The 288,358-nt window shown below is 32.2% G+C and overlaps 9 protein-coding genes and 1 long non-coding RNA gene across 14 annotated transcripts; 7 read left to right on the plus strand and 3 right to left on the minus strand.

Annotated features, from left to right (window-relative positions):
- Positions 1 to 3,640: 3,640 nt before the first annotated feature.
- LOC143068463 (cullin-4A-like) lies at positions 3,641 to 27,572 on the minus strand. The gene is made up of 21 exons (XM_076242555.1): positions 27,162 to 27,572; positions 25,103 to 25,323; positions 20,115 to 20,183; positions 19,677 to 19,750; positions 17,696 to 17,858; positions 16,775 to 16,864; positions 15,789 to 15,871; positions 14,827 to 14,894; positions 14,324 to 14,442; positions 13,443 to 13,518; positions 12,761 to 12,889; positions 12,038 to 12,075; positions 11,425 to 11,491; positions 10,708 to 10,818; positions 10,022 to 10,215; positions 8,318 to 8,428; positions 7,732 to 7,840; positions 6,448 to 6,521; positions 5,909 to 6,007; positions 4,740 to 4,892; positions 3,641 to 4,038 (listed from the first exon to the last, which is right to left on the minus strand). Exons 1-21 carry the CDS (start codon positions 27,439 to 27,441, stop codon positions 3,943 to 3,945), a joined length of 2,424 nt encoding a protein of 807 aa, XP_076098670.1. The 5' UTR covers positions 27,442 to 27,572; the 3' UTR covers positions 3,641 to 3,942.
- A 2,638-nt stretch (positions 27,573 to 30,210) lies between these two features.
- On the plus strand, positions 30,211 to 37,464 carry LOC143066493 (uncharacterized). 3 transcript variants are annotated; one of them, XM_076239403.1, is made up of 7 exons: positions 30,211 to 30,322; positions 31,408 to 31,488; positions 31,832 to 32,288; positions 32,591 to 32,783; positions 33,397 to 33,479; positions 34,040 to 34,133; positions 37,133 to 37,464. In XM_076239403.1, exons 2-7 carry the CDS (start codon positions 31,415 to 31,417, stop codon positions 37,405 to 37,407), a joined length of 1,176 nt encoding a protein of 391 aa, XP_076095518.1. In that variant the 5' UTR covers positions 30,211 to 30,322; positions 31,408 to 31,414; the 3' UTR covers positions 37,408 to 37,464. The 3 variants fall into 3 exon arrangements, with proteins under 3 accessions (XP_076095518.1, XP_076095520.1, XP_076095519.1); XM_076239405.1 differs by having other exon boundaries at positions 33,400 to 33,479; XM_076239404.1 differs by having other exon boundaries at positions 30,222 to 30,322; positions 31,413 to 31,488.
- A 3,811-nt stretch (positions 37,465 to 41,275) lies between these two features.
- On the plus strand, positions 41,276 to 43,590 carry LOC143068465 (uncharacterized). Its single transcript, XM_076242558.1, has 3 exons — positions 41,276 to 41,680; positions 42,332 to 42,563; positions 43,087 to 43,590. Exons 1-3 carry the CDS (start codon positions 41,332 to 41,334, stop codon positions 43,577 to 43,579), a joined length of 1,074 nt encoding a protein of 357 aa, XP_076098673.1. The 5' UTR covers positions 41,276 to 41,331; the 3' UTR covers positions 43,580 to 43,590.
- LOC143068464 (proton myo-inositol cotransporter-like) lies at positions 43,587 to 51,435 on the minus strand. The gene is made up of 9 exons (XM_076242556.1): positions 50,993 to 51,435; positions 50,240 to 50,396; positions 49,829 to 50,040; positions 49,480 to 49,591; positions 48,928 to 49,091; positions 45,635 to 45,743; positions 45,124 to 45,359; positions 44,373 to 44,525; positions 43,587 to 43,846 (listed from the first exon to the last, which is right to left on the minus strand). The coding sequence occupies exons 1-9, from the start codon at positions 51,405 to 51,407 to the stop codon at positions 43,668 to 43,670; spliced, it is 1,737 nt and encodes a 578-aa protein (XP_076098671.1). The 5' UTR covers positions 51,408 to 51,435; the 3' UTR covers positions 43,587 to 43,667.
- Positions 51,436 to 54,503: 3,068 nt separating this feature from the next.
- Positions 54,504 to 63,098, plus strand: LOC143068466 (thymidylate kinase-like). Its single transcript, XM_076242559.1, has 5 exons — positions 54,504 to 54,853; positions 57,014 to 57,122; positions 57,978 to 58,068; positions 58,683 to 58,871; positions 62,432 to 63,098. The coding sequence occupies exons 1-5, from the start codon at positions 54,625 to 54,627 to the stop codon at positions 62,546 to 62,548; spliced, it is 735 nt and encodes a 244-aa protein (XP_076098674.1). The 5' UTR covers positions 54,504 to 54,624; the 3' UTR covers positions 62,549 to 63,098.
- Positions 63,099 to 78,474: 15,376 nt separating this feature from the next.
- Positions 78,475 to 89,497, minus strand: LOC143068468 (uncharacterized). The gene is made up of 5 exons (XM_076242561.1): positions 89,322 to 89,497; positions 80,567 to 80,734; positions 79,869 to 79,980; positions 79,285 to 79,345; positions 78,475 to 78,559 (listed from the first exon to the last, which is right to left on the minus strand). Exons 1-5 carry the CDS (start codon positions 89,445 to 89,447, stop codon positions 78,475 to 78,477), a joined length of 552 nt encoding a protein of 183 aa, XP_076098676.1. The 5' UTR covers positions 89,448 to 89,497.
- A 67-nt stretch (positions 89,498 to 89,564) lies between these two features.
- On the plus strand, positions 89,565 to 101,435 carry LOC143068467 (putative serine protease F56F10.1). Its single transcript, XM_076242560.1, has 10 exons — positions 89,565 to 89,823; positions 94,375 to 94,556; positions 95,607 to 95,743; positions 96,453 to 96,548; positions 97,137 to 97,272; positions 97,814 to 97,928; positions 98,572 to 98,773; positions 99,424 to 99,514; positions 100,042 to 100,253; positions 101,034 to 101,435. The coding sequence occupies exons 1-10, from the start codon at positions 89,602 to 89,604 to the stop codon at positions 101,141 to 101,143; spliced, it is 1,503 nt and encodes a 500-aa protein (XP_076098675.1). The 5' UTR covers positions 89,565 to 89,601; the 3' UTR covers positions 101,144 to 101,435.
- A 34,282-nt stretch (positions 101,436 to 135,717) lies between these two features.
- On the plus strand, positions 135,718 to 154,088 carry LOC143068469 (stimulator of interferon genes protein-like). 2 transcript variants are annotated; one of them, XM_076242562.1, is made up of 12 exons: positions 135,718 to 135,903; positions 140,950 to 141,274; positions 141,937 to 142,030; positions 143,259 to 143,354; positions 143,741 to 143,979; positions 146,948 to 147,134; positions 147,795 to 147,874; positions 148,318 to 148,774; positions 149,748 to 149,852; positions 150,247 to 150,467; positions 151,941 to 152,130; positions 152,819 to 154,088. In XM_076242562.1, exons 2-12 carry the CDS (start codon positions 140,957 to 140,959, stop codon positions 152,863 to 152,865), a joined length of 2,034 nt encoding a protein of 677 aa, XP_076098677.1. In that variant the 5' UTR covers positions 135,718 to 135,903; positions 140,950 to 140,956; the 3' UTR covers positions 152,866 to 154,088. The 2 variants fall into 2 exon arrangements, with proteins under 2 accessions (XP_076098677.1, XP_076098678.1); XM_076242563.1 differs by lacking the exon at positions 141,937 to 142,030.
- Positions 154,089 to 159,848: 5,760 nt separating this feature from the next.
- LOC143068471 (uncharacterized) lies at positions 159,849 to 219,728 on the plus strand. Its single transcript, XM_076242564.1, has 12 exons — positions 159,849 to 160,087; positions 163,900 to 164,229; positions 165,340 to 165,433; positions 166,040 to 166,135; positions 166,938 to 167,209; positions 172,882 to 173,119; positions 180,638 to 180,723; positions 185,800 to 186,256; positions 191,415 to 191,519; positions 198,986 to 199,230; positions 215,356 to 215,545; positions 217,364 to 219,728. The coding sequence occupies exons 2-12, from the start codon at positions 163,906 to 163,908 to the stop codon at positions 217,435 to 217,437; spliced, it is 2,181 nt and encodes a 726-aa protein (XP_076098679.1). The 5' UTR covers positions 159,849 to 160,087; positions 163,900 to 163,905; the 3' UTR covers positions 217,438 to 219,728.
- Positions 219,729 to 264,591: 44,863 nt separating this feature from the next.
- Positions 264,592 to 271,165, plus strand: LOC143068474 (uncharacterized). 2 transcript variants are annotated; one of them, XR_012976180.1, is made up of 3 exons: positions 264,592 to 265,726; positions 266,067 to 266,329; positions 269,301 to 271,165. It is a non-coding gene; the product is annotated as an uncharacterized LOC143068474 (long non-coding RNA). The 2 variants fall into 2 exon arrangements; XR_012976181.1 differs by having other exon boundaries at positions 264,592 to 265,552.
- Positions 271,166 to 288,358: the final 17,193 nt, after the last annotated feature.

The raw sequence follows: 288,358 nt of genomic DNA on the forward strand, positions 1-288,358 counted from the left end.
GGACCTTAATGTAGACTAATTTGAAAACAGGACCAAAAATTAAGAATCTGAATACACAGTTAGATTTGGCATATCAAAGAACCCCATTAATTCATTTTTTGATGAAATCAAACAAAGTTTAATTTTGGACCCTTTTGGCCCCTAATTCGTTGGGACCAAAACTCCCAAAATCAATCCAAACCTTCCTTTTGTGGTCATAAACCTTGTGTTAAAATTTCATAGATTTCTATAAACTTATACTAATGTTATTGTGCAAAAACCAAGAAAAATGCTTATTTGGGCCCTGTTTTTTGCCCCTTATTCCTAAACTGTTGGGACTAAAACTCCCAAAATCAATCCCAACCTTCCTTTTGTGGTCATAGACCTTATGTTAAAATTTCATAGATTTCTGTTTACTTATACTAAAGTTATTGTGCAAAAAACCAAAAAAAATGCTTATTTGGGCCCTTTTTGGCCCCTAATTCCTAAATTGTTGGGACCAAAACACCCAAAATCAATCCAAACCTTCCTTTTATGGTCATAAACCTTGTGTTTCATAGATTTCTATTAACTTTTAACAAATGTCTTCGGACGACAACGACAACGACGCTAACGTGATACAAATATACGACTAAAAAATTTTCAATTTTTGCGGTCATATAAAAAAATTGTTGTCCATAAATAGAAATTTCTCAAGATGACCTCTATACACAAAATTATTTCAATCAGGATAACATTTTCTATTGTTAATCGCCCTTCCCTTTGTGAAACATACACATCACATTTGGTTTATATGCAAGTGTTTTCAGTTACTAATCTCATCAAAATTATCGTTTATATTTTCTTTATGACAGCTAGGAATGAAGATTTCATAGACTGGTCAAAATGTTTACCTGATAATGAAACATGAATACAGATATTCGATCAGTGTAGGGTTCTGCTTGAAGATAAAATTTGTATTTTGCATCCGTTTTTATGAACAAATTATTTTTAATTATTAAACTTGTATATATAATAATTGTCCTTTGGTGTTTTTTTATTCATTTGTTTTACTGGTGATTATTATACATGCCAGTATCAAATTTACTTTGCGGTGATAATTAACAGAACTATAAAAGTTAATTTAAGAAGGGTAACTTTTAAGATCATGCTGATTATGAACTACAACCTGTGAGAAGTCTTAGATACAGCGTTTAGCTAGATTTGTTTTACTTGCACATGATTTTGTCTTCTGTAATACTACTCATTAACAAGAATATGTCCATAATACATTGATGCCCCATTAACACTATCATTTTCTAAGTTCAGTAGTACCTAAAATTTGGGTCAAAACTCTAATTTGGCATTAAATTAGAAAGATCATATCATAGGGAACATGTGTACTGAGTTTCAAGTTGATTGGACTTAAACTTCATCAACTACCTTGACCAAAGATTTTAACATGAAGTGGGACAAATGAACAGACAACGAACAGACTGACAGACGAACAGATGGACAAATGCACACACAGCCCAAAAAATAATGCCTGATGGTGGGGCATAAAAAAATGTTTTTACCTGTAAAAGACACGAAATGATGGCAAAAGGTCACAATAGTTAACTTAACTAAAATAACTTCTCATATTACAAATTGTCAATTTTAAACTATTGATTCTGCAAAATAACAAATCAATAGAAAAACCTATTGCAGTTAAATGTGCAGAAATCTTTTCAAACAGATGGGACAATACCCCTAATGCGCCTTCAAATGAGGAACACAAAAGTCACGTGTAAACAAAAAATCTCTGTGTAGTGATATTTGACACATTTCTATGATAAACAAATGACTGAGCTGAACCATTAGTGTTAATTTAGAAAGTAAGAGAACACAGAATAAATGTGTAAAAACCATGGAGCTATTAAATGTGTTCAAAGTATTAAAATTTCAAAGAACTTATTGTGTTAAAAATGGGATTTTTTACCATGAGGAGCCACATCGCAAAAGGATACTCGGGGTTTGCTAAATTACGGAAAAATGAATCACACTTCGTACCCCGAAAATTTAACCACATATGTAAAAATGTCTCAGCTTCGAAACAAGCCATCATACATACACAAGTTTACGATATGGGCTGAGCAACAGAAGAAAACGTTACCATTACGGCCTATGGAGAAACAATTGCGCATATTGCCCCAGATAAATGGAGTTTAAATTTTTAATAACCTTAGGCTTTGACAGAAGGGGCCCAAGTGAAAACCCTTAGGACATTAATCACAGTATAATCCTTTTTTATTTGTAGGTACCAAATGTCATTGATTGAAAAAAAAAAAAGTTCAAAGGTGTTTGATTTGTCATGAATTTGTCACAGTCTGCATAGACAAATATGTACATTGTTGAACTTTAAATTTTAAAAATTGTTTTTATTGTATAAATAAGGTTTTTATTGTGTTTATTTTTCAACCTCATTTTGTCATCCTTATTCATACATGTGTTTGTCTTTGTGTAACACTGCATCTAGGCCACCAAGAATACCAAGATTTAATTTGTTTGTTCAGTTGCTTGATTTTTAAAACGAAAATTTCAAAAAGGAATTTGACCATAATTGTATTTTCAAAAATAGATAAAAACCCTAAGCATGGTTTCTTTTCTGTTGGTTTTTAATCATTTTCATTTTGCTTGTCATCTTTTAACATTTTACACAATGACATCAATAAAAACAAGAAGCTGTCACAACGACAGCAAACCGGATTTATTAACATTTATTTGTGTCCTGGCAATATCACAAGAACCATTACTGATGAATGGTGAAGTGAAAATCATCAATATCAAATTTGACCTCCATTTTGTCATCAGTATCAACATATTAAAATTTGAAAAGCTTAGATTGAATGGTTCATGAGTAAATGCAACAACGTGAATGGAAACGCCATTTTACAAATTTCAAGAACCATAACTCCTGAACCGTAAAAGTCAAAATCGTCATTATTGAACTTGACCTCTATTTTGTCATCAGTAACAACATATAAAAATTTCAAAAGCTTTGGTTGAATGGTTCATGAGAAAATGCACGGACACGACTGGAAACACCATTTTTCAATCTTTCAAGAACCATAACTCCTGAACGGTAAAAGTCAAAATCGTCATTATTGAACTTGACCTCCATTTTGTCATCAGTAACAACATATTAAAATTTGGGAAGCTTTGGTAGAACAGTTCATGCGTAAATGCATGGACACGACTGGAAACTCCATTTTTCAATCTTTCAAGAACCATAACTCCTGAACGGTAAAAGTCAAAATCGCCATTATTGAACTTGACCTTCATTTAGTTGTCAGTAACAACATATTAAAATTTTAAAAGCTTTGGTTGAACGGTTCATGAGTTAATGCACAGACAACATTTGATTGCCGACCGCCCGCCCGCCGTACATCCCCAAATCAATAACCGACATTTTTGTCACAAAAATCCGGTTAAAAAGCACAATTAATACTAACATTTGTTATTTTTTAGCATTTATTTATCAAAATGTTAAAAAATCTCTCATTTAGAGTATCTGTCAAACAAAGTTGTTATTCTGGTAAAATTTGTATGTTATCAATGGTATATATCTCTATTCTACCATTTGGCAGTGGGAAGGTGAAGGTGAAGGTTAAAGGTGATAAAAATAACAACTAAGACATAATGAAAATTATCACATATTTTACATCATCATACATAGTTAATTTAAACATGAAAATTGGTGTACAAATAGAGTGAAAATATCCAGGAATCTAAAGTCAACTCAAGCATACTAATCCTCTTCAAATTCCTGCATTAAAAATATTCAAGCACTGATGTAAATATAAGAATTCAACACAAATCTGTGCTGAAACATACAAATATAAAGTCTTTATGACACAGTCAGATGATAGCGCTGATCTGACTCTATCATCAAATAATCACAACTATATGAGAGTTTTCTTCTCTTCCTATTTTTACAATAAATCAAGCAACATAGTGATATTGATTAGCATCTTCTTTGTCTCTTTCCATATAGTCTCTATCTATTAAACTTTCTATTCTTTTCTTCAGATCTGTAGGCTGTAACAAAGAATAATATTGTTGTCAAGATTGAATGGACATTTTGTAAACTACAAACATAATGAGAATGATAAATCAGAATATGGTTATAAAATAAGTACATGTACCTGTTGGTGACCCTCTGCTGTTGTTTTTTATTTGGTCGGGTTGTTGTCTCTTTGACACATTCCCCATTTCCATTCTCAATTTTATATTTTACATGTATAAAGATAACAAATAAAGAATGATAACTGTGTCGTCTAAAAATTAAATCAATATCTCAAAAGAAGATTAAAGCAAAACAAGAAGGATTTCAGAGCGACAGCAAACCAAAATTTTAATATTTGTGTCTTTGCATTTTTCAATATCACAAGGACCATAATCCCTGAACGGTAAAAGTGAAAATAGTCAATATAGAACTTCACCCCCATTTTGTCATCAGTAACAACATATTAAAATCTGAAAAGCTTTGGTTGACCTGTTCATGAGTAAAAGCAGGAACAAGACTGGAAAGATTATTTTTCAACTTTGAAGAACCATTACTCCTGAACGGAGTATTAATGCACAGACATTGTTTGGCAGTGGCACACAAGCCATATATCCTAAATCAAAATCTGTTTTTTTTTTCTTCAGAAATTTGGTTGTATAACCTGCCATAAAGTGGCATTTTTATGTTTTTCCACCACTTTGACTAAATATGAAGTTGTAATAATTAGAAATACCTTGACTGGGAATTTGAGTTGTTTGTAAAGTTCTGAGATAAGTAAATTATGACTAAGTGCTTTGCGTGTTTTCATGATACGGACAATAGCTGCGTCAACTTGATACTGTCTGTCCTGGAATACACGTTCTGTGGTACTGGTGTTTTCTTCCGGCTGTAAAATATTATAAGAACAAATAAAAATTTTGTACTTTAAAAGTTACAAATCACTTCCCCTTATATGATGGAAAGTAAAAATTCATTCATATTTATATATTTATGCACAAAGTATATAGGCAACAAAAGTATTTAAGATACAAAATATGGTATTAAAGTTTTAAAAAAATCACAGTATATATCAATTCAAAGCATTACAAAACCTTTTATCCCTGAAACAATTGATTCAATTAGTCATAATTAATATATGTATGCTGATGGGAACTAAACTAACCTGATCTTATCAAAGAATTGTTTCTTTACTAAAATAGATATTGGTTAAACTTCATAAGGACCAATCAAAACACCAATAACAAATATTTCAACAATACCTGACAATATCAAGATGAAATATATGTATTCTCTCTACATAATACAAATTTTTCTAATTATTGATATAAAATTTACCAACATGAACTAATATTAAAAGTGACATTTGCTCCTTTTGGATTTTAGAATTTGAATTCTTAATTGGTCCAGTCACAAGTACTAGAGAATTAAGCATACACCTTTAATACCATTCTTTATGTACCTATAAAAAGTCAGGAGCCTGATGTTCAGTGGTTGTTGTTGGTTCATGTCAGTCATAATAGCTTTCATAAATGGTTTCGTTATATAAATAAGGCTGTTGGGTTTCTCTCAAATTGAAATGTTGGGGCTTTTCTAGCTGAGTATACTGTATCAGTTTTTCTCATAGTTGAAATTTCTGTAGTTGCCTATAATTGCTGACATCCATTTCATATGGACTTTGCTGTGCTGAATAGTTGTCTCATTGGCAATCATACCACATCTCCTTATTAGAGCCACTGTTTAACCCCTAAACTTTCAAAAATAGTAAAATTGTCTATCTATTCAAAGTTATGTTTAGTATTAAATATTACATTTCTTCTGACTTGGGAAAACATTTTAATGACTGACAAGAGGAATGATTAAGAATTGTATAGAAAGACCAATCATTCTACTACATATACTTACTGTTTCTTTCATTTGAATCTGATTAATTTTGATTCTACATAATTTGTGCTTAAATCCATCATTGAATATGAACTTGTCATCATCTTCCACATCTTTACTCTAGAAAAAAATAATAACAAAATCCTTAACTGTAGATTTCACAAAATATATTATATACTATTCCAATGAGTAAACTGAAAATCAAGATTTTATAAGATATCCATTGTTACATTAATTCAATGCACTTACTCGATAATCAAATAAACGTCTTTTTTTGTTTGATTTTAAAGCAAGCATGTCACCTCCATGACCTCAAGGAACACTAAGCAAATCTTTATAAAAAGCTTTTATACAATTTTTCTTTTGACTAACTTTAAGAAAATGGTTTAGTGTTAGTTTTGAATTCTACTAAAGTAAGATACTATGCACTGTAAAAGTATAAATAAGTCAAAACAGCGTTTTGTACAAACTCTTTAAGAAGTTGACAATTGTACACTTCAAACATGTTCAAGTTTTCATACATAGGTAATATGTTTACATCAATTTATCACATTTCCTACCTTAGGTTCTTTTGAGATAACTCTGGCTTTACCACATGCTAAAGACTGTAGAGTCCGTCTCAATTCACCATCCTCTGTAGAAAAAATAAAAAAAGTTGTATCAGATATACATTTGTATGTATCAAATAAGTAAGTGTTTTTGATGGAAAAGCATTACTTGACAAGTTTTCCCAATATATAACAGTTTACACTCGTATGTGTTTTAATTGTTCTAAAGAAAAATGAAATGAAAGTGCTAGTGACACTGAGAGGTAAAGACTGCTTAAACGCTGCAATTTGAACAAAAAATCATTTATTATTTTTATAAATCAAAGAAATATATTTAGCAACAACAACTGAAATGATTTCCCTTTGTTTAAAAGTCTCAAGATTTTAACTTCAGTGCATTATGTTGTGTAAACACAGAAAACACAGGTAGAAAAGAGGTTAAAATTACACTGCCCCAAGAGAGAACATATCTACATTACTTTAATCCAATTACATGTATATTTTTTTTTCATTTCTGAAAAAAAAAACAAGATCATTAAAAAATCTTAACAAAGGTAATGTTTTGGGCGTATTAATTTGCTTAATTTTAAAAAAAAATTTTTTAATTCTCAAAAGAGAATTTACTTTTGCCTTCATACAACTGCACATGATTAAGACATTTTCGTATGATTCTCTTTGATAAAGTAATCAATATTTATCTCATTATGAATAAAAAGAAATCAGATATTTTACCATGGGAGATAACTTGGCCACAAATGAATTAAATTCAAGGGGAGATAATTCACTTGGACATGACTGAACATCAACCAATTTAGTATAGTTTTAGTTATGTTTCCCAAAGAATGGATTCTCATATATAATATAAAATATGTAGCATTTAAATTTATAACTATGTCATTAAATAAGAACAGCAACCTTTATTTCTTCAAATAATTTTAAACATATTTTCAATTAATTCTTCCTTCCAAGAAAGTTTTAGACAACCTATTGTTCATTAATTTAAGCATCTATCTATCTTAACTCGTTTTAACCAGAATAACTGTCCATCAAACACTGTAATACAAGGCTCTTTATGTTAACCCTAGAAAAGGTACTTGAACTAAACTAAAATTTTAGATAATTTCCAATGTGTTTGATCTTTTTTCGTAGTTATTCTTCTTAATCATTAATCATGGCCTCCTCTGAAATGACTGAATTTCTTAAAAGGGAGGAAAATCTTTTTATCTTCAATATGAAACCATTCAAGAATCAATTTCACTTTAACATTTACGATGGCTATGTTCTCCCAAGACTTACCTATTGCTGTAGCCAGTTTTATTTCTTTGAATGTGAAAACATCACCCTCATTAAATAAAAGAAGACATAAGGTTTGGAATAGGGACACTTGTAGTTCCTTCTTTCCTCCCTGAAAACAATTATTAACTTGTGGTTAACTAATCATTTACACAACAATATTTTATGATATTGGCTTCCAATATACTATTATAATTGATATATTTTTGCATTTTATTATCGAGTAGAAACAAAACAATTGTAAATCAGTGTAAGGATTAACCATGCACAGTTTTTGTTTTTGTAATTTTTCTTAAAATTTGATTAAAAGATTTACTTATAAATACATTGTAATACCTGAGGTTTGTGTGCACATAAAAACTCATTCAAACCTAACACATTTTGTTCCTGTACCAAATCAGGCTATCCTGACCATGAGTTAGTTGTGTCTTTTATTATGTTATTTTCTGTGTTTTTTCTGTTTTTATCAGAGTCGAGTGTTCATGATTGATATGGTATGTTAGGCTATCAAGAACTTTTGGTGATGCTGGTCATCTTGTTGTTATTTTTCTTGTTTAAACCTTTTTTTCTTCTTAAAAAAATCACTTACTGGGAAGCATGCTTTGAGAACACAATGTCCCAGAGTTGACTGCCACTGAAGTTTCTTCCCACTGTGTTTACCCAAGTAAAACTTTTTGAAAATTTCTTGGTATTTAACCATCTGTAAAAAAAATTTACAATAAATAATTCAATTTACAAATTTCTGTCAATAGTTTACTATCTATCATTGTGAGCTGTATAGTTTTCATTGTTTAAATAAAGAGGAGCAGACTTTAAGATATATTTTTGGTTATAAATATAAGTAGATGCATTACCAATGAGACATCTCTCCAACAGAGACCATGTCACTGTAAGGCTCTCAACAATGAGAAAATTCCAGTCCGCTAAATATGTTGAGAGAATGACATGGCCTTGGTTTACTAATAGTCCAGGGGTTTATCTGGGTATTTTGGGAAAAAGGACCCTGGCCAGTTTTAGGAATTTTTTAGCGCAGTTTTCAATGAAATTGGGAAAAACAACCAATATACCAGATGTTAGTTTTAGTGTGTTTAGTTCATTAAATTTGTTTTTAAATATAACAACATGGCATTAAAGTTTATTTGAGTATCAAAATAATGAGTTCTAACTTTTTAAAGGATTGTTATTTTTTTTTATTTTGACATGAAAATTTGTGAACTAAAATATTTTGAGTTCTGTATAAAATATATCCTGTTTCTATTTTCTTTTATATATATCTTTTACTTTTCAATTTTAGTGTTGCTATGATAGCTGTCACATGTTTGGTTCTTTTCATTTTTTATTAACTGTATTTGATTGACAAACCCCGGAATTATATACTTGTTCGTTTCCGGATTTGATCTGGTTTTAATATTTTCCCACACTTCCTGTTTATTTATGGCAGCCATTGTTTGTCAAATGTTGTTTGTCATTCAGTATGTTTCAACTTGGATTTACACATTACTTGTTGACGATTTTTGACATAAAGCTAGCTGTTGAATAAAATAAACATCTCTGTCATGAATAATAAAAGATGAAAATAAATTTTGTGATCATTTGGGAATTTTACTCCCAAAATTGGGAAAAATGTAGGGTTTTTGCCGTTGGGAATGGGTCCGAAAACCGGACCCTGTGGAATGCTAGAAAAATCCATGAATTCAGCAGGAAGGTATACTTCCATTGGCATATATGTAGGCCAATAGCCCATAGTTAATATATTGACAGTTAAATCTATCATTGTCTATTCTGATACTTACTTCAGCGGGAAGATGTACTTCCATTGGCATATATGTGGGCCAATAGCCCATAGTTAATATATTGACAGTTAAATCTATCATTGTCTATTCTGATACTTAGTTCAGCGGGAAGATGTACTTCCATTGGCATATATGTGGGCCAATAGCCTATAGTTAATATATTGACAGTTAAATCTATCATTGTCTATTCTGATACTTACTTCAGCGGGAAGATGTACTTCCATTGGCATATATGTGGGCCAATAGCCCATAGTTAATATATTGACAGTTAAATCTATCATTGTCTATTCTGATACTTACTTAAGCGGGAAGATGTACTTCCATTGGCATATATGTGGGCCAATAGCCCATAGTTAATATATTGACAGTTAAATCTATCATTGTCTATTCTGATACTTAGTTCAGCGGGAAGATGTACTTCCATTGGCATATATGTGGGCCAATAGCCTATAGTTAATATATTGACAGTTAAATCTATCATTGTCTATTCTGATACTTACTTCAGCGGGAAGATGTACTTCCATTGGCATATATGTGGGCCAATAGCCCATAGTTAATATATTGACAGTTAAATCTATCCCACCAGGGGTGTCAATATGCTGCATTTGTTGTTTAAATGTCAACATAAAGTCTTTAGACAGTTCCATGTCTTTAAACATTCCTTCTAATTTACTAGTAAATGCTGCTCCACATTCTGAAAGACAATGACAATAATTGATATCAATATGGACTACCTAACTACTGTATTTTTTTCAAAAACTTATAGGAATGATAACCTAGGCCAGGTTAATAATTATTCTATCTAATGGTGCTCTATCTAGTCTAGGTACACTGCAACTGAATTATTTCTATTTAGATTTATCTATTATAGTATTATGAAAATATTTTATAAAAGAGGAAAATAAAATCATAAATATGTTCATTAAATCTGGATCTAGATAGATGGAGACTTAATATGTAAAGGTTTTTATTAAAGTAATACTATGCAATATTATGTGTTGTTTGCATTTTTAAGTAATACTAGTATTGATTCTTTTTCTACAATAAACTGGTGAAGATATTTCATCATTGAAAGTAAGTTTACAGATAACATGGTAAAAATTTGTATCTGCATTATAAGGTTTTAATAAGAATAATCGAACAACAACTATGTAAAATGCATGCTGAAAATTATTTAATGTTTTACCTTGTTTGAGCTTAGATAACATTGATTTCTCTGCATCTACAGAAGCACTTTTACCAACCAATAACCTCTTGGCTAAATCTTTTTTGTAGAATGCCTCAAATACATCTTTACCTGTAAATTTAAAAATAATGGTCAAAAACATTATTCAATCATTATTTAAGGTGAAATAGTTAAATAAGAATTCACTTTTAGAGCCAGTTCGGTTCCATTTTGTCAAAATTAAGCTAAAAACATTGCTTTGGAACTTTTCACTTGCACAAAGACTGATTTTTAAACAGATAAAAACAATGATTAACTTATGTTTTTAACCAATAGTATAACAAACAGACTAAGAAAAATCCACTTGCATGAGTTTTCTATCTATATTTATGTTGATATAGGGTTATATTACCATTGGCAGTGTTCAGACGTCACCTCAATGGTTAATTAGATGGCATTTAGACTGAAATACACACGAATTGCTGATACATATAATCAAGCCCATGCATTGTAAATTGTTCATTTTAGACTTTTTATAATTTGAATATACGTTTTATTATGTTATATTTGAGTCAAATTGGTAACATAAATTTGACAGCTAATGAATGCCCCTCTAATCTACCTATCAAATAATAACCTACAATGTTTATCTCAACTAGAATAATTAATCAAATGATCAGACCATAAACCTGCTAGAATTTTTTTCTCTCACAAAACATGTACAAAATGTTCACTTACCATGAATAAACCTGAAAAGAACCATTATTTTGTCTAACAGTCTTTCTAGTTCTTCTTCTGTTGCTTCCTAAAGACAAATAATTATATATTAAATTCTTAGAATGATTCATATAGTGTTCCCCTTTCAATAGATGAAATTATTTTTTTATAGAAACATACTCTGGTTAATTTTAAACACATAAAACTATTTTTCTCTAAAAATACACAGAAATACCATTGAAAGGCAGGTTGGCACCTATTCAAAATAATGTAACTTTAAGAGAAGCATAATTTTGCTTCAGATTGTAACAATGAAGAGCCAGCAATACTTAAAATCAAGTTCAATAGAGGTGCAGTACAAATATAATTCCAGTTTCAATATATGTATTAATTTATGATTCACATTTTTTCATGTACATTGTATTAGCCTTTAATAGCCAACTATACAGCATGAGTTTTTTTCATTGTTGAATACCGTGTGTTGGCCAATAGTTGCTTATATCAACTTCATTTGAACAAAGTTGTCTAATTGGCAATCATACCACATCTCCTTTTTAATTCAAAATGAATTCTACAAAACACCTAAATGGACTAATTCTACAAATACCTAAATAAATTTAAACTAAATCTTTACCTTGTTTCCAGAACGTAACTTGGAATCAACATATTTTGCTGAAATAAGTAAAAAATAAGTTTCATGAATAGCTTAAAAACATAACAGCAACATGCATAATTATACAATCTTCACAAAAATAGAAAGAAATGTGTTCAATTCTTTTTATTAGCCTCCCATGATTGATTTTTGATATGCAAAACAGACTAAAAGATCAAGATCATATATTGCTTTTGATAAATCTCCAGATAAGTGGACCTTAATGATTTGGTGTGAAGACTTTTTTAACTGGTAAACATAATTTGAAAACTAGATGTCTTCTTTTTTGGTTGCTGTTTTTTTTACTTATCTAACTGGAGATCAGAAGTTTAGATAACTATGTCTTTTTTACATTTGATTGTGTTGTTGTGTTGCTGTTTCATTAATATACCCTACATCTCCTTTGATCTTTGTATAAGAAGTATGTTTATGAAAAGTGTTATGCTTGATGAATTAAAATTTAAATCGTGATCTACTGTTGGATGTTCAGTATATTGTCATGAACTTTTTATTTGGAGAAATACTTATATTTCCATTTTTAACAAATTATCTTTACTATGATGTATATAATAATATTATCAATTCATACATTTTAGCTAATTTGATTTGTTCAGTGATAGTCGCATATTAAACTATATTTTCGAAGGTAGATAGAAAACGGTGGATAGCAAATGGGATATTTCAGTCATTTCATAATATAAATACCTATAAGTTCTGCAGGTTTGTTCTGTCGCTGGTTAATAAAATGTTCAAAGCTTTCCTTTAAACCATTGATAAATTTTTCATTTTTGGCAAAGCAAATGTCTATTACATTATCTAATTTTTCTTTAAAATCTGAAACAAACGTTTTGTTATTAATAACACTAATCAATATAAAAAACAAGATGTGGTATTATTGCGAATGAGACAACTATACAAAAGAGACACTGCTTTTATTAGTTTTAACATGTTTAATAAGACAAGTACAAAGTTCTGAACATATTAGTCTATATGACTGATTGTACGAACTATAAGACTGATTTTGCTGTTTAAATTTTTGGAGTACTGACAAAACATAAAGATATATAAATCCTGCTATAAATGTTCTTTAGTTAAATTTGACATTTAATGAAATGACACAATAAACAAAAATTTCTAAATTCTATAAATGAAATAAAATAAGAAATGTCTTAAAAATTTCTAAATTCTATAAATGATATAAAATAAGAAATGTCTTCTGAGACAAATACATTACAGAATAATTGATTAGTTAGTGTTCAATCAACATTTAGTGGTAATAATCTGTAAGATTATAAATGAAACAATGTAAAAAAATATCACACTGCAAAATCACTTATATTTCAAAGAATCAGTGATTGAATTGCTGTTCTTCATCTAAATACCATACCTAATAATTTCTGTACCATATCTCTGTCCTTTTCTAGATCATTGTCAGTATTTACTACAATAAGACGACCTGTAGTCTGAAAAAAAGTAAAAGGAATGATTTTCCTGCATATAAAAAATTATAACAAATCTTTCGACAAAAACTTTTTATCTGTTATTACCTTATAACAAAATACAATCAAGTAATCTTAGTGTGTCTGTAAATAAAGATTTTCTCACTGTATCACAAAATTCTATTTCTAAAACCTGCCTGTTGCCATATCATAACTTTACATTTACCAATCAGATCAATAAAACAGACAGTCATGAATAAATTTTGTAAGGGTTCCGTGGAACATAGTGTCTCACCTACTTTTGCTGTTGTTCGTGGTGAAAAAATTATTCAAAATTTTATTCTAGATACTATCTTTTGATTGTAAGAAGCTTCTGTCCCAGTTTGGTAAAAATCCAGGATGGTTTATGAATCTAATAAATGATTTAAAAACTTTGACTGCAGACTATGTAATGTTAACTGGCAGAACGTCCATTTATAAGTTATATACAGATAAATAGGAAATAAATGTTCACAAAATTTACATCTAGATACTAGCTTTTGATCATAAACCAGCTTCTGTCCAAGTTTGGTACAAATCCAGAATAGATTAAGAAAGTAATTAAATTTTCAAAACTTTTAACCACAGAGTGAATATTTGTGGACAATGACGACGACTGAATGTAGGATGGTTATGTCTCAGTTTTGCGACAAAAGTCACAGGCTCAACAAAAGGGAGAAATTGAGAGCATTTGTCAACAAAACATCATCCCCAGGACACACACAAAACTTAGATTAAGTTGGTGTCCAAGCAAACATATTATGACACTATATAATGATTTGGTACATACTTTGATATATGCAGCAAATGCTATGGAAAGTTCCTTTAACCCATCCTTTACTCTAGAAAACAGCTGATACATTAATGTGAGATCCTGTATTCTGTTTTCTGATAACAACTGATTCAGACCTATAAGCAACAATATAAACCATCTGAAAACATGTATTATCTGTAATTGTAACTGTCAGCTATTTACAGTACAGTAACATGTACATAATTCAAAATTAAATTCTTATCATGTAAGATTAAATGTTAAAACTATATAACTAATATAATTCAATTTCAATTATATTTTACTTTCTGTCCATATAAAATCTTCAATTACACTTTGTTGAGTTTAAAACCACCTTACTAGTTTTGACTCTGTCAGCTTCTACCATATAAAAAACTGACGAAAAATGATAGTTAATTTTTCAAAATAATATGGGTTTGAGGAAACTTTTTCTTTTAACTTCCCCTTCTATGAATAATCTTTGACTAATAAACATTTAATATTTTCAAATCTTAATTTACCTTTTTGTAAAATTGTATTTAAGTGTTGATCCAGTAACTGTTTTTCAACACAGCAAACCAAATTCTTCCTGAAATAGAAAAATAATCATTTAATAACTGTTTACAGCATAAATGATGGTAAAATCACTACAAAACTTTTAATAAGTTTTACACTACCATATGAGAAAAATGGCAACAAAATAAACATCTCTAAAACCAACAAATGTTACTTTGTTATGAAAATTAGAGATATGATAATTGTGCACATATTCCAGTCACATTCTTATTTTCTCTATGATTTAATGAACTTATAACTTAAAACTTAACCAGAATTAACAATAATAATAAATATTTAAAATAAAAAAATATTTTGTAGGTCTTTTCTATAAGAACTATATCTGCTAAATAAGCTTTAACATTACCCTATGTTAAACAAAACTTAACCCAGACAAACAATTTTTAAAACATGTATGTAGAGAACATGCTATAGTTATCTCCAAAAGCTTGTACAAAAGATTAAATGCTCCACAATGAATGACTGATTTAATAAAAGTGCTTGTAGGCACAGACGGGTAAAGATTGTGTTAATTTATCAGTAAGAAGTAAAATTAAATATTGCATAGCATTGGTTGTAGTTGATTCAATTACAGTTCTGGACAATGGGAGATAACTTAAATTTTAACGATGACTTTAACAATGACATCTTTCATATTTTTAGAACAGATATTAGATTCCTGCACCTTGCAAAAGTTTTTTAATTTTCCTGACCAGGGTTACATCATTTTGTGACTTGAATATCTGTGCATATATTACATTGATAAATTTCTGGTAATTTTCATGGATAGAATGTATAAAATGTTATGATCAATGCACTATATTAAAAAGATAGTGATAAGTTTATCAAGTCAGTAACATAGGGTTTTCATTGCATGTCATGCAATCTTTACCAAAAAACAATATAGTTTACGAGAATTGAAACTTACTTTGTGGATGGATCAAGATAATGCAGGAGTCTCTCATTCTCTTCTCCAAGTCTTTTGTCAACATAAGCTAGGTATTCTGGCACCTGTAAACGAAGTAGTTATAACATTATATAAGACTGCATCACCACAAAATCAAAGAAATTTCTATTTTTCATCTATGAAGACTTTCATTACTTCTGTTAGGTCTTTTTATGCAATGAAACTACAAAACATGCAAAGTGCTTATTCAAACCTTTTGTACATGTATGGTCTCTGTTCTTAGCTAAGACTTAAATTATTATGATTTAATGGTCAGAGTGTATCATAGAGGCATTTTGGGTTGTTGTTGAAAATTAACTGATCAGCTTTTATTTCATGACTTTAAATAAACATGAATATCAAGTATGAACCGAATTCAATGAAAACAGACCAAATTTCAACTGGTTTAAGGAAATTTTTTAACATAACCACTTGTAATAGTACATAACCTATTTGACCAGAATATTAAGTTTGTCAAACCCTCCACTCTTTATTTCCTAGGTCACTAGACAACTTTTTACTAGAAAAATACAACAAATTAGTTCTATTTTACTTTCTAAAATGTTGTGCATGAAACTTGAAACACTTGGTTTAACACTGAAATAAGGGGGGTAAAAAAAACCTTTACCAAATCTGCTTCTTATGAGAAATCAGCAGCCATCGTCTATATTATAATTGAAATCTTACTTAATGAAATCACTTGAAATTATACAGAAGACTACAACTGTCCCTGGTAAATCTAATTTTAGCCACTGTATATTATTTGAATCTGATGGATAGAAATATTGCCCTTTTTTAAAATATAAAACTTAAATTTCTGTGTCAATTGGTCTCTAGTGAACAGCAATCAAACCACATCTTTTTTTTTTTATAGCTCTTATATTTCACTCATTGTCCGTTACAAACCACTAATATAAAAGTGTACATATTTTTCCTTTAATACAGTCCCTTTTAAGTCTCATACTTACATCCCTTTCTTGCATTAACCTTTGACCCTCAGCTGCATACAATCGATCTGTTGCTTCTAAGAATTTCTTTTCAAATGAGTCATGATATATCTGCAAAAAATCAATTTCTTTTATGTAAAACAATGTATGATTATCATAAAGATGACAAAGTTGTACCATTGATTTGATTTCAAACCCTTCACATCTTCATAAACACTCAGGACAAGTAATCAGGTGATTTGATGAAAATCAGATAGTTGAATCGTTTATATGAGCCAAATGAAATTTTCAATACATTTTAGTCAGTTTGTTTTATATAATACTGGCTTCCATATTTGCTTGATATTTGTTTGAAAGCCTAGATAATCTCAAACAATATGAAAGTCAATCATCATAGGACAGCATAATTGCCATATAGTCTTTATATTTTTAGCTGAAAAAAGGGAATGTTATGACATATTTTCACTTTTGCATCACCCACAATCCAATATTCTTTCTTCAATAAATTCTCAAACAAAACTTTTAAAATGACCTTTATTGATATTTACAAACAATTTATGCTTAAATAAAGTGGCTTTCCAAAGAGAAAAGTTCATACACCAAACACAAAACAGATGCAAAGTAAAGGCAATAGCATACAAAGTCCATTTTGGTCAGTTGAGCTGAACAATAAATAGGAGAAAAGCAAGCCTAACTAAACTGTGAGGAATATAGATGAGACATATACAAAGACCTGAACCCTGAAAAGACATTACTTCAAACTAAATCTATTTCTTCTATAATCTGCAAGAGAATGTTCAATTGTAAAAGGAAGTTTTTTTTTACTGCAATGTTCCAAAACACAAAAAATCAAAATCAAATCAGTTTGGGAATACTATGTATTATATAACAACACAAAAACAGAGGTCAATTAATTTTTGCATCTTTTAATAGAATAATTACCTGTAAATCTGACAACATCCTGAGTAAAGACTTCATTAACTGTCGATCCACAGCCTCTCCACTTCTCTCCCTTGATATTAATTGTAACAATCCTTCTACTGTTCTGTTCTGAACAATGTGATGCCCAACAATATTTGATCTGAATAAATCTAGTCCCATATCCCTAAAAATTTTAATATGTTTTTTCTGGTATTAAATTTTTTAAAAAGAGTTGCAAAAATTATAGAAAATCAACAAAAGGTAAAAATGTTCATTACAGTCTTATGTTATCAATAAATAATCAATTCATGAGCAGATTGCTCGGAGGGATATGATTGCCATTGTTTTCATTGATACATGTATTAGTATTATTTTCAAAAATAATTCAACTGCACGTGTAAAATACTCGAAAAATGTAGTTTACGTAATCTGAATTGATATTCAAGTTCAACTTAAAAAATAGCCAATCCTCGATACAAGTGTATGAACAATGTACTTATTGTGTTTTATTTTTGTACTATCAACAGTTTTATTTTTGTACTATCAATTCAAAGTTGACTTTCCACCGCAGTCACTGAAAGTAAGAGAAGGTATTTCACTTCGTACCTTATCACCTATTTTCCTATGTGAATTCTAGGTGGAACCCTATTCCTAACTCTTTAAATATTTAATTTCCTTTTGGGTCAGTGGGCATGACTCCTTTCCGTACACATTCCTCTGTTTAAATTGCAATCGGTTTTAATATAATACGACGTCTATAGACAGAACGAGTTAATTTTTCTTGATGTATCGTCGTTTGACGGAAGTTACTTACGGAAGGGAGACAACTCGAAGCGATAATATGGAAGACTCCATTTCGGCTGAAGGGGTGTTCTAGTTACACCTTTACATTGTGGACTACATTTATTTTAATTTAAATGATGCATGATTTAAAATTATACAACAACAATAACCATCAATAGCAGACAGACATAGAAAGGATCTCGTGAGTTTCAAATTAATCAATGGAGTGGGGAATCCAGAGCAACCATTCAATCTGATACCTCTTCAAGTCAAGAAAACTATACGCATGCGCATAATTACCTAAACAAACCCTAGACTTGTATTTGTAGCAAGGACGTATATTAAATGTTAATTAATCGACCTCCGTTTCTTTGTAGAAGTACAATATCAAATATCAGTTTCATAACGGTGACATATATGAAAACTCCACTTCAGTTCTTGGAATTCAGAGAACTCTCGCATGTTATCAAAACTTGGGAATTCCCTCTGACGTGTTTCTAAATTTATAAAAACACTAAATATAAAATACTGCTTAATTCTGATTTTCCGTGTTGTTAAAAACACGCATACAAGTCAAGGGAAATATCGAAACATGAAGATTATGAGAAGAACATTATAGGACAGTTGTTTAAATTCAATCCTTTTGTTTTTTATACCATTTAAAGCAAGACAATCTCAAGAATCTAAGATGTTCCTTGATGTTTAGAATAAAACGATTGACGTGAGGGCATGGCTCTGAATCAATGATATAAGTCTACAGATTGCTTAAAAGCAATCGAATCCCAAAAATAAAATGTCCCTCTTGCACTATCTCTGACATTGTCATGTTTTACTGAACAGGGAAATCTGGGACAAAACTCATACATGTATGATATTTTTGTATACATGTATATCAAGCTATATGGAACATTCATATCATAATGAATATATGAAATAAATTTCAAGTTAATGTGATAATTACTTCATCGTAAACCAATTTAAATCACACTTTAATTTATCTTAAAACCCAAAACCTTAAATTTATATGGCATGAACTTATACATGTAGAAGCGGACCTGGCAGGAAACAAACTGGATTTGTTCTGGCAATAATGGAATAGTTTTCATTAAAAAGTTTGAAATCAATGATGCAAGAAAACTGTCTCATTAGCTGTATTTATTTCCTTCACAGGCAGTATACATGTATATCATATGTATCTGAAAATTTAACTAATACCCACCATATAGACATCACTGATGAGGTCTGTAAAACATAGGTTCTGTCTAAAAACAGGAAAATACTTCTGATCATTATCTGAAACAAAAATAAGTTGGTCAAACAATATAAGTTATGAAGTCTTATCCAATTAAATGTTGACCAACTAAACAATCAAATACCTTAAATATAAATTAAAATTTAAAATTTGTATCTTTCATGATATACAATATTTTTCTGAAATTCTTATTGTTCTAAATTATTGTCAGAGGTATTCAACTTCAAAGTTGGAATTAAAAGGGTTGTGCAACACTACCTATATAGTACACACAGACCCTCTGAAAGGATTATTTATTGAGTATAGTTTTTTTCAACGTGTCAATCTAAGTAGATTTGTTCACAATGCAGAGGCTAATATAAACATTTAACAAAATTCCAGATAAAAGTAAAATAAATGATTTACCATTTGTCTACAGTGAGATTGCCAAATGTTATCCATCTTCTTTAGAAACTGTTCATATCCAATGTTATCTGTATCAAGTGTTAAGGAACATACATATTTAGGTTTTCATGTTATAGTAAAAAACCAGGTGCTCCGCAGGGCGCAGCTTTATACGACCGCAGAGGTCGAACCCTGAACAGTTGGGGCAAGTATGGACAAAACATTCAAGCGTGATACAGCTCTGAATTTGGATTGTGATCAAATTTTTGACATTACATGGGTTTTTTTTACACAAAACAAATGTCAAGATTTTACAAATCAATTAAAGATTTCTTCTTCAAACTTATTTAAATCTAAAATTAAATAGTTGACACAGCATAGGTTTCTGACACAGAATGAATGTGGTCTAATGAACTTAAAAGTTTTTTTTTGCCTTTGAGCAATTCACTATGCTGTTGAATATTAATCCTCTCAAAAAAATGTTTGAAGAAATTTTCTTTTTATTTATGAAATCTGAAATGAGAAAAATTTAAACCCCCCCCCCCTTTTTTCACATCCCCGTTTCCCTTTTTCCAAAACTGATATCAATTCAAATTTCTAATGGAGTTTGCAACAATAACTACTCTTTTAAATACATCATAAAATATTAAAATGTAAAATAAAGTGCTTGTTATCACTGAATGGTAAAGATTGGTTGGTAGTAAAAGTGAATATACATTGTTTATTGTATAAAACAATAAAAAAAACTTCATCAGCAACATTTTATATTGGCAAATTTCCAATGAAGTTATTTACATAAAGTTATTGGCAAATAAAAATAGAAAATGACATCATAGTCATGTCTGGCAAATTTCCAACATACATTATCTAAAAACATTTTAGATAAGATAAGGAAAAAAAGCTTCATCAGCAACATTTTATATTGGCAAATTTCCAATGAAGTTATTTACATAAAGTTATTGGCAAATAAAAATAGAAAATGACATCATAGTCATGTCTGGCAAATTTCCAACATATATTATCAACTACTATTCTATACAAAGAAAGATAACTCCAATTGAAAATTAATTGCTATTGCACAATATTGTGCAATTAGATATTTCTTGCTATTGTGCAATACTGTGCAATTGAAAATTTCTTGCTATTGCACAATACTTGATATGGAATCCTGATTTGGACCAACTTGAAAACTGGGCCCATATTCAAAAATCAAAGTACATATTTAGATAAAGCATATCAAATAAGCCCAAGAATTTAATTTTTGTTAAAATCAAACTTAGTTTAATTTTGGACCCTTTGGACCTTAATGTAGACCAATTTGAAAACTGGACCAAAAATTAAGAATCTACATACACAGTTAGATTTGGCATATCAAAGAACCCATTTATTCAATTTTTGATGAAATCAAACAATGTTTAATTTTGGACCCCCATTTGGACCAACTTGAAAACTAGGCCAATAATTAAAAATCTAAGTACATTTTTAAATTCAGCATATCAAAGAACCCCAAGGATTCAATTTTTGTTAAAATCAAACTAAGTTTAATTTTGGACCCTTTGGACCTTAATGTAGACCAATTTGAAAACGGGACCAAAAATTAAGAATCTACATACATAGTTAGATTCGGCATATCAAAGAACACCAATTATTCAATTTTTGATGAAATCACACAAAGTTCAATTTTGGACCCTTTGGGCCCCTTATTCCTAAACTGTTAGGACCAAAACTCCCAAAATCAAACCCAACCTTCCTTTTATGGTCATAAACCTTGTGTTTAAATTTCATAGATTTCTATTTACTTATACTAAAGTTATGGTGCAAAAACAATGCTTATTTGGGCCCCTTTTTGGCCCCTAATTCATAAACTGTTGTGACCTCAACTCCAACCAGATGCTCCACAGGGCGCAGCTTTATACGACCGCAGAGGTTGAACCCTGAACGGTTGGGGCAAGTATGGACACAACATTCAAGCTGGATTCAGCTCTAAATTTGGATTGTGATTAAATAGTTGACACAGCATAGGTTTCTGACACAGAATGAATGTGGTCTAATGAACTTAAAAAAAAAATGTTTGCCTTTGAGCAATTCACTATGCTGTTGAATATTAATCCTCTCAAAAAAATGTTTGAAGAAATTTTCTTTTTATTTATGAAATCTGAAATGAAAAAAATTGACCCTCCAATTTTTTTTCACATCCCCCTTTCCCTTATTTCAAAACTGATCTCAATTCAAATTTCTAATGAAGTTTGCAACAATAACTACTCATTTAAATACATCATAAAATATTAAAATGTAAAAAAAGTGCTTGTTATCACTGAATGGTAAAGATTGTTTTAATCTATCAGTTGGTAGTAAAAGTGAATATACATTGTATATTGTATAAAACAATGATTTAAGTTGATTCAACTACTATTCTGGACAAAGAAAGATAACTCCAATTGAAATCCAATTGGAATTTCTTGCTATTGCACAATATTGTGCAATTAGATATTTCTTGCTATTGTGGAATACTGTGCAATTGAAAATATTTGCTATTGCACAATACTGTGCAATTGAAGATTTCTTGCTATTGCACAATACTGTGCAATTGAAGATTTCTTGCTATTGCTGAATACTGTGCAATTGAAAATTTCTTGCTATTGCACAATACTTAATATAATAATTTTGGATCCTGATTTGGACCAACTTGAAAACTGGGCCCATAATCAAAAATCTAAGTACATGTTTAGATTCAGCATATCACAGAGGCCCAATAATTCAATTTTTGTTAAAATCAAACTTAGTTTAATTTTGGACCCTTTGGACGTTAATGTAAACCAATTTTAAAACGGGACCAAAAATTAAGAATCTACATACACATTTAGATTTGGCATATCAAAGAACCCCAATTATTCAATTTTTGATGAAATCAAACAAAGTTTAATTTTGGACCCCGATTTGGACCAATTTGAAAACTGGGCCAATAATAAAAAATCTAAGTACATTTTTAGATTCAGCATATCAAAGAACCCCAAGAATTCAATTTTTGTTAAAATCAAACTAAGTTTAATTTTGGACCCTTTGGACCTTAATGTAGACCAATTTGAAAACGGGACCAAAAATTAAGAATCTACATACACAGTTAGATTCGGCATATCAAAGAACCCCAATTATTCAATTTTTGATAAAATCAAACAAAGTTTAAATCTGGACCCTTTGGGCCCTTTATTCCTAAACAGTTGGGACCAAAACTCCCAAAATCAATACCAACCTTCCTTTTATGGTCATAAACCTTGTGTTTAAATTTCATAGATTTCTATTTACTTATACTAAAGTTATGGTGCGAAAACCAAAAAAAATGCTTATTTGGGTCCCTTTTTGGCCCCTAATTCCTAAACTGTTGGGACCTAAACTCCCAAAATCAATACCAACCTTCCTTTTGTGGTCATAAACATTGTGTTTAAATTTCATTGATTTCTATTTACTTAAACTAAAGTTATTGTGCGAAAACCAAGAATAATGCTTATTTGGGCCCTTTTTTGGCCCCTCATTCCTAAACTGTTGGAACCAAAACTCCCAAAATCAATCCCAACCTTTCTTTTGTGGTCATAAACCTTATGTCAAAATTTCATAGATTTCTATTTACTTAAACTAAAGTTATAGTGCGAAAACCAAGAAAATGCTTATTTGGGCCCTTTTTGGCCCCTAATTCCTAAAATGTTGGGACTAAAACTCCCAAAATCAATCCCAACCTTCCTTTTGTGGTCATAAACCTTGTGTTAAAATTTCATAGATTTCTATTCACTTTTACTAAAGTTAGAGTGCGAAAACTAAAAGTATTCGGACGCCGACGCCGACGACGCAGACGACGACGCCAACGTGATAGCAATATACGACGAAAAATTTTTCAAATTTTGCGGTCGTATAAAAATCAATCCCAACCTTCCTTTTGTGGTCATAAACCTTGTGCTAAAATTTCATTGATTTCTATTTACTTATTCTAAAGTTATTGTGCGAAAACCAAGAATAATGCTTATTTGGGCCCTTTTTTGGCCCTTAATTCCTAAACTGTTGGAACCAAAACCCCCAAAATCATTCCCAACCTTCCTTTTGTGGTCATTAACCTTGTGTCAAAATTTCATAGATTTCTATTCACTTAAACTAAAGTTATAGTGCGAAAACCAAGAAAATGCTTATTTGGGCCCTTTTTGGCCCCTAATTCCTAAAATGTTGGGACCAAAACTCCCAAAATCAATCCCAACCTTCCTTTTGTGGTCATAAACCTTGTGTTAAAATTTCATTGATTTCTATTCACTTTTACTAAAGTTAGAGTGCGAAAACTAAAAGTATTCGGACGACGACGACGACGCCAACGTGATAGCAATATACGACCAAAAAATTAAAATTTTTGCGGTCGTATAAAAAAGGAACCTTAACTTTTGATTGCTTGGGATTTTTAACAAACAAATTCAGTGTTGTTAACTAAAAATTGATTAAGGAGTACAATCATGAATATGTTTTGCAAACACCAAGGTTACACTAACTGTTATACTTTTTTTGTACATTGTACTCTCTGCATTTATTTTGACTGAGACCAGTTCAATAGACATGATGTCATAAATGGTAAGGGTCCAAACCAGAACTTTGTTTTAAATTTTAAAACCTTTATAACATTACATAGGAGTCTGCTTTACACAATTGGTATGGATTTCAAACTTTTCATTTAATTTTTTTGCACTTTTTCCATTCTTTTATGGCTTGCCTTAATACACACACAGATTTAAAGTAGTTCAAACAAGAAAACTTCTACTAAGGTAAAACTGAATAAGCCAAATGGATTTACATTTAAACATTAGCCATTTGTACATCTGTTACACACCATCTGCAATTATAATTATAAGCTTTGCAATGCTCAATGACTGACTGAAGGACTACTACATATTGATAACATTCTGAAAGCATTATTGAAATATACATACATTTTTGTACTTGTCCTGTACAAATTGGGCTATAGTTTTGATAAAAGGATATTCCAAGAACTGAGTAATATTTGATTTTACATGGTTTTCACATATCTGTTTCAGCTGATCATACAAAGCTGCAGACATCTTGTGAGAACACATGTTCTCTACTGCCTGATAAAGCTCTTCTAAACTGGAATTTATAGAACGGCTTGTGTGGATGGCCTGCACTGATTCTGCCAATTTGTCCCATGTTAAAGCTTGGAAGTTATCTGGAAGTCTTGGCTTTTCTAGAGTAAAAAATTTCATATAATTTAAATATAATTGTACTTACAATCCTTATAATTTATAGGTAATCTAGTATGTTAAAATGTACATGGAAATAAACAAAAGACAATACAGCTGATAACAATAAACTGTTGACACAGTGATGTTTTTCCTTTTATGCAATTTTGAGAGTATTGTCCTCTGACAATGACTCTGAATTCGAAATGTATATGTGATTAAAATGTAAAATTTAGCTTAAATAATCATGTTGCGGGCATTACCAATTTCTAGAAGTATTGTACAGCCTGTGAGTGTAACCTACAAGTTTTATAATTAGTCAACCCTGAAAACAAGTACAGTGGAGTCCCCGGTGTCCGTGCGGCCCTTGTTATCGCGCATTAGCTGATTTCGTCATATCAACACAGTAACATATACAAAATCGTTCTTGTTATTGTTTTATCCTTCCGAAGGGATAAAAAAGAATAAAATTGATAAGTTCAAGAATTAATTAATAATTGAAATCCTGTGATTTACCATATTTGGCCAATTTCCATTAAAAAAGTTACATCATCAGATAAATTTAGTTTTATTTACGTCACATTAATATTAGATTGAAATAATTTTTGCTCTGCATCCTTGGAAGTATGTTTGGTACAAACTGAGCTATATTTCGTAATATAAAATCTTTCCTTTATTCCAAATAAGCTATTTTTGGAAGGCATGCGCGAAATCACCGGACATTGGAGGAACTCTCAGAACAGGGGCTTCCCTAATTTTGGACACACATTACACAAAATCCAGAGGATGAAACCATACAAACAGAAGATTTTATGATATAAGTATATTATGAATGTGTTCACACAAAATTATCCAATTATTGGTTTTATCAGTTGAATGAAGTGAAGTCATAAGTCTTAGGTGTGCGGATACACCGGACTGCACCGTATTAACATAGTTTAATATTTAACTAATTGTCCCTAAGAACAGTGCATAGCAGTGAGAATCTTAACTTCTTTATATCTCAAAAAGGCAGAGGTCACTTCATCATGCACAACATAACCATAATACACCTTATCGCTATGTGTCCGCCATTACTGGATAACACACAGGTTCACCGTAAAATTTTGACATCATAAAACAAAATATCTGACGCCACAATGGAAAAGTGATTGTTGTATGCGTCAAAAGTTCAAGTGGCCGGGTGAGCCGGGATTAGCGATAAGGTGTATTACAGTAATATTCCTATAAGAATTTTATTTCAATAACTGTCATGACTGTTAAGAATGGTAACCCACTTTTGAATACATAATACACATTCATGAAGATTGTCCTGTCATGTTGACTGCTAGCAAGCCAAACCAGTAAACAAAACAAATGTCGAGAAGTACCTTATACTTACAGCAGAGTGAATTTGATCACCATCATGCAAATTTGATACTTAGGCAGCAACCATTTGATTTTCTGGGGGGGGCTATGGTTTTTTTTTCTGTACAAACTTTTTTTTTCGCCTGCGGCGAAAAACAATCTATTTTTTTCGCGACAAGTCGAAAACAATTTTTTTCTTTCAATTTTAGCATTACATATAGTGGCAGCTGAGGGTGAAACAAACAATTTTTTTTTCTCAGAATCAAAAACAAATTATTTTTTTCTCCAAAAACTGGAAACAAACTTTTTTTTCCAAAAAAAACCATAGCCCCCCCCCAGAAAATCAAATGGTTGCTGCCTTAAAAACAATCAGATTTGTAATTTTTAGACATTAGTTGTACTTTTCAAAATAATGAAGTGTATGCATCGATGTTAGTTCTTAAGTTCCAGAGAGTAAATGCTTTGGATTCTGAACTTATTTTACATAATTAAGTACCTTTGAAATTTTTTATTATCAGTTTCTTTGTGGATCCAGGTTTACTATTGGCAAGAGGGGATGCATGCCTATTTATTCCGTTTGAGGGATTAGTTAACGCTGAAAAGTTTGCACGTTTCTGAGAATCTGTCATTGGGGATATCTCAGAATTCTCCCTAAATCGTTTATTGTTTTGACTTGAACAGTTATCACTCAGTCGCCTTTTCTTCGAACTTGTCAGATCGTTTTCTTGGCTCTGCTGTTCAGGCAGATTGCGTTGGTTGGCATTTGAGAGTGGCATACACCTCTCTTTAGGCCTTAAGTGGCCTAAGGAGCCAGAACTGTTAAATTAAAGTGTGTATTTACACTTTTTCACAAGGCTGTCTGCCTTTCTTTGTCAAAATGGCGTAAATCTCGTGTGTTGTCTCGTGACAAGGGAGATAATCCATTTGTTTACTGATGTACTTTTACGAAAGAATCACTTTGGACCTAAATAAATAATAATGAAAAAACAAAAAACAAAATTACATAAAAGAAAAATACGAAATTATTATGCCGATGAGAATAATACGAATAAATAGAAAATTATACCTTTTAAAGAAAGAAAACTATATAAGATATCTTATATCTACGATGTCTAGTTATCTTATAAACTTTATTAGATATCTCCTATGATATATAAGATATCTCCTTTAATATATAAGATATTTTATATGATATATAAGATATCTCTTTAAAATATAAGATATCTTGATATCTTATATAATTTCTTTTTTATAAGATATCTTATAAATATATTTTATCTCCTATAGTTTATAAGATATATCCTATAGTTTATAAGGTATCTTATATACTTAATAAGATATCTCCTAAAGTTTATAAGATATCTTATAAACATATTTTATATAAGATATCTTATACTTTTATTATAAGATATCTTATATAGTTTATATGTTATCTTATATAGTTTATAAGATATATCATATAGTATCTCGAGTATAGTATAAAAGATATCTTATATAGAAAAAATATATGAGATATCTTATTAACTTATTAACTATTTAAGATATCTCATAAACTATATAAGATATCTCATAAACTATATGAGATTTCTTATAAATTATATAAGATATCTTATAAAGTTTATGAGATATCTTGAAGTAAGAATAAATTGAAAAACGGCTAGCCGTATGCTAAGAATATTTGGCGTACCTTATGTGCATTTCGACTGACAGTTATACAACCGAATATATTTGTAGTACACTGTGTATTTTGGCCTGAAATAGCGTCTAAGATGAAGAACCAGTTATACCAGGATTTGCTATTAATACTACTAGATGACTATTCCTTTAATGTTGTATTGTAAACGCTATGAACAATTGAAAATAACACTATTCAATGACATCCTAGACGACTACAACATATATTTAAATAAGCTACCAGTGAACATCAGACCAAAACTTTTATTTTCTATTACAGCAAGTTTGTTTCTAACTTTATCTTGAACTGTTTCTACAATCAGAGAATCTTTGACCAACTTATTAAACGTGCCTTACCATATTTTCGTCTAAATTTGAATTATTTTTTCAATAATGAAAATCATATCATGAGGGTACATCGTAGATCTATTTAGCTGACTGAAAATCACTAGTATATTTGAATATAATTCTTTGTTACAATTCAGGTTGCACTTTGATATTAAAATTTCTAATTTATATTATTACATTTCAAATGTTGTTACTACAATCCCGACACCTTTTTCATGAATGTTTCCTACCGTATTAGACTTACTACTGGGTTTGAACTTACATGAATAACACGACGGGTGTCGCATGTAGAGAAGGATTTGCATACCCTCCATGATCACCTGAGATGACCTCCAGTTTTTGGTGGGATTCTTGTTGTTCAGTCTTTGATTTCTATGTTGTGTTTGTTTACAATAGTTTGTCTTTTGGGTTTTTATCTTTATGTCATGGCGTTGTCAGTTTATTTTCGACTTATGCGTTTGAATGTCCCTTTCGTATCTTTAGTCTCTGTTTAACTGTCTCGTGGTCTATGTCACATACAACGTCGTGGGCAGCAGGTTTCATCTTATTTATATTCTGGTATTCCAAAAATGGTTGAATAATGCAAAAGTGATTGCACAATACAAATTGCTTCTAAAGCCTTTCATCTGCAAAATGTTTTTTTACTACAGTTAAACTGCAGAACCGACAGTAGGCTTTCAACGATAAGCGAAACCCATATTGTGTAGTTAGCTATAAAAGACACCAGCATGGCAAACCAAGAAAAAATTCGAAAGAGAAAACCAACGGCCTGATTTGAAAGAAAAAAAAAACCAAATACTATGCAACGACTACTTATTAGTCAGAAGCTAATATATTGAAACAGCTGACACAGAATGTGGTTGGGCTATTAAATCTAAATTGCTTAAAAGGAAAAGAAGAAAACCAACTATAAAAATCAGTTGGAAAATGGTCGATTCACCAGAACGCCACTAAGCTCACAAAAAACCTTACAAAACGGGGACAAAAACCAACATTAAGTCAAGGTACCTAAGAGTAATCACTGTCACTGCATGCTAGTTCAAAGGCTAATTCCAACTAATAAACTAACCAGGTTTCCCCAGACTGTCAAAATAGTTACGAATCAAACTGTACTAAGGAGTTTGTCAAAACATTTATTCATACATTTCATTACCGTTATGTCTTTAAAACAACGAGTGTTCTCTGTATCATTTGTGTGTTGAGTTCCTGCTTATGCAGACAATTATCTTCAAAGCCTTGAGCTATTGCTAATACCGTAAATACAAGAAAGCATTCTCCCTATAATTTCCAAATTCTGAAAAATTACTACTGACCGGATTCAACTAAATATGAGAAAATTAAATTTTGCGAGAAATACTTCTTACTTCATTTATGTTCCATTGGCAAAGCAAATACTGCTTTTCGGCAATATGCACCAAGACTCTCATGAGTTGAATTGACTGAAGGCAATACAGCACCAATCAGTTAACGCAAACGTTCCCACATGATATCTAACGTCGAAACGTCATAAACCTCTCTGGCAACCTTGTATCAGATCAGAACGTTGCTATCTATCTGCCTGCCGCTTTTATACGCCTGAATATCTGTAATTGACTTTTGAAAGTTTGGTGAAGATTGTAGGAATCTCATTGTCAGGTAAGACGATTTCTTTTTGTCTTAAGCGTCATTTTCCGCAGTAAGTCCAAAGGAAAATTAGCGAACATTATTGGTTTATTTGATTACCTGTAAACTATTAATCAAGTTTCTTGTTTCTCAAACCTCAATTTTACACAACTTTGCAATTTGGAACTGATTTTTTTTCTGACGCAAGTGGAATCTATATATCATTTCGGTCTTCCAAGTTAACAGTCAGGCTACAAAGTTAGAATAATTCAAGTATTGCCATATTGGTTGTTTGACTGAGAACCATTTAGTATAAAATAATCCTGTGAAAAAAGTCTCTTGTTTTCAAGTAAAGAAAAGTAGCAATTCCAACACTGCCTACGGTATTATCTATTTATTCATTTATTTATGCTTGGTTATTGTTTATTTTTTTGCTGGAATATTGAACAATGATCAATACATGTAAAATTATGTACAATTGCAATATAAAATAATTATAAAGGTACTTGAAGACAGTCTGTTTATCTAACAGTAGTATGCATATAATTCAAATGTAATATTTAAGTTAAAAGTAGCACAGGTAGTACCAGCTGAACATTTTAAAAAATTGTACGGCCGTAGGCGCTTTTCTAGATTTACCTTCCCCAGTAACGCTCAAATGTGTTATCGATGTAAAACACGTAGACTGGTTGGAGGCACCACAAATAAATGCTGTAGAAAGTTAGAACCCTTGAAAACTGCTGTTTGAATAATAATGATATTTCTTTGGCAACGTCGCCACTTTGTTAACTGTCCTGTAACAGTGTACACGCTTTTTACGATTTCAAACTAAATTAACCATTTGTCCGAGATTTTGCAATCGAGACTAACTAGGTAAGTTTATATTTATACACATTAAAACCCCAAAGATATTGCATGGACGAGCAATAGGTTGAATGGACCAAACAATAAGTTGTTTGATCAGATAAAAAAAAAAAACATACGTGAGAGAGAGAAAGAGAGACAGAGAGATCAAATCAAAACAAATTACACATGATATTAAAAAAAAAAAAAAAAAAAAAAAAACACCGGAAAAACAGCAAATTTTACTGTAACATTTCTCTTTGGTTTTTTATTAGAATAGAAATGGAGACCGATAATAGTAGTCTTGAATGGAATACCCGTAGTTTAATAGTGTCGTTATTTCAAGTTGCTTTCAGGTATGTACTGCCTTAAATTGCCGTCCGATATATGTTCACACTAATTTTATTTTTGACAAAGGTTATTATTCTAGAATGAAAGAAGTATTAAGTAATGGCTATACTAAAATCTAAGTTTTTAACACTACAGAAATGTATATTACTTCAATCAATAAAGAATATTGGACATCCATATTTTCTCATTTTGAAAAAAAAGAATGACATGTAGTGTGTCTCGCAGTCTGTATGCTCTCTTTCAGACTGTCCTCTTAATAATTTACTATTCATGTATTTCATTGAATGGGGTATAATTTTCTTTGACAGCGTTGCATCAATTCTGAATACTCCTTGGTTTCATTTTCAGCGAAATAGAAGCTAACACTATGTCTGGTGCACAAATAGTTAATGGTATCGCGACTGAAATTCCATTAAATAACAGAAAAGAAGAAATAACAGACAGCGACGAATGCGCTGCTTTTTACAAATCCGTCAGAGATGCTGAATACAATAGACTTGTTGACGCATATGCCAGAGAAAAGATGATCCAAGAAGAAAAGGAGAGCAATATGATAACAAGAGAACAAGAAAAGATAATTTCAACCAAAGAAATGACAGACGACGATGAATGCGCTGCTTTTTACAAATCCGTCAGAGATGCTGAATACAATAAACTTCTTGAAGCATATGCCAGAGAAAATATTATCCAAGAAGAAAGAGAGAGAAATATGATAACAAGAGAACAAGAAAAGATAAAGAAACAATTTGAAGAATTCTGGAAACCAGCCACTGACATTGATTCACTACGGCATGTTTTTCAGGAGGTATTAACACATATAATTTTGAAATCTACATGTATGTTCCCTTCACTTGATTGTCTGAGTATTGGGTTCTATGGAACGTAGCATTTTAACTCTCTAAGTACAGCAGTGTATATTTTTGTGTACAAAACTATGGTATCAGTGCAATTACACTTTCGTAGAAGCAACCCTCCAATCAATCAGTAGCTCATAAAGTTTTCTATCTTTTTAATGAAAATTTGAAAATGACCTGTTTCAATATTGTGTGCGTAGATAGCAAAAGTTTAATATCGTAATTTTCATGTCTTATATTTTTTTTTTGACAGACAAGAGTCAATAAAGAGAAGTCTGGGACTTCACAACAAGAACTATATCTTAAAGAGGAACACGTAGAGAAAAGACAACAAGGACCCTTCCTTTCACCGGTGAAAGAAGAAAGAATAAACTCATTTGTGAGAGAACAGCATAACAATTATCAAAGCTTCCAAATGACAGACACGTGGAATGTACCTATCAACAGTAAGCACATATAGAAATTAACTCATAGTACGAAAATGTGGGATTTAGAAAAAGGTCGAGTAACACAAATAAACAAATTTCGTGTCCGAAAGGAAAAGAAACCAAAACTAACAAATCAAATATAGTAATTATTTTATATGAAAACACAAAATAAAAGATTTTTTTTTTTATATTACACTTTTATCGTTGTTTAAAAAAAACTTTCATTATACCTTCTTTCATACATTCTGATGTAAAATTACTAAGTTCCAAAGTCTGAAAACATGGCAAAAATCCTCAAAGAACTTCACCGATAGCAATAGCAGGTGCGCAATTTCAAAATCTTCCTGTGTAGTTTTAGGAATTTGGGTTAAAAACTATTGATTACTCAATACATGTACACTCTTTTATAAATCTTGCTGAACACTGAAAAATCAAACATGTATGTAATACACAAGTCGAAGAGCTGGAGAAACCAAAAAGGACATACAGTTTAGTACATGTCAAACGAAAATAACTGTAATAATGAGTTTGTCGTTAGAAGACACATTCAAGCTTATTGTTTGTGTTTCAACAGTGTGTGTATTCAATTTTCAAGTTTATAATTGAGGTTAATTTGTGCTTTGCTTTTCAGAAGAACTGGACGGATCTGAAATACGTGAAACTGTTCCAAATAAGAGGGGATATCTCCAACGGATAGCCAATAAAGTATTCAAGGTAAATAATATTGATATTTTTATTAAAACAAAAATAAGTCAAAGATAAAATGACATTTTTCAATTGATTCGCAGGTACTGATGTAACGCTGTCTATTTTTATGCCCCACCTACGATAGTAGAGGGGCATTATGTTTTCTGGTCTGTGCGTCCGTTCGTTCGTTCGTCCGTTCGTTCGTTCGTCCGTCTGTCCCGCTTCAGGTTAAAGTTTTTGGTCGAGGTAGTTTTTGATGAAGTTGAAGTCCAATCGACTTCAAACTTGGTACACATGTTCCCTATGATATGATCTTAATTTCTAATTTTAATACCAAATTAGAGCTTTTACCCCAATTTCACGGTCCACTGAACATAGAAAATGATAGTGCGAGTGGGGCATTCGTGTACTGAGGACACATTCTTGTTATAAGTCATATTTTTAAAGGAAAACGTCAAAATAAATGAACGCACATGTTTTCCCTGTTGAACCAATGGGGTTGTCTTTCAAAATAGAAAGTCCCCATTTGTATATCATGACTGACATAATAAAGGATGTAATAACACTTAGTTCACTCTATTTTTCAGAGAAACAAGTCTTCAACAAAAGGTAACCAGCTTGTTTTAAAGGAAGAACTAAAGTTAGATTTGTCGACATTGAATGACGAAATAGAAGATCAAGGTAATTTATATCATATCCCCCTTTTCTATCTGACGTAATTTTCATTTTATAACCTTGATGGCTTAAAATTCGGTTTATTTTACAAATGTTGGATATCAACACTATAATTGTCATTTTTTTTTACGTAAAACTTAAAAAAATTATCACTGAAATTTTAATCACAATTGACAACATATTTGTTGAATTTGGAGGTAGACTTTTTCAACAAATTGTCGACATTCCTATGGGAACGAACTGTGCGCCTCTCCTTGCCGACCTCTTCTTATTTCATATGAATCGGAGTTCCTTCAGACACTTGTCAAAAACAAAAAGATCAAAGAAGCCAGGTTATTTAATTTCACTTTCAGATATATTGATGATGTTCTTTCCATTAACAATCCAAACTTTTCTGATTGGGTTCCATTAATATACCCACCAGAACTAGAAATTAAAGAGACAACAAACACGGCTTCCTCCGCCTCATTTTTAGACTTATACCTCGAATTTGACATACACAGTCATCTCAGTACCAGAATCTATGACAAACGAGACGATTTTAATTTTGAAATTATCAATTTCCCCCACCTTAGTAGTAATATACCAACTTCACCTGCATATGGAATATACATTTCCCAACTTATTCGGTATTCAAGAGCTCAAGCAGCTCCTATTCAGACTTTGTAAAACGTCACCAGTGTCTGAGCAGAAAGTTGATGAACCAGGGGTATGTCAAAGAACGTCTCGTCCTTTTTCTTAAAGAGTTCATCGGAAGGTACCAAGAACTTGTTGATAAATATTCCGTATCAACTTCACAAATAATACTAGATGGTCTTGAAGTATAGATTTTGCGTACTGACGTTGGTTATCATCTTAATCACGTGTTATAGTATTCTTTTATTTGTCTTTATTAATATTACTTTTACTGTTAAGTCAGTTTTTTGAGATATTCATTTGACGTGACTCTGTGCTTATGTAAAACATCATACTTTGAACGACAAAATTATTTCATTTATTAATATTACTTTTACTTATGCAGTCGGAAACCAGGTTGAAATAGAACAAAAGAATCGAAGCTCTTTGTTAGAGAAGGCGATAAATGCTTACTGTAATGTTTACTATAGTGACAAAAATTCTAAAAGTTAATAGAAATAAACAAAATTACAATTTTCTTCTCAATTACGAAGTGTTTTATTTTAAAAACACCATTTGCATAAGTTTTCAATTTATTTATTACGTAGTTAAGCAGAACAATTAGATATCAAGTCGACGACATGGGTATCTTTCAAGTTGGATGTAGAAAATGCTTAACCTCCGATTTTAAATTTTTTTTTTACCACGGACGGAGAACATATCAATCTATTAGTTCAGTAATTTTCGTGTCTGCACTTCCATTATGTGACTCAAGAAAAAATTCCAAAAAATGGGTAACAATTGTATCGAAAAGAGAAAATCTAGTGCACCTTTTTATGTTAGGGCGTGTTTGAGTTGAATATTTTGTCTTGATATCGTACAAAGCAAGAATATTTCATACATCGTCTCGCTTCAGATTCTATTATTTTTATATTCCAAAGCTACAGGTTGACTTTATAACTTAAAAAAATCACAGTACTAAGATAAAATATATGGGTCAAGTGAAATACCTATCTAATGAATCACAAAAACAGAGTAGGTGTGTTCGACTAGCTATTTTTTTACTGAAAGTACTTAACGACAGTCTTTCAAGTTGGATGATGAAAATGCATATCTTCGAAAAATTATAATATTTTGTGTGTGAAAACTAGGGTTTATAGTCTTCAACCACTAAAAAAATCTAGTCTGCCCTTCCACGAAATATTTATTTAGAATTTTTTTAAATGTTTATGAATTTTCGAAAATTCCACCTGACAACCGATCAGACAATAGTTTTAAGTGGAATCAGTGCAGACAAGATCATAAACTGATGCTCATTAGCTAGTTGATACATTTGTCTTTTAAAATACAACTGACATATAAGGATCGTAATAGTGCAATGTGGATAAATTTATCGGTTTCCGAGAGCAAAATTGGCAGCGCGTCATCCCTACAATGGCTTCCATTTCTACGATTGTGAAAATGAACTGGCGTAATGGGGAGATAATTTTGACGAAGTAGAATCCTGACTGTATGGATCTTGTCATACTTTGAATGACAAAACTATTTTATTCATTAATACTACTTTTTCTGTTATGTCTGCTTTTCATGATATACATTTGACGTGACTCTGTACTTATGTATCCCGTCATACTTTGAACCACAGAATTATTTTATTTATTATTATTACTTTTACTGTTAAGTCTGTTTTTTGTTATATCTACTTTACGTGACTCTGCATTTATGTATGCCGTCATACTTTGAACGACAAAATTATTTTATGTCTATCTGTGCGGATTTCAAACGCGCAATTTTACACCAGTACTGAAAACCTTCCATCCTTTACGGGTAGACTTTACATAGATAAATAAAATCGTATAAGATAAGCAAAATAAGGATGTTAAAGATGTATGCCTTTTTGTGCTTCTTCGTTACATTTTTGTTTTTATAGTGATTAAGATGATAACACAATGTTGACTGCTGTACCCCTTTTTTTGACATTTTTACTCTATAAGTATGTTTGTTTTGTTCACGCATCGTTGACAATGTAATGGAATTTGATGCGACTGACATACAAGTGAAAGGTTTAGCTAGCTATAAAACCAGGTTCAATCCACCATTTTCTACATTAGAAAATGCCTGTACCAAGTCAGGAATATGACAGTTGTTATCCATTCGTTTGATGTGTTTAGACTTTTGATTTTGCCTTTTGTTTTTTGATTTTCCTTTTTGAATTTTCCTCGGAGTTCTGTATGTTTGTGTTTTTACTTTTTATGTACTCAACCTATAACACCCAGAGTAGTTTTTCTATGATTGATAATGATATTGTAATTTAAAAGGCGAGAATTATAACAAAAACAATATTCTGACTTTTACTGCTCTCATGTTAATAAAGTTCCATTTTCTTATAGATATACCAGACACATCAAGGACGTCAGACAGTGAATGGTTCAGTATTAGTTTAAGTGATACAGAAGAAACCCCAAGACCACATTTAAAGCCATTCTTTTCACCACTAGAGGAAGAAATGCATGGTTCAACGATTACTAGTAAAACAAAAGAATCTGCAATAGAGATACAAGTTGATTTTCAATCAAAACCTAGCAATGGATTCACGAGCTTTCGACAGTGGTTCTGTCAACTATTTTGTTGTCATAGCAAACCAGATGAAGATATTGACAATTGAATATATTTATTTTCGTTGTTTTTTTATTTATTCAATAAAACTTTTATTTTTGTTTAATTTTATATTTAATTCAAGTATTTTAAATTTGAACATCATAATGACATTGATGATGTAGAAGAAAGTACATTAAATCTATGTTCTATATATGTGTCAACAACAATGATTACTAGTATATAATTTTTTACCGAAGACCAGCATTTATTACTGGCGTTCAAGTCTCATATATACTTTCACAAAGGAAAAAAAATCATAAACCGCCTATAACACGGCCACCCCTTTCAACCGAATGACAAAATTGGGTCACTTACTACCAGCACCCTTTCTGTTATAATACTCCTCATTTTAGCAGGCATATTTGCAGCATTGTTAAAGTAATGTTTGATGCTATTATAAACAAAAATGCTACTTTAAAAGAGAGACGAGGGTTACAAAAATGATATGAAATGACAGAAAGCGAAGAATGGTCTAAAACAAACAACAGTATACACAGCACAAAATTAAAAGCAAACTTAAAATGAGCATCATGAACCACAGCAAAAAAAAAAAAAAAAAAAAAAACCGGGAAAAGAGTATATTAAGTATTTCTACCGAAAAGAAAGAGAAAATATCTGAATAAGGGAACTATACAGGAACTGTACTGCCATATGGTTGCAATGATAACATCTAAAGAATAGGAAGTTTGTTAAGTCCAGCTTGCAGTAATGTAAATGTTCCAGTGTAGCCATGGACAACAACATTACCCCCGACCCAATATAAAACGAGTGTTCCAAAGGCTGTATCGCCTTCTTGGAGCGTTGATTACATTATCATGCATCTTCAACATCAGGTATGTTTTGATTACATTATAACTATTTGTTGATTTTTAAAAATGTTTGAATGACTAGTAATAGTTTCTATGGTGTACCATTTGCACGGGTGTCATTCGGTTTATCGAGAGAAATGATCGTGAAAGAATGGCGATCAAGTATTGCAATTGGATCGTGAATTCAATCTTATCGAGAAGACATATGCAAGGTCAATAACTAATATAATTTAATTAATAGCACCGACAAATAATTAATTTACAACAAAATAAAACTGTCAATATGGTTCAACATTATGATCATTATATGAGAAAATCCAGGTTTAAGAGTACATCGTTTTTACAAAATTATAAAAGGCAGATTGCTCCTCGACATTACAATGACATCAAAAATGTAAACAAACATGATTTTTTTCCATCATTGGAATAACTAAACTGCTTTCTTCCAAAAAAGGTCATGTCATTTGATTGAATAAAATGGTTCTGAAAGATATTTTTGTGTAAGGATTATCAGAAACTCGGTAAAAACAAATATTTGCACAAAATTGATATTTCGGATCGTGAAAGATCGTGTACTCCCTTTTGAAGATCGTGAAAGGGATCGTGAAAGATCTGTTGCTACATGTATGAAGACGTTCAAATTATTCTTCAATTTATATATGATAGTTTATATTTGTTATTGGTATAGAAAAAAAAACTAGATTTGCATGACTAACACGGGTTTCTTTTGTTGATAACAATATATATTTGCCTGAGTCTATGGTGCAATAAAGTATTCAGATTGATAAACAAATATTGTACATACGATGCATGCAAATCTTTTAGCATTTATTCTATGAAAATAAAATATAATGTAGATACGTAGTTTTTTTTTGGGCAAAAGGGATGCAGACGCAAAAGAAACATTGACAAGTGTTATGTGCAGTTCACGCATGCCTGCAGTGGCAGCATCCATTTCTTTTAACGGCAAGAAATTAAAATGCACCAAATGCAAAGCTCTGGTTTTAAACACATGTAAAGCATTTTAAGGGTGTTTAATAATCCTAGCTGTTACTTATTATTTAAAATATAAGGCCAACCTTTAAAATATGTTTGTTTGCAGTTTTCCGACTGTACCAACAGAATGAATGGTCGTAAGAGGGATATTATATTTTATCAGCCAAAATAAAGTTTAAACAAGCAATTACACAAACCTCACCCGATATGAATTTTATTGAGCAAAGTGGGTAAAAATTGGGGGGGCGGGCAATTTGGCACACACATTCTTTTAAAAACATTTCATAGATTTCACTATGAAAAAGAATAATTAAGTTACATTTAATATAAGAAATTTTTTTTCCTACCCCGGCAGTGAGATTTGAACACACTCAATCTTGCCACCTTGTGATAGCTCAGCGTACCCCTGCGCAACTGGCATTGTCAAGAATTTATTGAAATTTAAGTACTTAAGTCTACTTCTACTGAAGAAATTTAAAAAAAATAATAATATAAAGATCCTCACCCAGTTTGTTTTCTACTACATGTTCCTTTATTCAAACAAAAGTGTTTTCAACTATCATACCTCAACACTTACGAAACCATGTTTTGTTACATCTATTTCAACTTTGCAAAAAAAAAATCAGAATATTTTAGTGGTTTTTGTCTCTTTTCCCATAATATCTTTAAGAAATGACTTTGGATTTTTAGCGCATTTCAAGTTTGTTATTGCGCTGTTACACTAAAAATTACATTTTCAACTAGTGTACAAGTTAGAACTATTAGTTTAATATTATTCTTCATAAACTCACTGCATAGTTATTGAAAAAAGTCATAAATCCTCTTAAAAGAGCAGTTTTCTTTGCACTTCTTTTTGAGATTATTCCTCAAAATTCGAAGTAAAAAAAATGTTTTTTACAGAAAAAATACACATCAAGGGGCGACTTGACTATGAACTAATAATGATAGAAGTTTGATGCCCATTAAATCACATTACTGGTTATCTGAGGATTAATTTGAGCCCTTAACCACACCTGTACGTCAGCAAATGGCGATGGAACAAGTCTAAATGCCCCAAAACATAATATTCTCGCTAAGAAAAAAAAAAACATTTAAAAAAAACTTGTAAACACTGTCATTAGCCAATTTCTGCATGAAGCGCTATGATTCCCGGAGCTGGCAAAACAGCACCAAGGAGGCAATTTTACCAGAGCCTGCAAAATAGCCACTACCTTTTATTTTTATAAGGAATACACATAACAATACAAACACAAGCTAGCAGTAGCATTTTTACGGAATATCATCGGAATATTATATTATCTACATCTCGTCATATCGAGGAGCATTTAGTACAGTGATTTTGTCATAGTTTGGTTAAGTTAAGTTACTTCCTTGAACGATTGCCTTAGTGTCTTCAAACAAGCAAATAAAATGTTAGAATCTATATAGTAATGCAAACTATCTACATTTGTAATGTAGTTTTCAAGAAATTAACGCACAAACTATCGAAATTGCTATGGTTTGGCCATGTTAAGCGATTGACATGGTTCGGTTAAGTGTCTAGAAATTTGTCATGGTTTTTATCAAGTCTTTTTTGGTTAAGATCCAAAATAATATATATGCGTTTCAGCTCAATATTGATAGTTTGTTTGAAAACGCTTGTAATTAAACAAAGTTACACAATTTACCAACTGACTTAGAAGCAAAATAAATGTGTCATGATTTGTATTGTCCTCTATCAATTTATATAGATCAAGATGTGGTATGAGTGCCAACGATACAACTCTCCATCCAAGTCACAATTTGTCAAAGTAAATCATTATAGGTCAAAGTACGGTCTTCAACACGGAGCCTTAGAAGTAGGCTTACACCTTACAGCAAGCTATAAAGAGCCCCTAAATTACGTGTATACTGCTCATTTCTTACCATATATGTATTTTGAAATAGACATAAATCAGGAAAGGAAAGGATTCCTCCTTTAATAATTTCTAGGAATTCAGTATTTTATCAGTTAATTATCATTCACAACATATCGGCTCTCTCATTCATTATGACGTTAAGCATCGGACGCAATCACGTGATATCAACAGCTCTATATGTAAACTTGCCTAACGACGTTCTAAAAGAGTACAGTAATCGAGTCAACAATGCCGACTTCTAGTCAAACAATGATTGTTATGAAGGACCAGGGAGAAGATCCAAGAATTCCAAGGCGACAGTTTCCTTCTGTTTCTGCCTTTCCATCGATGGACAGCAGTCAGAACGATATTCCAGATACTACTAGGCGAAACACATCATCTTTGAGTACTGACAACTCATCTGGATTTCCGGAGGTTGCTGATGCAAATGGATTCAGAGGAAAGATGTATTTTGATAGGAAGACGCAAAGCCTACGTTGGAAAATCCCAAACATGAATTCTAATCAGCTTGCCAGAAATAAACTATCACCTACGGAAACTAAACAGCATGCTGCAATCAAAATTGAAACAAACGAAGGTATATATACTAGTAGATAAAATTAACACAAGTTGATTACCAAACACTAAAGCGCAGCAAACAAATCAAATTAAGACTTTTCTCAGGATCAAAATTCAAGACCCTTGTAGTAATATTGTCCCCCGGGCCCATTTTTCTGTATTTACTGGACAAACAGTGAAATATCTTTACTCTTTACGTACCAAGAAGCTTTCCATAGAAAGCAATTTCATCTTAATCAATTTCTAAAATTTCAACTTTATCAAAAAAAAATTTGGACTGTACATAGCGATTTTTTCCAAAACACTGAATAGTAATTCTGAAAGACATAAACCTTGATTTTGATCGCTGATTAGCGCACCATGCCAAATTCCCAGTAGATATAATAATCATTTCAGTCTTACAGGGAACATTACAGGGGTTAACAACGACGTTTTTTTTCATGTAACATATGTATATTTGTAATGGCACATTTTTGACACAATTGCCGTAGAGTTCTAGTGAAATCGATGATTTTTCCTCGTCTTTTTAGGCATAAATTAATATTTAGTAGATAGATAAACTTCAAACAACAAACAAGATCTACTCAGATGAGATTGCAAAGAAAAGTGTCGAACGAAAGTCGATTTGAATTGTTATGTCCCCATTCAAGATGTTCTTTTTATATTCCAGAAAACCAGATGCGCCTAGAAAATCTTGGTTTCAGAAGACGCCGCGGTATCAACGGCAACCGAGTCGGAACTGTTAGCACGAGATCAATCTCTTCAACCCTACCTAAAGACGCAAAATACATGCCAGCACCACCGGGAATAAAACCAAGTCCTATTCTTCCTGCTATCAATCTACCTGTAAATAATTTCAGCTCTGGTGATAGCTTAAGTTGCAGTACTAACAAAAGCATTAGGTAATTATATATATATATATATATATAATAAAATGCCTAAATCCAAATGGTGCAAAGCACGTCGAGTTAAACAAATAACATTCTAACTTGATGATAGAATTTCAATCTTAATCAAATATATACTTCTGATTTCGCACCTCATAAGAACTATACGAGCACGTGAGTAAATATGGATGATAATTTTAAATCAGATTGATAGAACTTTACGCTATGTTATCGATACTTATTGTTTATCTCACAATTCTATTAAAATGTTTACAAAATTATTATCTTCTCTCACGGTAAAGAAAATATATCACTTGATGAAGCCAGCAGGTATATGCTGTAGCAATCCTTCGGCGGATATCTGACAGATGAATTTTTGCCAGAATTCGTATTTTTTTTAAAGAGTTATTCATTTGGCGGATCCTAGTCGTAAAAAAACTTTAATTTTATGAGGAGATCTATTGCATATTAAAATGTTAAACAGTTTCTAGTTATTTTTACTTACAAGTTGATTAATATAGGCTTGAATTCTTTTCAGTATACGAGACAAACCAAAATCCTTGTTGGATGAACTAAAAGAATGCATATCTTACGATAGTAGAGTGTTCCCCTCAATGGAGATGAGGAAATGTTTACCACCAAAGTCTCCAAATAGTGTCGTTTTCACTCTGAGAAACAATGAAGAATATACGTACAACGAAATTTTAGATTTGATAAAACAGGAAACCGGTTTGAAGGCCGTATCCCTTCAGTATGACCCAGTGAATGTCCGAACTGGAAATTCTAAGGTTCCAAGTAGGTGGATTGCTGAATTCGGTTTCCAAGATGATGTTAGGCCTATGTTACAGAACGGACTTCAGATCAATGGTGAGAAGGTTGTTGTCAGATTGCTTGACAATGTTCATAAAATGGAATTTGAAGCCTATAAGCAAAAAATGGAAGAAGAAAGAAAAAGAAATGAGAGAGAAGCAAATACGTGTGTCAAAAGAAAATCTAGAAGAAACAAAAAGAAAATCAATAATAAATTGTAAATTATACTTTTTACTGCAAATAAATTTATTTTGAAAAAAGAATGGTTTTATTTGTCAAAACTTTTAATGAAAACTCTATTTTTTTGTTTCAAACTGGTTTGTTCGTTGTTTTGTTTATTTCTAAAGATCCAGATTTCCCATAGCTACACCAAGGCGTTTCAAATAAAGATTCAACGTCCTCCAATTTTTTATCTTTCGTTTCTGGTAACGTGAAGAAAAGAAAGATGAATCCTAACACCACAACAGCAGCAAATAACCAATAAGTTCCTGGAAAGACATAAAAAAAAACAAAAAAACAATTAGGCTACATGAGAGTTTATTTACAGTTGATTGTATAGCGTGTGACAGTACAGGTAATATCATTGGTTACTAGCTTGCTTGCTAGCTGAACCGTGAAGTCATTATTAGGTAAGGTATACTACCCTCCTTTCGAAGTAGTCTAGTCCTACAGACAGGTAGATTGGTTATCTGTCGGACTAGTCTATTTTTTTTGTGTCCAATGGTTTTACATTAGCCATTTTGGGGACCTTTATTGCTAGCTGTTTGGCGTGAGCCAAGGCTCTGTGTTGAAGACCGTACTTTGACCTATAATGGTTAACTTTTACAAAGACTTATAGAGTTGTCTCATTGGCACTCATATCACATGTTCTTATATCTATTAAAGATTAATTGTTATATCTATTGAAGATTAATTTATACGGTTTATTAGTCGGGTAAGACCATTAGCTAACAAAATTGAAACACAACATAATGGTATTATCATTGACGAACAAAACAAAAATTATAGACTTACCATAAGCTCCAACACTATCCGTCAGAGTCAAGAACGACAATGAAATGACCAATGAAAATAACCAATTTGCTGATGATGCAATCGCCATACAAGTACTCCTGGCCCACAAAGGATATATCTCTGAGTTAATTGTCATCGGTAAAGGACCAATGCCTGAAATATGTGGGGTACACGTCAAGAAAAGAAAAGAAGCACAACGACACGAATAACCTGAAGGAAGACAACCAAATATCATGTTTGCTTAAAAACCAATTTGAACAGTATTTGATGATTGTGAAAATCTTAATATTGTTAGATATATATATTCATTTATTTTCGTGGGTACCATTTTTCGTGGATTGAGGAAAATTTACATGTTCGCCGATATTAAATTTCGTGGGTTTCCCGAAGTATGCATACAAGCCTATGTAAAATTTGGTATTCGTTGAACATTTAGTTTCGATGTTCACCTGTTCCCACAAAATCCAGGAAAATTGGTATCCAACGAATAATAATGAATTCACAGTATGTCATTTCATAATTTGGAGAACTGAAGGTGACTGCTTTGTATGCTTTCTACAGTTATTTTTGTTTTTTTGTTTGTTTTCCACATAATTTATTTTATGCCAGACTCGAAAATGAGTGAATGTATTTTTTTTGGCAACCAATATCCTTATATCGAATTGTAAAAATTGATTTGGTTGCCACATTAATAACATCCTTATTGGTAATAAAGTCAAAGTTTGAGACAATTAGTATGAAGAAAACAAACCTGGAGAAAACGTTATAAGATATAACGATAGTCCTAATAAGCACATCCAAAAATATTGAGAAGGACACGATGTTGCTCCCCAGATTAAGCCATTTGATAACTCCGTAGAGTTACATCTACCATACTTAGCTGTCATAGTATCTAACTTGTGTGCACATGAACCATTAATGGCAGAATAACCGTCTTCTATATAACAAAATCCACAATTTTGTTCTTTGATACACGTCGCACAAGAACTGCAAAGACAACAATTCAACTTAGAAAATGTCTTTAAATATTTCAATAATTTATACACAGCAATTTGATAGGTCTGATAAAATTGAAAAACTTGGCTATATTAAATCAATATTGCATATTCTGTAAGTGCCTTTCCAAAGCAAGAAGCCAGCTAAGATCAGCTAACAGTGGTAGTTGTTTGTTGCTTTATAGTTGTTTGTTGCTTTATGTCGTATTTGTAAACTCAACTAAATATAATACACATTCGTTTAAGAATAATTACAACATGTTTTACCTGTAAGATGAGCAGGTATTGTTAACGTCCTCACTATAAGTAACTTCTGGTGAGTTAATTTCAGACAACTGGAAGGCCACAGCTAAAACAATCAAACTTAAAAGAACACCTGAAGAAAGAAAAAAGAATAAGGCCAAATAATAGTACTTAAGACAAGTTGTTATGTTTTGTCATTCCAGCAATGAATGTCGCGACGTGAAACACAGGTTCCTCAAAGATGACATAGAGCTTATTTTTATTTCTTCAAACGTTGGTTTGCTGGATACTCTTCAACATACTTGATCCGCACCTGCTAACACCGCAATCCACCGGTAGTATAAATGACAATGAGGCATTAATCTAATAAAGACTAAACGGCAATGAAACGAACAACTATATGATACGTACGGCTTTAAGGAATTAGCCTGCCCAATACTGCAAAGTGATTTATAAGAAGATCCGGTCTACGGAATAGCTTAACTATCCAACAGAAACTTACAAAGGCATTGACCTAATTCAGTGGTCGTCCCTTTTTTAAAGTATCAGATGACCCAGGATTGCGTTAATATTTTGTTTTTACATAACTATAAAAACGAAGATGCGGTATGATTGCCAATAAGACAAATCTCCACAAGAGACCAACTGACACAGAAATTGACAACTATAGGTCACCGTATGGCCTTCAACAATAAGAAAATTCCATACCGCATAGTCAGCTATAAAAGACCCCGAAATGACAAATGTAAAACAATTCAAACGAGAAAACTAACAGTCTAATTCATTTACAAAAAATGAACGAAAAACAAATATGTACTACATCAACAAACGTCAACAACTGAATTACAGGCTCCTAACATAGGACAGGCACATGCATACAGAATGTGGCGGGGTTAAACATGTTAACGGGACCCCCCTTCTAACCTTGGACAGAGGCGTAACAGTACGACATAAGAACGAACTATAACCAGATGCTCCGCAGGGCGCAGCTTTATACGACCGCAGAGGTTGAACCCTGAACGGTTGGGGCAAGTATGGACACAACATTCAAGCTGGATTCAGCTCTAAATTTGGATTGTGATTAAATAGTTGACACAGCATAGGTTTCGGACACAGAATGAATGTGGTCTATTGAACTTATAAATTTATTTTTTTTGCCTTTGAACAATTCACTATGCTGTTGAATATTAATCCTCTCAAAAAAATGTTTGAAGAAATTTTCTTTTCATTTATGAAATCTAAAATGAGAAAAATTTACCCCCCCCCCCCCAATTTTTTTCACATCCCCCTTTCCCTTTTTCCAAAACTGATCTCAATTAAAATTTCTAATGGAGTTTGCAACAATAACTACTCATTTAAATACATCATAAAATATTAAAATGTAACAAAAGGTGCTTGTTATCACTGAATGTGGTAAAGATTGTTTTAATTTATCAGTTGGTAGTAAAAGTGAATATACATTGTATATTGTATGAAACAATGATTTAAGTTGATTCAACTACTATTCTGGATAAAGAAAGATAACTCCAATCAATTGAAAATTTCTTGCTATTGCACAACATTGTGCAATTAGATATTTCTTGTTATTGTGCAATACTGTGCAATTGAAAATATTTGCTATTGCACAATACTGTGCAATTGAAGATTTCTTGCTATTGCGCAATACTGTGCAATTGAAAATTTCTTGCTATTGCACAATACTGTGCAATTGAAGATTTCTTGCTATTGCTGAATACTGTGCAATTGAAAATTTCTTGCTATTGCACAATACTTAATATAATAATTTTGGATCCTGATTTGAACCAACTTGAAAACTGGGCCCATAATCAAAAATCTAAGTACATGTTTAGATTCAGCATATAAAAAAAGCCCAAGAATTCAATTTTTGTTAAAATCAAACTTACTTTAATTTTGGACCCTTTGGACTTTAATGTAGACCAATTTGAAAACGGGACCAAAAATTAAGAATCTACATACACAGTTAGATTTGGCATATCAAAGAACCCCAATTATTCAATTTTTGATGAAATCAAACAAAGTTTAATTTTGGACCCCGATTTGGACCAACTTGAAAACTGGGCCAATAATAAAAAATCTAAGTACATTTTTAGATTCAGCATATCAAAGAACCCCAAGGATTCAATTTTTATTAAAATCAAACTAAGTTTAATTTTGGACCCTTATGACCTTAATGTAGACCAATTTGAAAACGGGACCAAAAATTAATAATCTAAATACACAGTTAGATTCGGCATATCAAAGAACCCCAATTATTCAATTTTTGATGAAATCAAACAAAGTTCAATTTTGGACCCTTTGGGCCCCTTATTCCTAAACTGTTGGGACTAAAACTCCCAAAATCAATCCCAACCTTTGTGTTTAAATTTCATAGATTTCTATTTACTTATACTAAAGTTATGGTGTGAAAACCAAGAAAAATGCTTATTTTGGCCCCTTTTTGGCCCCTAATTCCTAAACTGTTGGGACCTCATCTCCCAAAATCAATCCCAACCTTCCTTTTGTGGTCATAAACCTTGTGTTTAAATTTCATTGATTTCTATTTACTTTTACTAAAGTTATTGTGCGAAAACCAAGAATAATGCTTATTTGGGCCCTTTTTTGGCCCCTAATTCCTAAACTGTTGGAACCAAAACTCCCAAAATCAATCCCAACCTTCCCTTTGTGGTCATAAACCTTGTGTCAAAATTTCATAGATTTATATTTACTTAAATTAAAGTTATAGTGCGAAAACCAAGAAAATGCTTATTTGGGCCCTTTTTGGCCCCTAATTCCTTAAATGTTGGGACCAAAACTCCCAAAATCAATCCCAACCTTCCTTTTGTGGTCATAAACCTTGTGTAAATTTCATTGATTTCTATTCACTTTTACTAAAGTTAGAGTGCGAAAACTAAAAGTATTCGGACAACGACGACGACGACGACGACGACGACGACGCAGACGACGGACGACGCCAACGTGATACCAATATACGACTAAAAAAATTTTAATTTTTGCGGTCGTATAAAAATCAGTTGAAAAAGGCTTAACCCATCAGATAAATAGAAATACATCTAACAAAAAACAGAGTAGACGTGGCCGGGTACTTGTATATTCCAACAACAAAAAGACACTAAGTACAGATCTGAGGGTACTCGCAGTTACTGACAGGTAGTCCAAAGCCACTAACAAGTCAACTATTTAAAAAGTCATGTATCTCTATACAAATGCACCAGAATAATACTTGACTCATTTTACCGATAACAACTCCCCGACATTGTGACCTCTAAAATCAGCATTTTAACACTAACAGATTGTACCTGCAAGGCTGCTTAAAATGAGTTTCCGTCTGCCCACTTTTTCCACAAGATAAATGCCTGACAATGTAAATATACAGCTCACGCCTGCAGTGACAGCTGTCAGCCATATTGCCATTATTTCATCTCTCACACCTGACATTTGGATTATAGTACCACTATAGTACCTGTAGAAAGACCCAAACAATTTTGAATTACAAGATTGTTTATTGAAAAGAGTGTTCTTGGTCAGCTCGCAGTGTCGAACGGTATTTCTTCTAGCAGGCACACACCGCATTTTTTTTTTACATAACAAATGGTTGAACAAAGTTGATTCAATCTAAACTTCCAACTTGGAAATAACGATTAAATGATCAGTGTGCTTCCCTTGCAGTTGTAAGTTCAAACTTGTATTGGTCTTAATCAAAGAAATAATGGTGAAGTCTTAAAAGGGTAAATGAAAATGTTACATTAACTGAATGTTCTCGTATATCTTAAATTAAGAATGAACTAAACCGTCTATTCTAGATACCCACAAGTTGTAAATACAATAAAAATTGTAATGTACGTACTTACATAACTGTATTGATGCCACTAAGTTGTTGAATTAAAGATGTAGAAACTCCAACTATAAGTGCTCTGCGGACTGATGGTGTGAGCATGATCTTCTTCAATGTCCATTCATTTCCTTACAAAATAACCTTTCTTTATAATTTTACATAGTATCACCTAATTGACAAAGCTTAAACCAGTATCACTTAACAAGTACAAAATTCGTCTTTAATTTATTTAAAATATTTGATTATTTTTTTACTCTTCTCGTCTCTTTCTGTTTTTAAAAGACATTTTAGTTAACTTCAGAGTTTTCACTAATTAAACGAAAGACACTTAAGATTTGTTTATGTTATAAAAAATTAGAAATAACCTTGAAGTTCTTTGAGTTTTATCTCTTGCTGACATATTTCTTTAATTTGTTTTATGTCGTCCGAAACATCAGATCTTCCTCGAATCCTCTGTAGAATGTGTGTCGCCATGTCTTCCTTGCCATTCCGCACTAAATAACGAGGTGTCTCGGGCAGGAATAAGAATCCTATGAATTGTACTAATGATGGCACACCAGTTAGGCCTAGCATGTACCTAAAATACACAAAGACTACATGTTTGGAAAAGCATCATTATTTGCATTGCAATTCTCTTTTTATCAAAGATTCTGAAAAATGAATGAATTTCTATAAGATCTTTAAAAAAATATTTTTTGTAAAAAGATCTTTTATAGTTTCGATAAATAATAGTGAATTGTAAACAAATATAATAAATTTAAGTGAGTTCATTTTACCTCCATCCAGTCTTATCATAACTAAACGCGCCATCTACAATGCTGGCTACTGTCCTTCCTATCGCCATCATACCAGTACACAGTGTAACTAATGGTCCCCTGTACTTTACTGGTGAACATTCAGCAATATAAACTGGTGATATCATTAGTATTACTCCTATTAATCATAAAAAAACATGTTACAATTGTCATTCATATTCATGCTTACTGATAGTCAAGTGGTGTTTTCGTTCGCAACTTGATTCGTTTAATCCGTTCGTCTGTTCGTTATTTGTAACCACAACTCCTTTTAAACAAGAGAATGACTAGCAACAAAGCTTTCGCATATTCTTTATTATAGCTTCCCATTTAAGCTTTTGATCGTTTGTGGTCCTCTATAAATCGAATAAGATCTTTGCGAGATCTACTAACCTAATATGGAATATACACGGTCTCCACACGGTTGCTTTTAACCAATCATATTCCTATAAATGTATAGGAGGTAAGATAAACATCATATACGTTCTGATCTATGATTTCGAGTAAAACTTTATTTATATATATGTAGCATATTGAATTTACTCTTGGAATGTTAGTTGTAAACACAGTCATGTATATTGCTAAGTCGCACTGAAACTTAGAATCAATACCAATTGTTGACAGTTTGAACGATAAAAATAACTCGCAAATGATAGTCATGCCAAATAACATATCAAATAGAAGTTGAACTCCGATAGGATTAGTGACGAACAAACCACCTTCAAGCAGACTCACCAATTCCAATGCCTAGTAAACCACGTCCAAGAAGTAACATCCAGTAAGTCTTAGAAACTCCATTGAGTATTGTAGAAACTGTAAAAACAAAACTACCGATCAACATGGAAGGTCTTCTTCCAATTTTATCGCCAAGGTAGCCAGACATGAATGCTGTTATCATGGCAGTTGCTATAGTAACACTTACAAGTACTTCCTGGTCAAACGAATCTAATTCGAATTCTGTCCGTATAAAGAGTAATGCTCCTGAAACAACCCCAGTATCATATCCAAACGAAAAACCACCGAGTGCTCCAAATACTGCTACAAAACATAAATAACATGTGAATTTAGAACTAGTATTCTTAGAGTCATATACGGTTTTACCACTATTGTTTGTAATTTTGTTACTGGAGATAGTTGAAACTTTCTCCATTTTTGATATTGAACTATGTTAAATCTATGTTTTCATGATATAGATAACTGGTTCAGCTTATCTTTCTAGATCTTCTAAGTCAGTTCATATTTCATTATCGGAAGACTAAATACATGTATGTAAAGAGTTACACGAATAAATTAATAGATCTATAGTTATTGATAATGACCCTAGACAACCTATTGTATTATATAATTTATATCACCTAAAAGAAAAATAGTAATGAACAAATAAGGAAGAATGACTACTCGGCTGTTTCAACAGAGTAAACACCGGTCTTCCAGAAATACTTTTTTGCTACATTTTTCCCCATTAAAATCACAATACTGTTTTATTGCGTATGGATATCATTGTTCGACCATCCGTCAACATATTGAAATATCAGTGAAGCATAATGCTCACACAAATATCTTTTTTCAGGATATATACAATCCGATTTATTTGATTAAATTGTGTCATAGGAGCATAATATACAAATAAAGGAATTCCTTATTTTTGGGTTGTAAAAAGGTCGTTGTATGCTTTAGATATATCAATGATTAAGTGCTTCTAATAGTACTTTCTATTCTGTGTATAACAGTTTTGACCTTTCGACTATCTACACTACACTTTCACGTTATCTTATCAGACAGAAACCTTTTGTATTTAATAAAACGAGCCTTCGGAAAACCTGAATGTAAATCTATCGGCTGCAATTCAGCCTTAAAGTTACATGTGGAGCAGGATATGCTTACCCTTCCGGAGCACCAGGTAAAGGTAACATTCAGTTTTGTTGGGTACTTGTTGCTCTGTCTTTAGTTTTCTATGTAGTATTTTGTTCTTTTCATTCTCTAGTTGTCTTGGGAGGTATTAGTGGTAGAAGACATCCCTTTCCACTCAAGTTTTCTAAATTTGTGGTTGCCCCGGGTCCCACTGTCCCTGATATGTAGTATTTCGCTGGATCAATGTCAATCAACTGGTGTTGGGTCTCGTAACACAGCACTAGGCTCTGTTTCCATCGTCTGTGTTGCAGTGATTCCCATTGAAGTTGGCTCAGTAGTTAAGTAACACATCAAGGAGAGTTGTCCTTGAAACAAAGCGAGCTGCTCGTCTTTCTACCTGCTCTATGTCGCGTATGGTGGTAATTTGATGAGAATCTCATACTGGGGAATATAAAAAAAACGAAGATTTGGTATGATTGCCAATGAGACAACTCTCCACAAGAGACCAAAATAACACAGAAATTAACAACTATAGGTCACCGTACAGCCTGCAACAATGAGCAAAGCCCATACCGTATATTCAGCTATAAAAGGCCCCGAAATGAAAATGTAAAACAATTCAAACGAGAAAACTAACGGTCTTATTTAAAAGCATATTCCAGAGTCGTTCTTACTAGCGTTGAGTATGCTGTGGCTTTTGTTGCTGGAGTACACCTACCAAGATTTCTCCGTTAAAAGCGAAGTGTCTATGAGGCTTTCCCTATTGATATGGTTTGTCCAGATGAGGTCTTTGTTGATAGTGAGCCTAAGGTATTCCCCACTGTCTACTGTCTCTAATGTGTGTCCATTGCGTGTGTAGGACGTCTGATGTTGCTGACGTCGTCCTGAGACACGGATGACTGTACACATATTTTTCGGGTTGAAACACTTATATGAGAGTAAAAAGGAAGCTAGGGTTAACAAAAAAAATATCTTAAGAGTTGTTTTTTTTAAATATTTTTGCTGTTGTTGTTACCGTTTTTTATACGACTGCATTTTTTTTAGTTCGTATAATGCTATGGTGTCGTCGTCGTCGTCTGTGTCGTCGTTAGGAGACACATTTGTCAGTTTGCTGGACAATAACTTTAGTTTAGTTGAATGGCTATCTATGAAATTTTTTAAGAAGGTTCAATACCACAAAAGGAAGGCTGGGATTGATTTTTGGGATGATGGTCCCAACCGTTAAGGATTTACTTAGGGGCCCAAAACAAGCATTTTTCTAGTTTCAGGATATCAACTTGTGTTAAAGTATTTCAATTGCTCTAAAATTGTACCACAAGTAGAAAGTTTAGATTCATTTTGGGGGTTACGATGCCAACAGTTTAGGAATTAATGGCCAAAAAGGAACTAAAAACAAGCGAGCTAGATTCCATACTACAAGGGAAAGACGGATATCGAGTTACTGCTACGTAACAAGGGGTATGCAAACATGACATTGGGGCCATTTAGGGGTAAAATTTTAAAAATTTCAAATTTTTGAAAAGTTTCAAGAAGAAATCTTCAATTGCACAATATTGCGCTTCAGATTTGAAAGATCTTTGACCATGTTTATGTTGTGTCCGAAACCTATATTATATAAAAAATTTGATCACAATACAAATTCAGTTACGGTATCAAACTTGAATATTGTGTCCAATTTTGCCCCAACTGTTCAGGGTTCGACCTTTGCTGTCGTATCAGGCTGTGCTCAATCAAAGCATTTTATTTCAGGTTTTATTGATGTTTAAACAGTTTTTACTTTATTAATTCTTCATAACTTGGCAAAAAAACTCTCTAATTTCTGTTGATGTTCTGGAAATCACGACAACAGTAAATAAGAAACTAAATACCATGGAGTATAATATATCCAACTCTTAACCTGCCAGAATGGTCGGATTTTTTTTTTTAAGGAAATAAAATGCTGAACTATTTTAAAGAAATATTTAAAATATGAAATTTGAATATACATAAAGCCTTAATTACATTAAAAATATATTATTAATTGTCAAAACAATTAACAATTGTTTGTGCTTTTTATATGTTGATTTTACAGCTGGTCCTAACCATCGAAGATCAACGAAGCTAGTGTACATAAAACCTGACCATTTTTAAGATGGAAAATAGATCGGATACTTCATACTCATATATCACTTGTTTTTTTTCTTCCAATATTTAGCCTTCGATATTTTTTTTATATCCAATAACACTTTAAAATTTACAAATAATATGTATTCTTTTAAACGTATAATTTTAATGTAAAGGTAAATTTTCGAAATTATGCGATATTTGTGGCACATTTACGGGTCTGTAGTGATGGAAATAGCGTCTCCATTAAAAAATCCGAATAGATGATCAACCAAAACGATTTTTTTTTAACTTCTGTTATTTACAATTTTGGAACCATTCAAACGAGATAAATTAAAAATTATAATTCATATAGTAGAAAGTGTTGTAAAAGAAAGATTTTAGTGTGAAACGTTTGTTATAAATGTTTCAATATGAGACTAGCTGCTTTGCTTGTTCAGTCTATGGTAAAAGTTAGAAGTGTTCCGATAAATTTGGCGCAAAATTTAAAAAGAACATTGATGATGCCGTCGACAGCTGAAGTTAGAGGAGCTCTTATTGTATTTGAAGGATGTGATCATAGTGGCAAAACAACTCAATGTAAAAAACTTGTTGCAGCTTTGAATGAAAAGGGAATTAAAACGGAAGCTATGCGTTTTCCAGGTAGTTTGAGGCGAACATCAGTTTGCCGCTTTATTTTAAATTTTTTGATTATGTGATTACTTGCACACCCCTATGAGCAAATTTTTGATGAGGGTCCTCAAAATTTGACATAAAGTTTGATCTTGTACTGCTTACATAGTTCTGCCTAATGTCCTGACCAATATAAAACTATTTTTTTTCTCACATTAATTGACACTGATAGTTATTAAATAGTCATTCTGTATTCTGATAGGCCTTCAACAATGGGCAAAACCAATACTGCACAGTGAGCTATGCACCTTATCACTATTTGGAAATAAGTCCAAGTTGACCTGAGAATTATCTGCCCACTTGAACTATCATACTAAGGCGGATCCAGGGGGGCCCGGGCCCCCCCTTTTGTAGGAAAAATTTGGTTGATTATATAGGGAATCATTGAAGCATGACTGTAGCGGCCCACCCCTTAGGTCAGTTAGCGGGCCCCCCTTAGGAAAAGTTCTGGATCCGCCACTGACTATTGATGTCATACAAGTCTTTCCATTGTGGCGTCATGCAGGTATTTTGTATTATGACGCCAAAATTTTATGGGAACCTTTGTTATGTCCAGGAATGGCGAACAAATAGCAATAAGGTGTATACTAAAAGGCCTGGAAATAACAAATTGGAAACAGTTCAAAGGAAGAATCTAACGGCCAATTTTATGTACAAAAGTTAAACTAAGAATATTAATCAGTACACATCCAGCATGCATCCAATGGATTTAGAGTAAAGATGTGATTAACATTTAATAAGTAAAAACATCAACTCTCTGCAATGCCAAAATATAGGTATCAACAGATTGTTGGACATAAAATGATCATATATATGTGTATAACCATGATAACAATTATATTTAGGTAGGTTTTCATTTAATGATACATTTGTACATTGTACATGTAACATGTATACAAAATAACCATGGTAATAATACCAATATTTATACTGTCATAAAAAAAATGTTGAATTGACCACTTTTAAGAATATCTAAAAAAAAAAAAAATCATTGATATTGATACTGATTTATATCTAAATTTAGGAGCTCGGTAAACAACATTGCCATACCAATTTTGATTGATGATCTCCTGTTTGTAATCAGTTTTCTACTGAGAGTGAGATGCAATCAAACTTCCAAACCAAATCTTTTTATCAAGAATTTAGTGAAGGATTTGAGAACTGTAAATTCAGAAATTATTGCAATGTTTTTATTATTGCAAAAAATGTGACAGGTTATCATCATGATCATCGCTATAATTAAAACTCGCATTTTGAATTTTTTTATACGAATCAAACAGGATTTTTCTGAATATCGCAAGAAAAAATTAGATCCACATTTTAGTCTAAAATGACAAAATCACTATAATGAATACATGCAATAATTTCTGAATTTACAGTAATTTATTTGTGTAAAAGTCCTTAACTTAATAATTTTCTAGTACAACATAGATTCTAACATGACGTCCTTCAAATGCTATGAGTACACACCCGTGGTAAAATATGAATATATTGCCAGGGCTGTTCCGATCGTACTCCCACGTCATATGCTTTTTCATGAATGAGGTGCCAGATGTCATAGAACGATGACCTAAGAATATCAGCATTTTACAGGAAAATACACCGAAAATCATCACAACAAGGAAACATAAACAAACGATTGCTAAAATGTGGTATAAATGTGATATACATGTAAGCCTCTTTTTTTTTTATACATATAAGACAAATAGTAAATTATCATTTTATTTCCTCCAAAAACTATCTAAATACGTTATGGTAAATAGTTTAAGCATGTCACTAATTCAGTTTGCTCCATCCTTTTACTCCTATTTGATAGTGCATTTATTTATGGTAACGGCAAATATTTGCCGCCACCTAGAGTGCTTCGATCCAAAATAATTGCTGTATTTGTCCTATTAGAATCGAAATAATTGATATCCAAGATGTTACTGCAGTATAGAAAATCTCATATGTAACAAATTGTGATAGAAACACTAAGATGGTTCCATGGTGGTAAGAGAAGATACATTGTATATCTATATGTACAAATATTTAATATGTGACACTTTAATAAACTATTTTACTTACTAACAGGCTACTGTAACTATAAAATTTCAGCTTGATGAAATGTTTGAATTGTTTTCTTTGTAGACAGAACAACAACAATTGGTAAAATGATTGATGGTTACCTTAGTAACAAATGTGAAATAGAAGACCATTCAGTTCATCTTCTATTTTCAGCCAACAGATGGGAAATGGTGTAAGTTTGACATTTGCATGTTACATTTTTTTCAATTTTAATATAGGTTTGCTAATTACAAAGGTTAAGTAAAAACTTTATATACATGTACAGAATAGAATAGAAAAATGTTTTATTGCTTATCACAGCACCCAAAGCTAAGCTGAATAATTACATTAAATTTATTTACAATGATTACATTACAATGATTGTTTTAAACAAATGCCGATGAAAAAAAACCATTAGGAAAACAGTACATATACATTTTTTTTGTAAATCCCCCCAAAAATCTATTAAGACCAGCAATATGAAGCAGCTGGTAAAGTAGCAATAAAAAATGTATGCTTCTTATTAGAAATAAATGAAATATATACATTCATTAAATGTTGCATTATACATGTCCTGCTCCAATCAGCTCCATAGCATCCAACATGTACAAATGTACATACATACATGTACATTGTTGTATGTACTTTTGACCAACAGCGTTTTATGATAAATAATGTGTGAATGTAAACAAGTTCATGAGGTTGGTATATAATCATCCATTTGAGCACATGGAAAGTTAAGGTGGTCAGACCCATAGGTTCATGTTCTTTGAAATATTTTAGGATTAGCCATACACTACAGTGCCAACATGTACATGTATCAGCTTGTTACATTTAACCCTTTTAAGACCATATATTTTGTGAATGTTTAGATACCTTTTGTGTCTGAATTAAAAAAAATAATTAAACCTTGTTTTATTTTCAAACAGAAATTGCATGTCAGAGAAAATTGACATTGTATCTCTTACTACGGTAGATATTATTAAACATCCCTGAATATAGGTCAAAGCTACAATTTGTTGAATCTATTAGTTCACTTGTATTTCAGGCCTAAAATGAAATCCATGTTAGAAGCCGGGACTACATTGATAGTGGACAGATATGCTTTTTCTGGTGTGGCATTTACAGCAGCTAAAGAGGTACTGTTACCTTGTAATGTAAATTTAATTTAAACATGCTCTATTTTGATTATCTCAAAATTTGTTATATAGACACATACATGAGCATGTAGATAGATATAAGGTGTGGTATGAATAGAATAGAATATTTTTATTCACTGGCCCCAGGAGGGCATATATAGCATACAAACAATATTATTATAAATAATAACATCTGCAATACATTTGTACATAGGCAATAGATATATACATGTATGTAACATGTGTAATAAAAAAAAAATATATACTACAGGAAATACACTCGACAAAATAATAGCAATATATTATAATTTAATTAACATTGATATGAGTGCCAATGAGACAACTCTCCATCCAAGTCACAATTGGTAAAAAGTAAACTATTATTATAGGTCAAAGTACAGCCTTCAACATATTCCTCATGTCATTAATGCTTTTGATGAAAGTTTCCACTTAAATATTGTTAATTTGTTTTCTTTAAAGTATAAAAAATAAGTTTTGTGATTCTGAATAAATAAAAATCTACAGTTTCAAAATGTTTTATGTGTAAACATTTTATAATATTTCAGAGACATTTTATATGACGTTTGTTAAATAAAATATGTTATTTATAATAGGGGTTTGATATGAATTGGTGTAAACAGCCAGATGTTGGTTTACCAAAACCAGACAGAGTTATCTACCTTACATTAAGTACAGAAGAGGCAGCAGCTAGAGGAACTTTTGGAAAAGAGAGATATGAACAAACAGAATTTCAACAAAAAGTCTCAACAAATTTTGAAAAGTTGAAAGATCCAACATGGCAGGTAATGTATTTTCATGTGCTGGTAACCATGGTAACCAGCTATTAAAAGTTTTGATTCCAGATTTTTCTCCATTTATAAAATACCAATGCTACTGACAGAGAACATAAGCAGTGACATTTTTAATAAGTAATAGAATTTCAGTTAATAGACTTGCATCAGGATCATACTGTTATATTATTTATACATATACATACAGTGATCGGGAAGGACGTGCGCCCTGTGCCTATAGCGCATATTGACAAGAAATGGCACATACAGTGACAAATGTAAGCGCCCACGTGGCGCACGATATTTTTCACTTCGTTTTGAAATGTTTAGATATCGTCAAATGAATTTCCGATCGTGTTCCGTGCCGCCATGAGTGTGTACACAACTGTGTTATGTTCCTCCAATAATAGGAGCACCTATATATTTTTGGGATGTCTCGGGTGTTTCCCTATCATAATAGAAACATGCGATTTAAGGTCTCGGTGTTTTTTTATTGTAATAATAGAACCTTGCGGTCTAACTGATAACCCGAAAAACGTAATTAACCATCATTCATGATACATTTATTTATAAACAACTTTAAATTTGTGAAATTTGGCTAGTACAGACAAGATTTAACTCTAATAATAATCTCATTTAGTTTAGCTTGCTATTATTTCGATTGAAGAACCCCAAGATTTTTTAGGAATATAGTTTTTGTCTCCATAAAAGACGCCTAACTGTCCTTGTCAATTTTTGGTCTTTGGCTTGTTTTCACATTTTGTAAACATGACTTCAGCGATTTGTTGTTATGTTCTATGAATTAATGGTACTCTATACTGTTATTCTTGTCACCGTGATGAAGTTATAATAATACAAGAAGTACAGAGGAAATGCCTGAAATGTCCTCTGATATGGAACGTCTAGAATAAGTATGGTATCGACGAAGACCCAAATTTAACGTACAAAAAAACAAAACATGAACATGAACAAGGCAACAGTACCAGTTTAAACATTGTAAATAAAGGTTGACTTAAATATTGTTGGGGTTGGAAGAAGTTGTTGTATATTCATTGAAATTGAAATTATAAAATCACAGGAACAATATCCATGATTTTATTTAAAATCATAAAGGTAAGTTTCAACACCTCTTTGCCAAAATATACTGATAATTTTTTTTTATAGAAGTCAATTAAAATGGCCCACTCATTTGACAACATGGCCCATTATTTTTTAAAATGGCCCATTGAATTTATTTTTGAGGGGCCCTGGGCCCATAGTGAAAAAAACCTTCCAGATCACTGACATAAAATGTCATGACAGTGATCTCAACTCTGAAGATCAGCTACACACAAACTTGAATTTAATTCATCTCTAAAGGGACAAATTTTGGATCTTTTTTTTTGATGGCCCCACCACTAAGTGGTCGGGGACATATAGTTTTACCCTTGTCAAAAATTCCGAAATTCCGTCATTCCGCAACAAACCATTATACAGAGTTTTTTCAAAACCGCTTCATATATTGGGCTGATCTATGGAATGTAAGTTCTTCATGATGAGTTACAGATCAAGTTTAAGTTTTGTTCTGCTCCGCTAATTTTTGCCAAAATTACGGGCTTTGGACTTTGATAAATTGTTTAAAATCACAGTTATATGGACTTTTTTCTAAAGGCTTTCAGATATTGGGATGATTTTTGGCATGTGCGTTAACCAATCAAGTTTTAAGTTTTGTTCTGCTAGGCTAATTTTTGCCAAAATTACATGCTTTGGACTTTGATAAATTGTTGAAAATCACAGTTATATGGACTTTTTTTCTAAACGCTTTCAGATATTGGGATGATTTTTGGCATGTGAGTTAACCAATCAAGTTTAAGTTTTGTTCTGCTAGGCTAATTTTTGCCGAAATTACGTGCTTTGGACTTTGATTTATTGTTGAAAATCACAGTTATACAGACTTTTTTCTTTCGACTCCAGATTTTGAGCTGATTTTTTTTTATGTGATACTACCATCATGTTTGTGTCCACATGTGTTATTGAAATTGCACATTTTTCAACTTTGGAGACGGGGCCATTCGTGTCCCTTTGACACATTTAGTTTTTACATCTTTTGACAAGCACATATCTACCAATCAAAGAGAAAGGTGCTAACTGCTCCTAAATATGAAAGTTTCTGACACTGACATGCGCGTAGCTACGTTTACGTCAAAACGCCCGGTCGTACACTTGAATTTTGAAAATAAAACAAATAATCGACATAGAATAAGAAAAACTGGTCAAAAGCACATCATCCTTGTGCTTCTTTTTTCAATGGATTGTAATTTTGAATAAAAAGGGACTAAATTTACTCAAATAGATCATTTAATATATTTGTTCGAATCTTGTAAAAGTCTGAATCTACTATGAATTCTACGTACTTTTCTTATATTTAAAGCAATTCACTATCTGCTCAGATTCGATATGCTGTTTGTATTTTTGTCGAGCCTGTGATTTATGTCCTAAAAGCGAGACAAAGCGGCGTCAATATTTAGGTTCCGAATGTGGATAAAGTCTTTTGAATGACTCTCCGTGAAATTCTACGAAAGTTGGACAGAAACTGTTTATGATCAAAAGAGTATTCAGAGCAATATAATAATGCAATTATATCTTTAATTTTCCCGCATTTTAAGGACAAAACGTATTTCTTTCTGCAATTAATAAGTGGTCGCAGTTTGGGCTTACATTTTATTATTTCTCAATTACATTAACTACTTGTCGAACATTTATCGAATTTTATGAAAATGCTGAAGAAGCTTTTTCAATGACTAATGTCTAAAGCTAAAATTTTGAAAGCATTTGTTTTCGTTCATTTTTCTGTTCTTTTCTGATAGACAGATAGCCGGGCTCTTCTTTACGCAATTAATTGTTTTACATGCTCAATTTATAAACCTTCATAGATTGTTGTGAAATATTCCAGATCAAGAAAAAAATATCAAAAGAAAATTTTAGATGACCATTAGGCTAGCTTCCAGTTTAACACGATGAATAAGTTAACATATGTATTACACAATTTAACCAAAACAAACCAACCATTTAGATTCAAAAGTATGTTGCTATCAATGATTTTTTACTGACAGAAATCATTACGGTATCTCATTCTCGATAGCTTTCGGGGGCTTCGTCCCTTTCGAACACACTTCCAGCAGATGATTTAACATTGAGCAGTTGGCACCCCTCATATCCCTCGCCAAGGTTCGGGCGTACACGTAAAAATGACCCAGCTACGCCACTGACTGAATTGGTGTAACCTTTGCTCATCAAGAAAGCATTTAAATGAGACAGGTCTTTTACACACATAGTTTTGAATGCAGTTAAGAGTTTTGAATACTCCTGATTTCAATCTGCTGCAGGCATGTGAATTATGAACTATGCGTGTGTGTATATTTAAAAATACAAATTAAATTAAGAATTATACTAAGTGTGCATCTGCCTTTGGTTGTTTATGAACAACACATATTAATGAAACCATTGATTACATATAAAGAAAATAAGAAAATATGTATTAACAAAAATACTGAAATCCAAGGTAAATTAAAAGTTTATATTATATATTGTAGGAAGTTGAAGCTGACAAGTCTATAGAAGACCTACACAGAGAAATTCTAGTGATTACCCAAAACATTATTGAAGAATCTGGTCATAAACCTTTACAACAATTATGGTCAGATGAATAGGGTTCAGGTTGCTAAAATATAAAATAAATTTTAAAGAGGGGGTGAAAAGTTTTTGAGGGGATTTGGGATAAAGGGGGTAAAAAAAAAAGCGCAAATAAAACTGGGTCATGATGCATGTGCAGTATCAGCATATGCAATGATTCTGCACAGAATTTTTTTACATGCCCTATTTGAGGAGCTCAATTATTAGGTATATTGGCCTATCAAAGTCGGATAATTTGTGCATATTTTCCAGGTTATGAAGGGTATCCACATTATGTACGGTAATCAAGTCCTGCAGTTTACCATTAAGGGCTTTTAATTTCTACAATGTTTGTATAAATATTATAACTATGCCCCTCACAGTGTGTACATATTTTGATGTTTTTTGCAAATTAGAAATATCTAAGTGTTGCATGACTTATTTATGTAATTTATATATAAATATTCTAAGCATTCAATTTATTATAATCATACATTATTAAGTCTTGATAGGATGTGTTTTCTGTGATATTATGTAAGTTATTATGTTGATTACATCATTATACTTTGGAATAAATATTTTGTAGAATTGCATTTGTTAACTATACTTAGTGAAGGTTCAGGTATTAATATACTGTAAACCAACTTATTTTCACGACTTTCGCGAGAAGAAAAATAACGCAAATATAAATCGTCGCGAACTAGGATCTTGTCGTATTCAATACGGAAAGAAAATTAAATAATCGCGAAATTAAATAGCCACGAAGTGGTCTAGAAAGGATAAATTATAATTGGAAAAATAAGTTGGTTTACAGTAGTTGGATACTGTAATTTAATTTACATGAAATTGTCTCACAGAAATCTTTTTGTCGATCGATCCTGCCACTTGTTGCAGGAAGCTCAACATAGGGATAGTGATCGGGCAGCTTTAGCTAACCTCTTAGAAGGCAGAAGACCTGAATGATTTATACTTTGGATATAGATGCCTTATGTTACAAAGTTTCTGTCTATATAATCACCTGTCCATTGTTGATGGTTCAGTGACTACTTGAAAAAAGAAGTTCAGATTTTTTACTCGACCATGACCTCATTTCAAGGATCAGTAAACAAGGTTCAGTTTTGGTGGGCAAGTCCATATCTCAGATATTATAAGCAATAGGTCTAGTATATTTGGTGTATGAACAAATTTGTTAGCTGTATATATGTCCAGCTGGCAGGTGTCATATGACTGTGACCTCATTTTCATGGTTCTGTGGTCAAAATTTTTGAGTGTTGGTATTTTTTTTCTAATACTATATGCAATAGGTCAACTATATTTGGTGTATGGAAATATTTAATGATGCATGTCAGTCTTGTCGGTTTTATTTGACCTTGACCCCATATTTATCGGTCTATTGCTCAGTGTTAAGTTATTGTGTTTGGTCTTTTTTCATACTATTTGTTGTATGGGAGGATTGTGAGATGTATGTCTGTCAGGCAGGTATCATATGACCTTGACCTCATTTTGGTGGTTCATTTGTCAAGGTTAAGTTTGTTTCTTAGATACTATAAGCAATAGGTCAACCATATTTAACGCAGATTCAATCTGATTGATTGTAAGTTGTACACGTCTGCCTGGCATGGTCCATCTGACCTTGACCTCATTGTCATGGTTCATTGGTCAATGTTTAGTTTTGGTTAAGTCTGTTTCTTGGAAACTATAAGCAATAGATCAACTATATTTAGTTTATTGTCGAGCCTGCAACTTTTGTTGCAGAAAGCTCGACATAGGGATAGTGATCCGGCGGCGGCGACGGCGTTAGCTCACTTCTTAAAAGCTTTATATTTTAAAAGGTGGAAGACCTGGATGCTTCATACTTTGTATATAGATGCTTCATGTTACGAAGTTTCCGTCAGTCACATTTCCAATGTCCTTGACCTCATTTTCATGGTTCAGTGACCACTTGAAAAAAAAGTTCAAATTTTTTGTAATGTTGAATTCTCTCTTATTATAAGTAATAGGATAACTATATTTGATATGTGCGTACCTTGCAAGGTCATCGTGTCTGTCAGACAGTTTTCACTTGACCTCGACCTCATTTCATGGATCAGTGAACAAGGTTAAGTTTTGGTGGTCAAGTCCATATCTCAGATACTATAAGCAATAGGGCTAGTATATTCGGTGTATGGAAGGACTGTAAGGTGTACATGTCCAACTGGCAGGTGTCATCTGACCTTGACCTCATTTTCATGGTTCAGTGGTCTTTGTTTAGTTATCTTGGTTAATGTTAAGTTTATGTGACAGTTGTAATAAAGCTTAGCTTTATATTTAGGACTATCAACATAATATCAATGATTAGTATAGAAGGCGAGACATTTCAGCGTGTGCACTCTTGTATAATTATTGAATAATTGTATGGTGTACATGAATTTCTCGTTTGGGTTATCTAACCTTGACCTTATTTTCTTGGATTATGTTTAATTTATGTGCTAGTTGTAGTAAAGCATTATATTCAGGAATATCCGCATAATATCAATGGTTAGTAAAGAAGACAAGAAAATTCAGCGTTTGCACACTTGTTTTCATTTTCAGACTTTAGCCTTGGGACTGCAACATATAGCTATTTTGTCAGGTTTATAACTACCATGTGAAGTTAAGTGTGTTATCTCACCATTTACTCAGTGTATTTCCTCCAATTTTAAAAATCATTTTGATTATTTAATGATTTATCTGAAAGCTAACCAACTCCCATCAAATTAAAAAACACATAATTTTTCTTTAATTATATCAGTTAAGAGATTACCCTCTAGATTTTTCTCTTCAGGGAGTATTCACCCTAGTATTTTATAAGATAACTGTTTAGAACACCCAGAACATGAGATTGATAAAGCTGATAGGTTTGTATAGAACATAGAAAATAAATGGGGAATGTGTTCTCCCACTTTGCATATCATTTAAAGTTATAAAGGGGCATAACTGTAGAACGGTAAAAAGGGACGCTACCCAAATTTGTACTTGATCCGAGTTTTGTGTAATAAGTATTATGTACAAGTTTCATAACATTTGGTTAGAAAACAGACTTTACAACCAATAACTCTGGAATGGTTTAAATGACACCCTTAATGTTCAAGCTTGATCTGTATATTGCGGTAATAAGCATTGGGTATAAGTTTCATAATTTTTAGTCAAGGCATGCTAAAGTTAGAGAATAAGGGAAATTTTTCCTTTGAAAAGAGGCTCTAGAACTGTTAAATTAATGCCACCAAAATTCAAACTGGATCTGTGTTTTGTGGTTATAAGCATTGTGTGATGTAAGTTTCAATACATTTAGTTGAGGCAATTTCCATTTTAAAAGGGACATAACACTAGAATGGTAAAAGTGGCCCCACCAAGATTCAATCTTGATCAGTTTTTTGTGGTAACAAGCACTGTGTATAGGTTTCATATCATTTGGTTGAGGCAAACTAAATTTAGAGAAAGCGAAAACGCATGTTCTGCAATTTTTCTATTTGAAAAGGGGCACAACTCTAGAACTGTTCAAGTGCCGCCACCAAAATTCTAACTTGATCTGTGTTTTGGGGTTATAAGCATTGTGCAATAAAGATTCATAACATTTGGTTGAGGCAAACTAATGTTAGAGAACTTAAACCAACTGTGGGACATACAGACAAGGGTAAAACTTAATGGCCCTCCGTGAGTGTTTAAATGAGAAAGCAATACAATGTCTATGGTGAAATTTGTCTGAAGGATCGAGATAAAAGACCATACATCTGACTTTCCCATTTTACCAGTTCCAAGTCAGATTTGTTGTATGCTGGAGGATTTAGAGCTTAAAATATTGAAAAAGCACCTGTTTATTGTTGGTATACCTCTAGATGTACTTTGATAGTATTTGTCCCTATATCTTATTATACATACCTATAGAATCATTTTCATAATAGTGTGGAAAACCACAATACTTGTGTAGGCAAAAATACTTAATCATTTGCCTTTAACTTGTTTGTCATCGGCTATTGATAACAGCTATTTTTCGCTCACTCATTCTGTCAGAGGCCTTCCAATGGAATAAAAGAATAAAGTACATGCAGGTGCAAGAAAAGAAAGTTTAAGTATTCATCATTTAAATCATCACACAAGGTTTAGTCCTCCGCTAGTTATTGGTGTTATTCCATTTATGGGTTTAGAACCTTTTGCGACCCCAAAGTTAAAATTCGATAACACGTACATTATGACAAGTGGGCGTTACAGAAGAACGTTCAATTAATCTGACCCAGTCAAATAATTACCTGAGCATGCAAAGAAATGGTTTAGTCCACACTTATATGAAAATGATCCTATATTATATAATAGATGCTTAGGCCTTTATCTAAGAATTAGTATATCTGGAATAAACTTTATTAATAAAATATAACATTTATCAATATAAAACATCTTATGAAAATAATGAACTATGGGAAAAATGAAATGTGGAAACATGAAACTAATAACATTTCCTTAAAACTTGTCAAATAAAACTATTAAACAGTAAACATGTAATGATGACTTTATAATGCTGCCTTACCAATTCTGCTGCATATAATGATAAAATACGAAACAGTTGTAAATTCTGAACCATGTTTGATTAATTGAGCTATGACCAAAATCTTATTTTAATGCATCTTCTAAAAATTAAACTAAAAAATGTATCAATAGTATAAATTGTGTTGATGAATGTACAAAAATACACTAAAAATATACTAAATACCATTTTCGTCTTTAAAAAATATATAGAATTAACTTTTGCAATATCATATTTCACAATACAAATATTTCATTTAATAATGTTTTTTTGTCAAAGTCATAAAAATTTGAAATATGGTTATAAACACAAAAATACAGTTTTAATGTAGAGCAGTTTTAAAAATAATCCATTTCAGCTCAAATAATTGTAAAGATCCAAAAAGTATACTAAAAATTTAACAAAGGGCCTTGACCTTGGATGACAACAGTAACATGGATTCAGGGAAGCAGATAAATTGTGAGTCATCCAAAGAGTAAATATTTCTATTTTTATAATGCAATATGATGTTTTCTAATAATAGGGTATCAAGTTACCCTTTCATGCCGTTTGACTGTACACGTCAATTACATATAGCACCAAGACATATACAAACATATATACTAGAACAATTATTCATCAACTTCTTTAAACTATATAAAAAATATTCTTGCAAATTAATTTAAATATACCAAAGCAATCTATATACACATTATTACTGCAACTGCAATTATGTATTTACTAAAAAGGAATCAAGCGTCTAAAGCATTCAGAATTTCTATCTCATTAACCTTTGCAAAGAAAAATCAGATTCCAATACCATTAGGCTGCTTCAATTTCATTGACCATTTCTGTCTGGTCTGATTTACATTCCATAGACTCCTCTGTAACTTTATTTTCTGATTCATCCTTCTTATGAAGCTCTGTAGAATCATTTGTTTCAATAGTCCTCCACAGTATTTCTGTTTTGTTTGTGTCTTCATTCTCTCCATCTTCCATTTTAACATCAAGTACCTTTTCATTAGATTCTGTTTCCATTAATTCAACTTTTTCCTTCAATTCATTATTTCCTTTCATTGTAGTTTTCTTCTTTGGTTCATCTTTTAAATTTTGTTTAGCATCATCCACATCCACACTTGAACCAGTTGCATTTTGATCACATTTTCCATTTGTATCTTTATCAGTTGATTTCAGCTCATTCAAATCTCCTGATATATTTTCAGCCTCTTCATTTTTTTCAGGGGCGTCTTGTCTTTCGCTCTTTATCTTTTTCTGAATTTCATCTTTTCCATCTTGTGTTGTAATTTCATCACTCTATGAAGAAGATTGTGAACTACTGATCTGACTAGCGGTTTCATCAGAATCAAAACCAGAGTCGCTCTTTATTTCCTCTGTTAAACTTTGTCCATCACCCTGCAACAATAGAAGTTACAATAGAATGCTATTAAAATTATATTTGGTGGGGAACTATCCGCTATTGATTTCTTTTTATTTTTGTAAGTTTTAAGCTGACATGTATGTGTTTTCAATCCTTATATTTAAAAATTTAACACATACAGATTTCTTTCTTTCTTATGATAATATTCAGCTCTGTGACAAACTTATGGTCTTTATTAATTTCTTACATATTCCTTTATTTGAGATAAAAATAAGAAGATGTGGTATGATGGCCAATTAAAACTCTCCACCAGAGGCCAAATGACATAGATTTTAGCAAACTATATGTCACCGTTAGGCCTTAAAGAACGAACATTTGACAGTGAGTACGATTTTGAACACTATATATAGGTTTACAAAGTAAAATGAGCATAAATATTTCTACATTCATAGTTTTTTTCACCTCAAAAGTCCATGGTGGTGGTGGTTGATCGGTGCATCTTCTTAAAGCAAATTTCCACACCAAAAACCCAGACTGACCAGTTGTTGACCAATATTTCTCTACAGTGTATAAACCTAAAAAATAAATAATGTACAAATATTTTTATGTATATCTATATATTCAGTTTAGGTTAAAACAAAATTTAAGTGTTTCATTCTTTCAACATAACAAAGAAATGAATATTTCAACTTTGTCATCATGTAGCTGTAAACAATACATTCTCTGGCCTTTGTTAGTCTTGTATGATTTTAATTTTAGTTAATTTATGTTTTTGAAGTTTAGTATGACGTCCATTATCACTGAACTAGTACACATTTTTGTTTAGGGGCCAGCTAAAGTACACATCTCGGTGTGTGATTTTCTCGCCATTGGTGGCCTTGGGCTGTTTTCTCTTTAAAACATTCCCCAATTCCATTCTCAGTTATATATGCAGGAAGGTATACAAAATATATATACAGTTTGTTTCTAGGTCACCATGGAGCTATAATAAGCACTTTTAAATAAACAGCTGCGCCATGAGCGCATGATACGCCCGACGTCTTGTGTGGAAGTTTTATGCAATAATCATAAATAGTTTCTGAGGAAGTTTTAAGCAATAACCATTTATTGTTTTTGAGACACGGCGGGTCATGTGAAACACCCCCCCACCCTGTTTTTTTTTTTACAAATATCACTAAAATAAAATTTTGAATCAAACCAAAAAGTATACATATCTTTAAATTAGTATAACAAAGAAGTGTGTACAGTTTCAAGCAATAATCATAAATTGTTTTTGAGATACGGCGCGACATGTAAAAAAAAACCTCCCCTTTTTTACAAAATACTCAATAACTCAAAAATAAAATTTTGAGTCATCACCAAAAAGTATACAGATCTTTACATTAATATAACAAAGAAGTGTGTAAAGTTTTAAGCAATAATCATAAATCGTTTTAGAGATACGGCATGACATGTAAAAAATCCCTCCCCCTTTTTTACAAAATACTCAATAACTCAAAAATGAAATTTTGAATCATCACCAAAAAGTATACAGATCTTTAGATTAATATAACAAAGAAGTGTGTAAAGTTTGAAGCAATAATCATAAATCGTTTTTGAGATACAGCGCGACATGTAAAAAAACCCTCCCCCTTTTTTACAAAATACTCAAAAACTCAAAAATGAAATTTTGAATCATCACCAAAAAGTATACAGATATTAAGATTAATATAACTAAGAAGTGTGTAAAGTTTTAAGCAATAATCAAGAAATGTTTTTGAGATACGGTGCGACATGTGAAAAAAAACACCCCCCTGTTTTAGTTACAAAGTGCCGTAACTCAAAAAGTTTAAATCTTATTTTCACCAAAAAGTATACAGATCATTTGACCATCATAAGAAACAACTATATTAAGTTTCATGAAATTTGGATAAGTCGTTCTCAAGTTACGGTGCGACATGTTTACGCCGGACGGACGGACAGACGGACTGACGGACAGACACCGGACATTTGTATACCATAATACGTCCCGTCAAAATTTTGACGGGCGTATAAAAACAAACCATCATATATCTGTATCCATCCTCTGGAGCAAATTGACTGAACTGCTGTAGTTTATATCCCCTAATCACTCTGACTGGGTTTCCAGTTTCAACGTTACGACTCAATGCAAGATTCCCACGGGTCAGTGTCTGATCTTTAGACTGTGGTGCTGTTCTCAAGTTCTATAGAAATGTAAAATTTGTAATTACTGATGTTTCTTTCTTTCAACATAACAATGAAATGAATATTTCAACTTTGTCATCATGTAGCTGTAACCAATACATGTTATATATGAGTACCTTTGGTTAGTTAGCTGTCCCTTTCAATGAGATGCACACTGTTTTTAGAAGTGAACTGAAGTGTTTGTGCTTATTTTCAATAGTATCAGTACACTTAAGGGCATACAATACAGTTACAGGGGAGGTAATGACGTTGCTAACGTAAAATGTTATTTTTGCCATGTCAAACTGTGACATCTCGGGGGAAAAATGCATTTTTTGACTGATTTTTATCATTCAAACTGATTTAATTTGAAAACGAGTGCATGGACCCCTATTTTTTAAAACGACGTTTTGTTTCATTTTGCAGGGAGATTATGTGGACCAAATTTTATAAAACTGTAAATAGTGCAATTTTTTAAATTTTGGTAAATATACAGCAAAAAATGACGTTTTTTTTTCTCAATTCATGACCATTTGATAAATATGAGTTATTTCTGAATAAAAAATGCATAAATTTTTAGGATACTTATAAAATACAGAAATTACAAAGTATTTAATAAAAAACAATTTGCGTTTTTTTTTTATAACAAAAAAGTTATGTATTTCTTTCGAAAGGAAAAATATGGCCACATATCCAAATTTTGAGCAAATATACAAAATTTCGACCTCATTTAACTCAAAAAGTAGCAAATGAAGGTATATATTTTATTACATATTTGATTTAATTAGGCCAAAAATAGCCTATATGGAAATTTTCATCAAACTGTAAATACAGGATCCAACTGTATCATATGCCCTTAATTACTCTGACTTACAGGATCCAAACTGTATCGTATGCCCTTAATTACTCTGACTTGACTATCTGTTTTTTTCCATTGCCCAATTCTCTTTCCCTTTGCCCAATCAGATTGTAAAATTACCAAAACAATTGGGACCTTTATACCAGTCTGTATAAGTGTTGATATATAGATGATCACTCATGCATTTTTAGAGTCTACCTTGATGCTGTGTCATAACTTCACCTATCCAAATGTTGTTGTTGTAGTTTTACTGAGACAGTTGTTTTCAAAACCTATTCAACACACTGTTTAGAAAAATTTCCTGGTAAAATTAGTATGTATGACTGAAGCTAGAGTATGGCCATGAGATGTAAATTTATGCAATACCAAATATATTTCTTGTTTTTACTGAAAGTATTTCCCAATATGTTTTAAAGAATCCTAATACAAGTGGTTATATAATTTTCCAACAAATCATGTACACTACTCTGAGTTGTAAATCAACATTTTATTGTAGTTTCATATTTTAAGTAGAGAAGACAGAGATTTTTTTTTCTTTCCAGCAGAATATTTAATTGTATACCATACATTGCACTGCATATTTGTTTGTTTAATGTTTTCATAGCCAACCAGGTGCTCCGCAGGGCGCAGCTTTATACGACCGCAGAGGTCGAACCCTGAACAGTTGGGGCAAGTATGGACAAAACATTCAAGCGTGATACAGCTCTGAATTTGGATTGTGATCAAATTTTTGACATTAAATGGTTTTTTTTTTACACAAAACAAATGTCAAGATTTTACAAATCAATTAAAGATTTCTTCTTCAAACTTTTGAAATCTAAAATTAAATAGTTGACACAGCATAGGTTTCTGACACAGAATGAATGTGGTCTAATGAACTTAAAAGTTTTTTTTTGCCTTTGAGCAATTCACTATGCTGTTGAATATTAATCCTCTCAAAAAAATGTTTGAAGAAATTTTCTTTTTATTTATGAAATCTGAAATGAGAAAAATTTAAACCCCCCCCCTTTTTTTTTCACATCCCCGTTTCCCTTTTTCCAAAACTGATATCAATTCAAATTTCTAATGGAGTTTGAAACAATAACTACTCTTTTAAATACATCATAAAATATTAAAATGTAAAATAAAGTGCTTGTTATCACTGAATGGTAAAGATTGGTTGGTAGTAAAAGTGAATATACATTGTTTATTGTATAAAACAATAAAAAAAACTTCATCAGCAACATTTTATATTGGCAAATTTCCAATGAAGTTATTTACATAAAGTTATTGGCAAATAAAAATAGAAAATGACATCATAGTCATGTCTGGCAAATGTCCAACATACATTATCTAAAAACATTTTAGATAAGATAAGGAAACAAGAGGCTCTCAAGAGCCTGAATCGCTCACCTGAATTTTTTTGGTTTAATCTCTCATCAATGATTATTTTGGCTTTTCAATTTATTTAAATGTTCTTGAAATCGTCCTATTCTCTTCAAAAGCCAAAAAAAAATCAATTTTTCCTATGTTCTATTTTAGCCATAGGAGCTATGTTTCTTGACATACAAGGAAATGAAATATAAAATTTATACTAGATACTCTGAAACTCTGAAACTCATTTAGCCTAAGTTTGGCTGAAATTGATACAGCAGTTTCAAAGGAGAAGATTTTTTAAAGTAAGTCAACATGATGAACAAATTGTGAAAAAAGTTTTTAAAGGGCAATAACTCCTTAAGAGGTCAATTGACAATTTTGGTCAAATTGACTTATTTGTAGATCTTACTTTGCTGATCATTTTTGCTGTTTACAGTTTATCTTTATCTATAATAATATTCAAGATAATGACCAAAAACTGCAAAATTTCCTTAAAATTACCAATTAAGTGGCAGCAACCCAACAATGGTTTGTTTGATTCATCTGAAAATTTCAGGGCTGATAGATCTTGACCTAATGAACATTTTTACCCCATGTCAGATTTGCTCTAAATGCTTTCGTTTTTGAGATATAAGCCAAAAACTGCATTTGACCCCTATGTTCTATTTTAAGTAACGGTGGCCATGTTTTTTGACGGATCAAAAATCTAAGGACACACTTTGTGCAGGATAATCTAAAGAACAATCATGCTAAGTTTCATCCAAATCCATTCAGTAGTTTCAGAGGAGAAGATTTTTTAAAGTTAGCAAATATGATGAACAAATTGTGAAAAATTGCCATTAAAGGACAATAACCCCTTAAGGGGTCAATTGACAATTTTGGTCATATTAACTTATTTGTAGATCTTACTTTGCTGATCATTTTTGCTGTTTACAGTTTATCTTTATCTATAATAATATTCAAGATAATGACCAAAAACTGCAAAATTTCCTTAAAATTACCAATTAAGTGGCAGCAACCCAACAATGGTTTGTTTGATTCATCTGAAAATTTCAGGGCTGATAGATCTTGACCTAATGAACATTTTTACCCCATGTCAGATTTGCTCTAAATGCTTTCGTTTTCGAGATATAAGCCAAAAACTGCATTTGACCCCTATGTTCTATTTTAGGTAACGGCGGCCATGTTTTTTGACGGATCAAAAATCGAAGCGCACACTTTGTGCAGGATACTCTAAGGAACAATCATGCTAAGTTTCATTCAAATCCATTCAGTAGTTTCAGAGGAGAAGATGTTTGAAAAATTGTTAACGACGACAGACGACGACGACGACGACGACGGACGCCAAGTGATAAGAAAAGCTCACATGGCCTTTTAGGCCAGGTGAGCTAAAAAAGCTTCATCAGCAACATTTTATATTGGCAAATTTCCAATGAAGTTATTTACATAAAGTTATTGGCAAATAAAAATAGAAAATGACATCATAGTCATGTCTGGCAAATTTCCAACATATATCATCAACTACTATTCTATACAAAGAAAGAAAACTCCAATTGAAAATTTCTTGCTATTGCACAATATTGTGCAATTAGATATTTCTTGCTATTGTGCAATACTGTGCAATTGAAAATTTCTTGCTATTGCACAATACTTGATATGGAATCCTGATTTGGACCAACTTGAAAACTGGGCCCATAATCAAAAATCAAAGTACATATTTAGATAAAGCATATCAAATAAGCCCAAGAATTTAATTTTTGTTAAAATCAAACTTAGTTTAATTTTGGACCCTTTGGACCTTAATGTAGACCAATTTGAAAACTGGACCAAAAATTAAGAATCTACATACACAGTTAGATTTGGCATATCAAAGAACCCATTTATTCAATTTTTGATGAAATCAAACAAAGTTTAATTTTGGACCCCCATTTGGACCAACTTGAAAACTAGGCCAATAATTAAAAATCTAAGTACATTTTTAAATTCAGCATATCAAAGAACCCCAAGGATTCAATTTTTGTTAAAATCAAACTAAGTTTAATTTTGGACCCTTTGGACCTTAATGTAGACCAATTTGAAAACGGGACCAAAAATTAAGAATCTACATACATAGTTAGATTCGGCATATCAAAGAACCCCAATTATTCAATTTTTGATGAAATCACACAAAGTTCAATTTTGGACCCTTTGGGCCCCTTATTCCTAAACTGTTAGGACCAAAACTCCCAAAATCAAACCCAACCTTCCTTTTATGGTCATAAACCTTGTGTTTAAATTTCATAGATTTCTATTTACTTATACTAAAGTTATGGTGCAAAAACCAAAAATAATGCTTATTTGGGCCCCTTTTTGGCCCCTAATTCATAAACTGTTAGGAGTAAAACTCCCAAAATCAAACCTAACCTTCCTTTTATGGTCATAAACCTTGTGTTTAAATTTCATAGATTTCTATTTACTTATACTAAAGTTATGGTGCAAAAACCAAAAATAATGCTTATTTGGGCCCTTTTTTGGCCCTTAATTCCTAAACTGTTGGAACCAAAACTCCCAAAATCAATCCCAACCTTCCTTTTGTGGTCATAAACCTTGTGTCAAAATTTCATAGATTTCTATTCACTTAAACTAAAGTTATAGTGCGAAAACCAAGAAAATGCTTATTTGGGCCCTTTTTGGCCCCTAATTCCTAAAATGTTGGGACCAAAACTCCCAAAATCAATCCCAACCTTCCTTTGGTGGTCATAAACCTTGTGTTAAAATTTCATGATTTCTATTCACTTTTACTAAAGTTAGAATGCGAAAACTAAAAGTATTTGGACGACGACGACGACGCAGACGACATAGCAATATACGACCAAAAAATTAAAATTTTTGCGGTCGTATAAAAACTGAATGCTTTAATTTTTTTTTATACTTTTCATCTTTTACGACTTTTTTCAATGGGAGATAACTCAAAAACTTTTTATGTAGAAATAAAAGTATTCCATAAACCAGTATACATGTTTTATACATATCTGAACAAAAGTGTGCAATCACTCATTTAGACTTTTGTTCAAAATAACAGTTATGAATGAAACCATTTTTTTCTTTAAGTTGTGTATTACATTATAAATATTTTATTTTTCTTAATTGAACAGGCACTTGTCTCTGAGAATTACTATACATGTATTATTAACAGGGTTTATGTATACTAGGTAAGGAATAATTGTGTGTATACATTTTTTCCAATTGTCCAATATTTTTATGTATATTTAGATCAATAAATATGATAAAGAAAAAAAAAAGACTTTTTAACCATAATTCTACTCCTATCTGAATGAATCTGATATCTATTTATTTTAAGGAAGCACTTGTTTTAATTTATACTTATTAATATTTGGCAACTATAGTTACAGTGAAAGTGGGTAAAAACTTAAAATTAAGGGGAATTAATTCAAATACTGTAAGGGTGTTCAGATTTGTATGAAATTTTTGCATTTTCAACCTTAAGATATTGGAACAATGGCAAAAAATGATAAATTAAGTTTTCAGGAGTAGTTGCTCAAAAAAAAGGTTCACATAATTTTCTCAAATTAAAAAAGACTTCAAAGATAGAACTTGTTGAGCTGGGCTGGCCATTAATACCCTTCAATTTCTTTTATCTAACTGCTTTGGATGTTTTAATTTACAATGTGCAGGATGATGGACTAACAAACAAGCAGACACTACCCTGACACTTAATAGTAGGAGTATGACTTTCAAAAGACCTCAGTATTCTAAGTAGGGAGAGTTAAAGACCGTATTTTACCTTTGGTTTGTTTGCTGTCCCTTTCAAATCTCTGCCTCCTGCAAAATAAAATTACTAATTTTATAACTCTTTTAAAAATGCCATTATGGTCAATATTACTAGATAACTACCAAAATTTCTTCCAAGAAGCATTTTACGAATATTGCATTGTTGACCTGCAGAGGTCTTCTCTGTTTTTATGTTGTTGTTGTGTTGCTGTCTAACTGACCTATACCTTTTATCAATATGAATTTAATCAATTACTGATTTCTAATTAGTTTATAGCATTCTGCATGGTGTCTGTACCTAGACACTGAAGAAACAGTCTTGTCCATTATTTCAATTAAACCGTATTTTTCCCATTTTATCCGAAAAAATGTGCCTTCACAGGGGTGTTGTGAGCACTTGTCCCTGGGCAAGTAAAACTGTAAATTTTACTTGTCCGGAAAAAAAGTTACTTGCCCTGATGGTCCCAATAAATATTGTAGTATTTTATTGTTAGCTAATATATGATTCTTAGCACTGTTTTGCATCCCAAACAAATCAGTGAAATCAATTGGTTTATATGTGTAAAAATTTAGGAATGTTGGAAATGGGTTTATAACATCAATGGGACAGAAACTCAAAAGCAAACCAACTAAATGAAATGACATGTAAAGGACAAGTTTGCAGCATTGTTTTTTAATAAAAATTGTAGCCAGTAGGTACACTGCGTATACTTAATTTAGAGGACAGTGAGTGAAGAAATGGAAACTAAATAATAGATTAACTAGTTATTTCTATCAACTGACACACTTGGTTTTTTGTTGATAGTTGAACACTTATATTTACCACTTAGACAACACATAAGGTTGCCTTTGATCTATAATTAAGATAAAAACAACAAGAATGTGTCCTCAGTACACGAATGCCCCACTCGCACTATCATTTTCTATGTTCAGTGGACCGTGAAATTGGGGTAAAATCTCTAATTTGGCATTAAAATTAGAAAGATCATATCATAGGGAACATGTGTACCAAGTTTGAAGTCGATTGGACTTCAACTTCATCAAAAACTACCTCGACCAAAAACTTTAACCTGAAGCGGGACAGACGGACGAACGGACGAACGAACGGACGGACGGACGCACAGACCAGAAAACATAATGCCCCTCTACTATCGTAGGTGGGGCATAAAAATTATTATCTGAATTTCTTTCCAAGGGGTATCCTGATATCCACAATGTCTGATATTCTCGCTTCCATATTTTTTTTTATATACACCTTGACCATCTCTGTTTGCGTTTCATGCTTTCGACTTGACTCATCATTCTTTTTGTCTTGCTTGCCCGATGTTTTATTAAGTATTCATCAATCTGAATCTCATTCAAAATCTTAAGAAATGACACTTCCGGTGAATAGTGGATAAAACATAATCGACGATCCCGGGTCAATGGACAAAGCCAATGCAATATTACGCGACTCGGGTTTGCATACCTATTTTTACTCATTTTGGCAATCGATCTATTTCCGGAGTTATGTAATATTTATTGACATGAACATTGATGTTTTTACTTAAATATATGTTTTTACTCGCTGATTATTGGTTTCTTTTACATAAATTAAACCTCTTTAAACATTTTGAAATTAATCCTATATTTTTGTTGAATTTGAACTTTGTCTTGTATATTATTTTACTTGTCCACGGGCAACCAAGACAAAAATAATTACTTGTCCGGGTGTTAAAATGTACGAGTCGGGCGAGTCGGGCATAGCATTTCCACACCACTGCTTCAAAATAGCTTAGAAACCTTTTTTGTAAGTGGGTTCAAATTGAGGGCATAAAAGTAAATCCATTTAAAATTTGACAAGGGAAAAAGTGAATAATCTTTATTATTCCTTTAATTTTAGTTAATCAACATTAGCCACCTAGTCAATATTGTCTTCATATACACCAGAGAGAGCAATAGAAAATGATCCATCTTGTCCAGCATGGATTCCTGCTACTGTAGGCCTACAAATCACAAAATATTATCTTCAGTTAATTATCAGGAGGAATAACAAGTATGGCGCTACCAAAACTTACAAAACCTTCTACACCATTTGGTCTCTGGTGGAGAGTTGTTTCATTGGTGACCCTACCACATCTTCTTATTTTCATACAACAAACTAAGCATTCTGATATCATTGTGTGCCTTACCTGTTCTGCATTTAATTAGAATTCAAGATTGGAATTGATAATTCTTAACAAAATCATTTTATTTCATAATATTCTCTTTGAAATTGGGGGTTGATGGACTCCATAAAGATTTATTAATATTTAAGCCAAAATTAGAATAAACAGGTTTGCTTGCCATAGCCTGACTGACCTGATTTCAGATGATTTGGAAATTTCTTTAATTTCCATTCACCTAAATCTTAGTTTCAATGTGATTGGAACAAATGGAAATAAATTCACCATTCTAAAAGGATTTCTATAATATTCTGACTGTCTGGATGATAAATGATGGAAGTTAGTATGGTGATACAGGTATCATACAAGTAAACCAAACACATATTAAGTTAGGAACCATATTTTGTTTGAAAATCAAGCAATAATTTGAGCATCAAAATCTCAGTGTGGTCCTTGTATTGGATTTTGTAAGGAGTTTGACTTTTCTACTTCTAACATTCTAATGAAAAAACATAAAATTTTCAAATGATTTTTTGCTTTAGCATTATTAATGAGAACATCCAAACCTGTGTATGCCATCACGACAGCATTCCATTCTTGTGGCCCATACTGTTCCTACTTCCACACCTAAAATGCAAAGAAAACAACATGGTAATTCAAATTTGTAAATGATAAAATATACCGTCTGAACAAAAACAATGGCCACTTGTCCAAATAAGAGAAATTATGTTTTCAATTATCATTGTATTATGAGTGTACTTTTTGCTATGTGTTACCATACTTATCAATTAACCACTTCTATGACTATTACAGTATAGAAACATGACCTCCAGTTGACTTATAAATGTCTTCTGTTTTTGCATAGTTTGTTATCTGTCTCTAGACTTTCATTTAGGATAATTTCTCTTGTGTAGTTAATACATGAATAAGATTTCGGCAAAATAATCCCAAAAAACATTGAAGGAAGAGAGAACATTTACACTGTATTACAAAACCAGATGATGCCACAAATTAAGATGCTTTGACTTTTTTAACTTTAGTTGCAGATTAAAAACTGACAGAAATGTTACAATAATTAGACTAACAAAGGAACAAGAAAAACAGGTATGCCTCCTCCTAAGAAATTTGGATAAACTGTATAACATATTACCTGGAACTGCTCCGTAAAAATTTGGTCTATTTGGTGCAACTTTGGCCGGAGCATCATTCTCTTCAATCCATTGGTCAACTTCTTCCTTTAATTCTGTTTCTGTTGGCACTTCCTTTTAAAATATAAATAATCTTGTCAGTTTGTAAATTCAAACTTTTTATATGCATCTCAATATTATATTTTTATACTTATAAAACTAACAAAAGTTATAATTTTTATTTAAAATAGATACTAGATTCGTGCACCAAGCACAGTTTATGCAAATTTTGTTAGTTAGCTATAACCATCACTCAATATATATATCATTTATAATTTTTTTTATGTTCATCTATTGGATATTTCCAAGGTTGTGCTCGAATCCACTTTGCTTTTTATTTTTTCTAATAAGAAGTGATTAAAAAATTGATAACTATAAAGCCAGTCCCTTTAGGACTTTGATTGTTTAAGGCAATGTTTACCCCAAAACATACCATCTGTTACTAAAATCTCACACTGATTTATTTTTAATTGATCTCTTAGTCAACCAATATATATCACAATATGGCTTTAAAACAAATAAAATAGTTCAACCATGTATAAATTAAACAACAAAAGAAAGAGTTATAATTGCACAATATTAAGTCCTTAAAAATGCATGGCTATCATTCCAATTAGATATCAGAATTGCTTTTGTGGAAATTTCCAACATATATATGTACCTTTCCCTTAACACGAGCTGAATGTCTCCGACTTCCCCTCAAAGATCCAGAATTTTCTGGGTCTAATTCAACATGCTTCTTTGCTGGTCGACTAGAAGTGCTGTCTTCTGCTTTTCTCTTGTTACCACGAATACCCTTCTTGAAGCTGACTTTCGGTAAGGATTTGTACTGAAATTGAAAATCATCTAGATCAAGTTTATTTACTTTAACTGGAAAATACAACTCTTTTAGTACAATATGACATAAATTTCTGACCCTCTCACTGTAAAGAAGTATCCAAGTAGGTCAATGTTGTTTTCCCAGAATTAAATAAAATTTAAATTGCATGATCTATCTTTTTTCATACTTTGTTATTAAATCTCAGTGAATGTTGGTTTGTCCACAATAAAATTTCCCTTCTTGAATTATTTATGAGATCTTATAATAAATACACATTGCTGAAACTGCTTTTTATCAAAATTAGCTAAACTGGTAGCATGTCTGCAGCAGTTATTGTTAAAGTGGTAACCAGGCCAATACTTCTTCCATCAAAATAGATAGTTATGCTATTTTTACAATGTTTTCAGGGATTTATGGTTAAATATGGCTAGTTAAAACATATTTTAATGGTTTGTGGTTCATTAGTGTTTCTCGTTTTTTTTATGTAGATAAGACCGTTAGCTTTCCTGTTTGAATGATTTTAAACTAGTCATTTATTTTGGCCCTTTTAAGCTTACTGTTCAGTGTGAGCCAATGCTTTGTGTTGAAGACCGTACTTTGACCTGTAATAGTTAACTTTCACAAATTGTGACTTTGATGGAGAGTTGTCTCATTGGTACTCATATCACATCATATTGTCTCATTTTAACAATAGAGAAAAATTATCAAGGCAAGTATAAATTATTCTAGATGGTGTAAAAAAACAAAAAAAAAACGCAATTCATGGCTCTATGTATCCTTAAACAATGTTTAATGACTAAATATGAAAAGTTTACAAGAAAAATATAATAAAAACCTCAACAAATCAAGTGTGTAGCCCTAAAACATATAAAAACAAGAATGTGTCCAAAGTACACAGATGCCCCACTCGCACTATCCTTTTCCATGTTCCATGGACCGTGAAATTGGGTAATAATCTAATTTGGTATTAAAATTAGAAAGATTATACTATGGGGAACATATGTACTAAGTTTCAAGTTGATTGGACTTCAATTTTATCAAAAACTCCCTTGACCAAAAACTTTAACCTGAAACTCCCACTTTCATTTTCTATGTTTAGTGGACCGTGAAATTGGGGTCAAAAGTCTAATTTGGCTTCAAAATTAAAAAGATTATATCATAAGCAACAATTAAGTTTACGAAGTTTGAAGTTGATTGGACTTCAGCTTCACCAAAAACTACCTTGACCAAAAACTTTAACCTGAAACTCCCACTTTCATTTTCTATGTTCAGTGGACCGTGAAATTGGGGTCAAAAGTCTAATTTGGCTTTAAAATTAGAAAGATCATATCATAAGCAACAAGTCTACTAAGTTTCAAGTTGATTGGACTTCAGCTTCATCAAAAACTACCTTGACCAAAAACTTTAACCTGAACGGACGGACGCACAGACGAACGGAGCCACAGACCAGAAAACATAATGCCCCTCTACTATCGTAGGTGGGGCATAAAAATATAAATTATAAATATGGACCATAATTTGCTATTGGGCTCCGTTTCCTATAACTATAGAAAAGTGATAAAATGTGAATTACTGTAAGAAAAGTTGTAACTACATCTAAAGATGCCATTATTTTTATCAACATACAAGTGTATGCTACTCTTCCCTAGAAAAAAAATTGAAATATGGGCAGGAATTCGCTAGTGAAATTTTAGGGTCAATAGTGTTTATCCAATTAAAAAATAAAGAAATCATGCAAATATGGAGAATAAACATTGTTTAAATATCAAAGTGGGTTAGTCTTTAATGCCAAATGCAAAAAAAATGGATCCAATTAAAAAAATCAACAAAAAATCAGCACTTGTTATGTGCTGGTAGTTGAAAACTGTAGACAAAAAGTGTGACATTTCTGCAGTGGCAAAACCCCTAGTCATATTTAGAATATGCCTGAAGAATTGTTCTACTATCATAGTTGAAAATCAACTGCAAAATGATCTGTCTATCATTTAGAAACCCCATTTTGTACAGAATCCGATTATTGCTGCAAATAAAATACGTTTGAAAATGGACAAGTGCATGTAACTTTTCCCGTCAACAAATGTTACATGCACCTTTTCATTAGCTGATTAGCTTTGGAAACAAGTTATTGGTCCAGCATGGCAAATTTTGAAAGGTGTCAACAATGGGTACAATTTGGATTTCATGATTTTTATCAATCAACTGAAGTTTGAAAAATATAGAAGGTAAGAAAATTTATTTCATTTTCGTGTCAATACTGCCCAATAATACTCATCTTTTTATAACAGTTGTATACTTTTTATAGTAAGCATTACCATAATTATTTTTTTCACATTTCAACCCACTGACAATTACATTAAAATGTGGCTTTGTCATCTTTCACACTAGGCATCTACCAGTGATCAAGCAGATGATAAGAGAGTGGGACCAGGTTAATTTGACCTCACAAGGAAGTGTTACATGCACTTTCTGTGTAAATTAGGTTCTTTGATAATGATGTGTGACTTGCTTTGCAATTTTGTCAAAAAATATAAGTTTATCTTGTATTTAAACAGGTTTGACCCTTACGATATTCATTTTATTGCTGGAGAGATTTCTGTACATAACATTGACACGAAAATATTTACCAAGGAAAGGTGTCTATGATACATGCAAAAGCTTTTTTTTGTACGGTTTGCCTTATCAATTTTTTACATGGAATACCACAGATTAATTGCCAATTTGATTAACTAGTACTTGTATTCATTCTCAGCATTATAAAGATAACTGGCCACTTAATTTCAAAACATAAAATGTAACATTGACACCAGAATAAAAACAATATTACTTTATTACACTTAAAGCATAATTGGCCAGTGCATAATATTAAATCAAATGTAGATTTATGCTGAATTCTTAACAGAGAAGTTGTTGATCTTTCTTGATTTCTAGACTTTACAATATTTACTTGTAATTCTTATCGTTTAAAGGCATGTAACATTGACACATCTTCTGCGTCCAGGTTACATGCTACAACCTAATAAATGTGCATACAATTATTCAATCAATAAAATCTTGTTGAAATTTAAATTTGCTTTATTAAAATGATACATGTATTAAAGAAATAAATGAGTTTTAATTATTTGTGTTTATTTTTTTCCTGATTGACTAGCAATTTTTCCTCATCATTTGTTGGTGTTCCTGTCAATGTTACATACATAACCCAGAATTATAATGTTTTAAAAGCATTGATTTCCAAACCTCTGTTATGAGCTTTAAAATGAGTTTATCTGAGTTTATAAATGACTAACATCTGAAATATTGTCATCACACAATTTCTTTGATGCTCCTATGATAACTTCATGAGTAACATGGACTACGATTTTTGTATCAGGTCTTTTTTGTGTTACATGAGAAGATTTTACTGTGTTGAAATCAACAGTTAATCTAATTTTTAATATTCAAAGTTATTATTATGATACCTATTTTAAAAAATAATGTATAAAGTAAACCCAAATTAAACTTTTTTTTCATTAAGAAATTGTGTATGTAACATTGCCAGAGTCTATTATTTAGACTTTTACATGTTCAGGCCAGTGTTACATGCATAAACAAAACTTACTGCCATATGGAGTTATTATCTTATTTTTATTTTACAAAATTAAAGCGTTTTCATGTTTTCCTGTTTAATTTGTCTTTTAACACTAGTTAGTAACATTGACAACAATATTTTGTGTCAAGATTTTTTTATGTTACATGCAAAGGTATTACTTCCTTAAAGTCAGACATTTATATAACATTTTATAATCTAAATGATTAATTAGATATTACTGGGCAGCAATTATATTATTTCTCCAAAGTTGACTATTAAGCACACCACTTTCATCTTCTGGTCTTCATGTATGTAACATTGACATACAACCTTTTACTTTTCAGTCAATGTTACACGCATGAACAGAACTGATAACATTTACTTACTCCTTTGCTCTATAAAGAGATTATTGATAATTTAACTTGTTTTACCACCATCAAACTTCATTTTTATTTCTAAATATAGATATTCCTTTTAGAAGTGTATTTTCTTCATTGACAACAAAATTGGTGTCGGTCTTGAAAATTTACATGCAATTTTTAATAAAAAAAAGCAATATAAACCTAAGAAAGAAAAAGATGATCAGCAATAAATGTGATGAAGAAAACTCTCAGGAAGATGCTGCAAAAAGATACTGTCCCTGTCAACCAGTCAGATGGTGATGTCCCTGGCAGCCAGACAGATGGTGATGTCCCTGTCAGCCTGGAAGATGGTGATGTACATATCAGTCAATCAGTTAGTTGGTGATGTTCCTGTCAGTCAGTCAGTCTGTGATGTTCTTGTAAGCCAGTCAGAGGGTAATGTCCCTGTCAGCCAACAGATGGTGATGTCCTAGTCAGCCTGGCAGATGGTGATGTTCATATTAGTCTGTCATTTGGTGATGTTCCTGTCAGTCAGTCATATGGTGATGTTCCTGTCAGCCGGTCAGATGGTGATGTCCCTGTCAGCCAGTCAGATGGTGATGTCCCTGTCAGCCAGTCAGATGGTGATATCCCTTTCAGCCTGTCAAATGGTGATAACCCTATCAGCCTGGCAGATTATTATGTCTGTGTTGGCCAGTCTGATAAGGTCCCTATTAGTGAGTCAGGTGTTGACGGTCCTTTCAGTCAGTCAGATAGTAGTTATGTGTCAGAAAACCAGATGATGGTGACTGTGTATGCAGACATACTAGTGATCTCCAATTTGACCATTCTACAGCAGTGTAGAAGATATTTATTTTAAAATCTTGTTTATTTATCCCTTTTCATTCACCAGTCAACACATGTATCATGTGTATTTACTGATGCTCATTATAGAAATCATGAGGAATTCAATTTGTAACATTTTTTTTTTAATTGTTATGCCAATAATTGACATTCCAGAATATCTTTTGCATTATAAGAGGTTCAGGCTCCTTCTGATTTCAAAATAATAATAATAAACTCATCATGGATACCAGAATTGAAATTTTGAAGGCCAGAAACGCTTTTCGTTTACAATAGACTATTCAGTGACGCTAATGAAACAAAAAAGTAAAAGAAGGCCAAATAAAGTTGAAAACAGGACTATGGTCTAATGGGTGTTGGTTTTCTCTTCTGAATTGTTTTACACTGGTCATTATGAGGCCCTTTAAATTGTGGCTTTCTGTAGTTTAGGTAACAAGTTTTCAAGATGAAATGGCATTGAAAAATCGAAACAAGATATTTGAGAGTTTCTATATTATTGTAAATTTTATAATCTATGCATGGATTTTGGTTCTGATTGAGGGTAGATTAATTGTTGTTTTGTTTTTTTTTCCTTTTTTCAGATAGATAGTTGAAGATGTTGGAGACAGAAAACAAGAAACAAGAAACTTGTTTTGAATGTTTGAAATAAAATTTATTGTTTAAACCTTAAAATGTTATCATAAATGTAAGATTAACCAGCAGAAATAAAACGAGATATAGGGTAATATGTCTATCAGACAACAACCTCAAAGATGAAACCCAAATTGTTCTTTATAGAAGTTATGTAAACGATTGAAAATAAGATTCTCAATAAATGCAGCTGTATCAACCTCTCGTAGATTTGTCCATGTTTTGTCTTGGTTTTTCATACTATTAGTTTTAAGTGTAAATAACTGTGTCACATGAATGAGGGATACATGTAATCATTTTGTACCCTTACTTTGTCAGTATTAGTTATTGAGTGAGAAACTTCGTGGATGCTGATGGTTGTGTGGTTGTCTTCTTATCAATCTCATCCCTGTGCATAAAAAAAACGGGTTGCTTACTTACTGATATAAAAATGTTTCATGTTGTGGAAATTTTGGATGACTCCTTCATCAATTGATCTATCTTTGGTCTTAATTTTATTTTTCTGGTTATTTTGACATTTGAATATCTTTTAATTTAGCCTTCCATAGTGTACCACCATGAACAAGCATAACTACTGGTATAGTTAAAAAATATGTCTGCTGTCTGAAATTTAGGTGAATGGTTTTGGTATTAACCACTATTTAAATAATATCATATATGAGAAATTTTGCAGTATAATTGTATAATTTACATTCAGATGGTTGTTTGGAGGCTTTTTATATCTTTTAAGGTCAATTCTGGCATGGTTCATTATTCATATTTTTTGTGTCCACGTTACATGCAACATTTAAGTCACTATTTTATGACAGAAATGAGATAATTGCAAAAATATTAATACAATTTTTTAATGTGAGGGTAACACAATGAAAAAGAGCCTTTACATGTTCAGAAAGAAAATGATTCTTACTGTATTTATCTCTTAAACATTGCATGTAACATTGACAGAAAAGTAGAGGAAACTTGTTTTCACAAAATTTCTGAAAGAAATGAAAATATACATTTTAGATTTTTGATGATAGACAATGTTTTGTGATCAATATATATGATATTGAATGTTGAATAAGTTAAGGAATCATTAATCTCAATTTGGAAAAAGTGTCCATGTTACATGCTCCAAATTCATTATTTGCTTTGGTTCCAAACTGACGCAAGTTTAAAAATGTTTTTTTTGGTGACAAATAGAAGGACACCATTTGTAGCAATAATTTGTAAAAAATTTAGAAGCTTATAATGATTTTTATTTTTTTCTTACAATGTCACAATAAAGTAGCATTAGCGAATTCCTGCCCATATACGAATTTCAAAGATTCTACAACCGTATTTTTGTGTCGTTTCTCGCGTTACTTTTTGCTTCCGACATTCCGAAGAGCATAACGCTGACTGATTTATAGATAATCGTCACCGGCAAATTCGTAACTTTTGCTTTCAAATAACAAAGAACATCGACCAATAAGAATGGTGAGAAGAAAATGCCGAGAACTATAAGTATTTATGTAGCAGATGTAAGAACAGTGGCGTGACTTTTGTGTCCGATTTCGTAACACAAATTTTAGATGATGTAATCTGCTTTGTTGTAATAGAATTTTTAAAAACAATATGCAAATATGAACTCTCGCGAGATATTCAAACAGGTAAATCAGAGATGATTTACATTCTTGTTTTGATCTTCGTAATAATTAAGTAAGAAAATGATGTTATCGTTATGCGTTACATTTCACACGAAACAGAAGTCCAGTTATTTATTAAAATTGTTTTTGTCCTTAAGTTCTAATCATTTCCGGTCATACGTGAAACATGTGACTAACATGTGATAACGCCATTACGGCCGGATGTACGAAATACTAGGTCTAAACATTGTTTTTGTTTCCAACGGGATGTTAGCAAACATAATCTGTAGACTTGTTTCGTCTTGTTTAAAATAGGAAAATACAATTGTCAAAGAGATTGCGCCGGTGGTCTGTTATTTTTCCTATGTGCATAATGTTACATACGATCCTGTGTGAAAATAAATGCCCAATGACTTGACAAAATCGATTTCATATTTGACAGACGTTAGAACACACTTCGTTTCCCGATAATGACGTGAAGAGTCCTTGGAAAAATCAATCGAAATTACGTCTCTTATCATTGCACCAATGCTCGTTGGATTGATTTAACTTCAGCAGTAAATATTACTGGATATTTTAGGTGAATAAATATAATTTAATAAAAAATACATGTTAATATACCGTTACACTTGGAATGTACAAAGTTGGCATCTTTGTCACAGTTTTTAATTAATATTTTTTATTCATGTTCTGCAAACACTTATCAGAAAAGCAATAAACTTGTCAAAGGAGAAGTAAACTTTTACCATGCATGACTTGAAAGGAAGTACTTTATTGATTTCAGCCCACTAAAGTAGGTTAAAATGTGGAAACCATGTAGATGGTGTACAGGTCACAAGTATCACATTGTGCCTATTTTAAAGATTTTAATTCCAAGTTTTTTTCTTTACTGGATTTAAAGAATGTTACATTGCCAATGATTTGGAATAAATTGTATATAACTGGAATATCAAAACCAAATATAAATACATGTTTTTGGCTTAAACATCAAGATACAACGATTATGGTATCCTGTATCGATGAAGAAAATATGGAAAATTCTGAATAAATTGTACTAATTGTTTTCAAAACAAGCACATATTTAGGAGTTTTATAATACTGTTACATTTAAGATGGATTTTAAGAAAAAGTATACTGTTCAGATTATTTTAAGCAGATTTTGCAATAAAATAAAACTAAAAAAATGCTTTCGGTTTCTAATGGTTTCCTGTCAGGTTTCAAAAAAAATTTAATATAACATTGAAAATAGATTTTAAATATTAACATGAAGCAAGTAACACTAGTAATGGTGTTTATTTATGCCTTTTGAATTATATTGTGCAAAATAAAGAAAATAAAGATTGGTTTCCTTTTTGGTTTCATGTCACGTAAACGGTGAATCAAAATGTATTAATTTTTTCTCGAAAAACTCAATTGTTCCATTCATACTATTCTAACACCAACACAACCCACAAAATAAAAGTTAAAATTTTAGAACTTATAAAAAAGGATACAAAAAGAAACCAAAGGCCGAATACCAAATTATGGTCCATATATATAGTAATTTCATGGTCACTATGTCAGGCTAATATTAAGAAAATAATTACTGGATTGATTAATCCAATCTCAGCCAAAATTCTTCTGTTGTCTTCTAGATTCTTCAATCGGACTTGTTCATATTCGTTTGCAGGCATTGTCAACCTCCAATATTCTATCCTGATATTGATAATCATCTCAGTTTGTGTTTACATTTACAGAATACCATGTGTTATTTTCCCGCCGTTCATCACATGACTTACTGTTCTCTTGTTGCAGGCTCGAATCGTACGATAAACCTAGAGAACTGATCATATGTTTGAGGTCACAAGCATCACATGACCCTTCAAAATGGTAGATGTTCCAAAAGTTTTACCGGTTACTTTATTTCTTGCATTTGTGCTTTCTTTAAGTGTAAATGCAGGTATTCCTAAACTTCTTCGAGGGCGACCAAAAGGTGGTATGCTTGGAGTACCAAAATGGAATGGAAAGAAAGAAGAATTGCCTCCTGACATGTGGCTGAAACAAAAATTGGACCATTTTAATAATGCTGATACATCATACTGGGAACAAGTTTGTACCATTGAATATTTTAACTTATTTTATTTTTACCTTCTTGTCTAAATTGTGTTTAATTACTGTGGTAACCTGATATATATATTATTTTTATTACCTTTCAAGAAGTACCAATTTAAAATTTTCATAAGTTCAGTAGTAATCAACCTGTTAGTTTTAGTTTAAACATATTTATTTATAGTGGATTTGGAAACAAATTTTTGCAACTTATATTAATCCCTTTCCACTTTGCGGGTGTGAGTGCTGCCTTGTAGCGGCATTAGCCTGCTCTTTTTCGAAATCTACAATCAACCTGTATCATGTGTATAGGGGTCTCATTGGGGAGGAGAGTGTGGGTAGTTTGATCTCGGATCCCGCTTATTGTTTAGTGAGAACCCTATATCCCGCTACTCTTTGCCATAATAGCGCATGTTATTACACATGTCCCACCAGACTTCGTTTCTGTTTTCAGGCTAAATTATTCAACTTTTATGGGTCGAGCTTTAAACAAATCAGCCAATCATGCGTCACGCTTAGACCTCAATGCATACATTTTTACATGTGAACCTCCCGACGGGAGTACAATAATCCCTTTTCAGGGGTCTCCTCCTGTCCTCCTGTTTAGGAGAAAAAACTCCCGTGTATGAAATATTTCATGAATGGAAATTTTCAGCCTCCATATTTGATAAATTCTTACTACCGTACGGGTGTAATTCACACCTGTGTTAAATTTTACCTGTAAGTCAAAGAAGATGTATAGTTATATGGCTTCACTTGACAGCTTGGGTGTCAAACATACTGGTAATCAACGATGTTTACCTCTGGCTGGTGTCTTCCTCGAATGCCAACATTTTCATCTTAACTATTCCTCGAATGCCAACAAAAATATTTGAATAGATGTTTATATAATAACAATAGGTGTTTTTATAAGTATTTAACTGTTAAAAATAATTGATGAACTTTATAGAAATGCAACATTTTATCACTTTCTCATAAGGAAAAATAGTAGATTTTAGGGGTAAAATTATTATGAATTTTAAAGAAATAAAGAAAATTAAAACTTTTTATTACTTTTTATCAAAAAAATATGTTTGGAATGAATATATTAATAACATAAGAAATATTAAAAAAATTAATGAAATTTTAGTTTAAGGTGGTACCTACAATGACCTAACACTTTCACTAAAATTAATTTGGCTCGTTTAATTTTGATGAAATTTTGACAAAGTATTTACTTTGACCCTTGACCCTTTAACGAAATTATGAAAATTATAAAAATTTTGAACCAACCGTTTTGTCAGAAAAATGATACTGGTTATATAGCATGTATAGCAGTTTGACAAACACCAATTTTGATCTTTGAGAAGCTTATTATTCCCTGTACAACACAACGTAATTAAAACGTTTGGCTGATTTGACAGAGTTATCTCCCTGTAGTGTTAGGTACCACCTTAATCAGTTAATACATGTACAATTATTTCAAACAAAATAAAGAATATACGAAATTTGTTTAGTTCCATATCAATTTAAATATTTTATTAGTTAATATAAAGTATATGAAGATTTCAGTTGTACATTTAATTAAATTAAAAAAAAAATTAATTAAGTTAATTTGATAACTTCTAAGCTGGAAACTCAACAAAAGTTTCAAGAAAATTCATGAAATATGGTAACAAGAATTCAGATGAGTTGCGAACATGACAAACAACTAAACAATGTTATTTTACGAGTCACTTACAATAAAAAAAAAGAAGGTGTAATTGTATATTAAACAAAAAAAAAAATATCCTGAACAAACTGAAATAAACAAAATAGTAATCTAACACGAGATACAAAGTTTCAAGAAATTTAATCAGTAATATGGTAGGATATTACAGCACACACAACTATAGAAATATTGAAAAAAATCTTCAGAGCCCATAGAGTCTATTGTAGAATTTGTGCAAACTGGAATTCCTGTCCTGACAATATGCACATATTGACTTTGTGATGCAACACTTTTAAAAGTTTCATTTTTTAAAAGAGAATCCATGTTTGTTCAAGCAGGAGCAGCAACATATGATTTTCAACAAATTAACAAACATGAACTAGATTTAGCTACCTGTTTAATTAGTATGATTGTTTTGATAAGCATGCACTTTTGTTGTGATAACTACTTGCACGTATTCCTTGAACGCCAACATAATTTTACAGGTAAATTGTCGGTAGATCAAAAGATGTTGGCATTCAAGGAATCTCTGGCTTACTGTCGTTGTGTAATAAAAACTTTGTGTTTTGGAAATAATCAGCTGATAATTGAAATACATTTTTGTGACTTCCCTTTGAATTATCCTGTTTTAAGTTATTTTGCTTTATTTTAAAAATGTAAATTGTAAAAAGACTATAAATGAATAATATTTTAATCAAATAATCATAAAAGGATGGTAATTAAATGAATTTAAATGTTTTGGGACAATAAAAAAATATAAATTTATAAATTATTTATAGGTTAGACAATACTTGGTCATGTTTTATGAAGATTTAAGCCCAAGGCGAGGGCTTAAATCTTCATAAAACATGACCAAGTATTGTCTGACCAATTTAGAACTTATTCACACTTTCGAGTGACCTTACAAAATTATCCTTTCGCATTGTAATTTTCAAACCTGAATAAGAGTTCACTTTTTATAATGAACTAAATGTAAAACACAGGTAATCATTATTTCAATGGATGGAATGAAAAAGCTTGGACATAGTTTGTGAGGACCGTATGGATAAATTGTTTTTCTTCTGCTTAAGGTAAAATTTAATACTTATATATCTTGAGATTTTTTTTATTTTAAAAAGCAACACAATGTTATATAAATCCCCTTTTTGAAATTTGACTTTTTTTTTTTTTACATATAAAACTCACTGTATAAATATTTAAATTCAAACCATTCAACATTAAATGCTTACTTTTTATTGATAAATTTACATGTATTTGTGTTTCTCCAAAAAAAAATTTTGTTTTATATATCAGCAGACTGGCATTGTTTTCTTGAAAGAACAAAACTCCTTCAAATGTCAGGTATCATGGGTATACACATTAAATAAGTATTATTTTACCTTCATCCTTAACCAAATTGTTTTTGTTTATTCTATATATGTGTACCGTTAGAAAATGCATGAAAATTTGCAAAATTCAAAATGTTTTGTTTTAATCTTTGATCCTCATCTTTAATCAGTAGGCTCTTTTTCCATGGGAAATGCCTCAGGGGATTGTACACTTCGTTAGTGCAGTTATTAAGAGTTCACTTTTATAATTAACTGACAATGAAAAGTCATTTATTTATAGCATTTCATAGTGCATGGAAAACCATGTACTATGAAAATTAGAGGGGAAAAAACTGCCTTTTCATTGGACGAGAAGGGGTGAGTACGTTCTAATTAAATCCCTCAGGACTGCTGCCATTGTATGTAGAAAAAAAGAAGACCGAATAAAAATCCTAGTGAGTTTAGTTCCTATGAAAACCTTGGGATCGAGAACTGTTTATGTCAGTATTTAAGATTTTATTGATTAAGCAAAAGATAGCAAAACATTTTACACTGTGTGAGTCTTTAAGTTTTTTTTAGAAATATGACTTTCATAATGCTTAAAAACAATGCAGTACTATTGTTAGTGTTTGTTATTTTTCTAATTAATTTATCATGTTGCAAGTATACATGTATACTAAGCATATTTCTTTCTTATTTGTCTATACGGTTACCAATGATAAGGAGATGGAGATAATACAAATCTATACAGATAAGATAAATAAATATGATGATTCATTTGCAAGCAGTGAACAATCAATTATCAAAAACAAAACAAAACAAGAAACAGATTATTCTTAATATTTTATTTTTATTCAAATAGAAAGGCAATAAGGGTACTACGTATAAACATATTACAATTTGATGGAAATTGAAGAAAAAACACAATTTCTACATCATACGGTTACATTTACGACAAAATTTAAGTTGATAAAAAACCTCCTGATCTGAGTCCTAATCTCCTGACCAAAATTTCCAAATCTCCTGGTCTGAGTTTCACAGTCCATCACATGTATGCCAATGAAACCCACTGTATATGGCTGAATGCATTCTGATCAGAATTTTAGAAAGCAATTGATTTGGTGTACACTCTGAAATATATCTTTTAAACTGTTAAATTTTTTAGCTATAGTTAACGATTATTGTTTAACTGTATGATATTACAACGCTTATAATTATGAACTTCAAGTCTGACTCTGATGTTATGGAAACCAAAATGAAATCTGTAATGTTGAAAAGTTCACTTCCTGCACTAAATTAAATACAACATGTACAATAGTAAAAAATGTCCATAAATGAAAGGGTTGTAAAATTTAAACGGTAAACTTTAATCTGCATTATTAATATTATATGATATATTAATATATAATAAAAAGAAATACTATTTTATTCAAACCATTGTTTGTATTTAACATCCATTTTGTTTTCAGAACTTTTCTCTCTCGAGCGCTCCTTTTACTCTTACTTTTTCTTTATCATGCTTATGCTAATTTCTAATATTCATGATATTTACAGAGATATTTTGTAAATGATACCTTTTACAAAGATGGTGGTCCAATTTTTATTATGATTGGAGGTGAGGGTACAGCAAGTCCTGTCTGGATGGTGGAAGGGATGTGGATAGAATATGCTAAAACTTATAATGCAATGTGTTTCCAGTTAGAGCACAGATATTATGGTAAAAGTCATCCTACTGAGTAAGTTCCTCATATAATTGTGAGTTTTTGATGAGCCTGTGATTTTTGTTGTAGAAAGCTCAACATAGGGATAGCATACAGCGATAGAGGCTTTAGCTTACTTCTTAAAAGCTTTATATTTAAGAAGGTGGAAGACCTGGCTGCTTCATACTTTGTATATCGATGCCTCATGTTACCAAGTTTCCGTCTGTCACATGTCCATTGTCATTGACTTAATTTTCATGGTTCAGTGACCAGTACTTGAAAAATAGTAAAGATTTTTTGTAATGTTAATTTCTCTCTATGAGTCAGAGTAATAGGATAACTATATTTAGTATGTGTGTACCTTGCAAGTTCCTCATGTCTGTCAGACAGTTTTCACTTGACCTCAACCTCATTTCATGTTCAGTGATCAAGGTTAAGTTTTGGTGGTCAAGTCTATATCTCAGATTCTATCAGCAATAGGTCTAGTATATTTGTTGTATGTAAGTACTGTAAGATGTACATGTCCAACTGGAAGTTGTCATCTGACCTTGACCTCATTTTCATGATTAGGCAGTTTTAATTAAGTTTTTGTGTTTTTGTCTGTTTTTCTTATACTGCAATACATGTAATAGGTCTACTATATTTTTTATATATTATGATTTTCAGATGTACATGTCTAACTGGTAGCTGTCATCTGACCTTGACCTCATTTTCATGGTTCAGTGGTCAGAGTTAAGATTTTGAGTTTTTTGTTTTTTTCTAATACATATAATTTTTGCAATAGGTCAACTATATTTGGTATATATGGAAATATTGTATGATGTACATGTCAGTCTCACAGGTTTTGTCTGACCTTGACCTCATTTTCAAGGTTCATTGCTGAGTGTTAAGTGAACTGTTTGTTTATTTTTCTATTATTGGTAACTTTAATTAAAACATTATTCATAGTAATAGGATTAGATAGAACAATAAAATAGATTATTTTGAATATTAAGTTTTATTTAAAAATCATTGAAGTGGTTTTCTACATTCATTTTTTGAATGATAAATATCAAATGATTAATAAACAGTAGTGTATTATTTCAGAGATACAAGTGTAGAGAACCTGCATTACCTCAGCAGTGAACAGGCCTTAGCAGATTTAGCCTTTTTTATAAGATATGCCAGAGATAAATATCAACTGTATCATAACAAGCTTATTACATTTGGTGGATCTTATCCAGGTTAAGTCTTCAGATTATGTATTATTTTGTTCTGCAATTCTTAGGACATCCTATACTGGTAACATAATAACATGATAGTGTATATAAAATGTTGTAGAATTTTGTAAAATATAACACAGGAAAAACTTTTTTGTTGTTGTTATTTTGAAAAAATTGTAATGAATAGGTATCACAAAAACTAACAAGTTGTATTAGTACAATTCTGAATATGCAATCACTACACAAACAAACATGAGAATAAACAAAAGGAAAGTTAGGCCTACAACATAAATTTTCAGTGAAATACAGAAACGATACATACTTTAGACAACCATAGGTTCCATCACAAAACTTGTTGAGATAACTTATAAGAAATTACAATTTGTTCTTTTAATTTTTTACTAATTCTGTATTAATGGTTGTATAGATAATGAACAAACAAAAAAAAAACACAAAAAAAACTGGTAAAATTTTTCAAGATTTTTAACTGGATGCATAATGAGAGTAAGAATAAGAATAAGAATATTTATTATTCCAATCAAGGGCCCTTGATGGGCAGCATAACATGTACAAATAAAACTATACATCATGATTTGTAACAGAAAACCATTTTTATATGTGAGCTGGCAATGAATAGTTTTCCCCATTGAAATGATACTATCCAGTGCAGTGAAAGTGAAAACAAATAAAGAATGTATTGTGATCATAGATTGATATTTGTATATTTCAGGTTCCCTGTCTGCCTGGTTTAGAGTAAAATATCCACATTTAGTCAATGGTGCAGTTGCAACTAGTGCTCCAATAAATGCTGTTCTAAATTTTGTTGGTAAGAAAATAGCTTTACTTTCATATGAAGTGGATTTATAAATAAGATTGATTTTTTTAAGGAAAGAAATCAAATAAATTTTTATACTACAAAAATTAAAGTCTAGTCTACTACATGGTCTATTTTATATGTAAAATCATTGCCATTCTCATCTGTAATTTAGGTCCAAAATGCAATCTGAGCAAACTTAATAAATTATCTTGTAATACAGAAATGTTTATTTAATATGAGATATTGCCTTATAATTTTTTTTTCTTTCTGGTCTTTGTACAATAGAATAAAACCATCATAATAAGATTATGGAAATGAAAATATTAACTAGATATGATGAAACATATTAAATTGCAATTTAAAAGAAATTGTTATGAGAATTATCAGAATCACTTTTTACAGAAAAATTGATATCTTTCTAAAGAACTACGGTTAAATTATGCAGCTATATGCAATAATGGTAAATCTAGATTTTCCCCAACCACCATACCTTAATGAAAGACTTAAAAAATGTTAAAATATATACAAAACCATTCCAATCTATGTACCAGTGATTTCAATCAATTGATTTATGTAATTTGGCTTGTGTTTTTGCAGAATATTTAGATGTAGTATCTAAAGCCTTAGAAACAACTGGTCCAATGTGTAATAAGATGGTTCAAACAGCACACATGACAGTTGGCAAGATGCTTCAGACAGACTCAGGAAGAAAGCAACTGAAAAAACTGTTCAAGTTTGTATTTCATTTTATGTCATTGTGTCAATGTTTTGCTGATGCAGCCAAAGTATTTAAATTTTGTTAATCTTACCTGACATAAAAAAATAAGTGTGAGCAGTTGTGTTAGCAATAGTCAGCCATTTTTATTGATTTTTTCATACTTTAAAAAAATAATCTCCTTTGAAATGCCTTGAGATGATTGCAAGGCTTGAAAAGGGTAATGTAGCTAAGAACCTTCATTAAGGAATTCATTGCCAAATGCTGTTCTAGATTCTGATTGAACATACTTTTGAACAAACCAACTGTCAGATCTTTTCTGGATATACAGCTATAGGACTATAATATGTCCTTTTATATTGACAGCATTACAGTAGTCCATAATGAAAAAAATCACATTTCTTTATTCATTTTTAGCCAAATTTGGCCAGAATTTTTTTCAATTTTATCTCGCATTATTTTGGTTAGATAAAATATATCATTTACTTTCTTTACACCTGTGCAACTCCACATGTTTCTTTTATTCTCTGTTTTTTAGAAGAAGTTTGATATTTTGTAGGTTGTGTGATGATATTGATATTGCTAACACCAAGGATGTAGCTAACTTTTACTCTAATTTGGCTGGTAACTTTGAAGGTGTTGTACAGTACAATAAAGATAACAGGGCTTTTGAGGTTTGTTTCACTTCCTAAAAATTAAAATAATAATTTATTTACCATTATATTTTTCTTTTAATTACCATGCAGTGTTTATGGAAATAGAGGTAATAGCAAAAAAATAATAACTTTAGTAAGGCATCTTTTTTATAATTTTATGCAAAACAGGATGCTTTTTTTCTTATCTAAAAAAAGGGTGTATATACCCCTCAACATTAAAAAAATTATATAGCAATATGGGATAACATTGTTCTAAAGCATCTTGATACTGTCCTAATCTTGTGTTTACTCTGTCATTTTCAAAAATATAATCCATATATATATATATATATTGATTTGCACATTATAGCTTGTTAAATTTACCTCTATGTCGGGTAACATTTTTAAAGATTTAGATTTTTTTTCTTTCTGAAAACAGAATTCCAAACTTAATCAATTTCAAGTTGATAGGTGCTGTCACTAATCAATTGATATGGCCATTGTACCTGTAAATTCAGAAAAGAACACTCAAATGTCACTTTTTTTTTTCTCTTCAAACTTGAAATTATTCTGTGCAGCTTTTAAAAGGATATAGTTTTTATATCCACATGTCATGTATAAGAAATAGCAATAAACACATTGGATATTGTTTGTAATGTTAAAGATATTACTCTGTTTACAGGGTGCAGTTGGGACCAATATAACTGTTGATACATTGTGTAACATAATGGAAGATGTTGGCCGTGGTGATCCTATTAATAGATATGCAGCTGTTAACACTTTGATGTTGACTACATATTCAGAAAAATGTATGGATTTTTCTTACAAAAATATGATAGATGATCTTACCAAAACTGACTGGAACAGTAGTGCTGCGGAAGGCGGTAAGAAACACATATGTGTATAACTTTTCCTATTTAAAATTATAATTTTTTTTATACTGATTTTTTTGCTCATCTTTTACATTTTAATTTACCAATAGTAAGGTCATATAAGTTTGCCATTGCCATATTTGGCATAAGTTTTTTTTTCCAGTCACATCCTCTTGTTCTCTGAAAGCCCTGCCTTTAACCTACTTTAAGAAATGTCTATTTGATGTATTATCCTTTTATCAACCAGTATGGCAATTGAATTTTGGGGTATATGAGGGAAAAAAGGATTCTGATCCAAAAATTTTAGAATGCAATTTGATGTTTTATCAACCCCTGAAACGCTCCTGTTGAGGACAAGTTTTCTGGTGAGAAAATATACAGTTACAATTTTTTTTTTTAGATTTTACAAATTTTTTATTTGAAATTACTTTAACAAATGACTTCAAACTAGTTTTAAAATAAATATTTGGCATGTTGTATAATGAGTATGAAAATGAAATAAAATAGCCTTTCATTTATTTTGGCTGCAATTAATATTGTAAACATGGTAAAGACAATATGTGCTAACTGTGTTTAACGTTGAGGATTGGAAATTTGTGAATGTCATAACTGCCTGCCCTACAATATTTTATTTATTTATTCTCACTTTTGCCTCTTTTCAGGACGTCAGTGGATGTACCAGACATGTACAGAGTTTGGATTTTATCAGACTTCAGATTTGAAAGATCAACCATTTACCGGTTTTCCTTTGAAGTAAGGCACTTTCATAGATGTTAGAAGTTGTGTTAGTAGTGCCAATGTGACAACCTTCCGTTAAAGTCACAATTTGTAAAAGTAAACCATTATATTCATATCCAGTTTATACAATTAGATAAGAAATAAATGTTTTAATGTGTTAGAATTTTTTTTTTTACAAAGTTAGATTTTAATATAAAAAAGAAGATGTGGTATGATTGCCAATGAGACAACTCTCCACAAGAGACTAAAATAACACAGATATTAACAACTATAAGTCACTGTACGGCCTTCAAAAATGAGCAAAGCCCATACCTCATGGTCAGCTATAAAAGACCCTGAAATAACAATGTAAAACAATTCAAACAAGAAAACTAATGGCCTTATTTAAATTATGGAACTACTCTTAAAATGGAATCAAGGGAATACCTTTTATCAGTGACACATTTAGCCTAAAATGAACCCAATGTTTCATATTTTGATTTGTCGAAAGCATATGGACTTGGTTAAAGCAGCAACAAAATATTTTTGATTTATACTTTCAGTTTCTCTATACAGCAATGTATTGATATATTTGGAGCCAAATTTAATGCTGATTTAATACAGAAAGGAATCAACAGGACAAACACTAATTATGGAGCATATGCCATGAAGCCTACAAACATTGTCTTCCCTAATGGTTCTATAGATCCATGGCATGCTCTTAGTTTTACTACAACCAGTGCAGATCAAAACTTCACTACTATTTATATTGACGGTAAGTTATTTCTTGCCTACATTTCTTATAAGGAATCTAACATTTCTTGGAAAGAATCAAAAGCCATGGTGTATCTATCTACTCAGAACTTGCTAGTTTTACAATTGAAAAAAAATATAAATTAAGAGTTTGATATTCAGTAAATGTATTTGAAATTCCATCTACATGTAACATGAATATTTGCTGTTGTGGTGAAGTCTTTTCCATAGAATACCTGAAAAATAACTGAAAATGAATGCATTAAAAGAAATCATAGGCTTTTTAAAGCATCTACAAAAACTGATGATCTTTTTATATAGCCTTTTTGAGTCATGTTCAGCAATTATATCTAACAATATCATCTCTGACTGGCTGTCACACCCTTCAATCATTTTATATATCTTGGCATTACCAAGACAAAATGATTTTAAGTAGAACTCAGACTTAAATAACATAACAAATTACAAATAAACCAAAAGCATCATTACCATTCATCAAATAGAATGTAAAGACCAACAGTATGAAAATTAAAAGGGTTCACTTGACAGGTTATATTCTCAGAAACTATTGATAGAAGGTCAATATGTTTTTAAAGTATTCCTTTTTTTTTTTTTTTTAAAGTTTCATCTAACATGGATGTCATTTTTATGAGTATTGTTTATGTTAAGTTTTGTGATGACTGTATTATTAAAGACCTTGATACCAAACACTTTCAACATAAACTTTACACATTTGACCTATAAACCTGAGAAAAAAATGTTTTATATTGTTCTCTATACATGATCATTTTATATTATATAGGTACGGCCCACTGTGCTAACATGTATCCATCTACCCCAGCTGATCCACCACAACTAACTGAGTCAAGAAAAACAATAAATACCCTGATTGGTCAATGGCTAACCACATGACAACTCAGTGGGAACAATGCATCTCATTTGATACACATGGTTTAACAATATATATAGCAGATGAATTTGAGAAATGAATGCAGTTCTCAGCTAGGATCACAGTCAAGAGATGATATTAATGAAAAGAGAACAGTGATTATGTATAAGATTTTGAATAGTATACATTATATGCATTTTGATAAATCTTGCCAATTTTTATTTCTACCTGAAATGTTTATTTTTACATTATAATTATTATATTTATATAATTCTCAATTGTTTTGTTAATTAAAATGTTTTTATGTAAGCTTAACATTACTTATTGTTTTTTGCAAGCCATAACTTTTTACTATACTGTGTTTGGTCTGACATTGACAAAATGGACATGGTAAAGATGTAGGTGAGGCAACGATGTCATGATGGATTTGATTGATTGCTGATTGCATTACATCCAGTGGCAAATATTGCATGCATGTTCAGGATAAAAACAAATTAACAAAAAGTGCAATCATTAGGTCCTGTGATAGCGAACGTCCAAGAAGAAGTTGGAGGAATAAGGACTGCCACTGGAAAATCAGGGGGTCTTGAATAGCGACTGAAATTTTGCCTTGCAACAGGTTACCTACAGACCCCTAATAGAGTTGTTGCAAGGAAAATGTGCAGAGAGTGTGGCACTCTCTCTACACAAGTATTAGATTTAACATCTCTATTCTAACCAAAAGTGGCTTCATATGTATACATCATGTAAAATCAACGCCTTACTATGGGAAGAGTTTTACTGCTTTATATATATGGCCCACCTGAAGTTGTAGCCTAGTAGTCAGCACTTTGACAAAAGAAATTTTTGTCAAACGTGGAAGAAACTGGAAAGTTTTTGCATCAATGTATACTGGATAATAACATCTGCCGATATTAAGAGAACTAAGATGCTTTAAATATTTATATCCGTCTCCAAATATAATGTGTGTGGCGGATTGTATAGGAACGTCTAATTCCAATTTCTCCAATGTCTTCAAGTCTGACATTGTTTTATCCGAGATCACTTTTGTCCGTTTACTTTTAGTTGTACTTTTAATGCAAAGATGTTTTAGAGAGATTAACGGGATAAAAGCACCTTTTCACTAAGGCAAATTGACACACATGGAAAATTAACAATTGCAGTTACCCTCATTGTCCTTTGTTGGTTAAGGGACCTGTAAAATATAAAACTTTTTCTATGTTTATTTAAACACAAATGCAACAATACAAGAAAACAACTTATATTTTCCATATTCGCAATAATAATCGAAAAGAGACTAGTTTTTGTATTGTATTATGATATAAAAAATGAAAATCGAAACATTTGAATTTTTCGTTTTCTCTATTTAAAACAAAAAATAAAAACAAAAAACGAATGGACGAAGAAAACAGTAATCTATTAAAAATAGCCGTTGCAATCTCAATTTTATAAAGCATCTGTTACTTTATTCATTTATTATAATTGTAATTAAGAAAAGGTTAACTTACTTTTCATGTACTGAAGATTTAGATTGTTTGAAGGGCGTTTTCGAAACTGAAAATTATATACTAGTAATCAAGTCAGTCTGGCGGTACTTCCTGTTTCTACGTCATATTTATTCATCACAAAGAGGAAATTAATGAGCTTAATTTGTTTAAGAAAAAACAATATTGACAGACACATATCCTGTCTGTTTATCATTTGATAGTTTTGTTCAAATGTTGAAATTGAATTCGTAACTATTTAACATATAAATATGAAAACTTTCAAAGTCAATAAATTATAACGAAGGATGCATGGCAACATATCTTCTTTCCTTTAGATACATAAAACCATAAAAAAAGATTGTGGATTACTTTCTGGTTCATGCCTGTGTGAGGTCTTACGTGCTCGTACAATATTCATTTTGATTAAGAATATTACTGAAAGCAATGCGTTTAACAGTGAGTTCAATAAAAAGCGAAATCACTAAAATACTGTACCCTGCGGAAATTCAAAACAGAAAGTCCCTAATCAAATGGCAAAATCAAAAACTCAAACACATCAGACGAATGCATAACAACTGACATATTTCTGACTTGGTATATGCAGTTTCTTATGTAGAAAATAGTGGATTAACTTTGGTTGTATAGCTAGTTAAACCTCTCACTTGTATGCCAGTCACATGAAATTCCATTATATTGTAACGATGTGTGAACAAAACGACACTCATAATAGGTAAACATTTCAATAAAGGGATATAACAGTCAACATTGTGTTATAATCTTAATAAATATGAAAACAAACAAATATGTAACAAAGAAAAACAAAAGGGCGTATAGACAAAGCATATAAGCAGAAATGAAATGTTATAACATTGTGTCGATTTATTTCAAGTAAAAATAGTCTTGTAAAAACTAAAATGTAAGAATTCAAATTTGAAATACCCTTATATAAGCGTCTGGCGTACTAAATTATAATCCTGGTACCTTTGATAACTATAAGCATTTCATTGCCTCATTTATAATCATCAAATGTGAAGTCATTTTTTTGTCATTTTTTACAATTTCTAATATGACGTCACTTGGCGTTGAGGTTTAAACTTATTCGGATGTGTTGCATTTGGTCGGGTTATGTAATGTATTTCGGTTGTTTCCTATAATTAGTTAATACTTCAGGTTTATCATGTACATCTTTTGTATAGTCATTTTATAAAATTTACTGTTTGCAAAAGTATAAATTATTCTAAATAATAGGGATGTTCTGGTACCTAAAAGAAAACCCTGGACGTTTTTGGCACAACTTTTTTTAACTTTTGGTCCTCGATGCTGTTCAACTTTGTACTTGTTTCGGCTTTCAAACTTTTGTATAAGGGCGTCACTAGTAAGTCTTGTGTGGACAAAATGCACTTCTGGCGTATTAAAATTTTAAAACTTGTTGCCTTTTGTAAGCTATTATTCGTGTGTTTTTTTGTCAATTATGTTCTCCTATTTATTTATATTGTAGTCCTGTAATGTTATGTTGTCATTTTAATGTTATATTTCACATGACCATAAAAGAGGGAGGTTTGGCATGCCACAAAACCAGGTTCAACCCACCATTTTTTCCTTTAAAAATGTCCTGTACCAAGTCAGGAATGTGGCAATTGTTATATTATAGTTCGTTTCTGTGCGTGTTACATTTTAACGTTGTGTTTCCGTTGTGTCGTTTGTTTTCTCTTTTTTTTTTTAGTGTGAATTCACATTACTATAAGACGTGTCACGGTACTTACCTTTCCCAAATTCATGTATTTGGTTTTGATGTTATATTTGTTATTCTCATAGGATTCTGTCTAATGCTTAGTCCTTTTCTGTGTGTGTGTGTGTGTGTTAAATTTTAATGTTGTGTCGTTGTTCTCCTCTTATATTTAATGCGTTTCCCTCAGTTGTAGTTTGTTACCCCGATTTTGTTTTTTGTCCATGGATTTATGAGTTTTGAACAGCGGTATACTACTGTTGCCTTTATTTATACGCAATAACGGGATGTCCAACATGTCATTCCGCTAACAGCAGATCAGAATGTGTGTCTATATATCGTATGTTTCCTCAGAATGTAAAATATTGTTTTTGTATTCTAATAATAAAGATAAATGAAAATGTCTATGAAATTCGTAGGTTTGCATATAGCCGTTTAATGTATGAATATTTTGAATTTCTAGGTTTCTATGTTAATATGTGCTCCACATTAAAAGCTATTCTGAATTATAAACTAGTACGAGAATCTCCAAATAAGGAATGCCGTGTTTTCAAACATGCATTTTTAATGTTCGAGACTGTCACGGAAAAAAGGCACACTATTTTTCAAATTCAGGATATGTTTTTTATGTGCAAGATTTCTGAGAAACTGTATGTATGCACTTGTCGTATGGTTCCACTTATGGTCCATGATGATGATAATTTCTTAGTTGATTAGTTAAGAACTAACCCACTATCATTAGTGAAAGTCTCTTAAGTGTTCGAAATCTTAGAAGGCACTAAGTGTATGTTAGTCTTATAGTCCTAATCGATGACAACTTCGTTTGATGCATTGGTGAGCTTACTATACTTTTGTTGTGTGATTTCAGTTCTTTCTTTGAAAACTTTTTCTTCCTTGAATTTCAATGTCTTGACGAAGTTATATGAAAGAAAATCTTATCAGAATAAAAAAACAGCATATACTTATATAAACAGTCCTTTTCCGTCTGCGTTATGAAGTTACAACTGTTTCATTTTGTTTATAAATCTAAGACACTCTATAATCCAACTTTTATGTTCTAACGCAATAATGTTTGTGCCCTGAAACAAAAGTCTTAAGATCTTCACTGGTCATAATATTTAGCTTATAAGATAAATATCAAAAAGTATTGAGTAAAGGTAACAGAGGTATACTGCTGATCAACAGTCATTAATCGAATAAGAGAAAAATACTCCGGGTGGCAAATGAAAACCGAGGGAAAAACGTAAAACATAAGAGGAAAACAACGGGACAACAGAAAATTTAACTGCAACAAAACATACGACAACTTACAGAGACACGGACTATTTGATTACAAATGCCATATTCCTGACTTGGTACAGGACATTTAAAGAAATACACTACGGGACATGCATAACGTACAAACAAAAGCAAGAAAAATCAGCACAGAAAAATGCACAGATAAATCATATAATTGTACATTACAACATGTAAACTGCAGAAGAAAAAGAACATATTCTATTAAGAGCATCTGATACAGTTACAGGTGAAGTAATGACGCTGCTAACGTAAATTGTTATTTTCGCGACGTCAAACTGACTTATTGGGAAAAGATGCAGTTTTCGACTGGTTTTTATCATTCAAACTAATTTTACTTAAACACGAGTTCATGAACCCCTTTTTTTAAAATGACATTTAGTTTGATTACGTATGAAGATTATGTGTATCAATTTTCATGGAAAAATCAAATGGAGCTTTTTTTTTTAAATTTGATAAATATACTGTAAAAATGACGTTTTTTTCTACAATCATGAACATTTGATAAATATGAGTTACTTTTAAAGAACATTTATATAAAACAGAAATTACAAATAACTTTACAAAAACAGATTGTGTTTGTCTTTTAAAACAAAAAAGTTACGTATTTCTATCAATAGGAAAAATACGTCCACAAATCCGAATTTGGTTGAAATGTCTGAAATGTCAACCTCAATTTACTCAAAAAGTAGCACATGATGGTATAGTTTTATTACATATTTGATTTCATCAGGTGAAAAATAGCCTTTATGCCAATTTTCATCAAAATTTCATTATGGAATAAAAACTGTATCGTATGCCCTTAACGACAGCACAAGACACCTTAAACTGCTGTTCACACAAATGGATAAACGCCACATTAAATCAAATATATAGACAACCTATTGCTTAATGACAATCAGGATAAAATACATTTCAAAATTCTATTTTTTCAAAAATAACTATTTAATCGTGCCCATTGTTGTGACATTATTTCCTGTCACTTATTTATCTACTTATGCTTCGGAAAGAGATTTACAATAGACAATAGACAATAAAAAATAAACAATATCACACACGCAATTATAACAATTAATAAAGTCCAAAATAAATAAAGGATATAGATATCAGAAGATGTGGTATGAGTGCCAATGAGACATCAAAGTCACAATTTTTAAAAGAAAAATCATTATAGGTCAAGTACAGTCTACAACACGGAGCATTGGCCCACACAGAACAGCAAGATTTAAAGGGCCACAAAAAATACTAGTGTAAACCATTCAAACGGGAAAAAACGGTCTAATCTATATATAAAACGAGAAACGAGAAACACTTATGAACCACATTCACAAACGACAACTACTGAACAGTTTCCTGAGTAAGGATATCACATTAGACTAGCAATTTGGTGTCATCATTTGATTTTACTGCATTTTATATAATTGATATTTTTATAATATATGATGTAAAGAAGCTGTAAAATTTCGATTTCTATGTATCAACATTCATTTAGTGGTAGAAATAACCGAACTGCTGTATAACTAGCCTATCAACAGCGACGTTGTGAGTTCGAATCCTGCACGTGATAAGTAGGTTCAACTCAAATTTTATTTGAATATGATTGTCAATTTTTCTACCGAAGGATAGTGAGCCGATCACTCCGGCTATAATGAGATGATGTATCATCTCCTATTAGATAACTTAGAATCAAAATTGAAATGAGTTAGATGTAAGCAATAATAGTCAACCATACGACCTTTAATAAGTATATAAACGTATACTGTACAGTCGGCAGACATTAGAAAACTAACAGCTTAATCGATAAATTTTACGACCGCCATCACCATTTTGTTGATCGTTATGGAATATTCCTTTCACAGATGATAGTGGATATATCTTTTTATGTCGTTACCAACCCCTTATACCGAATGTGACCCACCGATTTAGATTTATTACCAGGTTTTTACTAAAATGAATAACATGACGGCCCACAGGTTGAGCAGGAACTGATTACCCTTTCGGAGTAACTTAGATCACCAACAGTTTTTGGTGTTGTTCTGTTGGCTAAGTCTTTAGTTTTCTATATTCTGTTACTATCGGTATTGTTTGCCTGTTTGTCTTTTGCTTTTTAAACCATGACGTTAGCAGTTAACTTTTTGATTTTGAATGTCCTTTTGATATCTTTCGTTTCTCTTTTATAACAAAATAATTTACGAAAAACAAATATGACAGACACGAACCAACAACAATTACAGAAGCACATGCTCATGGCTTGGGACAGACACATACATTATCCGTCAGATCACCAGTGATGGTGATATAATGCTGAAAACACATTCTGTAAATATAATTCGTCAGTTTAATATAAGCCTAACAATGTTAGATATGTAAATTGCGGAAGTAATTTTTTTGTTCTTTCCTGGCCGTCATCACTGGTGACCCGATGGATAAAATCCGTCGTAGAGTTGTCACTGGTTTTGACGTTCGTATAGTATAATTATTTCTGTGAGATAGAAAGGTTACGATAGTTTTATTTTATTTATTATACAAAACAATGAAAATACAGTTAATAATTTTAAAGACAAGACAAGAATACACACGAATACAGCCATGTTTAGCTGGGAAAATCAAAAACACCGTAGCAACCACCAATGATCATAAATCACCTGCAAAGAAAGCATTGGTAACTATGTCAATAATAATGGATGTCAAACATGTCAAAGGAAAATACAAAAATCATAAATTTTACCAAACGATTGAAATACTGACATTGAAACACACAAATCTACACCTCGGATACTTTATAGACATTAAATTTAAATGCATATTTATAATTGATCATACTTTAATACTTCCTCCATCATCATGATATTGTGATTTAAAAAGAACCTTGCAGTACTCCATCTTACTTTGTGTTTGCATATTAGTCAATCTTCCCTTTACAGTTTATTTTACACAAATTTGTAAAACGAATAGTTCTTTTCACATAACTGTATAACTGACACGACATATAGTGTATTGTTATTATTTTTTTGCTTGATTTTTAAAGATATATTGAGTTTTTGGTTTTCTAATGACAAATAGAAAGAGCGAATAGAACACACTGACATATGAAGGAAAAAATACATGTAGTTTGATTCTAAAGGGTAGTCTTAAAGGGAAGTGAACAATTGATATGTTTACTTATTGAATCAGTATTGGTCTTTTTTCTTATTTTCTTATTCACACTGCTGATTTAATTGTTAGTTTAAACTGCTGATCAGTTTTGTCATTTTTTTCAAATACAGCTGATGTTTAATGTCGTTGCTTTAACACGTTTAAGATGACATGATCTTTATACTTATTTTGAAACACATGTACAATGTTGCAACAGTATTAGTTTATTATGTGCTTTTAAAGTTAATTGGAATCTTCTATACCCCGTGTCAACCAGTTCAGTTGACCATACTTGCTTTGAAATTACATAATTTTAAAATTCAATTATTGCACGTATAAGTTTTATTCATAACGTTTTTCAAAGGTGTTTTATTTTCTCAAATATTATTTTGTTCACATCTCAGCAAAGCATTAGATCAATTCAATGGTGCTCGCTTCTAGTACGGAAGCGAGTGCGGAATGTTATGGGTTTGATAACCCGACGGGGTTATTTCCTCACATTGATGTAAATACATAATGAAAATGAATATAAAAAAAACCTGAAGAGAACGATTTCAGTATTGCAACAAATGTCATGAATGAATAGCTTCTTTTATTTTTTCCCAGAACACAATATTTCCTTCTTCGTCATTAGGATATTCAATGTAAGACTGTTTCTCTATAAGTTCGAGCATCATAAGTGGCATTTCTTTTGGTTGAATTTGCTCTAGAAATACTAGGAAAATGATATTTCTTCCATCTCGAGAATAAATGTTTTCCATTCGGGCCATATTAAATTCAAACATACAGTAGTAAGACTCAAAAAACTTTCTCGTTATTATGCAAACCGTCTTTCTGCTTTCATGAATGGCGTTTGTAATATTGACTGTTATCTCTTGGCCTGGTATGAAGTCTCTTTGGTGCACGCATAATTTAGCATTCCCTTCAGTTTCTAAGTTTGCAATGCAATCTTTTAATACAAATGCTCTATCATCATCACAGTACGAGATAAAAGCATCGTAAGTGTATTCACCGTCGTCTGTGGAAGCCTTGTAACTATAGTGTTTACTTTTTGCAAGATAAAACATGTATCGAAGTTTCCATCTGTATTTATACAATAAAGCCAAAAGAAGAATTGTTAAGATAACAACCAACCCTACAGACAAAGCAATTATTAAGTACGTATATGTACTGCATTTCTTCTGTAGTTGCTGTATTATTGGATCTATTGGATTGAAACTTACAACGGTCCCATCTTCTAAATTACACTTTTCGTTAAGCAACAAATCAACTTTCGTTTTTGAAATCCACTTTAAAAATGGCAGTGTGTTACAGGTACATTGCAGTGCATTATTTTGTAAATTAAGTGTAAAGAAAGTACTTTTAGACAGACCATCGAACATTGCCATAGCTTTCGCGTCTAATGTCGTGAAATTGTTTCTTGATAGATCTAAATAATGAAGATTAATCAATCGAGAAACATCAAATGTAATCTTTTGCAACTTATTATGACTAAGATTAATATATCTTAATTTTGGTTGGCTCTTAAATAATATGAATGTAAGCATTTCAATACTATTCGCTGATAAATCTATGTACTCAAGACTGCTAGATTCTTTCGACATTTTATAACTGTGAGTACTTAGAAATTCTCCTAGATAATTATTTTGTAGACTGAGATTTCGAATATTAGCCAAATCTAACGCAAACTTTTCGAGTTTATTGCTGGAAAGATTCAGCGATTGTAAACTTGAAGGAGGAGGATCGAGTTTAGATACGGGAAAACTTTCTCCAAGTTTGTTTTCAGTCATCAGCAGGTATTTTAAAGACGAGTTCTGTAAATTTCTGCTTATCGGATTCCATGGATAGTAGCGGTCTTCAAAACCCTCTGCAAAAGTGTTTTGAAATGACAATGTTTCGACTGGAGTCAGCTTCAACTCATTTGTAAAGTTATTAAGATATGGTAGTAGCGTGTCAACCAAGCGATGAACGTAAAATTCTCTGATGTTTTTTAAACTTTGGTGTCCACCAGGTGTGATATGAATCTTACACTTTTCGTCAAATGAAATACGTGTTAAAAGTGGCATATACTCGAAAATTTGTGCATTGATAAGTAAATCATTACATGTGCCTACATTTAGAGAACTAAGATGAATTAAATATTTATATCCTTCACCAAATATATCACGTTTTTGATATATTGCAGGAACATCTATTTCCAATTTCTCCAGTGACTTCAAATGTGATATCGTTTTATCTGAGAAAATAAAACTAACAGCTGCCATGAAAATTTTACTTTTAATGCAAAGACGTCGAAGGGATACCAATGGGATGAAACTTTCGTTTGGAAATTTTGTATAGTCTAAAGGATTGTAATTCAAGTTTAACTCCTTCAGTTTTCCTAATCCATCAAAAGAATGTACTTTTATACCTTTGATATGGTTGTATGATAAATCCAGGATTGACAGATTCGACAAAGACTGAAATACATTATCGCTTATTACGCGTAAACGGTTATTTTGCAGGTTTAAAATGAAAGTATTAGGTGGAAATTTTGGAATTTTCGACATTTTACCGTTTGCACAATCCACATGTAATTTTTCTGTTCCTACTTCATTATAACAGCGGCAATTTGTATTGAATGTACACACATATGAGAAGTTAACAGCGGAATCCGTCTTGACACATAGTACATCCGATACAAGTAACAAATTAACAATTGCAATTATCCTCATTGTCCTTTGTGTTTACTAAGTAACCTGTGAAATATAAAATTCTTGATATATAGTTATCAAAGGTACCAGGATTATAATTTTGTAACAATTCTTTCTGAAATTTAAATAGGGGATACAGTGTTTTCCCCTTAGTCTAAACAAACAGACCGAAATATGTCTTCGGCTTAACCCTTACTCTGCCACGCCAATTCCATACTTTGCCAAGACAAATGTTTGGTATTCAAAAACAACTGTACCTCTTATGACGTCCACAATGAGAGAGCTTCACGAAGAGGGACACAGCTGGAGGTATACATGCATGTACCGTGCGAACAACAACTATCTTGGTTTTTTTAGCGTCTTGATCCGAAGTTCATCAGAAAAATTCGGGTTCTATGTATTTGAGGGGTTCCGTAGTAATTTTAAGCGATGCATTTTTTTCTTCAAATTTAACCTAATAAAAAAAATCAGTTAAACCTGAATATTGAAAATCAAATATTTAGGCCTTTTTTTAATATCAAGTTTGTGTTATTGAAATACAAATTATTTTAAAATTTACATACCAAATTTCATTTACATGTATATACTGAACAGTTGTAGAAGCTGATTTTGAACATGCATGCGATATCTATCATAAAAACATTTTTTTTATAAATTTATTGGGGATTTCGGAAATGACACGAACAGATTTTGTAGTGTGACTTTCAGTGTGCGAATACTGTCAGATCTACACTGTGTCTTTTGTGTTTTTAGTTGATTGTTAATTGTTTTCGTTTCAATATCACGAGTGATTAGAGACCCAGATTTATAAACGTTTTTCCAAACTTGTTTCCGAAATCCATATATAAATTTCAATTTAAATTGTAATACTGCATTGTTATAATTTTCAATAATAAATATTTTTTATAATTTGTGTGCCGGTTCACCACTGTCCTATGTGGGGGAGGGGGGAGTGCAACCACAAACGTCATGTCTATTCTATGTGTGTCTGTCACAATTCAAGAGCCTGTAATTGATTAATTGCAAGGCGTTTGTTGCTGTTTATGATATATGTTTTTGTTTATTTTTTTAAAAATAAATCAGGCCGCAAGATTTCTCGCTTGAATTGTTTGCATTTGTCATTTAAGGGCATTTAGAACGAAATTCAAAACAGTGTGGCTGTGGCCATTGATTGACACATTCAACTCATCCATTGACTGGAACAATTTAGGTGAACGTTTGTATGTAACGACCACTGCTCACTATGTACTTTTTAAAGACACTTAAACTATGGGGTCACCAAAGGTTCTCAACACTTTAATAAAGTAATTCGAAAAATTAATCAGAAATAACACGATGTTTTGATTTATATCAATTATATAAATCAAAACATAAAGGTTATTCCTGATTAATTTTTTGAATTATTTTATAATTAAAGGCGTTACGAAACCTTTGGTGACCCCACAGTTTAAATGTCTATCGTAGGTACGTCGTGAACAGTGGTCGTTATAGACAAACGTTCTCGTAAATTGTCCCAGTCAATGAATGAATTTAATGTGTCAATCAATGGCCACGGCCACACTGTTTTGAATTTCATTCTATATCTTGCTATTCTGTATGGGTTCTGCTCATTGTCGAATGCCATACGGTGATACAATTTTAATGGACTATCAGTCCGAATAATTAGTACTTTCATACGTAGAAAACCTTATTATTTCGATGTAAAATGCATATTTTTCGCATATTTTAAGTGCACATTTCTGACCTAGTATGTCTTTATTGATGTACTTGTCTTTGTAAACATTAAGTTTACATAGTTGACATTATAAAAACATTGTTATTTTATTTTCAAAATGTACCAAACAAATTATATGACGTCATCAAAAAGAGTGTTATTCGTGACGTTTATGTGTAAGACGTTGAAAGGAAGTTGCTTACAGGTACTTGAATACCCTTTGCCACAGTTGTACAGTAACGGTTATAGTTTTTAAGTTGGGATTTTTGAAATCTCGAGGTTTCGAATTTAAATAAATTAAGTCCCAACATCCCGAAATGCGAAAAAAAGAATTTCCGGATCCCGAAAGGGTCAATCCCGAAATCCCCAGCTTAAAAACACCCAATCCCCGGAGTCCCGATAAAGGTAGCAATACACAGTTAGGAAAAAAACTAAATATTGACACTCATAATTTTTAAACACCCCTCCTGTCTTACAAATAAGGCTTAATATGTGTGTTATGCATGTATATATCTATAGAGAAAGAATCTTCCTTAGATTTGATTTCTAATGGTCATAATGGTGAAATATATCCCCTTTTGGGTGTAACCATGGCAACAATCTGCATTTCTTTGATATAAAATATAGCAAAAAAGGGGAGGGGACATGTCACAAAAGTTAAGTCCCCAAAATTTGGTCCAAAGGAAAATTGCAATCAATTACAGTGATACTTTTCCTGAAACCATAGGTTTATATCTATCAAATGGTCCAAAAAAAAATCATATGCATTTCTGTTCGTTTTTCCATAAAATTGAATTGAAAAGATCGAGCGCAAAATCTTTGTTGATAAACACTACAATAATTGATGGACCTATGGGCGGTACGGATAGGGAAATACGGACTGTCAAACAGATTTATAAATGGCCTACAAAACATGCTAAAAACAATCTAAATGTTCATATAAACTCACTAAGAAGGCTATATTATTCATCAATTATCTAAAAATCAATTTTATTGTACAAAAACTTTCATATTTAAAAAATTCACAGGGGCCATAATGCGAAACTAAACTTCTAACTGTGTAGTGCTACCAAAGGTCATATCCCCCCTCTTTTAAAAACAAAATGATATAAAAAAGAGGGGAACAATGTGGTATGATTGCCAATGCGACAACTTTCACAAGAGACCAAATGACACAAAAATTAACAACTATACCGGTAATCGTAATCTAAAATTTAATCAGCCACCTTTAAAGGGACAATAGCTACCAGATATATAAAAAATCTTAAGTTCGATTTTTTTCTGTTCAATCACTAATGAAAGTGAAATAATGAAATAACAATTCGCTTTTTGCAGCCAAAAAGGTTCAATTTTGTCAAATTACGCTAAGAACATACATTGATAATTAGTTATTCACTTGCAAGTGAATGAGTCGACCTCTTTAAATCCGTATTCATGTGAACTTCAATTTAACCCCTAACTAGACATTGACAACGCATGTATTGTACGTGTACTGGTTATTTAAAGAAGAAAAAAAATGCGTACAACGAAAGTGAAACTACGGTAAATAATTTGATTACTAATTCGATGCACATAAAATCATTCTTATACGGTTAAAAACAATGAGAAACAGCTATTCTTAATCTATAAAATAAAATCAAACAGACCTATAAAAATCCAATGCACGTGTTGGTTTAATCTATTCATATCTTTATTTATGTTTTCATCGCTTATATGGTCATCTCAGGTCAAATCGATAGTTAAATAGATGGCGTCTAAAATACACACGAAACGAATCTATATATTATCTACCCCATGCTCTGTAAACTGTTTAGACTCTTGATAGTTTGGATAAATGTTTTACATTGTTATAAATCAAATATGAGAATTTGAGTCAAATCGGTGACCATGAATTTGACAGCTAGTGCCCCTTTAATACGATACAGTTTTGATCCCGTATTTACATTTTGAGAAAAATTTCCATATAGACTATTTTTTACCTGATTAAATCAAATATTTAATAAAAAAAATGTACCTTTATGTGCTACTTTTTGAGTAAAATGAGGTCGACATCTTGTATATTTGCTCAAAATCCGGATTTTTGGCCGTATTTTCCCTTTCGAAAGTTTTGTTTTAAAAGATAAACACAAATTGTTTTTTGTTAAATAATTTTTAATCTCTATATTTTTTAAGTGTCCTAAATATTTATACATTTTTAATTCAGAAATATCTCATATTTATCAAATGTTCATGTATGTAGAAAAAACATCGTTTTTTCCTGTATATTAATCAAATTTACAAAATTGCACTATTCACGTTTTCATGAAATATGGCACACATAATCCTCTCGAATAATCAAACCAATTGGCATTTTAAAACAGAGGGGTCAATGAACTCGTTTTCAAGTTAAATAAGTTCGAATGATAAAAATCAGTCGAAAACGGAATCTTTTCTCAATCAGTCATAGTCTGACGTCGCGAAAATAACAATTTACTATAGCAACGTCATTACCTCCCCTGTAACTGTATCGTATGCCCTTAACATTATCAAAACAAAAACATGACTTACTATATTATTTAATTATGATGATGCAGGTGAAAAAATGTCCAGCTGTTACATGTATGTTAAATATTTTTAAATCTTTGGATAAATTGTTTTAATGAGATTTTTCAAACAGCTTAGAAAGCAACATAAGAACACAACATACATGAAGTAAACTCATAGTGATTTTTACCTTGAAGAGAAGAAAGTTGTATGTATATTTACATACATTACAATTATATTAGCATTTTTTTTTACATTTATCCACTTTCGAATGTGAACAATAACTGAGGAATACTTACTTATGACTTGCTGGTTGTAATAACCTGAATATGAATAGAACTATATCTACCTGAAAGAACAGAAAGTTGAAACAAGGATGTTTTTTTTTAATTGAATTTTAATTAATCTTCTTTCACTTCCTGTACCTACCTAATGACCAAAAATAACACAAAAGAATTTTATTTTTAAATGTGTTTGAAGAATAATGTAAAATATATAGGACACAAATGTGTTGTTTCATACTTTACCATGTTTTTGATCATGACAGTTGTTGTTAGATAACTTTCACGAACTCCGAGGAAAAAGTTTATACACCTGAAAGGCAGTAGTCAACAGCTGTTCAAAAGTTATAAATCAATTATGAGAAAACAAATCAGGGTTGAAACCTAAAACCGAGGTAAACGCATAGACTATAAGAGAAAAACATCAGAACACTGAACTGAAAAAAAAACACAACAATTATTTGAAACATACTATTTGTGAATATAGCTGCCATATTTCTACCTTCGTACAGGAAGATTGTGGTTAAACCTGTTTTTATTGCAAGCCCACCCTCAATTTGTCCAGCTCCTAATTTTCCTGTGTCTTCCGTAAAGAAAGTGTAGATTAATAAAACCAACGATATTAAAGAAACTTCCAAATGAATAAAAACATAACAATATGATATATACAATCCCTGACGATGTCTGATAATCAACTGAACTGACACTATATTGGGTAACCTTATTTCATTAAAATTTAAACCTCTATTCTTCAATGTTTCTATCTTAGAACAAACAAAGGATCTTCTTACCCTGCCGGAGTACTTGCGATCACCCCAAGTGTTTGGTTGGGTTCGTGTTGCTTAGTCTTTAGTTTTCTATGTTGCGTCTTCTGTACTATTATTTGTCTTTTTATTTTAGCAATGGCGTTGTCAGTTTATTTTCTATCTATGAGTTTGACTCTCACTCTGGTATTTTTCGTCCCTTTTTTTCTCTTACATAAAAACGGAAAAATAAAATCAGTATAGGTAAAACAGTTGAGTGATAAAAATAAAATAGATATAAAAACATCAGTAAAATCAGAATAAAAAGTCAATGACGTGCTAGAGAAAATCACACTCACTGAAAATAAACTAAAGGTACTTTATTTAACAGGATAACACTTTACTCATGCCAAGTATTTTTTTATTTGAAACAAAGATAAATTCTGCACAAAGTGCAAATTTAACAAAGACTAATAGGGGAACATCAATAGTGGTAGTACACCTTATAAGTGATAAAAGTATTTCGGACAGCATTTAAAAGTTCCATGTATCAATATTACGGACATGCCATTGCAAAGGCATTCAAGATTGATGCGTGTAGAAAAATAAGTATACCTTGCTCGCAAACATTTGCACTGACCTTTCGATATGTATGGCCAGTATTTACTCACCTATGTTAAACTGTAAATACAATTATGAGCAAGTATAAAATCGGCGAAAATGAAAGAATGATATATAAAAAAATCGAAAGGAGCAGTTAAATTCAAATGTCGTTTTTGTTCAATTTAATCAAATCAAAAATGAATTTCAAAAGAATAAAAAGAAAAATATTTCAAAGTCAATGAATTCTAGTTCTGAAATGTACCATCAAACTACAAGTGTATACCACATATAATGAATTATGATAAAAGATTCCGCTTAAACTACTTTCACTTGTAAACTTTTCAGAGGTTTCAAAATCACTGAACCACAACTAAAAGAGGGTTTGGGTTATAATCCCCTTAGAGATTGGATGAAAACAAATAATCTACCTGAACATGAGATGTCCTTATGCTTAATCGAATACATACCAAATATTAATGTACCATCATTGATTCATCTGAAACTGACATAATCATAAACTTTAACAAGCAACTTTGCAAAACTTTAAAGTCCATAAACAGCGACGTAGTGGGATTGAACCAAATAACCTTCATGGCCTGTACCAAGTCAAGGAAATGACCATTGTTATATTATAGTTCGTTTCTGTGTGTGTTATATGTTAATGGTGTTTTTCTGTTGTGTCGTAGTTCTCTTATATTTGATGCGTTTCCCTCAGTTTTAGTTTGTACCTCAGATTTGTTTTTTCTTTATCGATTTATGAATATCAAACAGCGGTATACTACTGTTGCCTTTATAAGGCTCTATTGTTTCTTATTCTTATATGATTTTTTTCTGGTCGGTCAAGACAATAATCAATACTTCAATATTTTTTATGTGTAAGCCTAGAATTTTTTTTATATTAAGAAAAGGTTGACGATGTTTGGAACTCGCAGCGATAAATAACAAGAATAACAAATGGCACCTACAGGTCAATATACATTCTTCAATAACTTATAGGCGTCTGTACAATGATGCATCTATTGTTGATGAAACGCTTGTTTGGCGATCAATGATACGCCTGGTATTTTGATGAGTTTAATTCCAACCACTACGTCGATGTAACTGCTGGTGGAGGTTCACTACCCGTGTATATCACAAGCCCACCTTTGTATTCTATACCAGGAATATATTTCCATAGCTGTATTTGACAAAAAAAACTTTGATCTATTGGATCCTTAATTCTCTCATTTGGCCTTTTTTACTTAAGTGATTCGAGTGTCACTGATATGTATTTTGTATACGAAATGCGCGTCTAGCGTACACAATTATAAGCATGGTATATTTGATGAGTTTGATTAGACTCTTAATTGGCTAGAGTCAAAATAAGGTGTAACTTATTTTTTAACAGGCACTTCTGTCAACTTAAGCTAAGATATGACGTATGACAACCATAAATGATGTTATTTTTTGTTTAAGACATAAGAACAAGCTCTTCTTCTTTTAGCTCTATTTTTTAAAATCTGGATTAATAAGTAATCATTCAAATGTAAAAATAAACATATGATAAAATCCGTAATGAAAAGGTATTAACTTTTTAATAATGGCAACACTATATACCCTTCATCAGGCAGGCAGAAGAACAAGTGACACGATTTTGCTTAAACTTCAATCCTTTGTTTTACCCTTTTCCTTTTCACTCTTAGGTAACATAGAAAAAGGCAAATAAAAATATATAATAAATTTTATTTTACAAAAAATGGACCTGAGCCTTTTATAACAGCAAAACTATGTAACAAAAAATATGACCATATCATCTAAAAGATTGTTCACATCAACTGACAACTAGCTCAAAGTTTACTTTAACCCGATGATATTAAATAGCGTCCTCCTACACTTTAATATCAGAGGTTACACTTAGATGGAAATATAGCTCTGAATATTGCACTTCTGTTAAATCATACAATGAATACGAAGTTTTGTTAGCGATTATATCTTGGAATGGAAAATTCTCACATTTGAATATCTTAAAGTTGTAAGTTATAAATAAATGCTGTACTAAAAACCCGCCCCCCCCCTCTTTATTGTGTTGAGTTTTTTCTGAGAATTCGATAACAACAATTCCAAATGTATTTATATTGATAAAACTCCAAAGGCATTGCTCTATGATATGACACACGGATTTCATCGGTAGGTAAAACAATATTCTATGAATAGTAAGCATCTTCTCAAGTGGTGTGTCTTGTGAAACAACTATTTTTACAAAGTGCAACCTCAAAGGAACGTAAAATTACACCAGACATCCATAGATAATTTTGTTCTCGCCATTAAAATAAGCATTGTCACAATATTTGATATTTAATCCTCCTAAGGTTGTAAGAGCACTAATTAAAAGACAAGAATCATATGCGGTTGAACGTTCACTGGATGCAGATAACAATATTGTGCAATATCGGAAACACATGCATTTTATGAACATTGAGGTGATCAGTAGCGGCTTTCAGGAATCGTATCTGTGTTAATTCTTACATATAAATGCACAGTATAATCGATATTTAAACAAAACATCAAACTTATACACGTTGATAGGGAACGGTCTGAACTTGCTATGAAATATTAACTTTTGCTGTGTATTGAAGGTTTAACTGTGCTTTGCGATATTAGAATAGCAAATGTATTGAACAGAATTAAGATTAAATGACGCTTGTGATAACATGACTCTTTTATCTGACCTTAGGTTCAAAGTTAGGAATTTAGTCATAAATCCTTGTTTCGGTTTCCTGTAAAATTTATTTTGGACCAATGTTCTTGGTTACCTGGACATACTCTATCTGAATGATCATGTATTTGTGGGTTTTGAGAACAAATACTTGCCTGACTTTCTACATTATTTTTTATAGCTAAAAAAAATACAGGCATGCGTTTTTATTAGACGTTTTATGTCTTGTTATAAGTGTTCGATCGCCCATAACAAATTTCAAATCGGACATAAATTGTCGACTTAGTAATCATCAGTATTATTGAATTCTCCAATAAAGATTTAAGGGACGGACTTTTATCTAATCTAACGTGTCTAGCTGGTGACATATCTAGAGCATTATGTCAAATTTCAATATAGTTCGTTTTGTACAAGATATTATGCTATCTACCAAAACTCTATACGTATAAATTTAACCATTGCATTGTTTTACAATTAAGCAATACCTTCCATTTCAAATCCACGATTTCCCTCATCAAACAGGTAAACTTGTTAGAGTGTATACTTGTAAGTTTTGTGCGAAATAGGTTATATTCGGGAATAAAGAAGTTCGGACAATAACCAGATTCAACCCAATCAAACAGCCTTCCTAGACACATATCAAAACATTCAAGAAGGCACTCTGGACGCCAAGTATCCGAATCTGTTTCCTCTGACAAGCAGAATATTAACATCTTCATGACATACGATGATACAATATCTTCATCGGGGAATCGTTGTTCTATGTATTCTTTGAGTATTATCTTAAGTAGGATATAACATTGTTTTTGACAGTCACTAAGAGATTCTGTTAGTAACTTTTCCATGGCCCCATAACCGAGTCTAAACTCAACCTCTGTAAATTCATCAGAGGAAATTTTTGAAGGCAAACTTATTACATGACAACCTTGTTCTAACGCTTTCTCTAAAGTGCTTTGTGAAGGCCATGTTTTTCGTGTTCGTTTTGCCCATTTTAGTAACACTGGAGGTAATGTGTTACATTTGAAAGCGTCCACGATATCAACATCAAATATCCAAAAATATGTCTGTTTGAATGCTGGTCCATGTGGTATCCAGTGTGGAAGGAATTGATTAATAAAGGGGAAAGAAGTTAAACCACTCTTAGCCCTCTGTTCATTTATATTTCGACAAGACAAACATTTGTATCCTTTGATATCTACAAGATTCCATTCAGCATCTGTAACTTGTTTAGTCAGTCCATTTATCCTTACATAAGGAAAAGAAGTTGAAACTGACGGCACAAATTTTCTCGTGAAAGCATCTTTTTGATAGGCTCGCAGCCAACAGCATCCCGCTGGTATATCATTATCCCCTGTAAAAATAACTAATTCCATAGTACATGAACTGTTCATTGTCATTTCAGGGCTAGAATTAACAGACATGTTATCCAATATTATATCAACATCTGATGTGGACATAGAAAGGCTATCAGCATAGCTGCCAGTCACTCTTCCCCAGGGTCCACACAGTCGTTCATATATCCCATGGTAAATGTCAATCAGTTTCAATTTTAAAGGTGGTGTTGCTATTATCTTTGCAATAAACTCGCTAACCTTTATTGAAATGATTGCTTCTTGTTCTTTCGTCTTCACATACTTGTCCTTTGTAACAGAGCTTTCTTTCGATAACAGAGAGCCCATTCTAGAACTGTAAATAAATCAAAAATATGTATGTGTATGTTGGTGCTAGTATTTAGTTCAGCTATTATTTCGAGCACGTAAAAGAAGAAATATGTCCCTTTAGATTGTGTCAAAACATTTCAAGATTACTTTTTCAAGTATCATTCGAAAATTTTACGAATGTGGTTTCAGTCAGAAAGGAAATATTGATATATAAAAACATTTTCCTCCTCTTAATCTTTCGACTTTAACGTTCAGGAAGAAACTAGCTTCTAAAAAACGAATGATGCCATTTCCGTCAGCACAAAACATATCACCAGGAAACAGTAAAATAACAAAAAATATCAAACGAATTCAATAAATTTCAGAAAAAATTCAAATTGGAAAAAATCTTATCAAATGGCAAAATCAAAAGCTTACACACATCAAACAAATAAGTAAATGTTACCTCATGCATCCATGTGACCATATTCCAACGGGTTAGTTTCTATCTTAGTGTTATTATATTGGCAAAATTTTATGAATTGGAAAACTCCGAACATTATTTTGTATAAATATATGCCAATTCCGAAGCACTGACTGCTGAAAGGGTGGCACCATGTGGACCTTAAAGATTACCCTTGTCTTTTTTATATCAAACAATCCATATCATCACCATGAAAATTAACCAATATGCCGAATACAATCTGTTGTAAAATTTCATTTCAGAGCCCCCGACTCCCCCTTGGTTCTATCTAGAATATTTATTTTCTGTGGGTGATGATAAAATTGATTTTATTTGTTTTAACTGGACATTTAACTAAGTAATAAATTCTTGTTCATACCGAAGCACTAACTTCTGTGAAGGGTATGGTATGATTAAAGAATGTAAGAAATCTCTCTTCATTTTGAATTTAGATAATCCATATTATCACCGAAAATGAACAAATATGATTTATATCATCGGTTCTACGTAAGTTTGTGTTTTCTTTAGATACTACATGTTGCACAATTTATCACTCACCGCCTTTTCCTGTTTGACAATGTGTTATCAATTTTTCAACAATGAGAAGATTTTCATTGCCTACTCGATAACTGTTATTTTTCTGTACCGGATCAGACAGGATAAAAGATCATTCAGCCATCATATTCAAGCTAGTCACTAAAAATGGATGTCGATTTTAGATATGTTGGCATAAAGTTAATTTGGTATTATTAACAAAACTAAAAATCAATTGACAATGTTCCACTTTTATTTCACCTCCCAGCGTAAGCTATTGCATTCATTTTGGTGTCGTCTTCGTTATCTTAAAAAATAAATTCTCAGCTTAAACGAGTCAGGTAGTCAATACAGGACAAAAACTCGTGCTAGGAATCAATATATTACAATTTCGGTTTCCTCGATTTATTTGTTGATTTTCATTGGTTGATAATTTCTTGAACAGTTTCAATCAACCATATTTTCAATCTTTTTCAGATCTGTAGTAGATAGAAAATGTTTTGAAATACCAATTCAGCAAAACATATTTATTTTTAACATCTATTTCTATATTTCGTGCACAACATGTTTCTTACCAAGAGTTCGAGAAATAATTTATAACCTTAAAACAACAGACTTCGACGCCATATCGTATTTTGACGGGAATTTTTCATGTTTATTAATGATATATTGGCCGACAATTGTCAACAGTATGAAAACACTGCTGATGGTTTATATATTAAATAAAATTTTCTGAGGTTGAAGACTTAAAATCATAGATGCCATACAGATAGAACGAAGTTTTTGAAGTTATCAATTTTTAAGATCCACTTTATTAGAAATAAATCGTTTGCCCCATATCACCAACTTTTCGTAAAACACTTCAAAAAGTCATTAGCAAAATTTAAGCAGATTCTAGATATTTTTCTTACTATTTGAGACCCAAATAATTCCAATGCAAAAAGGTAAACGTCCAGTCAGCCTTTTCCAGATAATTTTTTAGAATCAATATCTCAAATAGGAGTTCCTTAACCTATGAATATTTTTGGATAATTTTGTTCCTTAACTAATGCTCTTCTGACTTCAAATTTTTAAATTTTGATTTTTTTAAATTTCACCTTTTGACCTACATCATTAAGTCAAGCAAACTTCGACAATTAGTCACCTTCGGTGCTGTCATACAGAAAATAAATGTGCATAAGATTGTGGCTGCGACAATTAAACACTTGTGTCAGTTTATTTTCAATCTATGAGTTTGAATGTCCCTCTGGTATCTTTCTCCCCTCTTTTAAGTCTGCCTCATATCTTGACTTACATTTAGAAATTAACAATGAGGGTCTTTCCGGAGTCACCTGACATCACCTCCGTTTTTTTGGTGGGGTTCGTGTTGCAAAGTCTTTAATTTTCTATGTGTGTCTTGTGTAATATTATTTGTCTGTTTGTCTTTTTATTTTTTAGCCATGGCGTTGTCAGTTTATTTTCAATCTATGAGTTTGGCTGTCCCCCTTGTATCTTTCGAGATCCAGTATAAAAAAAATGATTTTTCAAATGCGTGTTTTAGATTTTACCATGCTGAATATTCCAGATCATAACTTTCCAATTATAAACATTAATTTGTACATAGCAAATTTCAAGTATTATAATTCAGTGCATTTATTTGCATAACAACATAAATGTTGCCCAGTATGAATGCCGAATTGTTCATTCCTCATAACCACTTGTTTTGTTTAGACATACAAATTAATGTAGGCGGGGTAAATCATACCATATTTAGTCTGTTCTTCGAGGTTTTGTCGAGGTACATTTTTTTAGTACAGAAATAGTACCTATGCAAAAGTAGCTGTGTATTAGGTCAGCTGTCGAGTGTTAAATACGGATACTACTGCAATAACCCATATGTTAATTATAGATGATTCGCCACATCCGTTCTATTGAAGTAAAACACATAAGGTCAATAACTGTATTATAGGACACAATTATTATTTAAATGTCCCGTCTACAGTAAAAATTGCAGGGACTCTATGTTTTTTCGGTCTGTTGATCCATATGTCAGTCATCATCTGTTAGTCCATTCGTCCCGTATCACATTAAAGCTTTGGTTTAAGATACGTTTGCGTCACATCAGTACATTGTAGAATACATTATAAGATTAATTAAAGTGTTAAAAACCAGCTAAGCTCTTACTTGTATGACCGTCGCATAAAATTCCATTTATTGATAACAATGTGTGAAGAATACAAACAGATATAATAGGTTAACATGTCAAAAATAGGGGTACAAGATTCAACACTAGCCTTCAAATTATTGGTGTTAGCAGAACTTCATCGTTCACAGATAGTCCAAGCGGGGCATGGTGTCATATGAACACATATTATTGAAACATGCATCTATCTTTTTTTTGTATATGAAGTCTCTGTTTTATGCTTTATATCCAACTGCAAAATCGCATCGTTTGTATACGAAGAGTTAAAGGGTAATGTTAAACCAGTAAATTACTTCCTGTTTTACGTTATTTTGTTTTTGTTCTGTTTTTTTTTTTTAGATTTGGGTGTCGCTGGTGAGTTTTATATATACGAAAAGAGCTTCTTGCGTGAATCAAAACTATATCAAGTAATATTTCAGATCTTCATAATTTAGATTTTGGAAATGTTTCTCAATTATTGGCATTATTGTCTTCCAACTTTTTTATATTTTTTTTTACTTTAATCTTTAAATAAAACTAAATGTCTGAGATCTATAAAAAGTGGATGACTGGTAATTTGGTGTGTGAATCTGTAATGCAATTAGTTATCAAAGGTAACAGGCTTTGAATTTGATAAGCCGTACGCACGTTTCGTCTACATAAACTTATCAGTGACGCTCAGATCAAAATAGTTAAAAAGTCAAACAAGTTATTGCAGACCCATTGAAATCTTCTTTAAATTATCTTAAAAACAACCAATCAGTAATTTATTGGTTCGCATATACTGATACACCCTTTTTAGTTTGCCTGTATATTCCACTAAGAGTATCTTGTTACATTTTTTTGGTAAAAGTAATGAAATTTGGGTGAAAAGTCTTTATTGAGATATCGAGATATGTTCACTTATAGTTCTACATGTGACATCGTAATACATTCCCTTCAAAATAAACTGCTTATTTTGAACTTCGTACGGCTATAATCTTAAAAAGTAATGTGATATCATATTAAGATACCTATTTAAAGAAATTATGTTTTTATTCGCCAAGTTTAGCCCAAAATAAATTATCAAGTCAATAAATAAAGGCAACAGTAGTATACCGCTGTTCGAAATTCATAAATCGATAGAGAAAAAACAAATCCGAGTTACAAATTAAAACTGAGGGAAACGCATCACATATGAGAGAACTACGACACAACAGAAACACATTTAAATGTAACACACACAGAAACGAACTATAATATAACAAGGGCCATTTCCCTGACTTGGTACAGGGCATTTTAAGAAAAAAATGGTGGATTCAACCTGGTTTTGTGGCATGCCAAACCTCCCGCTTTAATGGCAATGTTAATTATAACATTAAAATGACAACATCACATGACAGGAATACAATACAAATAAATGGGTGAAAATATAGGACAGAGAAACAAACGACTAACAGCCAATAACAATTAAACTCAACACATGTATACTATAGGAATGAGCTCTCCTTGTGAGTAGCCTATTCGTAAATGAGCTCTCCTTGTGAGTAGCACACTTTGATACTTTATTCATTCTCAATCATCAGAACCATTTCATATCAAAATATTCATTTAAATGTTCTTCTACATTTAATATATAATCTCAGAAAAATATATCACACACATTTCACCAATACACAGTCCGTATTGGAACGCCATCCAACAAAAATCAAAATCTACGATAATCTACAAAACACAATAAATACATCATTTTACAAATAATCATGTCAGATCATTAAATTAGGTAACTAAAATCTAGCAAATGGGTGGTTTGCGTTGAGTAGATGTATAACAAAAGAAACGTATGCTACTCGGAAAGACAAAACATCGAATAACTTGTTATCAACAGATCTGTTATTTATAACATGTATAATAATAATCTGCACGAGAATCACGACCCTACCCTCATGTATATGGGTAGGATACCTGCATGGCTACATACAAAACCATGTATACAGCTATGTACCATCAACACGTGTTGAACATAAACAAACACAGACATGTGATTCCGGTACTATTAATAAATACATGTCAGTTGACATCTATTTGATGAAGGGACAATACATAGTTTTTCTTTATCATGTTTATCTTCAATTGTAACCTCGTGTTTTTCTTGTATTTAATAATGAATACTAACAAAATTTGTAATCGAAAATAGAGTGTGATGCATAGCTGCACCTTATGAGATTGATATAAACTCAGAATAATAGTATCATGTTGTAACCTATTTAAGAATAGGTTAAGAATAGATGAAGGGTTTTTGGTTGCTCTGTTTTAGGTTTTCTATGTAGTGGATTGTGCACTGGATTTGTCTTTTATCGTATTTCAATTTTTCTTTTTGCCAAAGCTTTTCCATTTTTCCTCGACTTTTTCAAAAGCTTTTCATTCTATGAACATGTATCGTATAGTACTAATTTATAAGCCTAGCATTTTTGATGATCATTTGTATTCCGGTGACAAATTTACCTTGTCTATCAGTCAACATGGTCAAACAAAGGGCAGATCAACTAGCACTTTGTATAATGCAGGGTGTTAAAACATTTAGTGCATGTTAAGATATGACAATTTTGTTTCCATTTGCATTTTCTTCAATAAACTCATCATAGATACCATGATTAAATTTTATATTTACACCAGACCTGCGTTTCGTTTAAAGACTCATCGGTGACGCTCGAATAAAAAAATGTTAAAAAGGTCAAATAAATTACGAAGTTGAAGAGCATTGAGGACCAAACATTCCTAAACGTTTTGCCAAATACAGCTTAGGATTTCAAAAATTCAAACTTTTGTTAATTTGTAATTATGAAATATCAATAATAACTCATTTCAACACAGAAGTGCCGACTACTGGGCTGGTGATACCAAATGACATAGAATGTCGAACTAGTAATTTAATTTTGTCATGTAATAAAGTACAAATAAAACATGAACTTTTCCTCTAATAGTTCTGAATAATTATATAAAGATCTCATGTTGCAAACAGTTAAAAAGTCATAATCTCCTGGAAATATCAGTTGTAATTTATTCGTTTTCCTTATATAAATAGTACATGATATTTATAAAAGATTAATTCTACACAAGCAAACATACTTTATGTTTTACCGAAAAGTTTCGTTTTTCGCTTTGATAGTACATTAAGTCATGTTATTTCTTAATGCTTCGTTCTATATAATAGTAATGTGTCGAACTTTATTTCATCTCTACATACACATCTGCTATTTGAGCAAATGAGGATCCGTTTGTTTGAGTTTTTGATTTTGCCATTCGATAACTGACTTTCCGATTTGAATTTCCTTGGAGTTCGGTATTTTTGTTATCTTGCTTTTTTAGTACACACTTATTAAAGGAATATGTTGACTGCATTAACTCTTATATTGTAGGCAAAGGTAATATCTTCGGTTAGCTCGCTTGCTAGCTGAACCGTGAAGTCATTATTACGTTAGGTAAACTACCCTCCTTTAAGAGTAGACTAATCCGACAGATAACCAATATATATATGTCTTTAGGACTAGGCTACTTCCAGAGAATGAAAGTATACCTTACTTAAAATTGACTTCACGGTTCAGTTAGCAAGCAAGATATCTAAAGATATTACCTTTGGCTACACAGTCAATGCAATCGGCGGTAAATATGACTACCTTATTCATATTTAGCTAAATCAATAGACTTCGAAGATCGTGTATACATATGAATAAAGGATGAGATCAATATAATTGTGGGTATACACCAAAGAGACCACAATCTACTGAACCATTGTACTAATGCATCTTTTGGTCCCAGGTCAGGACATTCAGAACTAAAAAACCAATGTTAACGAAAAAGGTGTCCTATAAATATGTACATTGATCCATGTTTGATAAAGTAACTTTTTCAGAAAAATAAAAAAGTCAGGAAATTGCTAACTATTCAAAATATTATAAGTGTATATATAAACTCCTCATATATATCAAGTGATAAATTTTTGGTTCCCAATGCCCTTCAACTTCGTCCGTCATTTTGTCTTAAAGCACATTGTGCGTATGAAGTTGTACATCCTATCATATTTCCAATTAGATTTTGTAGTCTTTGACTCTGAAAACGGATATTTTATGCATCTTTGCAAACCTTATAAATAATTCCATTTAGTATAAATTGAAGAGCCCACCAAAGATTGTTCAAAATAGTTAATATCAAGCAGCATTGGTTTTTAAAATATAACTAAGGAGCCTCGGTGACCAGTCGTCTAAGTAGTTACTACTGAAATCACTAACCAGTCAACACTAAGGTTGTGAGTTCGAACCCCGCTTGTGCAGCCAATCTTGATTGTATAGAATTGTCAGTTTCCTATCAAAGTTCAGTTGTTTTCTCCGGTCACTCCAGCTATCTCCACCTATAAGTTTTGGCTGTACAGTATAGTATAGGCGAGTACACATTTCACAAAATATGTAAATCTTAAAGATTTGAATGAATAAATAAAAAGAAGGACATTAGAAGTTTGTTTATTTTTCATTTAAGAAAAAAGAAAAAGATAATCATAATAATTTAAAGATCTGAGTATTAATATAGCAACCCTCACATTATTTTATGTCTCCGTGTATTCACTCCTACATATGTTAATAAAGTCATACTTATATAACCTATATAAAAAGGAAATTTCCAGTCTTATTCTATTCATTATGATTTCTGTAAAATCCTTTTTATTCTTTCAATATCTTCAGGTCATTATATATAGTATAGAAATGCACAAGGATTAAAGGAAAGTAACTATATTTAATTTATGTTACTTAATTCGAGGCCACCGCGGGTTAATTTAGGACACATTATTGACATAAAAAACCTATATGTTGTGTACATTAACTTAAAGGATATTTTAATACAGTTTAATGTCACTCTACAAGAAATAATGATCAAAATATTTTGTTGTCATGATGACTAGTGAGCCTTTGCATTAAACGAAAAACGCGTCTCGCGAACAAATTATCCTTAAAAATTTTATTTTTACACATATACTAGCTTCTGAAACACCACTTGATGAAACAACTATAAAGTTCTTTAATGGTTTTATAAATTTTCTCATGAACATATCACGTTTTTCGGTTTGTAATTCAAAAGCTAGGGGACTTAAACGACAGTCAGATTGAATTGAAACTTAATTTTAATCCTGTATATGATAAAAGGTAACCTGAATTTGTTATTTTCAAAAACAAACCCTTTTTTGTCTCTCAGTTATTGAACGATAACCATAAGTTTCGAGGCAGTGTTCTTGGATCATTAACTTCAAGAATATTTTTTTTCATTGAATTGGTGAAAGTAAGCTCCCTTTCTATTTTAAAATTGTCTGATACAAAAGTGCATACCAGAGTTACATTGGTGTTTTGTAGTCATATTCGAGGCAGTTTTTTTCACATCGTTTTCTTACGCTAAATGATATACTTAAATGCAAGGTTTAGGGCAATTTTATGGATTTTCATTTTATACTTCATTATTCCATCTCATTCTTTAATAATTTTAATATGCATAAGATTGACGTATCGTACGCTTCTGGTGTGGATATTCATTTGAAATTGCTGGTTAAGCTTGTATTTCTCTTATTACTCTGATTCCATGTGTATGCCTTCGTCGGTAGAAGTTTAATGGTTATGCCATTTTCATCTAGAGTCAACTGTTGTTTTTCTTTATATCGAAATTGTCATGAGGTCAAAGTAATCCTGCTTAGTCTTCTGTGTTGTAGTTTTGTTGTTATTGTGGGTTTTTGTATGCGTATATATATATATATTTTTTTCATATGAATTACTACTATTGTATTGCAATCTAACTGTTTTGAAATGTCTGTGGCATTCCATAGGCCCCCTAATGCAGTCGAAAATTACTGACCACTCAGTTTAATTTAGCTATTTCATCAAGCATCCGAACTATTTCGTTTTCCGTAAAGGTAATGTATGGTGTTTTTTTTTTAATGTATAATATTTTCCTGCACCGTTTCGTTTTCTGCATAGGTATATTAACTGCAAGGTATACTTGTATATACTATTCATATTTTCCGATGATAAGGAATAGCCGCGATGAACGTGACGTTTTTGACAGCATGTCTTTGATAAACAATACAAATATATACCACAAGAATGTTCATTATTATATTAATTTCGATATTCATTGAAATATTTGATGTAAAACTAAAACTTAAACATATAGTAGCACAAATACTGTCGATTCAGATCTGCAAACAGATTGCTGCTGGCCGAGGTTTGTTTGTTAAATCCTTCAGTGTCCGTTTTCACATATATTCAATAGAAGAAAAATATTAAAAGGTTATACATTATTATTTTACATATTTAAGATAACTTGTTTTCATTTTTGGAAGAATTTTTTTTCTTTTTCTTTTATCATTTATATCATAACAAAGACTTGAACTCAATGTATGAAAGGTAAAATAACAAGAAAATCAAAAAGAAAGTCCCTTGTCAAATAACCGATAGATATTTTTAGATACTTAACCGATAGATTTGGATTGATATTTGCAAGTTATCACAGTCCGTGATCTTGACGAACCTGTAAAACAGTTTTATATGTGATCCTGCAACGGACACCAATTGATTGTTTTATCAGTTTATATAGCCAACGACACCAAATGATCAATTTTTGGTTTACATACACCGATTCACCATTTCGAGGTTCACACTCTCCGTACAGTGAACCTGTGAGTTTTTCGCGATTTGGTATTGGGATAGCTAGGATTCTGTTCATTTATTAGTAAATGGAGTCTGACATATTCTCCTACAAACGACTTCTTATTTGCAATGTTATATGGCTATATCTTCAGAAAGGTTTTTATCATAGCTACAGAACACATTTGAGTTAAGGTTCATGTGGACCATTTGTCTAAAATGGCCTGATATTTAACATCAAAATATAGTCTAAGTACAGACAAACCTGTGCATCTGAAAAAGATTTAAGGCATAGCATGCCCTACACGATAAATAAATTCTAAATATGTTTTATCTTTAAGAAAAAATAAAAACTGAAATGGGTTTTTGAGGTACACTTTTTTCATTCCTCTAGAAGGTGCAAAATAAACTATGTTGGGAAAGAGGTTAGAGAACTTCCCCACAGGTAATAATTAGAATGAGCTGAATTAATTGACATGTAAAATAGATGGACAATCGATACCTGCCAATAATTGGTGATTTAAACTGTGTACATGGGTGGACCATATATAGTGAAACTTGACTGTTTGTCAATTTTATCATTTTCTGCACGGACGAAAAAAGGTGTACTGCAAAATTCAGTTTTTTTAATTTTCTAAATCAATGTATTTGAATTTTACTGATCTAGAGCATACTTTTCCAGATGCACAGGTTTATCTGTACTTTCAGTAAATTTTGAGGTGAAAACACGGCCATTTTAGCCAAAAGGGTCCACATGAACCTTAACTATAAAGCTACTTAGATACTTATTACTAGACAGAAAGTTGATATTCAAACAAAAAGCTTTTAATTGGTTGCGAAAATTTCGAGGTACCGGTATATTTTCTAAAAATCTTTGTTTATTATTCTTGTGCAATTTCCCTCTGATTTGAAAAAAAAAAGATGGAGAAACGACGTTGGTTCATCTACAACGTACGTTGCACAACAGCAACACGAATTCGAGTGTTTTTTGTGATTTTTCTGATTAAATCTATATATTAATGAAAATATCTTTTGAATATTACATTTCTCTCCAGTTTGAACCAAAGGAAAAACAGACAAGAGGTTCGATAAAAAAAATATTGGTAAACTGTCGTAAATTCTTATTGTTTTATCAAGAAACTGCATTGGATAATTCTAAGGCAAACAGCAATTTTTGATAGAAATATAGGAACGTTCTAACTTTTAAATTAAATATAGTGTTATCACTATCATTTTCACTTGACGTGGCTCGGTACTTATATATCCTGTCAATGTGTTTGTATTATCTTTTATTTCAAGTTTTGGCAACCTTACTGGACATTGGAAATTACTGGGTTTGCTTTCAGAATAAAATGAAGTGATATTTCCGTGTTGGATAATAGGTGATATCTCAAATAGTAAAAAAAAGAGTAATATATATAGTTTTATGAAAGTATTACAGTAGTAACATATAATAATAATTTTGCTGGATGCTTCGTATGTGTGACTTTTTGTGTTTCTTTGGTTCATATGACGTGACTCTGTACTTTTGAAGATCCCGCAATTATGTTATTGTTCTATTATATGTCATAATGTTATTGTTCTATTATAAATTTGAAAATACTTTGAACGACAAAATTGTTTTACTCGCGTAGTGTTATTAAACACACGTGGATTATCAAAAATTATAAAGAACGTCTGGTTAATCTTAAATCTTGGTCTGTTTCTAAAATTAGTTCCTACATAACTTTTGATTTTTAAACCCTGTATACCACCAGTCCCCATGTGAAATTATTTTTTTTAAATACTTTGAACGACAAAAATATTTTATATTTATTCCTTTGTGACGTTTATATTTTCTGACGCCATACACGCGAAACAATGAATGTGGTTTATAAATTTGATAGAAACTTTACGTGCTTTTTTGTTAAATATTTGTTTGTTTTGAGATTGTGACACATTGATGACTGCTATATCCATATTTTGACTAGTTAACCGAATGTGTCTGTTTTCTTCACACATCGTTGTAAATATAATTGAAGTTGATGCAGCTGTCATACAAGTTAGAGGTTTTGCTCTATAAAACCAGGTTCAATCCACGATTTCTATATTTGAAAATGCCTGTACCAAGTCAGGAATCTGGCAGTTTTTGTCCAGTCCTTTGATGTGTTTAATCATTTGATTTTGCTATTTGATTAGGGACTTTCCGTTTTGAATTTTCCCCGGAGTTCAGTATTTTTGTGATTTTTTAGAATATTAGAAGACTTTTAAGCAAATTACTAATATTGAATATTGTCAGGGATATGTTCTTTTGTGGATGAATGAACAGAAAGTGATCAAATACAATCATTCCTTAAATTGTATTCGTTCCTATAATTCACTGAATTTGAAATATTTCAGTCAGTTTGCATTGTCATTGTCCAGTGGAAATTTTCATGTCCTTGCGCAGTTAACAAACAGACTAATATATATATATATAGATTTGTGTATAGTTAAAAAAAGATAATGATATTAATTTTTCATCGTGTGTACACATTAAATTGACGTGTTGTGGAATACGATCTGACCTTTTACTAAAGATATCATACATACATGTATAATAAGTTTTGGCAACCTTACTGGACATTGGAAATTACTGGGTTTGCTTTCAAATTAAAATGAAGTGATATTTCCGTTTTGGATAATAGGTGATATCTCAAATAGTTAAAAAAAAGAGTAATATATATAGTTTTATGAAAGTATTACAGTAGTAACATATAATCACTATTTTAACCTCTTTTAAAAATAGTAAAATAGATCCTACTTTGTAAAGGATCACTCTGATTCGAACAAAAAATTCTCTGAAACTGATATTATCAAGATGCTTGATTTCTTGATTGACAACATATTTGTTACGTTCGGAGGACGTGTTTTTCAACAGACTGTCGGCATTCCAATGGGAACAAACTGTGCCCCTCTACTTGCCGACTTGTTTCTTTATTATTATGAGGCTGACTTCATGCAGGAACTTCTTAGGAAGAAAGATAAGAAGTTAGCACTATCCTTTAATTCTACTTTTCGCTATATAGATGATGTTCTTTCCCTAAATAATTCAAAATTTGGTGACTATGTGGAACGCATCTATCCAATCGAGCTAGAGATAAAGGATACTACAGATACAGTTAAGTCGGCCTCATATCTTGAATTACATCGAGAAATTGACTATGAGGGTCGGTTGAAAACAAAACTTTACGACAAAAGAGATGATTTCAGCTTTCCAATTGTGAACTTTCCATTTCTAAGTAGCAACATTCCAGCAGCACCTGAATACGGGGTATATATCTCCCAATTGATACGATATTCCCGTGCTTGCATTTACTATCATGATTTTCTTGATAGAGGGTTGCTGCTCACAAGGAAGCTATTAAACCAAGAGTTCCAAATGGTGAAGTTGAAATCATCCCTTCGTAAATTTTACGGACGCCATCACGAGTTGGTTGACCGTTATGGAATAACCGTATCACAAATGATATCGGATATGTTCCTTACGTCGTAACTACAATCCCCTTCCCTTTCCTGAAAGTGACCTACCGAATTAGACTATTTACCGGATTTTTTATCACATAAGCAACACGACGGGTGCCGCATGTGGAGCAGGATCTGCTTACCCTTCCGGAGCACCTGAGACCACCCCTAGTTTTTTGGTGGGGTTCGTGTTGTTTATTCTTTAGTTTTCTATGTTGTGTCGTGTGTGCTGTTGTTTGTCTTTTTCATTTTTAGCCATGGCGTTGTCAGTTTGTTTTAGATTTATGAGTTTGACTGTCCCTTTGGTATCTTTCGTCCCTCTTTTTTAACAAATTATGTGAAAGTAGCATTCATAGCGTTTAGGGGCCAGCTGAAGGACGCCTCCGGGTGCGGGAATTTCTCGCTACATTGAAGACCTGTTGGTGACCCTCTGCTGTTGTTTTTTATTTGGGCGGGTTGTTGTCTCTTTGACACATTCCCCATTTCCATTCTCAATTTTATTCATAGTAGGTATTTTTAATCAACAGCTCAGGGGAAGTTACTTATAACGATATCTCATAGTATTATGATAAATTTCAATTTTGAGTATTATAACCAAAATATTGGTTATTGAAAAAGATTGTTTTGATGTTTGACATGTTTTAAAAACGGAAGAAGGACATACAGGTTTATGTTCTGTGTATCGTTTATCAAGATAACATCTGAACTAGGTCTATACAACACGGGGGTTTACCGATAAGATACAAGAAATATATAAAGATATAAACTGAGTGGTGTTCTTAATCATCTTATACATGATTACTTTGTACTCCTATCCTGTTGCATTGAAAGAATGTTGTAACATATCGGAAACTTTCCAAATAGGATATCATAACTTTGTCGTGCATAACAAGTGTGTATGAAGCCAAACTGAAGGCAGTTGTTTAAACAAAATTGAGAATAAGGTATGTTTAATTGTTCTGTTCCTATAAAAAAAGGACTGATATCAATTATTAAACACAAGCACATCCTCCCATAATTCCCCATAAAAAATGGAACTCCAAGTGAGACGATGTCGTAGATAATAATTATTTGTATGTCCCGCGGAGAAAATGACGTCTACTTTTATTCTGTCCATCAGTCCCAGATAAGCGCGTGATGTGCACATTTAAATCACGTGGATCAGATCTAAAACTTTTATATTTTCATAGGATGTATATCAGTACATGTACTTCATGTAAGGATATGCATTATATCAGAATTTGTTATTTCTTTAAAGATTCAATAAAAGACGGGATGTCGAACTAGAATTTTACCTGCGTTTAGTTAAGAAGTATAAAACAAACAAGATTTTTCTTTTTGTCGTTCTGACATATTTAATGACCTCATGTTGAAAAAGATCAAGAAGACATAACCGATTTAAAATTCAAGTGTCTTTCTTCCGTGTTAATATTTCATTTTCCTCATAAGAAAAGTGTAATATCTACATAGATTTATCCTATACAAACAATAATATCATATATTTCTATACGTTTCGTTTTCCGCATTGAAAATGCAACTTGAACCTGTACTTCAAGTCACATAATTTATATGCATTTGGGCTATAATATTTGGTGAGACAACTATCCACTATATATCGTCCAAATAACATAGTTGTAGGCAACATTAAAACATGCTAAACGATTCAAACGCCACAGAACCGACGGTCTGATTTCCGAACAAAAAAAGAACACTAAACAAATATAACAGACACGAACCATCAAACCCACTGAATTACAGGCACCTTAATTGGGACAGGCACATATTTTAAAAGTGTTTCGTTGTTTAAAATTTTCGTGAGCGCACACTAGCTAGACCTATCAGATTTGCATGGTGTGACTGGAAGCTAGTACAAAATCTACAACAACTGATAAATAAATCATGATTAAATTATCAATCAGTCCACTGTTCAAAACACACTATTGACTACTTGATAGTAATGCAAATGTTAGAAGTGTTATATATGTGTTACAATTATCATTTTTAAAAAATCTTTTGATTTAATGAGGGTGTACAACACTGGTATAAGTTACAGTTTCTTATTTATGATTTAATTAAGGATTGAACACGGAGCCCATGCAGAGCCCTTGTTATCACCAAATACATATACCATATATAGACTTGAATGTTGTTGTTTGTGAACCTGAACAGCACTTAAACTCGTTATCCATCATTTCCACATAAAGATCAACAGTAATTACTAAGATAACACTGCCACAGCTGTTGCAGGAACTTTTTTGACCGTCTTTCTAATACAAAAACAGCAACAATCTCTTATTATTTTTTAAATTTGAAGGACTATTGCAGAAACGATTAAGCTATTTACTGACCCATTACTGGTCCAAAAGTGTTCTCAATCTTATATATCATAATTATGACTTTTGACTTTGACATAACAATCTGTTGCGATGTTAAATCGGAGTCTTAAGGGGTCATTTCGCTTCTATGAAAATTTGTTTTATTATACATATATATATATATAACTCCATTTGTATTTTCAGTTTGAAAGGTTGTGAGTTCTAACCCCGAACGGTGGCACTCATTGTATGTCAGTTTTCTCGTTTGAATTGTTTTACATTGTCTTATCGGGGCCTGTTATAGCTGTCTATGCGGTATAGGCTTTGCTTATTGTGGAAGGCCGTGCGGTTACATATAGTTGTTAATGTCTGTGTCAGTTTGGTCTCTTGTGGACAGTTGTCTCATTGGCAATCATACCACATCTTCTTTTTTATATATAGTGCAGAAAGTGGCTTTAAACACCAACCAATATCTTTTTTTAAATACTAGCAACTAGCATACATTTTCTTATTCATTCATTTTGGAACTTTTCTTAGCCTAGTATGCTCATCAGATATATTTAGACATGCAATTTCAAATGTATTATTTTTCACAGTTTGTAAAACAACTATTGAAGTAGCTTTTTTGAATGAAAAGATCCATACTCATAACCTTTTTTTTATTCCATAGCATGCCGAAGAAAACAAACCTTCCAGATGTATTGTTTCATCGAAGTTGTTTGAATTTTAACCGAAAATATAAAACAGTACTTCAGATTAACTTAGTTTTGTTTTGTTTGTCTAAAGTTTTTGGCAACTATACATGTGCAATTTTTTGGAAATCGAAAATCCATGATAGCCTGTTTTTCCGGATCATTTCGGGAGTTAAGTACTAGTATAGGTCATATTATGTGAACATTATAATAAACGTAAACCACCGTTGAAGGAATATAATTGTATGGTTATACTATCGGTGAGTTAAAACAAAAATAATAAAAAAAAACTATCAATATACCAAATTGTTTGTCTCAACCTATAATATAATTAATTTTAACCGGCAGATATCGATAAAACTGTATAAGACTGTTTCTCATGTCTATGTAAATGCTCATATTTCAAATATCAGAAGGAGATTATGAATAGCTGAAACCAAGGATTTGTATAGAAATATACAAATGACCACGAATCCTTACTAGATCCCAGTCTAAAATTATGTTGAAATAATAGCTGCCGCACTGTTCCACAGAAAACAATCAATACGTCAAAACAGGGACCGAAGTTCATAAACTACAGAAACTTGGAAATCAATCCGTTCGGTCGACTTCGATTTTATAAACTCGGGTTGCTGGTATAAGTAGAATTGTAATCGAACGAATCTGAAAAAAACCCAATTAAACCTTTTGGCTCTAGTCGAGCACTACCTTTCTCGTGGACAGGTTTAGTCGAATAGAGTAAAATAACAAGATGGAAGAACAAGTAAAGTAAGTCATGAGAAACTGAAAAAATGTCTCAAAATTAAAGCTACTTAACTGCTTCCTCGACTGGGTAACAAATGGCGACAACTTGAAGACAGAATGAAAATGTTTTATCGATTTGGTACGTTTACATAAAGCAGTGGCTATTTTTCCTGCACCAGTAAACTAACTAGAAAATATGCCTTAATAATTTTTCCGGCTCTGACTAAATAACTCGTGTTTTTAAACCTGTCAAAATAGAATATTTTTGTAGCAATAATGGCCATATTGCTTGTGCCGGCTTTATCGTGGATTTTTCTCTCATAATTTTGAATAGAATGGTACTTGTATTTTATATTTGAAATATATCATTAAAAGTAATGAATCTAAAAATATTGAATCTGGATTAGTTATTTTAATTTGTAGAGGGAATTTAAAAATTAAAAATTCCAGCGCCGCCAAAATGAAATACCTCAGATAATACGTTTTTTTGCCAGTTCTGATTAAAATCCGGCAAAAAGACTTATTTCGTTGCAATGTCCATTAGCGATCATTCGCCGGCTCGGGCCAATATCGTGCATTTGTTATTTTGCCGCATACCATTTGTAAAGTTATAGGTAATTTTCAAGTAATATTTACTTTTTAAAAGTACGAAAAAGTACATTATCAACATAAAGAAAAACCTTATAAAGGAATTACTCGACTTGTAAGTGAATATTATATTTAATTTTTAACTGTCTAGTGCCTTTTCATCGTTATGTAAAAAAGTTTCACCAGTAACCAAAATCAAAGTTGACCGCGGTGTTAAAACAAAGTACTTCGGGAAAGTCCAGAAAGCTGTCAGCATCTTACAACTGGTGTCCTGTTGAAATTGCATTTCGAAAGTAACCAGACCTTACTGTCACTTTCTCGCTGTATAATCTGTGTGGCAGATTGCAACTTTGTCTTGGGAGAAATCCAATTAGCGAAACCTTACCAACAAAGGCAAAATCATTATGATGATAATCGAAAGTCACGTCTATACCATTGCAATTGATGACATGACTACAACTGATACCTTTTAAGTTTATAATAGATCAATGACAATGATACAAGCACAAGAATAGCAAAATGATATTAAGATATTGCACTGTCTGTATTGGTGAGTTGGATGCTCATTTCCCAACTCCTGCTTTTTGTATTCCCCTCCCCCTTTTTTAACTTTGTTTTTTTCAGATCCTCAAAGCGAGTCATCCTTCTAAATCAGTAAATGAAAGATTATTCAGATAAGTGACCATTTCAGAACCAGCATTTCAACTTTTCAAGTTATAAATTTAAGAAACAATCCTTACTGGTACATTGTTTTAAATTAAGAAATAATTGATGCAAGCTATACTTTAATGTAGTAATAACTAGACATTATATTCGGAATTATTTTTGCCCAAGCAAAAGTGAGGGCTAAAATAACACGAATATAATGCCTATCCATGTTAAAACTACTATAAAGTGTAGCTTGCATCAATTATTTCGATTCTGAATAGGACAATTAAGGTAATGTCTATGTCCAATAAGTATAAGAATATTAAGTGCATGATAATTTGATAAAATTATTATTCTGAAGAAGTCAATATACGCGTGTACAAACAAATTTTATTGGATTTAGAGCATGGGTTTTGTTCACAAAGCGAAAGAAGCATATCATATTAGAATTTAATATAATATATGAAATGACAGATGCAAAATAGGGTGGGCAACAATAGATATTGGAAGATATGGTATGACTGCCAATGAGACAACTCTCCATCCAAATAGCAATTTATAGAAGTAAACCATTATAGGTCAATGTTTGGCCTTCAACAAACATGTTTAGTGATATATTAATATCCATGTATTACATTTGTAATTTGTAATTTATCCTTTTTAAAATTGAAACATCAAATGTTTGTGTGACTTCTACAAATAAGCTGTCCTGTATAGTATACATGTATAGTGAATATAATCTTTTTTTTATACAACACAGTTTGCTGAGGTGGATTTAGGGGGTACAGTGTGCTCCTCCACTTATAGAGCTTCATTTACGGTATCAAGACTTTTTACTGGTTGTTCTTCAAATACTCAAAATTTATCTAGGTTTAGGACTGGGGACCCACTTTTTTCAAAATCAAGGATCAAAATCTTTTCATAACTGTGCCAAGAAGGTTTGATGAAATGCCCCCAACACCACAAAAGATAGTTATTAATGCACTTTTAAAATTTGTTTCAGGAAAAGAATGACCACCATAAAAGTATTCCTTTCTCACAGTAATGAACTTGATGATCAACAACTGGTATTTGATGAAATCCTTCCAAAATTGGAAGTGTTTGAAGACTTAAACATCCTTACTCAGGATGAATTAAAACCAGGACAAATATTTCTGTCTAGTTTAACAGAATTGGTAGATAAAGTTGATAAGACACTACTATTCATCACTAAGAATGCTATGCAAAGTAGCTGGTGCAATCTAGAATTACTAATAGGTCTAGAGAGATCCCAAAGGAAACAGCAGCTTTCAGTTGTTCTTTTACTACATGATATAGAAGAGAAAGATGTATGTATAATCATTTTTTTGTTTTTTTTGTTTTAACACTTAATTCAACGCTTCATTTATTCAGAAGGAATAAAAAAAACTGTTACTCATATTACACAAGTCTGGTACAGACATATTCTTTGTAATATTATATTAATATATATCAATATTTCAATGTCAATATTTTAACATTTTTAAAAAAAGGTAACAATATTTGTCAGTCTGAATAATCTTAAACTAATAAGACCATGGATTTTTCATAGATGAATTATTAAGATTTGATCTGAAACATGGTCATTTATGAAGATTAATTTGGACAAATGCAATATATTTTTTATCAAAGATGAGACGATTAAGATCATGGTGGTAGGCGTCATACCCATCGACACAAATATCTTTATTTTAATTCTGAACTCGCCATGTATGCACTTACACCAAAATGCATGAATTTGCTTAACAGCTAGGAAAGCATCACCAATTTCAAAGTCTTTGACCTAGCTAGAACTTGACCATATGAAATCACTCACTAGCTGCACTTGAGCTAGCACATTACCACAAAACTAACTTTGGTCAGATTGTTGTCTCTTTGACACATTCTGTATTTCCATTCTTAATTTTTATTATTCTGTATTTTGGTCATTATATAAGTTTCATAGTTTAGATTTATTAAATTTTTGTAATAGATTCCACAAATTGCAGTAATACAAGAAGCTAGAAAAATTGTGTTTATGAAAGAAAATGATTCTTGGGTTACAGAGACCATTGTAAGGTTAAGAGGTATGTTGAAATAGGTAATAAAGAACCACTAAAGACATCAGCTAATACATTTACTAACAGATGTAGACAGTTTTAGAATTAAAATATCCAAATAAACAACACCATGACCTTACCCCAGACTGTTTGGTTGACACAATATCCCTCATCTTCTTTTATCATAGATGTATGTCATACAAATTAAAAGGCACAATATCCCAAGGGAACATTCAAAGCTTGTTTGTCAAAGAGACAATGAATATGTTATGACAAAAAACAAAAGACAATGAATAGACAAACAAGTTCAGAAAACATTACCCACAAAGTTACATTCAAAGCTGGATCCATTTCTGTCTTTAACCCATAATTTAAATACTACTTTATCTTTTATGAACATTTAATCTAATCATTATAATGTATCTTTTAAACAGTGGGTAATTTGGTTTGAAGAAAACTGCCTCATGTCTGAAATTATGTTAAACTAAGAGTATAAAAACATGCATTTTTAATAGTGTTGTCAAAGGTTAAGCGGTTAACCGTCGGAAGGTCCGAATACTGAATTCCAAAAATGCTAACCGGTTAAATGAGCTACCATTTGATTTTTACGGGGGGGGGAGGGGGGGGGGGGTTGGCTAGGATGACAAATTTTGTCCTGCCTTTTTTTTAGCTGTAATCTCTGTCCTGCCTTTTATTTTCACTCTAATCGGTCCTGCCTTTGTTTTTAGTTTATTCTGACTTTTTTTAAACTAAATTGTCGTCCTGACTTTTTTTTTGCAAGTGTCACATCCTGCCTTTTGTTTTACTCAAAACTCCTGTCTGCTAAAACAGTATGTCAATGAAAAGAGGGACAACATATGTACCACTAGCTTAGACTATAGTAGAGTGGTTTAGGTAGTTCATCTGCAATGACAACTAGGGCTGTCAATTCTGAGGCAAGGTGCATTTGACTCTTAATTGACTAGGATTGCTATTTTCCTGTCAAAAGTCAATGGGTACTCCAACTTCCATTACCAATGAAAAGTAGTCGATTGAGTATAAAGTGTCTTGAGCTTTTTAGCTTAGATATACAATAAAAAAAGAGTACTAATACTGTGTGTCCTTTATACTTCAAGATATTTTTAAATGAGAAGTAAAGATTAAGCTAGTACTTATTGATACTACTTTGTTGTAAGTATTGTAAACTGTTACAATTTTAGAACACACTGCAATTAATAAATAAGTGTATAAAAAATTGTTTGATTTCCTATTTCAGAAAAAGAGACTATAAAACAATTGATGCCTGCAGGAAATGTAGCTCATGGTCTGGTATGGTCACATTATGCAGGGTTACTTCAATACATCCTACCAGGTATACCTTTTATTTTAAATGAATTGTTTTAGATATAAGAAGATGTGCCATGAGACAACTCTCTAACCAAGTCATAATTTGTAATTTAAGAAAAAACATTATAGGTCAAAGATGTGTGTTTTTATTGAAGATGTTTGAGCCTACAAGTGTATCTAAGTATTCCCCACTCTTTAGACTGTCAGGTGGAAGGAAGAAAACAACACATAAAAAGTCATTAGCAAAAAAAAGTTCAACTTAGTCATAATCAATGCTTGTGCATATTAACAAAAAATGTTTAGCATTACAACCTATTGCTGTTTTGTTTGAATTTCTGCCTTCTATTCTTTAATAATCTATTTAGAATTTAATTTTACCTTCTATGCCATTTGGTTTATTTTTTTTTACAGATTTAGAAAATAATTTGAAGGAATCTGAATGGTATAAAAATCAATTACCCCCCCTTCAGAACCATGTGTCAACAAAGTTTTATGAAATGGTACCAACATCATGTACTTGCCATTTTGATCTGTCGAAAATAGATGAAAATATCAAACTGGTCACAGTTTTGGAACTTTCCAATACAATTAGAGGGGGAAACGTTAGAAAACTTGCAGTCCAAGTTTACAGTGTTACTAATGGTGACCAGGTGAATAACTATGAATGGTATCTTTATTGAGGAGCTATGATTATCTAATTTTTTCTACAATCTTATCTCTTTCATAATTAATAAAAATTTGAGCTCCTGTCCAAGCTGGTAAAACTTCTCAATAGGGTTCATGTTTGTATGTTTATCAAAACCTTTTTAAAGGTCATTACTTACAGTAAATGGACTATGTCACAGATTTTGCTAAAATGTTGCATACAACTAACTCTGTCTCCTTTAGTCCAGTCAATCTAGCATAAATTTGACCCTAACCTTGATGTAATTTCAACAGAAGCTTTTTATACGACCGCAAAAATTGAAAATTTATTGGTCGGATATTGGTATCACGTTGGCGTCGTCGTCCGAAGACTTTTGGTTTTTGCACTCTATCTTTAGTAAAAGTAAATAGAAATCTATGAAATTTAAACACAAGGTTTATGACCATAAAAGGAAGGTTGGATTGATTTTTGGTGTTTTAGTCCCAACAGTTTAGGAATTAAGGGCCACAAAAGGCTCAAATAAGCATTTTTCTTGGTTTTCGTACAATAACTTTAGTATAAGTAAACAGAAATCTATGAAATTTTAACATAAGGTCTATAACCACATAAGAAAGGTTGGGATTGATTCTGGGAGTTTTAGACCCAATAGTATAGAAATTAGGGGCCAAAACAGGTCTCAAATAAGCATTTTTCTTGGTTTTTGCATATAACTTTAGTATAAGTTCATAGAAATCTATGAAATTTTAACACAAGGTTTATGACCTTGACAACGAATTAGGGACCAAAGGGGGCCAAAATTAAACTTTGTTTGATTTCATCAAAAAATGAATTATTGGGATTCTTTTATATGCCAAATCTAAACGTGACTGTATTCAGATTCCTAATTTTTAGTCCTTTTTTCAAATTGGTCTAAGGTCCAAAATTAATCTTAGCTTGATTTTAACAAAAACGGAATTCTTGGGGTTCATTTATATGCTGAATTTAAATTGTTGGTCCAAATCGGGGTCCAAAATTATCATATTAAGTATTGTGCAATAGCAAGAAATTTTCAATTGCACAGTATTCCGCAATAGCAAGAAATCTTCAATTGCACAGTATTGTGCAATAGCAAGAAATTTTCAATTGCACAGTATTGCGCAATAGCAAGAAATCTTCTATTGCACAGTATTGTGCAGTAGAAAGAAATCTTCAATTGCACAGTATTGCGCAATAACAATAAATATCTAATTGCACAATATTGCAGAAAAGCAAGAAATTTTCCATTGCACAGTTTTACGCAATAGCAAGAAATATTCAATTGCACAGTATAGTCCCGTTTTCAAATTGGTCTACATTAAGGTCCAAAGGGTCAAAAAATAAACTTTGTTTGATTTCTACAAAAATTGAATATATGGGGTTCTTCAATATGCTGAATCTAACCATGTATTTAAATTTTTAATATTTGGGCCCGGTTATCAAATTGGTCCACATTGAGGTCTAAAGGGTCTAAAATTGAACATTATTTGATTTTCAAAAATTTAATTCTTAGGGTTCTATGAAATGCTGACTCTAACCATGTATTTTGATTTTGGATATTGGACCATAATAGGTAAATGTCCAATTTAAAATTTTTAAGTTTTTAAGTTTAAGCTCTCAGACCACACTCATTCTGTGTCAGAAACCTATGTTGTGTCAACTATTTAATCACAATCCAAATTCAGAGCTGTATCAAGCTTAATTGTTGTGTCCATACTTGCCCCAGCTGTTGAGGGTTCGTTCGACCTCTGCGGTCGTATAAAGCTGCGCCCTGCGGAGCATCTGGTTCAGTAAAAGTAATTAAGCATATATTCTTCTTTTTGTGGTTTAAAGTTTTTTTAAACAAGGTAGATGTCACACAAATATAATTTTCATATATAAACTATACCAAATATTAACATTATTTATTTTAAATGGTCACAAAGCCATATATTTGCAATTTCTTTAATGAGAAATGTGCAAAAAAATACCCATAACACTTCGGTTTTGTACATTTAATGAGCAGAAGATTATATTATTGAGTCAAATAAGAATTATAACCTCATCAAAGTATCATATTTTACATGAATTTAAAGAAAATCAACCAAAAACTGACAAAAAAATGACTCATTTTTGCGGAGTTATCTTCCTTTCTAATGTTAATTTGCATGAGAAATTAAAAATGCAAAATGTTAGCTTTCGTCAAGTTAGATTTTATGGGACCTTTTTCTGTGTATATTTGGGGCACTAATGCTATAGATTAGAACTAAAACATTTTCTGTTGCAATTAGTTTGAGGTTCAAACTTAGTTTGACTGGACTATAATTTGAACTTTAACTAAAAAACAAAAAAACTTTTATTTACTGATATTAGGCATTTTACAAATGTTCGCTTATTTTGAAAGAATTCAACCACTTAAATTCCAGATAATAAAAGAGATAAATGCATTTGTTTTTTGATTTTCAGTTATCTTTTAACGCGCCAAGGTTGTAAGCAAAATTTTAGCAGAAATTGTGGCATAACCAATTTACTATTCCTTGACCTTAAATCGTTTCCTTAGGGCCACTATATCATTTTGTGCTTGCATGAGACCTTGTATGTGAATTAAGTAAAACACGCCTATGTTTTAACTTTTTGCTTTCATATATTAACCCATTTGAAAAAAAGTCTATGCAAAATTGCAGAGATGATTTAAAATAAAAACCAGTTTGAGTTAAAAAATGAAAGATGTGGTATGATAATATGATTGATAATGAGACAACACTACACCGGAGCATGTTACAAAATTCCAAGATGTCCTGAAGTATGGTTATATTTTGTAGTCCGATTGTTTTTTTAAACTGTTTTAGGAAATTAAGCTTATTATTTTATTTTTTTTTATCTATTATAGATTTTACAAAAAAAATGTTTCACAATAAATGTACCATGCACTCATATTGTATATTGTGTTTGGTCATGTTTTTCAAATACCTTTTTAGACATATTTCTGCATTTGTGAATACCCAAATGCTATAAGGGCAATGAAAGCAATGGAAGATCACCATTTAGCAAAGTTTAGTATAGATGACAAGAAGTTACAGTTAGCAAGGTTTTACTATACCATGAACTCTGTGATAAACCACTTTGACATATCTAGAAATAAAGCAAGAGTTGTTCTTTTCAATGGTAATTTACACAAATTTTAAAATTATAATACAAAATAGTCTTGATATTGATGATAGTAGTAATAAATGAAAAGGATAAATTTTTGCACATTATATAAATAAAAAGGGACTTGGCATCCTGTGGTGCTAGTCCTTGTTATATGTAAAAAGTAAAATCACAAAAATACTGAACTCCGAGGAAGGAAAATTCAAAACGGAAAGTTTCGAAAATGAGTTAGCAAACCCAGTAACACAAATAACCAAATAAACTCATCATAGATACCAGGACTAAATTAAGTATACGCCAGACGCGCGTTTCGTCTACAAAAGACTCATCAGTGACGCTCAAATCCAAAAAAAGTTAAAAAGGCCAAGTAAAGTACGAAGTTGAAGAGCATTTAGGACCAAAATTCCTAAAAGTTTTGCCAAATACAGCTAAGGTAATCTATGCCTGAGGTTGAAAAGACTTCTGGAGATATTTTGTATCTATAAAGTGTCTATTTACAATATATCTAGTGTTTGATACAACATAAAAAACAAGCCATTCCTGCCAAATATAAATCGCCTCCTGTCTAAAATTTTCAAGTCTTAACAGACTCTGCGAAATGCAGACATTTTTTGTTTTATAAACTCTAATGTAGCATAAAAAATGATTATGCAATCACCTAATTTGTTTTTACAGATAAAACTGAGAAAGTGTCTGAAGTTTTAGTAAAAGCGATAAAACAAGATTTACAATTAACTGAAAAAGTAATGCCAAAGGTTTGTATTAAAGTTTAACTTGTTTTCCCTTCACAAAAGTGTTCACCTGCTAAAACATACTGAAACATTGATTAGGTATTTATGAATTTTGGCTAAAAATACACACCATTGTCCTTGACACAGATAAGTACAAGCACTATAATAGAGTTGGACACAGGTAACAGATTGAAAATATAATTTTGTCCCCTTTAACACCCTAATTTGAATTGTAAAAGACATACAATAGTTATTAAAGGTCATACAAAGTGGAATCAAATAAGGCAATGAGAACCAATATTTTATGGCTGCAGCCTTTTTGTTGTTTCTAGTTCTATGATTTTTTACTTTAATTTTGACTATAAGGTTTTATTTAAAATGTACAGTATCTATCTATAATTTAAAAACACATTCATCTACGGCAACACACATCATATAAATAGTATTGATATATTGATCATTTTCAGGAAAGCCCAATCAGACCTAAGCTGGAAGACTTAGAACATACACCAGAACTTGAATACCAATATCAGGTTTATATAGCTCATTCTGAAGACACAGAAGACAAACAGAGTGCCAAAGAAATTATTGAATACCTGGAACAGAAGGGGATACACAGTATTCTGAAAAATCCTGACAGCGCAAATGATCCAGATGTGAAGGCTAATACACTAATCAAAGCTGTACAGAATTGTAGATGGTTTATTTTTCTGATGACCCAGAATTCAGTTAAGGACAAGATGCTACAGCTGAGGGTACTAGCTGCGCTCCATGATGGTATCCTCAAAAGGAGGGTAAGGGTAATCCCTGTGGTAGATAGACGGAATGACATCTACATACCTGATGCTCTACAGTGGGTTACTTATGTACCTTATAATGGACAAACAAAATCTCATCTTAAAAGTCTACACAATATTGTCAGTGGTAAGTGCCTGTTATTCATCTAAGAAAGATAAACTTTTGTAGTTTTTGTTTGGTTTACTTTGTTTGTTATAAGTTATAATACAAATTTCAATGCACACAACACATATTAAAAGAGTTAATAATCCTTCATCAGGTCATGCTCAAAAATCAAAAGGTCAGGACACGATATAAATGAAAAAACGTAATTTGTATACCTAATTTTTCCATTTGTAAAGGGGCATAACTCTTGAACATAAAAAGAGGGCCACAAAATTTCAAACTTGATCTCTGCATTGTGTATAAGTTTCATTACATTTGGTTGAGACAAGCTAAAGTCAGAAAACTTAAACAAACAATTTGTAAATGTTTCCATTTGTAAAGGAGCATAACACTAGAATGGTAAAAGTGATGACACCAAATTTCAAAATGATATTTGTTTTGTGGTAATAAGCATTGTATAGTAGTTTCATAATATCAGGTTGATATAAAAAAGAAGATGTGGTATGATTGCCAATGAGACAACTATCCACAATAGACCAAAATGAAACAGACATTGACAACTATAGGTTACCATACGGCCTTCAACAATGAGCAAAGCCCATACCGCATAGTCAGCTATAAAAGGTCCCGATAAGACAATGTAAAACAATTCAAATGAGAAAACTAACGGCCTTATTTATGTAAAAAAAAAAAAAAAAAATGAACGAAAAACAAATATGTATCACAAACTAAAGTAAGACAACAGAAACGAAAAATTCATTAATTTTTCCATTTGTAAAGGGGCATCATTCTTGAATGGTAAAAGTGACGCCACAAAACGTCGAACTTGATCTGTGTTTTGTGGTAAAAAGCATTGTGTAAAATTTTGCATAGTATTTAGTTGAGGCAAACTTAAGTTAAAGAACGGAAACAAATAATTTAATATTTCAAAATTTTTTCCATTTGTGATGGGACATAACTCTGACAGGTCTGTAAACAATTGGTTTTGTTTTAGGAGAAGATTTTCCATTGAAAACAGAAATGTTACTACCTGCTGGTGATGTAGCCAATGGACTTGCCTGGGGTTATGTTGTTAATTATCTAAGAGTTATCCTACCAGGTAAGATTATAAATATAATATGAGAGAAAGAGCATAGTTTGTCAGTATGAGTGACTGTTGTGATGACAAAGGAATATCGAAGCTACTTTCATGAACTGAATATAATTTTTTTTATCTTACACAAAACATTATTTTCAAAAAAGTATATAGAAAGGGATGCACATGTAGCCCAAGCCCCTCCTTCGTTTGGAGCTACATTTATAACTAATGCAAAGGCTTTTATAAATGTTCCTGGTTGACTCAAAACTTTGCCTAGCTTGACATTAACATGTAAAACACAATTCCTTTGTGTATCTTGTTTCAAATTCAAATAAGAGAAAAAAGAGAAAGTTGAACAAACATATTTTCAGATAAGATATGCTTTGATGATTTTGAGTATTTTCTTCTTTTACAGATGCTTTAAAAAACATTGAACAGTCTTTTAAGAAAAAGAATATAAGCGATTATAAATGTCCTGAAACTCTGTTTATAATAATACCAAAGAGTTGTGATGCTAAAGGTGTGATGAAAGACAAAGATAACAGAATTACTAACTTTACAACTACTCCTGATATTCATCCTTTTGGTGGAAGTAGACCGTTTTCTTGTCAAATATATAAAATTACTGATCAACCGGTAAGTTTGTTTTCATACTACTTCTTACTTTAAATTCTGGGAAAATAATTTTGTGAAAGAAACAGAATATGACCAGTGTGCACGGAGGATCTAGAATATAATGATACGATAACTGATTATTAAATGCTTGTGTATGTATATGAAATTATTAACATTGTTTGATTGACAACTATATAACCAATAAGAATCATTGAATAATTACTTTTAGCATTGAAAACTTATCTTCATTGAGGACTATCACAAATTGCCAAGTCTTGTTTTAGTCTCTAGAGGAAAATTTAGGGATAGGGCCCATAAATGATTAATACTTCCTATTCCTAACATTGTCATTGGTGCCCTCTTCTTTTTAAATCATGAATCGGCTTCTGGGAACTGTATCAATATGTCTATCATGCCAAAAAATATTGAAACACGATTCTTGAAAAAAATATGATTCCTTCATAAATAATATTATGGAAAAAGCTGGGTGGGTATAAAATTCAGTTTATTATTATATTCCATTTACTTGGTCCCTCTATCTATCTGTGTAAATTGTGTCTAGCATAGAACTATTTTTGAATGCCATGGAAATTATTTTTGATACATGGTATTAGTGATGCTCGCCATTAGCAGAAGATGTTTGCCTCTAAGGTCAAGGTCAAAAACTTAGTTTGGTGTGTCCAACAGAATGTTTGTTTGAATGCCATGAAGATGCTATTGATGCTTAAAATTAATGTTGACCATGACCATAGGGTGTTTGGGAATAAGGTGGGATGTTTGCCGTATTTTTCAGATCAGTACTTTGTATATTGAGATGAGTCAATAAATGTGTAATGTGATATCATTTGGCAAGATTTGCTACCAATTCCTCTAGATAGATAATTCCTTTAGATGGAATTATATTTTGCCTATGCTTAATGTTGTTCATATGTAGTTTACTTTCAATATAAGTTGACTGGACAAAGTTTTTTTCTGATTACAGCAAAAGAAATTCAGTATTTATTCAATATTTTTTCCTTTAAACATGTGCTATACCAAGTCAGGAATATGGCCATTGTTATATTATAGTTTGTTTCTGTGTGTGTTACATTTTAACGTTGTGTCGTTTGTTTTCTCATATTTATGAGTGTAAATTCACATTACTATAAGACTTGTCACGGTACTTATCTATCCCAAATTCATGTATTTGGTTTTGATGTTATATTTGTTATAGGTTTTTGTCTAATGCTTAGTCCGTTTCTGTGTGTATGTGTTACATTTTAATGTGTCGTTGTTCTCCTCTTATATTTAATGCATTTTCCTCAGTTTTAGTTTATTACCCCCTTTTTGTTTTTTGTCCATGGATTTATGAGTTTTGAACAGCGGTATACTACTGTTGCCTTTATTTAATTATTTATTTGAGTACAGGTACCCAATAAGTTTTTTCCTGTTATTACTTTTCCACATTTATTAAGTTTGGAATAAACATATTTGCATATAAAATTTATTTTACAGGACAAATATTTTATTGGACAATATGCTGCACCTATAACATGTTTACATGAGATGAAGGAATGGAGAATTGCTGGTGTGACTGCAGACACAATTTTATCAGAAGCATACAATTTTTATCAATTGGTTAAAAATCTTATGGAGTCAGCTGATCCTCAAAAAGCCAAATGTTGTGAATTTATTTATTTTGATGGTGAGTTTTCCTATTCATTTTATACATATAAGTAAGATTGATTAGTACAATTGACAAATAAGAAGTTCTTTGTTGTACAGTCAGTCATCGTCCATATGATTATGAATATAATTTTGATATTTTTATGCCCCATTTATTGGCATTATGTTTTCTGGTCTGTTCGTCTGTCCGTCTGTTTGTTTGTTCGTTTGTCCGTCCGTCTGTCCCGCTTCAGGTTAAAGTTTTTGGTCGATGTAGTTTTTGATGAAGTTGAAATCAAATCAACTTGAAACTTAGTACACATGTTCCTTATGATAAGATCTTTCTAATTTTACTGCCAAATTGGATTCCCTCCCATTTTCACAGTCTACTGCAGGCAGGTTTAATGGCAGAACTTGATTTTGAATTGAGGAAATAAAGACCAAGTAAAGGAGTGATGTAGGAGAACTACTTTATCATTATTCGCAAAGAAATAGAATGTATTAAATATGATTTTGTATACCTTTTAATTTGTTTCTACTAACCACTTAAATCTATATATAACTTTTAAATTGAGGATACGACTTAAATCTGAGCCTTAAAAACTTATGAATTGAGTATGTAATAAAAAAATGCAATATACAATACAACATAAGAATACACATATATTTTTGAAGTCTCAGTTGTTTCCTTGAATAAACTCAAATGTACCTTTATTTTGATGTTTCAGATGAAAAAGAGTCTTTGGCTGAAATAATGGAAGCAAAGATTATTTAAATAACAACTTCATAGAAAATGTGCTTACTTGGCATGCAGAATATTGATGAACATACACATTTTATCTTTGTCATGCACATGATGCATACTGCAGAGTAAAATCAACACATTGACATTACTATGTTCTTCTTTTTGTCTTATTGCCTATTTAATGTCCAGTTGTCACCAAAGTTTTATTCTTACAGTAAATTTAATAAGAATACATTCTACTACATTTGTAATACTTTTTTCTTTCATCTGTTTACTTTGCCTGATATTTAAAGACAATATACTCCCATTTCGAAATATATCTTTATAAAAGATGTATTACTTGAATTATTCTTGAATTGAGAGCTTTTAGGGACATACAAGATTTTATTTATGGTTTAGATTAAGTGTTTTGCACGGATCTAAACTACTGTTTTAGATACAATTACTGGGAGTTAACTTAACTGAACTTCCTGGATACATTTTTGGTTGTATCCAAATGATATCTACTATTATTCATTCTTATCTTGGGGTTTTATATAGATTGAACAGATGCTATTTTATAAGCTGCTCAAAAGATGTGTTCACTTATATCTGCATTGTGCCAAAATTAATGAAATTAATGCAAATTTAACATATATAATATATGCATTCTTATTTTTACTTTTTCCTCCTGTTCAAAGAAAACATTTTTAATATGTCATCTTACAGTGGCAGATTGAGGGGGCTGAAGGAGGCATAAATCCCCTACTTTTTTTTTTATATCACAAACTTATTATATTTGGGCACAAATCTTGATCATCCAAAAGATTTTAGATCTTCTCTGCATTATTTTTACAATTTCTGACAACTGTTCCCCCTTTCTAATTAAACTTTGTATGATCGAATGCACCTGATTTATAAGTTCAAATAAAGGATGTCCTAGATGTCATTCATAGTAATTTCAAATCAAAGAGATGATTATCCAAAATAAATGCTTATGTCTGCTAGACTTGTGAGAACATAACTGTTTATCATTCAAATACAGGACCAATACTTGTCATTTACAAATGAGTGATAATGGCTGATAAAGACATATTTGAGAAACATATATAGGCTAATCATGTTGTATTCCACCATTTTGATATACATGTATGTGATAATTTTGCAAACTTAAGATTTTAAGTTGTTGTTTATATACTTTTTTGTTGGTGTATTGAGAGCTAGGATATGTTTGTAACATGATGTTTTTGATAAATATATTTTTTTAAGTTAAATGGCGATTTAATTTTTATTTTCATAATTTTTCAGTGTCATAAATGACATCACTACAAACCAGTAAAAGTCTGAAATGGCCTATATCTGTACTAAACTGTACTAATTTTTACTCGACCAGTCTGAATTGGTCTGAAATTTACTTGATAATACTCGACTGTAGTCTAAACCATACTTAACAGTCTGAATTTGTACTTGACCAGTTCTTAACCATTTTATACGAGTCTTAACCATGCTCGACCTAGTCTGAACCATACTCGACCTAGTCTGAACCGTACTCGACCTAGTCTGAACCATACTCGACCAAGTCTCAACCAAACCTAGACCTATTCTTTGTATCTATCAACTGAATTTTATCAATTTAGGAAATATTTTTAATAAAATGAAAATTGAACAACAACTAGATATTAAAAATGTATTCAATATACATTGTAGTATTGAAATTAAAATTTCACAATAATCAATCATAATACAACGTCAACACAATATTAATCAACACTTACATAATAATATATATCAACTTTAAAATACAAAAAAAAAAAAAACAAGCTGATCAAATAATCTAAAAAATGAACTGTGACTAATATTTTCAATATTATTAAAAATTTTATGAATATTTCTGAAGTATTTTATGCTAACTCGACTATTTTCACCATTAATTAACTTAAGCCTAGTATAGATTTATGTTCAACTTGTCAGTTGACTTAGTTAAAAATGCAGTGAATGTTTTTTTATTAATATTTATATAAAATAGTATATAAAACACCTTAATAAATTTTAAAAAAATGAGACTTCAATTGTTTTGTTTTATTAAACCAAGAATTTAATATAATCATGATAACAGAATTTCCATAGCGATCTTTGATAACCTTTTTTGAAAAAGGAAATGTGTTCCAAAGTAACATTTAAAATTTATTTCAACTTATTTAAGTATTTTTTGTCAAATTACAGACATTGCATTCATTTAGCACTTTAATATTGTCTAATTGCCTCAGTACATATGTGTTTTACCTTTCGGTAAAAAGACAGTCCTATTTTCTTAAATTCGTGTATTACTTATCATGTATATTCGAAAGGCCTTGTTTTTTTTAAAGTTAAACAGGATGTTGCAATTTTGAATAAATGTTATTAAGAATTTAATACCTCTGACCAGGTGTGATCTTATTTATGAGTTTGCCCCAAGCAGAGGTTATACTTTATATTTCACCACTACTCGGAAGAACAATTTTATGTACTTATTTAATTTTATCCCTTTTTGATATGAATTATATATAATATATTATTTTTTTATCCTAAATATAATAATAGATATATTTCTAATATAAGGTTAAACACTTTATAAATTTGTTGGCTGTTGTTATATATTTCAGTTAAAAAACAATCCTTTTTAACAGTTAAAAAAGTAGAGGTTATTTCGTCTAGTATGGTTCAGACTGGTCGAGTATTGTTCAGACCTTTGGTTAAGTATGGTTTAGACTGGGAAAATAGGTCGAGTACAGATCAAGAATGGGTTAAGACTATTTCAGACTGGTCGAGTAATAGTTCAGACTATTTTCAACGGCAAAGATAAGGGTAAAGTACGATTCAGTACAGTCAAGTATGGCTCAGACTGGGGTCGAGTAATGTCAAGTAAAAGTCAGACAAATTCAGACTGGTCGAGTAAAAATCAGTACAGTCGAGTACAGATATAAGCCATTTCAGACTTTAATGGTTTGTAGTGCATGTTTACGTACTATATACCTCATAATATGATAATAGCAGAGATATGTAATTTACTCCTTTGTCATAAAAGCACACATGTGGAAAACCAATTGTATACTCTAAAAATCAAAATTATAGATGTTACATTTATAACTGCGCAATAACCAATTCCAAAACAAAATTTATCATTGTGAATTTCCATGACATGTTCTAGAAATAAAAAAAAAGAAGATGTGGTATGATTGCCAATGAGACAACTCTCTACAAAAGACCAAATGACAAAGAAATTAACAAGTATATGTCACAGTACGGCATTCAACAATGATCAAAGCCCATACCGCAAAGTCAGCTATAAAAGGCCATGAAATGACAAATGTAAAAGAATTCAAACAAGAAAATTAACAACCTTATTTATGTACAAAAAATTATCGAAAACAAATATGTAACATATCAACAAACTACAACCACTGAATTATAGGCTCCTGACTTGGGACAGGCACATACATACATAATGTATAAGACTATTACTATTATAAATTTAAGTAAGTCAATATAGTTGCACTGTTGATTCTTTTAAAAATTAAAATAAAATCACATTTGTTTTAGAAGATTCGATGAGTGTCTACCATAGAAAGTTTCCTTGTTTGATTAAAAGCATAGTAACCATCATATCCTGGGTGTTCTTAGTGACATAATGACACATATGCAGTATTATTCAATTATCCAGTAACTATCATTATGGCTTTCTTGATAATAAAAAAACAACACATGGTGATGTCATATACAATAAAAGATCTCTCAAGATGCATGCATTATGTGTTTTTTTTTTACATTGCTCTTGTAATTGTAAAGGGTACTCCCAGAAAACATGTGTTTGATTTGGCTATTTTTTTTAGAAATAAATATTGAAATGAGTGTTCCATCATTTTAATCTTTTAATTCATTATTGTAGTAACAGGTTGTTTTGTACCTTCTTTATGTTGTGGTTTACTAGATCTCTATTTTGATATTTCGAAATGATCTTAGCTGTATAAGGCAAAAAGTTTTGGATATTTTGGTCTTGAATACTCTTCACTTTCGTCTTTTAGTCTTTTTTTGTTGCCTTACTATCTTGACTGATTTAACAATAGTCACTGTTGAGTCTTTTGCTTACAAACGTAACTGGCAGACAAAATTTTAAGCCTGGTATCTAGTATGAGTTTATTTACAATTGCAATAATGTTATATCGAATATCTTTCGAAGAAAACAGGAGCAATTTTACTGAAGATTTGGGTATGCGGACCACAGGTTGTTCTAGTTTATGAACTGATGTAAACGGAGACGATGAATGCAATATATCTAAAGGAGCTACCGTATCTTAATATCTAAGTAAATGAAACCAAAAAAAAATCCCATTGAAAGCAATATAAAAGAACTTATCATGAAATCCCAAAAATGAAATGGAGCATTCGATGACTTAATAATTGCCCGTATTAAGAAAGCACATGGTAGATGTAATAACCTTGAATGGGGTTTTGGAAAGGCACAGCTTTTTTAGGTTGGACTGAACTTCAGTCATCAGAAAATTCAACCTAATAATTCCAAACCAGTTATAAAAAATGTATAAGTTTAAAAAAAAAGTTACAAATGATTGGCGACGATGCAAATACTAATTTTAAATATTAATAAATATCTTTAACCAATGAATTCAAAATATCAATATCTATTCGATCTAACAAATATGTACTGAATAAGCACCATGTAAATCATTAAATAAAGACATATGAAATGTATAGTACATACGAGCAAGAACTCACGAAACAAACCACTTCCTACTTAGCAAACAGTCTACACTTCAAACTACACAGAAGATAACACTTAATTCTGGAAGACATATTTGGACACTTAGATCTGACATGACCTAAATGATGACATTAACAAAAAACACTTCTTAGTGTACGTTTCATACTTGACTTAATCCGTCTCTTCAAAACATTTATCAAAATGTCAAAACTATGAACAGTATCTGATATTTCTGACTCACCAATAGTAAAAAATGAGCAGCTTCATATTGCATAGCTAGCTAGACTACGTGTGCGCTTGAACGTGACCACTTTAGCCATCTCCATATTGTAGTATCTTAAAACGCTGACTAAATTTAGAAATTGTTTCATTTTCCTTCAAAGTGAAAATTTGCAGTTGAAATATAAAATATATTGAATAAGATGATTTTTCAAGCAGTCATAATCATACAACTCTGGCCGTATTAAGAATCGTGAAACAGTTTGATCATCACCTCTCAAAATCATGGTTAACTGACATGCTATTTCAAATTCATTCCTTTTATTAAAAATCGAAACGATCTCAAAATGAACAAAATATTCAGTAATATTAATGGTGACACTATTTTATCAAAGACCCAAGGTTTTTCTTCAAACCTAATCATATCTGAATATACATTTACAAATGAACCAAACTCTAACTATGAAAATAAAAAAAACCAGAGGTAACTATTTAAAAAAAGTCTGCTTAATTAGGACTTCCATATACAATTATACCAAGCACTGACTCAAATGTCTACTCAATTTCTTATTAATTTTCTACAAAATATAATTTATTTCAGTTACAAACTAGAAAAATAACTTTACAATTCTACATCCGCCTCGCGGTACCAAAATGTTGCAGTAGCAATTTTGCTGGAAATTTAGGGATTCAGACTACAGCTTGTTGTAGTTTGTGAGCGGATTTAAACGGAGAGAGATGAAGTGAATGATTTGATATTTGGTTTATTGTTTTAACAATATCAATTGCACAGGTTCAAACATTGATACACATTTCAATACTGTCATATCTATATACATTTATCATATGTTTAGTAATAAATACAGTAGTTTTGCATATGTGATAAATAGCCTGCTGTTTAATCCATATCGCGCAACTTTGATGCGCACCCTTTATCGCATACCCTTTATCACACCCCTACCCTTTATCGCATACCCTTTATCACACCCCGACTTTTTTTTTTTTTTTTTTTTTTTTTTTTTTTTTACATAAAGTCAGTTTTGGCTTGTTTTTTTTGCTTAAAATTTTTTTTCCTCAAAATAGGTAAAATTTTTGAATGACGTCATTGTTTGGTATGTGACGTCACGAACGTCGAGTTTTCATATTTTTTGGCACACTAAATGCAACTATGAAAAATACAAAACACACAAATTAATACAATAATAAACAAAATATTTTTAAAACAACAGCACGCAAATTGTAAGGTAACCCAGGTGCTTCGGATAAGTAATTGAGCAGTTCTTTTAAGGCCTTTGTAACAAGACAAAAGTAGAACTGAAGGTAACCCAGTGCTATGGATCAGAAAACAGTTCATATAATATAATACTCTTCTGTTGAAATATATGATAAAGTGTATAATACATGGCAAAATCCGTATCACATGCCGTATCACCCTCGACCAATATCATCCCTCGGGCCTAAAGGCCCTTGGACTGATATTGATGTCTCGGGATGATACGACATATGATACGGATTTTGCCATGTATTATTCTCTATATATCCCATATTTGAACTTTATGTAACATTGTAATATTTTATATTAAGATATAATAAGATAAGATACAATCTTATGAAAATTAAATCCTTTAACTGCTCCTGTTCTGATATGTCGCGCATCATGCGCGACATATCAGAAAAGGAGCAATTAAAGGATTTAATTTTAATTAGATTGGATAAGATAAGAACACTTAATTTTGATTCGGCATTAGTACAAATATACAACACAAGATCTAAGGAGCTTTTGAACGAATATAAAAACATATAAATAACATAAAATCAGTCTAATTTGACATTTAAAACAAACCTGTAAGACCTGTAATACAAAGATGTAATTATTCATTTAAGAATTGAATGCTTCTTTTTGTAACTTCATTGGAGTGTAAAAGCGTTGACCGAAGTACATTTTGTATGAAGCGCGGAAGCGTGAGGTGACCCCCTTTAAATCCGCCAAAACTGACGATGTGTCTCCGAGTTTAGTCATATTTATTTTGTAGTATTATTCAAAAGATTGACCGCGTACAAACAAAGTTAAAAAATAATTTATTTAATAGGTTAATTGTATTTGGATAACCAATCACAAATGAGTATAGGCACACACGCAGCCGCCAATATTATACTTTCGTTTTGGAAAAGGAAGACATCATTGCCGATCATAAATACAGATGTTATTAGTTTTCCGTTGTTACTATATACAGGTTGCTTCATATATATAAACTACTTAGTGAGCATACCAAAGAAGACATAGAATTCACCTTTTTGGTAAGTTAATTATAAAGATATAAGTTAGAATTTAAACTCTACTTTCGTTTTTAAAGAGAAAGTTGTAGGTTCCATCAATTAGTCGAACTCACTGACACTGTTTATTCTTTTATGTCAAACAAAAATCGATCTGATCAGAAGTATTTCATACATTTAATGTATTTTGTGGGCTATGAGAATTTTTATAGAAGATACAATAAGATATAGGTAAACCCCAAAAATCAGAACTTTACTTTTGTTTTGATAGAGAAAATTGTGCACCCCTACAATATTTTTTTTTTATCATGAAATAGTTTATTTTTTCTTTATTTTATTAAATCATTAACAAGAGATCATTTGTCAGCAGATTTTATTTTGTCTACGCTTGCTTCCTGAGATTAAAGGGCCTAAGCTCAAATATATGGAAAATCCTTTAAACAGTTAATAGATTCTATTTTAAGATTTTTGCAAGAAGACAATTTAAAAGGGTGATTGCTCATTTTGAGATTATGATTACATCAGTTCTATAAACACATGGGGTGGCTTAAATGGATTAGTGTAAATTCCAGTTGGTATTATATATGTACATTAAGGTGTTCAGAGTTGTGTAAAAGCTCAGGAAATGTAGTCCTATCATATAAGACTTTGGAGTTTCATATCATTTACATTCAAAATTAATGTTTTTTATCAAATATTTTTTTTTTTACAATCAATGTTGAATTTTGGTTTCAATATTGATAGTAAAAAAAAAAGATATACGATAAAAAAACGTTTAATGTAGATGATATGAAACTCCAAAGTCTTATATTTTAGGACTACAGCTAGGAAATACATAGTCGAATGCAATTAATAAACACATTTTTAATAAAAGTTGAAATTAAGGAGCTACATATATTTGAAATCTTTCTACAGCTATAAAAGGATTCATGATAAGAATAAGATTCTAAAATATTATTAGTCCTCTACCGACGAAGTCGAAGGGGACTTTAGGTTTGAACTCTGTCCATCTGTCTGTCTGTCTGTCCAGCCATCAGTTTAGCAAATCAGTTTTCTAGATTTCTTTTTCTTCATGCTTGAAGATTTTGATTTGATATTTGGTTTATTGTTTTAACATTACAAGTTACAAGTCAAGTACGATAAACACGGAAACACGTAAAATATAAATCGCAAAAACGTTGCACGGAAAATGATTATAGCATGAGAAATTAAATTGTTAATATTTAGATAAACTAGAACACACCCGTGATATCACGGGTCCGTGACTGAATTAAAGTATATAACTATGCGCAAGCCTTATTTTAGTATTAGTATTGTCATCTGATAAAGTCATGCCGATTATAAGATACACATTTTTTCTCTGCTTTCAAGTCTTTCTGTTTGAACCCGTCGAACTGAAACAATAATATTAATTATTTGGAAAACAAAAGGTCCTGGAATGGAGTATTTTTTAATCAACAGCATTGTCCTATATAAGTTATAAATAAAGTTGAATTATTTGCTTCGCTGTTTTACGTCATGCCCACTAACAAATTGAAAACTGTACCTATACGCCTTATTTTTAGTCCAGATTTTTAGTATTCGTATTGTTATCTTAGAAAGTCTTATTGATTAAAATACTACAATAGGTAACAATTTGACAATTTAGTAGTGTCAACCCTGTGGTTATGACCCGTGTATATAGCATATTAATCCTGAATACAACGTTTGGTGGTGCGCCTGTCAGATGCGGAACGTACAGATAAGGTAATAGGTAACAGGTGAATATACTATTGGTATCGGTAGCGGACTCGACCCGGAACTTCTTAATTATTGGCAATATTAATTACGTGGAAAACAAAAAGGGCCTGGAGTGGTGTAATTTTTAATCTACACCTTTGTACTATATTAGTTATATATAAAGTTGAATTCTGTGATTCGTCGTTTTTACGTGATGACGGCTGACAAATTGGACCTCGTAATTTTAGTATTATAGATAGTACTAGAAGTTATTACTCAGTTGTTCTTGGAGATCAATCAGTCATTATTAATTGACATGAAGATCCTGTGGTCAACTCTTAGCGGAGACAGACTAATATAAGCACTTGATGCTTGTTCCTGAATCCTACTTGTGAATGTGTTCATAAAATATACTTGTATTATCCGTAATAAAATATTGTTTACATCAACTGTTAGCGATCGCTAGTCGTATCTGATTTGAAAGAAAAACATATTCATAGTTTCCATAGTAATAATTTGATAGCCATTAAAATCCTGGGTACATATATTTTTAAACAATCTCCGGACTGACTTTGAATTTAGTCCTGGTTTACTTTTTAATAATCAATTGTGGGACAAGCACGAGTAAATAAGAGTACCAAAACGAAACACGGAAAATAAATGATGGGAAACACGAAGCATGCACGTCAAACCAAACACGAGAAATAAAACGTCAAAACACGAAAACCGTAAATATAAAGGCCGAAAATGTTGCACGAAAATAACCCTTTACCACCCTCTTATGTAGTTTACACCATTACAATTTATAGATCAGGTTTGAATTTCGTTTCATTACAATAAAATTTTAACCGATAGGGGACTATGTATAGCCATGCAATACTCACAGAATGCTTGTTATTAATAAATAGAGATGTGGGTATCTTTCAATCATGACAGCAACCCAACATATAAAAATACAAACTAAAATCTTAGTTTAACATACAATCAGAGTTCTTGAAGAGCAGTATTCTGAAGGTTTTGTCCACCAAAATTTTTCAAAGCACTGGCACTGTTTTGGTATTTTGCAATAGAAATAATAGTGAGAACCAGCAGATTGTCTTTAATGACCATCGAGGAAAAAAAAGGTTTCGAGAGCTTGAATATAATATGTCAATTTTGAAATTATCCTTGGTCAAAGGAAAAAAGTAGGTGGAAGATACCCTGGATCATTTAAAACTCATAAGTAGAGTGAAACTGATGATGCCATTACACTATTTAAATTGTAATTTCAGTAAACGTGCCTTTGTGTCTTATTTTAATAACTACAAGATTAAGAACTGGCTGTTATGACCATAACATTGAAACTGGGAGGTATGTAGGTATTAAATTTGAATGCAGAAACCGAAAGCCACTATGTAAAAATACATTTGAATATGAACAACAATTTCTTTTAAAATGTCCCATTCTGAAAGATTACATCCCTATTTGAAGAATGAAAAAAATTTCTAGAAAATCAATGAAGTTTGAAAAAAAAAATGATCAGGAGTTGTCTCCCATAGGTCTAGGTCTGTAAATTGAATATAAGAAAACATATTTCATCCAAAATATTTTATACATTGTTTACATGAATAACAGCTCTTTCAGGACTATTGTGCTTTTTCGTAGTGGTCAAATTTATTGGTAGACCTTGGTAGAAAAACAAACTGACAATTAACTCTAGTCAATTTATCTTGGAGTAGAGCACACATGCAACGTGTAGGATTCAAATTCACAACCTCAGTGCTAACAGGCTAAGGGATACAGTATTTTGTATTTATATTAATATTTTAGAATATGTTTCTATTAAATTTGATTGTTAGGCAGTAACAATTTGATTATCTTTAGGGGCTATGGTTTTTTTGTTTCATTCTCAGCTGCCACTATAAAAAATTTATGTAATGCTAAAATTGAAAGAAAAAATTGTTTTCAACTTGTTGTCAAAAAAAAAGATTGTTTTTGAGGAAGGTGAAATAAAAGTTTGTCTGGAAAAAGATTCCATACGTTGCTGCCATAGATGTTTTGTGAAAAGGCAACAGGTATTGTGTTGTATCTGTTGGTCAAGCTAGTCATAGATTATCTGTAAAAACTTTTTTTTTCAGTTGACAATGTCTGAAGATAGCGTAAAAGTTTTTATCTCACACAGTAATTGTGCTGAGGATCGTGAGATCATAACTTCTATAGTGGTTCCTAGTTTAGAGTGTATTGATGGTATACAGGTTGTGCAGCAGGACAGTTTGATTCCAGGTCAACTGTTTCTACCTAAAATAACAAAAACCATGAATGACACCGATAAAGCTTTAATGTTCATAACAAAAAATTCCCTCAAAAGTAACTGGTGTACTTTTGAACTGCTAATCTGGATGGAAAAAATCCAGAAAACTAACCGAATGTCCATAGTACTTTTGCTGTATGATGTGAGTGAAGATGAGGTAATAATTCTTAATTAGTTCATCAACTCAAAACTTAATATTAAAACCTTTGACCACAACACTAAAGCTAGTACTACATTAAAACAAAAACAGAAAAGACAAGATTATAAAAGAATGCATTTAATGTAAATGAACATCAACTCAAACTCTAATTCTCTAGGACACTGATTTACATAGACATACTTTTAAGATAACATTAATAATGACTGAATATGAAAGCTTCACAACAGAGAAAAGCATATTTTGACTCTAAACTTTGACCTTTTTTATCCTGAAATCCTTCTTCTTTTATCTACCCCTTATGATTTAAAATCCAACAAATATACAGAAAGTACTCAAACTAAGGTACAACATATTTCACCTCCATTTATTTTTTTGGGTATCAATTATGGTGGATAAAGAACAAAAATCCATTGTGTGGGACAACATACTTTATCGATGGATTGATGGTTCAAAAACTTTAAAAAAGTTGAAAATATATAAATAAATGGATTTCTCTTTGAACAATAATAAAACAAATCAAAGATATTTATTTTAATGTTTTGAAATGAAACTCAAGTTTATTGACTTGAAATTTATTTTTTTCCTAACAATTCTTTAAAGTACATGTAACAATAACCCTAACAAATCCCAAAATTTCCCTTCCCTTTGTGGTATATGACCACTAATTCAGCCTGCATATTTCACATAACTAGTTTATGAATAGCTATTTCTTTCAAAATATTTTTGTAATTTTGGTATGAATTGAAATCTTAAGGATATTTTGGTAACTGTTGAACTCTTAATTTGAAAATAACAGTGAGGTTTTTATTTATGTGAAGAAGGCGACAAGGTAAGTATCGCAATAATATCAGTACTTTCAAATGATATCAAATACACATAACTGTATGCAGATTTCACTTAAATCACAATAACTTATTCCTCATTTTTGTCCTTTCTTTAATACTTTCTTAAAAAATCACAATATTAAATGCCACACAAAAATGTCTGAATTTATAGTAGTAACAAATCACACAAACCTGCTTTTAATTTAAAGAGAAGACGTCATGTTCAATTTACTGTTGGAACCAGATCATTGCATCATGTAAAGAATCTGAATTGCATTTTCAGCTTCCTCATATTGCCGTGCTGCAAGAGGCACCAAAGATATACTTTACACACAATAAAGATGATTGGATAGCCGAAGCTGCACAGGGGATCAAAGGTTTGTTTTGTTTGAATTTGTAATTTCAATTGTTTATGTTTTTATTTAATATGTATTGTATGATAAAGTAAAACGTCTGCATGACATCATATATACGACGTCCCATTTGGCTTACCATACAAAACACAACATAAAAAACTAGACTAGAATTTTATTTAGAGACTATAACATGTATAAATAAATCATCAATTTGTTAATGTTTGTCACTTTGTGAGTATAGGTTAGTCAGAGACAGCCATAAACGGTATGCATTTGTGCAAACCTATTTGCTTTGCCATACCTAAAATCTCCTTAAATTTTCATCTCTTTTATCTTTAAAAAGCAAAGATGCAAGACGACTTTTTTTAGTCATAATTTTACTTCTATAAAGCTAATGTATTTCATTATATTTATATCAACAATTTGGAACATTGTAACTTTGAAACTTACCAGTGAACAGCCTTAAATACTGTAATTTTTTAAGGCTTTGAAATTTTGGCACTATTGTATGGAGCTTTTTACACTTTTTTGTGGTTCTTAGATATGATTGGAAATAGGCAGTCAATTGTTAACCTGGAACCGTTTTTTGTAGCTTTTGCATACTGTTTTTTTTCTTTCATATTACAGAGAATATATTCATTATGAATGTAATGCCAGCTGGCAATGTGGCTCATGGTTTAGTGTGGTCACATTATTCTGGATATTTGCAGTATGTTTTGCCAGGTCAGTAGAATAAAAAGGATTTAGAACAGACCATGCAATAATGAATGGATGTTTCAGAATGTTAAGATTGAAACCTTTCAACAAAGGATTAATTCTAAATTTCAAAATATCTACCTTTCAACACTTCAGAAACAGCTTAAACAATTATTTGAAAAAAAGTTCACTTAAAGTTTTAGTATATATGGTTAATATGCAACACATTAAAAATGTGTCTTCAAAACTACAGAGCATTGTAATTGTTTTGAAAAACATGTACAAAATCATATTTTGTGTATATCTTTGCACTCAGGGAAATAAGTCTTTGATGAAAGCTATAAGGACTATATTCTAATTGGTATTTTTATACGTATGCATGCAAATCAAATTTCTTTGTAGAGGGGTCTAAATACAGCGCAAGCAACATTTTTTCAAAAGACCAAATAACAAAACGCATTTGACAAGCAGGTCAAACAACTGGTGTTCTTAAACTCTGCTGACTGCCATTGGCGATTGTAAAATAAACGAATCAACAGATGTAACAAAATGGATCTTAATTATCAATTTAATACCAAACAGAAAACATAACAGTTGCAGAAAAGATGTTATGCAGCATACAAAAGGTTTAAAATTAGTACATCATATCTGGATTTCAATAATTAATGTCTCGTCAGTGATGTTAGGAATTGAATTGGTATTTGGAAGGCAATATATAATGTACTAAATTATAGTAATGTATCAATTTAGGACAGACTCTTAAATTTTGAAGAGTCGAAATAGGATGAACAGATCATATAAACCTATAATTATATCATATGTTTTGTAGCCAGAACAAATAATGATCCCAAAAAATGCCATCCAGGATTAGAGGAGCTGATAACTGGATCAGAATGGTACAAAAGTCTACCAGAGAGTGGCAAGAAGAATATGTCTTTAAAATTGTATGAAATGGTACCAAGTAGTTGTTCTTGTGTGCCTGATTTGCCTAAGAAAGATACAAAAATAAAATTAGAACATACTTACACCATTTACTATGATCGAGCAGGAAATGAAAGAAAGGCAGATATACATATTTTCAGTATTAAAGATGGTGATCAGGTAGGTGACAAAGTATTGATTACCAATATAAAAATTCATTTGTTTAAAAAGCGTTCTTTTCTAATTACTTTCTGCAAGAGCCAGTTTTGCTTTTTAAAATTCCACTGGGGTATAAAATACCACTCTTTTTATGCCACCTGTGATGGAGGGGGCATTACGTTTTAATCTTGCATTTCTGTCTGTTCCTCCCAAATAAGTTTATGTTCTCTAGTGTTAGTTTCCCTCTGCCAAATGTTATTACTGGGGTATTAGCTCTTTTTTTATTGCCACCTGTGATGAAGGGGGCATTACGTTTTAATCTTGCATTTCTGTCTGTTACTCCCAAATAAGTTTATGTTCTCTAGTGTTAGTTTCCCTCTGCCAAATTTTATTACTAGGGTATTAGCTACGTGGTATAATCTTTTAACCAATTTCAACGGTATTAATTTGAAGTTTTTAATTGTGTGGGGTTCTAACCTTGTATTACTATTTTGGATATTGGACCTCATTTTTAAATTGGTCTGCATTATGGTCAAAAGGATCAAAAGTTATACTTGGTTTTATTATTGTGGCTGTATCATATGCTGAATCTTATTGTGCATTTATATTTTCTGTTTTGGGTCCTGTTTGCAAATTAGTCCATATTAAGGTTTAAGGGGTCCAGATTTAAACTTTGTTTGATTTCAACTAAAATCAAATGTTTGGTGTTTTTTTTAATATGCTGAATCTAACCATGTTGTTAGATTTTGAATATCAGATCAGGTAAATTAAATGTCCCATTTCAAATTTTAAAGATTTTTTACCACATCTATTTTGTGTCAGAAACCTATATTTAATTATGTCAAAAACTTGATCACAATCCAAATTCAGACAGTACCAAACTTGACATTTAGTCCAAAAGTTTCTTTAATTGTTCATTGTTTGACCTCTGAGGTCATATGAGGCTGCACTTGGCAACACATTTTATTTCAAAAAAGAATTTATATGTATGAACTTATAATGCTTTGCATAGGCAGAAACCCATTTTGTCTAGTATAGAACCAGTTTTAATTGGCAAAGGTAAACAACCTATGTTAGATGTGTGTAGTTGGCAAATGGAATATTTGCTTTATAATTTTTTTTTCAATATTTCATTTACCTTAATATTATTACCAAGAGTCAATGCTTTTGGAAATAGCATTGACTCTTGTGGGTTTTTAATAGGTCTGAATTTGAGGCTAATGACCGAACCTCTGGGTTTCTTTGATTGTTTACATGTATAATCTGCAAATAGATGGAACCTAGCATGGTTCTGATTTTTTTTTATTGATACGCTTATTGCAGTTTTGTCATCCTCTTCTCGTCTTGCATTCCCTTATCAAGGTTATCACCAAACAAAATTCTGTCATCTGTGTTTCCTTAAAGGAAATATCAAATATGGGTTGAAAACTGAATAAATTTTTTTTTCTTCCTTTCTATGAAAAAGGCATATTTTATAACATAATTACCGGGCCGTCATTAAATCAAAAAAACTTTGTGTTATTCATTTATATTTCTTGATCTAATGCATTTATATTTTATAAGGTATGTATAATACTTCAATGCACAAATTTAAAATTATTCTGTATTGTGCTGGTTAGTTCATTTATGTTAAGATAAAATAATGGCCATATTTGCAAAACAAAATTTTGTACTTTCTAAGTCAACTCAGCAAGTTGAGTACATGATGTAGATTTGCCCAAGTCGTTTTGGAAAATTAAATGCAATTAACGAATTTACTGTTCAAATTTTTTTGAAGAATTTACAGCCTAAACTTTAAATAAATTCAGAACAGATCGATTCTCATAAAAAACACAAAAAAAACTTGGATTATAAGATTGTAAGAAAAAGAAAAGAACTTCTTTTATGCTAATTCAACTGTAATGAATATTAGGGAAGTTAATTTAAGCTGGGGAAAATGAAATAATGTTATAATGGACTTGAGCTAGGTTACTGGAAACAAATTTGATGGAGCCAAGAATCTGTAAAAAGAAAATTTTGTGTACAAAATCAGATGACAATAAAAAAAGGTTGATATTTTTATAAACAACCAAGTTTAATTTAACAAGTAATAATTACATTAAATGTATGTTTCATTATAATACTTTATTCTGATTGGCTAACTGCACATAACATGTTATTCTTTAAGCAATTGCATCATTCAATAAAACTTTTCATTCATGATAACACGTGGTCCCACAATAAAGTGCACAGGTGAATTAGATAAAACAATTATAAAATTCGTGTTTTCATGATCACTGATGATCATAGCTAAAAAATGTAATTATAAGTATTGAAGGCTTCTTTTTGTAACTTCATAGGGTTGTAAAAGCGTTGACCGTGTGCACATTTTTAGAATGAAGCGCTTCCGCGCTTCATACAAAATGTACTTCGGTCAACGCTTTTACACCCCAATGAATTTACAAAAAGAAGCATTTAATTCTTTAATGTGTTTTAAGTGACAAAAAAGCTTTGTTTTTATTAAATCCTTGGCCCCTAATTTCATGATTCTGATTAAAAAAAATTTTATTTCTTGAAACACATGGCTCATCTAATTTACTATGTTACATTTAGAATTCCAAGCTTTACATCAATTCAATCATGTATTAAAAAATTCAAGAAAATTGGAGAAACAATTGAATTGTAACAATATCACCAAAATATTTTAGACATTTAGACATAATCAGGCAATAGAGAACCTTAGATGCAGTGTTAAAATGAAAAGAAAAATACTGTTGAATGCTGTATTGTCCTCTAGACAATAATTCATGGTTATGTATCATTTATATCAATGTATCAATGATAAAATGTTCAGAGTAGGGCAAAATTTCTCATGATGATGATAGGGGAGGGGTTGTAGGCTGAATCCCCTATGGATTTTACTCACGCTCTATGAACTGGTAGGGGGTCAGTAGTGAACCATATAACAAATTCATCACACAGAGAACTTTTCAGGCCAAGTTTGGATAAAAATCAAAAATGAAATACAATAATATTAGGTAATGTCACCATTAAAAGTAAGACTTGACGTCATGAACCCCATATGAATCCTACTGACAGCTTATAGATCCATAGCGTGTCACCATCTGAATGGGTACACCATATTATAATGTCACTAATTTACCAGAAATGTGATAAACTGAAATATTGTTCTGGACAGTATTTCCTTATTTAACATTGTCTTTGAAATTTTCTTCAGTGGACAATATTTAATGGGGACATTATTCTATGTTACAAACATTTTTATTTTATATTCAGCAGTAGTTATGGGAGAATGCCCTCCTGACCAGCTGTTTTAATTAAGGGAAGGTTGTTGTTTGTATTTTATTATCTGCTGAAGTGGAAGGGGCATTAAGTTTAAATTTTGTATATAAGTCCATATCACAGTCACTCTACAACTGTATATCTGTACATGTATTTAGTTTCCATCCTCCCACTTAATTTTGCCTCAACTAAATGTTATAGAACTCATGAACAATGCTTATTACCAAAAAACACAGAACATTTTTTTTTTTCAATTTTATTAGCATTGCTTTTGTCATTTTAGACACTTTACAAATTGAAAAATTGCTGAATTGTGTGTTTCTGTTGTCTAACTTAAGTTTGCATCAACCAAATGTTAGGATAGTTATCAAAGGTACAAGGCTAATAATTTGATACCAGTACGCCAGACGTGCGTTTCGTCTGCATAAGACTCATCAGTGACATATTGAGATAGAAAGCCAAACAAGTATTAAGTTGAAGAGCTGAAGACCCAATTTTCAAAGAAATTGTACCGACAAACTGCTAAGGTAATCTATGACTGGGATAAAAAAAAGACCCTTAGTATTTCGAATAATTCATACCTTTTCAAACTGTAAATTTATAGAAATGACCATATAATTGATATTCATGTAAACACCACTTATACACAATGCTCATTACCACAAAACACAAATCTAGTTTGAATTTTTGAATTCTGTCACTTTTACTATTCTAGAGTTATATGCTCCTTTACATCAGAGGGCAAAGGACTACCATTTTTTAAAGCGGATGACCGTGAGGGCATCCCAGTGTATTGCTATCGCCTAGATTTCCATTATGTAATATTGGTTTTGGGTTTTTAACCGATCTACCAAATTAATCTCCACCAGCAGTAGCATCGACCCAGTGGTTGTGAATAAACTCTTCATAGATACCTGGGGTTCGTGTTGTTTATTCTTTAGTTTTCTATGTTGTGTCATGTGTACTATATTGTTTGACTGTTTGTCTTTTTTTTCATTTTTAGCCATGGTGTTGTCAGTTTATTTTCGATTTATGAGTTTGACTGTCCCTCTAGTATCTTTTATCCCCTTTAAAAATGGAAAAATTGCTGAGTTTTTACTTTCTTAGTTTTGTTTTCAGCTACCTCTTTTACTTCTTGTCTTTTCACCAGATTTCATTATACAGATTTTTACATTTATATATCTAACCTTTATATTTTTGCATAAAATTCTCATCGGAAGATCACTTCTGTGTACTTAAAATAAACAGGACCGAATGACTATCATTTTTACAGCGGATGACCGTGAAGACATACCAGTGTATTGCTATCGCCTAGATTTCCATTATGTAATATTCGTTTTGGGTTTTTAACCGATCAATAAACATGATGAATACGTTAAAATCATCAAGTGCAAACTTAGATTCCTTATCGCTTGTAATAAATTCATTTCTTCAATGAATACTCATCAAATACTTTTTAAAGAAGATAAATTAATAATATATTACAAAGTTTTGTGATGTATATATACATATACGTTTTGTGATATATATATATACATATAAGTGAAAAATCATTAATATCTATGCACTCGCATGCGGAAGAATATCTAAAGAACATTTGCAGCTTAAGAAACGATAACTCTGTATGGATGATTAAACATTTTTTGCATGAAATTACGAATGCCTACTCAAATCCATTCTATTAGAAAAATCGAATTATTACAGAAGAGTGACTTGTCCACCATACACTTTCACTGCACTATTTTTAATATAGTAGAATAGAATGATTTAAGGAATGACTGTAATATTTTTTCTGTCTATGAAGAAATAACATAAAAAAAAATTTGGTGCACACTGAATAACGCGCGTAACGGGTTATTTATTACAGTGTGCTCCACATTTTTTATGTTACTTCCAATAGACAGAACAAATATTACAGTCATTTCTTATAATTTAATTCTTAATTCCATTTTTAACCGTAGAAAACCACGACAAAAAACGTCAATGGCGTCACGTCCACATGACTAAATTATGTCTATGGGCTGAATACGAAATAACGTCAATCAGAAGACGCGTTACATCCAAAATAAAATTATATTCCAATGCATGAAAATTGTATGTACATGTAAGTGTAATATACAAGTGTTAATATAATATGAAACAATAAACCCGAGTATACTGATTTGTATCACTACAATATTATAATCATTACGGTGAGGATAAATTCCCTGTCGTTAATTTATCATTCTCACACGAACTTGTCCTAGAAAAAAAATATATATCTGTACATTAACGTCACTTTCAGGTATATAAATGTGATTTTTTTTTCTGAGACAAGAGCATTTCACCATTCACAAGAACGCGGTCATTCCGTGTTCAGTAGGCTCAGTACTTTGATTTTTCAGATGTTACCATATATTTAAATTTTTCAGACATATTACTTTACCTGTGAATACCCTTATGTCTTGAACACTATGAAAAACATGGAAGATAATCATTTGGCATCTTTTGAACTGCCAAGTCATCGTCACCTGGAAGGAGAACGAGCCTCTACATCTTTTACATCTGGAGATAAGAAACTACAGCTAGCTAGATTCTATTATACCCTCAACTCTGTATTGAACCATTTCAATGATTGCAGAGAAAAGGCTAGAATCTTACTATATAATGGTAAACAATTTTTAGTGAAAGATAGATGTACATGTAACTTGTTGAGCATACAATTCAACTCCATCCCTACTTTTGAAATGTAGCAATTTATTTTAATTGAAAACACTCAGTTTCACAAAATTCTTCAATTAACTATTAATTGATAGTTTTCCATTTTTCAGATGTGTAAGGAATAAAAGATAATGAAGCATTTACTATCTTAAGAGTTCAAAAGTGATAAACAGCATACACATTCAAGATTTTAGTTTAATGTCCCCATCGTAGTGGAGGAGGCATAAAGTTTCACTCTTGTTTGTCTATACGTCCCTCTGTTAGTTTGTTCGTGCATACGTCCCATAATTGGTTTCCATTCTCTAACTTTAGCTTGCCTCCTCTCTGTTCATTTGTTCGTGCATACGTCCAATAATTGATTTTTATTCTCTAACTTTTTAGCTTGCCTCAACCAATGTTATTAAACTTATACACAAAACACAGATAAACACAAATTAAGTTGGAAATTTGGTAGCCTCACTTTAACAATTCTAGAGTTGTGCTCCTTTTCAAATTGAAACATTGCTGAATTTTTGTTCTTTTCTCTAACTTAAGTTTGTCTCAAACAAATGTCATGAAACTTTTACACAATGTTTATTACCACAAAACACAGATAAAGTTAAAATGTTGGTGCATATGACTTACTGTTCTAGGGGAGCCATGGTGTAGTAGTAGATAAACTCATCATAGATACCGGGCACCAGGAATGAAATTTTATAATTACGCCAGACGCGCATTTCGTCTATAAAAGACTCATTAGTGACACTCAAATCAAATGTTAAAAGGTCAAATAAGGTACGAAGTTGGAGAGCATTGAAGACCAAAAATTCCTAAAAGTTTTTTCAAAATACAGCTAATGTAATCTATTCCTAAGGTAGAAAAGCCTAAGTATTTAAAAATTCAAAGTTTTGTTAACAATTAATTTATAATTATAAACATATCAATGATAACTCTAGTCAGCACTTCTTATTTATATATCTCCCAATTGATACGATATTCCCGTGCTTGCATTTCCTATCATGATTTTCTTGATAGAGGGTTGCTGCTCACAAGGAAGCTACTAAACCAAGAGTTCCAAATGCTGAAGTTGAAATCATCCCTTCGTAAATTTTACGGACGCCATCACGAGTTGGTTGACCGTTATGGAATAACCCAGTCCGATATGCGGTTTAAATAGATCAAAAGAATTCGACCTCTTGTGTTTAGAAGGTAGAAAAGTGAAATGAACTTTGTATACGGTTGTCAAGATGTCACAAAAGTTACTTTCCGTAAAGTCATTATAAATATTTGCATTCACGTTGTTTAATTTTAATATTGTACAATTGTTGACAATGCAACTTGCAAACAATCGTTTTCAAAACGACCATAAGTCAAGCTGTTACGTCATTTAGGGGGTCTCCTTATAAACTGCTACTTTTTTTTGCTAGACATAGAAAAAATCTGGGAAAAATTACAAAAATTGAGAAATGAATTGCCAATCGTTTAAGACCATTCCCAAAGTGGCACACCTAAATTTGACATTTGGACGCAATTTCAAAGTTGGATGTTATATGACGGGGTTTTGTTAATTATTTTTTGAATCGAACACACCCGTCCTATATATGTAACATCACATGACTTTTAAGTGATTAAAACTAATTTTTTTAAATAATATTTGCATGTTTGACATGTTTTTTTCTTTAACAATTACAATTACACCGACAGTCATAATTTCTGTATTATTTAAAAAAGTTTTGTTACACCTTAGTTATACAGTAACCCGGATTGGTTGACCATTGTGAAGTTGAGTTTTTGGGGTAGCATAAATTTATATCGTTGTACTCCTTTTGTTTGTGTTAACCAATTGTCGTTCGGAATTATTTTTTATACGTCATTTATTTATCTTGCAATTTCTTGTAATTTAGTTTGCGTCTTATTTCGTTGGTGTCATATTCACCGTACGGCCTTCAACAATGAGCAAAGCCCATACCGCATAGTCAGCTATAAAAGGCTCAGCTATAACAAAGTAAAACAATTCAAACGAGAAAACTAACGGCCTTATTTATATAAAAAAAAATGAACGAAAAACAAATATGTAACACATAAACAAACAACAACCACTGAATTACAGGCTCCTGACTTGGGACAGGCACATACATAAATAATGTGGCGGGGTTAAACATGTTAGCGGGATCTATGTTTGTGTTCGATCATACAGTATAATAAGTCGGTAGTTGCCCGCGAATGGATTTTTTTTTATTTTTTGCGTCTTATTTGTTGATTGCAGTTGGTTTTTGTTTTGTGTCATGTGGAGATATGATGTGATTTTGTTTTTCTTTTGATGTGTTTGCATCTTAAATTGGGATTGCACCAGTGGCGGATTTAGGGGGGTGGCCCAGGGGGCCCGGGCCCCCCCTTTTTGAGAAAAAAATTGGTTGCTTATATAGGGAATTACTGAAGCGTGACTGGAGCGGGCCCCCTCTTAGGTCAGTCAGTGGGCCCCCACTTATGAAAATTTCTGGATCCGCCACTGTGCACCGAGTTATTTCATGATTTCTTTTGTGCTATATTTTCGATACATTTTTAGTCTATTTTATAGCATCTTACAATTGTCCGGCGACATAATGTGATACTTTTTTTGTTCGCCAATATTATTCATACGATTTGAATTTACTATTTATATTTATATCTTTTTCTTTTCTTATTAGTTGTTGTTACAGTCGAAAATTTGCAAGACATTAAGAGTCTTTACTTATTTAACCGTTTTACATTAGACTCAATTTTCTCAAACACCTCTCCCTAGTTTTCAAGAATATCAAAGTTCCCTTATATTAATTTTTACCGTATACGGTGGCTCACTCTATTTTTCTCATACTTGCTCACTATAACAAGTCAAGTACTATAGTAGTACACCGGTGTCTTCATATTTCATGTACTGCACATGCGTATATATATTACTCGAGTGTGAAACATGCAGACAATACTCTACTAAAGCAAGCCAGGAAACAATCCATGAACAAGGAATTAAGACTGAGCTAAGGGGAGCTCGCTCCAGTATTGCTCCAGTGATTCCCTATGTTTAATTAAACATATTTCCCCGACGAAAGCCCCCCCCCCCCCCCCCGCCTATATTCTTGAAAACGTTGTTCTTATACATACTTATCTCCATGTTATTGTCTCAAGTCTTCAGTCTCTGCACCGAACTCTTACAATCAACCAAGTCGTTGCTAAGACGGTGCTTAAAAGAGCAGCGGCTTGGGTTAAAATTGTACTTACTAGATAGTCTTTGATAATCTGTTACAGTTTTGTACAAGAGTAATGTTTGTCATGCTTAAACCTTTGGCATATTTTGTAAGTTGAAAAATGAATATACTAAAGACCTTTTTTGGGTGTTAACATTTGCGGTTGACTGGCATATTTTATGTAGAATGTACAACCTGTTTTATTAAAAAAAAAATGATTCTAAAAGATAACGAAAATTAAGCATATGCTCTTTTAACTGTTCTTGAACAGGGCTCCAATTTTTAAAAAAAGAAAGAGTTTAGATGATCAAGTTCTTTGAAGAAGGAGAAAGGGGAAACCAATAGCACTGCTATATCATCTCAGAAATTATATAAATTATTACCATTAGTATTACAAAACTATGAAGGATGCATTCACATCTCTTCTGTTATGGAGACGTTTGACAAATTCTGTATATAAAAAAAACAAGTTCCTTTTGTGACATAACTTTATTCATATAGATTATTTCTCCTACATATCTTTATATATTGCTTTCTTTAGTTTAAATTGGAATCTCAGATAAGCATCTGGTACTTTAAAACCTCTACTCTCTGTTCCATGCCTCTGGTCGACATGTGTACTTCAGAATAATTACTGACTGTCAAATGTACAGCAGAACGTACATAACTTCTTGATAAAACAAACTGCTGTCTATCTCCCTTTTCGACACTGCAAAAAAAAAAATCGAACAGGCAATTAAAGAGGGGGTTGCAACCACATGTTCCCCGTACAAACGGATCGGAATTCAATTCTCATTCTGTAAACAAATATTGTAGGATGCGTTAGTGTCGAATCCTGAAATTTGTAAGGTATTTTGGTGTTTTAAAAGCCCCTCCCTTTTTTTTAATATACACCACAAAAAAACAACATTTAGTTAGGATAAAGAACTAATAAACGATAGTCCTATAATGTAAGGCTTCAGAGTTTCATATCTTTAAGATTCAACATGTTTATCGGATTGTTTTTTACTATCAATGTTGAACCGTTCATTTTTATCGGATTTTTTTAACTACCAATGTTGAACCGTTGAACCGTTGAACATTGATAGTTAATAACAAACATTCGATAAAAAATGTTGAATGTTAATGATATGAACCTCCGGTCTTATATTAAAGGACAATATATAACACTTCTGAGGTTCATATCATTTACATTCAACGGTTTTATCGGATTTTTTTTTTACTATGAACCGTTCAACATCAATAGTAAAAAAATCCGATATACACACGTTGAATATAAGTGATATGAACCTCCGAAGTTTATATAATAGCATTACGGTAAATATAATAATTAAAATTCAGTTAATTTAGTGTGGGAGGCTATTTTAATCCACTTTCTGAGTGTGTATTAAATAATGTTACAATGTAACAAACCTATCAAACACACCGTGAAAAATAACATTATCTCCCCTGGAAATGCTTAACAACAAGACACAAAAAACTGCTACCTTTTTTTGCTCTATATCACATAATTATGAAAACACATTACATAGATAGGGAATATTGTGCTTGTGTACACGTTTAAATGTGTAGATGGCACACTCAGAACGATCGTCTCTAGATTTTATTTTTTAAATTCGTCCGGCCTTTCCGGGTTCACGTAGCAACACGTTTCTTTCCTTTCCAGCTATTCCTGATTATCAATTAATCCAAAACATGCATTTATCACAAAGCAACAACTATTAAACAACTCACCTATACCAATGGTGATCGTCTAATTCCTAGCTGATTCCTTTAATCGTACCTTTCTTGACGACACTCATCGTTGTAGCGTCTACCATTGGAGGTAGCGAAATTACATGATTTGACAGGAGAGCGAAATAAACAAGGGGAGCAATTTTATCGAACCGCATTCCGGACTGAACCGTATCACAAATGATATCGGATATGTTCCTTACGTCGTAACTACAATCCCCTTCCCTTTCCTGAATGTGACCTACCGAATTAGACTTTTTACCGGATTTGTTATCACATAAGCAACACGACGGGTGCCGCACGTGGAGCAGGATCTGCTTACCCTTCCGGAGCACCTGAGATCACCCCTAGTTTTTTTGGTGGGGTTCGTGTTGTTTATTCTTTAGTTTTCTATGTTGTGTCGTGTGTGCTGTTGTTTATTTGTCTTTTTCATTTTTAGCCATGGCGTTGTCAGTTTGTTTTAGATTTATGAGTTTGACTGTCCCTTTGGTATCTTTCGTCCCTCTTTTATAATTATGAACATATCAATGATAACTCAAGTCAACACAGAAGTGCTGACTACTGGGCTGGTGATACCCTCGGGGAAATAAATCTTTACCAGCAGTGGCATCGACCCAGTGGTTGTAAATTAACTCATCATAGATACCAGTAATGAAACTTTATAATTACGACAGACACGCATTTCCCCTATAAAAGACTCATCAGTGACGCTCGAATCAAATAATGTTAAAAGGCCAAATAAAGTACGAAGTTGGAGAGCATTTAGGACCAATATTCCTAACAGTTTTGCCAAATACAGCAAAGTTAATCTATTCCTGAGGAAGAAAAGCCTTAGTATTTAAAACAATTCAAAGTTTTGTTAACAGTAATGCGCATCAGACTACTAACACAAAGGTTTCTGGTTTGATCCCCGCTTCGGGGATGAAATTTCAGGGACTGAATTTTCGACTTTCCCTATACACCATTTGCGATTATGATCTTGAGAAAGGATGATAGTCAGTAGGAAGGGGACGATAAATGGCTGACCCGTATTAAGAGTCGTAAACGACACCTTTGTAGATTTGAAAAAATATCAAGCTAATGTTGCTACAAGGCAGCACTCACACCCGCAAAGTGGAGAGGGATTAATATAAGTTGCAATAACTTGTTTCCTAATCCACTGTAGTTATGCCTCTTTATAAATGGAAAAATTGCTGGATTTTTGTTTCTGTTCTGATACTTTAGTTGGCATTAAATAAATGTTATGAAACTTATATGCAATGCTTGTTACCACAAAAAATAGATCAAGTTTGAATTTTGGTGGCTTCAAATCACTGTTTTAGCGTTATGTCCCTTTTCGTGGAAAGACCTTTTGTTTTTCTTCTGATTATTCGGTCTTTCCACTTTTCGTCGAAAGACCTTTTGTTTTTCTTCTGAATTTTTTTTTCTCCTGCCGTCTGAGATGCTTTTATGTCTTACAACATATCGAATGGATTTTCGGCCAATGACGTTGTACAGCAATTGGGGTTTCAAATCTCACCCTGTGTGACCGAAAACTTATTCTTATAGGAGTTATCTCCCCACGTCTCATTTTTCTTGTTATCGCTATATCTCTAAAACCGTAAAAGATTTTAACAAACTGTTTTCACCAAATTGTTTGTCTACTCCTCAGAATGCATTGGTTAATTTTGACTGGGTGGATCGGACGACATCTTATGAGAGTTATTTACCCTTCAAAATTTAAGATAGGCGATATGTTTGATCAATTCATACGTTATAAGTCGTAAAGGTCTACAGTCTTTATATATGAAGTCCTTGGTCCATTTGGCGGAAATTGAGGTCAAAGTCAAAGGTCAAGGTCATGTTATAAATCTTGAATTTTGCTTGTGATCGTTATTCAAAAGAAACTATTACAGTAAATGATATGATGTGTTTGCCAAATAACTGTTTACAATAAGGCGCAACTTCAACCTATTAAAGTCGATGAGTTTTGGTTAACCCTAATAGGAGTTTTTTCCCCTTATGTATTTAAAATCAGTTTTCTCCACAACCATACAAGTGAATGACCTGGGGTCTGTTGATTTGAGATCACTGACCTATGACCTCAAAATTGAGGTCAAGGTCAAAGGTCAATTTGACGTTCTAGATTTTGACCTTTCTTGTTCATTATAAAACAATTTAGTCTTCTGCATAAACCTATTTATCTTATATTTTTATATATATATATCAGTTTGCTTAACCACATTACATCAACACGGAGTGACATTTTCTAACATCGTTTTTTAAATTTCATTCTTATTATCTAATTAGAAAGACCTTCAATATGTTCTCTGAAGAATTGGTTTTTAATTGTTTTTGTTTTTGTTCTCTTACTTAGGTTTGCCTTTAAGCAAATGTTATAAAAATATACACTATGCTAATTAACAAAAAACACAAAAGATAAAGTTTAACTTACAGTGTTGTAACTTGCGTCGTTGTTAAGTAATGTCTCTTCATAACCTTTATATATGCAGCGTCCCATGGACACATTCCTCATTTATTTTGATTTTTTTAGATGAGGAGTCAGGGCCGAAAATTTCAGACGTATTGTTGAAAGCAGTGAAAGAAGATCTTAACCTTATAGATAGTCAATTCCCAAAGGTATGAATTAAAATACATACAGGTTAAACTGTAAAAGAATCATAGCAAATAATTTACACGAATGACAAAAGACAAACAATGTTATTATCATTTCTGTTTGCAATGAAAGTTGAAGCAAGCCATAAATAGTGGTGTAAGTAAATACCTTCATTCATCAGATCAGCATGCTCAAGATATCTTTAGCATTGACATGGGTGAAATGTTTTATTGTTGTAACCCACTCTTACACATTCCCTCATCATTTGTCAATGACAATTTTTGAAACATTAACAAAGGCCATTATTATTGGACAGAAAAGTTTAAATTAAAAATGATATTCTTCAAGGAAATTTTAAGAAGGATTCCCAGTCAATAATAGATTACAACAAGGAAAGCCAACAATGCACAATGACAATGTACAAGTATTATTGATATCATGTTAAACAAAAGTTTGAAGTTCGGTAACCATTTAAGAACTCATTTTTGTAGACAAATTGAATGTCATAATGTCTATGATCAAAGAACTTACTTTTAGAATCAGTAAAAAAGTAGCAATATCAGTTACTGACTTATCATGCTTATATGAGGTACGTATACTTGACTTGAAGAGATTTAATGAAGAATGGTCCTATTTACTATCAATCTGTAATGTTTCCCCATATATTATACAATAAAACCTTTGATTAGGTTTATGCATGTTTTAATCACCATAACATTTTATCACAATTTTATTTTCAAGTTGAAATACTATATTGAAGCATTCCTGTCACACTTAAAACACAAACACTGTTTTAAAATCTTTGAATATTGTCTTTGTCAGTACTTGTTTTTGCTTATAAATTCAGACATAACTAAATGTGAATTGTTTTATACCTATGAACCACAGGTGGTTGGGGAATGATCCACCTTTTCTTTATGCATTATTTTTATGATCCCACCATAGCAGAGGTGGCATTTAGTTTTACCCTTGTTTGTTTGTTCGTACTTCCTTACATCCATTTGTCTGTATGTCCCAAAATTAATTTCAGAGCTCTAATGTTTAAGTTTTCCTCAACCAAATGTTATGAAACTATTATACACAATGCTAATTTTTACGAAGCACAGATCTAGTTCAAATTTTGGTGGCGTCACTTTTACCTTTTTATAGTTATGCCGCTTTACTATTGGAAAAAAATACTAACATTTTTGTTTCATTTCTCTAAATTAAGTTCTCCTGAATAAAACGTTATTAGTCTTTATTGAACAATGCTTATAACTACAAAATCAATCAATTTTGAATTTTGATGATATCACTTTTATTGTTCAAGAGTAATATCACATTTCAATTAAAATAATGCTGTATATTTCAATTCTTTAACGTATTGAAGTCATATGAAATGAGCGACTGGTGAAAAATACTGTTTATCCAATTCTTGAACTAATGCATGTTTATGTCATAAACTTAGGTTTCTGTGCATGACTTTTTTTATGAATCTATATCGTATTATCGTAAAAAACCGATACACAGATGAATTTTGAATTTGGGTCACTTTTGCCGTTATAGAGTTAAGCCCAGTCCAACTAGACCGTGATCGCAACACACTCACCACGATCTGAAATTAATTAAGATCGTGGTGAGGTCGCGGTATGAGAGGCATGGAAATGTTAATTTTCGTTGATTTCATGATGATACTACGTCCTAATTACGCTTTTACAACGATCCCGCTACGATTATACCACTTGCTCATCACGCCTTTTTTACGATTATCATGATCTTACTACGCTTATCACAATCGCACGACCACTATACCACGAGTTATCTGATTGCAACGCGATATTACCACGCTTCTACTGCGATTATAGCACGTTCTCAGCAATAACGTCAACATCGTGTTCCATATGAATACTGTTCAATTCCATCTGTTTCTGATTAATACGTAGATTTTACGGAAACAATTCAGTCATGCAGCTAATCTACTAGAACACGTGAGCATGGTGGTAGGGGTAGATGTAGAGGCAGAGCTCTGATAGTAACGAATCCTGATCCAGCAGAGAGTTCGGACCGACCAATCAAACCTAAACTTCAATCTATTGCTGTTCCATCAGGCTCAAATGACGATAAATTTAGTGAACAATATAGCAGAGATGACACAGATGTGTCAAGCATGGTTGAGCCGTTTACGAAAATGGACAAGAGGTTCTTATTACATGCAGAAAAATAAAACCTGGAGAGATTAGATATTTTCTGTGAACATGACAATGAGGATGATGAGCGTAGTATGAACGTAGCGAGGTCGTAAGAGAGCGTGATGAGGACGCAAGGGCGTGCTAGAATGGTACTATAGTCTTGAACAGCTTAGTGTAAACGTGGTATAGTCGTTGTTGAAGCAAAGTTTGGTCGCGGAGAGAACGTGATGGTCGTAGTGAAGTCGTAATAACGTAACAAATTGACCCCATTTTAATTTTGCTTTAGTGCAAATAAACTCATCATAGATACCAGGACTGAATTTTGTACATACACCAGACGCGCGTTTCGTCTACAAAAGACTCATCAGTGACGCTCGAATAAAAAAAAGTTAAAAAGGCATACACTTAGGTTGAAGGAAATAGTTTATTCTCACGAAAATCACTGCAGGTGTCAAACAGAACTGAAACTTCGATCACCTCTGCAGCGAACGTGTGTTTACTGTGCACGAACATAGTGTTCTGAAAATGTCAGCACGGATTCATATCGGAATTCATACTGATTTTTACTGTAACCATAGAATAGGCTATACCGTAGCAAAAACACTATGATTAAAAGCTTCTTGGAAACTAAAGAATTCCTCAATTTGTGATAAAAATTGTCATTTTCACAATGTTAATATATTTTATTTTAGCCCATAGGTTTTTGTTTTCTCTCTTTTGCTTGCAAACCATTTTGAAATTATTGAATTTAATTTTTGCTGCCAATTTTATTGTAAATTAACCGGAACCCCCACCCCCCATCCCCCCCTCCCAAAAAAAAGAATAAATATATACCAACATATTTGAAGAAATATTGTTTTTAATTTATGAAATAAGAAATAAGAAAAAAAAGCCCCACCCACCCCCACCTCCTTTCCACCTCATTTTAAGCCAACCTGACCCAAATAGCCAAGTGAGCTTTTCTCATCAATTTGCGTCTGTTGTCTGTCGTTCACTTTTACAAAAATTCTTCTCAAACTAGTAGGGCAAATGACTAGGGTTTCTCGTTTATAAAAATGTTCATCAGGTCAATAACTATCTTCCCTGAAATTGTCACACGCATCAGACGCCCCGTTGTTGGGTTGCTGCCCCTAAATTGGTAATTTTAAGGAAAGTTTGTAGTTTTTGGTTAATATCTTGAATATTATAATAAAAATAAACTGTAAACAGGAAATTGTCCATCAAAGATAGATAAACAAATAAGTCAACATAACAAAATGTTCAATTGATAACTTAAAGAGTTATTGCCCTCTAAAGTCAACATTTCACAATTTTTCGTGAATTTTTGTAGTCTTTTGAAAAAATCTTCTCCTCTGAAACTACTGAGACAAGTTTAAACAATCTTGGCAACAATCATCATTAAGATATATTGTTAAAAAATGTGTCACAAAACCCTGCCTACAAATCATCATGGTTAGCATTGCTAAAAATAGAACATAGGTGTAAAAAGCACATTTTTTTCTCTCCATTTTTTGCCTTTTATCATAAAAACTGTGATATTTAGGGAAAACCCTTTTTCTGTTTAGCCTCATTATGATAGACAAATAAGCACTCTTAATCACAAAAATGATCAACAAGGCAAGAGTTATTACCGTGCTTATCTAGTAACCTTTGTGGTATTACAATAGAAAAGGCTAAAACAATTTATCAAATTGCAGTTAGATTGTATTCTACAACTAGCTGATTAACTGGTAAAATATTTCAGCAGATTGGTCAAGATAAAGGTTGTTAGTATGAAGTGAGTGCTTTGATATAAAAATTAAAACTTACCATCCAGTTGCAGTAAGTTGTCGAACATGCGTCTGGCGTATTAAATTATAAGCCTAGTACCTTTGAAAACTATTATTAAAGTAACTGTCCGGAAACAAAATGTCTTCGGACGACGCGGACGCCGACGACGACGCGATACCAAAATACGACCGCAACATTAAAATGGCTGAATATTTCGTTATCATTCGTTTAGTTAAATAATTGATTTATACAACAAAATACAGATTATTATGAATTTTGGTAAGCCCCATTACAAATGGAAAAAATACTGAATTATTCGTTTCAGTTTGAATACTAAGGTTGCCTCAACCAAATATAATGAGACTTATACACAGTTGTTATTACCACAAAAGCTCAGATCAAGTACAAACTTGGATAGCTTCACTTTTACCGTTCTTCAGTTATGTTCCTTTATAACTTTATATGATGTGTAAGCGGGAGCATTATCTGTGTCCCATGGACACTCCGAAATTTATTGTTTTGATTTATTTCGAAAAATTCTTCAATAAGGTCGGGTACACTACCTTATACATGTATGCATAATTTAGCATACTAAGTTTCTTTATTCTTGATTTTTTTTTTGACAATTGCATGACTTGCAATGCAAGATGGACTGCTACAGGTTTACAGCTTACTGAGGTGCAACACAAATTGCTTGAAGCTTAAGCTGTATACATTATGTGTATGGGTATACCATTTGGAAAAACAAAACATATACATTACAATGCAAAGTAATTAAAACAACAGTTAATTCCACATGATATTGAACTCAAAGTAGACAAAAACACATTGTGGTTCATTGTGTTGATTTATCAATTTCCTAGGAGCATGTTTAAAATATTTTATAACTGAAAATTTACTGTGCAAATGTGTTCTAACATCAGAATTCTAGTAGTTAAGACTGATTTAGTGTTCTTGCTCATATCAGTAATATTTTACAATAACAATTATTATATCCACAGGACAATAAGAATAGAAGTGTATAGTAAACACTGTCTTGTGATTCATTATTATTCGTTGGATATTAAATTTAGTAGGTTTCGTTGGAACAGGTTAAGCATGAATTCTAGTTTCTCCTCAATCTATGAAACTGATGCCCTTAAAATAAAGTGTTTTTTTTAGGATGGATATTTTCGACCAAAACTTGATGCACTAGAGTCTATTGACAGAGATTATGATTTCCAGGTGTATGTTGCCCATTCAAAAAATCATGAGGAAGACATAAAACAGGCAGAGGAAATCATTTCTTATTTGGAAAAATGTGGTATACGTCAGATACTTACGGATGATATGATTCCGGCTCTACCTGGAAATACAGTTATGAGCAGGTTATTAGTAGCTGCTCAGAAATGTCGTTGGTTTGTATTTTTGCTTACAAAGAATTCATTAGATGACCAAATGCTGACATTTGAAATGTTGTCTGCTCTTGGAGATAGTATAATTGAAAGGAAGGTTAGAGTTTTACCAGTTGTTGACCGAAGAGAAGTTGTATGCATTCCAGAATCACTGCAGTGGGTGACTTACATTCCCTATAACCGTGATAGTAGTCATCTGAAGAGTTTATATAATACAGTTAGTGGTAAGATTACTTATTGCTATTTTAATTTGTATCTCTATTGTGAACTTTTGTCATCACTGAGCACAAGTCTTCTATCATCAATCATATGTTTATTGTCAGTATTTTTATTATCATTTTTTGTCTACGCCACTGAAACTAAATAAATGCAACAGTAGTATACCGCTGTTCAAAATGCATAAATCTATTGAGAAAAAAACAAATCCGGGTTACAAACTAAAACTGAGGGAAACACATCAAATATAAGAGGAGAACTACGACACAACAGAAACACAACATTAAAATGTAACACACACAGAAACTAACTATAATATAACAATGGCCATTTTATTGACTTTGTACAGGACATTTTAATAAAAAAAAAATGGTGGGATGAACCTGGTTTTGTGGCATGCCAAACCTCCCGCTTTTATGGTAATGTTAAATATAACATTAAAATGACAATATTACATGATAGGACTACAATACAAATAAAATGTGAGAACATATAGGACAGAGAAAAACACGAATAATAGCTAACAACAGGTGCCATGTTTAAAATTTAATACGCAAGATGCGCGCCTCGTCCACACAAGACTAACCAGTGATGCTCTGATGAAAAAAGTTCGAAGGCCAAAAAAAAAAGGGGGCACAAAGTTGAAGAGCACGGAGGATCAAAAGTTACAATAAACAGCCGCGCCATGAGCGCATGATACGCCGACGTCTTGTGTGGAAGTTTTATGCAATAATCATAAATAGTTTCTGAGAAAGTTTTAAGCAATTACCATTTATTGCTTTTGAGACACGGCCGGACATGTGAACCCCCCCCCCCCCCCCCCACCCTGGTTTTTTTTTACAAATATCACTAAAATAAAATTTTGAATCAAACCAAATAGTATACAGATCTTTAGATTAATATAACAAAGAAGTGTGTACAGTTTCAAGCAATAATCATAAATTGTCTTTGAGATACGGCGCGACATGTAAAAAAAACCCTCCCCTTTTTTTACAAAATACTCAATAACTCAAAAATAAAATTTTGAGTCATCACCAAAAAGTATACATATCTTTAGATTAATATAACAAAGAAGTGTGTAAAGTTTTAAGCAATAATCATGAATCATTTTTGAGATACGGCACGACATGTAAAAACCCCTTCCCCCTTTTTTACAAAATACTCAATAACTCAAAAATGAAATTTTGAATCATCACCAAAAAAAGTATACAGATCTTTAGATTTATATAACAAAGAAGTGTGTAAAGTTTGAAGCAATAATCATAAATCGTTTTTGAGATACGGCGCGACATGTAAAAAACCCTCCCCCTTTTTTTACAAAATACTCAATAACTCAAAAATGAAATTTTGAATCATCACCAAAAAGTATACAGATATTAAGATTAATATAACTAAGAAGTGTGTAAAGTTTTAAGCAATAATCAAGAATCGTTTTTGAGATACGGTGCGACATGTGAAAAAAAAACCACCCCCCTGTTTTAGTTACAAAGTGCCGTAACTCAAAAAGTTTAAATCTTATATTCACCAAAAAGTATACAGATCATTTGACCATCATAAAAAACAACTATATCAAGTTTCATGAAATTTAGATAAGTCGTTCACAAGTTACGGTGCGACATGTTTACGCCGGACAGACAGACGGACAGACGGATGGACAGACAGACGGACGGACAGACATACATACGGACGGACACCGGACATTTGTATACCATAATACGTCCCGTCCAAATTTTGACGGGCGTATAAAAAGCTGTGCCAAATACGACTAGGGTATTCTGCCTGGGATAAGAACATTCCTATCACTCAGACCAATTCACACTTTTCCAAACAGTAAATTTTTATATAAAAGGTCAATTGTCAAAATAGAACTTGGCTGTGGAAGTGTGATATATGGTCTTTATTATAAGAATTCTTCATTTGTTCCAACACAATTCAGAATGGTAAATTTTTCAATTTATCTTCTGAAACAACAAGGCAATGCCTTTTAAACTTGTAGATATGATGACTGGGAATACCTCTGTTAAGAATCTCAGTTGCATGTTTATTAGATGACGTATGTGGTGGTGAATATATCACATCTATATGTATCTTGGCACTTCATTGGAAATCCTGTTTTTAACTTATTCTACAAAGAGTGTAAAGGCTGAAATGTTGTGCCTCTTTACTAACCATTGATTTTATGTTGATACTTTATTATACAAGTCTTTTTTACAGAGTTTTATATTATGGTAACTCAGCCTTCCACTCTCCATTTTATAATACAGTGATTTAATCTGCCGTTTGAATAAGTGAACTTAGTTTTGCACATCAGTAAAATCCTAACAAAATAGAGTATAATTACCGTACTCCTTTTATTCAAACACATCGAATGCAACTTACCCCATTTTCACTTGTGGTCACCAATGCTCATTTAAACAAAATAAATCTTCTATGCAAGGGAAGAAATCTCATCACTATTCACCCATCCTTAGAGTCCCCAATACTATTAAAATGCATTATGATTCACACAAAACATACCTTCATAAGAAATCCTCTCTAAGCACTGAGCATTTTTAGCTCGCCGGGGCATGAAGGGCCCCATATAAGCTTATGCCATCACTTGGCGTCCGTCGTCTGTCGTCGTTAACTATTTCAAAATTCTTCTCCTCTGAAACTACTGGGCCAAATACCTTCAAATGTTCCTTAGGGGATCTCATTTATAAACTAAGTTTTGATCCATTGACAAACATGGCCGCAATGGCTAAAAATAGAACATAGCGATCAAATGCAGGTTTTGGCTAATATCTCTTAAATTAAAGCTTTTAGAGCAATTCTGCAAGGAGTACAATTGTTTAATAGGTCAAGTTCTATCAGCCCTGAAATTTTCAGACGAATAGAACAACCCGTTGTTGGGTTGCTGCCACTGAATTGGTAGTTTAAACGAAATTGTGCAGTTTTTTGTTATTATTATGAATATCATTATAGATAGATATAAACTGTAACCAGTAATACTGTTTAGCAAAGTAAGATCTACATAAAAGTTAAATGACCAAAATTGTCAACTGACCCCTTAAGGAGTTATACCCTTTAAAGACAATTTTCACAATTTGTTCATCAGGTTTATCATTTCAAAATCTTCTCCTCTGAAATACATATGAGCGATTCAGGCTATTAAAATCCTCTTGTTTTTATAAGGCGCCAAATAAAAATGGAAAGCATGTTTTTGTAAGAAAACCACAATATCTCCTCAGGGACTCGAACCCAGGAGTACACGTCAGAACTGACATAAAGAATTACTACAAAAACTTATTGCTAGCTGTGTTTCTATTATTTAAGGGGAGCAACTTATATATGTCTCCTTTTCAAACTATTGACCAATGACAACCATATGAAGCAGATATCCCCAATTTCATTAAAAATGTTATTTTCTATGCAAAAATAGTAAAAACAATCTATCAGATGTCTAAGTGACATTCAATATGACCACCACTGGACCCTTTATTTTTTGTTAAAGATATAAATTAAAAAGATGTAGTGTATTGTCAATGAGGCAATTATCCATTAAAGACCAAAGGAAGTCAAAGTACTTCATAGGAAGTTAACCTGCAATATATATGAAGGTGTCTGTTTTCTATGACAATTTTCAGGTTGCTGGGCCAGACAGGGAAACAATGAACTTGGATTATCAATGTTTTGATAAACTAGCTACTGTGGATTCATTAATTTCCTTTAAATACCAATTTTTGTAGAATTCGTAGGTACAGGTAAATCACGAATTTAAATGTTCAACAAATTGCATGTTTGTCATTGGTTTGTATACAGACTTTGGCCAACCACGAATTTAATATCCGCGAAAGTGTAAGTTTTGCTCAATCCACGAAAATTGGTACCCACGAAAATAAGTGAATCCACAGTACCTTAACTTCGACAGATAATTCAGACGTGGACGTAAGCAACTATAGGTCAAGGTACAGCTTTCAACAATTACCAAAATCCATATCCTATAGTAGGCAATAAAGGCCCCTGGATATTAAAATGTGAAATAATTTATGATTTTTGCTCAAAATAATTAACAAAAATCAAATATGGTACAACAGTGACAATTGACCAACACTGAATTTGAAGGCTTTGGATAGACACATAAAGAATGTTACAGAGTTTAATAGTTAATCTGATGGATGTTTACTTATTGATACATAATTTATTTATAAGTATAAACACACTAGATTTGAACTAGTGTTCAGTAACTGTGAGTACTCATGTATCACTGCTTTGTGTCTTTTGTTTTTATGTGAGTTGCTTTTCGTGCTTCATACTGATCTATTGAGTTTAGACATTTGCAGCTGAATTTGATAGTTTGTTCTTGTGATGTGCTGTTACAGCACTGTCCACGATAAGGTGAGGCAGATTAAGTGATTACAAAAATGTTTAACTCTGCCACAAAACATGTTTTACGTACATAAATATAAGAAGATGTGGTATGACTGCCAATGAGACACCAGATAGAGACCAGCATTTCTATTGTTGTCATTATTACATGTCTATTGTATTTGATTGTTGTATATACTATTGTTATAAATTAGGTGCTCAGTTTTCGTATTTGAATTGTTTCACATTTTCATGTTGGACCCTTTTTAAAGACTGTTGGGTGTGGAATTTTGTCATTATTAAAGACAATACAGTGACATATAATGCTTATATTCAAGTCATTTGAACTCTAGTGGTTAGTTGTCTGATTGGCAACATTAATTGCACTGCATCTCCTTAGTTTTATATTATGAGATCTCAAGATTGTTATTATTTAGCTTCATACTATTCCAATGATATATTTACACAAATGGGACAAATAAACTTGCAATAATTTAACTTGGCGTTCATGGTTTGCAAGATTGTCATACATAAACTATTAAAGATATTCAGAAGCATTAAACTAATTAAAATCAATCATCACACTATGGAGTCTTCTATTTAGCCAAATTATAAACCTTGTCTCTTTGGTGAGTTTTTAAACAATTTATCACACTTTGATTTTTTTATATATCTATATCTGAAATGATGTAGACAAACTACAAAGCAAAAACAAGCATATTGAGATTATCAAATTATTATATTGCTTATCAGTATTTAGCCTATATTTGACTGTTGCTTGTTATATATTATCTATCTTTTTTTCTATACACGTTTCAGGTCAGGACATTCCATTGGAAACTGAGTTATTACTTCCAGCTGGTTATGTATCTTATGGTTTTGCTTGGGGTTATGTAGCCAATTATCTCAGAAACGTCCTTCCTCGTAAGTGAGCTTTTAATTCAGCCCTCTGAATATTTCACATTTCCAATATTATGTGGACCATTATATTTGGTTCAAAACGTTATTTTTGTGTGGCGCTGCTGTTTATTTACATATATAAGACCGTTTGTTTTCCTGTTTGAATGGTTTATCATAAGTGTCATCACAAACAAAGTTATGTAATTGATGTATTTATCACAGTGTCAGAAGGAAATTTTGATCCAGTTCTACATCTTTGGTTTAACTGTACCAAATCAGCATGCAATGCTTTTAGAAGACATATTCCAAGTCAAAGTTAAAGGAATTTCTTGACAGTTATTTAGCCTTCCCAGTTCAAAGATTTAGCAGTTTCTTATACTTGGCAGTTGTTAACTTTCCAAAATTAACCAGATGCTTCATATACAAAACATAGCAGTTTTCTTCAACCTTCGCAGTTATTCTGCCAGTTCATAGCACTTTCTTAGCTGTTTAAACCAGTTCTTTGGTACCTTTTTGTACGACATATTTAGATTATGTACCAAAAACAGCTTTCAGTTCATGAATATTCATTTTACTACAGGTTAATTATTATTCATATAAAACTGAGAAATAACTGATAAGGAAATCCTTATATGGTCATGATATTATGCATTATTCATATGTAGTAGTTAAAAAAAGTAACTTAATAACATGTTATAATTATCAAAAACATTGATATATATCTTCTAAACATATTTGTTGTTATGCAATGTTATATGTTTAGCTTTTATGTATTACACACAAATATTGGTGTCAGAAATACAGGGTGCAACATGTAATTTCTGGTTTCAAGTCATCTGAAATAATGGAAATAGAAATCAAGATTCATGCAATCTTATTCACTTGAAATTAATTATTTGTTTTATTACTTGATTAGTAAGAAGACTCCTAAATATTAAAATGATTAAGTATATGTGTTAACCGAATCAATTTTATTCAAATATTATGTATATGAAATACATGACAAATAAAACAGCTGGACATGTCACAATGGGGAGCAAAATAAAAATCAAGCCATATATCTATATATATTAAGTAAAATCACAAAAATAAAAAAAAACTGAACTGTGAGGAAAATTCAAAACGGAAAGTCCCTAATCAAATGGCAAAATCAAATGCTCAAACACATCAAAATATTCCCGACATGGTACAGGCATTTTCTTATATAGAAAATGATGGATTATACTTGTCATTATTGTTTTGTTATATTGAACAATACATTTAAAGCACAATTTCACAGAATCAAAATAGTAGAATCCAATTAATTGCACTTACCTGAATTAAGATGTAATAAAAAATTACCTCACAAAAATAACACAATTTACATGATTATAATCTTTCTTTTAAAATTGCCATTGATGTTAGTCAAAAAGACACATCCCTACTGTTCAATGTGAAAAGAACTATTTCGAAATTAATAAAGTATATCGAATGTAAAATTTGCTTTTTGTTCATGTAAATCACATTATTTATGTTTGATGCAACTTTCAAGACATAATTTGCAAATCAAACTGCCATATAGAAATTAATTCCAAGCTTAGCTGGAAGACAATTATAATAATCCTCAAACAGATTAGAATTATTTAACCTGCTTGAAATAACAGTTATCAATTACCCGTGAGCAGTTATTTTAAACTGCCTTAATCAAAATGCCTAAAACTGTTCCAAAACCTGCTAAAAATTCAAGAAACTGCTATAAAACTGCCAATGAACTGCTTAAATATATTTTGTAGGCAGTTCACTTCTTGGGATTGTTTAATTTGCATTCCTCTTCGTAATAAGGTTCTTAACAAAAAATTGAAAGGACTAATTGTGATATCTGCAGCTAGAACAGTGGTTCTGTGACTTTCGTTATTTAACACTTTGAAAACAAGAAAAATTGAATTAAAGGATTTATCTTTTGAAATTCCCATTTACAAATAATTACTAAAAAAAATGTCTTGTTCACAAAAAAATAACGTCTTTGTAAAACTATATAATTTGTTTTATGCCCTACCTACAATAGTAACATGTTCATCATTTTTTATACGACCGCAAACATTTTAATTTTTCGTCGTATATTGCTATCACGTTGGCGTCGTCGTCCTGCGTCGTCGTCGTCGTCCGAATACTTTTAGTTTTCGCACTCTAACTTTTGTAAAAGTGAATAGAAATCTATGAAATTTTAACACAAGGTTTATTACTACAAAAGGAAGGTTGGGATTGATTTTGGGAGTTTTGGTCCCAACATTTTAGGAATTAGGGGCCAAAAAGGGCCCAAATAAGCATTTTCTTGGTTTTCGCACTATAACTTTAGTTTAAGTGAATTGCAATCTATGAAATTTTGACACAAGGTTTATGACCACAAAATGAAGGTTGGGATTGATTTTGGGAGTTTTGGTTCCAACAGTTCAGGAATTAGGGGCCAAAAAAGGGCCCAAATAAGCATTATTCTTGGTTTTCGTACAATAACTTTAGTATAAGTAAATAGAAATCAATGAAATTTAAACGCAAGTTTTATGAACACAAAAGGAAGGTTGGGATTGATTTTGGGAGTTTTGTTCTTAACAGTTTAGGAATTAGGGACCAAAAAGGGGCCCAAATAAGCATTATTCTTGGTTTTCGCACCATAACTTTAGTATAAATAAATAGAAATCTATGAAATCTAAACACAAGGTTTATGACCATAAAAGGAAGGTTGGGTTTCATTTTTGGAGGTTTGGTCCCAACAGTTTAGGAATATGGGGCCCAAAGGGTCCAAAATTGAAATTTGTTTGATTTCATCAAAAATTGAATAATTGGGGTTCTTTGATATGCCGAATCTCTCTGTGTATGTAGATTCTTAATTTTTGGTCCCGTTTTCAAATTGGTCTACATTAAGGTCCAAAGGGTCCAAAATTAAACTTAGTTTGATTTTAACAAAAATTGAATCCTTGGGGTTCTTTGATATGCTGAATCTAAAAATGTACTTAGATTTTTGATTATTGGCCCAGTTTTCAAGTTGGTCCAAATCGGGGTCCAAAATTAAACTTTGTGTGATTTCATCAAAAATTGAATAATTGGGGTTCTTTGATATGCCAAATCTAACTGTGTATGTAGATTCTTAATTCTTGGTCCCGTTTTCAAATTGGTCTACATTAAAGTCCAAAAGGTCCAAAATTAAACTAAGTTTGATTTTAACAAAAATTGAATTATTGGGCTTTTTTGATATGCTGAATCTAAACATATACTTAGATTTTTGATTATGGGCCCAGTTTTCAAGTTGGTTCAAATCAGGATCCAAAATTATTATATAATAAGTAGTGTGCAATAGCAAGAAATTTCAATTGCACAGTATTCAGCAATAGCAAGAAATCTGCAATTGCACAGTATTGTGCAATAGCAAGCAATTTTCAATTGCACAGTATTGCGCAATAGCAAGAAATCTTCAATTGCACAGTATTGTGCAATAGTAAATATTTTCAATTGCACAGTATTGCGCAATAGCAAGAAATATCTAATTGCACAACAATCTTTACCATTCAGTGATAACAAGCACTTTATTTTACATTTTAATATTTTATGATGTATTTAAATGAGTAGTTATTGTTGCAAACTCCATTAGGAATTTGAATTGAGATCAGTTTTGGAAAAAGGGAAAGGGGGATGTGAAAAAAAATGGGGGGGGGGTTAAATTTTTCTCATTCAGATTTCATAAATAAAAAGAAAATTTCTTCAAACATTTTTTTGAGAGGATTAATATTCAACAGCATAGTGAATTGTTCAAAGGCAAAAAAAATATTTTAAGTTCATTAGACCACATTCATTCTGTGTCAGAAACCTACGCTGTGTCAACTATTTAATCACAATCCAAATTTAGAGCTGAATCCAGCTTAAATGTTGTGTCCATACTTGCCCCAACTGTTCAGGGTTCAACCTCTGCGGTCGTATATAGCTGCGCCCTGCGGAGCATCTGGTTTCAGTTAGTTTTCGGATTAGGTAGTTGTCAATAAGATACTATGCACACATTTTCTTGTGTAACTTCATACCATTAGACAATTATCAACATCAGATAAAAGAAGTTATTGAAAATGAGATATTTTTAGCTCACAGGACCTGAAAGATCAAGTGAGCTTTTTTTATCACTTGGCGTCCGTCGTCAGACGTCGTTGTCTGTTTACTTTTACAAAAATCTGAAACTCCTGGGCCAAATGTCACCAAAATTTGCTACAATCATCATTGGGGAAATTTAGTTTGAGCAATGAGTTCGACGACCCCGCCTGCCAACCAACATGGCCGCCATGGATAAAAATAGACAGTAGCGGAAGTGAAAAGAGCGACGAAGAAGACACAAAATGGGAAGTCAGCAGGAATAGACACTGTAACACCAGAGATAATAAAGGCAGACATCCACCTAACAGCAGAGAAAATGGCAGAAATATTTGATAGCCTATGGATAGAAGAAAAATTGCAATCAGACTGGAAAAAGGGATTGATTTGCAAGATCTTTAAGAAGGACAATATGACAGATTGTAACAACTGGAGGATGGTTACTCTTTTACCTGTTTTCAGCAGAAGTATTCTGCATAATACTGATAGAAAGAATAAAAGAAGGAATAGACAAAAGATTAAGGAATGAGCAAGCAGTTTTTAAATCAAAAAGAGGAATAACCGAATATATTTTTATCCTTCGAAACATACTTGAGCAAACAAATGAATGGAATTCAGCTTTATCATGCTTTTTATAGACTTTGAAAAAGTATTTGACTCAGTCCATCGAGAGAGTCTATGGAACATCGTGAAGAGCTATGGAATACCAGACAAGATCATAAGAATCATAAAGGAAATATATACTGGATTTAGGTGTACCGTCATCGATCAAGGTGAAACATCAGAATGATTTGAAATAAAACTAGCAGTGAAACAGGGATGCATAATGTTAGGTTTTCTTTTCCTTCTAGTCATAGACTGGATCATGCAAAAAAACAACTGCAGACAAAGCCAGAGGGATTGAATGGAACTTTAATACTGTTCTAGAAGATCTTGACTTTGCTGACGACATAACACTTCTTTCCTCAAAACTTGGCGACCTTGATGACAAAACGCAGAAATTAACAACAAAAGCTGAAAGAGTTGGAATGAACTCAACTCCAAAAAGTGTAAAACTCTGATATCCAAGCAAATAAAGAGTAAAGAGCTGATAACATTAAACGACGAGAAAGAAGAAGATGTAGACAAGTTCACATACTTGGTAGCTGTCCTGGACAAACAGGGAGGAGGAAGTAGCAACAACAAAAACAGAAAACAGAACGCAATAGGGACATTCCAGCGCCTAAGATATATATGGTATGCAAGAGGAATTGGCCGAAAAACAAAAATACATCTGTACAAATCATTAGTTAAACCAGTATTATTGTACGGATGTGAAATATGTAAACTCACAAACCTCGAAGAAAAGAAACTGAATACTGTACAACACCAATGCATAAGAAAGATTCTAAAAATAAGATGGCAAAGTAAAACATCCAACAAAGCAGTCAACGAAATTGTCCAGAAACATCAGTTGTGAAATAAGATAACGTTGGACATGGATAGAACACATATTTAAAGGTGTGAAAGAGATAATAACAGTTATGTAGCACTACAATGGGCACCGGAAGGGAAAAGAACTAGAGGAAGGCCAAAAACTACATGGAGAAAAACCACAGAGAAAGAAAGGAACTAACAAGGATGGACAAGTTGGAACGTAGCCAGAACATCGGCAAAAGAAAGACAAGAGTGAAATAGCAGCATGGCGGCCTTATGCGATTTCTGGCGCGGAGAGAATTAAGTCTTTAAGTCTTCAGACAAAGAGAGGCCCAAAGCAAGCATGTTTCTAGTTTCAGGACAATAACTTGTGTATTAATATTTTGATTGCTCTTAAATTTTACCACAAGGTTCAATACACAACTAGAAAGCTAGGAACCAATATGGAGGTAATTGCCCAAACCGTTCAGAAATAGGGGATCAAAAAGGGTATAAAACAAACATTTTTCTAGTTTTCAGACAATAATTTGTGTGTAAGTGTATTTATGTCTCTAACGTTGTACCACATTTTACAAAAGATAATTTCTCCAAATGTTAGTAGGCCCCAGTCCCACTAGACCACGATCGCACCACACTCACCGCGATCTAAAATAAAATCAGATCGTGGTGAGGTCGCAGTATGAGCGGCATGCATATGTAAATTTTCGTTGCTTTCACGATGCTACCACGTCCTCATTACGCTTCTACAACGACCCCGCTACGATTATACCACGTTCTCACCGGGCCTATTCTGCGACCTCACTACGCTTATTAAGATCTTTCTACGCTCATCACGTTCTCACTACGACCATACCACGAGTTATTCGATTGCAACACGATTTTACCACGCTTCTAATGCGATTATGGCACGTTTTTACCACGACTATACTACGTTTATACCGCAATCTTACTATGATTTCAGCAATAACGTCAACATCGTGTTCCATATCAATACAGTTTCATTTCTTTTATTTCTGATTAATACGTAGATTTCTCGGAAACACGGATGGTCTCGGATGGTCGTAGTACGAACGTAGTCAGGTCGTAAGAAGAGCGTGATGAGGACGACAAGGGCGTGCTAGAATAGTACTATGGTCGTGAACAGCGTGGTATAGTCGTAATGGAAGCGTAGTTGGGCCGCAGTGAGAGCGTGATGGTTGTAGTGAGGTCGTAATAAAGTCGCTGTGAGATCGTAGCGCAGTATCTCCTATAGAATCACGCTTAAGCTTTCGCAACGCTCTCGCTACGATTGTACAGCGACTTTTGCGATCTTACTACGATCTTAGTGCGCTCTCACTACGCTTCTACTACGACCTGATTTCGCCACGACCGCACCACGAATGTTTTGAACATGTTCAAAATTGGCCACGCTCATCACGATCTTGAAGACCTCACCACGACCGTGTTACGACCTTACTGCTATTTACACGATCGTACTACGATCATCAAAATGTGCATTTTTTTTCACAGATCGTAGTGCGATCATGGCCTAGTGGGACTGCGGTATTAATTTCAATCCAAATTCAGACTTGTATCAGCAGAGGTCCAACCCAGAACAGTTATGGAAAACATGAATATTGTGTCCATGTTTGCCCTACCTGTTCTGGGTTGGACCTCTGCTGTCGTATCCAGCTGTGCTCAGTGAAGCAGTTTATTGGCTTTATTTCTGAAACTAATGCATTTGGAGTAAATCTGACGAAGTAAAAATCTTTATAAGATTATATCTGTCCTGGAATTTATAGACGAATCAGACACCCCATTGTTGGGGTTCTGCCCCTGAATTAGTCATATTAAGGAAATTTGGCAGATTTTGGTTATTATCTTGAAAATTATTATAAATAGAGATAAACTGTAAGCAGCAATAATGTTTAGCCAAGTAAGATCTACAAATAAGTCAACATGACCAATGTTGTCAATTTCTTCTACAGGTGTTCTAGGTGGAATCAGCGCTGCCCTATCAAAAGAGAATGTTAGTCATTTCAGATGCCATGAGAAATTATTCATTATCATTCCAAAAAGTTGTCATGCTGATCAAACTTTAAAAGACAAAAAAGACTATCAGGGACGAATTCAGGATTTTGCAAGAACTAACTCTGTCAATCAATCTGAGACTGGCACTAGAGGCTTCCAATGTAACATATACAAGATTTTAACTGAAGGAACAAATGAAGAAGTAAGTGTTTTTTAAGCTTTTTTAAATACGTCCGCAAGAATATTTTCGGGTCATATATTGCTATCTCATCGTCGTCTACATTTGGAGTCTGGTCAATAACGTTAGTTTAAAGGGACACTAGCTGTCAAATTCATGTACATCCATATGACTCATATATGATAACAATGTAAAACATTTATTCAAATTATAAAATGTTTAAAATAAACAATTAACAGGGCATTGGCCCTGTATTATGTAGCTTCGTTTCGTGTGTATTTTAGTCTAGACTTCATCTAATTAACTATCGAGATGACGCTGAAAACAACCAACGGTCACATAACAGGATATAAACATAAATAATTCTATGTCTGTTTGATTTCAGTTTTAAGGTTAAAAAATAAGTAATTTTTTTATTTTACCTGTATAAGAAGGATTTTTTGTGGATCGAATCAGTCAATCAAATGAATTACCTGTGTTTCACTTTAAATGTTATATATATTTTTAAATATTATAATGTATATAACATTCTTTTATTTTACAGCTCTTCTATTAAATCATGTAAATCAAACCTTTAATTAACTTGCTTGCTATGTTTGTTTGAATGTTTGTAAACAACAGGTAGGTAGTCATATGTCTGTTTACTATACACAGGAATTTGATTGAACAATAAACATTAACTTCAATTCATGTCATTTTTTATTGTCCAATCAAATCCCAGTATATATAGGGCAGACTGAAACTCCGCTTACCTATTATTTGCAAACATTCAAGCAAACATAGCAAGCAAGTTGATCAAAGTTTTGTTTTTCATGCTTTTTATAGAAGGGCTGTAATAGACTAACATCCATCAATCATGCATAATCCATTTGTAGCTAAGGGGTTAAACATAAATACGTATTCAATGAGGTCGAACCGGTCCAACGATTTACAGAAAAGTGCGACGATTTACAGAAAAGAACCGAAAAGAGCATTCAATATATTATATATAGGATTAAAGCAATGCATATATGCACGATTTATGTATACTGCTTTAACAATTCCTATTAATTAATAAACGCATAATTCAAATTTAGATCGTACATTTATAGAGAAATGTGGACTTACAAAAAAGAGACAATATAACTTGGTTTTTATACGACCGCAAAAATTGAAAAATTTTTGGTCGTATATTGGTATCACGTTGGCGTCGTCGTCTGCGTCTGCGTCGTCATCGTCGTCGTCGTCGTCGTCGTCGTCCGATTACTTTTAGTTTTCGCACTCTAACTTTAGTAAACGTGAATATAAATCTATGAAATTTTAACACAAGGTTTATGACCACAAAAGGAAGGTTGGGATAGATTTTGGGAGTTTCGGTCCTAACATTTTAGGAATTAAGGGCCAAAAAGGGCCCAAATAAGCATTTTCTTGGTTTTCGCACCATAACGTTAGTATAAGTAAATAGAAATCTATGAAATTTAAACACAAGGTTTATGACCACAAAAGGAAGGTTGGGATTGATTTTGGGAGTTGAGGTCCCAACAGTTTAGGAAATAGGGGCCAAAAAGGGGCCCAAATAAGTATTATTCTTGGTTTTCGTACCATAACTTTAGTATAAGTGAATAGAAATCTATGAAATTTAAACACAAGGTTTATGACCATAAAAGGAAGGTTGGTATGATTTTGGGAGTTTTGGTCCCAACAGTTTAGGAATAAGGCCCAAAGGGTCCAAAATTGAATAATTGGGGTTCTTTGATATGCCGAATCTAACTGTGTATGTAGATTCTTAATTTTTGGTCCCGTTTTCAAATTGGTCTACATTAAGGTCCAAAGGGTCCAAAATTAAACTTAGTTTGATTTTAACAAAAATTGAATCCTTGGGGTTCTTTGATGATCTTTGATATGCTGAATCTAAAAATGTACTTAGATTTTTGATTATTGGCCCAGTTTTCAAGTTGGTCCAAATCGGGGTCCTGAATTAAACTTTGTTTGATGTCATCAAAAATTGAATAATTGGGGTTCTTTGATATGCCAAATCTAACTGTGTATTTCGATTTTGAATTTTTGGTCCCGTTTTCAAATTGGTCTACATTAAAGTCCAAAGGGTCCAAAATTAAACTAGGTTTGATTTTAACAAAAATTGAATTCTTGTGCTTTTTTGATATGCTGAATCTAAACATGTACTTAGATTTTTGATTATGGGCCCAGTTTTCAAGTTGGTTCAAATCAGGATCCAAAATTATTATATTAAGTATTGTGCAATAGCAAGAAATTTTCAATTGCACAGTATTCAGCAATAGCAAGAAATCTTCAATTGCACTGTATTGCGCAATAGCAAGAAATCTTCAATTGCACAGTATTGTGCAATAGCAAATATTTTCAATTGCACAGTATTGTGCAATAGCAAGAAATATCTAATTGCACAATATTGTGCAATAGCAAGAAATTTTCAATTGGAGCTATCTTTCTTTGTCCAGAATAGTAGTTGAATCAACTTAAATCATTGTTTTATACAATATACAATGTTTTATTCACTTTTACTACCAACTGATAAATTAAAACAATCTTTACCATTCAGTGATAACAAGCACTTTATTTTACATTTTAATATTTTATGATGTATTTGAATGAGTAGTTATTGTTGCAAACTCCATTAGAAATTTGAATTGAGATCAGTTTTGGAAAAAGGAAAGGGGGTTGTGGAAAAAAAATTGAGGGAGGGGGTTTAATTTTTCTCATTTCAGATTTCATAAATAAAAAGAAAATTTCTTCAAACATTTTTTTGAGAGGATTAATATTCAACAGCATAGTGAATTGCTCAAAGGCATAAAAAATATTTTAAGTTCATTAGACCACATTCATTCTGTGTCAGAAACCTATGCTGTGTCAACTATTTAATCACAATCCAAATTTAGAGCTGAATCCAGCTTGAATGTTGTGTCCATACTTGCCTCAACCGTTCAGGGTTCAACCTCTGCGGTCGTATAAAGCTGCGCCGTGCGGAGCATCTGGTTTAGTAATATTTTTTAAAAATAAGTATGCTTAATGATTCTAAATTATCATTTATTTTTCATTAAGGATTTTAATCTAATCATTCAAATATTTGTTTATAACAGATATAAGAAGATGTCAGCATATTGCCCGTAGGCACTGGGTGAGATAGCATGTGAGAGCACGTCATAATAAATTTCGATAAATATCTTTTCATTTATGGACTTAAATGGATTGCATTTTGCTAATCTCCTTTGATTACAAAAACAAATCGATTTCCTTTTCGGTTCTTTTCGGTCATTGTCGGTTCTTTTTAGTCCTTTTCGGTTCTTTTCTGTAAATCGTCGCTCTTTTCTGTAAGTCGTCGGACCCTGTCCTACTATTCATTTGCATGTGAACAAATCATTATCGATGTTTCTTATCTTATTTTGACCTCAAAAATAGCAGAATGGGGTAAAACTATTAAGAAACTTTGATCCTCAACGCTCTATTTCGTACTTTATTTGCACAGGCACTTGTCTCAGAAAAAAATTTCCTATATACCTTATTATATATAACACAAGGTACTTAACTTGCATTTTAGAAAAAATGTCAGGTGGTGACGAAGTTCCGTTATATGCCGCTTTAAAGGCTGTCAACCCCGCTAAAACTTGTTATATCGTAAATCTAAATTGATTTATCTTTGCAATGGTGTATAACATACTTACATTTGTTGTCGGAATCATCCGTAGCAATCCTACCAAAGTATGTCAATCGTAATAATTTTGCAAATCGCTGAAGAATTGGCAATAAACGCGTCACGTCTCCTTGTATATCTCGGTTTCCGATTCTATGGAAAGTCTAAATGATTCTCGGAGTTATCTGATCTTGTTTCATTTCATACGTAAAGTCAAGAGAGAGTCTGCAAGACATTGACGTCATGGGAAAATTTGTAACTTATCAGACATACCACAAACAACACTTGTTAGATTTTTTTCACGGTATATTATACAATTTTACTAACTGTATGATAAGTTCTATTCATACGAAAACTAACAGTTTTTTTTAAAACAATTTTTATAATAAATCATTTACTGCGGACGTGTATTGCCAATTCTTCAGCGGTTTGCAAAATTATTACGATTGACATACTTTGGTAGGATTGCTACGGATGATTCCGACAACAAATGTAGGCATGTTATACACCATTGTAAAGATAAATCAATTTAGATTTACGATATAACAAGTTTTAGCGGGGTTGACAGCCTTTAAAGCGGCATATAACGGAACTTCGTCACCACCTGACATTTTTTTTCTAAAATGCAAGTTAAGTACCTTGTGTTATAATAAGGTATATATAGGAAATTTTTTTTCTGAAACAAGTGCCTGTGTTTATTTGGCCATTTTATACGACCGCAAAAAAATAAATTTGGAATCCTATATTTGTATGATTTCATCCTCGTCCGAAGACACATTGGACTCGGAATAATAACTTAAGTTTAAGGGAATAGATCTTTATGAAATTTTGTCAGAAGGTTTCATACCACAAAGGGAAGGTTGGGATTGATTTTGGGGATGATGATCGCAACCGTTAATGCATCTATTTTATGTAAGAAAAAAATGATCACAATCTTGATTCAGACAGTATCAGGCATAAATATTGCGTCCAAATTTGCCACAACTGTTAAGGTTCGACCTCTGCAGTTGTATCAGGCTGCGCTCAACGAAGCATTGTATAAACAATTATAATTGATTCGAGCGTCACTGATGAGTCTTTTGTAGACGAAACGCGCTTCTGGCGCATATACAAAATTTTAGTCCTGGTATCTATGATGAGTTTATTTTTAACCATACATACCATGCAGATTATTATTTCACTATTTTACTTTCATTAATGATTGAACAAAAAAAAAATCATAATTTAATTTTTTAGTGTATCTCGCAGCCTGTGTCCCTTTAAGTGTAAGAATCTCTATGACAGTTAATCAAAAGGTTCAATACAAAAAAAGGAAAGTTGGGATTGATTTTGGGGTTATGGTGCCAACTGTTTAGGAGTGAGGGGCAGATAGGCGCCATAAACAAGCATTTTTTTTCTAGTTTTAGGACAATAACATTTTAAAATTCTGAAATTGTACCACAAGGTTCAATACCACAAATAGAAAGATGGGATTCATTTTTAGCTCACCTGGCCCAAAGGTCCAAGTGAGCTTTTCTCATCACTTGGCGTCCGTCGTCCGTCGATCGTCGTCGTCTGTCGTCGTCGTTAACTTTTACAAAAATCTTCTCCATTGAAACTACTGGGCCAAATTAAACAAACTTGGCCACAATCATTATTGGGGTATCTAGTTTTAAAAATGTGTCCGGTGACCAGGCCAACCAACCAAGATAGCCGCCATGGCTAAAAATAGAACATAGGGGTAAAATGTAGATTTTGGCTTATAACTCTAAAACCAAAGCATTTAGAACAAATCTGACATAGGGTAAAAGTTTATCAAGTGAACATCTATCTGCCCTGAAATTTTCAGATGAATTGGACAACAGGTTGTTGGGTTGCTGCCCCCCAATTGGTAATTTTAAGGAAATTTTTCAGTTTTTGGTTATTATCTTGAATACTATTATAGATAGAGATAAACTGTTAACAGCAATAATTTTTTAGCAATGTAAGATCTACATATAAGTCTACATGTTTAAAATGTTCAGTTGACCTCTTAAAGAGTTATTGCCCTTTATAGTCATTTTTTACCAATTTCGTAAATTTTTGTAATATTTTACAAAAATCTTCTCCTCTGAAACTACTAGGCCAAATTTAACCAAACTTAGCGACAATCATTATTAGGGTATCTTGTTTAAAAAAATGTGTGCGGTGACCCAGCCAACCAACCAAGATGGCCGCCATGGCTAAAAATAGAACATAGGGGTAAAATGTAGATTTTGGCTTATAACTCTGAAACCAAAGCATTTAGAGCAAATCTGACATGGGGTTACATTGTTTAAAATCAATATTAATCTGCCCTGAAATTTTCAGATGAATTGGACAACAGGTTGTTGGGTTGCTGACCACCAATTGGTAATTTTTAAAGAAATTTTGCCGTTTATGGTTATTAACCTAAATACTAGTATAGCTAGAGATAAACTGTAAACAGCAATAATGTTCAGCAAAGGCAGATCTACAAATAAGTCAACATGACCAAAATGGTCAGTTGACCCCTTAAGGAGTTATTGTCCTTTATTGTCAATTTTTAACAATTTTCATTAATTTGGTAAATTTTTGTAAATGTTTACAAAATATTTTCCTCTGTAACTAAAGGGCCAAGTTTATTATAGATAGAGAAAAATTGTAAGAAGCAAGAATGTTCAGGAAAGTAAGATCTACAAACACATCACCATCATCAAAACACAATTTTGTCATGAATCCATTTGTGTCCTTTGTTTAATACATATATGCACTGTTGGTGACCTTCTGCTGTTGTTTTTTTCTATGGTCGGGTTGTTGTCTCTTTGGCACATTCCCCATTTCCATTCTCAATTTTACATTGACCAAGGTGAGCGACACAGGCTCTTAAGAGCCTCTAGTTATGGTAATTGCCCAAACCGTTCAGGAATTAGGAGCCATAAAGGGTCTTAAACAAACATTTTTCTGGTTTTAATATAATAAGTTGTGGTAAAGTGTAGTGATGTCCACTAGATCGCACCACATTTGAAAATAGATAAATCTTCAAATCTAATTTAGATGAAAAGTGGGGATTATTTTTTTATGGGAGAGGGCAATTTTTTCCCCTCTAGATTCAAGTAATTAAAAAGATTTTTTTGTTAAAAGGGGAGAAGGGGGGGGGGGATAAAAAAATTGGGGTCACAATTTTTGCTAATTCTTTGTATATAGTCTGAACACAGATTTACTTAGTATTGCGTTATAGCACATTGTATTTGCAAAAAGCAAGAAGTCTTCAATTGAATATAAATTCAAATCATATTACCAATTTTTAGTTATCTCTCTGTGTCAGAAACCTATTATGTGTCAAATACTTAATTACAATCCAAATTCAGAGCTGTATCAAGCTTGCATATTGTGTCCATTATTAAAGGACCGCAAAAATATTTTGCGTTCGTATATTGGTATCACGTCGTCGTCGTCGTCAGTGTCGTCCGAAGACACTTAGTTTCCGGACAATAACTTTAGTTTAAGTGGTTGGACCCCTATGAAATTTAAACACAAGGTTTGAAACCACAAAAGAAAGGTTGAGATTGATTTTGGGGGTATGGTCCCAACAGTTTAGGAACAAGGGGCCACAAAGGTGTCAAAATAAGTATGTTTCTAGTTTACAGACAATAACTTGCGTGTAAGTGCATGGATCTTTCTGAAATTGTACCACAAGGAAGGTTAGGATTGATTTTGGGGGTTATGGCCCAAAGTGTTTATGAATTAGGGACCAAAGGGGACCAAAAACAATACTTTTCTAATACTTTGTATAAATTGCTTATTTCTTGACCAATTTCAATGGGGGTTTTATTCTTGAATTCTTGGGGTTCTTAAATATGCTGAATCTAACAGTGTATTAAGTTTTTGGAATTTGGTCACCGTTTTTAAATTGGTCCACATGAGGTCCAAAGAGTCTAAAATTAAACTTTGTTTGATTTCATAAAAAAATGAATTATTTGGGTTATTTGTACGAAAGCGAGAAGGGTCATTCAAAATTCAAAATTCAAAATTCATAATTCATAATTCATAATTCAAAACTCACAATTCTCACATCAAGAATTCCGATTCCCGCCGTTTCTTTGTCACGTGGTCTCTGTGCCTCAACTTACTTCGGTGAAAGATAGCTCTGGTTTAGATGGAAGTATTTATTATAATATTAAGAAATGTATACTAATTTATTAATTGAAGTAATGAATAATAATTAGAAAAAGGCTAAACAAAATTAGCTAACAATTTTGTCGCAATTACAAAAAAAAAAAAATAGGATGAATAGGACTCTTTGAAAAACGGTTTCCACTCAACAACTACAACTATTAAGTTTAAATAAAAGAAACGGGAGCATTTTTGGTCAAATATATAAAAAAAATAAACTTTTTTAGCATTGGAATATTTTATTTTTTTGTAAATATTTACCTCTAGTTCATTTGCTTTATAACTGTTTATTTGTGTACAGAGAAAACTAATGACGCAAGGCTTATTAGACAAATGGCTAGTTTTATTATCTGCAGCTAATTTAAAAGTTGAACTGTCAGATCATGGAAGTACTATTTGAATATTACTTCCATGGTCAGATTAATTAAGACAAGTAACGATGTCTTGGGGTGTAGGGTAATAAAAATTAGTTAGGCCTATTTGTTTTGTCTAGAGCGAAAGTAATTAAACTCTATGATAAAGGTCAGTTGGTCAAGATACTTGCTGTGGTACCGTCACGACTGTAATGATTTTCCTTGAATGTTTAAATCAGTAAAGATACTGAAGAACTTGGTTTTTAAAGTTTATATGTTTAAACTTTGTAGCTAGCTTTGTCAATATATCTGAAGTAATTAGATATAGGAAGATGTGGTATGAGTGCCAATGAGACAACTCTCCATCCAAATAACAATTTATAAAAGTAAACCCTTATAGGTCAAGGTACGGCCTTCAACACGGAGCCTTGTCTCACACCGACCAACAAGCTACAAAGGGCACCAACATTACTAGTGTAAAACCAATCAAACGGGAAAACCAACGGTCTAATCTATATAAAAAAAAGAGAACGGGAAACACGTATAAATTACATAAACAAACGACAACGACTGTACAGACAGGACAGCTGGTGCAAACATTTAACATTAATGTACATTTGTGAATAAACTTGTAAATAGATAACGTATTATTTAGTTCAGTATGGTTATGTCCGTCCGTCTGTGTCGGTGTCGTTCCTCCCCTCTGTCACGTTACAATATTGAATCTATTTCTTCTATGCAATGGAAAAGTTTTATCTCGGTTTCAATAAGTTATTGCAAGGTCATTTCTCATGAAATCTCCTTTCTGTTTCAGCATTTCTTTCCTATAAATTTGTGCTTGCCATACCGGAACTATTGCTTATTAGATTTTATTTCAAGTTCATTCACCTCTCGAGCAGTGTGTTGCCGACGCAATACAATTTGCATCTCCTTTCTCAAGAAAATTGAGGTGAACAGTCGACCTGGCGTAGAGTTCAATATTGATTGCATTTAGTTTAAGAACAATTTGTTTATGTGAATCTAATCAATGAATTCATTTTTAGCTTATTGACCTTGAAGGTCAAGTTCAAGTGGGCATTTCTCATCATTTGGATCTGTCCTCGTCGTCTGTTAACTTTTACAAAAATCATCTCCTATGAAACTACTGGGCAAATTCAAAACAAACTTGGCCACACTCATCATTGGGGTATCTAGTTTAAAAATGTGTCCGACGACCCTGCCTGCCAATCAACAGGTCCACACTTGCCACAACTTCTCAGGGTTCGACATCTTTGGTCGTATCAGGCTGCGCTCAGCGAAGCATTTTATTATATATGTGTAACAGCGTACGCCCAAACATGTCTAGTTTGCTGATCATTTTATTTGAAAATGAAAAATCCTTAGAAAGATATGATAGTTGCTTACTTAAAGTCCAGAGGTAAATGTTTCATGTTATATTCCGGAATAAAACGAATTAACCATTAATACAATGTGAAGGTTTCTATAACTCGGGCTTTTAGATTTTCACTACGTCCGGATTTCTTGTAAAGTGCCTGATGTCTTAAATAGAATGAGACTGAATGATCGGTAGGATATAAAGTAAAATAAAGGATATGGAATATAAATCTATGACAAAAATCAGTTCATGCACAGCAAAACCGAACAAATATGTGCGTCAAGAGCGCATGTATACGCCCGACACTTTCTCAAATAATAAATTAATCAATGTCATATCAGAAATTTATTTAAAAAAAAACTAAAAGGGGGCTATTTCAATAGATACAAACCAGTCTCCAAAGTGTCATGAAGACTGCTCAAAGCATTTTGAGTTATTATTAGAAAATTGGAAAAGTCTCCTTTTTTGATAAATAAAACCCCATAACGGAATAGCATAATAGACGGTCCTGATGTCCACTCTGGTGCAATATTGTTAAGCCCTTTCTTAACAAACGTGTGAAACAGAAGCGTAAACAATCACAATGCAATGGATCCGATTCATCATATTTACCAGAATATCGTAAATCTTTGAAAATTGCCATCCACCTATCGTTAAACTGTTTTGTAAGAATACTCCACCAGAACCCAATTCTTTGATTATGACAACTTTTGCCAAAAATAAAGCTTTTTTAGCCAATTCAACAATCGTTATCGCTTAAACGAAAATAAGTTTGAAGGAAGCTGACAACCTGATTCTCTGTCCCAAGATCGGTTCTTATAATTTTTGGTGTTACTTTCATTCTCTGAAGGCAGTTGAGATAGTACGAAGCTATGATATAGGGATTTTTGTTTGATACCCTACTTCCAACCATAAGATACGTCGAGAGAACCCATCAATACAACCGTGAATAGCAAAGCCGTATGGCTTTAACTTGCCATTGCCGTCGATATGCCACATAAAGTTAGGACGTAGTGCCGCCAAATTAATCTCTGTTTCTTTCTTCTATCTACACTTTCTGAATCAATGATTTTCAGAGCTGTCATGACAACATCCCGCTTCACATTTAGACCGTGACTTATTTTTAACTTTTTCCACATGGATCTATATCCCAAACAAGACCTAAAATTTCTTTTTTTCTTTCAATATCGCAGATACCAGATCTTTCAAATTACTGTTCATGGTACGACGTTTAAGATTTAACCGTCTTAAAAGTCTTTTAATCGTTGCAATGCTGAGTAAATTGCGTGACCGACTGCAAGTGCATTTGTTATTTCCAGATTTGTGTAGCCTCTATCACAAGTTCCTCTCTCGAGTAAATCGTATCGTCCTTAAGGGGGTGTATGTCCATAAAGACTGCATTCATGTTTAAGAACAGTGAACAGAAGAAGAAAATCTGAAATTTATATATAAGGGGGGGGGGGGGGGTAGGAGGGGTCTCGATCCCGAAATCCCGGGCGTAAAACATGAGATCCCGAGATCCCGTATTTAAAAGAATAGGTCCAGTAAGACCCCTTTTTGGCCCAAAAATATAGCAGTTTTACAAAATTGTTATATATGTAAACGTTTAGTTATTAATTTGAAAGTAGAATGTTTCTGCTACATAAATATGGACTGTTTTTGACAATACAAGGCACATATATCGGGTACTATCATCATTAAGGTGGCACCCTTCAGATATAGCAATTTTTTTTTCCCCATTAAATTTTTCTCAAAATTTGCCTACATATACTATGCAATGGCCTCTATAAAAATTTGAGTTAAAAATAGTATGTCACCAGACTCGTTTCCATGGTAACGGTCACCAAAGTTGGTACATTACGAGTATGCATAAATACATACCTGATGTAGAAACTCTGGATTTTTTCAAGCATTTGAAAGTATTTTGAAAGGTTTGTTCTTCATTTATTACAAAATGATTATTAAAAATGTAAATAAAACAAAAGTAATGGCAGTTTTATTCATATTCATTAATTTCGGCTCCAATTTCATTAACACTGCTGCACACAAAAAACACAAATTTTGTTAAAAATTTCTATTTTTCTGAAATTTCCCAAAAAATGGTCCATTGAATATTTTTTTTAATTTAACACACGATGGTCATAACAATGAGCTTTAAAAAAATAAAATAAAAAATATGGGTCACCAGACTATTTTTTGACCGAAAAACGTGTTTGTGACCCCTAACGACACAGTGATCAACAGCAGTTATTTGTATATATTTTAAAATCGATGAAAAAAGTGTGACACATGTTGTCATGTCCTTTGTTAAACTTACACAGAATAATACAGTTTCAAAAGACAATGAAATGAAAGCATTTTTGTGTCTCTACGAACAACGGTTACCATGGCAACAGGACAAGAAGTTGGAAATCTTCACAATTTTAGCATTTGAGTGAAATTTTAGACATAAATGAAAGTGGCAGCATTTGTGTTCATTCTTAATATTCAAATGTAAGTTGTATTTGATGATGTATTAGATATATAAAGGTTGAGGATGAAAACGGATGCGGCTAATTTCATTTTTGACAAAAACAATCTGAAAAGTGACATTTTTGGCATATTTGATTTTTGATAGATTTTCCATATTTAAGCTTGATTCGGAGCGTTTTTAATGACTAAATCGGTTAGTCCTTGAACCAACTGAAAAAGACACTTCAGTGTTTAAAAAGTGTCAAAAATCTTTTGTCAGATGAACCTGAAATTTGAGGCCAAAATCGGCCCTTACTGGACCTACTCCTTAAAATCCCGACATCCCGAAATTAGAAAAAAAGAAATTCCGGATCCCGAAAGGGTCAACCTAAATCCCGAGCTTAAAAACACCCGATCCCGACGTCCCGAAAAAGGTTTGCCCCGCTCATATATCTATATATGTTACAGTGAATTTGAATAATCAGGGATTATGTAGAATCCCTGATTTTTCAGGGAATATGTAGAATCACTAAAATCATTAGTAATTATATAAAATCCCTGAAAATGACAAGTCTTAATTGAAAACAACGTTCAAACCTAGTATGATTGCGTTGGATAACAAGTGTGCACACGCTGAAATGTCTCGCCTTCTTTACTGATCATTGATATTATGTTGATAGTCCTAAATCTAAAGCTTTATTACAACTGTCACATAAACTTAACCAAGAAAACTAAACATTTACTAATGAACCATGAAAATGAGGCCATGGTCAGATGAACCATACCAGGCAGGCATGTACAGCATACAATTCCTCCATACAACAAATATAGTTGACCTATTGCTTATAGTTTGTGAAAAACAGACCAAAACACAAAAACTTTACACTGAGCAATGAACCATGAAAATGAGGTCAAGGTCAAATAAAACCTACGTGACTGACATATAGATCATACAATATTTGCATACACAAAATATAGTTGACCTTTTGCAATTAGTATTAGAAAAAAGACCAAAACTCAAAAACTTATCTTTGACCACTGCACCATGAAAATGAGGTCAAGGTCAGATAACACCTGCCAGCTAGACATGTTCACCTTACAATCATTCCATACACCAAATATAGTAGACCTATTGCTTATAGTATCTGAAATTTGGACTTGACCATCCAAACTTAACCTTGTTCACTTATCCATGAAATGAGGTCGAGGTCCAGTGAAAACTGTCTGACGGGCATGAGGACCTTGCAAGGTACGCACATACCAAAAAAAGTTATTATAAGAGAGAATTCAACATTAAAAAATTAAAAAAAAATTATCTTTTTTTTTCTAAGTAATCACTGAACCATGAAAATGAGGTCAATGACATTGGACATGAAACTGACTGTTACTTCGCCGACGCCGCCGCCCGATCACTATTTCTATGTCGAGCTTTCTGCGACAAAAGTCGCAGGCTCGACAAAAACTGCAATTTTTATACGTGTGCATGTAAAACAAATTTCTTTGTAGAGGGGTCTAAATACAGCACAAAACTACATTTATTTCATACAGCATACACATGATTTCGAATACAAAAAAAAACATAATTCTAAACGTTTTTAAGTATTAAGGAAATCTTATTTCAGGAATTGCATAATATAATTAAAGTTGACCTACCCTCATAGCTAGCTACTTTTGCACGTTTTTCAATAAATTAATTTCCAAAGTATAATATGTTAATTTAAAGTTTATATGGGACAAACAAAAGGGGATATGTCATTTAACAAACATTGCTCGAGTGATTCTTCTTGACCCGAACGACGTATGAGTTTGTGTTAATGGGTCATACCGACCGTGCAGATAAAATGATATACATGTACCGTATACCGATTGAGTTGACCAATCAGTGGAACAAGTGCATGTTTTAATGCATGAGCATGTTCTAATGCATGACGCCACCAATTTACACGAACGTATTTGAAATATTAAGACGGCATTCAATACACAGCTCCTAGAAAAGTTTTTTGTAGCGGAAATAATGGGGGGATATGCCTTTCAGTAGTTAAATGTTGCATGGTTAATTTTGAATTATTCACTTTTCTTAGTTGAGGGGAGGGTTTCTACTAAACATGCATGTTCTACCCACACTTTATACTTGAATGTCTGTAGAAGTTTGATAGCGACTGAATAATGAATAAAGAATGTAAAAAAAAGTCATACGACATGTCATTATCCTCTGCTTTTTTTCTATATCTTTTAAAATTTCCGAGAATAAATAAAATAATTTGATTTAAGTAGGCAATGCGTTTACCGTTAAAATATTAGCAAATTAGCGAAGATCTTGTTGATTTCCACTCAGTTAAAGAATATTTATCTCAGATTAAAAATAATATTTAGGGTTACTTTAATATTCAATCTGCCGCTCTTTTTTTTTAACGTAATTTACGAAAAATGACAGAGACGGATTAAGGGGCAGGGTGCCCGCCCCTGTTTTTGTGGGGAAAACTTTGTTGATTATAAAGTGAATCAATGAAGCATGACTAACTTATTATAGTAGATGACTATCATGTGAGCTCATTATGTGAAGGCGTTTAGAAAAAAGTCCTTATTACTCTAATGAAGCATGACTAACTTATTATAGTAGATGACTATCATGTGAGCTCATTATGTGAAGGCGTTTAGAAAAAAGTCCTTATTACTCTTCGTTATAGAATGACAGAATGACGGAATGAAAGACAAGTGTAAATATATATTGCCCCGACCTAAGTCGATGGGACTATAGAATTATATGCCTACATGTATTAGATATAGTCGTTTAATTCTTATTTGAGTGACGTCATTCACGAAGCTATGCCACGACAAATCTGATTTACATAGCGGAAATAAAAATAATAATAAGGTTGCTCCATTGACGCCATTTTGCATATTCTGATCATACCGGAAACACGTGTTATGTTTTCGCAATAGTTATTTTTGAGTTTTGAGTTTTGAATTTTGAATTTTGAATTCTAAATTTTGAATTTTGAATGATCCTTCTCGGCTTTCGTATATTTGTTATGCCAAATCTAACCATGAATTTATATTTTTAATTTCGGATCCCGTTTTCAAGTTGGTCCAAATTGGGGGTTCAAAATCAAACTTTATTTGATTTTAACAAAAATTGTATATATGTCAGTAGTTCTTTGATATGCTAAATCTAACAATGTATTTAGATTTTTGATTTTTGGGCCCAGTTATCAAATTGGGCTACATGGAGGTCAGAAGGGTCCAAAATAAAAATTTGTTTGATTTCATCAAAAATCGAATTATTGGGCTTCTTTGATATGCTAACTGTGTTTTTAGATTTTAAGTTTTTGGTCCCGTTTTTCAAATTGGTCTTCATAAAGGTCCATATGTAGTTATTTAATATGCTAAATCTAACCATGTATTTAGATTTTTGATTTTTGGGCCCTGTTATCAAATTGGTCTACATGGAGGTCAAAAGGGTCCAAAATAAAACTTGTTTGATTTCATCAAAAATCAAATTCTTGGGATTCTTTGATATGCTGAATCAATCCGTGGCCATGTATTCAGATTTTAGATATTGGACCATAATAGGTAAAAAAAAATTGAAGTTCATTAAACCACATTCATTCTGTGTCAGAAAACCTATGCTGTGTCAACTATTTAATCACAATCCATATTCAGAGCTTTATCAAGCCACTTGCCACAACTGTTCAGGTTCGACCTCTGCGGTCGTATAAAGCTGCGCCTTGCGGAGCATTTGGTTGACCCATCTGTTCAGGGTTGAACCTCTGCGATCGTATACAGCTGCACTTTTGTAGAAGCTAATTAGATACAGTTTCCATGATGTCAAAGTCCAAAAAAAGTATTGCTAATTAGATATTGGAAGCTGAGTGCCAATGAGACAACTCTCCATACAAATAACAATTTATAAAAGTAAACCATTATAGGTCAAGTTACGGCCATCAACAGAGAGCCTTTGTTCACACCGAAAAAGTTCAGAAAAAATCATTCTTAAACTTAAAAGTTAATTCTTTTCAGAGTGAGTAAAAATATGAAAAAATGACTCTCTACAAAAAACTGATAATATGTAGGTATGAAGTAAAAAGTCTTTTGCAGGAATGCCAATTTTTTTCAAAATGAGAATATTGATAGTGTTTTGTTAACCACTAGACAAACTTTCTTTTGCACAGGATTTGTTCTTCATTGGACAATATGCAGCACCAGTAACATGTTTAAATGAGATGAGAGGATGGAATATAGCTGGTGTTACGACTGAATCAATGGCAACAGAAGCCGAGAAGTTTTATGAAATTGTCAAAGATTTAATGAAACAGGCTGTTCCAGATAAAGCACAATTCTGTGAATTTGTCTTTTATGATGGTATGTTTCTTACATTTAATCACCAAACTTTAAGAGGACTTTAGATTTGCATTGGCTCTGTCAGTCTGTCAAAAACAATATTGGCTTGCCAATCACAGTTTGGTGCTCTGCAATTGTTTCTTTAAAGTTGCAATCTTTTGAATAGATACGTATATACAAAATTTAGTCCTGGTATCTATGATGAGTTTATTTACCACTGGGTCGATGCCACTGCTGGTGGAGATTTATTTCCCCGAGGGTATCACCAGCCCAGTAGTCAGCACTTTTTGTGCTGACATGAATTATCATTGATATGGTTATATTTATAAATTAAATGTTTACAAAATTTTGAAATTTTTGAAAAACTAAGACTTTTCTACTTTAGGCATAGATAACCTTAGCTGTATTTGGCATAACTTTTATGAATTTTGGTCCTTAATGCTCTTCAACTTCGTACTTTTTTTGGCCTTTTTAACTGTTTTGGATTCGAGCGTCACTGATGAGTCTTTTGTAGACGAAACGCGCGTCTGGCGTATATACAAAATTTAGTCCTGGTAACTATGATGAGTTTATTTATATATATTATATAGTCATAAAAGAGTAATATTGTAAGTTAGAGGTTAGTTTTTTTTAAAGATTTTTTTTGATTTTTGTTACATATAAACATGGAAAGTTGGTTGATAATAGAAGTTTTCTGAGAGACTAATTGAATTCAATATATATGATTCCCATATCCAATGAGTAATAGGGCTCTGTCTTTGTCTACACATTATTATAATGAGAACATGTCTGCCTTTTAGGAATCACATGCAGACATTAGACATATACGATATTTGACTTATAATTAGGTTTTGATGTTAGGGTCACTTTTGCAATTATTGCAATATTGTAACGATATTTGACAGAATTAGAATTGATGATTAATATAACAACCGAGTAAAAAGATTAAAAAAATTATCATAGATTAATAAACACAAGTAAGGAAAGATAAGATAGAAGCATGCAAGGACCAAATATCTAGGTACCTAGTAAACAATCAATAAAAGAGTAAACTAACAGATCAAGAAAAACTACTGATTATAATTTCTCACAAAGTAAGATCTGGTGTAAGAATGCTCTTTCGAAATTGTTTGTATAATAGTGAAACTTTTTTTTAAACAAAGCACTGATGAGATTGAGTATTTTGTTTGGTTTTGGTAGGTGTTTGCTTTTGTGATAATGACAAATTTCTAGTTGATTTAGTCTTAAATAGTCATCGGGGTCATCACCAATCTCCTCCTGTGATGGGATACATACAAGGAAATCTGCATAGTGGAAATATAATTCCAATGTTGATATTTTTTTAAGATTCAGCTATCAGCTAAGTGTATTGTGTTTCAAAAGATTCGATTCTATCCAGTATTTGTAAAAAGGGTTGAATTTCTTAAGGCTAAGCATTCTCCTCTTTGGAGTTTCCTTTGTGGATAAATGCCTTTTTCTAAATTACTTATATAATTGATTTTCAAGTATTCTGTTTTGACAGTTTTGGTTAATGCAGACAGAGTGTTTTGATTTTGAATAGGCAAAGCGATAATACAATGGGCCGTTGAAATAACTTTGGTTTGGCATGAAACTTAGTTTTGCAAAGGTTCTGTTTAACAGTTTTCACTGTACTCAAAATAATAAAAAAAAAAAAATTATACAATTTCATTTGAATGATTATAACGTCATTAAAGGTAAAACTTAAGCTAAGTGACTGTCAAGTTTTTTTTTTTTTTGTTTTTTTTTGTTTTTTTTTGTTTTTTTGTTTTTTTATAAATTTGGCTTTTTTTTAGCCTGTTTTTGCTTTTATATTTTTAGATATTCATAATTCACTGGCAGAAATCATGGAGGGGAAGATAAGATTAGCAGAAATACAAAATGCTCAGTCTTAGACTATGGTTGATGAAAGGTATCATATCAGTTGTTTCAACTTGAAACATTAGACATCAAATTTGTGTATAATTTTAAATGATGTTTTATTTTTATACGACCGCAAAAAAAATTGCGGTCGTATAATGGTATGACGTTGGCGTCATCGTCGTTGTCGTCGTCGTCGTCGTCGTCCGAAGACACATTGGATTCGAACTATTACTTTAGTTTAAGTAAATAGAAATCTATGAAATTTAAACACAAGGTTTATGACCACAAAAGGAAGGTTGGGATTGATTTTGGGAGTTTTGGTCTCAACAGTTTAGGAATAAGGGTGCAAAAAAGGGCCCAAATAAGCATTTTTCTTTGTTTTTGCACCATAACTTTAGTATAAATTAATAGAAATCTATGAAATTTAAACACAAGGTTTATGTACAAAAAAGGAAGGTTGGGATCGATTTTGGGAGTTTTGGTCCCAAACGTTTAGGAATTAGGGGCCAAAAAGGGGCCCAAATAAGCATTTTTTTTGGTTTTCGCACCATAACTTTAGTATAAGTAAATAGAAATCTATGAAATTTAAACAGAAGGTTTATGACCATAAAAGCATAAAAGGAAGGTTGGGATTGATTTTGGGAGTTTTGGTCCCAACAGTTTAGGAAATAGGGCCCAAAGGGTCCAAAATAAACTTTGTTTGATTCATCAAAATTGAATAATTGGGAGTCTTTGATATGCCGAGTCTAACTGTATGTAGATTCTTAATTTTTGGTCCCGTTTTCAAATTGGTCTACATTAAGGTCCAAAGGGTCCAAATTAAACTTAGTTTGATTTTAACAAAAATTGAATTTTTGGGGTTCTTTGATATGCTGAATCTAAACATGTACTTAGATTTTTGATTATAGGCCCAGTTTTTAAGTTGGTCCAAATCGGGGTCCAAAATTTAACTTTGTTTGATTTCAACAAAAATTGAATATGTTGGGTTCTTTGATATATGCTGAATCTAACCATGTTTTTAGAATTTTGATATAGATTGGCCCGGTTATCAAATTGGTCCACATTGAGGTCTAAAGGGTCCAAAATTGAACTTTATTTGATTTCATGAAAAATTGAATTCTTGGGCTTGTTTGATATGCTGAATCTAACCATGTATTTAAATTTTGGATATTGGACCATAATAGGTAAATGTCAAATTAAAAAATTTTAAGTTTTTAAATTTAAATTCTTAAACCACATTCATTCTGTGTCAGAAACCTATGTTGTGTCAACTATTTAATCACAATCCAAATTCAGAGCTGTATCAAGCTTGAATGAGGTGTCCAACTGTTCAGAGTTCGAACTTTGCGGTCGTATAAAGCTGCGCCCTGCGGAGCATCTGGTTATGACATAATTTTATGAACCATCACAGCATTTGAAACATTGTTATTTATATATGAAATTAACATGAAGGTCTGCACGGATCTTCATTGTTATAAACTTCTACTGATTTCTTATTATTTTACTTTATACTTACTTTCAAGACAATTCCAGATGATATTTTTAAAACCAAACAGATACAGCCAAATGTCACAAATGAGTCTTTAACACAGTGAAAGATTCCTACACAGAGAGGAAGGCTTCAAATGGCCCCTTAACAAACAGGTGTCAAGGCTCCATATTGAAAACCGTACTTTGCCCTATAATGTTTTACTTTAACAAATAATTACTTAGATGGAGAGTTGTCTCATTGGCACTCATATCACATCTTCTTATATCTATATGTACTAGTTCTGCGAAATTGCACGTCACACTTAACCCCAAAACATAAAAATGAACAAGACTAACAAATGCCAGCTCCTGGCTTTAAACTTAGGACTTGACTCATGACTGTTTGTATTTGTCACTGGAAATACAAAACATTAGCTTTTTTCAGTCATGTCACATTAAATTTTCTCATATTGAACATCGTTCATTTTCTCCGTTCCATGAATATCAACATGGTGACACTTTCTGTCTAATTTAAGAATATTCCGCTTTACTTAAACAGTTAGCAAGCCGAAATATTTCAGGCAACTAATTTGATGCATGGTTTAGATGTTTTATATAACTGAAGTTCATGTATATGTATATATTTATGTTCAACTTGGTTATCTTCCCAAATGTATAAATGAAAATAAAAGATGATTTCTTGTATTGAGGGTTTTACTTTGTCAACTTCTTGGTTGCTGAAATTTTTACAAATCTTGTAAGTGTATAATATCTATAGTAGATTGAAATATAAATGTAGCAGTTTGTTGCTAGCATTTCAATTGAGCTGAACTCAAATAAAAATCTGCAATAACGAAGTTTTCTATTATCTTTTACAAAAGAAACTATATTTATATAATTGCCATATATGTATTTGTTTGATTCATTGAGCCTTTCCAAACGAAAGGTTCTCTGTAGCGTATACAAGTCACATAAAAAACTTTAAATTAAATTTCTCTTTTTTTTTCTTACCATTAAAAATTAGTGTCAGTGGAATCGAGCGTCACTGATGAGTCTTTTGTAGACGAAACGCGCGTCTGGCGTAAATACAAAAATCCTGGTATCTATGATGAGTTTATTTACAACCACTGGGTCAATATCACTGCTGGTGGAGTTTTAATTCAACGAGGGTATCACCAGCTCAGTAGTCAGTACTTCTGTGCTGACATGAATTATCATTGATATGGCCTGATTTATAAATTAACTGTTTACAAAACTTTTGAAATTATAGGAATAGATTACCTTAGCTGTATTTGGCAAAACTTTTCGGAATTTTAGTCCTCAATGGTCTTGAACTTCGTACTTTATTTGGCCTTTTTAACATTTTTGGATTCGAGCATCACTGATGAGTCTTTTGTAGACGAAACGCGCCTCTGGCTTAAATACAAAATTTAATCCTTGTATATATGATGAGTTTATTTAGCTCATCTATAAAACATGCAACAGACCAAGGATACTCAACATTGTCTGAGAAAGTTGGTGAACCAGGGTAACATGTTGAAAAACGACTTGTCCTTTTCTAAATATTAACGTTCATTGAAGATACCAAGACCTTAATGCAAACAAATATTTCGTATCAACTTCACAAATGATACATGATGCTCCTGAACTAAAAATTCTAAGTACTGACATTGTTTATCATCTTAATTACGGGTTATATTATTCTTTTATTTGTCATTGTAAATTATCAACCTTTACTATTGAGTCAATTTGCGGTAATATCCTTTTAACATGGCTAGGTACTTATATTCTGCCATTGTGTTAGTGTGCCATGGTCATTTTTTATTGTCTTGTCTTTCATTGATTCTTATGTGCCATGTCAATTTTGCTTTTTATACCTCCACTTAATATATTGTATATAGATTTAACTCTGTCTGTCCGTCCATCCATCCGTCAGTCAATCCGTCCGTCTTTTAGCAGCCCGTCCGTTCCATTCATTTTTTTCGTTGCATCTTTCTCAGGAACTACAGGAGTTCGAAAATTTGGTTTCAGGGTTTATATCAGTCAGCTCAACTGTGTAATGCGTTTTTCAGATTCATCACTCGACAACTTCCTGTTTACCGAACACTTGTATCATTTTACACATGATAGTCAAATTGATAATTTTCGTCACATTTTTCTCAGGAACTACAATACATGGATATCTGAAATTTGGTTTCAGGGCTTATTTACTCAGCTATACCGTGTGATGCGTTTTCATATTCATCACTCAACAACTTCCTGTTAAACCAACACTTGTATTATTTTACACATGATAAATTTGAGAAAGGAAATGCCTTTTTAGATTCATCACTCAACAATTGCTGTGTACCGAAATATTTAGCTTGAGTATCATCAGTGAGCAGTAGCTCACACTTTAACTTGTTGGTATTTCATTGTTGACATACTGAAACAACAAACTGACTATGAGTTATATTCTTTAAAGGATGACATTTTACAAATAATGCTTAATGTCTATTATCTTGGAAAGTTTTTGGTAGACAGAAACAGTGAATAGCAAAAATAAACACACACATATAATTAAAACATATCAACAGTTTTAGAGTTTTAGTTTCTTTTAAAAACTGAAATCTATACTAGAGAGAATCCGTATACAGCAAAAATTTATAAGCAAACCAATATGTTCAAAAACGCAGTATGACTAAAAGAGAGGCGAAATATACCTAAGGGAATCTTTTAAAAAAGTACTCATATATGTCGAAAATGAACTGACAATACCATTGCATAAAACGAAAATAAAATCGGGGTAACAAACTAAAACTGAGGGAAACGCATTAAATATAAGAGTAGAACAACGACACAACATTAAAATGTAACACACACAGAAACGGACTAAGCATTAGACAAAATCCGATGAGAATAACAAATATAACATCAAAACCAAATACATGAATTTGCGATAAAAAAAAAAAGTACCGTGACACGCCTTATAGTAATGTGAATTCACACTTAAATATAAGAGAAAACAAACGACACAACGGAACCACAACGTTAATATGTAACACACACAGAAACGAACTATAATATAACAATGGCCATATTCATGACTTGGTACAGGACATTTTAAAGAAAAAATTGGTGGGTTGAACCTGGTTTTGTGGCATGCCAAACCAGGAACTTTAATGGAAATGTTAAATATACCAATAAAATGACAACATAATATTACAGGACTACAATACAAATAAATAGGAAAACATATTGGACAAAGAAACACATAAATAATAACTAACAAAAAGCATCAGGTTTAAAATTCAATACGCCAGAAACGCGCCTCGTCCACACAAGCCTTATCAGTGACGCCCAGATATAAAAGTTCGAAAGTCAAAACAAGTACAAAGTTTACAGCACTGAGGATCAAAAGTTCAAAAAGATTGTGCCAAATACGGCTAGGGTTTTCTGCTTGAGAGAAGAACATCATTATTATTTAGAACAATGTATGCTATTTAGTAAATTTTATCAAATGAATATAAAAGATATACATGATAAAACTGAAGTATTAACTAACACAGCAATTATTTGACATGATAAAACAAATCATGACCTAGCTCTTCGCAATATTGCCTATTTCCCTTTACGCTGAGAGATTGAGAAAAACACAGCGACTTACCACTAAGAAAGACTGGTTTTGAAGTAGTTGATCGAGTGAACCTTGTATTATTATTCAATGTGCTTTTTTGTAATACGCGTTTAATTTAACACACCAGTTTCATATTATTATTCTATGACATCTGTGAATCAGTAATACGCTGCTGCAAATTTAAATTAACATTTATTATACTTCATTGTTTGAAAATTCAACAAAATGATCTGTATCCGTTATAAATCGATTTTGTGTTGAAAATAAATCCCAATGCGTTTGATAACTTTTTGGTCGAAACAAATGAAAGAAATAAGATAGAAAGATTTAGATATTTTTATTTCGAATGTGAAATATAAGACAATGATAAGAAAATTCACCTTTCTAAAAATAGAATGAATGAAGAATACATTCTAGAACAGTTATTTTCACATTGAAAACTAATATACACATTAGCAAATCTCAATGACATTTTAGATCAAAGATCAATACAAAAATCATAATTGTTCCCAAAACAATTTTTAAAGCAGTCTTTGTAACAAAAATACGTAAAAAAATAATATTACCACATGTGTCCTGCACATGAATTAGGAATACACAAGCATTCAGGTAGTCCTACATACAAGAAAAATAAGTTCACAAGGATGTTGGTGAAACATAAGCCTTTCCATCTCCAATGAACATTACATTGAACATCAAATCTGAGGACTTGTATTGGATACTTTAGCTTCACAAAATTCCATACAAAAAAATGTTACATCGGTACTTCAATCGTTGACTTTGTACCTACTTTGTCTGTTTGTTTTGTTCACACATTGTCAATATTTTACGTAACACTGTCATACAATTGAGAGGTTAAGTTATCTATAAAACCAGATGTAATCCACATTTTCTACAAAAGGAATTCTTATACCAAGTTAGGCCGTGTTCACATTGACCTAAACTCGGTGTTGTGCAAGTGTAACTCACACGTAAACTAAACAAAATTACGTTCCCATTGATAAAATGTAGTGTAAAAGATGTTTTGTCTATATGCAGTCGATACTCGATGTAGGCCTTGTGTTGATTAAGTGTACACAAAACTAGACATTTAAAACATTAGTTTCACCGTGTATATTTAAGGAAGAAACAATTTTTAAATAAAATTGATATTTATAACAATTATTAATAAAGTTCTTTACAGAAATATTTGTCTAAACTTGATATATTTATTTGTTTTTTTTAAACTTAACGTAGCTTTAGAAGCCCTTATCAAGACTCAAAGCAGCATCATTGCCGAAAACATAATTCATTTGAAAATTAAGGTATTTTCGAATCGACTTAACTTGCACAGAAATGTTTGCCACTGATCTTTACTCAAACAACGATTCACTCATAAATGCATTACTTAAAAAGTGTGAGGTAAATGTATTGTTTGTCTAGTACATGTATCTCGAATCCGTTAAATTACCCTTAAAACAAAAAAAACATTACCCCCTCCCTTTGCCAAATACTCCTTGGAGAAGAAATACCATTTGAAACAAACAGAAAAGATAGGAATATAGTGATCCCTTATATATCATTCCTTCTTCTCCTTCAATCTCTGTACCGATGTAATGCATTGGCTTTATGAGAATAAAAATATATATTCTTCGCCTGTAAGTACGCTGCTGCAGCCTACGTTTGCTGATGCTTAATCGAGACATCTTAATTATTTTGAAACTACTGCAAATCATCAAAATGACCTCATAAAGAAGCAACCACTTAACTTAAAAAAAGGGGGGTATTGTTAATTTAACGTTTTATTCCGGTTTTTTTTTCGATGCTGGTAATCAAATTTTTTTTCAACATTTAACACTATAATGTTAGACTCTCGATTTGAATATTCTTGTATCAATTGTAGGACTTTTTTTTTTATCCAATTGGGGTTCGGAATATTTCCATCGATAATTGTTTTTCTTTTAATTTATTTGATAAGCCATTATTCTTTTTCAGATTTGTGTATGTTTGCTAATTATATGTGAGAACGGAAACGGTAAGAAAAGAAAGACTATATACTTTAAGATACGAATTTTCATAGTTTTTTCTAAATAATAACATGAATAGTTTGATTTTATATTTAATTTTGAAAAAGAAATTTAAAAGGGATGTGAAAGATAAATTGACTTTTGTATTTGGTCAAACGACACGTATGGTCTTAAAGACATCAATCAATTTACACTGCTTATTTGTTTTATCATTTTGCTTTAATTAGAAATTATGTTTCATGCCACTATGTTGACACTTTAAAGATGACATGATCTTTATACCTTAGAAGCACAGGTAAAATGTTCCAACGCCTTTCAAAAGGTGAAACCACACCAACAACGACAACAACTGAACATCATACTCTTGACTTAGGACATGCTGCTTGTGTAAACGTTTGATAGGTACCAACCTTCACCTTTGTCTGAAACAAAAGTGTAACATCACAACATAAAATGGCGCACTACAAAATATCATTTGAAATGGCTTAAATCAATCAAAAGTCATATTAACACAAGTGAACATACACTGAACGAACAAATTTGCTCTTTGAAACAATGTTAATTCAAAATCAATAAAATAAGGGGTGAATAAATAAAGTAATCAGTAATACGTATACACTGCTGTTAGATGTTAAACAGTTAAAAAAACAACAACAATAACTTTGAAAAAAAAACCGATATATACATTCATATACACGGGTAAATGTAAAAAAAATGTGGTAAGGTATAAAGTTCAAGTGGAGAATGGAAATAATATTTACAAAATAATTGCATTTATAATTGAAGTCATAAGGTTTTCCAAAAAAAAAAATATCTCAAAACATGTTTTGTTGACATTTCAGCAATAAGCAGAATCGTTTCGATGGTGCATGCCTATGTATGGGTTTGATAACCGGTCGGATGAAAAATAAATATTTGTTTAACATGCCAAGGCTATCCCTCATGAACAACCAAAATAACTGAAAACTACCAGTGCCTCCTCTATTGGAGATTTATGACAAGTACAGATCGAAGACAGTTTTTTTTAACATTTTTTGCGTAATCTATACACTTTACCCCTTATCAATTAGGTTCTACAGATATACAGGTAAAGACAAGATATAGCCTTAATTACAATATACAATTAAGCGTATAAATCAAATTTGATTTTTTTTTTCTTTGATACAATGTATTGTGCTTGTAATTTCTTCATGATGAAGTGAAAACATAATTCTAACATGACGTCCTTCAAACGCTTTGAGTACATACCCGTGGTAAAATATGAATACATTGCATGGCCTGTTCCGATCGTACTCCCACGTCATAAGCTTTTTTATGAATGAGCTTACCGACGTCAAAGAACGATAACGTCAGAATATATGCATTTTACGGCAAAATAAACGCTTGTGAAAGCGAAAATAATCACAACAAGGAAATGTAAACAAACGATGCAAAAATGTGCTATCTAAGCCATTGTTTGTATCCATATAAAACAAAAAAGTAAAGTTATAATTTACAATCATCAAAACCTATCTAAATACGTTATTGTAATGGTTTAAGCATGTCATTTATTAAGTTTGCTCTGTTCTTTTACGTCAATTTAAAAGTGTGTTTATTTATGGGAAGGGCAAATAATGCCTTCACCTAGGGCGCTTCGATCCAAAAAAATTGCCGTATTTGTCCTATTAGAATCGAAATAATTCATGGAGGCTTGGATATATCGTGATTTTACCACGGGTTGTCCCTTTATGCCGATATTTTACCCCTCGCTATCGCTCTGGGGTAAAATATTTTCCGTAAAGGGCCAACCCGTGGTAAAATCACGATATATTCAAGCGCCCATGATTTTTTTCTTAATGAACACAAATTCCAAATGTTTTTGGACAACAAATGTCAAGAAAAAATAGCTTCTTTAATTTTATCCCAGAAAACAATATTTCCGTCTTCGTCATTGGGATATTCAATATACGATTGTTTCTCTATAAGTTCGAGCATCATAAGTGGCATTTCTTTTGGTTGAATTTGCTCAAGAAATACTAAAAAAATGATATTCCTTCCATCTCGAGAATAAATGTTTTCCATTCGGGCCATGTTGAATTCAAACATGCAATAGTAAGACTCAAAAAACTTTCTTGTTATTATGTAGACCGTCTTTCTGCTGTCATGAATAGCGTTTGTAATATTGACTGTTATCTCTTGGCCTGGTACGAAGTCTCGTTGGTGAACGCATAATTTAACATTCCCTTCAGTTTCTAAATTTTCAATGCAATTTTTTAATACAAATGATCTATCATCATCACAGTACGAGATAAACGCATCGTAAGTGTATTTACCGTCGTCACTTGAAGCCTTGAATCTATAGTGTTTACTTTTGGCAAGATAAAACATGTAACGAAGTTTCCATCTGTATTTATACACTAAAGACAAGACAATACCGATCAACATGACTGCCAAGCCTACAGACAACGCTATGACTAAGGTCGTATATGACGTACATCCCTTCTGTACTTGCTGTATTAGTGAGTTTATTGGGTAGAAACTAAAACCGGTCCCATCTTCTTTCGTTAAGTAGCAAATCAACTTTCGTTTCGGAAATCCACTTTATAAATGGTAGTGTGTTACAGATACATCGCAATGCATTTTTTTGTAAATTAACTGTGAAAAAAGTTTTTTTAGACAGACCATCGAACATTGCCATAGCTTTGTCGTCTAATGTTGTAAAATTGTTGCTTGATAAATCCAAGTACCGAAGACTTTTCAATCGAGAAACATCAAAAGTAACCCTTTGTAGCTTGTTATCGTTCAGATTGATATATTTTAAATTTGGCTGTCCCTTGAATAATATAAATGTTAGCTTTTCAATACCATTCATCGACAAATCTATAATCTCAAGCCTGCTAGATTTATTTGACATTTTATAACTGTGAGTACTCAAAAATCCTCCAAGAAAATTATTTTGTAGACTTAGATTTCGAATATTTCCTAAATCTAAAGCAAATTGCTGAAGTCTATTTCTTGAAAGATTTAGATCTTGTAAACTTGGAGGAGGTGGATAAAGTTTAGACGGTGGAAAGCTTTCACCAATTCTATTGTCGGTCATTCTCAGATTCTTTAGAGACGAGTTGTATAAATTTAAACTTATTGGATTCCATGGATAGTAACCAAAACTATCTGGAAAAGAGTCTTGAAATGACAATATTTCTATTGGTGTCATTTTTAATTCCTTTGTGAAATTATCAAAATATAGTAATTCGGGTACGAAATTTTGATATAAACGGTGCACGTAAAGCTGTCTTATACTTTGTAGACTTTGATGTCCCCCTGGAACAATAAACATACTGCACTGATTGTCAAAAGAAATTTTTGTCAAGTGTCGCATAAACATGAAGGTTTTTTCATCAACCAGAAGTGGAAAATGACAAATGCCGATATTGAGTGCAACAAGATGTTTCAGATATTTATAACCTTCTCCAAATATAAGTGTTTTTCCGACTTGTACAGGAGTGTCTATTTCCAATTTCTCCAGTGTCTTTAAATCTGACATTATTTTATCTGAGAAAATTTGTGTACGTTTAGCAAGCGATCCAGTTGTAAGTTTCATAGAAAGTCGTATGAGAGATACTAACGGGATGAACGTTCCATTTTTAAACCATGTATACATTAACGGGTTGCCATTTAAGTTTAACACTTTTAATGCTCCCAATCCCTCTACTGAGTTTGATTTCAAACTGGTAATTTCATTATATGATAAATCCAAGAAGACTAAAGTCGTTAAACTTTGAAATACGCTGTCCTCTATTTGCTTTATCCGGTTATGTTGGAGATTAAAAATATATACATTTCGTGGAACTTCTGGAATATTCTTTATCATTCTGTATGCGCAATCAACATGTAGTTTTGATGTTCCTGTCTCATTAAAGCACCAGCACTGTGTATTGAAAATACACACTGAGGATAACTTTAAATCTGAATCCATCTTCACACTAAGGCAAGTTGACACAAATAACAAATTAAGAAATGTAGTAAGTATCATTGTCCTTTGTTGGTTAAGGGACCTGTAAAATAATTTTAAAAAAATCCTACAGATCTTTAATTTAACGTAATCATGTAAAAGAAAGTGTGTTTTACACTTCTGTTTTAAATATTTGATATCATGGAAAAATGCTTCAGAAAAATTTCTCGAAATTCTTGGTTGTCCAACGGTCGATCTAACCACTAAGTTAAACAAAATCCTTTAATGATGCTTTCGTTATTGCATATTCTGAAATATTTTATTGAATATAAACAGCGCATCTTTTGTTCTGAGCTGAGAATTGTTTCGGAACTTTAGTAGTAAATGTTGTCAAAAGTGAAAAGTGTCAACATCCTTTGTCACCATAAAATTTTTTTTATAAGGTTGACGACGAAAATATAGAAAACCTGTACCACGCGGATTTATGGTATATCCCTCCCCCTCATTAATACATGTATGTAAATTGTACAGAAAAATACCACTTGAAAGAAGGTAAACATTCTTTAACCTGTTGGGGGACGGAAATTTCATCTGAAGACTGTTAATTTCGCAACAAAGCTGCCAGCTGCGAGAAATTTCATTGCAAGACAGGAATATATAGCAAATACCCAAAACATGCTGATCATGATACTATATCTGTTTTATTTCATCGAATATCAACATTTGAAATGTAATTCAATTATTCCGTTTGCAAAACCAGACCGATTTAATATAGCCTACAAGTAATGAAGTGTCTCTGTGGAGTGAAAAAAGGCATACGTTTCGGCGAATGTGGTCATAGACTGAAACATAGTATATTCTGACAAAAAATAAATTCACTCGAGCTATATTTAAATTCCCGTTCCAAGTCACGTTCTTGTGTACACAGGCTAAAGTTGATTACTGCCTGTCATCATTAATTTTGTTTTATTGCATGCCAAACATCAGGCCGATTGTTTTCTTATTTGAATCGTTGTATTCATTAAAACAAACACCTAACAATTCATCTATGTAATTGTTTATGTTTATATATATGGAATAACACCCTAATACGAAAAAAAACAGACATTAACGTAGGGTTGAAATTCTAACAAGGAAACGAAACATGATAGTTGACCCTATGTCGATAACTATTCATCAATACAAGAAAACTATTTATATTTTTAAGATTTGGTAAAAATAAATCACATTACAAGTCGCCTATAGTTTTCGTTCTGCAATTATAATGAAGAAAAAAACATAAAGGGTACCAATGTTTCTGCACCAAATGCGTATTTCGACAATCAATGTCTCATCAGTGATGTTCGAAGCCAAAATAGTTGAAAATCCAAAGCTTATCAAAAATATGAAGCGCTGTAAACAAAAAAAAAGACCAAAAGTATAGGCAAAACCGGGCAAAGAATAAGAGCTTTGCACCAGGGAGGTACATTGCCTAGTTGTAAATAATCTCCAAAATTTTAACAGCAAATGATTCGTGACTCGTCTTTTTATTATTTTTTGTATATATAAATGTATATAGAAACATTTCGTTTTTTTGTTTTCATTATTAAAAAACTCAAATGGGCAAAGGAAGTAATTTAAACTTTTAGTAATCAATTCTAGATAGTCGTTGAAATTGATAATTGAAGTACTTTATTCATTTATTATGAATGTATTAAAAAAAGTTAAACTTACTCTTCATGTATTTAATGTATCAACCTGAACTTGTAGAGATCCACAAATTGAATGAAGGACGTTTTTGAAACTGAAAATTATATAATCAAGTCAGCCTGGTGGAACTTCCTATTTCTACGTCATACTCATTCATCACAAAGAGGAAATTTATTTGCTTAATTTGTTTAAAAAAAACTTTTAACAGAGATATATCCTGCCTGTATATCATATGATAGTACGGTGCAAATGTTGAATTTAAATTGGCAAAAATTTAACGTATAAATATACAAACCTTCAAAGTCAAGAAATTCTAACAAAGGGTGGATGGCAACATATTTTCTTTTTTCTCTTCTCTTCTTTATGTACATAAAACTATAAGAAAATTTGTGTATTACTTTCCAGTTTATGCCCGGGTGAGGTTAAACGTGCTGGTATAATATTCATTTTGATTTAGAATATTACTAAAGGCAATATGCGTTTAACAGTCAGATCACTAAAAAGTGAAACCCCAAAATACCGAAATGTCCAGCATTTCATTCAACATACTTTGATCAGAGTGTGTTTCTATATTTCTCCTCATAATGTAAGTGAGAGTTAGTAGAAAAATTACTTGCATACACTTGAAATAAAGATAAATGAAAATGTATAGAAAATGCCAAGTTAACAAATAAATAGGCGGTTTATGCATGACTTTTTAGAATAATGAAGGATGTAAGAATACAATTTTGGTCTATCGAGAGTGGACAAAGATCAGTGTGGATAAAATTGATCGGTTTAAATAGTTTGACAGTGTTTATGACAAGTCCCTTTTCTGTGGGATTTGTTATTCTCTAGGAATCTATGTTAATCTGTGCTCCATAGTAAAAGATATTCTGAATTTTAGAGTACTACGAAATACGGGGTGCCGAACGGGACTCTTGTGGTCTTTTACTCGAAGTTCAATTTTGTACGGACAATAGTACGTTTTGTTTAACAAAAATTAGTTCAGTTTAATAAGTTAGTTTGCATTCTACAAATTTAAATTTTGTCATACAAAATTATCGTTGAATGGACAAAATATACTTTTGCCATGGCAAATTCTTTTTTGTATCATTCAGTTGCGGATCCAAATTTGCATATACAATTGACTTTTGTGACAGAAGTCAATTCTGTGTTAAATTTTCACTTCTGTCTACCAAAAAATAAATTGCCTTCACATAAAATAATTTTAATAACAGAATTACATAGTGCTTATTTATTCAACATGTGTGTTATAATTTCCATATCAGAAAACAAAAGTCAATTTTGTGTCCAAAAAAGTTCTCATTTGCACACCTATTTGACAAAATTGAATTTTGTTATGACAAAATTGAATTTTGTTATGACAAAAATGAATTTTGTTTACAAAAAAGAATTTTGTTTACAAAAAAGAATTTTGTTTACAAAAAAGAATTTTGTCTACAAAAAAGAATTTTGTCTACAAAAAAGAATTTTGTCGACATAAAAGAATTTTGTCTACAAAAAGAATTTTGTAATTACAAAATTGAAGTTCTCATAAAAAAAGAAGGACGAAACATAGAAAAATAAAGAATAAACAACATGAACCCGACCAAAAAGTAGGGGTGATCTCAGGTGCTCCGGAAGGGTAAGCAGATCCAAAACAAGTCTGTATATATAGTGTTGTAAGACAGAATGATTTTGTTAAGACAGAATTGAAGTTTCTCAAACACTCAAAATTAGGAATGCCGTGTATTCAAAAAACTTATTTTTAATGTTCAAGACTATCATGGAAAAAACATTATTTGTCAAAATCATTTGATACGAATTTTATGTGCCATATTTCTGAGAAACTGTATGTATGTACCTGTCGTATGTTTCAACTTATGGTCCATAGTGATGATCATTATGTAGTTCATTAGTGAAGGACTTACCCTTGAATAGTGGATTTCTTTTAAGTGTTCGAAATCTGTTTCTAAGAAAGAACTATGTGTGTATGTTAGTCTTATAGTTCTAAGTGATGACAAACCTCGGTTGATGCATCGGTGAGTTAGATATATTTCTGTTTTGTAATTTCAATTCTTTCTTTGAAAACCTATTCTGCCTTGACTCTATATGCCTTGATGAAGTTCTAATGAACATAAAATAATATACTTTGATTACCACTGTCATAATCTGTCTGCGTTCCAAGATAACAAATGTATTATTTGGTTTATAAATCTGTAATCCAACTTTTGTGTCCTAAAGCAATTCTATGGGTGCCCTGAAACAAAAGTTTTATAATCTTCACTGGTCTGAATATTTAGCTTATAACATAAATATCAAATAATATTAAAAAAAGGCGACAGTATATACTGCTGTTCAAAAGTCATGAATCGTCTAGGAGAAAACAAATCCGGGTTACAAACGAAAACTGAGGGAAACACACAAACTATAGTAGACTAGAGGGAAACAACGGAACAACAAAAACATTGAACTGCAACAAAAGCAAACGCCAACTTACATAGAAACAGACTTGGTATATGACCTTGTATAGAAAAAAGTGATTTGAACCTGGTTTGATTGCTAGCCAAACCTCCCTCTTATGTTGCAATGAAAAAAAATATATATTTAACGAGAACACTGCGTGACAGGCATACAGTACAAACAAACGGAAGAACACACAGCCTAGGTAAATGCATAAATAATTAATACAACAGTACATAAAAACATGTTAGCCGCAAAAAAACAACGGTAATCTCCAAAAACGACAGCACTGGACACCACAATCTGCGCTTCAGATGACGACATACCGGTATACAACTTATTAAATCAAATGTAGACAACCTATAGCTTTATGACAATCAGGATAAAATACATTTCAAACTAATTCTAATTTTCAAAAAATAACTATTTAATTGTACTCATTGTATGACATTATTTCCCGTCACTTTTGTATTTTACATTTGCTTCGGAAAGAGATTTACAATACACAATAGACATTGAACAATAGACAATAGACAATAACACACGCACTACAATTATGCAAATTGGTAAAGGAACATTCTCAGTACATTGAAGTATAATAAATAAAGGATATGACTGGAAACTAGCATAGAAATAGGGTGTCTACATGTGTTTTAACTGCATTTCATTTCATACTATTTTTGTAATATATCATGTTTAGATATTTAAAAGGAGGGTAAATTAAGCACTAATCATAACGACAAAAAGAGATGAATTCAGCTTCTCAATTTTAAATTTTCCAATTCTATGTAGCAACATTCCTCTGTGGACGAGTGGTATACTTAACCAAATTGCGGTAACGCTAGCCTCTCACCACTGATGTTGTGAGTTTGAATCACTCACGTGGCAAGTAGGCCCAACTCAAATCTCTTAATTGAATAGGATTAATAATTTTCCTACCAAAGGTTGGTGATTCTCTCCAGTATCACAAGCTTCCTGAACCAATAAAAACATACCGCCACGAAATGGCAATACAGGGATTATAGTGACATTAGACGCTAATCAATCAATTAAGATACACCGACGAAATAGAGAGGTTTTTAGTACAGAAATCTATGACAGATGATACGATTTGATTTTTATGATTGAGTTTTCTTAACTTATTCGGTATTCAAGAACGTGAAGCTGCTACATAGACTATATTAAACGTCACCATATATGAGCAGACATTTGACGAATCAGGGTTATATCAAAGAACGTCTCGTCTTTAAAAAAAAAAAAGGTTTATTGGAAGAAACCAACAAGACCTTGTGACAAATATTTCGTATCAACGTTAACTTCACAAATTATACATGATGGTCTTGAAGAGTAGATTCTAGATACTGACTTAGTTTATTATATTAATTAAGTGTTATAGTGTTCTTTTTATTTGTCATGAATATTTTTAACCTTTCCGGTTGAGTCCCTTTTATGAAGTAACTTATTGACGTGGTCTGCAATTTATACATCCAGGCATTATGGTATTGTGCTATCCTCATCTTTTGTATTCTTGTCTTTCAATTTTGCTTGTTTGCTTAATCTATATAGTGTTTATATGGCATTTTTTTTAAATAACTAAGCACAGACGTGAAAAAACTAACAGCCTTATCAATAAATTTACGGCCACCATCCTTATTTGGTTGATCATTATGGAATATCCGTTTCACAGATGATAGCGGATATGTTCCTAATGTCGTGACCGCCCTATTATCCCGAATGTGACCCACCGAGTTAGACTTATTGCCTGATTTGTACTAAAACACGACGGACCACATATTGAGCAGGATCTGTGAACCCTTTCGGAGTAACTGAGATCACCCCCAGTTTTTGGTGGTGTTATTGTGGCTCAGTCTTTTGTTTTCTATGTTCTGTTTTGTTTACTTTTTTTGTCTGTTTGTCTTTTTCATTTTCAGCCATGTCGTTAGCAGTTTATTTTCGACCTATGAGTTAATGAGTTGGTATCTTGTGCCTCTCTTTTATAACAAAACAATTTACGAAAACAACAAGCACTGAACCACAGGCTCATGGCTTGGGACAAGGCAAAAAATGAATATGATGGGGGGAATATGTTTAAAGACATCACCCCTCTCTTAACCTGGGACAGTGGTTTTGAAGTTGAACATTAGTACAGTTGAAAAGGGCTTAATCTATTATATCGCTACAAAGCAGGAAAAACAGCAAACAAAATCACTGACCTTATGTTGCAGATTTTATCCATCGGATCCCAGTGATGGTGATATAAGGCTAAAAACACATTCTGTATACATATAATTCGTCTTAATATCAGCAAAACAATGTTAGATCTGAAAATTGCGGAATTCAATTTTTGTTATTTTGTCTCAGTTGTGACCCGATGGATAAAATATGTCATAGAGTTGTCACTGGTTCAAACGTTCTTATAATATAATTACTTCTGTGACTGCTTCCCATATGAATTTGTAAGATCCTCTACGATAGATAATTCGGCTGGTCTGTAAAATTTCAAAATTCATGCCTTATATCATGTACTGTGTTATGTCGATAGATAAAAACTGAGAAGGAAAGGTAACCCTGTCATCGAAAGCATTATTATTGGGTAACTTAGGTGGTCAAGAAGTCTAGCGCGTCGAGCATAGTGCTAGGCGATTTGGTGCCACAATATCGCAGTAGCATGAGATCAAATCTCTACCAGGGAAGAACAATATTATGATTTTATTCGATGAATGGAATCTCTGAATCAGATTGATTGATTGATTGATTGATTGTTGGTTGCTTAACGTCCTCTCTGAATCAGTAAAAAGTTTCTAATTTTAATTGCCATTTATACTTGATTGTTTTTAAAATTCCACAAAAAGCTCTTATATGTTATTGATTGATTTTAAAGGTGCAAGCTTAACATTCAGTCTTAATGTTTTTGCGACATCAAACAATATGTGATACAGTGGTTGCGATCAATGAACACCTGCTTCTCTGTACGTGTATGGTAAGTTATAATCGCTTGAAACAGCTACGGATATATTTTGTGTAGAAAAAAATCACATTGAGAAAGGTTCAGACAGTTTTATTTTTATCTAAAATACAAAACAATGACAATACATCTCATAATTTTAAAGACATGACAAGATACATACAAATAAAGTTATTTTTAAGTGAGAAACTCATAAACACAGAAGCAAACATCAATAATGAGATAGCACATGCAAAGAAATCATTAGTCAATATGTCAATGTTGATGGGATGTCAAAGGTAAAAACAAAAATAATAAATGTTTTAAAACGATTGAAAAACTGACATTGCAACACACAAATCTACACCTCAAATACTTTATGGACTTTATCTAATTTGAATGCATAGTTAATAAGAATTGATCATACTTTGATATTTCTTCCTTCATCGTGATATTGTGAATAAAAAGAACCTTGCTGTACTCCATCTTTCTTTGTGCTAGTATATTTTTCAATCCTCCCTTTTTAGTTTATTTAACACAAATTCGTAAAACGAATAGTTCAAATAACTGTATAACTAACACGACATATAGTGCTTTTCAGTTAATTTTCTTTTACTTGATTTTTAAAGCTATGATTATTTTTTAATATTGAGTTTTGGGTTTTCTAATGAGAAATAGAAAGAGAGAATAGAAAAACACTGACATGTGAAGGAAACAATACATGAAGATTGATTCTAAATGGTATTCAGAAAAAATATCTTAAAGGGAAGTGAAAAAATGATATGTTTACTATTTTGCATCAGTATTGGTCTTGCGGGCATTTTCTTATTTACACTGCTGATTTGATTGTTAGTTTCAACTGCTGATTAGCTTTGTCATTTTTTTTTAAATACAGCTGATGTTTAATGGCGTTGCTTTGACACGTTTAAGATGACATGATCTGTATACTTATATTGAAACACATGTACAATGTTGCAACAGTATTTGGTAACTAAAAAAGTTAGTGTGTGTTATAATAGTTAACGGGATCATACTTGTTTGAAACTACACAATTTTGAAATTCAATTATTGTACATATATAAGTTTAATTCATAACGTTTTTCAAAGGTTATTTTTTTTCTCGAAAATTATTTTGCTGACATCTCAGCAAAATTTAGAATCGATTTGATGGTGCTCGCTTCGATTGCGGAATTTTATGGGTTTGATAACCGGGCGGGTTAAACCAGATTTGAAATTAATATAAGCCTATATAAAAAAAGAAGATTAGGTATGATTGCTAATGAGACAACTCTCCACAAGAGACCAAAATGACACAGAAATTAACAACTATAGGTCACCGTACGGCTTTCATCAATGAGCAAAGCCCATACCGCATAGTCAGTTATAAAAGGCCCCTAAATGACAGTGTAAAATAATTTTAAACGAGAAAACTAACGGCCTAATTAATGTACTAAAAAAATTAACGAAAAACAAATATGTAACTCATAAAGTAACGAAAACCACTGAATAACAGGCACCTGGTCCGAGACCACAGTTATTTTGTAGTGCATTTCCTTTAGGAATAAATGAAAATTAAAAAAATCTCACCTGCGCTTTCTTAATAATATTTTTACAGTGTGTTGTACTACTTTGAGGACAAATTATATCAAAATAATAGAAACTTCATCAGCTCTAACTCAAAATATGGACAATTTTATGTTAAGGGGGTCTTGAAATCTTTTGACAGCTTCCGAAATGCTAATTTTTAACCTTTTTAGCTGGACCAAATCACTACTTGACTTTCAAATTCTTGACCCACATTTTTCTACAGTGTAATTTCATCCCCCTACTTGTTATATGAGGCATAAAACATGAAAAAATAATATTGGAATTGGTCCAAAAAACATGGCAAGTAACACACTGTCCACACTAGGGACTATACTTGTGGACAACGAAAATCAAAGGACGATAACTGTGTACTCGGACCACCTGTTTTGGGACAGGCAAATACATAGAGAACGTGGCGGGGTTAAACATGTTAGCATGCTTAGGCTAACCCTTTTGTACAACCAAAATAACCACAAACTACCGTAGCATCCTCATTTGAAGATTTATAAAAATGTGTACTGATCGAGGAATTGGTGATTTCCATTATCTATTAAATTTATACAACTCTTTTTTTTTTTTTGCTTGTTATTTCCTCATATTGATTTAAAAACATGATGAAAATGAATTTAAAAACATGATGAAAATGAATTTAAAAACATGATGAAAATGAATTTAAAAACCCTTTTGAGAACGGACTCGATATTGCAACAAATGTCATGAATGAACAGCTTCTTTGATTTTTCCCCAGAACACAATATTTCCTTCTTCGTCATTGGGATATTCAATGTAAGATTGTTTCTCTATAAGTTCGAGTATCATAAGTGGCATTTCTTTTGGTTGAATTTGCTCCAGAAATACTAGGAAAATGACATTTCTTCTATCTCGAGAATAAATGTTTTCCATTCGGGCCATATTAAATTCAAACATACAGTAGTAAGACTCAAAAAACGGTTTTGTTATTATACAAACCGTCTTTCTACTGTCATGGATAGCGTTTGTAATATTGACTGTTATCTCTTGGCCTGGTAGGAAGTCTCGTTGGTGCACGCATAATTTAGTGTTCCCTTCTGTTTCTAAAATTGCAATGCAATCTTTTAATACAAATGCTCTATCATCATCACAGTACGATATAAAGGCATCGTAAGTGTATTCCCCGTTGTCTATGGAAGCCTTGTAATTGTAGTGTTTACTTTTGGCAAGATAAAACATGTATCGAAGTTTCCATCTGTACTGATACACTAAACCCAAAATAAGAATGGCTAAGATAACTACCAACAATATAGCCAAAGCAATTGCTAAGTACGTATATGTACTCCACTCTTTCTGTAGTCGTTTTATTATTGAATCTATCGGGTTTAAACTTACAATGCCATCTATTAAAGTACACTTATCATTTAGCAGCAACTCAACTCTTGTTTTGGAAATCCACTTTAGAAATGACAATGTGATGCAGGTACATTGTAATGCATTATTTCGTAAATTGATAGCAAAGAACGTCTTTTTAGACAGACCGTCGAATAATGCCATTGCTTTCTCGTCTAATGTCGTAAAATTGTTTGTTGATAAATCCAAATATCGAAGACTTTTCAGTCGAGAAGCATCAAAAGTAACCTTTTGCAACTTGTTATGACTAAGATTGATATATTTTAAATTTGGTTGGCCCTTGAATACTATAAATGTAAGCATTTCAATACTATTCGCTGATAAATCTATGTACTCAAGACTGCTAGATTCTTTCGACATTTTATAACTATGAGTACTAAGAAATCCTCCTAGATAATTGTTTTGTAGACTGAGATTTCGAATATTTCCTACATCTAACGCAAACTTTTCGAGGTTATTGCTGGAAAGATTCAGCGCTTGTAAACTTGAAGGAGGAGGATCAAGTTGCGATACTGGAAAACTTTCTCAAAGTTTATTTTCAGTCATCAGCAGATATTTTAAAGACGAGTTCTGTAAATTTCTGCTTATCGGATTCCATGGATAGTAGCGGTCTTCAAAACCTTCTGCAAAAGTGTTTTGAAATGACAATGTTTCGACTGGAGTCAGTTTCAATTCATTTGTAAAGTTATTAAAATATGAAAGTAGTGTGTCAACTTAACGTTGAACGTAAAATTGTCTGATGTTTTTCAAACTTCGATGTCCACCAGTTGTTTTATGAATCTTACACTTTTCATCAAATGAAATATGTGTTAAAAGTGGCATATACTCTAAGATTTGTGCATTGATCAGTAAATCACCACACGCTCCTACATTTAGAGAACTAAGATGAATTAAATATTCATACCCTTCACCAAATATATCACGTTTTTGATAGATTGCAGCAACATCTATTTCCAATTTCTCCAGAGACCTCAAATAGGATATAGTTTAATCTGAGAAAATAAAACTAACAGCTGCCATGAATAGTTTACTTTTAATGAAAAGATGTCTTAGTGATACCAATTGGATGAAACTTTCGTTTGGAAATTTTGTATATTCTAAAGGATTGTAATTTAAGTTTAACTCCTTCAGTTTTCCTAATTCATCAAAAGAGTGTTGTTTTAAACCTTTGATATGGTTGTATGATAAATCCAAGATTGACAGATTCGATAAAGACTGAAATGCGTTATTGCTTATTACGCGTATACGGTTATTTTGCAGATTTAAAATGTAAGTATTCGGTGGAAATTTTGGAATTTTCGATATTTTACCGTTAGCGCAATCCACATGTAAGTTTTCTATTCCTACTTCATTATAGCAGCGGCAATGTGTATTAAATGTACACACATAAGACAAGGCCACAGCGGAATCCGTCTTGACACATAAGAAAGTTGATAAAAGTAACAAATTAACAATTGCAATTATCCGCATTGTCCTTTTTGTTTAGTAAGTAACCTGTGAAATATAAAATTCTTGATATAACAATCCTTTCTGAAATTTAAACAGGGAATACTATGTTCCCCTGTAAGACGAAACAAATAGACCGAAATTTTTCTTTGGATTAAGCATAAATTCTTAAAATTAATCAGCCGCTTTTAACATTGTCATTACAACAACATGACTTACTATATTTTTAATTATGATGATGCAGGTGAGAAATGTGCATCTGTTACATGTGGGTTAAATATTTTGTTAATTTTGGATACATTGTTTTAATGAGACGGTTGAAACAGTTTAGAAAGCAACATAAGAATACAACATACATAAAGTGAATTCATTGTTATTTTTAACTTGGAAAGAAGAAAGTTGTATGTTTATTTACATACATTACAATTATATCAGCATGTATATCATTTATCCACTTTTGAATGTAAACAACAACTGAAAAATACTTATGACTTGTTGGTTGTAATAGCCTGAATAGGAAGAAAACTACAACTACCTGAAACAATAAAAAGGTTGAAACAAGGATGGATTTTTTTAAATTAAGTTTTAATTATTCTTCTCTCACTTCCTGTACCTACCTAATGACCGACAATAACACAAAAGAATTGTTTGTTTTTTTTTTAATTTGTTTGAAGAATAATGTAAACGTATAGAACACAAATGTGTTGTTTCATACTTTACCATGTTTTTGTCGATCATGACACTTCTTGTTAGATGACTTTCACGAACCCCGAGGAAAAGTTTATACATTAAAGGCAGTAGTCAACAGCTGTTCAAAAGTCATCAATCACTTATTAGAAAACAAATCAGGGTTGAAACCTAAAACCGAGGTAAACACATAGACTTTAAGAGGAAAACATCAGAACACTGAACTGAAAAAAAAACAACGCAAACATTATTTGAAACAGACTATTTGTGAATAGCTGCCATAGTCCTACCTTCGTACAGGAAGATTGTGGTTAAACCTGTTTTTATTGCTAGCCCACCCTCAATTTGTCCAGCTCTTAATTTTCTGGTGTCTTCCGTAAAGAAAGTGTAGATTAATAAAACCAACGATATTAAAGAACCATTCAAATGAATAAAAACATAACAATATCATATATACAATCCCTGACGATGTCTGAGAATCAACTGACACTATATTGGGTAACCTTATTTCATTAGAATTTAAACCTCTATTCTCCAATGTCTCTATCTTAGAACAAAGAAAATATCTTTTTACCCTGCCGGAGCACCTGCGATGCCCCCAAGTGTTTGGTTGGGTTCGTGTTGTTTAGTCTTTAGTTTTCTATGTTGCGTCTTCTGTACTATTATTTGTATGTTTGTCTTTTTATTTTTAGCCATGGCGTTGTCAGTTTATTTTCTATCTATGAGTTTGACTCTCACTCTGGTATCTATCGTCCCATTTTCTCTTACATAAAAACGGAAAAATAAAATAAGTTTAGGTAAAACAGTTGAGTGATAAAAATAAAATAGATATAAAAACATCAGTAAAATCAGAATAAAAAGTCAATGACTTACTAGAGAAAATAATCTAAAGGTACTTTATTTAACAGGATAAAACTTTACTCATGCCAAGTATTTCTTTATTTGAAACAAAGATAAATTCTGCACAGTTGTTTAAAAAGTGCAAATTTAACAAAGACTAATAGGGGAACATAAATAGTGGTAGTACACCTAATAAGTGATAAAAGTATTTCGGACAGCATTTAAAAGTTCCATCTATAAATATTGCTGACATATCATTGAAAAAGCATTCAAGATTGAGGTGTGTAGAAAAATAAGTATACCTTTCTCGCAAACATTTGCACTGACCTTTCGATATGTATGGCCAGTATTTACATACCTATGTTAAACTGTAAATGCAACTAGGAGAAAATATGAAATCGGAGAAAATGAAAAAAAATGTAATCGCCGCAAATGAAAGAATGAAAATTTTAAAAATTGGCGCAAATGTCATACGCCACTTATTCAGACATGATCTTTACTTAAATGATTAAGGCTTTTGTATTTGATCAACTTATATTTTGAACGGACTAAGAATGAAAATTTAATGTAGAATCAAATGAAGGAACACTTGTCTAATGAAATGCCCACCTTTTCAAATTTCGTTTTTGTTTAATCTAATGAAATCAAAAATGAATTTCAAAAGATTAGAAAGAATGGACGAATTTATACGCATCATAAGCATTAAGTACTTCAATACTTTTTGAATTTCAAAAAAGTAAAACTTACTGCTAATGTGTTGACTGTTATAACCTGTCATAACGGAGTCAAAAAGCGAGACATAGGTATGCTGTTCCGGCGTTCGCCCCGGTGGCGGTGTCAACAATGTATCAGTTTGTGATTAGGTTTAGTTTATTGTGAACCACTAGTGGTAAGTTAATGATATTTGATAGCAGTTGTATTATCATTGGCACATCTCATTACCATTGATAATATTGCCCCCCTTTCAGTGTGGTCTATTGACCATGTATTAGTTTGTGATTATGTCAGTTTATGGGGAACCATTAGTGTTAAATTAATGATAATTGGTATGCAATTATATAAACATTGGCATATCTTATTTCAATGGAGATTATTTGGCCCTGCCCCCCGGAGTCATGTTCTATTGAATTTAAAACTTTTGCTTAGTTTTCAATTACTAGTTCATAAATAGGTCGGTTTAAACGGAACAACTTGTGGTAGGTCAATGATTTTGGTAGCAGTAGTTTTAGAATTGGCACATCTCATTGACATGGAGATTTTTTGGCCCCGCTCCCTGCGTCATGGTCTATTGACTTTGAAATTGTGCTTAGTTTACATGTATTAGTTTGTGTTTATGTTTGTTTAAAGGGAACTATTAATAAGAAGTCAGTTGTATTTGGTATGCAGTTGTATCATCATTGGCACATCTCATTTCCATGGAGATTGTTTCGCCATGTACCTTCAGCCATGGTTCATCGACTTTTAATATTTGCAAATTTTACATGTTAAAGTGTTATATATTTGCATTATTGATAATACAAAAAAGCGAGACATATCTCTGTATTAACAGTTTTATTTATCTTAAAGCGTTGCTATGTCAATATCAACATTTGCATAATAACACACATGCAAGGCATATCTCTAATTTATTTTCACTAATAAAACAAAATAAAAAAAATGATTTTCTCTTTATTATCGTAGATAATTACGGAAAAACTGGAAGTTCGATCAGGTTAGTTTTCAGTTTCGAATACATTATATTGTTTTAATTAGCAGACCGCTACAATTGCAGGTTATAACTTCCAGCACATGAACAGTAAGTATCACTTTTTTGGTATTCAGATTGTTTTCTAAATGTATATTAGAAAGAGTACGTAATGCTTATAAATTGAAATAGCGAATACTATTTTTGACTCTGTAACTGAAAGTTTTAAATAATTTTTTAGGTTCGCTTATAAATTCGTCCATTGGTGTTTTCTTTTAACATCATTAAACACAACAAAAAAGACATTTGTTTTTAATTATTCCTCCGATTCAGACTGAAACAAATGTAAATAGAAAACAACAATGTCATAATTTCTCATTTATTGAATATCGTATTGTTGTAATGTAAGTATAAACTATATAGAGAATGCGTAAGAACAAGGTTTCCATGTCAAAGGCAAGTGTTCCTTCATTAGTTTATCCTGACAAATAGATGTAGACTGGTTAAGTTCAAACTTGGTAATGTGGCAATGCATTTACGAAAACAAAATATTAACAGAATCCCTCAGTTATTGTCAGAAACAATGTTATATCCTGTTTGATATCATCTTAAAAAATACATAGAACCAATGTTTCCAGATGAAGATATTTTTGTGTTAATATGCTGGATGTCAGAACAGACATATCATTTGGATGATATTTTGGCTCTCAATAATGACGACTTCAGTATGTATATTAAAGAAATTTATCCTGTTGAACTTACTTTAAATAAAGCTAATACTAACAATGACCACTGCCCTTTACTCGATCTTGATATCTATATCACGAACGGAAAGCTGAATACTAAAATTGATGATAAAAGAGATGATTTTTCATTTCCTATCGTTAATTATCCATTTTTAGATGGTGACGTTCCCTTGTCACCATCTTACGATGTTTATATATCTCAACTTGTACGATTCGCTCGTGTATGTAACAATGTTTTAGATTTTAACGAGAGAAATTTATGTATTACTGAAAACTTATTACACCAGGGTTTTCGATATCACAAACAAGTCAAAACATTTACTAAATTTTATCATCGGTATAAGGACATCATTCGTAAATATAGCTCAACATGCAGACTTCTTATACGTTCAGGTATTTCACATCCAATGTTTTATGGAAATATTCTTTATAAAGCACAAAGGTGTCAGTATTCACCTCAAAAACTAACAAAACCTTTGAATAGACTTATTAAGAAGGGATATAGTTACGATACTGTTGTCAGGTCATTAAAGATTGCATATTTTGGCGTTAATATTGATTCACTTATTGAGTCTTTGCATCGGAACTAAACACATTTATCCAAAAACCAGTTGTTGGCATGACACGGGTTATGTTCTTCTCGTATAAGTTATGATGGTATGATACTAAACCCCTAACGGGAAGGATTGTCCCTGATGTTCATATGATGAAATCATAATCTTTCACTCAGTTTAATTGAAGTCTGGAGCTGGCATGTCAGTTAACTGCTAGTAGTCTGTTGTTATTTATGTATTATTGTCATTTTGTTTATTTTCTTTGGTTACATCTTCTAACATCAGACTCGGACTTCTCTTGAATTGAATTTTAATGTGCGTATTGTTATGCGTTTACTTTTTACATTGACTAGAGGTATAGGGGAGGGTTGAGATCTCAAAAACATGTTTAACCCCGCCGCATTTTTGCGCCTGTCCCAAGTCAGGAGCCTCTGGCCTTTGTTAGTCTTGTATTATTTTTATTTTAGTTTCTCGTGTACAATTTGGAAATTAGTATGGCGTTCATTATCACTGAACTAGTATATATTTGTTTAAGGGCCAGCTGAAGGACACCTCCGGATGCGGGAATTTCTCGCTTCATTGAAGACCTGTTGGTGACCTTCTGCTGTTGTTTTTTTCTATGGTCGGGTTGTTGTCTCTTTGGCACATTCCCCATTTCCATTCTCAATTTTATAGTCGGATATTTGGTGCCAGGGGTATTTTCTACAATGTTGCAATCAGGCTTGCAAGGCTATAGGAATGTGTTTAATCTAGTTATTGCCTACAGCATAATATGGTGTTGTGTTTCATGCTTTTTAACCCTGATTTGGGACAACAGCTCAACGTAATAATAAAAACTGCATACAAACATTTTTTGAGTAGTTATTGACGCATCAGATCGGCTCGACGCTCATTCAAAAAAAAATAAAGTACCGATCTAAGAGTACTCACACTTACTGAAAACTAATTCTACACAAATTTTCACTTATAAACTACCCCTAATAAACACACTAGAGAGCATTTCATAACATAGAAAAAGTATAGTTTAATTTTATTAACATTCAATTTTTATTCTTAGTCAGTTCAAAATGTAAGTTGATCAAAGACAAAAGCTTTACTTATTTTAGTAAAGATCACGTCTGAATAAGTGCTTGATAGAAAAGGATAAAGTAGAATATCTGATAAATATTGGTTCTCATTTTATATCAATTAATTTATTACATGCTTTAGTTTAAACATATGTATTCATAGTGAATTGGGAAACAAGTTATTACAACTTATATTAAACCCTTTCCACCTTGCAGATGCTTTATAACGTTCATCTAAGGATTATCATGGCTACTATTACAAATCTAACTTTTACTGGAAACTGAAACAAGGAAAAGATAACTGACTTCATAATTTCGCAACTGACAATTTTCCTGGTGATAAACCGTTGATATTATCACACATTAAACGTGGAACATGATATTGTTTTAATGATTAGATAAGAAAGCACGATAATTTATATTTATTCCTTTCACAATATGCACACATTTGAATGCCAGTTTGTCTCCGTTGGTAATTATAATGACCTATTATGTCTCTATCAAATATAATATATTACCGCATATTTCTATTTAGCAGAACTTTTCCAAAATACATAAATTATTTTTTGGTCGATAAAGGTGTTACTATAGTTTTGCGCTTTAGTCGTTATTACTTCTTTTAGTAAAAAGAATTTTAAAATTAACTAATTGAACAACCAACATTTTATGGTAAAACAAGAGTGCACACGCTGAAATGTCTCGCCTTCTATACTAATCATTGATATTATGTTGATAGTCCTAAGTATAAAGTTAAGCTTTATTACAACTGTCACATAAACTTAACATTAACCAAGATAACTAAACAAAGACCAATGAACCTTGAAAATGAGGTCAAGGTTAGATGAACCATGCCAGGCAGACATGTACAGCTAACAATGCTTCTATACAACATATATAGTTGACCCATTACTTATAGTTTAAAAGAAAAATTAACCAAAACACAAACACTTAACACTGTGCAATGAACCGTGAAAATGAGGTCACGGTCAAATAAAACCTGCGCGACTGACATAAAGATCATAAAATATTTCCATACAACAAATATAGTTGACCTATGGCATATAGTAGTAGATAAAAAGACCAAAACTCAAAAACTTAACTTTGACCACTGAACCATGAAAATGAGGTCAAGGTAACATGACATCTGCCTGCTAGACATGTACACCTTACAATCATTCCATACAACAAATATAGTAGACCTATTGCATATAGTATGAGAAAAACAGACCAAAACACAAAAATTTAACTATAACCACTGAACCATGAAAATGAGGTTAAGGTCAGATGACACCTGCCAGTTGGACATGTACACCTTACAGTCCTTCCATACACCGAATATACTAACCCTATTGCTTAAAGTATCCGAGATATGGACTTGACCACCAAAACTTAACCTTGTTCACTGATCCATGAAATGAGGTCGAGGTCAAGTGAAAACTGTCTGACCTTGCAAGGTACGCACATATCAAATATAGTTATCCTATTACTTATAATAAGAGAGAATTCAACATTACAAAAAATTTGAACTTTTTTTTCAAGTGGTCACTGAACCATGAAAATGAGGTCAAGGACATTGGACATGTGACTGACGGAAACTTCGTAACATGAAGCATCTATATACAAAGTATGAAGCATACAGGTCTTCCACCTTCTAAAATATAAAGCTTTTAAGAAGTAAGCTAACGCCGCCGCCGTAGCCGCCGTAGCCGCCGTAGCCGCCGCCGCCGCCGGATCACTATCCCTATGTCGAGCTTTCTGCAACAAAAGTTGCAGGCTCGACAACTAGCTGAACATTTTCTCATCTGCATCATCATAATTAAAAATATAGTAAGTCATGTTCTTGTAAGGACAATGGTCAAGGCAATTGATTATAAGAATTGTATGGTAAAGCGGAAGACACAGTTTGGTCTATTTGTTTGGTCTTACATGAGTACACATTATTCCCTGTTTTAATTTCAGAATGGATTGTTATATCAATCTGCTGAAAACTTCCCTTATGTGTGTGCATTCAATACACATTGCCGCTGCTATAATGAAGTCGGAACAGAGAATTTAAACGTAGATTGTGCAAACGGTAATATATCAAAAATTCCGAAATTTCAATCAAGTACTTACATTCTAAATCTGCAACATAACCGTATACGCGAAATAAGCGACAACGCATTTCAGTGTTTATCGAATCTGTCAATCTTGGATTTATCATTTAACAATATTAAAGGTTTAAAACTACACTCTTTTGAGGGTTTAGGGATTGATTGAATTAAGCTTAAATTACAATCCTTTAGACTATTAAAAAATTTCAAATGGAATTTTCATCCCATTGGTATCCCTTAGACGTCTTGGCATTAAAAGTACATTTTTCCTGACAGATATTAGCAGTATTTTCTCAGATAAAACGATATCACATTTGACGTCTCTGGAGAAATTGGAAATAGATGTTCCTACAATTTTCCAGAAGCGTAATATATTTGAAGAAGGATAAAAAATATTTACTCCATCTTAGTTCTCTAAATGTAGGTTCGTGTGATATTATAATTATTGATGCAAACTTCTTCGAGTATATGCCGCATACATTTCAATTGACATTACGTGTAAGATTCATATCTCACGAAGTGGACATCGAAGTTTGAAAAACATCAGAGAATTTTACGTTCATCGTTAAGTTGAAACGCCCTTTCTTAATAACTTTACACATGGATTAGAATTGACGACAATTGAAACATTGTCATTTCGAAACACTCATCTGTAAAACATCTGCAGATTACTGAAAATAAACTTAGCGAAAGTTTTCCAGTTACTAAAATCGATCCTCCTCCTTCAAGGTTACAATCGCCGAATCTTTCCATCAATAAACTCGAAAAGTTTGCGTTAGATTTAGGGAATATTCGAAATCTTAGTCTACAAAATAATTATCTAGGAGGATTTTTAAGTACTCATAGTTATAAAATGTCAAATGAATCTAGCAGGCTTGAGTTTATAGATTTGTCGATGAATGGTATTGAAAAGCTAACATTTATATTATTCAAGGAAAAGCCAAATTTAAAATATATCAATTTGAATAATAACAAGTTGCAAAAGGTTACATTTGATGTTTCTCAATTGAAAATTCTTCGGTATTTGGATTTATCAAGCAACAATTTTACGACATTAGACAAGAAAACTATGGCAATGTTCGATAGTCTGTCTAAACTTACTTTTTCACAGTTAATTTACAAAAACATGCATTGCGATGTACCTGTAACACACTGTCGTTTTTAAAGTGTATTTCCAAAACGAAAGTTAATTTGCTGCTTAATGATAAGTGTAATTATGAAGATGGGACCGGTTTTAGTTTCTACCCAATAAACTTACTAATACAGCAAGTGCACAAGAAGTGTACGTCATATACGAACTTAGTCATAGCGTTGTTGTTAGGATTGGCAGTCATGTTGACCGTTAGTGTATAAATACAGATGGAAACTTCGATACATGTTTTACCTTGCCAAATGTAAACACTATAGTTACAAGGCTTCCAAGACGACGGTGAATACACTTACGATGCTTTTATCTCGTTCTCTGATGATGATAGGTCATTTGTGTTAAAAGCTTGCATTGCAAATTTAGAAAATGAAGGAAATGCTAAATTATGCGTGCACCAACGAGATTTCCTACCAGGCCAAGAGATAACAATTAATATCACAAATGCTATTCATGACAGCAGAAAGACGGTCTGCATAATAAGAAAACAGTTTTTGGAGTCTTACTATTGCATGTTTGAATTCAATATGGCCCGGATGGAAAATATTTATTCTGTGATATAGATACAATGGATAAGCGTTGATTCTTGAAAAAGAAACACTTATCCATTGTATCTATAACTTAAACTATTGTGTTAATGCCTTTTCAAAATTAACGCCTTTTTTTAATTAGAAGGTAATGCAAGTGAGTATAAATAACCATGTAATCGTGTCAAACGATCCATTACAATAAATTAAATATCACAATCAAATGGGTACAAAATACAAATATTTTATAACACATCACGTCTACCCTTAAAGATCTTCATACTAGAAGGCATCTGAAGGTTATCTGTTTTTACAAAATAAGATATATTTGAACTTATTTTTATCAAAATTGAAAATGGAAATGGAGAATGAGTCAAAGGGAAAACAACCCGACAAAGAGCATATAATAAGTAAGAAACTTCTCACAACAAGTCTAATTCAAGGAACATCACGATTTTCTAGCATAGAAATTTGCGAATAAACGGTTGTAAAATTATGTAATAAAACAGATGAAATCATATTATATTATTTTATAAAACATAAATGGACAAATAGAATGTAGTAGTTTTTGTTTCAAACATGTGGAATAGCCAATAATAACTCGATAATAAACTACCAAACTCGCTTTAATTACACAAATTATCCATAATAATATACAAAACAAGAACAAAAACTGAAAAACTAGAGAAAAGGGACAGCAAAGAGAATTTAGGGATTCGAACCTAAACAGACAAGTCCGTACCTTAAATCATTTATCTGAACGATGAAACCTCGTGGCTACAAATTCATACTATACATTTGCCAATTGTGTATATATATATAAAGATACAAGCCCTGTGCGTCTGGTGTATCGATGTATATCATATATTCATTTATATGTATAAATAAGTCTTTTAAATCGTAACCGATTGGTAGCCCAGAGGTTTCGTCGATATCTAGATGTCAGTAATACGTAACAGAATTCATGGACGGGTTCGATTCCCAGTAAAGGCATATATAAATTACATAAATGAAAAGTAAGTTTTTAAAACAATTCCATAAGTGAACAGAAATCAGGAAATTAGTCAATTAAAACTTAATGTAATTAGGCACACAAATGAAACAAAATAATATAAAATGGTGAGTCCATTTCAGCAACAGATTTAGGAAGCGTTGATTCTAGAAAAAGAATCCACGGTAAATGAATAGGCTGACGTCACCACATTGGTTTAACGAGATTGAAGGAATATAATTTTCCTAGTATTTTTGGAGCGAATTCAACCAAAAGAAATGCCACTTATGATGCTCGAACTGATAGAGAAACAGTCTTACATCGAATATCCAAATGACGAAGAAGGAAATATTATGTTCTGGGGGAATATTATAGAAGTTTTTCATTCATGACATTTGTTGCAATACAGAATTCGCTCTCCAAACGATTTTTATATTCATTTTCATTATGTATTTTCATCAATATGAGAAAATAACAAGCCAATAAATAATACAGTTCTATAAGTTGTATCGATAACGAAAAAAACATTTCCTCGTTATGTACACATTGTAAATCTTCATAAGAGGAGGCCACGGTAGTTTGCGATTATTTTGGTTGTTCAAAATGGGTAGCCTAAGCAGGTTTATCTAATATCAATTTTAAGTCTGGTTTTACCCGTCGGGTTATCAAATGCATAACAATCCGCACTCCCTTCCGCACTCCAAGCGAGCACATTCGAATCGATTCCATGTTTTGGTGAGATGTTAACAAAATAATATTTGAGAAAAAGAAACACCTTTGAAAAACGTTATGAATAAAACTTATGCGCTGAATAATTGAATTTCAAAATTATGCAATTTTAAAACAAGTATGGTCCACTGAGTTGGTTGACACGAGATATAGAAGATTCCAGTTAACTTATACTGTTGCAACATTGTAAATTCCTTTCAACATAAGTAATAAGATCATGTCATCTTTAACGTGTCAAAGCAACGACATCAGGTGTATTTGAAGGGGAAAAAATGACAAAACTAATCAGAAGTTTGAACTAACAGTTAAATCAGCAGTGTAAATAAGAAAATGCGCGCAAGACCAATACTGATGTCAATTAGTAAACATACCAATTTTTCACTTTTCTGAAATACATTTAGAATCAAACTACTTGTATAGTTTCCTTCATGTGTAAGTGTTTTTTCTATTCTCACAACTCATTAGAAAACTAAAAACTCCATATATAAAAAATAATCATAGTTTTAAAAAATCTAGCAAAATAAAAATGAACAGCAAAACACTATATGTCGTGTAAGTTATATGAAAGGAACGATTCGTTTTTACAAATTTGTGTAAAATAAACAGTAAAGGGAAGATTGATTAATATTGTAGCGGGTCGAGGGTTGGTAGCGTTTCTTTATTGTCTGTTGCCTGGTATATCAGATACTGTGACTGCTATGCGGAGGACAATATATACTATTGGACTGCTGGTGAACAGTTGTCTCACTAATCGATTAATATTCAGCTCAACTGCCACCGTGGTCTTGTTTGTATAGGTAACGATAGCAGAAAGGGGGTGGGGTGGGTAGCCTAACTAGCTGTATAAATAGCGGGTTGGCGTTTCAATAAATACAAAGTCGTATCTCGAACTTAATATGTATAATTTAATAAGTTAGACTGACGAGTTATTCAGCATTACATATTTATATGATTTATATAATCAATAAGTTTAACAAATAACTATATTATAACAAGACTCTGTTATAGCTACAACTTTATACAGGAACGAAATATATAGTCAATAACAACTGGTTTCTTCTCTGGTACCTGTGATAGTTACAAAAGGGGGGAGTGGGGTTAGGGCTGGGGTAGCTCTGGTTCAATATGGGTACGTGGACTGGTAATAACCAAAAGTACTTAATAAATAATCAAAGCATATAATCCTTACAGATCCTTACACATTTTAGCATAAATTGAACACTTAAGTTAAATATATTTTAGGAATATTGTAGAAGATATTTAACAGTTTATAGTTAAATATGACGGTTTCCGCGGTGTTCCGCAATCGGCGGTACTGTATAAATATTCACAATGAACTTTCTTATTTAGCTAGCGTGATCCTAATAAGCCTTTATAATAAAAAGATCTAGAATAAATATTAGCAATAATCCTCAAAATCCTAAATTATTAGAACCTAACCTTAACGAAATAACTGGATATATATAAATTCTCTATTTCTGCTAGTTTGTTTATAATTTAACAATATGGCTGCCCAGGAGGAACAAGACTGCCTAAGAGAGAATGTCGCGCATGAATTTATAGTACACGACACACTTTGGACACGATTTGGACACACTTTTGAGGTTTCTAACGTCAAATGACGTCACGACACAAACTGCACTGTAAACATACGGGGACTTTTATAAGAACTTGTAAATAAACAATGGCGGCCCCCAGGGTTGAGGTGACCCGTTAATAAAAAGGGATAAAAGCTACATGTCTCGGAGACTTATGATCGTTGAAACTGGTATAACTACAACAAGGAACCAGAGAATCACGTTAGTTTTACTTGACTGTAAGTTAAATGTACAACTCGTACATTAAAATGGTAAATTCTACACTTGTCACATACATCATACAATTATAAAAATATATATAGTCTTTGGATTTGTCCCCATTTCCCGTATCATTTGCCTTTCCATCTATAATAGTATTTACATTTCATTACACAATATAAAGAACGTGACCCACAAAAGACATGATCAAACATGAATAAGTTAGAATTACAAATCCGTAACATTACCCCCACCTTTGAAAAACTGTTCGTCCTCGAACATGAATACTTTGTCTTTACCTAAGAAATTTCATCTATGTGTTTCATGTCTTTTAAAATACCCTTTATATTAACAATAAAATTACATTACAAACTGAAAATAATTTCCTTAATACAATTATTATAATCTAAAAAGAAGTTCCTGTAATATGTTGCACTGTGTACTGGTGTCTTCTGTGATGACTGTCGCCTGGACCCCATTGTCTCTGATTTCCCTGTTCTCTATTACTGCTTCGAGTTCGTTGGTATCTTCTTCTGTCTGAGTTGCTGTATTTCGTCTTCTTGTTACTGACGGGTCGGGTATCCATGTACTTTTAAGTATATATACGGTGCCATCTGGAAGCACGGCCTTCTCTTCCTTCAGTAATCCAAGGTATCCGTCAGGTACGACACGGGCATCAATCTCTGCTGTCCTAGCCCTTGATCGAATTCTCCTTATTAATTCAGCATCTTCGCCCGACAGGTAGCTTGATGGGGGGCAGCATAACTGGAACCTTGGGTCATTTAATGTCTCTTGAGTTGGGACTCCCAGGTGGCTCCAGTCATACAGCCTCCCTCTACCTGTGGCTGTCATCTGAATTCTTCTAGGGGGGTAGAAATCAATTTCTTTGCGAAATTCCACCCGTCTCTTGTCCCCATCCATCCACGGCCTCTCTGGATCATATTCCTCGACATTGGGAGGAGGGCTTGATGGTGCTTCTAGAACTCTTGAATGGTCCGAAGTTGGTATGTCATCCTTCTCCATGGTACTTGGATTGATTGGCACTGGTATTTGCTGCGCTAACTGTGTTGTTGACTGTAAAGCCGTTGGTTGTGGAGCTACAGTCTCTGTTAAGTATGGCTGCCAAAGAGAACTTGGACTGATGGTCACCGGCAATGGCTGAGTTTTCTGTGAACTGGGAAGTACCAAAGAGTTTGTGGTGCTGATCACCGGCAATGGCTGAAGTGACAATGACTGTGAAGAGGGCTGTACCATAGAACTTGGGGTGCTGATCACCGGCAGTGGCTGAGTTGACTGTGAAGTGGCCTGTACTACAGCTGGTTGTGGAATCCCTGTTAAATATGGCTGCGTGACATAACTTGGGGTGATGGTCACTGGCAACGGCTGACGCGACAATGACTGTGAAGTGGGCTGTACCATAGAACGCAAGGTGCTGGTCACTGGCAATGGCTGATTTGAATGTGAAGTGGCCTGCACTGCAGCTGGTTGCGGAGTCGCTGTGAAATATGCCTGCATCAGAGAACTTGGGGTGATGGTCACTGGCAATGGCTGAGTTGTCTGTGAAGTGGCCTGCACTGTAGCTGGTTGCGGAGTCGCTGTGAAATATGCCTGCATCAGAGAACTTGGGGTGATGGTCACTGGCAATGGGTGAGTTGTCTGTGAAGTGGCCTGTACTGCAGCTGGTTGCACTAAAACATCTGGAACTGGAACAGGAGCGGTGGTTGTCTGGGGAGCCGTCAGTGGACTCGGAACTGTCTGGTTCGGTCTAGGTCTATCTAACAAGCTCATTAATTCTACAGGGCTTCCTGTCTGTAATGGTCTTCCCAGGAACAGCATCTCTTCATCTGGGGTCAGATTAAACGTTGGCATGTCCACATAAACTGGTGTTGGACTTCTGACAGGCGTCATCTGAAAGTGGCTGACTGTTGAAGTATTTGGCTCTACTGGTGTTACTTTCTTGGTAACAGACTTAATCTTGCTCTTGTTTACCTTCTGACTTGTTTTCTTAATACCATGCCGTCTCTCTTCATGGAATTTCAAACGGTGCTTAACATTGGCTGGGACCTCATATTCACAGAACTGGCACTGCACAAATTCCGAGCCATGGGCATATCGTGTATGTCTTCTCAAACTGGGTAGGTCCTTATATGTTTTGTAGCATATCTGGCAAGTCTCCATCTGCAGAAAAGAAGATAACTATCGTTAATACTTATGACTAATTACTAATTTTGGACTATCGGGATATTGAACCAGAGCCATAGGTATTACCAGTACAACAGGGTAAGTATTTTACAGGAAAATCATCATTTAACATAACTTAGTAAATCAGTAACATCTGGGCATACTCTGGATAAACAGCTCTCTGCTCTTCACCTAAAAACTGCAAAATGATTTGTTCGATTTTAATATTTACATAAAACCACCTTGTGACTTATATTCAGTAGGACTTGTAGTTACAATTTAGTTAGAGGGACTGTAACGTTCCGGGGGCTTAGTATCTCTGGTACTCTTTCTAGTAATGTTTGCTTTTTCTATTTCAGGTTCAACAGCTGGATCTTTTGAGTCTCCTTCATCAAGATCATCTTTGCTCTTTTGAAGCCAGTTGTTGAAGTTGCCGATAAATGGCTTCAGTCTATCATGATGTAGGACCCTGTCTCTTGAATTCGGTGAACTCTTCACCTTGTATATCAAGTCTGTATATGCCTCAATAATGAGAAAAGGTCCAGTCCACTGACACTGCAATTTTGGACTCTTACCTTTTGTTTTTGTTGGGTTAAAAACCCACACTGCATCACCAACGCTATATTTTCGCGCATTTATTTTATGGTCATATTGTCGTTTTTGTCGGTCGCTGGAGGCAATCATTTTATCTCTTGCTAAGTTATGTACCCTTAAAATATTGGACTGGAGTTTTTCTAAATACTCATTACTACCATCAGTTATGTTCTCAGTTTGAGGATGTGGACCGTATATCAAATCTATCGGAAGTTCAATTTCTCGTCCAAACATTAACATGCTTGGAGAAAATCCTGTGCTTTCATGTACAGAGGTACGGTACGCCATCATCGCCACAGATAAATGTGTATCCCAGTCTTTCTGGTCTTTGCCTATAAATTTGCTCAGAATATCCTCTATAGTTCTATTGAGTCGCTCCACCATCCCGTCACTTTGTGGATGTAAGGGGCTGGTTCTCGTTTTATCAATGTTAAACCTTTTACAAATGCCTGTGAACAGTTTTGATTCAAACTGTCGACCTTGGTCTGTGTGAACCTGTCTCGGCACACCAAAACGGCAAATGAACTCGTCTACAAAAATTTTAGAGATCGTTTCTGCTTCTTGGTTTGGTATTGGATATGCCTCCGCCCATCTGCTGAAATAATCTGTGAGAACAAGGATAAATTTATTTCCAGAAGTTGTAATAGGCAGAGGACCAAGAATGTCCAATGCAACCCGTTCTAAGGGTGCTCCTACCAAATACTGTTTCATCGCCCCTCTTGCTCGTTTTTGTGGACCCTTACGTGAATTGCATATTTCACACCTTTTGCACCATTGCTCTATATTTTCCTTATATCCCGCCCAACAAAATCTGCTTGAAACCCTTGATAGTGTTCTGTGAACCCCAAAATGGCCTCCTACTGGGTCGTCATGCAACATTTTCAAAATTTCCTCCCTCCAACATGAAGGAAGAATCAGCTGCTTCATCTCTGAGTTTATATTAGAAATCCATTCTCTATATAAAACATTATTGATCAATTTTAGTTGATCCCATTGCGACCAGTAAGTTTTTAGCTCTTTGCTCTGTACTGAAATTTCTTCCCACTTCGGCTTCTCATTACTTTCAGATTTCATTTTTAATATGAGCTTAATCACTTCATCATTTTGTTGTGCTTCTGTTATTTCATCCATGTTCTTACTTTGTATCCATTGGTTGCTCTGTTCGGAATTTTCAAATTCTATTTCTTCGCCTTGTAACTTGTCTGCCTTCTTGGTTACCCGCAAGTGACAATCGACAGTATCTAAGTCATTAATCGTGCTTTCTTTTGAATCCTGGCGGTTGCAATGAGTGCAGTGGATACATGGTCTTCGTGAAAGTCCATCGGCATTCAAATGCTGTCTACCTGGTCTGTGTTGTATTTTGAAGTCATAAGAGGAGAGAACCTCCAGCCATCTGGCCATTTGACCTTCTGGGTTTTTGAAGTTCATGAGCCAGTGCAGTGCTCCGTGATCAGTTCGTACTAAAAAATTCTTACCATACAAGTAATGATGATAGTGTTTAACTGACTCTACAATTGCGAGCAATTCTCGTCTAGTGACGCAATATTGACGTTCTGCTTTGCTGAAACTTTTACTAAAATAAGCAATGACGTGTTCTCCGTCGTTTTGTTCCTGCGAAAGTACTGCTCCAAGACCAAACCCGCTGGCATCTGTATCTAGTATAAACTGCTTTCCCATGTCTGGGTAACTTAATATCGGTGCTGAAATCATGAATTGTTTTAATTTATCAAAAGAGTCTTGACATATTTCACACCATTTAAACTCTTTGCCCTTCTCAGTCAATTTATGTAGGGGTCTAGCTATATCTGAAAAATTCTTAATAAATCTCCTGTAATAGCTACAAGTTCCCAAGAAACTACGTACGTCATGAACAGATAAAGGTATAGGCCAATCTTTGACAGCGCTAATTTTCTGAGGATCTGTGGATATACCATCGCCTGATACAACATGACCCAGGAAAGTTAGAGAAATTTTCAAGCCTGCCTGTTCAATCTTAGATATTACCAACTCTAATCGTTCGATGTGCTGCTCAAAAGACTCCGAGAAGATAATGATGTCGTCTAAGTACAGTAGACATATGTGCCAATTCAAACCCGCTAGGACGCATTCCATCAACCGTTCAAAACAAGCGCCTGCATTGCAAAGACCAAATGGCATTTGTCGAAACTGGAAGAGCCCTTGCTTTGTGACAAACGCCGTTTTTTCTCTATCAACTGGGTCGACCGGGACCTGCCAATAACCACTTTGAAGGTCGATAGTTGAGTACCAAGATCCATGGAGGGCCTCTAGACAGTCCTGCGTGCGCGGAAGTGGGTACGAGTCACGTTTTGTAAGACTGTTAATTTTTCTGAAGTCAATACAGTAGCGGACGGACCCGTCTTTCTTCCGGACCAACACAATAGGGGCTGCCCAAGGACTCATTGATGGTTCTATTACCCCAGCATCAAGCATTCGACTCAACTCGCGATCTGCTTCCTCTTGCATTGTAACAGGTAAGCGCCTCAAGTTTTGTTTGACTGGAGTTGCGTTTCCTGTGTTTATCTTGTGTTGTATCATATCAGTACAACCCAAGTCGTTTTTAGACTTTGCAAACGCATTACTGTGTTTCTGGAGCAATCTTTGAAATTGCAATGTTTGCGTCTCCGATATAATTTGCTACCTGATTCAAATAAGTCTACCAGATGATCTGGTAAGCTGTCGCTATTGCTGTTGTTTGTAATCTTATCAGAAGGCTTGAATATATTTTGACTAGCAGCCGCAGTTTCGCATGCTAGTTCCGTGACATCTGCATATGCTTGACATTCAGCTAGACATGTATTCTTTTGAACCGTTTTTTCAAAGTTACTTGTATTAGCAATCCTTAAAATTATTCGTCCTTGACTAGGATCGACTAAAGATCTGGCGACTAATAATTTATCTTTTGTGTCAACAGGCTCTACTGTAGCCTGTACTAAATGAGTAGAATCACCTACCACTTTACTAAACACTAAAACCTCTGATCTTGGGGGTATTACTGTAGTTTCCTCTGTTGCAAGCTTAAAAATGTTTACCATATTGCTCTCTTTTTGACATATAATTTCCATATTTTTACTGCCAATGGTTAGTTTACTCTCCCTTATGTCAAGTTTACAATCTTTGTTATACAAAAAATTGTAACCAACAATAGCAGGCGCGTCGATATCTGCAATCACAAATCGTTGTTGAAATTTCTGACCATTAATTTCAATATCAAAATCGGCCTGCCCGAAAGTTGTTATTATCTCTCCATTCGCCAGTTTCAACTGTACCCCCTTATAAATTTTGTCTGGTCTCTGTGACTCCGGAATAGACAAAAATTTCCTGACATGAATAACTGTCAAGGTCGAACCGGTGTCTATCAAACAATTTACAAAAATACCATTAATTTTTATCTTAAAGTATAAACTATCATTTATGTCATTATTTAATTCACTCTTTTTGTGTGGCCCCTCATTATAAAAAACATCGGCTAAAGGAGGGCCCGACTCTTTAGCCACTAACAGTTTCCCGACTTAAAGTTCTCCGTCTGTGTACCCTGGGACCATTTTGAAGTTTCAAACCTGTTGTTTGGCAAGTATTTGCCATTTTTCTGCATGTCTAGAAACTTTCTGCAATCTCTCTTAAAATGACCCGCTTTTCCGCAAAAGTAACACAAAAAGTCTGTCTTTTGTGATTGATTAGGACCTCGATTACTTTCTATCTTGGCTATTCTGTCCATTATGCTGTTCATCTGTTGATAATCATCTTGTTCATCTACATCTATCATTCCCGTTTGCATTCGTAAACCAGCGCGATTATTAAATTTACGTCTGTGTCCGTTGGCAAACGCCTCAAATTCAAGTCCTATCCTAACACTGTCATCTATTGAAATAGGCTTTCCCTGAAATATGGCCCACTCTAAATCTGCGTCATTTAGAGAATCTATGAAACAGTCACGGGCAAGCTGCTCACGAACTTCCATAGGGGCAGTCGGATATGCTAACCGTGTTAACTTTTTGATGTCCTGAGCGAGCTCCGGAAGTGATTGGTTTTTTTCTCGAGTTGTACTCTTCATCTGCGCTCTATATAGTTCAGCCTGATTGCTTGGTTGAAATCTCGAAGCAAGAGCAGTGACTAAATGAGTGAAGCTTCTCCTGAGATCTGGTCTTAGGTCACTAAGAATAGCCTGTGCTGAACCCCGTAAACATGTTGCCAATTCTAGCGCTTTTGTTATATTGTCCCAGCCATTAATTTCCGCTACCATCTCAAAATGTACAAGATAATCTTGCCAGCTACTTGTTCCGTCGAAAGTTGCTGGTTTCTTATTGCTACTGTATGATTTATTACGCGAATTATTCTCTCTCGTAACCGTGTTATCACCCCTATAATTATCTCCATAATCATTTGTCATACCATATGAACCCTGGCTAAACCCTTGATTATCGCGATAACCAAGTATATCCCCACCCGTAGGTACTGTCCCGAATGACTCCCGTGCATGGCCAGTGCACTCCCTGGGATCTTCCGTACCAGTGTGGATCTTCCATGGGTTCCCCCGCATGCCTTCTGAAGGCACCGTGTGTGTCCATTTTGGACCCTGAGAGACTCCCTGTAAAACCTCTACCCCTGTGTAGTCCTTTGGAGCTCGCTCCTCTGAACGACTTGGGCTATAAAATCTAGGAAAAGGCGCCCGTTGCCGGGTTAAACGCTGGTTTTCAACATCACCTATTCCAGTATTTATGTGTATGTCTCCCCTTCCATGGGATACCTGCTGATTGATAGTTCGCTCACGAGCAACTAAACCAGCTGCGACTTTATCTCCATAAACCGCCCTGCCAGTAGGTTCATTGATCTGTATTAAATCTTCATTATAATGATCAGTTCTGGTATTTTCATAACTGGTTCCCGGTTGGTCATATATACTTCGTTGTTCTTGTCTTTCGTAGCAACCTTCTCCGGCTTTCTTTACCCGTATCTGTACCTCTCCTGTTGGTGTAGCATTGATGTATGGTTCGGAGGCAGATGCGGGGAGTCTTGGTCCCTGGGCATGACCTTGGTCTGACGGCTGCTCTAAGTCCAGCTGCAAATATTGAGGTTTCTCTAGAAAAGTCCGTGCATATGATTCTTCACAGTCCGACATTTTTAACGGCAATCTTTATTTTTATGGAGATTGGATCCCACCGCTGCCACCAAATTGTAGCGGGTCGAGGGTTGGTAGCGTTTCTTTATTGTCTGTTGCCTGGTATATCAGATACTGTGACTGCTATGCGGAGGACAATATATACTATTGGACTGCTGGTGAACAGTTGTCTCACTAATCGATTAATATTCAGCTCAACTGCCACCGTGGTCTTGTTTGTATAGGTAACGATAGCAGAAAGGGGGTGGGGTGGGTAGCCTAACTAGCTGTATAAATAGCGGGTTGGCGTTTCAATAAATACAAAGTCGTATCTCGAACTTAATATGTATAATTTAATAAGTTAGACTGACGAGTTATTCAGCATTACATATTTATATGATTTATATAATCAATAAGTTTAACAAATAACTATATTATAACAAGACTCTGTTATAGCTACAACTTTATACAGGAACGAAATATATAGTCAATAACAACTGGTTACTTCTCTGGTACCTGTGATAGTTACAAAAGGGGGGAGTGGGGTTAGGGCTGGGGTAGCTCTGGTTCAATATGGGTACGTGGACTGGTAATAACCAAAAGTACTTAATAAATAATCAAAGCATATAATCCTTACAGATCCTTACACATTTTAGCATAAATTGAACACTTAAGTTAAATATATTTTAGGAATATTGTAGAAGATATTTAACAGTTTATAGTTAAATATGACGGTTTCCGCGGTGTTCCGCAATCGGCGGTACTGTATAAATATTCACAATGAACTTTCTTATTTAGCTAGCGTGATCCTAATAAGCCTTTATAATAAAAAGATCTAGAATAAATATTAGCAATAATCCTCAAAATCCTAAATTATTAGAACCTAACCTTAACGAAATAACTGGATATATATAAATTCTCTATTTCTGCTAGTTTGTTTATAATTTAACAATATGGCTGCCCAGGAGGAACAAGACTGCCTAAGAGAGAATGTCGCGCATGAATTTATAGTACACGACACACTTTGGACACGATTTGGACACACTTTTGAGGTTTCTAACGTCAAATGACGTCACGACACAAACTGCACTGTAAACATACGGGGACTTTTATAAGAACTTGTAAATAAACAATGGCGGCCCCCAGGGTTGAGGTGACCCGTTAATAAAAAGGGATAAAAGCTACATGTCTCGGAGACGTATGATCGTTGAAACTGGTATAACTACAACAAGGAACCAGAGAATCACGTTAGTTTTACTTGACTGTAAGTTAAATGTACAACTCGTACATTAAAATGGTAAATTCTACACTTGTCACATACATCATACAATTATAAAAATATATATAGTCTTTGGATTTGTCCCCATTTCCCGTATCATTTGCCTTTCCATCTATAATAGTATTTACATTTCATTACACAATATAAAGAACGTGACCCACAAAAGACATGATCAAACATGAATAAGTTAGAATTACAAATCCGTAACATTATGTAAGCACAAAGAAAGATTGAATATAGCAAGGTTCTTTTTAAATCACAATATCATGATGATGGAAGAAGTATCAAAGTATGATCAATTATAAATATGCATTTAAATTTAATGTCCGTAAAGTATCCGAGGTGTAGATTTATGTGTTTCAATGTCAGTTTTTCAATCGTTTGGTAACATTTATGATTTTTGTATTTTCCTTTGACATCCATCATTATTGACAAAGTGACCAATGCTTTCTTTGCAGGTGATATATGATTATTGTTTTTGCTACTGTGTTTTTGATTTTCCCAGCTAAACATAGCTGTATTAGAGTGTATTCTTGTCTTGTCTTTAAAATTATTAACTGTATTTTCATTGTTTTGTATATTAAAAAATAAAACTATCTGGACCTTTCTATCTTATATCTCTCAAATGTTTCTCATTAGGCGACCTAAAATAAAATAAACTAAATATGATTTATTTTCTACTCAAAATCTATCCGTAATTGTTTCAAGCCTTTATTAAAGAGGGACGAAAGATACAAGAGGGACAGTCAAACTCATAAATCGAAAATAAACTGACAACGCCATGGCTAAAAATGAAAAGGACAAACAGACAAACAATAGTACACATGACACAACATAGAAAACTAAAGAATAAACAACACGAACCCCACCAAAAACTATTGGTGATCTCAGGTGCTCCTGAAGGGTAAGCAGATCCTGTTTCACATGTGGCATCCGTCGTGTTGCTTATGAGATAAAAAATCTGGTAAATAATCTAAATCGGTATGTCATATTTATGAAAGGGAACGGGATTAAAGTTATGACGTAAGGAACATATCCGATATCATTTGTGAAACGGTGATTCCATAACGGTCAACCAACTCGTGATGGCGTCCGTGAAATTTACGAAGAGATGATTTCAACTTCAACATTTGGAACTCTTGATTTAATAGCTACCTTGTGAGCAACAACCCTCTATCAAATCATGATAGGAAATGCAAACACGGGAATATCGTATCGATTGGGAGATATATACACCGTACGCAAGTGCTGCTGGAATGTTGATACTTATAAATGGAAAGTTCACAATTGAAAAACTGAAATCATCTCTTTTATCGTAAAGTTTTGTTTTCAATCGACCCTGATTGTCAATTTCTAGATGTAAGTCAAGATATGAGGCCGACTTAACTGTATCTGTTGTATCCTTTATCTCTAGTTCAATGGGATAGATGCGTTCGACATAGTCACCAAATTTTGAATTATTTAGTGATAGAACATCATCTTTATAGCGGAAAGTAGAATTAAAAGATATTGCTAACTTCTTATCTTTCTTCTTGAGAAGTTACTGTATGAAGTCAGTCTCATAATAATAAAGAAACAAGTCGACAAGAAGAGGGGCACAATTCGTTCCTATTGGAATGTCGACAGTCTGTTGAAAAACACGTCCTCCGAAACGTAACAAATATGTTGTCAATCAAGAAATCAAGCATCTTGATAATGTCAGTTTCAGAGAATTTTTGGTTTGAATCAGAGTGATCCATTACATAGAAGGATTTGTCCCTTCCTAAGACAAGATACTAGTATCTTCATTGGCCCTACTTTTTTTTTATTGAAACAAAGCAATAACAACTTTTAATTTGTCTGTTAATTTGGAATGTGGAATACTTATATAAAGTTGTAGAAAAGTCAAATGTTTTAATACTATGACAAGATGAAAGAGAGTTAGATTGAATGTACTATAAAAGATCTTTGGATTTTTTAAGTATCCACATCTTATTCACGCCACCTCTAGAATAGGCAGTTCCACAATAACTTTGAAGCCCGTCTTTGATTGCTGATTACATAGATGTTAATAATATAAAAAGAGGTTTTGTGGAGCACTTTGAAGACCCAGCAATATACCGTTGTTTGTAAGGAAATTTATGCAGTTTAGGTATCCAATACAGTAATGGAAGATCCAGTTCATCATCTTTGGTTGAAATTCTAAAGTTTCGTGAGGGTATATGTTGGGTTTCATAGTGAATTGTCAATACCTTATTCGTTTATCAAGCAGTAAATGTAATGAGTTTTACACACAAAAACGAGGTTGTTTGGGGCTTTATCTGCGGGGACAAAAACATATTTGTCATAAAGGTAAGATTTATAAGTGTTTTGCAACATTAGGGTCTCCAAAGATTGACGTAGCATGGGCATTGATAGACCCATTCAGTTTATTAATTCTGATTTGTATCAACGACCTCTCTGTCTTAATCCATTCGGAAAGAGTGTCTACATCTTCCTTCTCACGCTTAACCCATGCCTGGCATAATCCTCGACTGAATCCATTCAAATTCTAAAGTTTCATTTCCAATTGATGGATTTCGGCTCACGATATTTTGGACCTTTCGATAACACATTTCATATGGAAGTGTTATTACTAATGTTGAGGTCACCGGTAATGGAATTTAAGTTAATAGACTTAAATTCAGTTATCGCCGGGGCCACTCACGGATTGTGTTTCATGTTTTAGATTTACCCAACTTGTGTGACGATATATTCTGTGACGTCATTTAGTCCTTTTTAGAATTTCATCGCAGCAAGCAACCTGTTTAAATTTTGTAGGCGGTAAACTTGAAAATTGAAATGATAAAGTAAACTAGTGTAAGAATTTGTATGGTTATAACCTGACTCATGCTTCTAATGTTTATTAGAAGTAATCTTAGAAAGAATTCGTTTTATCGATCGTCATTTTTTTAACCATATTGCATCGCCACGTGGAGAGCATATGGAAAGACTGAATGAGAAATTGGTCCCATGAATGGATTATTCGTTTTCATTTTTATAATTATTTAATTTTTACAAGTGTGAGTAATTAGATGCAACATTGTCCTAAGATTTGCAGATTATAATCATGTTTACCATGCGTCATTGTATATTTCTACATAAATAAGATGCACGACGAGTTTAATTTGTTTTTAGTTTAATTTTTTTATATATTACTTTTTTTCCATATCTTATACTATTGAAATTGAGTATTGACAGATCGTCTACTGCCTATGGGTAAGCCTAACAAATTGTATTTTGCGCTGTAACAGATCATGCAGGTTAGTAACGTGTCTTTAATGATTATGTGTTGTGGGGCAGGTGTTATTTAATGAACTCCCGAAAACTTCCGAATTAAAAGTAAATTTTACTTAAGAGGGTATACATCGGTAATTGTGTATCTAGATCTTTTATAGCACATATACAGCAAATATTCCATGAAAGGATATGAACGTAAAAGGGACGTACTCTTTGGGGCGAAGGACCCAGGTTCGTAACCGGAAGTTCAACTTTCGATACAAATAAACAAAAATCTTGGAAATCTTGAACAGAGACAATACCCGGAGTTAAGAAGCAGTAGCCAAAAGAAATCATTGCTAAATGTTAGCTTGCTGGTGGATTTAAGCAAATATTATCATTATCTGTATATATCCGGCTATAAATTTTGCGTGTACCCACACATTTGTGTACTAAAAATTGTCCAGAGTCGTTCATCACAGTGTCATGTACACATTTTGTAGTTGCTACTACTTTCTAGTCTAGACTAGGTCGATATGGTATGAATAGTTCAGTTAAATCAAGAATTTAGCCATATGTAAACAGGCCACAGCTTTAATTATTGTTGTAATAACTCAATTATATACTAATATTACACTATGTTACTATCAACTGACTATGGATTTAAGTTTAATAAATATATAAATCTGTATACATTGTGTATATACTAATTTTGAATTATTTTTTTTTTTAAATTATTGTTACTATTATCGACACAACTACATGTATGAGTATACGTAACTTTTAATTGTTATTGTTTCTTTGTACAGTCATTTGGTTTTCTTATGTCAATGCTATGTAGAATGGTGGAACTAATATTTACTTTTTGTTGAGTTGTAGCACAATGTTGGGTAGATCAGTTAGAGACCTTGCTCGGCCACAGAACACGGCCAAGGGTTGTAACAGTTGGACCAGAGACGTGGACAACAAGGACACACTAGTTTTTACAGATGGGTTACCAGACTGGACTGGATTCAAGACTCATCACGCCACTAACTCAACTCCTTTGGTCACCTACATTTGTACATTGAATCATCATCAGATGTTATTTATGCCAACCCCTAGAGCTTTGCATTGGTATGATCCAGTTGAGAATTTTTCAGGTAATCGTCAGATTTACTAGTTAAAAGCAGTATATTACCTTTAAGTTAAACCCCCGCATGTACAAAATGTACATGTGATTACAACATATAACAAACATATTTATTTAGATTAAGACAACTTTTTCTAATCTTATGGGTTAGATTGAAAAGATTTGTGTAACGTTTATATCTCAGTTTCTAAACTTAATTGCTGAATGTGTTACTTTTACAAATGTATATGGCCTTACAATGATGGGATGCCGCATCATGTGTTTAAAATAAAAAACTTTCGTAAATATGAGGTTACATTCTATATAATTGTTATATAATATATTAAATGAATTTTGAATGGAGGACGCTATCAATTTATATAACATTATAATATTTATCTTGTTTAATAACCTGATAAAAAATCAGATATGCATGTACTGCATGAATACAGATTTTGCAATAAAGTACCACAATTTAAAGGACAAAAGTTTATAGAAGTGTATATTTATTGATCACTAATTTAGGACAGACTTCTTATTGCTGTTTACCACAAACCAGTCTCAGGGTTTGGGACATTTTCATTATTATTAATTTTTTTTATATATACATGTATATATATATTAAGGGAAAAAGGGGTGCAATGGTTTTATTTTGTAATCAACTTTTAAATGAGTCTATTTCAAGTTTTGTGTAATTTAAATTTGTCAGTAGCAGTTAAACGGATATGTACATGTAATATTAGCAAATCTTTTACAAACTAAGTAATTATTTACAGCTTGTCTTGCAGTCTACTCCACCGTTAAAAATCTTAAGAATTTAGGTGTCGGAAACAGCTTTAATTTATATATATATACTAGTCTAGAATGTATTGTAATCTTCATCCTGGGAATTCTAGAAGTTGCCCAATTTATTAGTATCGTACACTGTATGTTTAGGTGCCGTTTTTTATTTTAGGCTGGTGCATTACGAGGAACTTTTCATTTGCATAAATCATTGGCCCAACTGGTTGCTTGGCAACAGTTGATTCCAAATTATGGTTGTTATTTATTATGAATTATAGTACCGGTTGAATTTCAGTAACAGTTAGCATGAATGCTGGGACTATTTGAATGTTATGCTTTTAATTATGAGGGTATCTAGATGTTGTTAAGCACTTGTTTGTGCTTTGTTTTCTGTGTAACACAGGTCATCTTTTATAACTTTTGGATGTCCTAACAGGTAACTTTAACCAGGTTTACTTTGATTAATATAGGCCTTCTTGTGATATCCAAGTTCAAATCACCTTGTCCTTTAATGGAAATAAGGTTTCATTTGGGCAACCTGGTTCAAACCCAAGATGAGAGAGAGAGTGGTTACTGCTGTTATACTAAATGTTTGTTTCTGCATACATGGATTTAGAGTAGACTCTAGTATAGGGTTCTCATAGTCATTCTTTTAATTTGCGTTTGCCTGAGTTGATCCAGTTATTCTTGCTTCGTATTTATGGGCGTTTACATTATAATAATTTCACTCCTACATAGTCATCTTACACATTCAGGTATTGACCATCCAATCTTTTATGGTAATACACTTTACAACGGACAAATGTCAGTTTTTACCTCAAAAACTAACAAAATATAAAGCAAACCTGCATATATATGGCTTATTTTGGCTTCAATATTGATTCACTTGCACATCTATGCTTCGACTAAAACTCCTTTATTTTTAAACCAGTTGCAGGTATGATAAGAGTTATGTTTTTCTAATATATTTTATGGTGATATGATATTAAACCCCCATGACAGGTTGGTGCTAGATTTTCGTATATTCAAGACATAGTTTTTCGAACAGCTTAATTGAGGTCTGGAGCTGGTATGTTGGTAACTGTTCGTAGTCCCTTGTTGATTTTTGTAATATCGTCATTTTCAATTTTTGTATTGTTTAATTTGTTACTTAATCTGATATTGGACTCTTTATGATTTTTACTGAGCGTATTGTTGTGCGTTGCTTCTTCTTCATTTAGTTGAGATTTTGAAACACTTGTTTAACCCCTCGCCATTTAAGTATCTGTTCCAAGTCTGGGGCCTTTGGCCTATGTTAGCTTGGGATGAACTTTTATTTTAGATTTGAGTTTAGTATGACTTTCATTATCACTATTCAGTGACCTGGTAAAAAAAAAAAAAAAAAAAAAAAAAAAAATCATTATGGATGAAGCCATTTCTGGTTTTTAGAGGGATTCCTTCAGATGCTTGGCCCCCAACTGCAGATGTTTATCCTGCTATTACCCCAAGGGAATTTTTACAGTTATTTCAGACCTTTAGTAACCGTTTATTTGTAAGTTCCACACCACCCGTACATACCATGTATCAGAGAGGACAGTCTTTCTTTTTTTGATGAGTTCGGTTCTCTAGTTGATTTATTGAATTCATTTTCTATCTCTTTATGAATTGTTAAGGTATTGCTTACTTGTACATTTTGTATCTCTCTCAACAAAAATTGTGACATTACTAATTTACTAGGATTGATTTTTTTTTTTTTTAGTAATTTTTAAGAAGGTATTAAACACTCCAGGTCAGAGTCATGCTGAAGTTTAGCAATATTTTCTTATCTTGTGTTGGTATGAATTCAGTGTATTTGAAGCTGTCCTTTCATTGATTTTGGAGGATTTTTAAATGGGTTGGAGATCCAATACTGACATAATACAGGGTTTTACAGAAGAATTATTATTTTTCTTGATTTATTATGCTTTAAATTGTATTCATATTACTATGTAGCTATACTTCCATGTAGCTATTTGCCGTACAGAATTGTAGGAGATTTTTAATGTTTGATGTTTGAATAGTAGAATCCTCAATAGTAAGTATGTTTTTGTAGCAGAGTGACATCCTCCAGATGGGGTTGACTTAGGTCTAGCCACAGAAATGCATTTTTGTAGTGGCATATTTGTCGCATGTTAAAAAGTTAACTCAGAATATATATAATGAAACTATAAGGATCCAACATATTTTTAATAAACTTGTAGTGGTATTGACACAGGTAGTTCTTGAGTGGGTCTTTGCCAATGAGATGAAGAACATGATCAGATGGAGTGTGAGATTCATCATTCTTAAGTTAGGATTGTCTCAATTTAGACCAATGCAAACATGGACTGGTGCTGCTATAGAATTTACAACTATTTATTGCCGTTATAATAAGCTGTCGGGTTGCTACATAAAATATTATGATTTTCGATCAGACCAGAACATTTTCAACTAGATGTTTTTCACTTGTCACCCTTAACCTGCTTATGAAATGAATTCTTAACATCTTTATATTATTTGTTGATATACTATAATACTATATTTTATGTTAAAAAAAACAATCAACTATCTTGTGGTTTGCTGTAGTTTTGGTAAGTATTTTTATCTGTGTAGGTAAAATTTGTTGTTCACAAAACTTCATCTAGATTATTTAACATATATTATGTACCAGTTGTACTTTAAATAAAAATATCTATTTATCTATCTAGACATTTATCATATATATGGACCAAGTTGTGCGTTAAATAAAATAGCTATATATCTACCTAGATTATTTAATATATATATGTACCAAGTTGTACGTTAAATAATATCTATCTATCTATCTAGATTATTTAATATATATATATATATTTATATATTTACCAAGTTGTACGTTAAATTATATCTATCTATCTATCTAGATTATTTAATATATATATATATATATTTATATATTTACCAAGTTGTACGTTAAATAAAAATATCTATCTATCTACCTATCTGTAGTTATCTCATATCTGGTTCACAGCTTTGCAGCGAACCGCCCTTTTTATGGCGGTTGACAGAGTCTCTGTTTTCCTCCGTCAATGTGGCAGAATTCGCTGCATAGAATCTTAATGTTAACTATGAAATTTTAGGTTTTTGGATAATACAGACTACACTTGTGTATCCCACAGTGTTTTCTAAATTTAAAGCACCAGTGTATCCCACGGTGCATCTTTACATTTTCATATATATCTATCTTCACATCTATCTATCTACCTGGTTGCCATATTATCTTCGGGTAACCGACCATAGATCTATCTACATATACATGGTCTATCTATCTATATATATATATTATATATTGTATGAATCTATCATATTATGAATAAAAGCTGTGGCCAGATATCGCCAAACCATATATGTATTTTGTTTTAATGGCACCATCTGAGATAATGGAATTTAAGTTAATAGACTTAAATTCAGTTATCGCCGGGGCCACTCACGGATTGTGTTTCATGTTTTAGATTTACCCAACTTGTGTGACGATATATTCTGTGACGTCATTTAGTCCTTTTTAGAATTTCATCGCAGCAAGCAACCTGTTTAAATTTTGTAAGCGGTAAACTTGAAAACCCGCCCTCCCACTCCTTTTTATTGAACAAGATACTGCTCTTTTGTATTTATTTTTCAGGTTTGTGTCGGTGATAGTGGTGATACAGATTTGACTGATGATGTTAACTCGTTTGCTGTTGAGAAAAGTGACTTTTATTTGAACTTTGAGCATCATAAATATATTCCCGTAAATGGCAGAATTCGCTGCATAGAATCTTAATGTTAACTATGAAATTTTAGGTTTTTGGATAATACAGACTACACTTGTGTATCCCACAGTGTTTTCTAAATTTAAAGCACCAGTGTATCCCACGGTGCATCTTTACATTTTCATATATATCTATCTTCACATCTATCTATCTACCTGGTTGCCATATTATCTTCGAGTAACCGACCATAGATCTATCTACATATACATGGTCTATCTATCTATATATATATATTATATATTGTATGAATCTATCATATTATGAATAAAAGCTGTGGCCAGATATCGCCAAACCATATATGTATTTTGTTTTAATGGCACCATCTGAGATAATAACGTATACGAAATGCGCGTTTAGTGTACACATTTATAAGCATGGTATTTTTGATAGGTTTGATTAAACTCTGAATCGGCTAAAGTCAAAATAAGTTGTAAATTGTTTTTTAACAGGCACTTCTGTCAACTTAAGCTAAGATATGACGCAAAACAACCGTATTTTTTGGGTAGGACATAAGAACAAGCTCTTCTTCTTTTAGCTCTATTTTTTTTAAAATCTGGATTAATGAATAATCATTCAAACCAAATGTAAAAAAAAAAACATATGATACAATCCTTATTGAAAAGGTATTTACTTTATGATAATTGAAACTCAACACTATATACCCTTTCATCGGGCAGGCAACAGAACAATGGACACAATTTTGCTTTAACTTCAATCCTTCTTTTACCCTTTTCCTTTTCACTCAAGAAACATAGAAAAAGGTAAATAAAAATATATAATAAAGAAAAACATTACAGGAAATGGGCCTTTAATAACAGCAAAACGATATAACAAAAACTATCACAATATCACCTAAAAGATTGCTGCTCACATCAACTGACAACTAGCTCAAAGTTTACTTTAGCCCGGTGGTATTAAATAGCGTCATCCTACACTCTGATATCAGAGATTAGACTTGGATAGTAAAATAGCCCTCAAGAGTGCACTACTGTTAATACATACAATGAATACGAACTTTTGTTAGCGATTACATCTTGGAATGAAAATTCTCACCTTTGAATTTCTTAAAGTTTTAAGTTATAAATAAATGCTGTGCTAAGAACCTGCTCCCCCCTCTTTATTGATTTGAATTTTTCTGAGAATTCGTTTACAACAATTCCAACTTTATTTGTATTGATAAAACTCCAAAATCGTGTCTCTATGGTATGACACACGGATTTCATCTGTAGTTAAAGACAATATTCTATGAATAGAGCATCTTCTCAAGTGGTGTTTCTTGTGAAAATAATTATTTTTTAAAATGCAACCTCAAAGGCACGTAAAATTACACCAGACATCCAAAAAGCGTTTTTTGATCCATAGATAATTTTGTTCTCGCCATTAAATAAGGATTGTCACAATATTTGATTTGTAATCCTCCTCAGGTTGTAAGAGCACTAATTAAAAGATAAGAATCATATGTAGTTCAACATTCAATGTATGCAGATAATAAACGAAATTTATGGATACAATCTTGTGCAATATATTTTTGCAATTAACAATTGTTTTTAAGAACATTGAGGTGTTAAGGATGTACTTATGTGACTTAAGTTAAGGGCATACGATACAGTTACAGGGGAGGTAATGACGTTGCTAACGTAAAATGTTATTTTCGCGACGTCAAACTATGACATATCGGGAAAAGATGCATTTTCGACTGATTTTTATCATTCAAACTGATTTAATTTGAAAACGAGTGCATGGACCCCTATTTTTTAAACAGTAATTTGTTTCATTTAGCAAGGAGATTTTGTGACCCAAATTTTATAAAACTGTAAATAGCGCATTTTTTTTGATTTTGATAAACATGCAGCAAAAAATGACGTTTTTCCTCTATTCATGAACATTTAATAAATATGAGTTATTTCTGAATAAACATTGCATAATTTTTAATGATACTTATAAAATCCAGAAACTACCGATTATTTAACAAAAAACAATTTGTGTTTATCTTTTAAAACGAAAAAGATATGTCTTTCTTTCGAAAAAGAAAATACGGATACAAATCTGAATTTTGAGCAAATATACAAAATTTCGACCTCATTTTACTCAAAAAGTAGCACATGAAGGTATATTTTTTTATTACATATTTGATTTAATCAGGTAAAAAAATAGCCTGTATGCAAATTTTCATCAACTTGTAAATACAGGTTCAAAACTGTATCGTATGCCCTTAAGGTAAAATTACATAAATCAAGAAATCAAAATTGATACTTTAAGCTGGAAGAGTATGCGTTAAGGATAAAAATGATTTTTAAAAAAATGATAGGTCATGGAGCTCTTTTTCGAGATATTGATTAATAAAATATGACGGGAAAAGGCTGTCTCGGACTTTAACCTTATATTTGGATTGGTATTATTTAGGTCTCAAATCAAAAGAAAGAAAATCAAGAATCTGCTTAAATTTTGTCAAATGACCTTTTATGAGCTAATACGTCTTATGTTAAAAAAAATTATTGATGTTATGGGGCAAAATAGTTTACCTTGTATCGTATGGAAAAACTCCAAGGATTCCAAACATTTCACATTTATTCCAAAACCTCACCTAAGTACATCCATAAAGTAGAAGCTTTCAGTCATTGTCAAGGTTTACATATAAATCGACATTTAATCAAAACATCACACTTATACACGTGGATAGAGGACATTCTGAACTTGATATGAAGTGTTTATTTTTGCTGTGTGTTAAAGGTAGCACGGTAGTATTTGCATTCCAGAATTTAGTTTGGTCTTTTGGTCTTCTTAAGTCAATGTATCTGAACAGTGTGACTGGACAAAAAAAACCAGTATGAACTGAACATACTTCCCCAAACTGAGAGATGAATCCTGTAGATGAAATGAAATAATTTTACATACAGGTTTAAATAATTTTTTGAGGATTTTTAAAATTTTGTATTTACTGCATAATAAAAGACATAAAAGCGCTAGGGCTATATAGTGTTTTTTGTGTAAGAAATCATGATATCTACCAAAAACTCTAAACGTATAAGTTTAAACTTTGCATTGATTTACAATGAATTAATACCTTCCATTTTAAATCCACGATTTCCCGCATTAAACAGGTAAATTTGTTAGAGTGTATACTTGTTAGTTTTGTGCGAAACAGGTTATATTCGGGAATAAAGAAGTTCGGACAATAACCAGAATCAACCCAGTCAAACAGCCTTCCTAGACACATCTCCAAACATTCAAGAAGGCACTCTGGACGCCAAAAATCCGAGTCTGTTTCCTCTGACATCCAGAATATCAACATCTTCATGACATACGATGATACAATATCTTCACCGGGAAATCGTGGTTCTATGTATTCTTTGAGTATTATCTTAAGTAGGATATAACATTGTTTTTGACAGTCATTAAGATTTTTTGTTAGTATCTTTTCCATGGCCCCATAACCGAATCTAAACTCAACCTCTGTAAATTCATCAGAAGAAATTTTTGAAGGCAAACTAATTACATGGCAACCTTGTTCTAACGCTTCCTCTATAGTGCTTTGTGAAGGCCATGTTTTTCGCGTTCGTTTCGCCCATTTTAGTAACACTGGAGGTAGTGTTCTACATTTGAAAGCTTCAACGATATCAACATCAAATACCCAAAAATATGTTTGTTTGAATGCTGGTCCGTGTGGTATCCATTGTGGCAGGAATCGATTAATCAGGGGGAAGGAAGTTAAACCACTCTTCGACCTCTGTTCATTTATATTTCGACTAGACAAGCATTTGTGCCCTTTTACATCTACAAGCTTCCATTTAGCCTCTGTAACTTGTTTACTCAGTGGATTCATACTGACATAAGGAAAAGAAGATGAACATGAAGGCACATATTTTCTCATGAAAGCAACTTTTTGGTAGGCTCGTAGCCAACAGCATCCGGGTGGTATATCATTGTCCTCTGTAAAAATAACTAGTTCCATAGGACATGAATTGCTTATTGTGATTTCAGGGCTAGAATTAACAGACATGTTATCCATTATTATATCAACATCTGATGTTGACATAGAAAGGCTATCAGCATAGCTGCCAGTCACTCTTCCCCAAGGTCCACACAGTTTTTCATACATTCCATGGTAACTGTTTATCAGTTTCAATTTTAAAGGCGGCGTGGCTATTTTCTTTGCAATAAATTCGCTGACCTTTATTGATATTTTTTCTTCTTGTTCTTTCGTCTTCACATACGTGTCCTTTGTAACAAAGCTTTCTTTCGATAACAGTAAGCCCATAATAGAACTGTAAATAAATCAAAAATATATGTGTATATATCGATGCTAGTTTTTCATTCAGCTTCGACTTCGAGCACGGAAAGGAAGAAATATTTCCCTTCAGAATGTGTCCAAAACAGTTTAAGATTCCCTTTTTCAAGAATAATTTGAAAATTTTACAAAAGTTAAAGGGATTTACAAAATGTATATAAATTTGTTATTTTGGTTTCAGTCAGAAAGGAAATATTGATATACACAAACATTTTCCTCTTAGTCTTCCGACTTTAACGTTTCAGAAGGAAATTTATTACTGACAAACACACAGATTTCCGTGAGCACAAAACCTGTCAGCAGGAAACAGTAAAATAACAAAAAAAATCAAGAAAACTAAATAAAAATTCAAATCGGAAAGTCCCTTATCAAATGGCAAAATCTAAGCACAAATACATTAAACGAATGAGGAAATTTGATATCAAGCATCCATGTGACTAAATCCCAACGGGTTAGTTTCTATCTTAGTGTTATAACATTGACAAAATGTTATGAATTGGAAGTCTCCGAACAATTTTTTGTATAAATATATGCCGGTTTCGAAGCATTGACTGTTGAGAGGGTGGCACCATTTGGACATAAAAGATTACACTTTTTTCTATATCAAATAATTCATATCATCACCATGAAAATTAACCAATATGCCGAATAAAATCTGTTGTAAAATTTCATTTCAGAGCCACGACTCCCCCTTGGTTATAACTAGAATATTTGTGTTCTGTTGGAGATAATAAAATTGATTTCATCTGTTTTAGCTGGACATCTAAAAAAGTAATAAAGCCTTGTTCATACCAAAACACTGACTTCTGTGGGGGGGTAAGGTACAATTAAAGAATGTAAGAAACTTTCTTCATTTCGTTTAGATATATAGATTCCTATACTGCAACAAGTGTATTACGATATTTCTCCACTCGAGACAGTTAAATTTTATAATTGCGCGAGGCTTGCCGAGCTTTTTAAATAATTAAAATTTAACTGTCAAGAGTGGAGAAATGTCGTAATGCACGAGTAATAGAGTCGGAATCTGTTTCTCTGATGATTTTTATCCTTCGTTTTTAAAGATTTTCAAAAACTTGTGTTCTTTATACGCGACGTAATCAGGCATGTTCGTCTTTTTGCATTACGTCACAATAGGAAAATTTAAAAGAAAACAAAACATTTTAACGTCATAAAAAATTTCGACTTATCATTTGCCGAGATCTGATATTTCACTAGTGAGGAGAAATATTTTTCCCACACCGATCAAGAAATGTGAAAATAGCACAAAAATTAGAGAAACTTAATATTATCACTGAAAATGAACAAACATAATTAATATCATCGGTTCTCTGTAAATTTGTGTTTTCTTAAGATACTACATGTTGAATAATTTGTCAGTCAGCGCCTTTTTGTGTTATCAATTATTCTTCAAGGAATGATTTTCATTGCCTTCTCGATAGCTGTTATTTTTCTGTACCGGATCAGACAGGAAAAACGATTATTCAGCCATCATATTCAAGCTAATCACTGAAAATGGATGTCGATTTGAAATATTTTGGTATAAAGTTAATTTTGGTATTTTTTTACGAAGCTAAAATTCAATTAAGGGGGCTCCTGGGTATAAATCTTTTTTTTTTTTCTAATATAGGATTTCGCTATATTTTTTTTATAAATGAACTCTATCATATACTTAAAAGGAAAATGAAATAAAAAAATGGGGTCACCGTTCATTTAAGCTCACAATCTGTCTCCGGAAGAAGCATACATTTTTGTTAATGTCCTTTTTTTCTGTTGAAATAATAGGAGAAATAGAGGTAATATCGAAATAAAAAAAATAATCTAATTACAGAAATCGTTTATATTTAACAATTATTTAGTTTATGAACAGCTTATTTGAAAACAATAATAAAAAATATAGGTCACCGATGAGTTTAAAAAGGTATTTCAAATTTAATGCCAAAAAATTGCATTTTTGCACCAAAGGGAGATCATTTGGAGCTTTTTCAATGATGTAAACATTTTAAAAGTCAACTTGGGCCAAACCGATTTTTTTGGGGGGTGATTTTTGTACCATATCATAAAGTAATAACTAAATGTGTAAAAAATAAAATTTGTAATGAAAAAATTAAGGTGTAATTTTTTTCTGAAATTTTTGTACCCACGAGCCACCTTAACAATGTTTTCTTATATTTCACCTCCCAGTGTAAGCTATTGCATTTATTTGGTCATTTGGTCTTCGTTAACTTAAAAAAATAGATTCTCAGCTTAAACGAATCAGGTAGTCAATAAAGGACAAAAACCAGGTCGAGGAATCAATTTTAATTTCGGCTTCCTCGATTTATTTGTCGATTTTTATCGGTTGATAATTTTTTGAACAGTTTCAATCAACTATATTTTCGTTTTTTCAGATCTGTAGAAGACTAACATTATTTTAAAATACCAATTCAGCAAAACATATTTATTTATGACATCTTTTTCTCTATTTCTTACACAACATGTTTCTTGCCAAGAGTTCGAGAAATAATATATGATCTTAAAACAACAGACTTCGAAGCCATATCGTATTTTGACAGAAGAGTGTTCATGTTTATATACAAGATATATTGACCGAAAATTATCAACAGTATAAAAACACTGCTGATGGTTTATATATTATATAAAATTTTCTGAGGTTGAAGACTAAAAATCCTAGATGACACACACAAAGAATGCAGTTTTGAAGTTATTCATATTAAGATCCACTTGTATAGAAATAAAAAAAAAATCCCGTATCACCTGCGTTTCGTTAAAATGCATCAAAAGGTCATTAGCAAAATTTAAGCAGATTCTAGATATTTTTCTTCCTACTTGAGACCCGAATGATTCTAATGCAAAAAAAAAAACGTCCAGTCAGCAATTTTCTGACTTCAAATTTTTGATTTTTGTTTTAATTTCACCTATTTACCTACATCATTAAGTCAAGCAAAGTTCGACAATAAGTCACCTTCGGTGTTGTCATAGTGAAAGTAAATGTGAATAGGATTGTAGCTGTGACAATTAAACACTTGTGTATACATAAACATAAACTGTAAAAGTTTGAAAATATTATGCCAAAGATACCATTTAGAACCAATCCGCAGTGGTGACCATTCAACGTTAATATGAAACTTTGATATCAGTAATGCTTCTATAAACTCTTTAGGTGCTGTTTGGGTTTCAGAACCACATACTTTTGAAGGAAGTCCACATAGTGTGGATATAAAAAGCATAAAGAAAGGCGGAAGATGTCAAACGGGATACTCAAACTCATAAGACTACGACGAGGTAAACAACAATTTTAGACAGCTTCGAAACTAAAACTGAGCGACGGTTCAGTTAACAAGCAAGCTAGCCAAAGATATGACCTTTACGTACACACTCAATACATTTTGTTTTAATAATAACATCTTAAACTCATTATCAGTCATATCGCATCAACTATTTTTTTATTTTGACATTATACAGTGCAGTGCCAATTACTAACAAGTTGGTCTTTTTATATTGATTTCGGTTGTAAATACTGCAGCTAAAAATTGTTTCATTTATAGTTATGAAAATGCAAATACACAAATGGATTTTCTTTCATCCCTACATAAGCATCTAATTGCGAAGATAATTGATTTGACTTCAAAAGTAATGGAAGAAATTTCACTTTTTAGCTATATTTCGTGGATTTTCATAATCACTCAGTTTAAGTGTTGTATAAAAGTAAAAACTTAGAGAAACGTGAGATCTTAATGACAATTGTTTTGTTATTTACCGATCCCAATATTTATACTGAAATTATAATACAAGGACATTTTACTTTTAAATATCTAACAAATGGAAGATAACTTTTTAAGTGTTGTCAGAAAAACAAGCCCGATAACACAATTCTTTTACAAAATGGAATTTAAATCCCCCATTCACACATGCATCTTTCTATTTTTTGCATGAACCCCCTGAGGGGTTCATGCTTATATATTGGCGAGTTTTGGATGTGTCTATGGGCCACTCGATATCTCTCGGCCGGAAGTCAGAATAAAATTCTCGGAACGTCTCGAAAGTTTTCGGTCATTTATACAGGTCTTAACAAGTTGTTATCTACGTCTTTGATATGGTCCCTTGATGGCCCTTGACGACGCAATTATATTTGTTTTAAAACGACCACTGTACACTGTGTGTATCTGGGTCAATTATAACGTGGTAGCGTATGTTGTCTCGATAACATGTGAACTAATTATGTTTGAAGATTTAACCACGGGATACTGAGTGTGTATTTCCTCATAGACTTACGGGAGAGAAGATTCTGGTTAAGATATTAATATTAGATCGGAAAACAGAAAGATAATATTCTTATCAAAAGTATTTAATTCAATCGGAATCAAAGAAATGTATACAAAATATATACTGTATTTATGTTTCTGAAGAAACTAACAATGATTGAAATCAGAATAGTTTCAGAGTTGCAATTAAGAAATAAGTATTTTATATTACAAGATACTCTGCTTTGGTATTTTTAAATATTCATTTGTAAAGAAAACATAAAAATTAAATCTAAATAAATTCTTGCATTCTACAAAAAAAATGTTTATAAACAATTATCATTATATTTCTACGTTAACTATTTCATACCATTTTAGTATTTAGGTTTTATGAGTAATTATTATTTATTTTTTTGTATTGTAATATATCCATCAAACGGAAAGTAAGATACATTTAGTAAATATTTAAATTTTAAACGATCGTGAATAAAAGTACTTGTGTGTTTTCAATTCATAAAGCATGATTTTAAATCCTTGCAACTCACAACAACCGTAAAAATAATTTACAATAATCACAACAAAATTTAATTACAACCATAATGTTGATTATTTTAAACCGTTTTAGTATGGATTTAGAAGTCTTTGCTTATATTTTGTATATTAATATATTCACATAGTGGAATTTTAGAATTTAAAAGTAGATTCATTCGATAAATAAACTGTCCATCCATAAATACTTGACGTTCGTGTTTATTGATATTATATATATTCAAAAGAATTTGAGAAAAAAATACTAACAGGAACGTTAGTTTTTTATAAAATTTAAATTCAATTTTTGTTTGTTTGTTTTAATAGCTTAACCGTATAGCATCTACGTATTTGTACTATATGGTACGGTTTTGAAAATTGTATTCATTGTGTTGACCAACTATCCTACACCTCTTGATTCATTCACATTATAGATCACATTTCAAAAGCACACTATCGGTTTGCGTTCTCAAAAATTCCGGATAAAATGTCAATGAATCCGGAGTCAAAACATTTAATGTAGGCCGTTTGACATTCGAATTCAACTATTAGATTAAGATATGCAAATGCGTATTCTTTTCCTGAGTATCAGTGAGATGCTTTCTATTTACTATTTCGTGCGTTAAGATACTACTTGCATGCAATACTATTAAATTCACTCGTGAAAGCTTATTTCCATTTTTGTTATCAAAATTCAGGACACGGCAGAAAGAGCTTCACATGTGACTTTCAAGCACGGTCATCATTTCTAACGGTATTCTGACCTCGAGTTGTTTCTCTTTTGTTTCTTTTTTGAGTCACTGTCCCATTTTAAACTTTGACCATTTCGAAAAGCTAAGGATTGTCTGCCCAAGGAATAGATTCCTTAACTTTGTAATGTATTTAGCCTTTTAACTTTTTTCATTCGAGCGTCACTGATGCTTTTTTTGTATCTACTAAACTCGTGTCTGACGTACATTATTTTAATTCTGGTATCTTTTTATATCTACATTCCTTTTAATATAAATTGGTTGTTTTGAAAGTGTGTACAGGTATTCATAAACTTCTGAATTAAGAAATTCTTCGGCAAAACTAAGTTTCCCTGTAGAATGTTTGAATTGATTTAAGTAAAATCAGGAAATCCTTAAAATTTGAGATGTTTTATGAGACCAAAATAAGTCTCTTCATAAGAGGTCCCAATCAATTGCATGCCACAGGTTTCACCGCATACAACATCTACCAGGAGTAAAGACAGCTTCAAATACGTGTTGAGAATATAAGGGCATTCATGTAGGAAACAAAATATAAAGATATGATAGATAAAATAAATGCATCCAGAATTCCACATTATAAAGCAAACTGAGTAGGTTTGTGCAATTTGCATAAGTCATCCGGTTAGTAGAAATTAGTATTTGCCAAAGGGTTATAATCGGAAAAATTATGTACATTCCCAAGTAATAAATAAAATAGTCGAGCTTTAAAATAACTATTCAAATAGAAGCTGTAAATATATACTTTCAACTGGCTTCTTATGTTCACAGTCAATTATTTCAATTCAAAAGCAAACATAAATTCAGCAACAATCTTTTGGTGACCCGGCAGTCAGCGTTCTTAGGTTCATGTATTGCTTTTCTTTTTTTAAAGAAAGCAACTTGTTTTATAATGATATAGCTAAAACAAATACTAGTATTATTTACCAAATCGCTATTGCATAAAACAGCATCTTTAAAAAAAAATGTATTCAGAGTAACACTGCAGTTGTCACTAGAGGAAAAGAATTGGTGACGTTTTACAGTGCCTAAGTTTTTCACAACTGTTCCGTTGTGACCAATCTTTAGTTAAACGTGTAGTGAATAGAATAATCAGTCGTGGATCCAGGATGTTACAAAAGTGTGAAATAAGGGGACGGGCTGACAAAAATCAAGCCTTCTCTATAAGAAACTTTAGATTTAGAACAGATATTCATTTTAAGAAATCTTTTAAATTATTTTTCACTTTTTTTAGAATTGACAATTTTACAATATAGTGTTAACTTTAGCGGCAATTTCAAAACACGGATTAAAGGCTCGTATTTGGCTATAAATAGAATATCAAGTTGGATGTTTTTTCTAAAATTATGTAACATTTCGTGGATTTTCATAATCACTCAGTTTAAGTGTTGTATAAAAGTAAAAACTTTAGCGGCAATTTCAAAACACGGATTAAAAGCTCATATTTGGCTATAAATAGAATATCAAGTTGGATGTTTTTTCTAAAATTATGTGACATTTCACATCAGTTTTATACTTTTACTTTAATAATTCATTCCTTATTTTTGATATTTTAAAGTGTGTCTTTCTATGTTGTGATGTTGTACTACTGTTTCAGAGACGGTTTGGTACCATTTAAACGTTTAATGACGCTGCAATTGTTTGCACTGGTCCAAAGTCAGGAATCTGATGTTCAGTGGTGGTCGTTTGTTTGTGTAGTTCATAAGTGTTTTTTGTTTCTCGTTTTTGATATAGATTAGTTGTTTTTCCGTTTGAATGGTTTTACACTAGTAATTTTTGGGGCCCTTAATAGCTTGCTGTTCCGTGTGAGCCTATAGGCGCCATGTTGAAATCCGTACCTTGACCTATAATTGTTTATTTTTATAAATTGTGACTTAGATGGGGAGTTGTCTCATTTGCACTCATATCACATCTTCCTATATCTATACATGATAATAATTATGAATATATAGAAACAAATATCTTTAAACTAAAATGTTTGTGCTGTCAACGTATCTGATTTGATATTTGGTATGTGTTCGAAGTATTTGTTTTCCCTCTCGTGTATAGATGTAACTGAAGAACTATCTTTAAAAAAGATATCCGACGTATTTAAATTTGAGTATATGTTTAAAACTATCATTTCGATAACCTTCAGAAGCACAAAGATACCATTTAAATAATGTTTTCTCTGTTTGTGTTCAGTATTCTCGGTCCTCGTATCTTTCTGTTTACATTCACCAAAACCCCGCGGAAATCGCACATGCGTAGGTGCGTTCTAAAAGTCATACACATTCGTACAACAAAGTTTACATTAAAAATTATATAATTGTCCCGAATAAACAGCTGTCACGGATGCAAAGAGCTATTGGAGAAACAATTATTTTAATAAAAATATAAATCTTTGTAAGATCTAGTTCATATATTTATAGTTTTTCACTTGCTTTCCATCACGATATAATTAACGAGACGTTTTTTCAAACACAACCAAATCACCCACCATGACAGCATTTTGTCCAATCACAGAAAGGATTTTCGAGCATGCGTATTCTGTTGCCATAGTTAAGCGTCCTTAAGTTCAAAGGGCACAAACCGAAACTATACCGACTACGTCGGAAAAAAAGGTTGCGGTAGTCTTCATCAATCTTGCAAACTATGTTTGTTTTTACATTAACAACGTCGTTAATCCAATGGAGCATATTTATTTGTACATACACATTTGACATGGAACAATGTATATTTAGATATAGACATTATACATAGATTAGATTAATTGAATTCAACTAAAGTCTGCATTGGAAATCCACACGATACGCGTTCGCTTCTGTATGGAATTTCCATTGGTACCCAAATGATGCGTTTTATTAGAGTAAACAAAGAAACACTTGAGACCTTTCAATAAATCTATAATATATCATCATACATTGATCGTCGCCTTAAATTATAATTAAGAGCCTAATATTTAAACTAAATTTATTATCAGTAAGACTAGGACATTTTCTTTAACATATACTTTACTAAGCTAATAGAAACTAACTTTTTTATCAAGTGTCGTCAGTATAACACACCTGGTTACAAAATGGTACATAATATTTGCTCAAATCAGGATTAAAACCCCCATACACTCATGATTCAGGCTGACATTTGTCTATTTTTAAGACAGATATGAAAGAAAATTTACAATCAACTACTGTTAACTATATAATCATCGGATAATATCTACCCAATTTTTTTTACAGGAGTAACTTGATCCGTACCATACGTGGAGCAAACACAACTAATCCTTACAGAGCATCTGAGTTGGTCAAAGGTTTGTGTAGTGTTTTTATATTCTCAGTGTTATGTTCAATAAGAGGGAATGGCTGACAAAAATCAAAAAACTTTTTTTTTTTAACTTCACCGTTGTTTTTCTTTCTTATTGTGCATCTTATGTTAACCCTCAGTTGCTTACATCTACGTCATTTGAATTTGTGTGGATAACTTTGTATATGGTGATCATTCTACAACGCCTTTGTTTTATTTTGACATTTTCAACAAGGTAACGAAATCAAATTTTTATGAGTAAAATAAAGCAAAATTATTCAAAATATAAATCAAGATAAAAACATCTTTAAATTACAGTAAGGTGTAAGTGTTAGAGTCGGCTCCGTTGAAGGTATCACTGTCACTGTTCCGCTATATAGATGATGTCCTCTCACTTGATAATATAAAATGTTTGGCTATGTTGAACGAATCTAGCCCATCAAACTAGAGATAAAGGATACAACAGATACAGTAAGGTTGCTGGTTGGATTGCTAAGTCTTTAGTTTTCTATGTTATGTCTTGTGTACAATTATTTGTCTGTTTGTCTTTTATTGTTTAGCCATGACGTTGTCAGTTTATTTTCAATCTATGAGTTTGTCTGTCCCTCTGGCATCTTTCTGCCCTCTTTTGAGATCCAGTATAAATAATTGGTTTTTCAAATGCGTGTTTTAGATTTTGCCATGCTGAATATTTCAGATTATAACTTTCGAATTATAAACATTAATTTGTACATTAGCAAAATTCAAGTATTATAGTTCAGTGCATTTATTTGCATAACGACATAAATGTTGTCCAGTATGAATGCCGAATTGTCCATTCCTTTTAACAACTGGTTTTGTTTAGACATACAAATGTAGGTTGGGTAAATAATCCCATATTTAGACCGTACTTCGAGGTTATAGTAGGTTGTGCCATTCAAAGTCTTCAATAACATATAACATATAATTGGAAAATCCCAAGACCATAGCCTGGACAATTTCAAGAAATTAGGCTTTCCTTTTAATATATGTATTTAATAGTATTTTTACGCGCGGTGTTTTCGTTACAAGTATTTCTTTCGTTTGTCATGGATTAAATGTATTCATCGTGTATTTTCATTATTATCAAATTCCAGTCATTTAAATGAACTCAGGATTATACAATAGTTCTCACTGACAAGCATACATTTTTGTACTTTCAGTTTCACTTTAACATTAAATCATTTAATTATAAATGATAAAAGAAACTTGTATAAGCGAGTAGGTATACTTCTGATTAAATTTGTACCACCCCAGTAGCCAGTACTTCGGTACCGGCATGAAAATACGGATTTTTTGTGTTATTAAAATGTACTGTTACAAATTGATAGAAATTATTATAAATTAAGGAATGTATCTCCCTCATGCAAAGCTCTGATTCCTTTCACGGATTTGGCTATACTTTTTGGACCTTTTGGATTATAGCTCTTCATCTTTTATATAAGCTTTGGATTTCAAATATTTTGGCCACGAGCATCACTGAAGAGACATGTATTGTCGAAATGCGCATTTGGTGTAAGAAAATTGGTACCGTTAATTTTATTAAGCGTTAATTAATAGATTTTTGTTATCCAAATCATATATGATTTCATAAAAATAAAATTTTAAAAAAAGGTATTTAAAATGATATTTGCCCAAAAATATGAATCTAGAATTTGAAAAAAAATTACCCTGTTCATCCTCAAGCTAAAACAAATACATATCTTACTTTTGTGTGTGTGCACTCCTACACATGTCAAATAGTATGTTAGTACCATCGTACTTATTTCCAGTATGCATTAAAATTGGAAATCCCAATTAAGTTATATATTAGGCTAGCTGTCGAGTGTTACATACAGATACTATGCAATAACTCATATGTTAATTACATTTGATCAATAGTATAACAAGGGAAATATGATTCGCCACATCCATTATATTGAAGTTAAAACATAAGGTCAATAACTGTATTTTAGGACACATATATTATTTAAATGTCCCGTCTACAGTAAAAACTTCAGGGACTCTGTTTTTTTTTTCGATCTGTTGATCCGTATGTCAGTCAATCTGTTAGTCCATCCGTACCGTATCAGAATAAAGGTTTGGTTTAAATAAAGGCAACAGTAGTATACCGCTGTACGAAAGTCATAAATAGATTGAGGCAAAAAAAATCCGGGTTACATACTTAAACTGAGATAGTGTTTCGTCATATCAGTACATCGATCGTAGAATAAATTGTAATATTAATTAAACTGTTTAAAAGTAAAATAACAAAAATCCCAACTCAAAGGAAAACTCAAAACGGAAAGTTCTTAACCAAATGGCAAATTCAAAAGTTCTAAAACATCAAACGAGTTGGTTACAACTGTCAATTCTTAGAAAATGATTGGCATAAAAAAATGGTGAATTATACCTGATGTTATAGCCAGTTAACCTGTCACTTGTATGACAGTCGCATAAAATTTCATTATATTAATAACAATTTGGGAACAAAACAAACACACATAATAGGTTAACATGTCAAAAATAGGGGTACAGGATTCAACACATTGTGTTATAATTAGGCTTCATATTATTGTTGTTAGCAAAACTTCATCTTTCACAGATAGTCCGAGCGGGGCATGGTGTTTTATGAACACATATTCTTGAAACATGCATCTATCTGTTTTTGTATATGAAGTCTTTGTTTTTATGCTTAATATATAACTGCAAAATCGCATCCTTCATATACGAAGAATTTATATTTTACGGACGCCATCACGAGTTGGTTGACAGTTATAGAATAACCGTTGCACAGATGATATCGGATATGTTTCTTACGTCGTTACTACAATCCCTTTCCCTTTCATGAATTTGACCTACCGTATTGGACAATTTACCGGATTTGTTATAACATAAGCAACACGACGGGTGCCACATGTGGAGCAGGATCTGCTTACCCTTCCGGAGCACCTGAGATCACCCCCAGATTTTGATGGGGTTCGTGTTGCTTTATCTTTCGTTTTTTATGTTGTGCCATGTGTACTATTGTTTGTCTGTTTGTCTTTTTCATTTTTAGCCATGGCGTTGTCAGTTTATTTTTTTATTTATGACTTTGACTGTCCCTCTGGTATCTTTCGCCTCTCTTTTAAGTGTAATCGTATACCAGTGAATTACTTCTTGTTTTACGTTGTTTTACGTTTTTTGGTGTGTTTTTTTTTATAGATTTGGGCGTTACTGATGAGTCTTATATATAGGAAAAGAGCTTCTTGCGTAAATCAATAATATTTCAAATGTTCATAAGTCTATCGTCATCAGAATTTAGATTTTGGAATTGTTTATCAAATATTGGCATTATTGTCTTTCAACTTCATATATTATTTTACTCTAAAACATAAATCTTTAAATAAAACTGAATGTACAGTGTCTGAGATCCATAAAAAGTAGATGGTTGATAAGTTGGTGTGTGTATCTATAATGCCATTAGTTATCAAAGGTACCAGGCTTATAATCAAATACACTTTACACGCGTTTCGTTTACATAAGACTCATCAGTGAAGCTCAGATCAAAATAGTTAAAAAGTCAAACAACTTATTGCAAATCAATTGAATCTTCTATAAATTAGCAAAATACACCAAATCAATAATTTATCGGTTCTTATATACCGATACACCCGTTTTGGTTTGCCTGTATATTCCTCTGAGAGTACCTTATTACATTGTTTTGGTAAAAATAATAAAATTTTGGTGAAAAGTCATTATTGAGATATCAAGATATGTTCATGAATAGTTCTATACATGCTATATGTGACGTCGTTATACATTTCTATCAAAATAAACTTCTTATCGTGACTTTTGTACGGCTAAAATCTTATAAAGTAATTTGATATCATATAAAGATACCTATTCATAGACATTATGTTCTTATTCGCAAAGCTTAATTGAACATAAATTATTTAGATTGTATCTTGGAATACGCATTGTATCATATGTGCTTTGTCCAATAAAATATTTGAATTTGAATTTGAATTTAGTAAATAAAACTCAACACATGTATACTATATGAATGAGCTCTCCTTTTGAGTAGCATATTCGTGAATGAGCTCTCCTTGTGAGTAGCACACTTTAATACTTTATTCATTCTCAAAATTCAAAACCATTTAATATCAGAATATTTATTTAAATGTTCTTCTATATTAATAACTAATCTCAGAAAAATATATCACAAAACAGTCAATATCAGAACTCAATCCAACAAAAATCAAAATCTACGACAATCTACAAAACACAATAAATACATCATTATTACAAGTTATCATGTCACATCATTTAACTGGCTAACTAAAATCTATCAAATGGGTGTGATGGGGTTGGTTATATGTATAACAAAACGAAACGTATATGCTACTCGAAAAGGCAGAACATCAA

Source organism: Mytilus galloprovincialis, chromosome 3, assembly GCF_965363235.1.
Source record: "Mytilus galloprovincialis chromosome 3, xbMytGall1.hap1.1, whole genome shotgun sequence".
NCBI classification, from domain to species: domain Eukaryota; kingdom Metazoa; phylum Mollusca; class Bivalvia; order Mytilida; family Mytilidae; genus Mytilus; species Mytilus galloprovincialis.

What these genes read in the sequence shown, in the direction of transcription:
- LOC143068471 (XM_076242564.1), top strand. Translation starts at nt 163,906, where the DNA reads ATGTCTGAAGATAGCGTAAAAGTTTTTATCTCACACAGTAATTGTGCT. An exon ending in AGCTGCACAGGGGATCAAAG is followed by an intron (nt 165,434 to 166,039) that starts GTTTGTTTTGTT and finishes TTCATATTACAG; the next exon opens with AGAATATATTCATTATGAAT. An exon ending in GTATTAAAGATGGTGATCAG is followed by an intron (nt 167,210 to 172,881) that starts GTAGGTGACAAA and finishes TAAATTTTTCAG; the next exon opens with ACATATTACTTTACCTGTGA.
- LOC143068466 (XM_076242559.1), top strand. Translation starts at nt 54,625, where the DNA reads ATGAGACTAGCTGCTTTGCTTGTTCAGTCTATGGTAAAAGTTAGAAGT. An exon ending in GCCAACAGATGGGAAATGGT is followed by an intron (nt 57,123 to 57,977) that starts GTAAGTTTGACA and finishes CTTGTATTTCAG; the next exon opens with GCCTAAAATGAAATCCATGT. An exon ending in TGAAAGATCCAACATGGCAG is followed by an intron (nt 58,872 to 62,431) that starts GTAATGTATTTT and finishes TATATATTGTAG; the next exon opens with GAAGTTGAAGCTGACAAGTC.
- LOC143068463 (XM_076242555.1), bottom strand. Translation starts at nt 27,441, where the DNA reads ATGCCACTCTCAAATGCCAACCAACGCAATCTGCCTGAACAGCAGAGC. An exon ending in TCATCAGTGATGTCTATATG is followed by an intron (nt 17,859 to 19,676) that starts GTGGGTATTAGT and finishes TAAAATTTTTAG; the next exon opens with GGATATGGGACTAGATTTAT. An exon ending in AGATTCAAATGAAAGAAACA is followed by an intron (nt 4,893 to 5,908) that starts GTAAGTATATGT and finishes AATATTTTACAG; the next exon opens with CCGGAAGAAAACACCAGTAC.
- LOC143068467 (XM_076242560.1), top strand. Translation starts at nt 89,602, where the DNA reads ATGGTAGATGTTCCAAAAGTTTTACCGGTTACTTTATTTCTTGCATTT. An exon ending in ATTTGGTGGATCTTATCCAG is followed by an intron (nt 95,744 to 96,452) that starts GTTAAGTCTTCA and finishes TGTATATTTCAG; the next exon opens with GTTCCCTGTCTGCCTGGTTT. An exon ending in TGCTGTTCTAAATTTTGTTG is followed by an intron (nt 96,549 to 97,136) that starts GTAAGAAAATAG and finishes GTGTTTTTGCAG; the next exon opens with AATATTTAGATGTAGTATCT.
- LOC143068464 (XM_076242556.1), bottom strand. Translation starts at nt 51,407, where the DNA reads ATGGAGAAAGTTTCAACTATCTCCAGTAACAAAATTACAAACAATAGT. An exon ending in TTTACTAGGCATTGGAATTG is followed by an intron (nt 50,397 to 50,992) that starts GTGAGTCTGCTT and finishes TATGATTAATAG; the next exon opens with GAGTAATACTAATGATATCA. An exon ending in GGATAGTGTTGGAGCTTATG is followed by an intron (nt 43,847 to 44,372) that starts GTAAGTCTATAA and finishes ATGTCTTTCCAG; the next exon opens with GAACTTATTGGTTATTTGCT.
- LOC143068469 (XM_076242562.1), top strand. Translation starts at nt 140,957, where the DNA reads ATGACCACCATAAAAGTATTCCTTTCTCACAGTAATGAACTTGATGAT. An exon ending in ATGATATAGAAGAGAAAGAT is followed by an intron (nt 141,275 to 141,936) that starts GTATGTATAATC and finishes TTTTTGTAATAG; the next exon opens with ATTCCACAAATTGCAGTAAT. An exon ending in GTGTTACTAATGGTGACCAG is followed by an intron (nt 143,980 to 146,947) that starts GTGAATAACTAT and finishes ATACCTTTTTAG; the next exon opens with ACATATTTCTGCATTTGTGA.
- LOC143068465 (XM_076242558.1), top strand. Translation starts at nt 41,332, where the DNA reads ATGCCGACTTCTAGTCAAACAATGATTGTTATGAAGGACCAGGGAGAA. An exon ending in CAAAATTGAAACAAACGAAG is followed by an intron (nt 41,681 to 42,331) that starts GTATATATACTA and finishes TTTATATTCCAG; the next exon opens with AAAACCAGATGCGCCTAGAA. An exon ending in AGTACTAACAAAAGCATTAG is followed by an intron (nt 42,564 to 43,086) that starts GTAATTATATAT and finishes AATTCTTTTCAG; the next exon opens with TATACGAGACAAACCAAAAT.
- LOC143066493 (XM_076239403.1), top strand. Translation starts at nt 31,415, where the DNA reads ATGGAGACCGATAATAGTAGTCTTGAATGGAATACCCGTAGTTTAATA. An exon ending in TTATTTCAAGTTGCTTTCAG is followed by an intron (nt 31,489 to 31,831) that starts GTATGTACTGCC and finishes TTTCATTTTCAG; the next exon opens with CGAAATAGAAGCTAACACTA. An exon ending in TAGCCAATAAAGTATTCAAG is followed by an intron (nt 33,480 to 34,039) that starts GTAAATAATATT and finishes TCTATTTTTCAG; the next exon opens with AGAAACAAGTCTTCAACAAA.
- LOC143068468 (XM_076242561.1), bottom strand. Translation starts at nt 89,447, where the DNA reads ATGATTATCAATATCAGGATAGAATATTGGAGGTTGACAATGCCTGCA. An exon ending in AGATTGGATTAATCAATCCA is followed by an intron (nt 80,735 to 89,321) that starts GTAATTATTTTC and finishes TTTCAATTTCAG; the next exon opens with TACAAATCCTTACCGAAAGT. An exon ending in CAGCTCGTGTTAAGGGAAAG is followed by an intron (nt 79,981 to 80,566) that starts GTACATATATAT and finishes ATATTTTAAAAG; the next exon opens with GAAGTGCCAACAGAAACAGA.